Raw genomic sequence first — 288358 nt, 5'->3', positions numbered from 1 at the left:
TTGCATGTCAGTTGCATTTTTTGACTGACATTGGTCTTGTTGAAACAATGGTAACGCTGTGCTTTATTGTAGATGACAAGTAAACTCTGACTGGCCCTGCAGTGGAGCCCAGACAAGTGCAGCCAAGGCCTTGTATGAAATAAGAGTCTTTACTGGGAGCTGAGACACTGTTCATCCATATGTTTCATTCCTTTGTGGTTGCTTGTATAAATTGTGGAGCAAAGTGATAGATAGAGTCTTTGAAAATATACTCCTGGGGGTATTACTACTGTACCTGAAGAATAAAAGAAAATGGTCATATATTTTAAAAAGAGGATGATGGTATTAAACACTTTTTGTCCTGCTTTTTGTGAAATAGATACAGTAAATACAGTGACAGGACTTCTTTCCTGGTCCTGTTTCTAGGAGTACAGAATAAGGTTTGATTCCTTTTGGGGCGATGCAAACAAAAAACATGCAATGACAATGTGACTCTGTCATTATTAGTATACTTGGTCAAACAGCATGCTGTTACTATAATTATTCTTCTAATTTTGCCCCAGTTTTGTGGCAAAAATGATATTTAAGTGTGTCAGGAAATGTTTTGAGCTCAGCTTTCAGTCATTTTTAATCTTTGCTTTGATATGTAATCTACGACCTTCATAAGTTTACCACTTTACTCGCGACATCTTCCAATATTTTTTGTGCGTCGGAGACAAAGATTCATAAAAACATTGTGCCGGCAAACTACAAAGCCTGACTGTTCTCAGATACATTAGACACTTCATTAAGCACAAACAGCTGTGGGTCGCTTCAGATTCACAATGCTGCCGAGGCAAATTCATACATTTATAACAGTAAACAAGGACCTTTGAGTAAAGTTATTGTTCAGGAAAGATACTGTTATTGAATCAGGCGTGATGCTACTTCATCATAATGGCAACCAGGCCAGCATTCAACACGTGCATCAGGCTGATACTGAAACTTCTTACAGTGGAGTTTCACCTGCATATCATGACTCAGCAGTACTGTGACGGTGCACAAGGCAAAATTGTAATAAAATTACACTGGGGTTGTGAGTTTATCACAAAATTAGCTTGTAATACAGAATTGTTTCCCAAATTAAATGGATTTTATACCTCAAGATTAGTTTTATTTGTGATGGGGAGAACCACTCAGCCTGGGAAAACAATTGTATGTCTTCTATGGCTCTGGATGAGCTTTCTAATGGAAAAATGCAAATAATCTTGTTATCAGGGTTATCTCAGCTAAAAAGACTAAAATAGGATTTAAAAAAATTAACAGAAAGGATTAGTACTTGCTGAAGTAAAATGAGAGAATCAATACTTTTCTTATGTGTTTTATATATTGCACTAGAGCCAGGAGGTGATTAGATTAGCATAGTTAGCTTGGCTCTGTCCAAGGTTCTCAGTTATGCCTACCAACACCTCTAAAGCTCACTAATTAAAACATTCGATCTCCTTTGTTTGGCCTGTAGACAAACATAAAGGTAATAATGACAAGGTATGGTTTTAGGGGGAGTAAAGTGTTATAACCATTTCTTGATGATTAACAGTTTGTCCAGTCCTAAAGGTTAAGGTGTATACCAAATAACCACAATGTCCACGGTTCAATTCTGGACATTTGTTGTATGCCTCTCTCTCTCTCTCTCTCTCTCTCTCTCTCTCTCTCTCTCTCTCTCTCTCTCTCTCTCTCTCTCTCTCTCTCTCTACACTCTCAATTAAAGGCAAACATGGAATATAATCAACTTTTTTGTGCAGTGTCTCCACTGGCTTCCTTGCAACCAGGCAAGAGTTTGGGAAGTCACTGCACACATCTGCTGTTCACCATGAAATAGTTACAGCACCACTTCACATGTTGTGTTTGTTCACAAGTTCAACAAATGACATGCATGTGAATTAATAAGCTTTAGAGGTGCTGGCAGGCATATTTTTGAACTTTGAACAGTGCCAAGCAAACTTTATGCTACGCTAATTGGCTCAGCTCCATAATAAACTCACAGAGAATGATATCAATCTCCTAATCAAACTAAATAGTGATGAAAACTTTAAATTTCAAAAATGAACCTGTGGCTGCCACCTCTAACTGTTATCAATGGCACCTCTCGCACAGGTGCAACATGTAGGGAAACTTGATGTATTTCAACAGTAAAATGCAACTTGTATGATGGTATTATGGGGCAGGGGAGTACAACATAAAAAGAAAAATACTTTTAAGGAGACAACACAAATCACCTTTCACACTGCAACATGCAGTTAGCTACATAGCTGCCAAAAAACCAATTGTGAATTCCTACACTTTTTCAGTTTCCCAGGTCTCTTACTCCATAGAAAATTGGACTCCCTGCTGCCTGCTTTCAGTCTTTCTTCTTTTTTGTGTGTTGAGAAAGGTGATAGCCTGGATTTAGTGTGACATGGTCTGCAACCTTATCAAGAAGTCTAATAAGCACATCAGCAGCACTCCTTCAGACTGTGCACTGCTCTCAAATAAAAACCTCGCTTCTTTAAAAAGTCTACATTTTAGGAATTTTGCAGAAGAGACTTTGAGAGTGACATTTTTATACATTTATAGAGCAGCTCATGACACTATGTAAGCATAAAAAAATGTCCCAGGAAAGAAGTTCTAAGGTTTTCCCTTTAAAAACAGCAGCAGGGTTCTCGTCAAAAAGTAAGCGCTGCATTTGTCACGACGCGGCCCCAACCTCTGTCAGGATGCCACATAAAGACTGCAGTGTTATAGTTGCCGGGCGAGGCACAAGCCAAGGAAGATGAATAAATCAATCAGGTGTCACAAACATCAGTGGAACGCCCACAATCGCATCCAGCAGCAGTCAGCTCCATTTCCACACAGAACTTTAGCCTCGGAGATTGGGGAACAGAAAGGAGGGAGTAAGAGGGTGCACATGATGCAGTGCATTTTTAAAAATTCAGCAACTTTGTTTTGCAACTGAAAACAATGATTTGTTGTGTCCTTCAGTAGGTTTCAAAGAATGTATGACCATGAGATATACTTAACACTAATAAGTCCCTGAAATACTAAAAAATCTCTCTAAACCAGCTCCTTACTACAGAATAAGAAATGGGGTTCACATGAACACACTATTATCAGCCAAAGTCAGAACAACACTGATTATATTACAGAAGGAATTTCTGTAGTTCTGCAATAATTAGTCAATGAGCCAATCAACTGAAATATAATCAGCAACTATTTTGTTAATTGACTAATCGTTTCAGTCATTTTTGAAGCAAAAATGCCAAATATTCTCTGGTTCCAGCTTCTCAAAGTTGAGGATTTGCTGCTTTTCTTTGTCATATATGACAGTAAACTGAATATCTTCAGGTTTTAGACTGTTGTTCAGACAAAACAAGCATATTGAAGAAGTCACTATGGGCAGATCAATCAATAATGAAAGTTTGTCTTTTATCTGTGCTCATCTCATTGGTCTGACAGCTCAATCTCCAGTCAAGAATGTTGATATTGGACAATTCTTGGAAAAAACATATTGTTTATGGCAAAAACTGTGGTTAAAAAATGGTTTGGGTTAGGCAACTACACTTTGTTAAGGTTAAATTAAGTTTGTGGCAATCGGCAGGTCAACCTTCATACCTTATTTTCCACCTGACTACATGAAGGACACACTACTTCCTGCATCAGCACTGAACATTGCCAATGGATGCAAATCATGACCTGCAGAACCATGCAATATGAACGGTACTCCTATGAATACTGGGTTGCTGTGATGTTACATTTTCCACCCACCAATCAGAATTTGCAAATATAAAAACTGAGTCAGTATCTTGCGACAGCTGTGTTGATTGCAGATGATGCCAATGTCAATTAAAAAATGATCAAATCACACTCACACAATCTGGATGAAACATATTTCAGTTTTAAATTTTATCAATGTATTAATGTATAAATTAGCAGCTTTTCTGGAGCTTTTAAATCGCAACACACAATGTTCCTCTGCAGTTGGAGTTTGTCCAGTTGTCGTTGGATTATTCCCATTTCTCTGAGCAGTGTAAAGACTTCCCGAGTCCATGTTGGCTTAAATGTTTTACATTTGAAGTTCCACCAGAACAGCTACTAAAATTGAAATTGTTTTCTTAACTGCTGTTTCCATGGTAAAGAAGGAAATTTCAATCAAAATCTTTAAGCTGACATGCTCAGTCAAATGGAAATTTGAACATTAAAAATGAATAAAAAACTGTGAAGAATCCATCTACATGTGATTCAATTGAAATCTTGAGAACAACTAATAAATGGATCATGTGGTGCATCATTTCGTCAAATTCTAAGGATATTTACTTCTAGCTTTGACTTTGATTGTTGCTTATGTAGTCACAAATATCTAGATAAAGGGATAAATTCTAAACATTTGAAATAAAGTTTTATTCTGTCCCTGTTAGACCTCCAGTTAACTGCTGTCATTCTGTGCTGCTTTGAGACACGTCCCATTGGCTGTAAGTGGCGAGAGGTCTGTGTCTGACGCAACATGCCGGTATCTTCTCATGTGCTTTTCTTTTCTTTTCTTTTACATTTTGGGTTCAAAAAACAGCATGAAAGCACCTTTTAGGATTTGTGTCCACATGGTGCATTCAAAAGATTTTATTCTTTCGTCTGTCTTTGTGCGGTTGTTAGTGGAGAAACGCCGCACAATCATTACCAGGCTTCTGCATGTGTGTGTGTATGTGTGTGTGTGTGTGTGTGTGCTTGCCCTTTGTCCTCTTAGATATTCAAAAGCAAATGATCACCTGCAGCACTGTAACTGTGAGAACAGACTCTGATCTGGCTTGCTCAAGGCTCTCAAAGGCTTGGCCATCATTTAGTAGAATTGCTGTGACCTAGAGTAGCGGGATGATTTGGGTTATTTTCAGGCTGTAAATCCACATAATGATGTTTTCCACTCTTCACAAAGAGCTGCTCTGTTTACATAACGCACATCATGCATCTTTAATGTTTTAGTTCTGTTTGGGCATCTGGGGACACACACTGTAGTAGGAAATCGCACAGAAGTCACCCTCCTTCTGTGCTTACTGTGTTCTCAAAGAATAGGTAAGAAAATAAATAAATGTGTGAATGCAAAGCGCCGGGTGATCTGAAGAAGAACGTCCTGGATCGCATATTTCCCGTCAAACAGAACAGAATACTTTTGCATAAAAAGTTTTACAACACCGCAACTCAGCAGGTACTTCACAACGATCCATAAACGAACATTGTTTTTGAGCAGATGTGGTAATATGCAAAGCCTAAAACCCGGTATCTTCACAGCAGTCGGCAACACAGTGATGTCAAATCTAAAAATGAAAACCTTTGACTAGCAGGATGCTGCCAGATGTGATGTGGGTGTATGATCATAGCTGTGAAATCCTTAAATTAGAACCAAAGATCACCATATGGTGGTTTTCATGTACCCTGTGAAAGACTGATGTCAGTGTAGGTGATGGAAATTCAGTTTTAACATGGTGGATGTTTTGTGTGGAGGTAGACATTTTTGGCCTGATTATGGTCCTATGGAGGAAAGAGGAGGCAGTTACCAAAAACATTAGTGTTTGTCCTCTGTAGACCGTCACTGTCTGAAGCAAATCTAACAATTACATCAAAGTGTGATGTCCAGAGGAGGTTTAGAGCTGATGAGTCGTTACAAACCCCTGGCCTACTGACCAGAAACAGGTCACAAAACATTGGCTACCAGGAAGCAAGGAAACAATATGGTTCTGCAAAAAAAATGATATAATCATATAGTCATACAGTCATATAATGTAGGTCCATCAGTAGGCAAGATAACCAGTCAGTTAATATATACTTTTTCGATATTAAGGCCCATTGAAGAGCAAAATCTTCTCCAAGCAAGTGACTCAGTGACTGAACATAACAATAAAAAACATTAACTGTGCTTTAGTTGAGAATGTTTATTGTAAGGAAGGAAATATGTTGTCAGTGAGCATTTTTCAGATACGTGCTAGTATCTGCTCTATTTCCTCATTTCGTTGATGAAAATGTAATTCAGGAGGCTCTCAAAATGTATTTGCTGTTTCAAAATCATGTATCCTTTAATTATATACAACATACGTAGTATAATAGTATATAAATGTAATTTCTAGGAGACAGGGGTTGGATACACTTAGCTAATTCATCTGTTTGACAACATTGACATTTTCTTTTAAGGAGGTAGAAGGAAAAGGCCAAATATGTGTTAAAATATCAAAACCTCCTTAACATTAGAGCCTCCCTCTAGGCTCTAGACAATTATAAAGTGTTCTATGGTCTAAAAAACATTGGTAACCTTTGCTATTGATGAAAGTTTAAGGTGTTTCCAAGGATATTAAGAATCATCTCCAAATAAACACAACAAGCAAGGAAAGAAAGAGGTCAGCTAAAAGAAGGGTGCATGTGGTGGTTTATTATAATCCATAATTCTTGGTGGTGATTTGCCTGAATGAAAATGGCAGACCAGGGAGGGCGGGAGCATTAATTGAATTAGCTGAATTATAAACATTTTATTCTTAATGTCTGTTTCCGTCTGCTGAGAGTCAGAGATCTATGGGGTTTACCATGCTGGACTATCACAGGGAAGTAAAGTAAAAGTACAGTAAGTCTACTTTTCCGTGGCTGACAGTTTGACTGATGTTATCCGACTTGTCTTGATGCAGTGAACCGTTCCCACCTGGGACCAACAGATTACAGGAAATATTAAAAATGATCTGTCACAACCCCGGCCTCATGCTTGCATTTACTTTTCCGAATCAGTTATTTTATTACACTCCGATGAACTCTCAGACAGAGAGTCACCGGTCACTAACGCTTATAATTTCGAATAAGATAGTCCTTCGTTAACTTTTTTGTTCAGAAACCGCGGGTGGCATCAGGACACAGCTCCTTCAACATCAACAACATCCTAAAAATAGCATTGATTTCCACCAAACATTTACTCACCATATGTGTGTATAATCTGTGGAACTGCTCCGGGTGATAGTTGGAGATATAGAGGCAATTACACAGTAATAGATTCAATCTCAGGCCAAGAGAAACATAATTGGAGAGAGAGCTTTCGCCTACGGGCCAGAATATTGTATATTGTCACTGTGATTATAGACACTTGGCACAGCGTGGTGCTGTTAGCAATTTAAAATCAGCGCATGAATGGTTGACATTAAATAGACTGCTTTAGATCATGGCTTTGATTACGCTGTAATGTTTGTCTGTGTCAATTTCAAAACATCCTATTTGTTTCCTGCCTGGCCAGTTGACTGTGATCAAAAGGAAATGGCAATCCACACTTTGGTGTTGTGTTTGTAGCAAATGCAAATTTGATAAAGTGGATGCCCAAAAGGAAATGAGGTATTCAAAGAAAACTGTGAGGGCTTTGGTACATTTAAATATACATGCCGAGCATTTAACTGATGCTGCTGTCCAGAAGCCGTTAACTAAAGAACAAGATTGAGTTCTGAGATGACTGATGAAAAAAAAAAGAAGACTCCGTGCTGAGATAATAGATGCCTACATACATATGTTTTGTCTCTGGAGACAAGAGAGCAGCAAGATCAGGAGCAAGTAAAGCAGGGATGTCCGGTATTAGTGACGAGGAAAGGATGTGTAGCGACTAACACCACTGAGCAGACTGAGGTGAGAAGGTCATGCTTACATTGGAGGGGAGGGGGGTCAGAAAAGAGAAAGGTCAAGACATGGTGGAGTAATGAGCATGAAACCACAGGGAGGGGAGGACTAAAGCACACAATACACCTGCTGTTGTATGACACGTATTGAGACAGCTTGTTATTTTCTATGTACTGTGAATTCTGAGACCGGGCTTGTACCACTTGTGGATTCTTTTATTTATTCCTCCTCCATGTCTACAGCGGCCATGTAGCCTAAGCAGCACGTCAGCAGCAGTCCACTGTGTACACTGGATCTGTTCAGCCACAGTGCCGCTGTGCCTTCAGATGCATTTTAATAGAGATCACAGCCCTGTACACAAATCAGATAGCCATGCAATTAAAGGAGACTACAGTTTATTCCAACTTTGGTTTTGTTTTTACAGCTCTGGCCACTGGTGAGATCTCAGCGCTTACTTCGAAGGGTACGATGTGATTATAACTGGTAGAACTAATGGCCTGAGCTACAAAAGTAAAAATGCAAGTTGGAGGAAAACAGGAAAAAAAAATCACTTAAAGCCTCAAAAGCTGTTTCAGGATGCAGTTAAAGTAGGTTGTGTATTAAGAACAAGCTGCCAATGAAAGGCAGCTGCACTGGTTGAAACTGTGATGGACAAATGCAGCTAAAATGCATCAGGGGATCCACACAGGGTAAGTAGTCGAGTAGGGCTTTTAGATTCTCAGGTTACTAAAGATGACCGCCCACCTTCGTTCCAGATGGGTTTTGAGTGAAATTGTCAGAATACACACAAGGGGCAGGATCTTATCGGCATCCTGCAGAATGTTGGTGCTCTGTTGAGCTCAAATTCACTAAATGTCTCAATACTGTTCTAATTTCCATTCACACGTAGGTGACATTTACTTAAACAACTAACCCTGTATAACAATGCAGAAAATTTTGCATTACAACAGCAGGTCTCCAACCACCTCAACACATACAGTATTAATATGTTCAGCATCACTATGTTGGTTGTTGGTGTAAGTTAAAGGACCACAATGTCATTGACAAAGTGTACAGTATATAAAGAGGTCTGGCCGCTGCTCCCCCTCTATGAATAAAAAAGATCCTCTTGTAAACAGACAAAGATAACAAGGTGGACCGCAGTACAAGGAAACACTGGATCAATTCTTCGTGCACGAAAAAATGAAAGTAAATCACATACTTTCATGCTCAGGTTTTTCTGCAATAAAAAAGAGTCGGTGGGCCACACAATGTGCAACATGGCATATTGTGAGAAAGCAGCGGTGTGACAATCAGTTAGCAGTGTGTAGGCAACATTGCCACAGGACCAGTATATACACAGCTGCGGGACACTTGCTTCCCAGAGTTCATGGCGGCGTGTGGCGCAGAGGGGACAGACAAGACAGACTGCAGAGAGGGAGAAGGAGAGCAGATGGATGAGCGTTGTCCTTGTGTTTGAAGTTGTCTTTCCTCATGGCTATGCAGTATATTCAGACATGTAGAGTATACACACACACACACACACACACACACAAATGTAGAGCGTGAATGGGGATCATTAACCTAAATTACAGTGGTTTTTTTAGAAGTGATTGGCCAGCAGCAGGACAGCTGGTCAACATCAGAATAACCCGCTGAGAATCTCAATGTAATGCTAATACTAAACGTGTGTTCAGGTGGACTGTAACAATAACGGCTCCTTGCTCTATTGTTAACCAGTGTTGAACCAAGGAAACTTCAATACTAACCAAAAAAAACAAAAAAAAACTTGCAGTAATCGCTGTTCAGGTCAGTCTGTCTTTTTGTACATTTTTACAGGCCTCCAGATGGTTCAAAAATTATATTTTTCTGTGTGTGTGTGGAAACTGGAGGGGGGGGGGGGGGGGGGGGGCAGTTTATGCAATTTACTTGATTGGTAGTTGCATAGTGCCAGAATATTGTGGTGTGAAAGAACATTCCCTTGTGAAAAAATTGAAGCCTTATGGCAAGCTCACACTGGTAAATATTACATTTTCGATACTTACTGTTTATATAATATTTATGTTTTTATTTCTGCAGCCCTGATTTCAGCATTCACAGGAGTTAGAATACAGTTACATTAACTATACATTGCAACACCTACTTTAGCAAGTCATTAAACTTAATGTTCAGTCTTGATGTTTTCCTTTTAGCTGTGTTTTGCATGTTGTTGGCACCACATGACAGCATTTTTCTATGTGTTTAACCGTGTTAAATGATTAATGGTCTGCCTTAAAATTCCTCACATTCCTCAGTTTTCCCTATAGACAGCATTTGGTTACTGCATACTTCTAACATTTGGATGGACATGAAAGTCTAGATGAATCACAAGTACAAACAATGAGCCACTGCTTTGAGGAAATTATGGATCCTTAAAACATATCAGAGGGAGATTGCATACAGTACAAAACACTGAAACCATCTGTGAAAGCACAAAAAAAAACAAAACATGGAAACATCCAGTCACGTAGCTTAAAAATCTGTTGCTATGTGTTGATTCATTGTGTTGATTCATTTGCCTTTTTTTTTCTCTATCAGAAAATGGTGAAAAATGACCATTATAATTTGTGGAGCCATAACATATTTAGTTTCCTATGATTTATGACCAAAAAATCCTAACATTTGATAACCGAGAACAAATGAACGTTGCCATTTTTGCTTGCAAATGCACTAAAACAATGAATCAACTGTCAAAATAGTTGCAGATTAATTCTGATGAGTCACCGCATGTTTTTTAATCTTACATCCACCACACTGACCAGTACGTGCTACAACATCACCACTGGTTTATGTTGGTTCACTTATTGATAAAGTTATAAAAAAGACTCCTTTCAGGTTTCTTTATTGAAACTAACATTAAAAGTAAACTTTTGAAATTTACATGTACTTACTACTACACACATGACTACACACATTTCTCCTCTCTATTTCCTATTCTAATATTTTCTTATTTCATAGTGTCGGATGGGGGTACGCAAGTGTTATTGATGAGAGTTCAGCTTTCTCTGGATGGAGCAGTGGCTCACTGCTGTTAAGATAGATGTGTTTTTACCCAAAAAATCATGTCAAGCACTGCTCACATGAGTGAAATATGTGGACACAATTGCTTTTTTTCCCCCTAACACTGAGGGTTCCTGAATATCACACGTACATCAGCTACACCACCGGAAACTAGATGTTTTATTTTCACAATGACATGACTTACTTCATGTCGTTTCATTGTCGTTTTTCATGACATTCTAGGAAAATATTCTTGCTGTGGAAACAAGTGAAATGCTCTTGCATCAATTAGCAGTGTTTACAATTTCTGCATTGTTTAAACAAAATGAGACAATATAATTCAACACCAGATTAAACAGCTCTTAAAGATGAACATGTTTACAGTGAAGCTATTTCCATGCAGGATGCTGCCCAGAGGGGTTGTCTGTCTGCCTAGATGGAGATAAATGCCCAGTGTTGCCCAGAGAGAGGCAGGCTGCTGACTGATAAAGGCTGTGTTTGGGATGAAGCTCGGCTGTTAGTGTTTACTCTAATTGTCCTGTAATCACCAGGTTTCCGGGGGAAGGAGGGGTCTCCTGCCTAGCTGCACCTGGACCCTGTTCCGGACCGATTATACCGGTGGTGGATGAGATTCCTTTCCTGAACACAGTCTGCTCTAAAACACACCAGGAAATCAGTGGGTGAAGGAGGACAGCGACAGAGGACAGTGTGTGTAAGTCTTTTATGTAATTTAGTGTTTATAGATTATATTGACAGTGCAGCTGTATGAAGTATGGGTCTGTGAGGGATGGAAAATAGTGAGGATGCTTTGAGCAATAAAAGAAAATGTATATGTTTGTTTATGTAGCAGAAACAAGATGGTAAACCATAAAAAATACATTGACTGCATAATTGAAGGTGCTACAAGTAGCAATTTAACATCAATAAATCATTACAGCACTCATTTTTGGTGTTAGTATAATTAGACAAGAATTAGCAGCCTGTAATAGTCTCTGCTTTACCTTGTGTGTGCACAAGGATTAGATTTGACAGGAAATGTGACAGAATTGCTTTACAGCACAAACATGGAAGTGGATGGTGTTCACAGATACCATTTCTCACTTCGCACAGTCTAGTTAATTATTATCAGTAAAGCCAGAGCGAAAAACCTTTGCTGCCCTCAAATTGAACTTGCGAAGTCAAAATTTTGCACTAGTGATTCAAGTACAAGTGAAATTTACAGTTCAGTCGGTCTAAGTTGTGAGAACAATGTCAGGAGGCAGACAATAAAAACAATTGCTGCCTTGTTCAATTTTCAAAAATAGAAAATCATTTTGTGTTTCCTGCATTTCAGTGACATCCTCAAAACAAGAATAAAAGGTATTAGAACAGGTAACTTCCACTGGCTCTGACACTCTTAGCCAGGCAAGTGGCAAGGCTCTAGTGACGGCCATGTCAGTTGGTAGGTCATTTGGTCAATACACCACTTTGGTCCAAACTGAAATATCTTTATCTATTGAATGGGTTGCCATGAGAGTTTGGACAGACAGTCATGGTCCTTAGAGGATGAAACCTAATGTCTTTGATGACAGCTGCTGCCTTTTAGACTGTGCGTCAGCGTGGGATATGTCTGACAGAAGCTCTGTCATAAATTGACATTTTATCCAGTTTTAAGCCAAAATTTTATGATACGCTTTTTAGATCCTTGTCCTTTTATCTGCATGTTTTAACTAGGTCAAAGGTCCTGAAGCCTTGATGAAGGATTTTGTCTTCAAGTGAGAGACTGCACGTTCACCAGGGTAGCTTATCTAGGTTTGTTTTTTAGCCTGGTTGCTATTGGAAGAAGGCCTCTGAAACCACTAAACATCATCATGGCTGTGAGTTGACATTGCCAGCTGGCATAATCACTGTTGCAAGATGACCTCAGACAGCTGAAGTGGGATCTTAAAAACAAGGATGAGCTAATCCTAGTGTTTTTATCCATTGCCACTGCCCAAGCCAAACATCTCTCTGCATTGGGCTCCTCCTGCGTCAGCAATGGAGGCACGAGTCCATCCGCTGAGTGCTCAGCCTCTGTCGCACACAATGATGCCACTCTTCCCTGGTTCGGCTCTGTTACCACTGGAGGGGAGCCGATCCTTTCAACTGATGTCCTGGGTCTGAATGATGACATGTGGCCCATCCTCGGGTCTAAACACAAGTCCCAAGCCTGCTTCACTCCCTGCAACTCAGGGTTGTGGGTCCTGGTCAAGAGTAGCGAGGGTCATGCTAAACACCCCTCCTACCGCTCTCATCTGATACTCTTCAGCTGAGCAATAAATTCCAAGCTCTTGACAATGGGGACTCTCCACTGAGGCTCCAGCTGGGCAACCGTCCATCTTCTGCCCAGGCCTCCTCTCCCAAGCCAGTTGTTGGCTCCTGCGGCAGACCACACCTGCTGCCATCCGAGTCCAGTACACCAGGTGGTCAGGCATGCACACTCAGGCATGGCGTCAACCCTTGGTGCTTGTTGTTGGCACCTCTATGCCTCTACGTAGTGGTACGCAGTAGCCAAACTTTCTGCTATCCAGGAGATTGTGTAACAACACAACAATACAACTCTGCTTCTGCAGTTGTTGTCCACGTCAGCACCAATGACATCAAAAATCAACAGTTGGAGATTCTCAAAGAGGCGTTCGTGCACACCGGGAAGCAGTGCATCATCTCTGGTCCACTGCCCCCCCAAAACCAGTTGAACACAGCTTGTTTTTAGAATGATGCCCCCCGATTATGATTTTATCAGCTCACCCAGGGATTGTAATTGGGGTAATGGGCTAGGTGTTGTTTTTAAATGTGACCTGTTACCTTCCAATGATCTTTCTAGCTTTGAGGCCCTTTTCCTAAAAAAAACTTATTGCATAGATCTTGTCATTTTGTGTTGTTATTTATTGTCCTCCAAAATCCAATACCCTGTTTTTGCCTGAACTGTCAGTTTTTATCTTCAGTTGTTCTCTATCATGACAACGTTTTGATTGCTGGTGACTTTAACATCCACATTGATGATATTTCTGACGGCTTTGTTGGTGAATTTTTTAAACATTATGGAGTCTTTAAATTTTACTCAACATGTGTCAGGCCCTACTCATAAATGCAGCCACACATTGGACTTAGTTAGTTTTTACTTTGGGTCTAGATTTATCATCCTTAGTTTCAAGAGACATTATCACTGATCATCTATGTCTTGTTTTTAATTCTGTGTTTTATGTGAACAGGAATCCTCATAAGTGAGAAATTTGCTCACGCATATTTAATGACACTAGTGCTTCAAGATTTTCCTTATTATTTGTGAAGTCTGGTTAATCCTTAGATTTGTTTTCAAACACTAATGATTTAGTGAACTTCTTCAATGATATGTGCACAACTACTTTAGACAATGTTGCTCCACTAAAATCCAAATCATCTATTGTATCACCTTGGATTACTGAAAGAATCCTTGGCTGGAAAAGGGAGTGTAGGAAGGCTGAAGAGAGTGGAAGAAATCAAAGCTCTGAGTACACTGTGAGCATATGAAATTTTTATTACAATCTTATAACAGTGAAATTAAAAATGCAAGAGCAAAATACTTTCAGAGCTCATCACCTCCAACCAGCAAAAGCCTAGTTTTTTATTTAAGACCATTGATCGTTTAGTCCACCCTGGTTCTCCTGGTGTCCCTATTACTTCAAATGCCGACTGTGAAAAGTTAACCTTTTTTGTAGACAAGATTGAGGACATTCAATCGAAGATTCACCCCCCCCTACTTCTGTATCTGACTTAGCTTGTCTTCAGCTGGATATTTTGTGTGTTTTTAAGGAAACTGCTATCCAAGAATTAACTGAAACTATACTCACAGCCTTCCAGTGGTTCTCATAGTTTTCTAACAGAAAATTTTTTGTGTCTGTTGTAGGGTTGTGCCTGCACAAATAGTGTTTTTTTTTTTTCTTTTTTCTTTTTTTTTTTTTTTTTTACAAATATTTGTTTCATACAAATATTTTAACAATTATTTGTTTTCGGGAAGAAAAAAAAACATGTCAAATACCAGCGCGGGGAGTCACATCCACCTGCTACATGACGCACATTTCCTTATTTGGACATCACTCCTAGAGTTGGGGGTGTTCCCCAGAGAGCTACTAACACACGAAGTGCACCCAAGGGACTCTCCATAACCTGTTGTTCCCCTTCTCCTTTCCATCAAGATCGGTTGTAAAAAAAATAGACAATAAATGAAAAGTGCAAAGCAAGAATCTCCTTTAAAGTTCTTCCCTACATGTTACACGGTGTGCTGTCTCTGTGTTATGGGTGTATAAATAGGTAGAGATCTGTCAGCTGTGAGACAATGAGTAAAGCTTTAGCTCAGTAGTCAGTGCAGTCGTCTATGATCTGGGAGACTCCAGTTCAAAACCTTTGTAAGGTAGTTTATTCATGAACAGTTATTGTAACACTTCAATTTTCTAAAATTAAAAGTGTAATAAAAACAAACGCCTCTTTCCACTTTTATTCAAATGCAAATACAAACACAAATAATTTTGCTGCCTCAACAAATACAAATACTGCTTCCTCTGCACATCCCTAGTCTGTTGATGGCTTTACCTCCTCTCAAGCATTGTCTATGTATGGGGAACCTCAGGGCTCTATTCTAAGACCAATTTTATTTCCTCTTTATTTACTCTATACTCACTATATTTCATTTCAACTAAGTTATCTTCTCTGCATGATTGCCTAGCTGCAGATTGGATGGCAGAAAATTTTCTTCAGCTAAACTCCTCCAAAACAGAAATCCTCATTATAGGCCCTGAGCCCACCTATGGCCAAGTCCTGCCTGCTCCTGGCTCTGTAGCTCAGCTTGTGGTACCCACTGCTAAGAAGCTTGGAGTTATTCTAGACCAGAATCTGACTCTCAAGACCCATGTTAAAAGGCAAGAATATCTCTAGAATTAGATATTTTATTACTTTTAATGATCTTCGAAGAGTTATTCAGACCTTTATCAATTCATCTGGATTATTGTTATGCAGTGTTTACATGCCTTGGCCAAAACATGATTGCATGGCTTCAGGGTTTCCAAAATGCAGACACCAAACCAAATCACAAAAGCATGATCATATCTCACCTATTTTAGCTTCCCTTCACTGGCTGCCTGTCCATTTTAAAATTGATCTTAAAATTTTACTCTTGACTTTTAAGGCCCTGCATGATATGGCACTGAGCTATCTGGCTGAGCTTCTAAATCATTAGTCACCAGCCCGTATCTTGAGCTCCTCTGATAAGGCCCTGTTAACTATTCCCCGGTCAAGGCTAAAGACCAACGGCTTTTGCTTTAAGGGCACACTTTGGAATAGCTTATCTGAGGAACTAGAAAATTCACTGCCTTCTTTTAAATCGTCTGTCAAGACTTACTTTTACCATATGGCTTTTTCTTGATATTTTATCTGTACTTATAGGGTGACCAGACGTCTAGAAAAATAGTAATAGATTATATGACCAAGTTAAAATGAGAGCTGTCTTTATGCTGTGAGACTCGACTTATACTACTTGAGACTTGAAGGCAAAAATGCTGAGGAGACCTGACTTGGTGACACAGTAATATTGAAAAATGCTGCACTTCACGTATTGTGTCTTTAGTGCACTGCCAAATTGTCATGAATGATTAATAACATAATGGAGATATGTGCAACAAGCTGCTGCTATCACCAGAATAAAATGTACAAGACTATGTGTAGGCTATTATGTAGGCTATAATTCCTGCTTTTAGTTATTAAAAAATGTCTTGTTTGTTTTTGTAAAATATTTAAGAGCGTTGCTGATGTGTTTTCACGTATCTTCACTTGTGCACTGATTAAACTATCATAAATAATGGATTGTTGATGTCATTGACCTGTTTTAAAGCAGATGATGGAGATTGCAGCTGCCACTGTAGGAGGAATTGGTGATAAAAATATCTAAAAAAAATATGTTTGTAAGCTCCTACAGCTTAATGACAATCTTAGCTGCTGAAAAGGCGTTTAAAATGACTGTAACATACCTGTCACCTGTGCGTAATGGTTCATGCGTCACGTAAACACAGGATCCAATCTTCATAATAGTAATAAAGAATTATTAGTTAGTCTGACGTTACTCTAAATTATTCTATACATTTAAGCCTTTTGACATTTAAAATTAAGGCTCCCGTGAGTCATTGGTTCAGCTGTTTCAACATGAAAATGTGAATGACTGTCGTACAATTTAACTGGACTAGATATAAACATTGTGAGTCAACTGAACACAGGAATACTAGATTTGTTTTCAGTGAGGTATTATTGAGCATATATAGTGACTGTGGTAAACAATACTATTGCTACTCTAGAAACAATATGTAGTTATTTTTTAAATATATATTTCTTGTAATCCTGCTCTGTATTCATTCTTTTTTTAAAATGAAACAGGAGTTGCAGTCACGAGGACAGGTTAAGTGTAGCTGCAGGCAGCCACGGAGAAGGATTGATCTAACATGTGCGTCATGCAGACAAATGTGAAAGGCACCACACTGATGACATGAATAGAATAAAATTAATTTTATGTAACGGATAATGATTTACACGCTGTTACATACAACACAGTCATTGTGTTTCTTTTTTTCTAATGACAGACGGTTGACTTCATGAACAAAAATAATACATTTTAGCACTGAGTTTTGACTTTCATGTGTTTTACTGTTTATTGACACTGAATGTAACGTACTGGAGGCCACACCCACTGTCCATTCCCACCCTGGTCCCGAATTTCACCCATTCTCATCTGGTCATCCTACGTATTTATTTTATCTGTTACTTTTACGTGTTACTGTTATCCTTTACTTTATGTTTACTTTTAAACTGTTTTATTTGTTATTTTATTTATTAACTGTGATGTTTTATATGATTGTTTTCCTGCTTTCTTTTATTTGTCCTCGCTTGTGAAGCTCTTTGTAATGGTAGTTTTGAAAGATGCTATATAAATAAAGTTAGTATTATTATTATGATGCCCTGACTTCTCATCTAGCATCGTAGTGTATCTCAGCACCTACAGGACAGATTTGCAAAAAAATTGAATGCAGACTTTTTCAGCTCAGATTGAAATGTCTGGACTAGTATTGGATGGACTGCTATGAGATTTGGTACAGACATCCAAATTGCCCACAGCATGAATTTCAATAAATTTGGCAATCCCCAGAACTTTCCTCTTATGCCATTATCATGTCAAAATATAAATTGCTTTAGAGGTCACTACAGCGGACAGCTACTCAAAATCCATTTCTTATATATGCATGGGTTTCATTGGTAAATATGCATAACAGCCACTACAATGGACACTACCCCATAGGAACCCACCCAGTGGCAATCAATTGTAAGTGCAACTAAAAACAATCACAGATCAATCAATCAAGATTGCAGACAATTGATCATAGACGCAGAGAACTAGAGGAATATCTGTCCAGTCCCTCTACAGAGTAAGACCCATGTAGGTAAATAACATTGTATAACATCAAGTAATATCTAAATTAGACGTTATGCATCAGCTGTTGTATTTCAACCTCAAACCATGCTACGCTACAACTTTGAAAATACTTACACACTACCCTTTTCTCTTTAAAACACTTGATTTCTGTTCCAGTTTGTGCCCAAAAGATTTTTCTAACCAAGGGTCTACAAAAGCAAAATTAAAGCGTTTCATGAACTGTGTTAATTCAGTTTGTGATAGAGGGGAAAATAAACACTTATGTGAAAATGTTACAGATTATTATTTTAACTAATTGACTGAGAGAGCCAATTCTAGAAATGGTGAGAATGAGAGGGAAGAGAAAGAAATGGAGATTGGGGAGAGTGTTATATTAGACAATGCATAATTAAGGAAGGAGGAAGACAGAGAAATTGGAAAATCAGAGAGCAGGTGTTTATAGAGAAAAAAATAGACTGTGGTGGAAGAGATGGGTAGCACTAATAGAATGAGAATGTGAGCATTCACGTACAGTATGTATGTAGTATGTGTATGTATGTATGTGGAGGCCCCAGAAAGAAAGAAGAAAAAATAGGAATAAAGAGTAACAGAAAGACAGTTAAGATGGAAACAGGCCTTTAGGTTATTGAAACCTACAAATACTTAAGACCCAACAAATAACAACGTATACATTTTTTCTATCCGTATATTCAGGAAGGAGCACGTAAATACAGAGGACAGCACATGATTAGAGTCATGACATGAGGCGCTACTTTATTCTGCAATGTGCACAAAATGGCAAAGAAATGGAGGGGAAAGAATAAATTAGGATGAAATGTTCAGAGGAGAGATCTGTGCAGTGACAAACTGCAAAAAATGCTGGAGGTAAGAGAACTTTGGTGAACTTTAGCTGAGCTTTGGCTCTGCACTGCAGTAAAATAATACTCAGCAAGAAACTTTGGGCATTTTTTAGCCAGTGGTGTGGCTCTAGGAATGGCTATGTCAGTCAGTTGCTTGGTCAGTTGGTCGACCACTTTAGCCAGATTGAAATATCTTGTTGCTTCATAGTTTGCAGACAGTGAAGTCTACAGGATTTGGTAATCCACTGAGTTTTCAATTATCCAGAGAAGTATTTTGACATCTAATAGATGGATTGGCACAAAATTAGGATGATTCCCATCCTCATGACTTTGGTGACCCCCCGACTTTTCCTCTAGCGCCACCCTGAGGTTGACATGAAGGGTTTTGAGCAAGATGTCTCTGCAACAATTGGATGGATTGTCATGAAATGTGGTGCAGACATTCATGTTCCCTTCAAGGTGAATTGTTTTAGAAAACGTTAGCATGCTAACATACTAAACTAAGTTGGTTAATATGGTTAACATTATATCTGCCTATAAAAATCAGCCTGTTAGCATTGTCCATCAAAATTAAAACACTCCAGTACACCATGCTTTATTCACCAAACATTTTTGATCTAGATAGCTCTGTGTGTGTTCTCAAAGTTGAAAAAAGCATTGTAATTGTGAGTGTATTAGCTTGGTTAGCATTTAGCTCAAAGCACTGCTGTGCCTGACAGTATAGCCTGACAGAGCCCCTAGTGTGACTGTAAATCGATTAATTGCTAATGAAAATATTCATTAGATGTAGCCCTAATGAGAAAGACAGGCAATAACTTAATCAGAACACAGAGTCGGTCCAATCAGTTGTGATGCAAAAATCAGCACTACAATCGGCCCAACAATCCTACAATGTCCCCATCCCTTCTGTTCAAAATGAAAAAAGGTGTGATGGGAACAAAAGAACATTAATAATGGTTAGTTGTGTTTGTGTGAAGGTCTTCACATTGGTGCATAAAGGACAACAGTGGAAGGTTGTTAATACCAAAACTGCCAGGCTGTTCTCGGGATTGTATCTGATGTGATGGATGAAGTTGTCAATTTTAAAATGTATGGCCGGAAATATAAGTGTCAGGGAAGCGTGTGTGCAGTGTGGGAGTGGCAGTTTATCCGCAACAGTTCATTTCTGACAGGTTACATTTTTCCCCTTGCTCCTCTGTTTCGCCACCGTGTTCAGACAATCACATGATCCCGATGCTTCTGTTACAACACACCGTCAAAGTAGTAACATGAAAAGTGAAGCTAATTTTCTTGGATGGCATCGCTCTGACAGAGCCTGTCCTCCTAAAACTGAAGAAGCAGCGTGATCTGTGACATCCACTAAGCCTGTGGAAAGTTCATGTAATTGTGCTCCACTCAGTAGAACACCCAAGAGACACACTCCATGGGGTCCTTCGGAGCGGGCAAGAAGTACTGAACGAGGAGAGAAGTGGGGCTCTCCAAGGAGGAGGAAAGAGGGAAATGTGATGTTGCTGATGAGAGGAAGGGGCTTTAGCAGGGAGCTTGGAAAGGACATAATTGCTGCTGTCAGACAGAAGGAGAAAGAGTGTGACAAAGAGCAAGAGGAGCTTCCAAAAAAGCATTAAAACACTAATAATATCACGATGAACATGAACCGCGGCTTTATGTTAATATTTATAGAGTGCTATGTTTATCACAGGTCTTGCACTCGCCCTCTGTGCAGCATGTGGGCTCTCGCTGCATTCATTTATGTCACTCGGTTCATCTAATTAGGTTCCACTCAATATTTTGCAAGCGTGAACCAAAGACATGGACTTTGTAAGGTTCTTTGGAGAAGACTAAGAGGTATGCAGAGGGAAGTGGAGGAGTGCAGCAGGAGGTTTCTATAAAGATGAGGAAGGAAGGCTGTTCCTGTATGAAAACATAAAAATGTACTTGTTCTCTAAAGTGTGCTTCCATCCACCTGGTTTGATGAGTATTTTAAATTTGTAGATTTAAAAAAAAAACCCTGACTGGCTGGATATCGCAGAACGTTTGTTACACCTGGCTGAGCCGGAAAAATCACTTGCTGTTGATCAAGTTATACAAGATCATTTGGATCTCGTCATCCTTACTCTTCTTCTGTAAGGTCAACATCAACATATACACTTATATACAGTATACACTGCTTGAGTGAACCATTATAAGGCTCACTCAGCAGAGTAAAGAATAAAAAGGGCAACTAAAAAAAATTCCACACATTGTATGTGTAAAAAAAAAATGCCATGATTCACCAGAGATACAAAAGCATTTCAAGCATTTCTATCAACTATGTGATAGCCTCAAAGTCAAGGGACTCAGGTATCATGGTTGTTAAAGCTCTCAATTTACCAGTCAATCTACATTCTGGCCCTCACCTACGGTCATGACGCTTGACGGTGACCAAAGAATGAGATTGTTGATACAAGAAACTGAAATGAGTTTCCTTGAAAGGGTGGCTGGGCCTTAGGAAGGAGCTTGTTGAGGTGTTTCAGACATCTGACCGGGATGCTTCCTGGAGGAATTTCTGGCACGTCAATCTAGGAGGAGAACCCGGGACAGACCCAGAACACTCGGGGTGGGGGGGGGGGGATTACATTTTCCATCTGGCCTGGGAACATCTCAGTAACCCAGGAAGAGCTGGAGAAAGTGGCTAGGAAGAAGGGTTTTTGGGCTACCTTTCTTAGCCTGCTAAATCTGCAACCCAAAGCCAGAGAGAGGCAGAAGATGGATGGGTGGATGCATGGACGAAAAGAATGTCTTTAGTGTCACATCAATAAAACATGTTGCGCCTGCATTTTATGAAATCCAACTGCATTTGTTTTTGTCACCAGGCTCATCTAATTGGGTTCCACTTGATATCAATCGAGCGTGACCTGAAGACATGGACTCTAAGGTCCTTTGGAGGGGGCCAAGAGAGAAGCAAATAGATAAAGAAGGTGGTCTATGTTGCTGCTGGAGAAATATCACACAAATATCATATTGCACATTCACAGTGACTGAATATTGATATTTTAGTGAAATATTGAACAATGGTCTTGCACTCTCCTTTGTACTGTATGTGAGGTCACACTGCATTTGTTTACAACTCCGCAGCCACTAATTGTGCTCCACTCTGAATCTTGCAAGGGTGCACCCAAGAGACAAACTCTTCAGGCTCCTTCAGAGAGAGCCAGGAGGTACCGAGCAAGGCAGAAAGTAGAGCTGCTGTGGAGGGGGTAAAGAAAGACAAGTAGGGAGGAAAGGGTTACTGCTGAAAGAAAAGAGCTTTAGCAAAGAGCTGCAAAGCATATAATTGCCTCAGCTGGACAGAAAAATAAAGAAGAAGAGGAGAGGGTGTCAGAAAGTGGAGAAAAGACAGAGGTCACATGGTCATTTGGCACACGAAATTGTTGACTGCATTTGCATTTGTAGAGTGATTATGCCATTAATATGTTTTTCTATGTCCCTCTGCACTGTATGTGAGACCCCTCTGTATTCGTTGGTGTCGCAAGCTTCATCTAATTAAGGTCCACTCGATATATCTTGCTAGTGACAGACTCCACTGGGTCCTCTGGAGGAGGCCAAGTGGGATAACTGGGGGGGAAGGGGGGTTTTTGCTTCCGAAAAGGAGAGGCCTTTAGTTGGAAGCTGGGAAGCATATAATTGCCTTGGAACAGACAGAAAGAACGAGAAGGAAGCAGAAAAAGGACGAGAAGGATAGTAAAGAATGAGAGGACCAGAGAAGGGGAGATAAAGAGATAAAGAGGAAAAAGGTAAAGAGAGAAATTAAAGAATAGGGGAATGAAAGATCTAGTGTGTTTATTGAACTTGGAGGATAAAGTGATTCTGATATCGAGAGAAAAGAGAGATGAGAGAGGGGAAAGATAGAGATACAGATGGAAAGAGAAGTGGAAAGAAGACACAGAGAGAGAGGAGAAAAGAGGCAAGTCAAAGACAATAGGAGCCAGACAAAAGCCAGCGAGCCAGTTCCATTACAGGTCCTCTCTAACGGGAGGGGAGGCCAAGCTGGAACAAATGGACTGTAATTGCACACAATCTGTCTTCAGAGCTCAATCACTTTGCCCTGCGGGGACCATTGGTGAAACACTTCTCTCACACTAATATAATAACCTTCTCCCTTACTTCCCTCCCCACAGAGACGTTACCTTTCACCTTCAACACAGACGTTACCTCGATGGAGACGTGAGATGTTAATGCGATCGCTGGTCATCGTTAACCAGCCGCATAATGAACCTTGCATATATTTGCATACAGTATCATTCACAGAGTGTTGTAACCGCAACAAGGAGCTGTTTGCTGACTCTGAAATTCACCTCATGGGAGATATTTTTCGAGACTGATTTTTTAAATAATCTTATTACTCCAATTGTTTGTTTTGTTTCATCATTAACCCGGTGAATAATGAACATTGCATACATTTACATACCATTTATCAATCAAACCCTTTTCTAACTGCACGAGGGAGTTATTTTTCCAGTCTGGAAATCACCTCATATAGACATTTATATATTTTTGCCTTTCAGGTGATTTAGCCCTTTGCATCCTTTTTTATAATACATCTTGTTCTTTTGTCCATTTATCAAAGCTCGGGTATGCAACTTTGGAAAAACCAGCAAAAGTAAACTAGATTTTGAAAGTATCCGACCGAAAAAAATCCCAGTCACTCCCTTCAGGCCTCCCTCCAAAGCCGTTCCCCTAAAACACATGAGCATGTACCGCCTGACTACTGCTGTGTAGGGTAGAGGAGCACAGTGCATCGATGTCGTTGATAACTGTATCCAGCTACCTCATGTCTCATTCACATGTAAGAAAAAACCTAACATTATCATAATGAACGTAAACAACGAACATGGCTATTGTTAGTACTGACAGCTGTCAAACTAGCATGTTAGTACTGGGAAATCTTATTGAAAATTGAGTTTGATACAGTAACTTATTGCTGACTAGCTAGCGACAGCTGGCTGTGGTAACATTAGATATCAGGTAAAGCTAAAAAAAAATCAACAAGGTTAGGGATACTATACAGCCAAAGTTTATTTTGAATGTTCAGCGCATATCATCCATAATGTTTGCCGATGAAGCAGCTACAGCACCTATCTAGCTACCTGGTGATTTTTTTCTGTTACCATCAGTAACACATTGACGAACGTGAATTTTGTATTGGACTCATAACATATTATAATACGTTGTTTTGCATGTTAGAGCTTCCATGATGAGGGTATTGTTGGCTTTGATTCTGAGTAAAATCCAGAGCCCAGCACATCATCTGGTCAGAGAGGACAGGCCCGGGTTAGGGTTAGGGTTAGGGTTAGGGTAGGGTTAGGGTTAGGGTTAGGGTTAGGGTTAGGGTTAGGGTGAAGCCGAGGTGGTTGTTCAAGAAGGGGGGCAACCAGCAGGGTCCAAGGAAGTGGAGGCAGAGGATGGGGACATAGGAATGTGACAGGCCAAGGAGCAGATGTTCTCGGACAAGATGACATACATCGAGCTGAGGATTTGCAAGCTCAAAGGATTTCAGGTGAACAGGTATCTATAGTAGCAATTAATTAATTTTGATACCCAAGCCTGATCTTTGATATTCTCCACTTTACATCAGCAGATGCTCCTCCACCGGGCCCTCCTGTTCCAGGTCGACCCACTTTGTGTGTCTGCCAGAATTGCAGAGAAATGCCCACAGATGTGGAAAGAAAGTGCTGTGGGTAACATCATGACTCCTGTGTTTTCATGCCGCCACATATGGAAAGCTATATTTTGCAGGAGGGGGTCTTGCGCCTTGCCAGACGGATCTGGAACGATAGTAGTGGCTGATCTTCCAGACCCTTGAGAGAATAACAGACAGTTCTGCTATGCAGAGTACAGACAATTTGTTGTGTGACAATATAGAGCACTAGGACAGGGTCACAGAGTTGTTATACCCACTTGCTGTGTCTGGAAGATACACAGCCGTTACCCAGATCCACATGCACAATACAAAGGCTTCATCCCTAGTGGGGTGAGAGCTGTAATAATACTGTGTCAGGCAGTAATTTACAGTGTGCAATACCAATATCTACATTGAGTGGATGAACACATGTACGTAGCAGACTTTGTTTGTTTTCCCTTTGTTTTATTCCCAGAAGTGTGTAGACAATAATACGTAAGTAAATAAGTAGATTTAATTTATTTCTTGTTCTGCATAATCTGTTCTCACTTGTTTGAATAAAATCTTGAAAATGATAAATGCCTTTTCTTTACACTTACAGCATAAACAATCAAGCCATTACATTTATTATCTCTTCACATGCTGCACAAATAATGACAATCAATTGTGGTATGGCACTTTATTGTTTATTTTACTTTTTGGAACACAATAAAATATATAACATATTACAGAAATACTATAACTTATATAAGATATATACAATATATATTACCATAAGCAGTATATATATACAGGAAGGAAGAGAAGGCATGTTGAAAGGTTTGGTGACAGCTGATTATAAACACAGGTCAGTGTTGACTGACAGATCAGGCTGTGCATGTGGCATCATATGGATGCTGTGGCAATCTTCTAATGTTTTGGCAGTGATTGTCCATTAGAAAGAATATTACAGTTGCATATCTGACAGTAATTACTGCATTTCAAAGACACCCACATTAATGTCAAAGAATGATAACACTACAACTGGCTGCATTTTATGTGGTGACAAACATTCATAACAGTTTTCAATGTCATAGCTATTGTGGGAGCCAAGTATTATTTGGCCATATTTTAGATTGGCCAGAAATAGGCATATATCAGCTCTGTTATATCAAATTTGCACATTCATTTTCACTTTCAGAGTCATTTGCATAGTTTCACAATTCAGTGACTTGTTACTGTGTCTGTTTGGCAACAAAGCCACATGTTTAATATGGTTGCGCCATGACTTGTTTAGATAACTATTTAAATCATAATAAGTAGTTCTGAGGTCCAGAATCTGTAAAAACAGACCTGAAGATGTTATGCAGAACCTGGCATAAATGTCTACACTTTGGAATTCTTCACAATAGAGCCATATGGATTTTAAACTAGCTTTTGCACCCAAGTATGTTACCACTTCATGCTCAAGCTACAATATCATAAGCCAACTCATCTAGCCCTTTGCTGACTTGCATCTGCAACAGCTCCTGGGTGTTTGGGGCAGGAACACCTGACAGAACCCCATATTGACGGGGATCATCAGGCCTCCTGGTTCTGCTCAGTGGTATCCCCTCAGTAGCAAACAACCCTTTGCGGCAGGAGAGCATTCTGGAGGTCTGAGATGTAGCTGTAGTCCTTCTCCACCTTCCTGGACTTGCTGTTGTACATCTTGCTGTACCTGGCATAAGAAAAAGGAGTTTAAGCTTAGTGAAACGTTTATATTACCTTACATTGCACAGTAGTTTGCATTTCCACATAAAATGCCATCAACACACTAAATCAGCACCATGCATTTTGTTTTTGTTACAAAAACAAGACAACTGTATTTGTCATACTATTGGATCTGCCTTGACTCAGCACCTATAAGTTTATTGACTAAAATGCATAAGAGTACTTATAATACAACACACTGAATTGAGCCATCAGCTTTCTCTTGGCTGGTCTGTGGATGGGGTGATTGTCCAGCCATGCTGGCTGGCCTGGACAAGCATATACAGGTGGGGAGAAGCGCTGAAGCGCTTGCTCGCATACATAAGTATGTGATTGTGGAAGGACTCCAGTTATGCAGTTGACCTGATAGCACAGTGGAAACAATATACAATTGCTTTATGTTCTGGTAGTGAAATTCAAGGCATAGCAGCACCAGTTCAGAATAACAGTGAAATATTGGCATAGGGGAAAACAGTAAGTTGAGCATAGACCTATGCTGATTTACCTGAAACTCTGATACTTGTAGATGTTCCTTAACCAGCGTGCATCAAGAATAAGTTCTGTCAGTCTCTGGTGTGCCAGCGAACCCTTCTGGATCCACTGCTCTCTGCTCTCCACCAAGGGGCCATGGTGAAAGGCATCAAGGGACCACACATGTTCTCCTCTGACGTGATGCAGGAGTCCAATCCACATGTCCTGAGGAAAAACACTCACAAATGTATTGTGAATTCTGTGGACAGCAAGACACCTAATTTGCACAAACCACAGGTGAGCATGATAACCAGCCAGCAAAAGGGTCCCACCTGTTGTCCAAGGTCTAGCAAGGTCTAGCGAGGATTTTCATTTGAGGTTTTTGAAGTAATATTTTGTCCAAAGCATTATTATATATGTAACCTTTTGGTACAACTACTCACATAAATCCAGCATTTGACACTGAGGCATACACTAAAGGTCCAGTATATCAGTAATTATATTACTCTATAAATCATAGTTAGGGAATAGAGAATGACATGAGGCACTGAATTCAAATAAAAACTTACATCTACAGTGTGGTCCATTAAGGGTGCTGGGGCGCCACACCTCAGATTGTGAAATACATATTTTAATGAAAAACTGCTTTTGTTATTGATGTGTTATGTGTGTGTATAAGTTTCAGTTCTCACATAAAGAATACTACAGAGTACGATAACTAATGAAAAAGAGCTGCCTATAATCTTTGTCTGTGTGCCAAAGGGCGTACTTTTCTCCACCCGACGACGGTATGTGTGTAATATGTTCAGCTTTTCCTGGTGGCCCCTGGATAGTTTACACTGCACACCAAAAATAACTGAAACTGGGGTGGAAAATTTTACGCCAGAGAAATGTTGCCAGATTGGGCGATTTTCCGCCTAACTGCTGTTTCTTTGATAGATAACATTTACCCCCTGAAGGCAGGCAAAACGTACACAGATCGTTGTGGTACTGTGGTGATAATTGAAAGCAGTTGCTAAGTGGCCACCAAAGGATACTTTTAGAAACCGCTATCTTAGCCACTAGCCACAAGCAGCTGGCTCTATGCTACATTGTACGGCCATGCTCACGGCCAAAATACACAGAGCTACCTATGTCCATAGCCCAACCTAGTGGAAAATTCACACTACGTCACTAAGTGTAGCTAACGTTAGCGTTGGGCTACGTTGGCTACACAGAAAATTATAAATTCCCCCAAAAACAAAATAAACCAGATAATTCCCTGCTCAACGGAAATACAACAACCATGGCGTCACTGGTCAGGCCCTTCAATTGTCACCAGCAGTGAAAAACAACACCGATATTGACTCTGGTTTGACCTCTTGCTTTATTATCCAACCTTTTTTTGGTCGTGGCCTTTTTGACTTCTTTCTTTCTTTTCTTGCTTTCTTTCTTTTAGCAGTGCAACCTGATGGAGGTAAAGGTGGAACTGGAAATTTTGGCCGCACTTTCTCCGCCATTCTTGTGCGATTAGCTTGCTAGCTAGTGCACAGGCAGAGTGCCTGCAGGTAGATAGGCAGGCAGGCAGGCAGGTAGACCATCTAATCATTTCATGTGGGATAAATGAAAAGATTGGATGGGCTTATTACAGGCCTGCGACAGCCACAGTACCGGATTTTTTTCTTTTTTATTGACAGAGCATTTGAAATATTTATTGCTGTCGGGAGGTAAAGAGAATTTCAACAAATATAACAAAAAGTGCTTCTAAAATAAATGCCTGCCCTAACTTTAATACTTTATTGCCTGCAAGGCACTTTATGACCCTGTAAGTTTAATGTCACTTTCATTATTATTGTCTGGATGGAGATAAAAATTTCTTTTGAGAATGAGATAACACCCTGTTCGGAAATGATGGCACTCCTACAGAGACGTGGAATGGAAACTCATTATGAAAAAACTTATTTTAAGTTACTATGTATTTCAAGATTTTTCCTCCCCAAATGATGACATTACCGAAGACAGCAATAAATTCTATTATCGAAGGTCGATGAATTTTAAGCAAGTAGCTTGAAGATGTGAAAAATCCATTTCAAAAACATCATCTTTAAAATTTGAATACCATAAAATAGCAACCTGAATTTCAATAGTTTCTACTTGGATGTTGGAATGGATGTTTTCTTCCTCAAAGGTGTGACTTTTTTGGGAAGCAATATCTTTATTTAGCTAATAGATTCACTGTGTCCCATTTTGTAATTAAACTCCTCATATATTCATGAATCATTTTTGCGAAAACTGTCTTAACGGGGCATTTATACTTTCACTGAATCCTGTCTTGTTAAAACCTGTGTTTTGCAGTTTGGTCCAATGTATTGAGATTTTAACTAGATAATAACAAACAGCATGCATCCAAATTAAAAACCTGTGTAAACATATTGCGAAAAGAGAGAGGAGATGAAATCTGTGGCCTTTCACAGCTGCTACCTGCTGTATCACTTTGTGAAATTGGAACTTCATTTTCTTTTTGATTTCAATTGAATTTAATTTCCTAGGTGGTTAAAATAGCATTTATAAAGTGTAATATTATCAGAGTCTGTGCAGATATTTGTTGGTGTTCAACTTGACCACCTGCTGTGCATCACTGTCTGTCAGATTGCCTGGTAGAGGTTGTGTGTGTGTATCTCTGCCCCTTTTTGACTGTCTCCGACCACGCATGCGAATATGATTTGCATCTGCCTGTCAGAGCCTACATATGTGTGTGTGTGTGTGTGTCTTAGCCTTCCTTTTTGCATGCCGGCACCAGCCTGTTTATGTCAGCTTGTGTGTGTGTGTAGGTATAAGCACGTCTGGTTTTATGTGCATGTGTGCATGCGTGAGTGAGAGACAGGCATGTGTCTTTGTCTCGGTTTTTTCTTGTTGTCTGTGCGTCTGTCTGTTTCGTCTACAGGGGGAAAAGGTCTGACGAGCGTCTCCTTGCATACAGCCCAAGTACTGGGGATATTAGGAGCAGTGAACCAGCGAAGGCCACTCATGCGTGTTGACTACAGAGGCAAACATACATAGTGCTCCAATAACAATGTTAGTTCCTCCGATCTAGTGAAAATCCCTTGATGTTTTTTTCTTTGAGGGGCTGAGCAGAGCTTTGTTTAAGCACCAAACCGGTGTCTGTGCATTAAATATGCACAGTTTTTTTTTTTTTTATTGGGAGATTATGCTGTTAGATACAATGCAGTAAGAAATAGTTGGACAGTGGCACATTTGTGTTGATTTGGCTCTGTACTCAAACACATTGGATTTGAAATGATACAGTAACTATGAAGTTAAAGTACAGATTTTCAGCTTTAATTTGAGAGTGTTTATATTGACATTTCTGTAGCCATTTTTAGCCACACTGGCGGCATGGCTCTAGGGATGGCTTTGTCAGTCTGTCTAATGGTTGGGAATGATCCAGACTGAAATACGTCAACAACTATTGGATGGATTGAGTTGAAATTTAGTAAATGGTAAATGGACTGCACTTATATAGTGGTTTTCTACCTTAATGGACAAAGTGCTTTACAGTTTTTTGCCACTCATTCAGCCCTTGCACACACACACACACACACACACACACACACACACACACCAATGATGGCAGGGCAACTTAGGATTCGGTGTCTTGCTCAAGGACACTTCGACATATGCACAGGAGGAGCTGGGAATCGAACCCTGCGACTTGCAGACAACCTGCTCTACTTTATGAGCCACAGTGCAGATGTTCATGGTTCAGAGAGTGAACCCTTAATTGTCCTCTAGTGGCACTAGCAGGTCATATAAACCAACATCTACTGGATGGATTTGCACAGACTTTAGTACAGATATCCATGAATCCTGATGACTTTTACTCTAGTACCACCATGGGGATCATATTTGTGGTTAGAGGGAAATGTCTCAGCAGCTATTGGAAGGATTTTCCAATTTTAGGGGACCAAAATATATTAACAAATTACGTCTCCATATTTAATATTTGGCGTCAAACCACTTGCGGTCTATGACTCTCTACAGTCTCTGCCAGACGTCAGCAGATACTTGTTATCTTCCCTTGTGATGCTCTGCTAAGTCTCTGCTGAATTAGCTTCACTTCTTGCTTGCTCTGGGAGATTTTGGCTTTCATTCTGGTCTTAAGCACATGAAACACATGATCAGTTGGACTGAATTCACCAACATGTATGTGAACACTCTTGAACTTATCAAATTATGAAAGAAACACATTGTTTCTAATCCATAAATAGCCATTTTTTTCTTTCATGAAAAGCTTACCCTCCTGATTCATCTTTTTTTTTTTATCTAACACTAATGAGGGCATTCTTGAAACCACATGGCTGTGTGTGATGTGTTGCTGCTCCACTTTCATCGTTTTCATCATGTTAAGGACTGTACTGTCGCTGAGGCTCATAACAGTGTATGCAAATTTTTGAGAGCTTATTAATGTTTTAATATTTACCACTGTGGTGTAGACTGCACTATTCCTTTTCAGCAATATTCATGAGGAAAACCTCCCAACCACCGCCACTCGTGTCATGATCACCAAAAAAAAAAAAAAAAACACCCACGCTACATATACAACACAATTGTGACTCGTTTCATCTGTGAATATTCACTCATTATTAGAGGAGCTGATTTCTTTTCATCCCAAAGTATTTTGCATCGATTTGAGAAATTTGAATCCTCTTTTCCTCCCTGGAGGTGGGTGTGTGGATGATTCACAGCCACAGCGCACGTCTCAGATGGAGTGCTGATTAGAAACACTAATCTGTAATAGGGAATATTCATGTGTCTGTGTAAGTGATCGGAGGAGCGAAACAGAGCTGCTCTTGTAGGTACAAATGAAAAGCGAGACAGCCATTGTTTCTGCTGTTACTAGTAGAAATGTACTCATTAGGATTCAGCCAGTTGCCGGGTACAGATGCTTGAGCACGCTGTGTGGAGATTGAAGACTCCTGACTGTCAAATTAACTCCTGCTAAATACTGTTTGGGTTATTGCTTTGCAGGAGTACGAGTATTTTCAAATAGTCATGAGCTACTGTAGGTTTTCCATTAGACACAAGCTAAGCAGGCAGAAAGACTTCAGATCTCAGAGCACACTGGGACTTATTTTATGCTACTTCAGAGATACCGCAAGACAGTGTTTTTTTGGCAATAAATTCAGTGCATTAAAAAGTGTTTTCAGAACTGATTATCTACATCCGTCTAACAGAAACACGCTATAGCTCACACAAATTGTACTTGATGTAGATTGAAGTTCAGTACGTTTTACAGTAAACTGTTAGCAGGAAACGCAGCTAATCAGATCAAAATAAATCAAAGAGAGACACATGAGAGAGAAACATAAAAAAGGGGTAAAGAGACAGGAAAAAAAGAGAGAGGTTTAAGGATAAAGTTGATGAGAGACAGCGAGGAAGATAAGGAGGAAGAGGAGGAGGGCAGCTGATGTTGCCTTAAGGCAGTGAGAGTTTTAAAGTTCATCCGGCTTCCTGCTCCCATCTGTCCTGCCCCTGCCCCTCTCCTGTTGTGTCCAGGGCTATCTACCAGTCATGTAGTGCACACAGGCAAGTGGAGCTTAACAAACCTTTTCCATTACCGTAATGACCTTCATGACTGAACACCTCAGGAGCGGGAGCCAGTACAGGACCGCTTCCACAGCACGGCCATTAACTCTCTCCCCATGAGTCCGCTAAGATCAGATCAGCGAGAGAAGAGGCTACAGCAGCAATGTAGCCCACCATTGATCACAGCACCATTACTAGAACAAAGAATCCAATCCGGTCGGTTTCCATTCAACCGAAATTGGGTGCTCCAAAAAACCAGCTCGTACCGTAAAGTCATGATACAACATCAACAGTTTGAAGGGCGTTTTCTTGCCATTTTCTTTTCTAAAAACTTTCCCATGTGACCTAACATAGGTTTCTGCCTGATGACATTGCTAGATATAAACTGATATAAACCATTTAGCCCACCTAGCCAGTAGCCACAGAGACGGACTGACCACTTGCTGTTGCTGCGCCAGTAAACAACTCCAGATCAGTATAGGTGAGTGTGCAGAGAGAGACAGGAAATGGGTGGTGAGAGGGGTATGAAGGTTCCCGAGCTCCACCTTCAGAAACTCCAAAAACTCCAATTGTCATGGTTGAACCTCCATGTTTGACTGACAGAGAAGTGCAGTAAAAAAAATCACCACAGCTGTGATTTTGTAATTAAAAATGAAAAGCTCGCTTATTACAACAGTACTGATCACAATGATGTTTCAGTACAATAAAGTAAGACTCTATAAAAATTGTGTGAAGGCAGGAAGTAGGAGCTGAATGTAATATTCAGTTTGACTCAGCATATCTGTGATCAGATGAGAGAAGAATTTAGGAAATGTACTGATGCCATATTTAGCTCTGATCACATAAGAACCACTATACAGCCACAGAACATCTGGGGGGGGGGGGGGTTATGTTCAATTCAATTTGTGTTCTTGTGACAAAACAGATTCAGTTTGGAATGCACTGTATATGAGTACAGTAAGATTGTGACACTTCTTAATTTTGGTTTTGTAATCCAGGAACGGTTTGCTGAGCGTGCATTCTCCTTTCAAAAAACTCCCTGCTTCAAATTGATTGAGAGTACTTTCACACCTGGTAGCTGCCAGCGAAAACCACAACTTTCTGCTTTCTATTGCTGACAGCAAAACACTGGTGGAACTAACGTGGCATGGACTTTTGTAAAAACCTAAAGAAAATGTCCTACAAGATAGTCATAGAATTCACAGCTAAAGCATACCTAAGAAACCATCACAAGTATGTGATTTTGGATCATTTGTCACATTTTTAAGATAAACAACAAATGGGGTCTTAAAGAGGGAAAATGTTGTTTGGAGGACCCTTATTTCTTTTCTAGTAATTATCGGAGTAACAACGAATAACAGCAGTTTGAAATGTATGAAGAATTTTATAGTTACAGTGACATTTTGCAGGCACGTTAAGTAATTAAGTGAAGCAAACACTAAAAATAGATTTCAAAAGGTGCAATCTCCAGTACCATTCTCTTCACATTGCTCACTCTACAACACTGATAACAAAGCACTGACTATGAAGCACATTTTCCTCTTTGTTTGTCATTTTTCAGCAGTTTTTAGTTGAATAATATCCTGGAAGTTAATTTATAGGTTTAAAATTATAACCAGTCAGTTATTTCTGTGCAGCTGTCTAACCTGCATTACAAAAGTCCTGTGGAGAAAAGCACTACAACCTGTTCACATTTTTATGACTTTTGGGTATAATATTGCCAACATCACTCAATATAGTGTTGACATAAGTGTTAGCATAAAGTGCTGGCACAAACCAGATCAGTTTGGAGTCTGACGGTACCTTAAACAGTCCCTCTCTCTATCCTCTCCTATTCTCTCCTACAATATTTATCAGATCATTTTATCAGAGCTATTTATCACCCATCACTTATGTGCAATACACTTATCTATTTACCACTTATGTGCACCACTGCACCCGTGCATCAATATGCAATATAATGTATAATGTATGTTTGTTGCAATAGAATGTATATTTCTCTCTCATTTTTATTATTGACTCTCATTGGAACTAGAGCTCGAAGAAGCCGAGTTTCACTGCCTTCAAAGTTGCCATCTGCTGTGTTGCTTTGCATGTGACAATAAAATCTCTTGAATCTCTCTCAAATGGGATCATGTTTTTTAATGTCAATATGAACAGACCACTGTTGTGGTATTCATGACTTCAGAAATATAAATGTTCTGACAGCACCAAGCACGCAAGTTGTGATGTAGATTGATTTTTATTAAAAAAACACCGAAATGTAGATTCATGATCTTAGTCATCTACTTGTGCTTTCCTCCTGTTTCTTGAAACACAGACTCACATGATCTATTTGAAGGCAGCATACTGTATGTTCTCTTAACTTTTATTTGCTTTTTTTCAAATCTATCCTCTCCATATTGGCAGTGAACTAATCCACAACCACACTGTAAAAGATGAGAGACAAGATCCACAATCGTTATTCTGTGAAAAAATGAAAAGTTCAGTCAAAATATAATATGAGGCAGTCTGAGTTAGCAAAACCGAGGTAGTACCCTCATCCAGCCAGTTGTGTGTGTAGATCAACTGCCAGTATTGTGTGCTGACAGCAAACCAACATGCTACCGGGATGCATCTCTCGGCTGTGGTTCAGCAAAGAACACAAAGAGGGAATTTTGTAAGGTAGATGCCCACATAATATGGCTAAGTCAGACCTCTGAAGCCTCATTTTATTTTATCTGTGGATGTGGACTTTTTCCCAAAGCCCATATTAAATTTGGTAAACTGACCAAGAAGCCAAAGACAACATACTGTAGCAAAACCTGTAGTTCATCGTACCATGTGTTGTAAATCAGAGACTGCACTGCTACACCGCTCATAGCTCTGACATTCTTCTTGTCTCATGGAAGAGCAGTATGTTAGGTTGCAATATATAATTCAACACCAAAGATAGTAATTATTTGATGAGCCACTGTTATCTAACAGCAACTGTCCTACTTTACAAATCACTGTAGTGACTGAATCTTTGTATTGCCAAATGATCTCAGCAGTGTATCCAGCTCAAACGTGCCTTAATCACACCACACTGTTGCCAGATGTCGGTGCACCCCACCAGATAACACCTTGTAATTTACACCTTTTCTTAGAACTTGGACAACTAAAGCAGTACATTACATAAAGCTGTGGTGTGAGCAAGCAGCCTCCGTCTCCAGAGCCTCTCTGATTGCTCTCAGAGCCTCGGCCTGATGGCCAAATACAACTGTTAGGTTGTGTTAGGAATCAAATGTCAGTTTTTGCGGAAGGCATCCTCAGCCAAGAAGCGTCTCTCTGCGATCCCCTGTGGAGCCTGATGTGCTGTTGCTCTGAACCAACACACTCACACCGAGATGCTCTCTGAGAGATGTTTTCTCTCTCTGCTTCTCTCTCACGTACCATGTCTCCCTCGCTGTCTGCTTCTCTCTCCCACTTCATTTCTATCTTTTCCCTCTCCTCCCTCTCTTGCTCTTTCTGCCACTCTCATCCTCTTGTCTCTCTCTCTTTCTTCCTGCCTCCCTCTCATTCCTCCAACTCTCCAGAACACTTACATTGCAATACAGCACCGTCTCACACACTCCAAGGGGAGGTGTTCAACTGGTACATTATGTCTCTTGAGTATTTCTCAGACTAATGGAAAACACTCAAAATGCCTTGGCATTCCATCATTCCACTGGTAAAAGAGAAACTCTCAGTCCATATATTGCCTCCGTAAGGGAAAGTTTCTACCAACAAGCTGCTGCAGTGAGTAGTTTTTCAGGACTGTGAGCAATTTAAGTTTATTTTCTCTTTTAGTTTATTGTGCTACAAGATTTCCATGTACTCTGTGTAACACATTAATTCAGCTCAGAAGTATGATCCTTGAAAACACATCACTGGAAATATGTAGGATAGGCTTTATGTTAGACATCAGATTGATTTGTGGTATATGTAAAAGGGCATTCAGATTGACTGGAAAATGTATTTTAATTTGGTATCTTTGATTTATCAGCCACAAACAGCAGATAGAGACCAAAGGGCAACTGCCATGATTTGAGTCTGAAGCTAATGTGAAAGTACCTCACAGTGCAACAGCACCAACAGTCACTACGTAGCTGTTGGCTCCAAAAAAACATCTGACTCCAACTGACTCTCATTCAAAAAGAGTAAACTTCTCTCTGGAAACACGAAATCAATCATTTTTTTAACCAATCACTCTAATAAGTCCCTCTAATATGTGCTGGTGGTCATTTTGGAACTTATTGCTCCATGAATTAGATTTGAAGACTACTAATAGTAGCTTTAATGTCTGCTGTGTGGGCGTCGATTGACAGCTGTGATTGACAGTTGGCTCACTCACACTGTGTCGGACTATTGTCATAATATCTGCCCTGTTAGCACAATTTAGCTAAAGTAGCTAAAGTTAGCCTAAGTGTGCACCACTCGGTGTTCCCGGTAAGCTAGCGTTAGCTTCAGTCAGAGGCATGTTTCCAGAGCATGAAAGGCAACACCCTGCGCTCCTTCTTAACCTGCAACTCTGGGCTTCAAACCAGCTCCAATGCAAACTGATGGTTGATGTCACATCTCGCTACGTCCATCTTCATGTAGTTTATGGTACCGACATTGGCTGTGCTAGCAACATACACACTGAGCTTATGTGATCTGCTTGTGTTTGTGTAGTAAACTCAACCTGAACTGCAGTTCATTGTTATTTTCTGCCAGCCCCCTCTCCTTTATTTTCTGTATGTCCATAAACTGGAGTGAAAGATCTTCAACCTAATCTCAAATATTTTACTCAATGATAACATTTATTACCTGCATGTTGGCTGCCTAAAGCAAATCTGAGTCTATTCATGTCTTTGTATGTAATCATGCTGCCTCTAAAATCTCTTCAGTTCAGTTTAATCTCTCGATTAAACTGAACACACACTTCAATTTGCCTGTTATTAACCAAATACCAAGAGCCTTGCAAGATACAGTTTATGAGTCTTAACTCTTGAGAAACATTAACACAAAGCATACAACTAGTTTTTAAAGGAGCTTTCATTTATTTAATGGTTATGATTTAATAGTCGCTATCATGTAATGTATGTTAGTATGCCGTTAATGGTATGTTAACATTAGCATAACATTAACAAGCTCAAGCCAAGCCACAGCTGAGTCAATGTACAGGTCCAAAAAGATAGTGGTGTTGATTCGGGTCTTGAAGAAAAAGGGCTGAAATCTTCAGACATGTACAGAGGAGCAAACTTCACCTGGATAAAATGTCTGACTGGTGGAAGTTAGACAAAAAATGTAGAGCTGAGCCTGACAAGCTGAGTCTGAGATGTTCTGAAAGGCCACCCTACTGATGATAAACCGTTTTAGTTATCTGGTTTGATTTATTTATTATAGCATCTCACTGAGATCAAAAGACACCTCAAAACAAAGACCAGAGAAAGAAGAGGCAATGGCATAATATAGTTGGTTTGTTAGAAAGAGATATAATGAAATAGATTTGGCGAGGTTTTTCACGTGTGGTCTGGATGTTGTGGATATCAGCAGGGATAGGTTTAATTCAGGACAAATGTGTGTCACATGTCTTTGAGCTCGTCTGATGTACAGGATAACCAATCAAGTTTAAGGTCAACCTTACGTAGGTAACAACAAGGTCTTTCCTCTGGTGGCACTGGCTCAAACATCATCAAAGCTATCTTTTTTTTATGATGCATTACATGGTTTTCTTTTCTGATGCATGATAAGCATCACTCACTATTGTTTTGCCACTATCATAATAGTAATATGAGTAGCTTGTGTTTTTTGTGTGTCACTGCTAAGGTTCAGCTCTCACTGCTCTCTCCCATGTCTAAGATGTGAGCTGTAGTAATCCATGCTGAAAAGACCACCAAATGATACATGCTATGCTGTTATTTGACTAAGTGTATGCATGGCTTTCATATTGCCGTCGACTCCACACGTACATAACAGGGACAACTGGAGAGGAGGTCACTCGCAGTGGAACGAGAGCATCCAGACACATACGAGTCTGTGATGGAAGATGTAAGTGCCCTGTTAACCTACCAGGATACTGTATCCTCCCTGCTGCTCTAATTTCTCATACTAATTATGCTTTAATGGAGTATTGCAGCAACTGTAAATAGGCCACCATTTCGCAGCCTCCCTATGGGGATCATTACAGTAAATGTATACATGTATCAGTATTTCATGCGGAAAATATTCTGAAATTATAGGGGATCTATTATACTCATTTCCAGCTCTATATTTTTATTTTTGGACTCCACTAGCGTGAGAGTCATTTTGCACCGTTCAAAAAACTCCTTATTTATCTCATACTGGCCCTTTATACAGTCTCTCAGTTCAGCCTCTGTCTCTTAACAGGCAGTCTTAGCTCCTGCCTCTTTAAGGCCCGCCTCTCAATGAACCCATTCTGTTCTGATTGGCCTGCTTTCTAGAAGCCTGCCAAGGAGTATCAGAATTGTGTTAAGTTCCTGCTGATGATAACCCAACATTTCCTGCTTTACTGCTACAAGTTAATGAAAAAATGAAACGTGTTGTGACTTAGAAGAGCTTCGTTAGCAGTGCTAAAAACCACTCAATACAACAAGATATGGAGATATTTGGAGCACTTTGTTGACCGGATCAGTTAGAAATAAGGCAGGGAGGTTTAATATGAACATCTGACATTTTAACATTATATATATATATATATATATATATATATATATATATATGATTGAAAATAAGTAAAAGCATAATAGGAAATGCAAGAGCTAAGATTTATTTCTTTAAATTAAACATGCATGAAAAATGAGATTAAAAACAAAACACAGTATGAGATTTTGAAAAGTTTTCACAAACTGTCATTTCTTCCGTGATGAATTTTACTACCACCATTTAGGATGCGTGGATTTTGGAATATGTTCCTACTCTTATGCCAGATTTTACCCTGATTTAAAATCAAAACTGGGATCAATGCCTTTCTTTTGGGAGGGGGGTTGTGGGGGGGTGCCGTTAGTCTGCATAATCTACAGTAGAAAGATTAAAAAGATTGGGAAAGCAAAACTCGAGGTGGATGACATGTGACAGAGGTCTTGTTCCAGATTCAAACAAAGGACATCATGAATACAAGACTTGCGTCTGAGCCAACTGAGCCGTGAGGATGCCTCAGTGCATCCCTTTGAAAATTAAATTTGACTTGAAGACCATTTCTACGAGGGAAAATGGAGGCTGTTTATCAGAAAGATAAAAGTGATGCAGTGGCAGAGACTTACTTTGATAAATGAAATATGCATGTCAAGTGTTACAAAGATTAGACGTGTTCACACATCACTTTTTTTGTATTTATATCAGTGTTGAGACAGAAAATAATTTTTTATTTGCGCTTGGATAAATTGGAGGTGAGTGTTTTTTTGTCACTGACACTCCTACAATACCTCCAGCAATCCTGTTGGGGTATTGATGTATTTGAGTTCTTATTCTACAACCAACTATCATATTAAACTGAACTGCATTATCAATGTCTTAATAAATAAAGCAAAATACTTTTACCATCATTAATGTGACTTGTGGTGACTCCTTTACATTAATGAAGCAAGTTTAAAGTCATTTTCATGGTAGATCAACATGAACTGAAACCAATGGCTTTACAAGAATCTTTGATACTTATGTGTGTTTTATTTTAAAATATGATTGTAGTGCAATATAAGAATTTAAGAATATTTTGTAGGGGAAAAAAAACCTCCAAAAACAGTAATTTGGAAAAGCAAGACAAGCCTTTGTTGTCCTTACAAGCTTCCTGATACAAACAGTGAGTAAACAAAGAGCAAATATTTTTTTCATATTCATTATCTGCCCTGTGCCTGCTACTGCACTTGTAAAAGTTCTGAGTATAATCAGTCGTCCTTGAACTACAATTTTAGTTTTTAGATTTGATTTTTGGGCTTGTTTACAGGGAATGAGTGGCTGCTAATGTTACACTAGCATCTAGGCTCCCACACAGTGTATATGTCAGTCCTAAAGAGGGCTTTTTGTAACATAACCTGTAAATCCACATAACCAATGATATGCTATTGGCTTTGGAAGTTAGTTAGCCAGGAATGCTAACATTTGCTGCTTATGTTAGAGCAGATAAACACACAGTTTAATCTATTCATTACAATTTTTTTGGCAAACAGTCAATGTCACCTTCTTACACTGTTTACAACTACCGTACCTTGATGGCCACATGCTTACCATTGGCCAAACTCATACTCCCAGCAAATGTCATATACACAAAATGTGACAGAACTGATTTAGAAAAGCTAATATCAATTTAAGAACCAGATTTAGGTATTAACACACAGGCACAGGTCACAGGCAGACACGGCATATCCTATTTAGTAGTGTTATTTCATTATATACATTTCTTATGCTTATTTTATAGTTTTGCTTATGTTGCAGCTTTAAATCTACATCATAAAATGTTTCACGAATGACAAATGATTCATGACATCTTTCAATTGCATGAGTGGTAAAAGAAAAATGCTGTATGACATGTGCTGTATGCTGTATGGGATCTTTTTTTTTTTTTTCAGTGTGTATATGCTAAAACACCGTGTGTGCACATTTCCCCGCCTCTGTCCTGATAATGAGGCCCAGTGTACATAATATATGTACGCTCTCTCGGTGATTGTGCTTGCATAAGCTTTCAGTTTCACCAGGTAACTCCTCAAAAATATTAATACATCTAAAGAAGCCAAGGACAGGCAGAGAATCAGGCCAGTGCACATTACTGCTAATGATCTCTCTCAGCGAAAATCACACACAGAGAACAGACATGCACACTAAGACACCTATATAATCACCCACTCACAGACAAGACTGAGGATTTGCACATAGAAATACTGTGCAAAAAACATGCATATGTACAGATGAACGCACAAACAGCTGATTAAAATATATGCAACGTTTCTCTCTCACCACCACCTGTGCATGAACATACTGTGTCCTTCCATAGCAGGGGAGCAGCAGCAGTGCGGAGTCAGTTTTCACCAGGTGTTAACGAGGGAGGGATTGGGTCTATGATTCAAACCCAACAGAGCTGGCTCATCAGCTCACTTTAATAAAGCGAATGCTAGTCTGTGGCAGAGCTCATTTATAATGTCAGCCTGTCACAAAGTGTTGTGACAGCGGTTTCCAGTTGACAAGCTACAAAGTGAGAGGAGTGACCGAAAAAGTAAATATTTAAACTAGGGCTGGACAATATGATGCTATCATACTGTATTATAAGACATAAAAACTGTGTCATGCAGCAGATATTTTGTCTTTATACGCTTTAAACTGAGGTAGCATCTTTTTTAATATTTCTGGTTGTTTTGGGCAGTGGCAAGCAGTGTTGCAAATCAATGAGCTGCAGATTCATGCCAGTTTGTGATTGACAGCACTTTTTACCAATGTCATACAGTTGATTCACATATTAAATTCACTCGACAAGCAAAAAACATTTTGCTTATAGTAAAATATATGCATAAGGGAATTTACTACATCACATCAAATTACTTTAGAGCTGCAAGGATCAGTCGATTAAGTTAAAAATTAGCATTTATTCTGATAATCGATAAATAGTTTTTGCCATTTTCAAGCAAAAAAAAGGTAATTTTTCACTATTTTCTGACATTTTATAGACCAAATGATTAATCAAGAACATAATTAGCAGATTAATCAATCTTTCATCCGTATCACCCCACTCCTAATTGAAACGTGATCATCCTTTCTTCCTTCCCGACATCAAGGCGAGAGAGAAAATCACATTCCTTCGTCAATAAATGATGCACTCATCGTAAAAGTTTGTGCATCTTCACAGTGGCGGGTGTGTGGAGAGTTGGATGTTTTCTGGAGCAGCAACAACACGTCAACTGATGACAAGTGGTTATGGTTGCAGTTGTTAGCGCCAGTTCTCTTCACCACTCATGATAGACAAAGACACTTGTAACCACGGTGACAATACACACCAGACATTGACAGCGAGCCTTAGAGACTTTTAAACTCTGCTATTTTTTTTTTTTGCACCCGTTTTGTTTTTTAACATTCAAACTTGCACACTTGTTCCTCTGTGTGTTCTCTTTGAGTATAGACAAAGCCTGAATTAATGAATAAATGAAAATTTCAAACAACCAAATATGCAATTTATTTATTTTAACAGAGCTTCTGTTGGTTTGATTTTTCTTTTCATGTGATTCTACCTTTGTGGATATTGTTGTATTATCAAATGCATCATGTTTTGGATTTTACTATTCTCTCAAAATAGGAAACATTAAAACTATTTGGGTGTTTGATGAAAAGTCGTTGTAAAGACTAAAGTCTGAAATTAACAATTATTTTCATTACTGATTAAATTCCTGATTATTTTCTCTGTTAATCTAGAAATTGTTTTGTCTATAATGCCCGTTATAATTTCTCAGAACCCACAACCTCATATTTAAATTGCTTTTTTGTCTGACAGTTCAAAAGCAAAAGATATTCATGATTATCAAAACAGTTGCAGATTCCTTTTCTATCAATTAACTGATCGTTGATCAGCTCTCGTACAAAAACTACAAAACTACATCTGACTATCTTGATTAAAATGTATTTAAAACTAAAACTGCACCAATTAAAGCTTCATGTAAATAGGAGACATATGTTGATATCTGACAGCCAGCAGTTAATGGAGCAGCTCCAAGCAGTAACTTGAAAATATGGAATAAAAAAAAAAAAAGTACAACAAAATGAAAAGAGAGCAAAACCACAGTCACAACTGAAGAAGGCAGAGGGGTCTGTCATGCTACAGAGACTAGAATGCAATTTGTTTTTGACCACCATGCCGCTGACACCATAATCTCCATATGAGTTTTGTTTAGAAGCCTTAGTTCTCTTTAGGCTGTCTTAAAAAGAAAAAAAAAATCAGCAAAGTGCTTTTTTCTTCGGTGGTTTGGAGAATGAGCTGCGGTCGCGATCGAACCCTAAATAGCTGCGATCAGTATAAGGCAATAAGACAAGACGCACCTCTAATTAAAGCAGATTGTTTGCACCGACAAAATGGGGCTTGAGCGGTTAATAAATGAGCAATACAGACAAAAAAAAAAGTTGGCAATCAGAAGGCTGACTCACAGGCTTTCATGAAACAACAGCTGCGATCAACAAATAAATGAGCTCTATAGGCATCTGAATCAAAACAATGGCGACAATCACAGACCAAGTGCATCAGCCGGTAATGGTCCATCACAGCGAGCAAGACATGCATACCGACGTGAAAGCTCAAACAGCAGCCATGTGTACAGCGTCTGCTTGAAAAAGTGTCCCTCTCGCTGTCTTCATGTCATTAGTTTCCTGACAGATAAACACACACTCACGCACAGACACACACAGACACAGGATAGAAAAGTAGAGCCTCTATTATGGCAGTAAGATATGTTTTCTACTGTGATGAGAGCGAGGATTTCTTGAAAAAGGAATCGCTTCAAATGGTCTGTCTGGTCTCTTACACAAAGAGACCAGACAGAGGTAAAGTCAGATTTTGAATTGGTGATTATCATAATAATATCAAATATTTATACAAGCTAAAAAATAGTAGCTAATAGTCACTAGCCGTGTGTTTTTTTCACAGACGGATGAAGAATGTCATTATAATACAGTAACACTTAATTTTCAATCTTAAATAGAGCTGCAATTAGTTGATCAATTGGTTAGCTGATCAAAAGAAAACTATTTTGATAAGTGAATAATTGTTTCAGTTGTTTTTTTAAGCAAAACTGTCAAATAATTAGCAGGTTGCAGCTTCTCAAATGTGATCATTTGAAGCTTTTATGTGTCACACGTGATAGTAAACTGAATATTTTGGGATTTTGGACCGTTGATCACGACATATGGAGAGGTCACCATGAAATTATAACATTTCTTGGCATTTTTCACTGTGTTTTTTAAGCACTCGACACACGCATATTTATAAAAATATACTTACATTGACAAAACAAATGCACTGCCACCACAACTACTCCATCACCCACATAAATAGCTAAAAAAAAATAGATATGAATGGAGAGAACGGATATCTATTTCTGAATATACATGCACAGCGGTGAGGAAACAAGATCTGCCAAAAACTTCAGGTCTCCCAGACTGCTTGAGTTTAACAGTGAGGGGAAAAAAAAGTCAGCCACAGTCGGTGAACGATAAATAAGGAAACCTTAATTTAATTGTGTTTAATTGAAAGTAACCATCACAGTTGTTGTATGCAAAGCTCAAGTGTCGCTGCAGTTCTTTTGTAGCTGGAATAACAGAGGGAGCGTGACCACTGTATAGTACCACCTAATTTCATTTAAATAAAAGCAAGTTCTGCATTATGGCCTGATCTGTGAGGCCGTGTCCTTGAGAGAGGTCCTAGTTTTCACTCGTTTATTATTTTTGTTTGTATTGTGTTTATATTGACATGAAAACCTGAGGCAGGTATTGTTCCAGCACAGGAGCACTCGTTGGCCTCGTTGGCCTCTGGGTGTTTAATGAAGCGGACGTTTGTGGGCTGCTCTGTGTACTGGAGGTACATTGAGGGTAGGGGTTGTCAGTAAGTGCCCAACAGCGATTTAAGTGCCCCATCACACGTTAATCCGGCAATGTGTATGCACCACTGACTGTGCCAACGTTGACAGTACATGGTTTTGAAGGCTACTACACAAGAATGTAATGTATTTAAAAGGTTACACCAACAGCAAATGATACAAGGTGCGTTCTGACAACTTTGAAAAGTTCACGCATATATAGCTAAACAGCAATAATCTTTTTTCTAATGATCATTTTTTGTATGACCTGGTCTAATTCTGACTGGGAATGCATTATGTTGAAAAAGTGATTGCTAGAAACCAAAAAACATTCTTGAGATTTACCCTTTTTTTGCATTACATTACATTAATTCTTACGATAACTACACTCAAACTCAACAGGAACAAGGGTTTGATGACATCACAAATTGCATCCCCCTCAAACAAGCCTTAAATGTTCAGTGCTACTGTACACATGCTTAGGGTTTTTGTTGTTGTTTGGTTTTTAATATATTTTTGTTTTAAGGTTGTTTTGTTTTGTTTTGGACAATCTGTTAACTGTCTTAATAGTGAAAACCAAGTTATTACAATATGCACAAAAGGTTATTTTTAGTCAAAAACAGTCCTGTAAACTGTGATGTGAATAGTTACACTATATGCACACCTGCTGCAGTTTACAAGACAACAGTTGCATGTACGAGAGGAACAGACTGAAAATGATTCTCTCGGTTTGTGTCACCTGACGAGGTATCATTTCTGGTTGAATTCTACTCTGTACAGTCTGTCTCTACCTGCCGTGTTAGCTAGCAGCAGTCTGCAGATATCAGGCTGACGTCTTGTAAAGAAACTCAAACAGCAGCAGATCAAATGATGATAGCCTTGCAGGTGGTGCAGGTCTTTTATTATTCTTTCTCAACTGTCTTAAAAATATGACGATTCAAGCCTGCAGGCAAACAAAAATCGATTAAAACTGTGTGTCGACCCCCAAGCTTTTAAAAACAAAAAAAATCACCCTGCCCTGGTGTAAACCTAATTTTCCAAACCAAACTGAAGAGAAAAGGGAATAATACTCCATTTACACCTGGCGTGAGCTGTATCTGAATACGTTATCTGGATAAAGAAAAACACGTTAATATAAGTGTAAATGCACTCAAAACCCATTGTGATCGGCCAGACCACATCTGGGGATAGTCAGGCTCGCATTGTGATCAGATCTCAGCCGGGTGTAAATGCAATCCGTACAGCGTGACCGCATTTGTAAGAAAAAAATCCCACAGATCTGATGTCTTTATACAGATAATGTATACAGATCACATGTTAATACCAGGTGTCAATCAGAATCAGAAAAGCAGTTTATTGCCGAGTAGATTTGCACATACAATGAATTTGCCTTGTAGTTGCTGTGGTGTGTAAAAAATACACAAATTTAAGTAATCCTAAATAATATAAATAAGAAAGAATTTACAATAAAAGAAAATGTAATATATATTCTAAGTGACTGTGAATGAGAATGAATGTACAAGATATTGACCTAGTGTAAGCAGTATATGCAGTGTTCATTATAATAATAATAATAATACAAGTTGTGTTAATGTAACGTGCCCTTTAGGATCAAAGATCACAGATGTGCTAATGTGAGACTGTGAGGTGTTAATATAACATGTATCGGGGCCTATATCAACAAAATTGAGTGATTTTAGTAGGCATGTTGGCATTTGCAATGCTTGTTTTTTTGTTTTTTTTTACAGTGTGAACATGCTATATCCCCCAAGACACTGTGATGATTATTATAATCAAGAGCAAGAAGAAGGAAAGGTCTGTTTTCACCTGAGTACACACCCACACATCAGCACACGCAGTCTTTATCTGCACTCTAAACTGAATAGATTTCTAATCCTGAGGCCAAGTCAGAAGATTGCGACATCACCATTACAAAGGCCTGGTCAATATGTACTGTATGAAGCTCTTTCCCACCTCTCTCTCTCTTTCTCAGAAACACACTTCCTCTATGTCTCTCTGCCTCTCTCACTATCTCTCTCTCTCTCAACCCTCTCATCATCTCCAGCCTCAGGCGTCCTGCATTCACCACTCTACACGGACACCTCAGCAGCCATATGCCATTAGGGAAGAGCCCACAGCAGCAATACTCATAAATATTGACTCAGTTTCAACATATCCCTCAGGAAGTGTTTGAAACAGCAGGTACTGCATTAGCACACCGACAGCAAACACAACCCACGGTCAATACTGACGAGCCGCCGTGGCTAAGCTAGCTCTCTTGCCATTTCCTCTTGTAGAGAGAACACAAGGAGCTGCAGCGGGCCTGCGGGATGCGGGGTGTTGTTACGGAAAATATTTAATTAGCAGCTGCAATAAATGTCTCCCCGGTGAATGATCACAGTCAACAGTTAAGCATCTCGCAGGGCTTGTGAGTTTCTTTGGAGGAACAGTGTTTTTTTTTCTTTACACACAAGTAGGAAATGAATTGCTGTGACACCTAGAGAAATTGAGCTTACAGAATCAACGCTAGCCTGCTTTCTCCTAAGCTGCGGTGTAATGGTATCAAATAAAACACAATTGTTCATCACACAAGCACCTGAACACTTTCAATTCAGTGGATCGCATTCTCTTCTCCCCTTTAGGTATGGTTAATTAAAGAGGGACTGTGTTTGCTCACTGAGTGCAAGTGGAGATTATATGTGGTCCTCTTTTAATCTATCAGGGAAGTCTCCAGGTTTAGGCTTATTAATCAATCTTATTTGGGTGTTAAATAATTACGTTCTCCCATTCCAGATGATCAGGAACAGTGAATTATTCGAGGCAAAAGCTGGTTTCCTGAAGGTTGGGAGAGCAGTCAGGCGGAAGAATAAAGTTATTTACTAAGGAGAGAAAATGTGATTTGTTTGCTACCTTGGTTCAACAACTCCTGCTGAGCGGTGGTCAGGGGTCGACCTCAAAGAGTCGATGCCTGGATGCTTGGAACTCGCGGATCAGGGGTCGCCTGTGGTGATTTAAACAGATTCGACTCTCGGTGTGTGTCAATAATGCTTTAACAACCAATGTGTGTGCACATTAAATTGATATGTAGTAAAGACTCATTCAAAATTAAACAGCAGTCAGCTTTTACATAGGAGGTGGATATCTTCCTTTACTTTCAAATGTAACCCTCAGCCATAGCATGCAAACTCTACTGCTCAATAAATTACTATGAATTGACTGTTTCCTCGAGAAGGAGTGACCACATCTTCGCCTTTAAATTCTTTCAATTTAATGCTGTCTATGAAAACTTACCACCTTTCTATCATGTTAAATACAAGACTAAAACTCAAGAAAAAGTAAGTGTGTTACAATTTTTGTCAATGAAGACTAAATTTTCTGTATTTTTTGTTCTCTAAGTGACTAAAATGTGATTAAGATGTATTTTACATATTTGTCAAAACATGAACACTTAACTAAATTAAAACCAGGTGACATTAATATCATTTCAAATTCAATTAATTTAATTTGATATAAAGGGTGGTTTCAAAAACATCACAGTTAATGTGCACTCACACTTCCAGCTTCAGGGTTTTAACACATCCTACTGTTGAGGCAGACCGCCTCATATACAATAGGGACCACCACTGCCTATGGAGACCATTAGATTTATGCTGCTGTAAAACAGGTTAAACCAACAGTAACCACAACATTTCACCATATCGGTATCTTTTCTTTATCCACCACACTGAGATCTCTACCGTATGAAACACACACTGAAAATGTCTTTCTGAATAAAACCATCACAGATGAACATTCATATTAAATGATATATAGATTCTGTGACTGATAAGAACTGAAGTCAAAAGCAGTTTTACAGCAGAAGACCTTAAGGTGAACACATCTGCCCTCCACTGCCCTGTCACTACAATGCATCACTCATTATTTGCATAAAGTTGAACTCAGCTCAGCGACTCAGTGACTCTTTGTATCCCTGCACTCATCTGAAATGAATAAGCGCCTGTTGCCTCTTGTTGTTGCTGCTGCTGGTGTGAGCACACAGAGTAGGATTTAGAGATTTTGAGGCGCCAGATGTGTAAAAGGGAGGAAACAAAACATTGTTTGGTACATATCAGAAAAAAGGAAAAATAAAAATAATAATCAACATCTTTACTCGTCTCGATCTTACGGTAGCGTGACTCTAGGATCCAGATTTTGACAATTTAATTACATTTTCTCCATTGACCATTGGGAAAGTATTACACAATGAGTCACATAATAAACTTTTTTTTTTTTTTAGACTTCCTGTTCTGCCAGAAACCTTATGACTGCAACCAAAAAAAAAAAGAATTGTTTTCGCAAAGCAGCCAACAAGAATGACGTCAAACTGACAGTTTAGCTATTAGTTTTTGTTCCATCCAGATGATTTGGATGAAATGAAGCAAGTTGGGCATTTCTTTCCACTGTAAGTGATAGTTTTTTTGTATAGAGGACAGTTTACAAAAACATTTTAAAAACCTCATGTGTTGACAAGGAACTTTTCCTTTGAAAAGAGCCTTGATAGGACTGGATGAATGTAACTTGAGCTAATTGTTTAATCATAGGTCTGATTGTGTTGGAGCTTGGACAGTGTATCTGGACTTACATTGAAGTTGACAGCTGGCAGGCAGGGGAGCCAGTTTGGAGATTCACACTGATGTAGGAATGAATTGAAATTACAAAGACTATAATTTATTGATTATTTTATTTTTTATTTTATTTATTATTCAGGAATGATCTAACTTTAATGTGTTATCAGTCTTGCAGCAACTGCAGGCTTTGTGTATTTTGTACATTCCTTCATTAATAAGTGATCCAAACTGTAGTTGAGTATTGCCTATTAAACACTCGCCATCTCTCCGTAATGATATTCTAAGCACACACCACATGGTGCAGAGAGGAGCTTGGGGCCTTCAAGGATTCCCGTTCCTTCAGAAAACAGTAAATAATACATCTTATTGGATTTGAGGGAAGAGCATCACACTTTGCAGAGGAAAATATCATAATTCAAATATACATGACGCAACAGGGCATGTCAGTGCCACAAAGGGATAAAATAAGCTCTAAAATGGTATCAGTAGAGTTTCATGTTGTCATTACCAGCAGAGATAACTGTACTGTCCTCTCGAGCCTAGTACATAATACCATTCCTTCTCTTCTGAGCAGTTTCAGCTGCTGCATAATATAATGTGAAAACGGTGTATTATTTTGTCTGCAGCAACAGAATTGAAAAACATCAGACAAGCTGGGAGATAGAATAACATTTTTGGGCCAGGCTGTGTGTGTGTGTTTTTTGGGGTTTTTTTTTTTTTGAGTCTGACCACATCACTGAGCAAATGTAACCCGGAGATCCAAAGGGCTGTCCGTTGAAGCGTGACAACGCCCTCCGCTGTCTCTGCTATCCCGAGAACTGTCCTGATTTATTGTTATTCACTGGATATGACGATTCAAAGACGGGGATACACTTATCACCCTCAGGGTGGGAGGTGAAGGGCAGAACCTAGGCGACAGCACTGTTTGTGTCTGTGACTCCGAATATGGCCAAGAAGGGGTCGCTTGCATCTGCTTAGAAGATATCTCCTTATTTGATTGATCTTTAGAACTAAAGAGGGGGGAGAAACAGACAGCGAGAGGGGAGGAACCCTAAACTCTCTGAACTCATCTAAGCATTTTGACTGGACGGGCTGGTCTGGTTGTCTCAGCTCCAGTCGGGGTTTGTTTTGATTTAACTAACGTTTTAACGGTGCATGAAAGGCCTGTATCCTTGTGGACTACACTACAGCGAAACGGGAGGTAATGAATTAATAAACCATGAAGTTTAAACTACTGATTATTTCTTGAGTCAAGAAATATATTTTCCATGTAATATGAATACAAGTTTATTTTAGTACTGAATACATTTGAGGGCGCACAATGCCATTTGAGAATATTTAGTCTTGAATTGTTAACACTAAAGGTTCAGCAGACTGATTAGAAATTCTCCACGATAATTTATTCTAAATGAATTCATTGTGTAATTAAACTATCTTCCATTTTCCCTGGGAAGCCCTAGAAGACCCCTGGACATCCATGTAACTCAGTTGGAAAGCCTCAGAGGACTGCAGTAGTCCTCCATTCTGGTCCCCGACTGAAATGTCAGTGATTAAAAATTTCTGAGCCAGATGGTCATGAATTTTTTACTCTTCTTCTGGCAAAGATTAGTTTTTGACTGACTTTATTGGCATGGGAAAAAAAATATTAGGTGTGTATATATACATACACACGCAACAGAAATAGGTTAAGATTTAGTATAAACCCAAAACAAATCTAATGTCTTTAATTTTTTAAACTTTTTTGGCATTTCATTGCAATTTGAGACATCCTGCATGTGATAAATGCTTGACCTCTAACCTTGGAAAGTATCGCTCACATGAAAGTAAACAACATCTTTGAAGATATCAGTGATGAAGTCATTTGTCAAGGATGCTATTTGCTTTGGGAGTAACGTTTGTTTGTTCATTATTAAATTTTAAAAAAAAAAGATTTTTCAAAACATACACTTGGAGCTGAAGACTATGTTTGTTATGCTTGGAGTGTCATGACGGAAAAATGTGTCTAATTTGATCGCTGACCCAAAAGAAACAAGACAGACAGATAATCTGACAACATTCCTTCTCCAGTGTCAAGTCAAAATGTTTCTTGTCTGGTTTAATGTCTGGTTTAAGATTTATTTTGTCCCATAAACCCACTGATGATTCTTTTTAATGTGTGCTAGTAAAAAAAAAAAGAAATGCTTAGTGGAGTTTCATTACATTTCATACATACATACATACACTTTTTTAAGGCAGAGCTGTTCTGAAGGTACAAATTATCTTGGCTAAATCAAATCTCAATCACCAGGGAAAGGTTGGACAGTTAGCTCTGCAGTCACCTTTAACAAAACTTGAAAGACAACAAAGAAACTCTGGTCAGAACATAAACAAAATTTACAAATGGCGATATCTTCCTTAACTCGTTTATAACTCTTGCTTACATGGTCTTTAAGGGTCAGCAATCTAGCTAACCCGCTTATCTCGCTAGCTAGTGCAGCTAGTCTTACTTTGGTAGGTCAACTAAACTAACTAGCTAACTAGCTAACCTAGATAAGATTACTACATTCCTGCAGTTCAAGAAGCCTTTAAAGATGCTCCGCAATCTTAAAACTGTGGATTTAAATGTCCACCAGACAGTACAGCTCATGAAAATATTAAAAAGTTGTTGAAAGGTTTTATAAGGCGAATGAAAAGCTACAACACAACTCTGAGAAATGTGCTTTTGATCGACAGAACCCCATTCATTATTCAGGGCCTGAATTCTGCTTTAAATTAAAACACATTATATATTATAATTGAAATATGAAAGTCCTCTAGAAATATATTACTGAAGATAGACTCAGAGGCAGGGGGAGCTTCATCTGCTGCATACTTTTCACGCCTCCTTTGTCCATTAACCATACCTGTCAACATAGGGCTTTGAAAATAAGGGAGATTTTCCAGGACCCCACCTGACCATAAATTTACATTTTAAGAAGGGTTTCCCCTTTTGGCATCGGAGATCTAATCACTAGGTGCCTTTAATGCCTACCCTGCTGTAATGGAACAGACGGTTGATGTGTCCCTTCGTGCTTATATTCAACAGACCTAGCATGCTGGTTAACATAATTTTTCCCACCAACACTAGAATCCACCCTACACACTTTGGAAAATGCATGGTCGTTTCCTAGCATGCCTTACATCAGGAATGGGAAAATAGTCTCCCAAGTATTCAAAGGTAGAACCAGTCATTCTGGAGAAATAATGTTGATATTTGAACTAAACACCCAGAAAAATACACCCTTCCTTTCATGCTCTTTCAGAAGCTCCGCCCCCCCAAATTCATGGACGTACACGCATTGCCAAGGCAACGACCAAAAGAGAAATCCAGAGCAATGCGTCAGCTGTAGAGTCACTTCTGTTCGTCTCACACATTATCACGAGCAGTGAGAAAAAATTGTCTCATGTGAGCACAACAGTCCATCCACACTCTCCGTCTCTCCGTTCAGCATCTCTGTCCACAGAAGCAGCCGTCCGTCAGCTGCAGCTCCTGGGGAGCTGAGAGGACGGCGGCCGGACAATCTGCCTTCACCAGTCTGACTGACAGCAGTAATTTACTGAACCAAAATAGTTTGCATGTTGGCTCCACAGTCTTTGTATTTATTGATTCATTGATACAGTTAATAAGTTCAAAAGACATATACAGCGGGATATTTGTGTGATTTAAACAGCTGCCTGCTCAGATTACGCTTCACTAAACGCGACAGAAATGGACTCGGAGCATAGCAAAACGCAGGGGGGTCTCTGTGAGACTGTCTCGAATTCAGTGTGGATTGATACATTTAATAAAATGGAAGCGTATCTGTACCATGAGAAAACACTTTCTATGTGAATTGGCCATGGCCTCTCTCTCTCCAGTTCGCCAGGCCTGCCTCACCATTCTGCAGGGTGCTGGAGACAGGAGACTGTCATGTCCTCACACAGACAGCTGCTCTGATGACTTCCCCCTGTCCTGTGCATTAGTACAGACGCTCCCTGCTGATTGGCTGTAATAGCCATTTTGTTTCCCATTTACAGAGCCAGTGCTGTGTATGAACACCGGGTTTTTTTCAGCGCGCACACAGAACGGACAGCTAGCGGACTGTGAGGAGATATTCACTGAATTTGACAAAAAGTGTATTGAACAATCTTTCACTGACAATTTTAACTTTACATATTTACACAGAGATTTTTTTTTTTTTTGCTGGCACATGTCAGTTAATGTCATATAATATTCCTCTGAATTCAATTTTTTTCTCATGAAAGCGGCTCCAGCCTGCCTGCTAGCTTCAGCAAGGAGGGTTTGTTTGTTTTAAACATCCACGTAGCACGAGTGGGCAGTGGTTTGTTGTTCACTCTGTGTTAAGAGTAACAGCTGTCTCTGTCTCTTATAGAAGGATACAATGTTTAAACGGAAAACAAAACGAGCGTTCCTTGAAGCTACAACGAAAACTGAAGCTAACAGTCTGAGCTAACAGCTGTGAAGTGATGGAAAGTCTGTGTAAACGTTATTTCAGAATTTGAGAGGTGGGTAAATGCTGTTTACGTGTGTTTAGTCTCCACTTCAGCCCTGTGTATAACTGTAAAAATAAAAATGGAGAATAAGAGAGATTTATGGGGAACATTACAAAATGGGAGAATGGCAGGAGAGGGGGTGGATATTAGGGATGTGCAGAGAGCCCAGTATTTGTATTTGTATCTGTATTTGTTGAGGCAGCAAAATTATTTGTATTTGTATTTGAATAAAAGTGGAAATAGGCTGGTAGGCGGGTCACGAACTGGACTTTACTGATCGCCTCATAGCTGACAGACCTCTACCTATTTATACACCCATAACACTTCAAAGGTGATTATTGCTTTGCACCTTTCATTTATTGCCTATTTTTTACAATCCAACCTTGTGGAAAGAAGAAGAGGAACAACAGGTTATGGAGAGTCCCTTGGGAGCACTTTGCGTGTGTCAGTAGCTCAGCTTTATCTCTGGGGAACACCCCCAACTCCGTGAGTGATGTGCAAATTAGGAAATGTGCGTCATGTAGCAGGTGGATGTGACTCCCCCTCGTTGAGACCTGCTGATAGACAGAACAGCAGAGCAGAGGAGAGAAACTAAGATAGCGATGTAATGGACCTGTGCACTGGTATTTGACTTTTTTTTTTTCTTCCCGAAAACAAATTATTTTTAAAATATTTGTATGAAACAAATATTTGTAAAAAAAAATTTGTGCTTTGCTGAATAATGTATTTGTATTCGGGCACACCCCTGGTGGAAACTTGGGAGAAACTCAGGAAAAACAGGAGAGTTGACAGTTCTGCCATTAACACATCCATGACTCATTCATAGGTTTATGATTTTTCCTTTTTTTTCTAAAGAACACTGGAATGGAAGGACTCCAAAAACAAAGACATAACTTTACCTAAATTATGCCATCTTTTCAGAAATCAACAAAACTGATTTGATTGAGCAGCTCATATGTAAACTCTATAATACCGCCATGTTCTCCACAGAGCCGTTTTTTTTCTCTTAAAACAGCCAACCAAGGCGCTAACAAGGCTTTAAAAGAACATTATGAATTATAATTTGAGAACATTATGTGCTAATTTCTCCAGGGGTAAGTCTACTAGCTGGATTGTGCCAGGCACTGTGTGAGGCCTTTTTCATTGCCTTTTGCCTCCCATACACAAAGGCACAACAGAATGAAACCATAACATTTCTCACTGTGCTGCTGCTGCCTATATTTTCACGCTGTGGTGAGTGGGAGCCCAGCGGACCATGCTGGCAAGTCTGATTCATTCCAGTCATTTTTAGACTTAAGCATTATTCCAACAAGGAAGACACTTATTACCACAGTCAGGCAGTTTCTACTCAGTCAAATCCCGCGACACCTGCCTGCCCTACAGAACATTATTCCATGAATATGGCTTTGAAGCTGCACACACACAGATTGACACAGTAGTCACACACACCATAATAGTGGGCAGGACACAGGGGTGTACATGCATGCATAAACATATATGAATACACACCCACATCCATAAAAATGCTCAGTCGAAGACACACACAGGCTCGCATGCACACACAAAATGAGCTCCACCATTACACAGCTATCCCCTCCACAGCGAGTCCCTCACAGCTCACCATGGGAGGGTGATGTATATATTTACCGCCTGTAGAATGGATCAGTCACGGAGAAACGCTGCACCAGGCGCAGAGGCAGTAAAGCTAAATTACTTCAAACAGTGCCGTTTTCACACTGCTGACCGCTCTCACATTGCTGGACACTTTTTTTTCTCCCCCCGAATAGATTTACAAACTTTAAGCTGCATTAAGTTATATTTGACAACTCCATAACAAGCTGAAGTTTACACCTTTCACTAAATTTCACAGAAAATCTTAAATGTTTCAAAAGGAGGAATTATATTCAAAATGATTTTGTCCTGTATTTCATGCATCGAAATTGTGTCGCTATCTGATGTAATTTTTACAGATCTTCTTGGACAGCTCAAAAACTGCTTTGAGTGAAAGTTAAAAATCAAAAATAAGTAGATAATGACACATAGGAGCCCATCAAAGCAATTCAAAAACAATTTATAGTTAAACTACGTTTTGTGCACTGCAAATGGTGTTTTTAAAAGTATTTTCATCTCATACTACACTCAAAATATATGATTTTTACTTTAAAAAAGGAAAAAGACAAATTGTTTGAGTAGAAAATATGTCACAAAATGTTTCTACCTGTTGAATACAAGACCAATACAATACAAGGGGCTACGTACAAAAACACTGGATCCCCTGTGTCACTCATCAGAATACAAATACATACAATCAATAAACAAAACATACAAAACAAACTATGTGCTCAAAATGGTTGATAAATGCATAAAACTGCAGACTAAGTGTTGATTCTCACTGGGATCAGCACCACTGCCCACTGGTGCTGGAATAGGGGGGACAATGAGACTTTTTGACCCCCCAGTTTAAGGTGTTATGGTAATAAAGTGATTATAAAGTCTAAGCCAGGTATTATGGTTAGCCTACTCTTAACATGTTGGATCTTTATATCCATAATAAATCACAATCAATCATTGTGTAATTCAAATGAAATCAAAGTGAGCTGCATCTCATAAAATCTGATTATGAATTATGTGTGTGTGACATGTCGTGTTTGTTTGTCTAACTGCACATCAGGTGTTTTTAGTGAGGTGGACAAGCTACTGCGTCTCTACCTCACTGTGCTGATGTCCAACGCCACGGCCGAGCAGAGTCTCTCGAGTCTCCGTTGTTTGGAGACCTGCTGCATCCGATCTACAACGACAGACAAACTTAACAATCTACTTTTCCTGCACATCCACAAATACCTGACCGAAGACTTGGACATGAACAAAGTGTTGAATAACTTTTGCTTTGGGGGTGATAGACACACTCAGTACTTTGGAAAATAAGCCTAGGGGACTAAATCTCGCTCTACTGCAGTGCTGTCTATTTGTATATTGGATGTAAAGACGTTTTAATAGGGCATGAATTTGTGTTCTGTTTCGAACCTTATTAAAAACACCCATTGACTGTTTGGTTGGTTGGTTGGTTACAGTGTAACAGTTCTCAGAGTGAAAAACATAATGATCTGTATCAACAGGAACCAGGATGTTCCTTTTTTAGTCAAATCTTTTTAGCCGCTTGTTGGAAGTTGACGAGAAAAAGTTCACTAGCCTATTACGTCATCCAAAGCTGGATGCCCCCCCGCCCCACCTTCAAAACTCATCCCGGCACCACTACCATCTCTTTACCCAGCAATTTAGTAATGTACTTCTGTAAAGCTGGAGGACTCACAAGGCACACATTTAAAAAAAAAAAAAAAAAGATCAAAATTAAAGCAGCAGAGACAGATATCCTGGCTTTTAGTGCCTAGTATGAGTGACCTCCACACCTCCAGTTTATAATGCAGGCTTTCTGTTACACATTTTAGGCCTTGAACCCAAGCTGGGATCATTTTTCAGACCCCCCCCCCCCTCCAGTGCACACAGAAGACATTATACAACTGGATGAGTATACACCACCACAAGTAAACTAGACTAAATGTGCAAAATCGATGGAGAGCCCCTTTAAAACGACATGCAGGCTGTTGATTCAGTGTTAACTTGAAAACGTCAAAGCGTAGCTCTATTATCTACTACGGTGAGAGTATACTTACTGAGAGGTTTATCTCTTTTTAAGTGCCCTTGAGCAAGACATAACCCTTACCTGGTGCCTTTAAAGGTGCTCAAATCTGATTGAAGGCCTCATTTACATTTTGCCCTGAGCTTTAATTAAACCAATTAAATTATTCCTGCCTCAATGAAGCATTTCGATCATGGTTGCCTGCCATGCTGCTTGAACAGACACAGCAGAGTACTACATGGATATAGACATGAGTGGCATCTACAGTCTGCTGCTTGGATGTCTTTTTCTCTTTGTGTGGGTCCCTGTTATGACTGAACAACAATGTTCATCAGGAAGTACCATGAACATTATGTTCCAGTGTGACATTACTCACATTTTCTGTGCATACAATCAGATTCATATTGATGATTATTGTGATGAGAAAAATATAACAGTTTGATGAGAAACAGCTGCAATGAAACGTGGCTATGGCAGTTCAATACTGCTCAGTGATGCCGTATGATTAATTTAACTCCAAAATCGCTTTGGAGGAACGTGCAAGTCAAGTCTACTCCCATCGTGACTCTTTCATCTACCATCAAACCAGAAAAAAAAGTCCCTCCACCTTCTTTGAAATCAACATAGCATTTACACTTTAGGACGCCCAGATGGCTCATATCTTCGCTGTGATTACACCTAGACTATCTCAGTTGCAAACACAATGAATATAGCCTACCGACAATTTAAACAGCACCTACTTTGGAAAAACACCACGTGGGAAAGTGGGAAAATCTTTTGTGAGCTGAGCAGCATTTGAAAGTTGTACCTTAACAACTCTAGTCTCTTTGATTCACTGTGAACACGATTAAATGAACAGTGTGTTCAGCTAAATGTTGCTTGCTAAACTTCTTTACATATTCCATTTTATGCATGTGGCCTTTATCACAGCTGTGCTAAAGTGCTTACATTTTGAGTATGCACAGAATCCCAGACCCCTGCAGAATCATTGACATTTGTTTTCCATTAAGCACTTTAAAACTACAGTAGTCAGATGTGTAAAATACTGATAACAGCAGAAGCTTGTATGCTGGTTCTGATGGAAAAAAAATTTGCAATCTTGCAATAAGGTGTTTCAGTGGTTAAAGAAACAGTTTTGTGATTTCTGCAGCAGATATTTTGTCCATCTGTGCTTAAGTGTGAACCCTAGTTATTCCTCCAGCGCTTATCTTTGTGCTTTGACGATCGTGCTGACATGTATACTAGTCTCACTGGAAGCATTTAAAATAGTGAGTTCTGCGTTATTCAAAAACACCCCCAATAATATTATCTAAGTCTGCTTAAAAACAGGTCGTATTGGACAATTCATCAATTCACAATTAAGCCAACATTCAGCACCTCTGCACAGTGATATTCATGTAGTGTGGCTAAAAGTACATTTGTAATACATTTATTACTCACATCAACCATGAAAATGATCTCAAATTTTACTGATAAAGCTCCACTGATAAATGTTTTTACTGTGATGAGTACACGTGTTGTGACAGAGGTCGCCTGCAGTGACAAACCTACACAGAATTCATCACCCGACTCTTTTTTTTTTTAGCCCTTTTGCAATTCATTGTTCTGGTTTTAAGACACATTAACTGTGGTTCAGTGACAAATCTCTCTTCAACCTTGTTTCCAGCAGCAGCAGGCAGCTGTTTTCAGCCAATAAAACTCTGATAAAGCCGCTGTATGTGTGACTTGCCCTCCACTGAACAGCAGCAGAGTTAGGAGACTGGCTGTTGATGAAAGCTGAATATCTAGCAGCTCAAAAGACAGATATTTTTCTCAGAAGTTGGCGAAGACTAAAGCAGAACTAAAAGAGGAGTGAATATTGGACTTATTGGATGTTCATCAGTCGGACAGAAACACGACTACAGTTGAACACCTGCATTGTTCTGTGTGTTTCTTCATATAGCAATAATTTGTCAGATTGTAAATATGCCAAGGTCTGTATTGTTTGTTTGTTTTCCTGGCACCAAAAATCAAATCTGTCTATAACCATACTCACTGTCTTGAATATTTCTACATATATTGTAGAAATATTTCATAGGATAATAAACATTATCTCATATCATCTTTCTGTTTGGCAAGTGAGCTGAAAATATAAAAAGCTGGACTGAAGTGAACCAAAAACAGTCACTTACTATTTGCCTGAATGAACACGCTAAAGCATTTTCCTGGAATCTGCTCACAAAGCTTCTTTCCTTTAGGTCTTTAAAATAATATTTGACTATGATAACTGATATGTTTGCAATAACAGCTATCTGTTCCAAAGCAAACTTTAATACCGTTATGTTCCTGCTGGGTGTGCTGATTTAAATGCGACTAATCGGGGGAATTCAATGCTAGTTGCTATCTGCAAGAACAATGGGAGTTTTTTTTTTCTTTTCTTTTTTTCTGAGAAACAAAGAAACTTTTCTTCCCCTGTGAACTAGAGAAGCTGCACAGTTTGCAGCGACAGATAATGCAGCCTAATGCGCACAGCTTTGGATTGATGACTGCCTGCCTGTCAGTGGGATATCTGATGCCGTTTCTGAACTGAATCCTACGAGCAGCGGAGAGAGATGTGGTGGGTTTTGAAACATATCCCATGATGTGTGTTATACACTGAGCACCATTTGGTTCATCTCTATGCTTTTGATATGGTGTAGAGTTGATGCAACGCTCCATCCTCCTTATTCTGTCACTGATCGCAGTTAATCCTCTTTTTTTTTTTTTTTAAACATGTCAATTTTTCTCTGCTGAGGTTCTTTTTTTTATTTGAATCTTTTGCTGCTACTAGTCAAACCCTACACCAGGAATAAAACAAAAATCAAAAATAAGTTTTGAATACCGTTTTCTCCTCCTTTTTTTTGCATTGTTAAATCATTTCCATATTAAGGTTTTTTTTTTGCCCCTGAGTTGCACTGGAACAGAGCCACTAAAGTGAGAGTTGAGGATTAGAATATAATCTCTGACTCCTTGCAACTTCTGTGCAGTGCTATCATTTCCAACTGCACAGGAAAGGGTTTTTTTTTTTTTCTGTTGGTGGAGGGCCAAATCCATTGCGTTTCCATTTTTCAACCTCTCCTGCTGCCCTTATCCAATTCAGCGCTTATGATTGTAATACTAAAACAGAGCGAGTTGTCAAACCAGAAACAGCAATGATGAATGCCCCGCTGCTCTGTGTGCTTGTTTGTTTTGGGGTGGCGTTGGTTGCGGGGGGGTGGGAGGGGGGGAGGGGGGGGCAGAATTGAATTTTATGCTTACTTGTTGAGGTGCATTTTCTTGACCACGGCTGCTCTGCTGTACTCTAGCAGGCAACATTGATTAAATGGAATAGTTCTGTTATCTGGATAAAAAGGGGAGAAACATGAGGACGATATGGGCAAGAGAAAATAATGAGTTCTTTCATCTTGGCAGTGAGGGCGTCTGCGTCTTTCAGACTTCCCTGGGAGATGTACACAGCTTAAGGAAACGATTAATTAGAAAATGTCAACCTTGTGTCTGCGTGCTATGTGTGTGGAATAATAACATTTTTGATGTGAATATGACAGCACATTTCCTTTCGGCTGCTTTCAGACCAACTCAAAGACACGCAATCAATTGATTCTGAAGAGGGAGAGAAAATAATTAGCCGCCTACGTTACTGCCACTGCTCTGAAGAAGACAAGGAGCTGTTAATGATTCTATGGCGCTGAACGTTTCGCATATTTCATATCATAATCAGACTAGGTGATAATCCTGCACCAGAATTCTCACCGTCCATATGTGTGTGGGTGAGGCAGGTACTTGGTGTGGAAAGTTGGAGAAAATAAACAAAATCGGTCAGAAGCCATAAGTCATAATGACTCATGGGGATGACTTTTTGAGGAGCTGTGGCCTAAAACAGCATACGCTTCAGAAAAATGCTATTACCAGACAGTCATCATCCTACGTGGTTAAAATATAGAGGATTCCAAACTCTTTCTAAAACTTTGCTTAAAAATTAAATAAGCAAAACGAGTGAAAAATAAACTAGAAGAGTAAATAGGTCATGAGACCCTCTGACCCCCTTCTCATTAAGACACAAATGGTTCAGTCTGAACCTGCACTTCAGTTTGATCATAACCTAACGTGGCTAATTGTGCTGACTGCTGGCATGCAAGGTGCTTTTCCTCATCATCAAAGCTAAATCTGGATACCCAAAAACAGAAAATATGAAAGGAAAGAAATTTAAAAAAATGAGGGAAAACAACACATGGCGCATTTAAGTAAGGAAAAAGTTGGGGTTGTTAATTATGTAAAACTGTGTTGTATAGTCGCTGGCTTATGTCTCTTTCAGTCTGAAAAGCTTAGTTTAACAGATTCTTCAGTGTATTATCATAATTGTACAGCACAAGGAATAAATGCAAATGATCAGTCTGTCTGTTTGGACAGAAGAGTGAAGAGGACACTTGCTGAATTCATATAAATGCAGCAATGACATCAATATTTATACAAAGTGATACAAGAGATGATGTGTCAGTTTAGGACCGAGCTTATAATGTGACAGTTTTAAACACACGACTCCATTCAATACACAAGAGCAGCTGCAGAGAAGAAAACAGCAGGTTTACCCTCAATCTGATAATATACAGTAAGACAAGGTGAGTTCAATAGATGAAGGCTAAAATGTGAATATTATCAATTATTCCAATTTACTGAAATGTACTCGTTTAAGCTTGTTCTGTTAATATTACGAGCAGGTCAAGAGAATATTATCAATTCTCTGTATGTCCAGAGTAGATTGAAAAGTCTAAAAGTGTTATTCATTTTTTTAAAGAGTTCAGTGATCCGAAACTGTCTCATATACAGCTGAGTTTTTTCAAAGATTTCCTGGCCTTCTAGATGTGTTCCTTTGGTGTAGTAACCAAATCTGCCTTTCAGACCCACGAGGGCTTTAAGATGGCCACATAGGTAAATGCTTCTTCCTCCATCTGCCTTGATAATCCTTGCTAAAACACACATAGATCACAATTAATGGGAGCCGCCTCGGCTCTCTCCGAATCCCTTTTTATCCATTTAGCCACGCTGACTCCACAAGGACCCGTCCCTTTCAGAGACACTCTGTAAGTTTGTTTTAGCTTGGCTTAATCAAGTTCTGTGCCAAGTTAAAGGCCTTTGAGGAACCTTTAGGGGTTTTTTAGAGGGCAACCTCAGGGGAACTTCAAAAAGTTCCTTAAAGAATTCCTTTATTAATATTTCACAAAATCCAAAGGGACTTTTACAAAACTTATATCAACACATAGAGGGAAGAAGCGGGGCTTTTTGTCTACTAGGACCTGGAAAACCCAAAGACACACATGGAAAACATGCTTGTTGTCTGCTAAACCCAAAGTCCAATGGGAATATCTAATTTAGCCAAGCTTATTATTACTGCTAAAACAATCAACTAATAAATTGATTAGCTGAGAACTCTCAGATTGGCTGACATCGCAGACAAAGATTTCCTGCTTTTGTCTGTTTTATACAGATGTAAACTGAATATCATGCATTTCAAATGTTTTGTTGGGCTTTGGGAAATTGTGAGGAGCCTTTTCTATTGTTTTCTAACATTTTATAGAAATTGACAGACATTAAGCAGTTTCTTAACCTGATAATTTATCATTTATTTAGGATTATTTTGGTTTGTTTTTATTCAATCAAAGAAATATACCAATTAAAGAATTATTTATCTAAGTTGACTAACAACAAATCTGTATATCGGCATCAATCTCAGGCTTTTTTGTTGCCATTTTTTTATATCACAAGATCAGACTTATTTGAATTGCAGAAAAATTCTGAGATGTGAACTTCAGAGGTCTGAAAGAAGGCTAGCAGTTTCTTTGTTTCCCGTCTTTATGCCACTAAAATACCACTGCAATTTTTAATTTCTAGTTTTTAAACATACAACATGTAAAAAAAGGGAAGTTTATAAGTTGTATTTTTTCATTTTTGGCAAAGCTAGGCTAGCAATTTCCCCCTCTTCCAGTGTTTGTCCTAAGCTAGGCTAAACACATCTCTGACATATCCTTGAACTGGGTGCACAGAGCTCAAATTTATATTGATTTGACTGAGTAAGACATCAAACAAGCGTATTTCTCTAAATGCCGAAGTAGTCCATTTAGGAGCTCTGTGAAGATCTTTGATGACCCCCGATGAACCCCGGTTTTGTAAAGTGTGATGTTGCCAGACGCAGCCTTCTCCACTGGCCTCTAAGACCAAGTTAAACATGGAGACAGTGTGAGGTTATTTATTGCCTCCATAAAAGCTGGTGAGTGCGAAAGGGAAGAAGGGTGGAAGATGGAAGATAGGGCGAGAGATGGAGCAGCTGCAGGCTCGGCTTTCAGAGAGGCTGTAGTTTGTTATCAGAAGAGGATCGAGCGTCACACAAATCAAAGCAGGAAAGCTACATCAGGAGGAATAAATTCACTGACGCACACATGCAGCACAAGACACACAGTCGCATGTAAGTGAAGAGTAAGAGGTGGGCACCTTAAAATCTCTACTTGCGGATAAGCACACATAATCGCACACAGACAGACACCTACAGACCAACATGATGCAGACACACACTCAGTATATGATTCATACTCTACAAACAATTTCACACTTCCTCATTATGCCTCAGCCATAAGCACATGCACACGAATGCACACCCATACACAGTAAACAAACAAACACAGATAACCACCCCCCCTTTTCATACAAACAATTTACCACTTACCCACTCTGCCAATTTTGTGGCAAAAAAAAAAAAAAACCCAACAAAAAAACACTAGTCCCTGTTCAGTAGCTGATAGTGACTGCATCAAGGCTTCCAACAGCCTGAAGATGAGTAAGTTCAGCTGAGGTTATTGGATTAGTCCCTCTTCTCTTTGTAGTGTTGTGTCCTTAACTTATAGGGTACAGTGGATAAGCCTCTCTGTAAAAGGATGACAGGGCAGCAGGTTAGTTTCGAAGCACAGCTTGTTATAGCCTGAATTCTCCAGGTTCATCTATAGCACTAGAGAGGAAGACAAAGGTTTCGTCACTCCGGCATGAGCTGGATGGTGGCAGGTATTACATGTTCAGTTCTGAAGGAGGCTCTAGTCATTCAGACTGACATTCGCACTTTGAAAAGAATGAGGAGGCTGTGTGCTTTTGACATTGAGACCACTGTGTTAGTGCAGAAGGCTCCTGGCAAAAAAATGTGGTGTTGAACAGCAAAAAAGTTTATTCCCTATCCTGTTTACCCATTTCAAAATTTACTTTTAACAATAGCCTCAGTGTTACTGAACATAGAAACATGAGACTCTCCGGGATCATCTGACAATCATAAAGGTTTATGTTCCAACTGACTACAATAGGTTTATGCTCAACATACTATAATAACCATGAGCTTCAGCTGCCGTTGCTATGGAGAAGAAGCCAGAGACAGACACTAATCAGAGTGGTAGCAAATTCAAAATACTTTATTATTGAATTGAAACAACTGCATAACGGCTCCAACTGTGAGTCACGCAACATTGTCTGTAGGAAAAATGAATGTGACTTATTTCTGGAACTAGGTGACCTAAAATAGCTCCTGCCACTTCACACTCTTATATAATAAAAAAACTCCATAAAATCCATAATATGTAGAATAATAATTGACCTTTTTAGTTGAATTAGCCCACTAGAATTAGGTTTTACAGAGGTCTCTTTTATAATAGCGGTCTAATAGGGAAAAGGGATTTTGTTTTTGCAGTACCATGGCTTGCCACATGGGCTAATTGGCAACAAAGATGAACGCTTGCACCGTGTCCAGTCCCCTTAATACATCTATGGTGCAACTGCAAGCTTATTGAAATGAAATAGATGCTAAGTTTCCAGATTTGTAAAATCCCTGTCTCATAATATTATTATACTGCTGTGTAGTGTCATCAAACTCATGGATCAATTACTCAAACTGAAATTGCGGGATTGTATTTCAACTTCTCACCTGTACACATATCAACACATTTAAACCGACACAGCAACTTAATTTATTCTTTTTTACACAGCTTTTATTTTATGTGTGACTGCAGCTGAAGTGCTTGTGAGCAAAGCCCTACATTGTTCCAAAAGGATTTAAGTTCAAATTAATTCATTATTTAATTAAATTAACATACAGTGATAGGTGGGTGAGCACGTTGGATGCACTTAAAGCAAACAGCAAGGCACCTTTGTCTAATTGATTCCAGTGATGTATTTCACACGCTGCTTATGTAATGTGGGTATGCCGTACAAGAAATGTTCATCTCCAAGCAGGAAAAAATTATGGCACATATCACGGCATATGTTCTCTGCCACTGCAGGATAAAACTGTTTTTCCAATTGGTGGTGTAGGATGAACTGGTATTGCTGCTGAGGGCTTCAGTTATCATCAACTGTTTTAGTCAAAACCAAAACTAAATAGGCTTCATACTTTGTATATGTTGCTAGCTCACTTTAGCTATCAATTTAGCTCACTGCATATTCACTCTTTATGGGGGTTTTTTTGTAGAAAAAGTGGTGTCTAGAGGGCCCTTTGCAGTGATGTGAACACTGGTTCAGCACAGTTACTACTATTGTTGTCGTTGTTGTGTAATCAACATTTTTGTTGAAAAAAAAAAAAATAGAGGCTGCTTGGGCTGAATTTTGTACTACCTTTTATGCGCACACATGCTCCTAAATACATTTTACAGTTCGCACACATCTATTTTTGGTCGCAAATTCAAGTGAAATGCTTGTACTGTCGCACCCTGGGAAAGAGTGTTAATGAGACATGTTACACTCACACCCAATCAGATACACGTTAAAGTTTTATTTAGAGCCAGATATCCTCAAGTCTCTCTCAAAGAATGTGTAATAAATTCAACCTGAACCAGAGCCAGATAGTATCTTTAGGTTAGAGACAAACAGTTAATTTCTGTGATTATTACTTATTGAAGATATAGCAGCTTTAGCCAGAAGGTGGATTGATTAGACCAGACCCCTGCCTAGCACAATCCACAAACTGAGTTTTATCACATAATGCAGAGCTAGAGTTCCAACGGCCAAAACTAAATAGATGTTGTCAGGTATGTCCCGTTCATAATGATAAAATGAAGTTGCTCAGCGCCCAGACTCCACACCGACACCCCTGCGGTCTGACTTTTAACTTGACAATTTGTCACATTTCATCAGTTTTCAGTGTGGAGCAACAGTTCAAAATCAGGCAAGAAGGGAACTGAGTGAAACACGGTTGTGATTGGTGTGCTAATGATGTGCCTTTTGTTTACCACATGACAGCCTCACACTGAAGTGTGCACACGCATACTACTTGGACACACACACAGCCTTTGATATTCACACAGAGATCCTTCTGTCAAACATCAACTTGTTTCATTTTTAATGCAGTAAGCGCCTGGCTGTAGTTTTAAAGCTGTGACATTTGTGTCACTGATTTCTGACAGCCACCCTGTCAGCCGATAAACAACATCATGTTACAAGCACAACATTCAAACCTTCAAGCAGTCTTTCCCCCTATATTCATGCACCGCTGCAGAATTGTGAGTGCTGCCACTAAAATTTCACATCATCATTAATATCAGTTGGCTACTAATGATTTTAACTTGCACACTGTGCAAGCACGATAACACCCTACATTATCATGGAATTGTTTTGAGTCGACTAGTGCATCAAATCCCAGAATCCTTCCTCTCCTCATTCTTCAAAGGACATCTAAGTGAAAGTTATAAAAGAAGCTTCTTTAAGGAATAGGGCAGCGCGTAATGTATGTGGTTGAGCAAGTGTGAGAGACTGAGGGGCAGAAAAGTGTCAGTGAATGCGAGTGGAGCAGAAGAAAAGGTTAGCAGTAAGCAGCCTCTCAAGACCAAGAAAGGTCCCTTCTGTTGCCTCCTCAACTGCTGGAAAAGTGAAGGGAGTTAGCTCAGAAGCTAGCAAGAATGGATTAGCCTAACCTGACCAGGCTCACGTAAGATGGACTGACCTTTAAAGTGGACCAGCTATTGTCATTTCCCCCCAATGGAGTACAAATGTAGTAGTTTGTAAAATGTTTCTGCATTCTCGGTCTTGAAACTGGAATCCACCAAAGGCCAGTAATTCATGGTAATGTTCAAGATCATTTTTGTCAATAAAACCCAAAATGATTAGAACGATTCAGAGTTTTCTTAAATCTTACACTTGGCATAGCCTGTTCCAGACCTTCCAGTTCATCTCCCACATCTCTGTTGTTCTGTGATTCAAATAGGTCCAGTGTTGTGCCGAGTGACCGCCGTTTGTGCTGGTCAGAACAACTGACCAATCACAGTTTAAGAGGCAGGATTAAGAACAGGGGACGTCAGCCTCCTAACAGGGATGTACCCACCCAACTTGATACCTCAACTCAGGGTATCTGTCAATACAGACAACCAATCTGATAACCAATGTCTTCTTTTGCCCCAATTTAAAATCTATATACCTCAATGTGTGAAACTCTGACCACTGCATCCCCACTCCGTAGACAGATACAGTAGCTACCTAAATATTTAAAGCAGAAATTTTTCTTTTATCGATGTAAAAGAAGCGGTTACATTAACCTCACTTTCAGCTGAACATTACATTGGCAAGATAGATATGTAACTTGCTATGTAGGTTAGGGAAAAATAAAACAAAATAACCACTCCTCCCAGCAGGAAATCGGCTAATATGGAGACAATGTCAGCGTGAGTGAATGAAGTGAAATGAAATGGAAATTCAGTCTATCAGGCTACACTAGGCAGGAATGAGAACACATTTATGAACATTTATAAATGTAAATGCATAAAATCTGTATGACAAGTACAAAGCAGCACTTAAAAGAGCTTTATTTCTGCCTTAAAGTGCAATGTTGTATTACATGAGAGATGGTTATCGCCTGATTTATCATTTTCTTTTTTTTAATATGAGTCATGGACTCCCAGGCAGCTGTCACACTCTGAACATCGTCTCACCCCGGGCCGTACCTCATTAGCATGGCAGACACCTCCTTTTAGATACAGGGAGCAAGCCAGCCTAAACCACTTCACAGAGAGCCAATCTCTCGCTCCTGTTTCGCCACAGTGGCCCGTCACCTGCTGCCAAGAAGCCTTTCATGGGGATTTTTCCTGCTCCACTGATGCAAGGAAGGAGAACCTCCCATGGGGTGCGGCTACCCAATTTTCATGGTGGAGGACATCTCCTTTACAGAAGAGCCTTGCTGCAGAAAAGTGCTCATCTTCACAAAAAGACACTTGGAATGGACAAGATTTCACAATGCTACATGTCCCTCTGGGGGGAAATGGACCTATTAGTTTGTTTAAAATACTTTTTTGAAATCATTTTAAGAGTTGTTGCACATCATAGATATTGCAGTCCTTTGTGGGTCATTTGGAAGAAGTACTCAAATCCTTTACTTAAAGGAAAACTTACTAGGGATGTGCAGAGGGTCCAGTGTTTGTATTTGTATCTGTATTTCTTGAGGCAGCAAAATTATTTGTATTTGAATTCGAATAAAAGTGGAGAGAGGCTTAAAAATCCTGTTTTTGTTTGTATTACGCTTTTAATTCTAGAAAATTAAAGTGTTACAGTAAGTGTTCATGAATAAACTACCTTATGAAGGAGGTCCCCACACCGGGTCTCCAACTAGAGTCTCCCAGATCATAGACGACTGCACTGAGTACTGAGCTAAAACTATACTGATTACCTCATTACAGACAGACCTCTACTAATTTACACACCCATAACACAGAGACAACACACTTTGTAATGTGTAGGGAAGAACTTCAAAGGCGATAATTGCTTTGCACTTTTCATCTACTGCCTATCTTTTTACACCCTAACTTTGTGGAAAGGAGAAGGGGAACAACAGGTTATGAAGAGTCCCTTGTAAGCACTTTGCATGTGTCAGTAGCTCAGCTTTATCTCTGGGGAACACCCCCAACTCCAGGAGTGATGTCCAAATTAGGAAATGTGCATCATGTAGCAGGTGGATGTGACTCCCCTCGGTGAGACCTGCTGATAGACGTAACAGCGGAGCAGAGGAGAGAGACTGAGATAGTGATGTAACCGACCTGCGCGCTGGTATTTGACATGTTTTTTTTATTCTTCCTGAAAACAAATAATTTTTAAAATATTTGTATTAAACAAATATTTGTAAAAAAAAAAAAAAAAACCCAAAAAAACAAACTACTATTTGTGCTTTGCCAAATAACATATTTGTATTCGGGCACACCCCTAAAACTTACTATGAGTCATGTGGTCCTACATGAACACTATCAATAATTTTCAGCCAAACAGTTATTTAAACAGAGAGTTCTGTCTCTGCTGTTTGTGTGGGCTCTTCTTGCTAGTTTGAAGTGGACGGATATAAGTTGGAAAAGGGTGGCGTCACATACTTCTGAACACCAATCAGTAAAACTTTAACTACAAACTAAGTAACTGTACCTGCTAGCCAAACATAGCCAAGTGAAAATTATCATATTTCCTTGTAATGTTGTGGAAGGCGAGCGAAAAGTTTCTCACTCCTCCCAACAAGAAATTGGCTAATACGAAGACAATATCAGCGTGAGTGAATGAAGTGAAATGAAATGGAAATTCAGTCTATCAGGCTACACTAGACGGGAAGGAAGATACATTTATAAATGTAAATGCACTAAATATGTATGACAAGTACAAAGCAGCACTTAAAAGCTTTATTTCTGCCTTAAAGTGCAATGTTATACATGAGAGATGGTTATCGCCTGATTTATCTTTTTTTTTTTTTTTTTTTTTTTCAATATGAGTCATGGACTCCCAGGCAGCTGTCACACTCTGAACATCGTCTCACCCCGGGCCGTATCTCATTAGCATAGCAGACACCTCCTTTTAGATACAAGGAGCAAGCCAGCCTAAACCACTTCACAGAGAGCCAATCTCTCGCTCCTGTTTCGCCACAGTGGCCCTTCACCTGCTGCCAAGAACCCTTTCATAGGGATTCTTCCTGCTCCACTGATGCACAGAGGGAGAACCTCCCATGGGGTGCGGCTACCCAATTTTCATGGTGGAGGACATCTTTACAGAAGAGCCTTGCTACATAAACGTGCTCATCTTTACACTTGAAATGGACAAGTTTTCACAATGCTAAATGTCCCTCTGGGTGGAAGTTTGTTTAAAACACTTTTTTGAAAATCATCATCGTAGCTCTTGCACATCATAGATATTGCAGTCCTTTGTGGATCGTTTGGAAGAAGTACTCACTTAAAGGCCCTGAAAACTTACTATGAGTCATGTGGGCCAACATGAACACTCAATAATTTTAAGCCAAATTGTTATTTCAACAGAGATTTTCTGTCTCTGGGTCTGAGTTAGAAAAGGGTGATGTCACATACTTCTGAACATCTTTATCTAGAAACTAAGTAACCGTACCTGTTAATAAAAATATTTCCCTGTAATGTTGTGGAAGGCAAGCAAAAAGTCTCCCAAATTGGAAAATACTAAAGTAAAATGTAAGTACCTCAAAACTGATCTTACAGTACTTGAGTAAATACTTAATTATTCCCAACAACAGCTGTCCTAACCTAAAATCTGACAACAGTAAAGAATAAATGTGTACATATAGAGTATGTTGTGAGCACAGATCTTAAGAATAAAAATATTGTTTAAACAAATAGTTCAGCATTCTTGCTAAGAGATATGAAGATTGATACCACTTTTATGTCTGTACACTAGCTATGAAGCAGGTCATTCACTAAGCTTAGCATAAAGACTAGAAGCAGATGAAGCAGCTTTCCTGTCTGTCCAAAAGGTTAAAAAAAAATCCACCTGCCAGTAGCTCTAAATTGTACTAATTAACACATTAAATCTTGTTTAATCTGTACACTAACCAGAATGAAAAGATGACGAGTTTGTGATTTGTTGCAAGATTATTTTTTTTTAAAGATTGGTTAATTAATGAATCTTAATTACATGTATAATAGAATTTGTTAGGTAAAGGTGACATTGGCCTGAAAATGGATGAGATTCTTTTCTTTAATTGAAAGTTCTCTTAATTCAGATTAAGCTCCCTGAGCCACACATCTGGGCTTCAGGGACATTTATTCCCGAGAAGGTTGTGACCTCCTCCTCTGAGGCTGTGAACAGTGTTCATATGAGCATTTATGATAATGTCAAAAGGCGGACAATACCCCATATATTTCACTGAGACATAGATGATACAGAGGTTTGAATTTAGGATAAATTATTGGAGAATCATTTTGTTCACCAACTATAGTGTCCAATATACATATTTAGCTGTGTCTTATTAACAGTGTTGCACATTTACAGAGTAAAGGCTGAGATGTGGGTAACACAGTGCATGACACACACATGATAGAGGGATTAAGCAGACATTTCTTACAGCAGGGAATATATATATGCCCACCTGGATTTAGAGAGACAGGTGTGGAGAGACACATGTTAGGAGGCAGAGCACTGAAGCGTAATAGCATCAGTGCAAGAACTTTAAGCTCTGTGTGTGTGTGTGTGTGTGTGTGTGTGTGTGTGTGTGTGTGTACGGTGTGAATATATGAGCAGGAGGATCTGTGTGGGTTCTGTGTTGGTGCGTGTTCATGTCTGACTCATTCCAAAGCCGAACATGATCAAAGCCAGGACAGACTGAGGAGGACAGAGCGAACCGGAGATGGATGCGGTCCAGTCCTCACATCAGAAGCCTGTCTCTCCGTCAGGCAGACATATTATTGGGCTAACAGCTGATAAGATGCAAACAGCAGCAGGGTCGAGGTGCGTTTAAACACGATGACGTCTTTGAGTAGCACAGAAACACCTGCTCTGCCATATTTGAAAACAGAAGGCATGCGTGTCCTCCTTCACAAGCCTTTGAATACCCATACATCTGGGCATGTCAGTGCCTTGTTCGTGAAGGTATGTAGTGTTGCGTAATGTGGCCAGTAGGTTGCCAAGGGCTAGAGAGGCAGAATAACAACCAAAACATGTTTATTTAATTCTCAGCACCAGCAAGAGGCTTTATCCAAGCTGTAAACTGAAGTATATTACCTCCATTTTTCCATGGAACCGGGTCAGTCCACTTTAGCTGCGCTATGCCAAGCCAAGTCGAGGTGACGTGCGTCTTCACTACAGTCTCATGGCAGAGGAAAGACGTGTAAAGCTGCACTGCTGTGGTGCTGTTAGGCGGCATTCTGACTGACATTAGCTCTGCAGCGCATGGGGGCGCAGCGCATTGACACAGCAGGGAGGTTCAGTACAGCAGGGTTGTCTTTTGCCGCAACGTGACGCCATCCGGCAAGACGCTGCGTTGGCCAATCACATACATGCAAGCGCACATGCCTGGTGGATTACTTTGTACCGTGAATGCCGTGTTCAACTGTTTGCCTCGCAATCACCGTCATGAAAGATAAAACAGTTGCTGCTGTGATAACTTTACAGTTGTAAAATCCTGTCTGTGACTATTACTAACTGCTGTACAGGGTTTTGGCATCTTTAAACACGTTAATCTGTGGTTCCAACTCCTGGATTGTACTTCATTGTCTCACCAGTACTTTACACAACAGGTTAGGATGACTTCAGTGTTCATCGTTCAAGAGGTTTTTACCGGGAGCTGCTGAATTATCCGCAGAGGTCTCCTCCTCTCCAGAACAAAGAGACCCGGCGATTAAGGCTAATAAAGTGAACAAAGCAGTTTCACATAAAAAAAATCTGTCTCTCTGACGCTGTTTGGCGGACGAAGGAGATAAGGAGGGCCTGCGAGTCCAGCTGCGGCTAACGTTTGCTCAGCTTGTTTCTCTGACAACTTCAGATCCACACGTTCAGCAGGTTTCTAGCAGGAGCCAAATTATCCACAGAGGTCTCTTCCTCTCCAAAGCAAACGTACATGGGGACTAAACCTGGTAAAAAACACTGAATAAAGCAGTTTCATGTTTTTTTTTTGTTTTTTTTAAAAAAGTGTGAAAGAAAAAGTGTGACGCTGTGCAGCTGATAGAGGACATCTGGGAGAGGCTCTGCATGAGCCGAGCTGCTGCTAACATTTGCTCAGCTTGTTACTCTCATAATTTAAGATCTAGTCTGATGGCTAAAATCCTTCATCTGTTTAAAAGATATAGTTAAAAATAACCAAGATCTGAAAAATGTGGCTTAAAGATGAATAAAAGTCAATTCGACAGTTTCTGGCGGACAACCATAACGCCGACATATTGTATGCACATACAATTGGTATTGTATATTGGTATTAATTTGGTAGATGCCATCGTGGCATCGATAGCATACTGACAGTGTCTGTCAGAAAGAGCTGCAAGCGTCATTGGCTAGCAACAGCCTTGACAACGGCACATTGATTGATTGACACACATACAGACAAATCAGAATTGAATTCAGATACGTGGTGCATTGTTTATGTTTTTATATTGCATTAGGCAATATTGAACAGGACAGAACATGATATCTGGACATTTTAGTGTTTTTTTACAGATACTTGTTGGGACTCGGACGCCCAGCTTGAAACCAGGCGAATCCCAGAAAACCAGGACATGTTGTCACCATATACTCCTCAGCACCATGGAAAAACCCCATCAGTATATTGCACTAGGCTGATTGGGCCAGTTCCCACATGCTTCTGAGCCTAAAAGGCCTTCAGCTGGTTTACACAAAAATGCAGTTAAATACATGGTCAACATAGAGACCTCCTGCTGAAAAACTCCCGAGTCTGAAGATGATTCAGCTGGAGCGTGGAAGTAATTACGCTTAACATGAGCACATTTCTTTTTTTCTCCTAATCCAACCATTGTGTGGGGGCAGTCAAAAACTGCAAGTGCTTTTTTTGTCAAAGGTATAAAGAATGGATAAAAACCAAGATGTCTACTGAGTCAGAGCAAGTCAAAGCCCTGGATTTTGATGATGTGGGGGATGTTTTTGCCCAGAGACAGATAAGGAATAAAAAATCACCTGGTTTAACGAAATTAGATTTATTCAGATTTATCACAAGTTTAAAGCTGCACTAGTCAATATTTTTATATAAACAATCCTTTAAATTACTGTAATTTGAAAGAGATCACTTGTAATGACAAACTTCCTGTTTTTCACAGGTTTCTATTTTCACTCCCTCTCCTGGCTTGCTCCTGTTTTGTAATTTCTCCTGAAATCTCCCATATTTCCCTTTTTTATTTTTAGTTATACACAGGGCTGTAGTGGAGACTAAACGCACGTAAACGCCGTTTACTCAGCTCTCAAATTCTGAAATAGCTTTTACACAGCTTTCCATCACTTTACAGCTGTTAGCTCAGACTGGCTTCTTACTACACTTTCTGTTGTAGCTTCTAGCGCTCGTTTTGTTTTCCGTTTGAACATTATATCCTCGTATGAGACATTGAAGTAGCTGTTACAATGTGGGTGTTAAAGCAAATGAACCATCTGTGCTGAAGCTAGCAGGCAGACTGGAGCTGCATTCATGAGACAGACAAATAAATTAGAGTTTAGAGGGTGAAATTTGACATTAACTGACGTGCAGAATCAAATAATAATGTCAGACAAAACACCACAAAGTAAGTAGCTAACTTTTAGGGTCATGTTCTTTTTGGATATTCCGAATCAGGCCTCATTCCAAATTTGGCATTTTCTGATTAGGACATTGTGGGATATGCCAGTTTTATTCTTTGGACATGTATACAGCGCATCTGGAATATGCATCTCAATTGGGGTTTTTACTGCTGTTTACGACACACGGTCCACTTGCCTGTTGACCCCTACGCAGGCAAAATTACATATACTGGAGCACGAAGGCAGACAGAGGAGAGGGATGATTCATGGAGGAATGGTCATTTTCCACAACAGGGACGGAGGGGTTTGGTTATCATCCTGACTGATGATGACGACTCATTGTGACGACCAGAAACACTCAGCAGTGAAGTAAATATCATGGGACAACCAAGGTACTGGATGTGCCTGTAACTGTATATTTATAATATCAGTCATATCAATATCACTTATACATATCAGACAGCAGCTCACTAATGCTTTTCACCTCATTGGTTTACTTAACTGCCTGTGGAGATCTTGAGATTCCCGTTCCTACTGGAGAAGAGGGAAATCCTGAAAACCTTATGCATGTAAACAGGAATATTATTAGTGGAATATTCATTTTCATTAGCCATGTAAACAGCCATTTTTGGAATAAGGGCAAAAACCAAAGAGTATTTTTTTGCATGTAAACGTAGTCATTGACATAAAAAGTTTAAGGAGGTAAGACAATCACATAGCAGCAGTCCAGGCATCAGGTGATGGAGAGACTAAATGTCTGCTTTTTGCAGGTGCTCGTTAGCTAACGTGGAACACCTGAGGGCCCCGCCCCAGGTTATTTAAGTCCTGGCTGCAGCACAGTTCTCTCTCTTTGGCTGACTCTCTGCTCTGCTGCAGCTTTGCTCCTCAGCCTTTCAATTCGGTTGTGTTGGTTTAATTTATTGTAATTCATTCATTTAATTCACTTTGCTTTCATGAACCTTTCAACACAAACACACTCACCATCCATGCATCACCATACACTACTGATCCCACTGAATTCCACACCTCATATTATAAATATTCAGTTATAGCTTTAATTTGTGTTAATTTGCTTAAATATCTTTTGTTGATGCTTTATCATGATGTGTTTCCCTTTTGTTGTGGCCACTCGAGCCAGGTCATGAGCCACCTGTCCGGCTGCAGCACCTCTCTCTCTCTCGGTTGCCACTGTTAAAGCTCCCATGGTTGCTTCCTCCTCCATACTCTGTTTTATCTGACTCCACAGCACTATATTGGGCCTCATAAGTTTAGTATGTGTTGGTGTTAAGAATCACGGAGAAACTCAACAGCTGAAGTCAGGCTGCGGCTGTAACGTCGCTCCAGTGGTCGCTTCCTCTTCCAGACTCTGCGTCTGATTCAACAGTGTGATAGTCGGGCTCGTATCATGAAACTAATTTTCTTCCAAATAAACTGATATTTTAAAATATTTAGTAGTGTGATATCTTAATGACTGGTTTTCCCTATCGCTAGCATAACATGGTAGACAGGAGTGTTTTGGGAGATCCACATTTTACCGTCCCTTGAAGGCACCGCTACAGAAAATGTGGAAACATAATTTGTAGTCTAAGGCAGATCCCCAAAGTTTCTCCAAACTTTTGCTGACAAATGAGCGGGGAGCTCTGGGTGCAGGCAACATGTGAGTTAAACATTGTTCATTTGCATATACTCATCATCAGCAGCATCGCAGTCTCGGAAGACCATAGATTTCTTGTGCCTGGGAGTTTGGTTTTGGTGCAGCGTCTACTGTGGCTGTGAAGTCCAATCTGTGAGAGGCAGACTCGGCCGCAGGTGTTACATGTAGGCCGGTGGGGAGGGGTGCTATTTAACCCCACCAGGGCGCAACCACTTACTGGTGGGACTGCACAACATGCCTCTGAGCCCCACTGCTGCTCTGAGATCCCAATGCAGTTCAGTCTGGGATTGCATGATACCCAGCTACCATGTGTTGCCGCAGGGAGGCACTCTAGGAGTCTTGGTGGTGGAGAGGCTGTGTACTGGAGGCTTACACATACGACTCCCTTCAAAGTTGAGGAGCTATCCAGGCACACAGAGCTGAAAGAACTGAAAGCAGAGGTGAAAATGACTTCAAGCTACTGTTCTAGGCAACTGCATTTTTCACATCAAACACACCCTGTTTTTCAAGACCAAAACACACAATATGCATATGCTACTCACACCGTAAAGATACAATGCTTGTTAAAAGTCTGCAAAGTTTCACTTTTAAGGTTGGTTATTAGAAGTATCCCTAAAATTAATCGATAGAGAGTACAAACCCTGAGCTGAACCTGTGTCTTGGCTCTCCTCCACCAAATGTACAACCTCCTGTGAGGTGAAGGCACACTGGTGCCAACTCTAACCTCACTCTCCCCTTCACCTCTTCTCTCACTCTGAGATTGACGTTAAAAGAATTAAAGTGCAGAGTTATTACTTAAACGTATAGAAATTAAAAACCATTGCCTACTAACCACAGTATTGGTATACACGCTGTGTATGTTAATGTGTTTAAACAGCAATAATTATATAATAAGGAATCCAATCAGTCTTCCTGTTACGCACAATGTGCATCCAGCTAAAATTGTGTTAATCTGTACTCAATAAGATTCTAATGTAATTAAAGAGAAATTAAAATTACCAGCTTGAAGTTAAAACAATGTCTGGGTTTTTTTTCTACACTCAAAGCAGTACTTTTAACTGTGACCTCACAGTTAAAACATGACATCAGGGGTCCAACTACTCTACATGAAAACAACTAAACTGGTCACAGGTTATCCACAAACAAATATCATTAAGGCATTCATTTGATGGATGCAAAATAGCAGATTAAACGGTATGAAAATGAAAATAAATCTTCTCTTACATTGTCCATACTCAAACTCCTCTGCAGGAGCCGGATGTAGAGTGTGGCGTGGTGTATCATGTTCCCTGAGTCCTTAAGTATCTGACTGTGTAGCCCTCATTGGGACAGAGAATAAGTGTAAGTTGACAGCTCCTCCATAGTCCCAGAGATGTGCATTAACTCAAACCCTCCTGCATTTCTCAATTTTAACACAGCCAGGATGAAATTTATAAATTCCCCAGGGCTTTCTTGGTCACCTAGCACAAAAAGGAAAAATACTTGGCATAAATATTCATACACTTGCTTCAAAACAAGTACAGAGTGCAAAATGGATTTGAAACTGATCTTTTAGCTGGAGAGCACTTCATATCTTCATTCGTTATATTAGAATTCAAAGACTCTCCTTCATGAGCATAGTTTGCTTTTAACCGATTTCGATCTTATAGGCATATACACACACACAGTATGTCGACTCATTTACATATAAGGCACCAATGCTCAGTCTGAACACTGTGTGTTTTGATATGGGGATTTACAGAGGATAGGAGCAGTCTGGAATGACAACATATGACGGTCATTTGTATTTGTTGCTGGCAAATCTACAAAATTGCGGATTGCACATTTAGAGGCTTCAGTGTCTATCAGTATGGTGTGCGACCATAATTCTTTCAGCACAACCTTGTGAGACACATTAACTTGAAAGGTGAGACGTTTTTCACCCAACCCTATCCGTTGTAGGTGCTCCTTTTCAGCCCTCTGTGGGATTGTGGTGGTTTGTATGTGCATCAGACAGCAGAAGGTGTGTGTGTGTGTGTGTGTGTGTGTGTGTGTGTTGATAGCGTTGGTGTGCTGGTATTGACGTTCGTTCTTTGTGTCCCGGTTGGAATACTTCAGGTGTATGGTCCAAATAGTCTGGAAAGTTCAGCTAGACTCTCTACACTTGGTACTTAGACACATCTAACCTGCTCCAGAGCAGGGTATGTTCGAGATAACAGATCAACACGTATAAAAGCGCCGCATACTGACCAATCAGTTCTCTTGGAAAATTGTCACCATTCCTAGAAGATCTTGTGGACCTCAGTGTGCGAATAGTGAAAAAAAAAAAAAAAACACTTCTTAGGAAGGCAAGGGTTTTCAGAGACTGACAAAATCCTTTTGGCTTTCCCTGACGAGTATCTGTATGATCTAGATTCTCTATGGAGGGAATGGCTTTGTCAGCTTCTTGAGCTGTATGTTGCCAGTGCAAAAAATTGAAGTGCACCAGTAGTCCCGCAGACTGTATACATTGGCTTGCGTATTTTTTGCTACAGGTGTTTTTATGTATGCTGTGGATGATGCAGAGAACCCTTGCAATTCACAAGGTGGTTCTTGCTCTAATAGAGCTACTTGATGTGTGTGTTGTGTTTCCAGGCCAATTGCCCACACAGTGAATAAAAGAAGGCTTTTATGAAATAGCAAGTAGACAATATCTTAATTTGACTACTTGATCTATAACTAATGTAGACCCTATGACGTTAACTGTTGTATATTCAATGCATCCTACTCCTTTTCATAGGGTTCCCTGGAATGATCGGTGCATAGATTGTACCCATATTCTCATCACAGCACGTCTAGGTGAGAATGAAGGCAATTTTGTTAATTGCAAGTCATTCCACAGCATCAATCTTCATGTAAAGGATAAATAAGGATACTCATTGTTAGGTCATACTGGCACATTGCCTGCATGAACACTAAGGGTTTGCAAAAAAATGCAGTAGCCTGAATAATTAAAGGTCATTTCTTTTTAGCACATATGGAATTATTCACACAGCACAGGTGTCACAGTGGGACTATCTTTCTCTCTACCATGGAGTCCTTTCAAATGCACATCGATGCCACATTTGGAAGTATTATTAACCCCAAATGCTTTTGCAGATGACTTGTGACCATCATTGCATGGTCGCCAGCCTGAGTCAGTCCTTGACTTCCAGATCTTTAGGGATTCTGCACTGTGCCACAGATTTGAGCAAAGGTAGGGCAACTGTACATATAATTTTTTGTTTGTTTTTTTTTAATGCATTTTGTGATACTGATCATGACAATCTTCCTTTTTATCTTCAGGGCTTTTCAGGGGATTGCTGCTAGGAGACAGAGCCAACCCTTTTTGAATACCACCTATCCTGACCCAAATGCAGGGCCACAAAATAAATTCAACAACCAAAACAAGGGTCAGGATAGAAATTACTTGTGGAATACTGAAAGCCCACTTCAGCTGCCTACGTGGGCTCAGAGGGGCCCCAGACCGGGCTTGCCAAATAGTCACAGTATGTGTTGTGCTTCACAATATAGCATCTATACATACATCCATCCTGTCAGCCAACAACCCCCTGATCTTGTGGACCCCATCGCCCTACACCACCCTACTGGCAGGGCAGTGGTGGAGGCTATCACACAGCAATTTTTTACCTAATTAAGAAAAACTAAGAAAAGGCCTCTTTTTTTTCCTCATTTATAAGTCTTTATTTTCCAATTATTTTTGTTCTCCCATTCCTAGAAACAAAGACAAATACAATTTAGTTTAATTGTAACCCATGGCTGGAAATAAATTACATTACTAGAATACCCTCTTTTTGTACTCCTAGTTTCTCCACCTCAAGCTTCACTTTTTTGATTAAAAATTTTTTTGTTCTCAATCTTGAGTTCTAATGTCCTCTTATCTAGAGACCTCACACTGTCTGCTCCTACCTGAAACAAACAAAACCAATCATACATTGGCTTTAACATTTAAGCATCGTCCCTTTGCAAGGCTCACTGTAAGAAAGATGCACTTTGACTATTCTTGAGCCTATTATGAACTTTTGATCCATGGAGGTTTTATATTTGTAAAACTTTCCTCGTGCCGAGAAAAGAGATTTATACATCTGTGACGTCATCACAATGTAAAGTCTATGGGCCGAGCGGGGGAAACACTACTGCGCATATTGGGCCGCACAACGCGGAAGCAAACCTGGAAGCTAGAAACTTTTTTGGCGTATGTGCCAGCCGAGCAATTCCTATTGGACTAACTGGGCACCATTTTTAGTCCAGTATCCAGCTCTTATTATACATCCATGAGAAAAACGCTCATGGGTATAGAGTGGGCTCAAATCAAGACTAGAAAGGTGGAGGCTGGGGTGGTGGAGGTGGGTGTGTGGGGGAGGAAGATTTCCTTCTTCCTGCAAAATTAACATCATAGCAATGGAAGCAATTGATTCTTTTTTTTCTTTTTTTTTTGATGGAGAGTACCTGAAGCAGTTATTTGTCTCATTTGCAGACCACCACCATTTGCAAGTAATTAAAGATTAATCAATTATAGACACTCTCACCATCTGTGTTAAGATAGGCAAATTGAAAACAGGATAAAATTGGTAACAAAAGACTAAAGTGTACCCCCAAAGCTGTCTCGGAGCGTACAGACACTGTCTCTTGGTCATCTAGGGCTTCCACCTGAGAAAATAAGAAATGTAAATGGTCAATTTAATCCATGATCAGTAACTACTGACACGCCAGGATATATGACAGATCACTTTCACTGTTACCTCTGTATGGGACAGTGGCATGTAAGTGGGTGCTGGCAGCAACAATGTCTCTCCATCAACTGCAGAGAAAGCAAATACACATACTCCCACAGTAATTATCATATTATATAATTATGTTTTATTAGCAACCCAGTATTTAAACATTGACTTATTGAAACATACCCCATACAAATTGTCCTTGTTTGAAGCTGCCGGTTCCACCGGGGTCTGATGATACACCCCCTTCCACCTCTTCCATCAAGGAGTGACCCTGATTATTGGAGAGGGCCAGCTGCTCAGCAGGAGTGTACTCCTGTGGAGGAGGGCCCCTCCAGTGTTCCTTGCTTCATTTTTTCCCCCCCTTTTGGCTGCAAGCAGTTTCAAAGCCATTTCATTGTTCTAGAGGCCTTTTTATACCAATATCATATCATCCTAAAACAGAGAGTGATTAAAGCACTAAAGCCTTGTACTTGTTGACCTTATAAGATTCACAAGTAAGTCTACTTACTTTGAATTATGTTTTCATATTTATTCGTTATTCTTAACAGGGTTGCAGCTGAAAGAATAAGGCTTAACTGTTTTACACAACCTAAGAATACATCTAAGCAACACATTAATTTAATGGAATACACAATTGTAATTATAGTCCGATCTACTCTTGACTTAATGATGGGGAAGTGATATTGATAAGCCTATTAACTTATGCATTCACACAGTCTGTAATTTTTTGCCAGCTTTCCTCCCTGCCTTTGGCAGCAGCAACTGTGTTGCTTTTAGCCTGCATTATTAATTCTTAATATTATAGTTTGCTCATCTTGCGTAAAATATGCGGCTGTTGTAGACTTGTCCATGTTTGCAATTGGTCACATGATGCAAACACTACCACTTTTTATGTAAATGCACTCATAGCCAGATAAGGAAAACCTGGGTTGAGTTTTGAATCTGTTATTACAAGGAAAGATAAATGGGTCCCTCCTAAATCTTGATTTGTAAGTCTAAACAATTTTATTTACTAGGTGTAAGGCAAAATTGGTGTGGCATACCTTGTGTGATGTGGAAAGTCTGCTTGGTCTGGGCTCAGGCTGAATGTTTTTTCCCCCCTTGGGGCTCAACTGAGGAAGGACCAGCATCTAAGAGGCACTGTGGCACATGGCCCTCATGAGGGCCGGGTTGGAGATGTCTCTGGGCTTAGGAAAAAGGGAAAGAGCGAGTTTTGAGGGCATCCTCAGAGCAGAAGCAGAACCCAGCACCTACACCAACCCCAAAATCATAAAAAGTAAAAAAGTTGTCACATGAACTTTCGTTTAAAGCGTTGAAAACGAGGACGTGATGAGTGTGGTGGTGACATGAGGCACCCCACACTCCTCCCAGACCTTTGTCACCAGCTCCCTGATTTTGTTAAACCCCCCACCAGCACAGTTAATTAAAAAAACAAACAAACATAGAATGTCCTGGTGGCAGCCTGGCAGGAGGTGGCACGGACAGGAAAATTCCAGGAGCTTCCAACTTGGCCCTACTGTACATGGCTGCAGTCTTGTGGAATTTTGCATTGATTTGGACATAAAAAGATGTGCGATATTACAGCTAAGGTGGAATAAAGATACATTAATGTACAAAAGTAATATGTAAAAATACACTTGATGCTTGGTTAAGTTGACATTTACTTACAGTGCTGATGTATTCATCATTCATGTGGTCGCAGTAGAGGACCCCTTTCCTGTGGCATGTGACTGCATTAATGTTGCCAGCAAGGAGACCCACATGTCTCCTTGTGAGTGACAACCTTGAGGGGTGTTTCCTGAGTTTTTCTCAAAGACAAATTAGAAAAAAAGGTAATTGTCTCTAAACATATGCAATATCCAAATCTAACCTAAATGTGGAAAAGACCTTTTAGTTACTTACCAAGACTCTTTGGAATCTGCTTGATCACCCATGCCTTGAAGGTGCGAATCTGAGTCGGTAACAGAAGGTTCTCTGTAAAAGTATTCAATCAATCACAAAGAATCAGATAATTACCATTTTAAAAAGCCAAGTTACACATAAACTGTGAAAAGAATGACACTATCATAGAAAACTTTCTCTTTACTGCTCTTCTTCGAATGCAACTCTAGGCGGTGGGTGACTATTTCTTTGGACAGGTTCGAGAGCTCAGTCTTCATCATAGTGTCCAGGGAGAGCATGTGTGCCTGGGAGAGATGAACCAGAGGAAGAAAAAGACACATCCAAAAAGGTATTTTAACACCTGTTCTAGAAAGAGCTTGATCCTGACAAAGATAATCCCACACACAGAAAGTAGCTCCCAATAAGACAATAATAGCTGTGGGATGTTCTCTTCCCTGAGGAAAGCGAGGAACCTCCTTACATCCAACAGGTAATGTTTGCAGGTAGAGGCCAATTTGTCCCTCCTCAGCTGCCTTACACAGCTAAAACAAAGAACAAACATGAACGAATGTCACAGTGATGGAAACCGTTACTAAACAATAACACCAAAACCAAAAAGCTTACTCTACTATTTTAACAGGTTGGTCCACAAATCTCAAGTGCGGGGGGGGGGGGGTGTTGTGTCTTGCCCCCCACATGTACAAAAGGAACACCCTGACGTGGGTTAGGTTCAAAATCTACTTGATGTTCGACTCAACCCTTTTTGTAGGATTAGAGCCCAACTGCAGTGCTTTTGAATGTCTTGGGGAGCTTGTCTAGAAACAATAAACAAATAGGAAAATTGTTAGGAAAATGTCAGGGCAACACAGAGTAATTAGAAGACTTGACAATTTGGTGATGAACTAAGGCTTTGTGGTCCCCTTTGTCATTTTTTCTGTGTGTCCAGGTGGGTGAGCTTTCCTCATCTTCTGTCCTCTTGCTTTTTTTTGGCCTTATTCCCAGAACCTTCTGCGTGCCTCCTCTTGTAGTGCTTTCAGTTGGCTGTAAAGCTTGGAGACCTTTTCCACAAGCATATCCACTTTATGTGGATGCACGTCCCTTTTTGTTTGTCCGAATTTCTGCCAATTTAACACAAATTTCCTATTGTTTTGCCTCTTTGACCAGGTTCTTATTTTCATCTTTTTGTTAACGCAGAACATTAAGTGAAAGAATTTTACATGGGATTGGAATATATTATACATTAGAGACAACTTTATTATCATTTTGCAGTTTGCTACTAAGCCAGCAAAATGCAGTTTGCATCTACCAATGGTATTGCTACTAGTGCAGTCATAGTACAATTCACAAAAGTGCAAAAGTATACTGTGATGTTGTGTATGGTGTTCAAACGCCTGTTTTAACATTTGCTTTCAGTATCTCTTGACTGGGCAGGCAAGTGGTCCTCCATATCTAAACAAACATTGTCATAAATTTGAGGAACATGTTCTGCACAGTACAGTAACTTCACCAACCTCTGTAGAGTCTGAAAATCTTTTACTTGCCTCCAGGAAGTCCCAGAGGTGCTCTGAGACAATCATGTAATGAACCTTGCACAGGGGACACCTATTCATTTTGACTGTTGCCTGTGTACAAAATTAATAAGCAACAACAAACTTGAATGAATAATTAACTCAATACCAAAAATGCAAGACATATGTAATAACTATTATGCTAATAACTATTATAAGATTTTTAAATTCCTTATGAAAGCAGCATCAAAAGAATGAATGAATCTAATGAATTCAGAAATCCTTTAAAGCTGGTTTGTCAACCTTTTCTAAAGCTGTCATCTTTAGTTTCTATTTTAACTATTAATTTTACTTTTATTCAAATAAAAATTATAATAAAGTAATGAATCAATTAAAAAACTTACCAAAAGTCCATCTGTGTGATTCTGTCCTGTACGTGTGCTTGTGTTGTCTGTTTGGTGGTTCAGTTAAGACTGCTCTCTCACACTTACCTGCAGGGGTACGTTTTATACAGGTGCCAATTTTGGGGGTGTTAATCCTGTTCCGTGCACCAGAATTATGCGGTATTGAGGGCGAACTTCGTGAATACCTTGTGAACACTTTATTAAAACCTTCTAAACCTTTTAAAGCTGGTTTCAAAAGTTAAAGTCTGATTTTAATGTTAACTACTGAAATTAACTAATCAAGCATTATCTGTTTGGTCACAACATGAATGATCAACAGAAATGATATTCATTTTTCTAGGAGTCAAATAATGGGAACATGTACTTACCAATAGTCCAACTTTGTGAATAAAGTTTTTGTTGTTCTTGTATTTTTACTCCTGAATGGCCTGTAAAGACTGTGCCCCATCAAAGACAGATGGCACTAATAGGTGCAATGGTATGGTTATTAGTTTTACAGGTAAGTTTACAGCTTTACAGGTAGACATTTATCTCTCTCACCACGATATTCTACAGTATTCAGCACAGTCTTTCATCCAAATTAGACACGACTGTCAACTCTCATTTTGCAAATGGGGACGGAAATTGTATTACTGTTACACACAGGTATAAAAACTCAAATCAGTAGGAGTGGTGTACTCTATAGTAGACAAGTCTGGTTAACATGTCACAACTTTGTGGGTTTTTGAGTAGGTTGGACAGTGATTAGACAGTGCTAATCCTGTGACAGTCACATTTGTAAACGCTTCACAATAATAAAATAAATGATCTAAAATGTGAGCAAACTGTGGTTTTATTGTTGCTACAATGTAATGCTATACAAGATAATATATAGCTTTACAATATGTTGTAGTAATACTGGCTGACTTTTCTATCTTACATCATTTAGACTCACCAAAATCAAATACTTTACAGCAAAGGCAACACGCCAGCTCTGGCTCTCACAGTGGACAAATTCAAGTTCAATATGCAGTGTAAGCTCTGTCTTCTTACATAGTAGCTAGATTGACCCATTACTGTGACTGAAGGAAAGACAACAAAGATTTGTAATCTAGGATTTTATTGGCATGCTTTGCAAAAATAGTCTTCCTCTGTGGAGGGATGGTCCGTACAGACAGTGTGGTACCATAGAGTGCAGGTGGTGCACTCAATCTGAAAGGGGGAAAAAGAAAAAAACCCTTTAGATAACTGTCAAACATTTTGTCAGGTTCAGGTCTCTCATCCAGAGAACGATGTACAATGAAGCACTTTAGACATTACTATTTTATTACTTAAGATTGTGTGACAATGTGTGTCAGATTCTGGGTTTAAATCTTAGCCGTGGTTCTTTCTGTGTGGAGTCAGTGTGTTCCTGTGTTTCTCCAGCTGCACCAGTGTCCTCAGAAGGTGCAAAGACATGCAAGTTAGGTGAATTGAACTATACATTTTCAATAGCACCCTGGGTTCTCCTTCTCACAAGCGCGACACAGCTTGGATAGGTCATCTGTACAAATACAGGCATTAATGTAGTATAATGCAAATACAGACACAACATTAAAGTAGACCTGGTAGAGTACTGCATACCTGTATCATTCAGCAAGGACATCGCTATGTCCAGCTGCAACCTGGCCACACCTTCCTGGTCCAGAGGGTACTAGACAGGGTCCTGCTGCAAGATTTTATGTATAATTATGACAACTTGTCTTAATAATGGATGGTCACAGAGATAATCACATTGTTACCTTGCACACAAACACGCCACATGACGTTGTGTCCTGCTGTTTTGGATGTGCAATTGTGGAGCAAACCCACTTCCCAATGGCTGGACATTGTCTGCAGACTAGTGCTCTACACAGATAACACAGATTGATAAGCAGTTTACCAGTTTTAACTTCAGCCCATGTAAGATCCTTTTTCAATTCAAGATCAGTTGAATGTTGTTTAAGGGACTTCACAAGTACAGGCTTATGTTAGTCCAGGTCAACAGTAATCACAAGGAAGATGATCTAATGTGCTTTGTTGCTCCCTCAATATTATCCAAACTGCATGAATACATGAGTCTGTCTGATGCACACATTAAAGCTGATACTTCACTCACCTTGTTACGACTTGCAGTGATTGAGCTGCTGTTCAGTGGCTTCAAATGGGTCCACAAGCAAGGACCTCATCTCTTTAAGATACATGATCTATGGAAATGCAATTAAAAATTAGAGCCAACCATGTCATACACACAGGTGGTCCCATTGTTGCATCTGAATCTGTTAACATTTAAGATTACTTACAATGAGTGTACAGTGTCCGTTGTGACATATTACACCAGCTGCCACATCATATTTAAAAAGGTCCAACTTAAAAAAAAAAACATTCATAATATACACACATCTCAATTCGAGATATCACTATATTGGAAGGGTAAAACTCCCTACTCACCCTTCTAAAACCTTTTAGCGAGCCCTGCCAGACTGCAGTCATAGCATCGATAATGCATTCAGTCTGAGTACAAGAGTGACTTGTAATCCACTGTTTTTCTAACAATCTAAAAGAGAAATATCAGACCAATATTTTTTTTTTTTTTTTAAAGAAAGTACTTCACTCTCCAACTCCTTTCCTGGAGCCAGGTCCATCTGATTCTCTGAATAAACTTTGTATGGCCCAATCCTTGACCACAGAGTCTCCTTTTTCCTCCCTGCCCATATGTCTCTGATTACTGTATAAACAACAGTGTCAGTTATTTGTGAAATGCATGATTAAGGGTGTACTTTATGGAAGTTTATTTTCAAATTTCTGCATCATTTGAGGGTTCTGGGGCCTTTTGGCACATGGATGGCCTTGCACATGTTGGCCCGTCAGAAGATGTGGTGCATGTTTGTGTGGTGTGTATTGTTGTGGAAATTTTCTCTTGAGAAAGAACATGGAGACATAAAGAAAGCATTAAACATTGTTACTTGTTGAAGCAGTTGTAAACACTGTACAATCCATCACATCATCAGTAACAATTATACAAATGTCCAAACACAAACAAAAATACAATCATCTTGTATTTTTGGAGAGAAAGCATGTTGTTCAGCTGGCCCTTTCCCTAAAGCCAGCCCTTTCTCTAAAGATTGTGAACTCAAACTTGACAGCTTTATACCTCTCCAGAAGCAAAGCTAAAAACAGTCTGGTCCCTAAATGGACACTTCCACAAACCATTACACCTTCTTACAAACAAGTATGGTCTCTAAAACAGTAACCTTAAGACAAAGATATCTCTAGCTAACCCCAGAGGTCAGCAAGCAACCCTCAGATAGAAACAGGTTCAAGAGTTCAACTAGCCTAGGAGTAGGATTTCTTCACCAACATGTGTCCCCAAAATGACAATGACATTACATCACATTCAGTTGATAACAAACATTGACTCCTTAGTTTGAAAACATTTGAAACATATATACAAAAGATTTATAAAATGATAACCTACTATTCAATTTTCTTTCACAGTATGTGTGTCTGTCTGTCTGTGGAGTGGTTTGTGTTAGGCCAGATAGAGGTGAAGGATCCAACTTTTTTTTTTTCCAAAAAAATTTGGCAGGGATTCTCTCCTCTGGCTGGAAATAATGTGTCAAGTGTTTATTTTGATTGTCCTTTTCCTTTTCTCCTTCAGTTTGGTTATTTTGAAGGGTCCCAGCATGTCCACTTCCAACTTCTTCCCTTTTCTCTGCTCCTGTCTAATGTGAAAGACAAGATCCCCCACTTCAGAATTGTCCTCCTGGTCCCTTTCTTCTTTTATTTACTTTGTCTTCACTTTTTTAATGTGTCCCTTGATCTCTGTGAAGGTTGTGCTCCGCTTTTTTTTTTTTAGCCCTTCAGAGATCTCCTCTTTGCACATCAGGTTGCTGACTTTGTCTTCCGTTACCTGCCACAGATCAGTTTTAATGAAGAGGACATAGGTGGAGTAGACTGACTGTTGATTCAAATTAAAAAAAAGATAAAAAAGGATGAAAATTGAGAATCTTACTTTGTAGTCCTTTGGCACCTCTTAGGAACACCTTGCCTCCGTTCCAAACATCAAATAATAGAGGCTGTATTTTGTTGTCAGCTGTTTCTTGGTGAGAAGACACAACATGGTGGACTGGAGAAAATGGTCCCACCTTTTGGGATGATCAGCCACCATTTAAGTAAAGGCATGAGGAGGCAGAAGAGAATTTGGGTTGTCTGGTATGATAAAGCAACCTCTTTTTTTTTAGGAAAGTGTCATTACTGATTACATGTTCGGATAACAAAAGGAAATCTGTACATGTTTTTCTATGAGAGCTAGAATCCATTCAATTATTAAAACGAAAAAACACCTCTGTACTTTTCCATTCAATTTCTCCACAAAGCCATTGGTCTGTTGATGGTAGGGGGAGCACAGGCTTCTTTTGATGCCCAGACTCTCACACAAGCTGTAGTTGACCTTGAAATGATTAGCTGGACAAAAGTGAAATAAGTCAGCACAGCAACAGTTGGGGATTGGGGATCCATGATGAATTATTACCATATCTGAGAGAGCCCTGGTCTGTTAGCAGTCTTTGAGGTGCACCAAATTTGTAAAGAAATCAAGAATACAATTGGTCACCTCATCTGCTGTTTGCTCTTAAGTGGGTAGGGTTAGGCCCATTTGGTGAAATAGTCAACCATGATACATATGTACTAGTTGCCACCATCTGTTTGCATGAATTTACCCACCAGAGAAAAAAAAGACATGAGCACTACAGTATATCACTGTTGCCGTTGTTTCCATTACCTGTATTTGATTATACTCCCTCTTTTCTTTAATATTGGCTCTCTTGGAGTGGCACGGTGGACACTGAGAAATCTGAAAAGACAAACATCATTTCAAACTTATGACAAATATGATATTCAAACCTAATAGTAGGCTTTTGAGCATGCAGTATCAGCAGGCATTATCTGCACACTTTCCCAGGACAGCTGCAGAACATTAGTTCAGTGTTACATTCACAGACAGGCTTTTTACATTTGCAAAAAATACACATTACACTCCTCTGTGCTCCATTCAATCAAATCAAGTTTTAATGTCACGTACACAATCATACACAGTACAGCGTGTAGTGAAATTCTTAAGTGCCCGGCTCGAACGAGGCAGAACAAACAAGACTAACAAATAGATTCATCTTTATTTTATTTATCTAACAATAGAATAGAAAATGAATCTGGCAAATAGATAAATAATAAAAATGAATGATAAAACAATGAACAATATGATCAGTAATGATTTTCAATGTCAAAGGAGTTTCAGAAAAAGGGATGACAGGAATGTATGGCAGGTGGATGAACTATAAGTTATCAATAATAAATTATGTGTAAAGTCCTCTCTGCGGTCGCTGAATGTGTATTAGATACCGACTCACCCAGTTGTGAATGTCCTACTCCATGCCGGGCCAATAGTACCAGGTGATAATAGCACTCTGGGTTTTCTTCACTCCACAATGTCCACCAAAATGACTGCAATGAAACTCCTCAAAGATGGAGTTTGCATCTTCTGTACTCGACACAACTTTTGCCAGGTGCTCCGACCTGTTTCTCTTGCGCCTGCAGATGTATTACAGGCCTCCATCTGGTGTTTCAATGTCATAATATTAGATTTATTGGGAGTTGTACAACAACAGCTGATCATTGTTTTGTAAAGTCCACATGGCATGCATCCTTACCCTTTATCCTGAAGATGTCGGCTTTTCTCTTAATTACATAGACACACAACAAACCTACAATAACAGCCTCTCTCAGAAACACAAAAGTGCATCTCAATTACTCACCCACTATCACTCATAAGGACAATCACTCAGTCACAATCAGTGCTCAGTCACACACTATCACTCACTATCACTCAGTATAACTACGTCTCACTGTCTCTTATCACTGTCTAATTGCTGTTTAATCGCTTTCTATCAAAACTCCTTACAAAACCACAAAGTTGTGACATGTCAATCAAACTTATATAGATTCCACCCCCTCCATGCTTTTAGTTTCTACACTTGTGCGTAGTTATCCAATTTCTGTCCCTATTTGCAAAATGAGAGTAAACAGTCATGTCTGATCTGGATGAGTGAGTATGCCGAATAGTGTATGAACATCATTGTGATGAGAGAGATAAATACCTGTAGCCTTCAATATAAAACATGATCAGTAGTAGATAACACTGCAGCCACTACAGCTAGCAGCTAACTCCACACTATGTTCCCGCTGAACACATACATACCTCAGACTGTATGTTTCACTTATAAGCTGTATGAAAGAACAAACAGTTCTCAAGTCGACTTGACATCAGATTAATGACGAAATATAAGACTGACAATAAGAACATTTTGTAAATGACTTAACGCTACTGTTGTTTGCAGTGTTTTGAACAGGCTTCAACACAGTCACCTACCACAGCCTCATGCAGGGGAATATCACCAGTTAATTCACCACCAGTTAAACTGTGACACCAGTCAGCGCTGAGCTGCTGCTGTGAGTGGAGCTGATGACGCAGCTGTGTGTACCGGACGAACCGCACCAGCTATCAGCCTCGCACAGTCCCGGCTTCGACATCCCATTCTGAATTTCATCATATCACAAATAACATAACCCTCCTGTCTAAAATGAGCCTGCACACAACCGTGTTCTTCCGTTACAGCAGTGAAGTCTGTCTCTCTACCAGCATGAAAACTAGCTGCTGCTTTTCCTGCTAGGAAAGTGGATTTCAGGTCCTGACAGCCTGCACAGACACAATTATTCATGATGATGAAAAATTATAAAATGCAAAACAAAACTGGCTCAGACTCATAAGTGCTTAGTACCACACATTGTACTGCAGCTGTGACAGGGGGAGCGACTCTCTTCTGTTGCGTAATATGACGTGTTGTTGAATAAAAAAGCTCATTTTAAGGACGCTGCTCAAAATGCTAACTTTTCCATCTTAATTTCTGCATTTATGTCTCGTAACTAATAAAATCATACATGAACCTTTCACAGGATCATTTTCATGATGCATAAACTGTAAATCCAGTAAAAATTTCAACCTGCAAGTTGCTCTTTAAACTGACAGCTGGGCTGCAAGTAAATACCTCAGTTTAGCGGTTAGCTCACCTGCTAACTGGTAGTATTACTTCTGTAATGCCACAAGCTAGCGTGATGTCAGCTCAGGTGTACTATGTTGGTGCCCTTTTTTTTTAAACTGTCGACTTCCTGCTAGTTATCCAAAACGACACACTAACGCTTCTAAACAACATCAACTGTTTGCTTTTCAGCTGTGAAATTAATTTGGTTGTACTGTTTGGTTTTTGTCAGTAATATCCATTTTAAACAAGGCCAAATAGACTCTCAATACTTTTTAATGCAGCTGTGCACACCTGCTCTTATTTATTTATGGAATTGTTTGTGTTTTAATGTCATTTTATGTGAGTTTTTCATGAGTGTATGTTTTTATGTTTATGAGCCCTTAATCTAGCCACATTTCTATCATTATGTGATGGACAATAAAGTTTTCTGAGTCTTGAGTACAGTTCAGTAACTTGCAAAATAGTCTTAAAAACCAACATGAAGAATTGTGATAAGATCATTGATCGTGATCCTGCCTGGAAAAAAAACATGATATATTTTTGCCCACCCCTACATATATGTAGATATATCATTTAAAAACTTACATTCAGTATGTTTGTATGTATGTCTAGTCAAATGTAGATATAGTATATTTCATACCAGTGTTTTATAGGTTAGTGGTTGCCTGCTGCTCACTCTGTGTGTTAAAACACTTATTGATCAGTTTGATGGTTATAATAACTTCTAAGTAACCTGACACGCCAGATGGTCTGTTACAGAATTAGCTGCAGGCCTAACCATTAATGCAGTATCTGATAATTATGAAGCTGCTCTTAACTGCATAAAGCGTGTGATTTGTTAATTGTCACTAAATGGGGCCATTGAAACCCTTTGTAATAGCTTCTTTATTTATATAACACCTTTAAAAACTGAGATTACAAAGTGCTATGACAGACAAAGCAAAGGCAGTACGATACAAAAGCAAAGACGCATGACACAGAAAGCAATAACAAGTCCGACATTAAGATGACAACAGTAGAAGACATGAAAAACAATAGAGAGATGATAAAAGGATTAAAAGATGATAAAAAGACAACTCTGTAATGTCCTATTAAAAACTTACATTAGAAATGTTTTTCTTTATCTGCCTCTCTCTCCTGTGGGACAGCAACGTAATAGTGAGGAGTTAAATCAGACACTGCGACATATAACTGACTTAACGAGCTGATCATTGCACATTTAGTTTCTGATGTCTGTTGCCAGTAGACAATCACTACTAATGTTGGCACTGCCTGATATGTGATTAGCAAACTACAACATTGTGGGGTGAAACAACACTGCATTACATGCCGCTAGCAGCACATCTGCCCGGAAGTTATGGTATAACAGAATTTGGCCATTATTTCTCTTAATCCTTGTTTGTTTCTGATCCTTTGGGACACTCAGTAGGATCAAAATTATGCATTTGTAGTCTGTCATTCATATGAACATATATTTTCAATCTCAGCAGTGTCAAAACTGGTGCTGAGATCCAGATTTCTTATTGTTAAACTGGACCTAGCTTGACCGCTGTACGTTATGTGACGTCACATGCAACGACTCTTTTTGAGGCGGAAGTGAAAACGGCCTTCTAAAATTGACTCTGGATGTTACTGTAGTATATATATATACATTTTATTTATTTCTTGGGGGGAGGAATCCTGTCTCTATGTCATTTTGCCACACATTAGCTCACCGGGGTCGCCAACCTGCAAGTTGCTCTTTAAACGTCCCTGATCGACTTCCCCATTAACTCCATCTGTAGCACTTTGCATTGTTTAATTTAAATGTGCTTTGCATTCATTGATTGCAATTATGTATGATGTTGTTTGTCTTGCAAGAAGCCCAATTACCCGTCAGACACACTGAAGCTTGAACCCTTAACTCCACTGCAGAGAAAGTCTGGTAATCTGTATGCTTATCTGCTTCAAAACACCTACTAATCTACTTAAAAACACCTTTAGACTTAAACTGTGCAGTAAACCTCTACATTGTGCTCTTTTTGGGCGATTTTTGAAAGGTGAGAGCTTTTCTGCAGACTGAAAACACGACCACCGCTCTCATTATCTGCCCTTCACTTTTCTGAAGCACTTTGAGAGAATTTGTGTGCGTGTTTGTGTGTCTTGGCCTATCTTCCTGTTGTTCATGTTGGTGAATGGTAATCTGAATGAATAATGAATTTGGCTGTGAACCAGTTATAAATGAGAGGTTTGGTTTTCCTTTTGCTGAACTACAAATGTGCTTTGATGTTTCGTACCAAGGCTGACTAAGAGCAAAAGGAATAAAAATAGAAGAGAGCTCCGTTACAGCAGGTTCAATGACTGCGCTCTCTACAGAGGATTTTAGAGAGGGAGAGGATTTGAAGCTAATCCCACCAACAGAGTACAGTATGAATGAGGGCAACGAAGTGATCCCCGCTGCATCTAAGTTGCTCAATGACACTGCTGTCAAAAGCTCTTAACTGATCAAACTGGCAAATTGGTATTTTAAGGCTAGCAATATTTATAGGAGCTGTAAGCCTGATACAGATTGATAGAAACAAGCCTGCATCACAATGGACAGTGATTTTTGCAAATCTCCTGCACAAGTAGCATATCCCCCTTCAAATCACAATAGGACACAAAGCATTTGAATACTGCTTTTGTCAGCTGAAATCCATATAACTCTATAATTCTGCTTCGGATAAAAAGGCTGTTTATCATTTGCTTCGTGAAATGTGTCCAAGACATCAAATTTTACATTCTCACTACTGTAGCTTTTGTGAAAACCTCCAATTTCAGTGATTTTCAGCCATTAACTTCCCCCAGATAGATCACACAGATTGTTACAGGTTGAGGTAAACATTTTGAAATTCCACCAGTAAACCATTTAAAGCCGCTGAAAAGTTTTAAATGAAACCATTGTCATGACCAATGAAATTACACATTTTACATTACAATAACTGCATTAAATTATAGTCAACTGAACCATAAACATTGCTGTTTTGAGCCATTTTTCAAACCTGCATTTGGGTAGACAGCTGTTTCTGTACCATATGGCATTTGTCATTTACACAACTCAAGATTGATAGTAATTGGGACCATTTGAACTATAAATTGAAACTGGTTCTGAAAGCTAATGAGTCATTCAGTTACTGTTGTCCTAAACTAACTCTTTCTTTGTCTTTTCATGTTCCAGTCCTGGAGCACTCTCAAAATCTGTTTCTAACAAAAGCCCATTTTGGGACTAAATTGCAAAATAAATAAGAGTTGATTAGTTTATGTACTTCACATTAGTTGACATTACTTACATTACTTGTCCAGCCACTATTCAAATACATACTGTCGCTTATTTTACAAAAATAAACTTTACAATAGAACGCACTTTGAATGCACTGTTGAGGACAAAGAACCAGCATCAAAGGTCAATAAATATTATTATCAGAGCTACACTGGGGCTGTAATTGAGAAACTAAGACAACTGTGCACAGACTTATTTTTCCATGTTTTTACAAAACCTAGCAAAAAAAACTAGCATAAACTAACTGACATTTAGCTAATGCTTGTGTTTTTTCTTATTGGGTCTGGCTTGGAGCTACTTGAGTGCCACTTGGGGGTAATGCAAGGAGAGGATTTCTTATTAGAGAGCATATTACCCCATTTATACTCAGTCACTTCATGTGTTTCAGGTGGGTCAGGTTGCTATTGGCTATCAAAAAAAGCTAGTGTAAATGCATCCAATAATGTTCTTCTAGCATTTTTGTCAGTTAGCAAACCGCTTCAGATGCATCACCACCACCCTTTGGACTAGAGTGGGGCTGGCCCCTATTTGTATGTAGTCTGGGAAAACCAGATGGATTGCAATAAGATTTATGATCTGGCCAACAGGGATTCATATATGTGGCTAAGTGTAAATAAAAAATGTATTCAGAAACATATAGAATGTATGTGGATACAAGACACTTGAAATGAGAGGTGTAAATAGGGCCCATGTGTTTTTAGCTATCCACTATCTACAAGGGAGACACTTAATATACTCTACAATATTGTAGCATTATAAAATAATGAAGAAGGTGGCCTAGTTTTCAGGGGGTCTGTCCTATATGCAGTGGGTCCTGGGTTCAGTTCAGCCTCCGTTACAGCCGGTGTTGCATCCATCAGCAGCCATGTGCCCTGTCAAAGTGTCCTTGAGCAAAACACTAACCTCCCTGCTTGTAGGTCACTGTGGATGAAAGTGTCAAATACTGTACATGGTTTAATTGTACTAGAAAATTATACCTCCTCTTTAATAGTGTATGGAGTCCACAGGTAAGCGATGGCCGGTTGCAGAGAGAGGCCATGATGAGCCACAGGGAAGACTCAGTCATGATGAGGATTCCATTATTGCTCTGATCCCACACCTCCTTCCTCTCACCGCTGCTTTGGCCCTTGACACCCATCACCTTGAGTTGCTATCAAAGTCTGACACTGATGATACATTCCCTGGTAGGGGATCCTGGGAATAGACCTTATCCATCATCCTGCTCCTCTCCAATAAAAGCCTTTGCCAGAAAACACAACAACATGGGGCACAGTGGAGGAAAAAAAAAAAAAAAGATTTAACACCCAAGATTCAAGGATAACAAGCTCTCAGTAACTACGTATGGAGTTAGGGGCAAGGTGAAGTCGTTAACGGTCAAAAATCCCTCAAAAACCACAAATTGAAAATTCAACTACAGCAGGATGAATAGACTATAAAAACACAGAAGTATCACTGTCAATGCTGATCTCCGCAGGAAAATTCTCTTTCTTGCTAACAGGGCAGAAAGAGGAAAGTGTTAGCAACAAATCATGAAATTAGTTTTAATTTATTTCTGATGAAGGCTGCTTTTATGAAACATGCAGATGAACTCATTGCAGAAGTTCAGAGTTTTTACAGTATGCTCACTGAACTACCACTGCACTTTTTATTTATTCTTAGGAGTCATCTTTAGGAAAACTCGTGAGAAGCCACATCAGAAAGATATGCTAATTTTGGAAGGGGAATGAGATGTTTATTCTGTTGGAAATTGATTCATTTTGCTGACCTAAATGATGAGACTAAAAGTCTAAAGCCCTGTTAGTGGCCTCTAGAGGCTGCAAGAGGAATTTTATCATTACGTCCCACAATACAAAAACATTGGTATACTAATGCATTTGCTATTGGTAGGGCCTCACTTCTAGGGATGGCAGAAATCTAAAGGAGCCTCTTAAATCAAAAGTGTTTATTTACCATCTAAAAAGCATAAATGTGCTTAAAGGATGACTCCTACTGTGTTTTTTCCAGGTTTTTCAAATGGAAACACCCACTCAGCCATTAGCAAAAAGCAGTGATGTGGGCTAGAGCGCTGATGCCCCCCCCCCCCTCCAGCCGCCCTCATCACACTCACACACACACACACACACACACACAAGCAGTTAGCTGACAGTCTTCCTAACATACTCTCTCACTGTATGTTAGAGCCTAAAAAATTGTCCTGATATACTACGAGTGATGCTGCAGCACTGAATCTGAGTGTGTGTGAGATGTTTATAGATGCACCGGACGGAGCGGAGGGACAGACAGCTGCCGAGTGCTGGTAGCTCTGGAGGAGAGACTCAGGAGCAGAGCTGGAGCTTCAGGACGAATAACACCCGCAAGTCAGACCGGATTCTGTTCAGATCCGCAGCCGTTTACTGGCGGGAGGAGAGCTCAGAGTTTGTTTTTTTTTTTAAACTTTGAGCAACAGCGACAGTGAGTGCTCCATCTGTGTGTGTGTGTGTATGTGTGGCTGTTAGTGTGTTTAGCAGAGCAGCAGCAACAGTGACTGATCAGTCCGTCTCTGTGGCTACTGGCTAGGCAGGCTATGGGGGTTTTACATTGGTTTATATGTAGCAACATCAGGTCACGTGGGAAAAAGTTGGGAAAATGGCATTTTGACACTAAAACATATCTACTTCAACCGAAATTTGAGTTTTCGGTTTTGAATACATATGGAACACACCTGGAAAGCTACAGAATGATATAAAAACCTCATAAAAACTCAAAAAATAATGGACTTGCCCTTGAAAAAACTTGCATATTATCCATTTTCTACCACTTGTTCGGGTCACAGTGGCAGCAGGCTAAGAGAGGGAGCCTAGACATTCCTCTCTCAAGCCACATCCTCCAAGTCCTGGAGGATCTCTCGTTGGCCTGGACGATACAACAGTAGCAACATGTACTGGTGATAGACACTTTATGAATAGCAATAAGAAAATTGTTCTATAGAATGTTCAATAGTTTAACTTAAATGCATTAAATGCAAACCGCCATGAAAGCACATCACATGCAAGGTTTGGTTGAGCATGAACAAATCTGCACCAAGCGTGCTCCCTCCCTGAATCATAAGCAGCCTATCATATCCCTTGATAATGGCGCATGCTATGAGTGACACGCAAACAGCCAATCATTTAACAGGTGTGGTGTTTGGTTGCACCATCGACATGTGACACAACAGCAGAAACAGCATGGAGTGACAGCATGTGTGCCTTGATAAATAAAGTGATTACATTCAAAGTAAGATGGTTAAATTCAACCTTTTTTCTCCTGGTCTTTATTAAAAATAGGTCATTAATAATTATCTTTATCGACTGAAATGAAACATTTTATTGTGATAAATCTTTCAGCTATATTGCCCGGCCCTAATCTCTCCAGTAGGCATTCCCAAGCCAGGGTGAGCCAAGATATATCATCCCTCCAGCATGTTCTGGGTCCGTCCTGGGTCTCCTCACTGTTGGTCTTTCTTTCCCCAAAAACCCCTAAAGGGAGAAACCCAGAAGGCATCCTGGTTACCCAAACCACCTCAACTGGGTCCTTACAGTGCAACACAGCAGCAAGTTATGTCTGAATGTCTGAGCTCTGAAGTGCATCATACATCAGCTTCATCATGCAGCGTCACATCATTTGACGTGCATCAACTGACGCACGTAGCACACAGTGGACACGCTGTACAGACAGAGTACAGTAGTAGTCAAGACACAATAGCTGTGATGAAGTCAGAATGTGCTGATCAAGGGGAAAAAAATGTGATAAAATTGTTGCTTTCTATGAGCTGATACTGGTCAAAACGCAGCTGGCATGCAAGCATCCATAGCAAATAATCACCGGGTGTTCTGACATGCATCATACACCACCGCTGTGTGTTGAGCGTAAAGGTGAGCCCTACTCGTATCCATAATTTCATTCTTTCAGTCTCTACCCGACGGATGCGAGATGAATGTACCGATGCACCTTCACCTTCAGGCTCAGCTTTTCAGGAGCAGAGAATTTGTATGTTAGGTTAGAGATGTGCAATGCACAAACATAATATTTTGACCTGACAGTAGCACAAGAGTGAAAAGTCAAAAATAAAAAAGGTTCATCCTTTTGAGGAGCATGCAAGTCTTCAGGAAATATCACAGTATTCTGCTGTCACTCTGGGAAGAGTTGGGGCTCACAAGACATATCAGGATTCGTCTTTCCAGGACCATGACACATTGTCACCATGTCAGAGATTGTGGCCATTAGGTTTCGAGATGTCTTTTTCACCATCTTCAGTGCACCAAACCATTAGACAGTCAGACTGACTGCCTAACTGATTGACTTAACAACTAATTTGCCATCTTTTAGGCCTGAGTAAAGGTAAAAAGAACTGTCTCTGGTACAAATGCACTGTGTAAGTTAACCATATCACTTTAGGATTTTAAACTTTTGCCCATAACTTGGTCCACACTCCACCAATGACACTAATGAACCCTTTTTTTCTAAGCAAAAAGTTACTGGGGCATAATAGAACTTCTAGAGACCAAATACACAAACTCTGAAAGTAGCAATTTTCAGCACACGATCTGCCGTATTGGACTCGCTTTAGAAAAGTAATGGAATTAGTATTTGTGTTCTCGCATCAGGCTAGCAAGAGAATTAAGGCCATCTAGGCTTAAAGGAAAATTAGATGCTTTCCTAACAGCAGATTGAGATGTGTGCTGCAATGCATTAGGGGTACTTTCTTCCATTAGAAGCCACAAAAGATGTTTGAAAGAATCTTTTAATAATGATAACTGTGCATAATTGAGGAGGCTGGGAGCTAATGGCTCAAGTGTTAACAGAACTATCTGAGCTGCATTTAAATGATGTACATGGAATAAGTATTTGAATCCTCAAAGGCCAAAGCACAGAACATGCAGGCCATTTCATCATGTTAATTCTTTATAGACACATTTTCAGATGCATAAACATCAGAGTGAGCAGTGACATGTTTGTGACTCTGTGGAATATTTAACACACTACAGCTTCTGGCATTTAGTCCACTAAGTAGCAGAGCTTTAGCACACCTGAGGACATAGAAACAGATGCACAGGAGAAGACAAAGCTGCTGTCGACAGTCTACTGAACTCTACAGCTACGGTACTGTTATTAGAAACAACGCTCCACTACTGATACCTTCATCAGATTGATTATCTGTCAATGTGTCTGACTTTCATGAAGGGCTTAGTCCATCAACTTCAGTAAAAGCAGTGCTAGAGTTTCCAAGCTCAGTGCTTCGTTAACAGATATTGCACTGTAAGAAGTAATTAGGCTTATAGTTGTGTTAATAAAAAATAGCAAATTTCTTCTTATGCATAAATATTTTCTGATTCCTTTAGTCTTATATGATTGTGAGCTTAATATAAACTCAATATCTTTGAGTTGTTGGTTGGTTCTGACATTTTATAGACCAAACAACTAATCAGTTCATTGAGAAAATAATTGACAGTTTAATCAGCGATGAAAATAAGTGTGTCACCTTGGGCTCTAAGAAAATAACAACAGCCATTTAATACTATTTGGTGATGTTTTATAGACAAAATGATTAATTAAGAAAATAATTGTGAGATTAATTGATAATGAAAATAATTATTAGTTACAGCCCTAGTTTAAATTGATTTTGGCTCAGACTTTTTGTTCCTACACATCAAGTATTTGCTGTTTCCTGTTGCAACATCACGCTTTTCACCGCAGTTTCAATCTTACAGCTCAGGTTGTGTTTTCAATTAACAAAACAGTTAAAAGGGAAATCAGGGACAAAATACAAAAGAGCTGCTGATTATACTGCAGATCAGCCAATTATTTTAACAATTTACAGTGTTTTCACTGCAAATGGTATTTCTGTAATTCAATTTCACTTGGACGTGTGCGTCATTGATTTTTTTTTCATCAGTTTCTTATTATTAAAAATAAATGGAATAACATAAAATATTAAAATAACCATTTCAATAAAAATTTAAACAAAGAACATCATCACAAGGGACAGAAATGAAAAAAATAAGGGGGGGAGATGAGATGGGCAATATAAAAGCAGGTAAAAAAGCATGACATGAAACAAAATAATATGTGTGTTGAGAATGGCACCGATAAACCTGCGTTAAGGGTTATAAAATATGGTCTAAAATACCAGGACTTGACTGGTGTGAAATGACATGTTATCAGAATAAAAATTAATCCTCTAATAGACCGCTGCTTGCCATAACAAGTTATAAATTCCTATGATTTGATTTGAGTTCATTGGCACATAATCAAGAACAATTTAGCTTTAAGAGTCTCTTTTAAAAACAAGGAAATGTGTATTCCACTGGGGCTTGTAAGAACATTTTTATCTGTAAACCCCATGGCAGTAGAAATCTGTTTCAAAGGATTTTGCATCATTTTGACTGTTGACGCTCATCGCTGAGTTGTTATGTTGCCAATGGACAGGTGTCAATGATTCCAAGAGGGCTGCAATCTGGAGGAAATCCCAAAATTTTGGATTAATAAGGCTTAATTATGCCAATCCTTTGATCTTAATGTGTTACATCCTTCCAGGGGCCCTAATAGTCCCTGCAGTGTTCCTGCATAACTAATTTAGTATTTTGGGATGTTGTGTTAGTGCATCCTGCACAGTTAATAGTAACAAGATTTTAATGGCAGGTTATTTCCATATGTTACCGTCAGCTCCCAACAAAAAAACCTGAACCTGAAATTATGATGCAATATGATAAAAAACATACTTTAATGTCACAAAAACTTTAATCAACAACTCTGAAAGTTACAACAAAACCTAAAAAAAAAACCCATAAGTCTCACAAAGATATGATAATATTTACTGCAGCTACAGGTGATCATGATGTACATCATCCACCTGTGAACACTTTTACAGGGGTACCTGGGGAGTATGTGGAGAGATTTTGGAGTAGTTCAGTGACTTTGAAAAAGTAGAAAATTTGATTTGGTAAAAAATGTATGTATCCAAAAACAAGTCCTCCAAATTAATTGACAAAATACGTTGCTGTCCATGCACTCACATCTGGTTTGGTTGTTGGACGTCTGTGTCAAAGGTTCAAAACTTGTGGTGAACGTATATAAAAATGCTCCCTGCAAGTCAAAAGTCAGGGCTTCAGCCTGCTCTGAACACTTTTTTGCAATGTTACCTCTACTTCCTCCATGTGATGATGTCATATTGCACATGCCCACAAATGGTCATCCACTGGTAGCCTTTGTTGCTATGCGTTGTTCCACAGGTTCACGTTGTCCACTCACATATCTCGGATTGGATTTGGGCTCGAACATGTACAGATGTATGTGAGAAGTTTCCATTTTGAGTAAAGAACAATAAAAAGAATTGAAATCCTACTACTGTTGTTTGTTTACGTAGCCTCCTCCAGCAGAGGTCTGCCAAGGGGAAGCTGCTGGAAGCCAACCAATCAGAACAGAGTGGGCTCATCGGGAGGCGGGGCCTTAAACAGACAGGAGCTAAAACAGCCTGTTTCAGACAAAGGATGAACTGAAGGGCTGCATAAAGGGCCAGTAGGAGATAAATAAGGAAGTTTTTGAACTGTAAATCATGTAAGGATATCCCAGCAGAGCACCAGAATATAAATATAGACCTGGAAACATGCATGTTATGTCCTCTTTAATAAAGTGTAGTAACAGAAAATTGAAACATCCAGCTACCTGCCATTTCAGGTAGTAATAGTACAAATGCAAACTTGACCAAACCTACTGAAAAAATAGGAGGAATTTTAAAAAAAAAAGAAACCTAGTCTAAAAATCAACAATTCCAGGGTCACTAAATAGTAACATCCAGTTTAAAATCCGTTCCAAGCTAACCCATTTGGACTGGTGTGGATGATGCGGTGCAGAGCTCATCTGATAGGGCTGCTGGGGTACCACTGTTTTAGGGCAACAGTAGCAGCTGGAGAAGCAGCAGTATTAGTAGCAGTGCAATTCATAATAACAGTATTTAGTTGTATTAGCATCAGCAGCTGTAACAACAGTAGTTTTGGAAGCAGATTAGAATAGATCCAACAGGTAAGACTTGAATAATCCCTTTAGGAACAAAGAACAAAAACATTGGTGTCATTAGTCAATAGATATACAGCACATATGCAGAGAGTGTTAAAAAAAACTGCAGGAGACCAAATATATGAACTGAAAATGTATGTAAATAAGAAAATATACGCAGTATGAAAATAACAAGCTAGACTGATGATAATGCTTTATTGTTCCCTCAGAGAGAAATTCCTTTATCACCAAAACAGCCCAGTTTGTACAGCAGAAAGAGAGCAAAGAACAGTCAAGACACTGCACACACAGACAGATCAGAGTACACCAGAGACACACAGACATATACAGTAAATACCAGTCGCTGCCTGTGCTGCCTGGAAGCCACAGTAAAAGGATGGATCAGGATCAAAAGCCTTCTGCACGAGAACTAAATGTGCTCATGTTTCATGTTTTCAGACGGGAGGGCATTTCATTTCAGATGGATTCACTGTGGTAAGCTGTAGGTTACAAGAAAAGCCTGAAGTGTAATGGTGTTCTGTTTGCTACAATTTGGTCATGATGGGCTCTGGTGCATTAATTCTTGAGGGCTTTCCTCCGAATAACTGAGAGGCTATCGATTAACAATTAGCCGCTCAACAGAAACTAAAGTGGCAACAATCTGTAAAGCAACTTATCAAGCAAAAATGTAAAACGTGCTTTTTCTAGCTTCTCAGATGTTAGCACCTGCTGCTTTTCTGTGTTATATCATTGTAAGTTAAACATCATTGGCTTCTAGGTTGTTGATGTGGGAAAAAACAACCAGCTTGATGAAACTAGCTTGCGCTCTGGGAGATTATAATTGACCTTCATTGTTATGATTTTTCACTGTTTTAGGTAATAAATGAATAACTTGTTTGAGCAATTTTGTTCAGACCTAAATGATAACAGGTAAACTAGCTGAAACATGCAAAAAAAACCCTCACATTTACCAAACAGCCAGAGTATAATGATCCAACAATGTTCGTCAGACTTTGTCTGGACAGTTTTCACTCACTGCTGTTTAGCAGGCAGTTTGAATTTTACTCTCAGCTTCTGATTCATTACTTCCTGTTAGAAGTGTCCACTTCAAAAATGTTATCTGGGCAAAATGTCTGAGTAGCCTCTCTAACAGTAGTGATGCCAGAGACAGACACACTGCTCTCCATCTTTTATGCTTTTCAAAAAAATAGAGTGTGTTGTGTCTGCCCACTGTTGTTGCCACACAGATGCTGCCAGTAAACATCGAAAGGGATACTATTGAAGTTTCACATTAACTTTTAGGAAGCATTTTAGGAAAAAGCATATGTCCAAAATGTTTGCAAAATAAATGCGAATCAGTGTGTGTTCCCTCCGGCTAGTGTTGTGAGAGGACATGACGAGATTACATGAGGACCCAGTAACTCCAGAGTACATATGGTGTTTGAGTCGTGCTTCCCGCCTTTGATGGCGTTCGTGTTATTTTAACGATGCAATATGTGGTGTTTTTGTCAGCTGCCATGGGAACACTGCTGTATTCAAACTATAAATGTTGTGGTTATGCATGTAGGATCTATAGACAACTGTGTTTTTTTTTAAAGAAGACCAGATTTAGCCGCCTTGTGTGGTCTGAGACAACACGCACACAACACAACATCCACCTTCTACAGTCGCAGCATGTCAGTGATGAAAATCCAGCACCTTCTCCCTACTGTCAGAGAGCGAACAGATTTAGGCATACTGTCACTTCACAGCTTGCCATTTTCACGGCACCTATTAGGCGTCACCTTGCTCCTGAAATTAAAAAGCAACAACAGGCGCGTCTGTGCCTTCCCTGTGACAGAGGCTTATCTAATAGGAGCAGGAAACATCTCAGCAGAAACCCCTTTTCTTCTACCGCTGCTGCCGTTTTTTTGTTTTTTGATTTTCTTGATTCTGAATCACTACTGCTACAGGACATCATTTGTGAGATTCCTATTTATATCTCTCCTACATCTGCTCACATATCAACTGGTAGTGAACAAAAAAAAAACACGTAAGCTTGCACAGATAAACAACAGTAACATCACTTCAGGTATAAAACGTGTTTTCCCCAAATGCCAAGTCAACTATTCAGGATGTTTTTTACATTTGGGACGGTCTAGCTGTTTCTACCTGCTTCCAGTATTTATGCTAAGCCAAGCTAATAGCCTCCTGGCTCTTTACACTTTGCGTACAAACATGAGTAGTATCGATCTTTTCATCCGACTTTCAGCAAGAAAGAGAATAAGCATATTTCCCAAAATGTCTATTCCTCTAAGCACAAGGTGGATGGATGTTGTTCACCAAGAATTAGGCCTTAAACTAGACTCCAGCTGCATTTTTAACGCACAAAAACACTATATTGATATTGATCTTCTCATCTCTCAAGAAAAGTGAATAAGAATAAATCCCAAAATGTTTAACTATTCCCTTGAAATAAAATCCCTGACTCCATTCAATGCTGATTTGTGTCACAGGAGGTAAAACAAGTTTAAATTGGGGGAACAAGTGCAGTGTGTGTGTTTCCATCTCTCCTAGTTAGATCAAGAAGGGGAAATAGAGACGCAGGAGGGAAGAAACCAATGAAAAATGAAATCACCAGCCGTGATGATGAAATCTGCAGTGATCAGCAATATATAATATATAAACACACAAGATATTCTGCCTCTCCTCTCTCCCATGCAGATGTAGTAAGAGAGCGAGGGGTATTTCCATCTGGATTTATTGCTGATTGTGGCTGACTTTACACTGCGTGAACTTAAATTGTATAAGAATTCATTATCAAACTCAGTGAGTCAGACTCTTCTGGGATAATATGAAAGTGACAGTTGTTACTGGGATGTTACCTCATAGAGCTCAGCTCACTGGGACCTGCGCTACCATTTATGTGATGTAACACAGAAAGATACCTGGGTAACACGCTGGAAAAACTGTGGTAAAATGTGACCAGTTTGGTATTAAATTGACTCACTCTGGATTAGAAGATGGGATTTCTATCATGGCATACCTGAGCAAATCATACAAATCTCTCTTGACATAACTCCCATTTTAACTGAAGGCTTTGGGTCGGGTAAAGGGCGAGACCATCTGATCTTGACAGTCAAAGGCGGAGGGATTTGACTGAACATCCAAGGGTGCGTTCAGTGTGAAAATGTTGCACAGCACTTCCCAACGTCGGACACCCTTATTTATTTGTTTCCTCCAAGTTTTCAACATTTTTGTTACAGACTTTGAGATAAGTTTGCTCCTGTTTGGTTGGTATAACAGGGATGAAATCTAATACATCCATAATGAAAACCCAACGGCGCAGTGAAATGAACATTAATGTTTACAAAACCGCAACCATTTAGATCTCTTTTTTTTAAACATTTGCATTCACTTTTATCGGAAGAGAACACACTGATATGTGTTAGATCCCTGCTAAAGTAGCAGCTAGTAACCAAAACTTTGTTTCAGGATGCAAAATGCAGCACCGTTTCCATCAAAACAACAACAAAAAAAACATTTTGTCCAATTTTGGCAGCCGCATGTGTCCCTGATGGTTGTTCTCTGTTAACACATAAAACAGAGAAATGAACATACAGTAATTATTGCCAAAACAGAAAAATAACAGTCTGTCCCAAACTCTGTAATAAAAAAGGTTTGCAGGATCTGTGTGTGCAACTGTTAGGTAGAACATTTTAACTTAGTCTTAAACTTTTCTTAATCTGCTATGATAACATCGTAATCACTGTAATTGCTGAGGTCTGGGAACATGGCAGCGTCACTTCTGGGCAAGAAACAAGATAAAAAGATTGTAAACAAGCCAACAGTTTAGTCAGATTATCTAAACCCCTTTTTATCTGGAAGTGAAACCTGAAGTGAGCATTACTGAGACGATCCCTTACTGGACGGCATTATTTTTGCAACAGTACTGTAGGTTTTCTCTTCCAAATAAGTTTGGCTAACTTTTTGGGTTTTGTTCACTGCGAGCATTATAGAGCTGAAACTATTAATGATTGATTAGTTGATGGAAAGAAAAACATTCAGCAGCAATTTTAATAATTGATTCAATGTTTCAGTGATTTTTTTTTTCAAGCAAAAACATCAAAATCTTCTGGTTTCAGCTTTTCCAATGTGAAGATTTGATGCTTTTGGGTTTTGGACTGTTGGTCAGACTAAACAACAGCTTTAGGAAGCTGCTGGACATTTTTTCATTACTTTTTAATATTTAACAGGCAATGAAACAATTAATCGAACAAATTATTGATGATGAAAATACTCGTTAGTTGCAGCCCAGCAGTTATCTTGTTAAGTGCAGTGTTACTATTACAAAATAAAGTTATAGTCTAAACTATTAAAGACAAACTTTCATTAACAAGCTGTTAATAAACCACTACTATGCGTGAGACATAGAAACTGAACACAGCTGTGACAGAAGTTAATTAAACATGTCAGCTGTTAACGTTTACCTTCATTCTGTCATCGTTCAGGCCAGACTGAACTATAACTGCCACATGCCAGGAACACTTGAGCCGAGCTCAAAGTGACGCAGGAGACGGTTTAATACGGTTGCCATAGCTCTGTGTTGATACGGCACATGTGCAGTCATTTTTTTTAAATTACTGGACCGTTGAACTTCTGCTCGGAGTGACTTAAATTCTATGATGGATGAAGCTAAAAACATCCATCAACTCGCATTCATCACTAAACTGTCAACCGCTCAAACATGTTAGACCCAGCAGAGAGGGAGCTGCTGCATATATTATAGAAATATTTTTAGCAGCTGTATTGTTACAGTCAGATTATACTTCATAAAAACTTCCATACACACTAACACTAACAAAACAGGAGTATTACGATCATCAGCTGTGATGAAACCTGGCATTTGGGTGCATTAGAATACATTAGAGAAAATGAATTCCCCCTCTCCTGCTTTTCCCCGTCGAGCAGGGCTGGTCGACGCGTGAGGTAGCAGACTGACAGGGCTTGCAGTTCCCTGCATTCCTATTTTTCCTTTTCATGTGGGGAGCGACGCTGTCACGCTTGTGCCTCGCTGACAAATGAAAAACATAAGGTTGATGACTACTTTTTCATTTGTTTCTCAGCGCTTCCTCCCGTGATTTAGAGACGTCTATCCGGGATCCCTGCGTTCGGTACCTGCTCATTATTATTGCTTCGCACATTTCTGAAAGATTACAGGTTTCCCGTGCAAACAAGACAACGACACAATACAGACAGACAGGCAGACATGCTAAAAAGGAAGCGTGAAGGTGATGTCTCACAGTATAACAAAAGAAAAACCTTGAGCACTCAGTCACACGCCAGACAGAAACACACCGTCATGTGCAGAGTTTGCCGTCTAATTTGTTCTTTTTCTCCTTCTCTCACACACTGACAGTCAATCACAGCAGGCGAGCCGTGCAGCTTCGCTCCCAGCTTTTGTCCCAGCTTCACCACTACAAAAGCAGAGTCAAGCACTACCTCTGTGGCCTTGCCCACCACCAAAACCAAAAAAGAACAGACATGTTTTTACCTAAAGTGATTTTTTTCCAATGAGTTTGTCCATGTGTGAGTATTTGTTTTTCTCCTCCATGCTGCCAAACTTTGGCACAGGGAGCGAGCGTTGTGTGTGGATTTCTGTGTGTTCATGCACGTGTGTATCTGAGACAAGGCCATCCATCTCAGACGGTCCCATCTGCGAGCAACAGCCTTGTTTACTTATCCCTCGACCAGAGAGCAGCAGCAGCCGTCCACAGGTAAGCAAGCAGCCAGTGCGCATGACGAGCTGGGAGGAGCGGGAGGCGGAGAGGGGGGTCGGCTTCTGTCTTCATCTGAGGATAAATCATTCTTTACACCGACGCCAAACTTCCACACCTTTCCCCCCCCTGCTCACGCTGTCTACTCGTCTCGCCGAAGTCATCCCTTTTCTCCTCTACATTTTCTCGCATCTTTCGCCACTTTCTCACTCCGGTTTAATTTACTCATCTTTTCAAAGCATTCCCTTTCACCTCTCCATTTTCTCTCTGAGCCCCCACCCTTTTCACACCGTTTCACTCTCTCAAACCTCCTACACCTTTCACTTTTCCATGTCGCTGTCTAGTTATCTCTCCAAAGCAATCCTTTCCCCTGCCCAAGTCGTTCTCTTCTCCGCTCCCAACCCCCCGCCCCCCCTTTTCACCGTCCACCCTCCCAAGTCGTCTCTCTCATCTGGTCAGAGCATCTTTCAAAGCAAAGCCCTCTCCTTCCCTCAATCTGCTTCACTTTCTTCTCCATCCTGACTCTCATTACCATTTTTTTTTCTGCCCCGTTCTCCCTTTCAGTTTCTATCGGAGGACAGGGAACAGCCGGCATGAAGCTGATGGGGTGACACAACGTCCTGTGATGAATATTCATCCGGTCCAGCCAGCCGCTGTCCCCGGTCGCCTCGGCACAGAGGCCTCCAGCTCACTGATGCCACTATTTATTTGTCACAAGCGAGACGGGACCCACAAGAAGGTTTCTTGTGCCAAGGCTGAGATGGGAACAACTACAAGAGCCCCACCCACTGAGTCTGAACATGCTCATACATCTGAGAAACATGGAATGGGTGTTAAGAGACTGAGACAGTGATGACACCGTCCTCGGCTGTTCTCCCTGCTGCCCATCACGGCCTTGAGTGCATCTCGCAGCAGACGATTGGCAAAACACTGGATGAATTCTAAGGAAAATTCAGATTTTTTTGGTCATCATTCCTATTGGTTATAGCTTTATGCTCAACTTTATGTCTAAGATCTGCAACAGTGCAACACAGGTTGTAAACAAATCCCCAGTTTAACCCTATTTTGAGGAGAAGAGGAGGAGGAGGAGACAGGTGGATAGGAGAAAGAAATCTAATGAATTGTTTAATACGTCAAAGTTCAATAGACAGAGCTTCTTTAATATATATTGAGGCAATAGTGTAAAGGAGTTCAATAGTTTTTCAAGAGAAAACAGAGGCAAGAAAACGTATTACTCACTCTGTGCTTTCTAAACCTCCATTAGATCTACTTCTTAGTTCAATTTTGACCAAGAATACTTTACTATGGTTGTGAGCGTACAGTTTTTTTAATGTAATAAAGGATTATAACAGACAGATGTACTCACTCTCAGTTTCACTTTCACATGGCTGCTTTAGATAAGTTCTTCCCCAATGTTCTCCTCTTAGATAAGCCTACTTAGAACCCATCATCACACTTTGCATATTGTCACGGTCACATCATTTTCAATGTCCAATTGATTAGTTTGCCGAACATTATTAAGACGGGTCTTATCTAATATGAGCTGGTCAGAGACAGAAGCCGAGAGGGAGGAAACACAATTGGGAGAAAGTTTGAGCTGCAGAATAGCTCCTGTGTTGAGACCATGATGGACGATGAATAACAGCCTTCATCCCTGATGTATTTTGGTGTGTTTACGTGTTGACTGATATTAACTGAAACAAACAGCTGCAAAACTTAGTTTGTTGTTACATCTGAGGAATCAGTACTATTTCTCCAGTACTACCTGTGCCATGACAAGATGTTATAATACAGTTACCACCAGACTGATTACTGCTCACAACCTTCTCATTTCAACTATTTAAGAATAGATAACACTCTTCAGTATTTCACAAGATGATAAGATTATAAAGAGTTTATAAAACTCTTTATACTCTTTAAAAAAGAGTATTTTCTTATAATTTTGTGATTTTGTTTCTGTTTTGTTTTTTATAATTTTGAGACTCGACTCATCATAAACAGGAGATTAACTGAAAAATTCTGAGAATCAATTCATTGTTTAAGCCATTTATAATGCCACAAATGAACTGATTCCAGCTTCTCAGTTATAAGGATTTGCTGCTTGTTTGTTTTTTATAATTACTGTAAATTAAACATGTTTCGCATTTTGACTGTTGGTCAGACAACAAAAAAGGTATTTGAAGATGTCATCTTGGGCATTTTCACTTCTTCCCTCTTTATAACTAATAGATAAACTAGTAAAATAAACTAAAGTGATTAAAAAATAAAAACATATGACCCATCAATCATGAAAATTATCACCAGTTGCAGTTTTTTCTCCTAACCTACCGTGTTAATCATCCCTCAGATCTATCTTTTAACAGTCCGAAGGGATCACGAACAATAGGTTTAATTATACGGACAAACTGCCTGTTCTTTGTTCTATTCCACTATAAAATAAGCAGATTGTGAAAAAGCCTAAAAAAAAATCCTCCTTTAACTGTGATTCAAATTGTAAACACTTTGACAAGACACTCTGCTTCAACCTCGCAGATGATTTTCAGTGAAGGCGCCCTGAACAGTGTGAAATAGAAATATACTGCTAATGGATAAAAAGAGAGCGGGGTCAGATGGGGGGAAAACGCAGACATGATTGAGGTTCCTGCCCAATTAACTGGAGATCACTTAAATGGTTGGCAAGCTGAAGAGGTCATTATCCTGAAGAGCTCTGAAGAAGCCCATTAGGGCTTTCAAAAGCTGGACCCATGACTCCTCCACTTTGGTTTTATGTTTCTCCAATAAAAAGACACATGGCTGAATCTGCTCCATGGAGGCTGCTGGCCTGTTTGCTAAATGCTTTACCTTCACTGAATCTTAAGAACATGTGCAGCCATGCGTATGTGTGTGTGTGTGTGTGTCAGTAGGCTAAATCAGACACACACACACTGTCATACATTCAGTACACTCCAAGCTATCAAGAAACTTCATCCCGTAACACTGAGCGAAGCCAAAAGAAAAACACAAAGGAACAAATGAATTTTTTCCTCAAACTGAGCACTTCACACAAAACCAATCCAAGAAATATCGACTTTCAGGTTAACTCTGCATAAGAGATGGTAAACTAAACAATGCACAAATGTTTCCCTGAACAGCCAGAGAAACATGATTTGCAACATCAATATATACAGCTGCAAAGGGACTGGGTGTATAAAGTCTTTTTCAACGGGATTCCACATACACGGTGTGTGTGGGAATCATCCATTCATGCACAAACGTTCTACATAATCACGCTTCTCTGACCATGAACATCACAGCAGCATCTCTTATATTAGTCATGCCTTCTCTTCAGCACATTCAACATGAAGCAGTCTCTCTCAACCTCCCCCGAATCCCCATCGTCTCTTCACCAACATGCAAGTTGAATCCAAATGTATTTTTAAGGGCTTTTTGCAAAACATGGCTGTTTAAAGTGCGGTTTAAAGAGCATGACTACAGATAAAAAGACCCTACGTGAGTGTTTGTGCATATAAGAGTGCTACTAATTTGTCTCTCCACTTGTACCGGGATGGCTCAAATTCACAGAAAATGTTTTTTTTTTCATCCTTTAACACCTGGTTTTAGTTTTAAAATTAATCTCTGCAAACTATAGCTACATGAAAAATTACTCAAGGAAAGAAAATTAAGGAATTTAGTGAGTGCAACTATAAAAACTGTACAAGAATAATAGAATTTCATGAATATGTGACTATATTATGATAATAAAAAATGACGGACTTCACATTTGTGATTTGCTCATCTGGGGGCTCGTTTGTGAGACTCCAGTGGTTTTAAGGCCACAGACAGCAGCTTAATTCACTTATACCTCATGCCAGATGTGGCACAGTTCAAGGTAGTATTCACTCTGTTGGCAATGGGCTTTTCAAGAACATAACTTATTGCCACTAATGAAGTGTTCATTTGTAATGGCAGTGTGTAATGGTGATGAGCAACAGGAGTTCATAGTTTGCCCACCTTTTTTATTCCTAACCGCATCTCTTGCAGCAGAGCCCCGATAGAGAGATTGCCATATGACCTAATTATCTCTCATTAGTGGCCTCGGTAATTACAGGCCCTTTTACAGCTCCATCTCCTCTGTCTCACATAAGAGGGGATTTCAATTAGGCTTGCCTTGCAGCTCTGCCTGCCTCGCTTTCACAGCTAAGCCACACTGTCACCTGTGTAGCCAAGCATAGCCAATCGGCAGGCAGACTGGCACCCATGGAAAGCTCCTACAAAAGATATGTGTTTCTGCGGATGGGTTTTATTCATTCCATATCACGCACCCATCAACGAGACATGACAACAAGACAGCTTGAAGAGGTATCTTCTTTCAGTGAAGAGAAAAATAACCTTTTACGCCATCTTCTGCAAGCAGCACATCAAAAAAAAAAAAAACATAAGAAACAAACTACGTATTGCAGCGCATCTTCCTGTCATAAGTAAATAGTATGTGATATGCAAATTCTCAGGCATCCAAGTGACAGAAAATGCCTCCATCAAGCCAGATTCGTCAGACGTAGACTAGAAGGAGAAAGAAGATTGAATCAGTGGCCCTTACATTATTCAGATAAAAGCAAAGTTGGACACACGGGAGGAAGAAACAGTGGAGGAGAGAAAGAGAGGAAGCAACAGAAGAGGCTTGAAATTGTTGAGTAGGGGCGAGGAATTACTCCACCATCCCCTTCACACCCGCTTATCATTTATCTCTCACTCCAACCCCGGTGCCAAATCAGTCACCCTAATTAACAGGCCAGCGAGAAACACCAATCAATACTGCAGAGGGATAATTAACCCCTTGTGTTCTCAATCGTCTCTACAAAGGTGAAATTGAAATTGATTGAGATTACCTTTTGTTGGCTAATTGTGGCCCTCAGTCGGGTGAAGGAGGGTCGACTGACGGCACATGGGCCGTTATCAGGAATCAGTGGGATTGATGTTAGTTGGAGAAGTGCAGCAACAAGGTGTTTTGACTGCTGTGGAATATACCGGCTGAGGGACGCTGAGGATTTTGAAACTGCACTGCAGCTTCAAATGGCACTATAGTATAGTTATAATGTTGAATGCAACATATGACTTCAGGAGCAACCAGAACTTTGCTTCTATTGACCTGACAGGCCTGGTTAACACATCCTATATTGTTTCTGTGACAACCCTGGGATTACCCTCTGTTTTATATTGGGTTATGTTCCTTGGTGCCTGGAGGTGGAGTAAAGGGCAGGGTTGTCAGAGGAGATGTGGCTCACCTGTATTTAAAATGGCTGCTGGACCTGCTCTGGTTCGCTCTCACCTGCTGACACTCCAGTTCTCCACTATCATTATTTTTTGATTCTTAATTTTCCACACACCTCATGATACACTCATCCATACACTCCTGGAACTACTGATTCCCATGTTTTGCTTGATGTTTATGTTGTTCCGTATTTTGGCCCAGTAAAACCCTTCAAGGTAATGTTTGTGTGAGTTTCCTCTTTTGTTGCAAGAAGGAGCCAGGTTGTATCAGTTTATCTTTTATTTAGACTCAGATCATATTTTAAATGTGGGTGCAGGTGTTGTTAGTCGTGTGGCATTACATCAGGTTCCTGTTTAATAACCAGAAAAACTTGGTCACTAAAGTTTTTCCTGTGAACATATTTAGTACAATTGTAAGATTTTGACCTAACCTATGATTTGTTCTTTGTATGTAATGTTTTGTTCCTTTCTCAAAATAAAAACTAATAAAAACAGTTTATGAAATATATATTTATAATTATTTGACTGAGGTTTAGTCTTAATATCTATAAAGTTTGTTTTACAGAATATTTTTCAATAAACTGAACTTATCCTGCAGTTTTTATCACTTTTTACTGTGTTTTGTGTGTATTTGGCCTCTTATGTCATCTATTGTCGTATTGTTAGCTTTTTGATTGTTTTTAGTTTGCCTAGCTGCAAAATGAATTTACTCTGATGCAACAACAAATGTCTGAACTGCCATTAGAAATTAATATCAGATATCTTGCAGATACAAGTGGGTTGCAGACGCAAAAACAGTAAGAATTTTGAACATTGCAACTTATACAGAACATTTTTATGTCGAGTCAGTTTTTATTATTATTATTATTAATAATATACCCATAGAGCTGCAACGATTAGTCATTTAATCGATCAGTCGACAATGCAACTTTGATAATCAAAATTATTTCATTTCATTGTCATTTTTAAAGGAAAATGCCAAACATTTGCTGGTTGCAGCTTCTCAAATTTGAGGACTTGAAACTTTTTTTTGTGTCATACATGACAGTAAACTAACTATCTTTGGATTTTGGATTGATCAAACAAAGCAAAACAAAAAAGACTTTTAAAGACGTCACCTTGGAGTCTAAAAAACTTTATATTTTAGACAAAATGATTAATATTGAGAAAATAATTGTTACTTGCAGCCCTAATAATAATATAGAAATGAGTTTACACTACAGTCCTGCAGGGGCCCAGCAGTAGACACACCATACTTCGCTCTCATATGCATAATCAGCCTATCAAATCTCACTTACATCCTTGTTGGTTTACATTCTTTAAATAATGGACTCACCATTTGGACGCTGGACTGCTGATTCATCTATCTGATTTGGCTGACAATCAATGTTTGCAGGTCTCCTAAATCAATATAAGGTGGCCTACATCTGCAGCAGACAGGAGAGTGTCCCTGCAGAGCCACTAACCCACAGCAGTTGAGATACTTGGCCTCCAAAGTGGATTTTCTTTCCACTGAAACTAACAAGTCCCGATGCAAATCCAAGGTCTGCAGCAGTTAACGTTAGCGTCACTCCTTCCCTCATCAGGCGGCTCTCAGGTGCACCGTTCTGGGTAATCAACCTGCACTGCTCTGTCCTCCTCCAGAAATAGTCTTTATATTCTAAATCAGTAACCGACAATGAGACTGATATGTGGGCAGTGGGCAATTTGAGGGGGGATGAGGGGGGATGCCATCCCCCTTGTTAGCAAAATCACTAAAATGCATCCCCTTTGTTAACCTGCCACCCCCCCCTCTCCATCCCCTAGTAGCAGAGAGAGTGCAGGGGCAGAGGGGTTGTTTAGTTGAATGTTAGTCTAGTCTGTCTGACTCATTGATCCTTTATCTGACTGAGGTTTGAGCAAGTTAGAATATATAGCCCCGACCATGTCTCTGAAATATCAGTAACCTAACAGCGCTGTGTATTGATAAATCCATGGCGCTGTCCATGGTGCTGAAGTAGCAGATGGATTTGTAATTGTGCCTTTTTCTCTCAGTCCTGCCTTTCTGTCAGTTTCATCTTGGATCTGTAATATTCTATAAACTACATGCTATAAATACTCAATTCTATACTTTATTGTAGCCTATATACTCTGTAGAGTAGTGTCACCCTCATGATGAAAGTGACAAGTAGCAACTTGTAGTCGCTGAAGAGCGAGAGGATCATAGAGACACACTGCTGCCTGCAGTATTCCTATAATATTTCTATGATCATTCAGTGGCATCTGTCCTGCTGAAAATATACCTCCAGACCAACCCACCTCTGTAACAAAATATTTTAGGGGAGACATGACTACAAATATAGCTTTTAATATAGATGTTTGGTGTAAATTGGGAGTGGAGCAGCTGCTACAGTTAGATAATTCAAGGTAAAGTTTATACTGTTAAAACTAAGGTGTGTTTTTAAAAAATAAGCATTATTAAAATGCTTAATGTCCACATCCAGTAAAAGAATAGGCCTACACAAAATGTTTATTTAGCCTGATAGCAGTTCTATCAAATCAAAATTATGATCGCAATTATAATACCAACAATTAGGCCTATATGATGATCCTGCAGTCCTAGGGTTAACTCTAACTCTCCCTTTGGGCTATCCCCCCAGTTAAAAATTAACAAATCACCTACTGTATGTGGGGAAGATATTCCCTCCATCAGCACTGTCAGGGATGACGGGTTATTTTAATATCACTTTGCCTTAATCAAAAAACTTAACACCTGTGGGAGCAGCAGCCATGGCAACAAACGAGCCTTCTGTGCTCGCCGGTGTTATGTCCCAACTGGTTTTCAAACTAACTGGTTATTGTACATGTGCACGTGTTGTGTTCACCTAACAGCAGTAGTTGTGGTCTGCCCCTGTCATCAGATTCATCATACATTCTCAAGCATATTAGTGGCGATTGTCAAGTCGCATCTCATATCTACTGCAGCAAATATGATTGTATACTGTAAGTGAGCACTACATTACAGCCCCCTATGACACTACACATTATGACAAAGAAACACTCAGACAGTACTGTCAACATACACTAAATAATTGCTAACACTGAGCCACAGGAAGAACAGAATACAAGTGGTAATATTCTACCCACAGAACAGTACTGAAGGCATGGACTCAATGATTTACAGAGTCATTCTCCTTCCTTTTTGTGTATATTGTATAGTAAAATACAGAGGCACCCACTCAGACCTCTTTATTTGCCATTAAGTGCTTGTCAATACAGTGTTATTTAAGAGTTTTATCGAATGATTCCATCCAAAGCGACTTCGAAAAATGCAATTGTAACAAATCAGTTGTCAAACATTTATTGCAAGAAAGGCATTAGAAAAAAATAAATACTTGATTTCTTATTAACAGGCCGGCACTTTGTGAGAGTAAGGCTCTCGGTTGTCTGTTCCAGTTCCTCCTCCTCCTCGTCCTCTTCCTCCTCCTCCTCCTTGATAGTTGTCAGAAAGCTTCAGGTCCTGTTACAGCGTACATGCTGAATAATAGAAGACAGAAAAAAAAAGTCTGAATCAGTGTCCAGTCTTCAAGCTATTTCCCTCATCAACTGAGTGATAGCAGCTTCATCAGTGACGAAATCCAGCACCCATTCAGTTAGAAGAAGCTCTGCAAACTACACAAGACACAGTACAATCAGCAACATTCAATAGCTGTATTTAACAAAGGGTCAGTTGCACTCACACCTTGCGGACAAATGCCCCACAGCACACTGAGTCTTGCTGACACAGATGGCTTACTGTATCACAAGTCAACTGTGAGATGTGGATGTGTTTGTGTCTCATGAAAGCTCTGTAGAATAGCAAAATATTGTTGCTATTTGTAACAAAGAACCTTTTATGACATTATTACCACTGATGTATAACTTCATCCTAGTCAGATCCTTGCATTTGTTTATGTGGTCAGGGGTTTCACCTAAGGGGTCAAGGTAAAGCGTCTGCTTCTCCTTTGGATACAGGACCTTCACAATACATGTGAAGACATGTAAAGAGGATGAATTATCACTTTAAATCATCACGCTAGAAGACCATACAAAAGTCTGGACACTCCTACGCATGGTTAGATACTCTGCTCTATGTAATGCGCCAGTGCTGTTTGTCACAGTCTGGTCCTATGAGGACACTGTAGGCCATTGGGTCAAGCTGAAAACATACACACATATTGAATGAATACTTCTATATATTGTAATCATGTATGAACAGATTTTGGAAATAAAAACTTTCTCTCACTTTACTCTTGTAACTTCACAACGATTGCATAAATTAATGCATTGTATGCATGCATGCATGCATGTATGTCAATGAAAAGACTTTATGCATCCATTTACATCACTCTCTAGCTCCCCTCTGGGTGCCAGATTTTGCAGGTCTGTGGCAAATATCCTATATGGTTCAACTTTGCTCCACATTACACCTTGCCATTTAACTGACCAGATGTCAGCTATTACTGAGAATAGAAGACAGAATTGTTTACCAAAAGCTTCATTTATAATTGAATGTAGCATCAATTTCCAAAAGATCACCCAAGTCCTACTGAGATATATGACAGATTCCTGCATGTATGAAGATGTCTTTCAGTATGTTGTCACTAAAATTAAATTGTATTCACATCTATACTTACACTCCTCTGGGGTGACTGAAATTGAGGGCTAAAAGGCAGTTGTGTTGCATGACTGGAGACTGGAGGACAAGGGGTCTGATTGTAGACTCAGTGTGAAAGTAGGGGATTTGGGGCTGGGCTGCAGTGCTGGAGGAGTAGTGGAAGTGGTGGTAATCCATTTTGCAGGGATTCATGGCTGTGGTTCTACATATTTCTTGAGATGATCAGATGACCCCCCCACCTTCTTCTGTCTCACTTATCTGTGACATTGGTGTAGATAAATGAACACAAGTACACATTATAGCAGAGAAACACATAGGGTTGCCAAAGCAGCTCCTACTGCATGAAAATGCCATCATACCTGCCGCTTGTCTGGAATTTCAGACAGGTAACAGGCCTCCCTTCCATGCATGAGAAAATAAGGAGAATATTTAGTGGTTATTTGTTTTTGTTTTTTTGTCCAAACACAGTAGGTTTGATATAATTGTCCCAGGCACTTGGGTGATCCTGCACCATTTTTTTTCAAATCCCTGAATTTGGAAAAAATACAGTTATTCTCCATATATACATATGCTTTGCACGCAAGTCCAGGTTGATCTAGAATATGCATTGGATATGTAAATGAAAAACATACATTTTTCTGTCATGCCATGTTGTTTTTCCCAGTGTTGCTGTGTGCAAAAATACAGTAATATCACATGTGTCTCAGAATTCAACTTACTTCATTGACAAATTCTTTGCAGGATTTGTTTTGGTGCATCATACTTACAAAACAAAAATCTATTATGCAGTCTGTCACCTCCTCAGCGCTCTTACTTTTTAGGGGATAGACTTCTAGCCATTTGGTGAAATAGTCCACCATGGCAGAAATGCTTATGTGTACATTGTTAGGGCACTTAAACTTGCCTACAAAGTCCATCCCCACAAGTTCAAAGTGCTCTGACACCTTAAATGCAAACCAAAGCATAACATCAACTAAGACTTTCATGTTAAATTTAATGAGATCATTCACCGCTCAGGGTGAGTTTTCTCCTTTATATAGGCCATAAGTCATCACAGTGGGTAATCTAACAAAGTAAAACTGAGAACACTGAGATATGAAATATGTAAATATTTCCAGAAGCTCTGCAGGAATATGAAGCAGTAATGCACTCACCCATTTTGTGATGCTGCTTGCGTACACGCGTACAGGAACCAGTTAGCTTGAAAACCAGTTGGGACTTCACACGAGAACCAACCACCTTCTACAACAACGGCCGAGATGTCATCACCATGTCACCCGCTCCAGAGCCACAGCTAGTGTCATCAGCTCCCTTTAGTGGGGGCCAGGTCCATGCAGTTAGGATGAATGAAACATTATTAAATATGGAGAGGGCATATATACAAATGTCCATGCCATCATCAAGATATGGTCTATATTGTTGTGCTGTGGTAGTTGATGGCACTTATAACTGATGTTTCTTTTTTTTGCAGTTAATGACAAAGAAGAGCCCTTGTCAGGCAATTGATGAATGTCATAATATACATGGATAAACAAGAGTATCATGTTTGTATGCTTATGTTAGAATAATCTATGTCCAGTATTACAAATGTATGTAGAGGCTGATGAATTGCTGTTATATTCAATCTAACCTCAAGTACTGAAAAATAAAAATCTGATCACAAAAAAAATATATAGAAAGGGGGTGTTTTTCTATTATTAGTTGTGCTTGTAGGAGGATCTTTGCACCTCTTTTTCCTCGCACAGCAGTGGGGAAAAAAAGAAACTGTGAAAACAATATTGGATATAACACAACAAATTCAGTGATAGTGAATTGTTAGACCAAATCAGAAAAAGATAAGATACAATTAACAAGACTTACACCAAAGGTTATGTAAAAATGAAATAATAGAACTGGATTCACAAAAAATGTAGACTTATATCATATTAGTTACAGGGTCCCTCATGAAAAGAATAAAGTATCACCAGTAAAAGACCAGTAGAAAGTACAAGATAATAATCAATGATGTCACAAAAGTAACAGTAAGAAGAGTAGATACATAATATCAACATTTAACCTAACAGTAATTTAAGTTACTAAGAATGTCGTAACAGCAACATGTTAGCATCAGGCAGCCAATATAAAGGCAAGCTTGATGAGCACCAAACTGCAGAAAACTAATTTAATATCTCATATCACAAATAACAATCATGAAGTAGCTATAAGAACTGAAGAACCTATTTTGTTACTCATTAATTTATCATGTTTATGCATTAGAGATTATGGTTAAGTGATAACAGTGCTCTTACAACAAGACATGCATTTAATCTCTCTCTGAGCACATTTAACCTTGTGTTCTGCTGCCATAGCTTTTATGTTAATGAGATGACAATTCAGACTTATGTCATATTGTCTTACAATGTTATGTAAATGTTACTGGGTCCAACTTAGCAAGACTGTTGTCATGACTTTCAAACATGAGACCAACGTGTAAAATTGCCATCATGTTTAAGTAATGAGACATATGTCTGAAAGAGGCATTTGAATAACGACTCTTCCATTTCAGAAGACGGTAAGTCACTGTTTATATTGATCGACCATGTGAATTTGCACAGTGGGTAAGGTCATACTCTTAGGTTCAGTAGGCCCTTACAGGCCCATACATACAGTATGTGATTGATGTGTGATGATAATTCCTATTCAGTTGCTTGGTAACTGTTAAATTAAATAAAAAAAAAATGTGTTCAGACCGACAATATCACTGCATCTAAAGGGCAGGGTGGTCCACCATAAAGCTAAGCAACATCATCAGAGTCCTCTCTCATCCTCCCTGACCAGCAGGATCTGTTCAAAGGCTTCATTACCTGCCAGACTGGGCATATCAGATCAAACCTCCCATGACCTCAGTCCCTGGTAAAAATCAGGCTTACCACTTTTAACAATCTTGATCAAAACATGTGCCACTAAAATTAACTTTTTTGGGTGCTCCAATAGTTGAAGGTGACAAATCTTTTGAAGGACAGTTCCCCATCTCTAAGTCCTTGACGGCCAGCCCGATCCAACCATTTCCTCCTACCTGCACCAATTCATCCTCAATAAATAAAGGCTATAATAACCTTTTAATCACTGATTGTTTTGGTGTGGTCTTTAGGGTTGGTTTTAATCAAAAGTCTATCATCACTCAATACCAAAGGACACTAAAGAGATGAGAGAGGCATTTCTTTCTTCTTTTCGGCAGTGAAGTATACATACATGATCCCAGTATTTGATATGAGGAAATACAGTAGGGGGAATCTGCAGCATCTCATTGGGGAGGTTGGGATGAAATTTATTGCTGCAGCTGAACTTGCTGATTGAAGCTGATTAGACTGGTGAGTTTTAAGTGATTTTACAGGAGATTTTTAATATGGATACTCCCCATGCAAATCAAAACCCTAAATCTTCTCCCTTGTTAATGACCTATAGAGTTATACAAGACCAAACTAGGGCTTACCAAAGCAAATAAATGATGACGCTTGTGTCAGCAAAAACATTAATATAACACCTGAACATCACACTTTTTTTTTTTTTAGTCGAGAAGCTTGTCAAAACTTATGGTGCCATCACATGGTGCCATATGGTGCCTCTGTCTGTCTATCTCTGTACTTAATTTTCCACAAACACAAAAACTCAAAGTTTGACTTATAAATAATTTACATGATAAAGAAGAAGACACAGACTCAAGTTTGCTGTGAAATATTAATCAAAGCTCTGATTATCTTCAGACATGTATAGTTTTAGAATTAGAATATTAGCTTTAATTTGAAAATACTAAACAGTGAACACCAGGGACCATCTTTTCTAATAAAACCATTCTTTGAATTGAGACTGTTTAAATGCTGAACCCCAATTTGAAGAGAGAGTAAAAGAGGAAAAAGAAGAAGAAACACATTTTTAAAAGCAATAGTCGATGATTGCAGTCTTTAAAACCAGTCATTAAGTTTAGTGTAGCGATCACCTGAATACTTTTTCTCTCTGAGGGTGAGTCAGCAAACAGAAAGCTCCAGTTTGAAAAGACATCAAACTTCAGGCAGTACAGCTTTGAAACCTGCTATAATGAGCTGTGAAAGTTGGAAAGCTGTGGACAGAAATTTCTCTTATTAGGACTGAGAGGAAAGAGGCAATGAGCTATTAAATATTGCTGTCTACACTAGCCAGGAAAAGGTAATTTGGGGTTGATGGATGCCACCTCCATTGTTAGTCCAAATTATGAAACTATCCCCATTGTAAGGGGAAAAAATGAGGGAACATGCAGGGGAAACAACGATTTACCTGACCATCATTCCTAAAGTGTCATTTTAGTCATAGTGAATACCATAAAATAAGGAATCCCTGTCTGTCAGCACAGGAAAACCAAGATTTATAGGCCAGAGCTTTTAGCACAGGGTAATGATGTATTTTATTTTCTCAAGGAAATTCTTAAAATGTAGTGATGTACAAGCCTGTTTTCAAAAATAGAGAGACAGATCAGCACAGGTGAAGGAGGGATGGGATAGGAGAAAATACATCGGGAGCAGGTTGGAGGGAAATAACTTTTCACCACTGTGTCACACTCCCAACAGACCCAAACTAATAGAAGAGGAACCCCTGTCATATCTGTCACAGGACTGGAAGTACAAAAGACAGATTGGGATAAGACAAGGACAAAAGTTATTGATGTTGAATGGAATCTACTCTTCACGGGCACAAACTGACAGAAGAAGGATCCCTGTAGTTCCTGAAATATGATTGGTAGTAAAAGGAACAGATTGGGACAAGACGGGGACAAAAGACAAAGCACTGGGATGAGTTGGGAAGAGATACATTTGGATCGTGCAAGAGTGGAAGAATATGTCATTTCTGAGTCACCCTTTAAATGATAGAAGGAGGACCCCTGTGGTACCTGAAATAGGATCAGAAGTAAAAGGGATGGATCTGGGAGAACAGGGACAAAAGTCCAAGAACTGAGATGGATGGGAAGATTGTTTTACTTGTGTCACCCTCTACTTCACACAGGCCCAAAGTGATAAAGAAGAAGAAACCCTGCAATACCTGATAAAGGATTGGAAGTAAAAGGGACAGATCGGGACAAGACAGGGATAAAAGTCAAAGACGGGGTTAAATCTCATGGATGGGAGGAAATAAAACGGCACCTGGCAGGATGGAAAGAACTTTTTACCCCTGTGTCACACACCCAACTAACCCAAACTATTTAAAGGAGTACTGAGAGTAAAAGGGACTGATCGGGACAAAAATCAAAGAACTGGGATCGGCTGGGAAGAAATACATTTGGACCGTGCAAGAGGGGCAGAACATTTCGCTCCTGAGTTGCCTTTTATTTCCTTCAGGCCTAAACTGAAAGAGGAAGAACCTCTGTAGTTCCTGAAACAAGATTGGAAGTAAAAGTGACGGACAGAATGGGATGTACCAGGACAGGATGAGGTGAAAAGTGATGACACTAGGAATTGGGAAGCAATAAATTGATATCAAGCTGGACAAGAGGAGCTCCTGTGTCATTTTCTACCCCGCAGAGACCCCAAATGATAGAAGGAGGACCCCTGTGTGAATTTTAAATATTTCATGTTTTCATTTCACTCTGCCTTTTAGTGGAAATCCCCCAAACTGCAGCTGCTCCTTTGCTTCAGATTAAAACTGGAACAAGCAGAAGTAAAATGTTGGCAATGGTTTGGACAAATGTTGAACAGGGAACAGGGAGGTGATTAGTGGTATCATAATGGCCATTAGTGATGTGGCCAATGATTCTTCAGTAAATGTGTTTGTTTTAGAAGGAACACATATTATGCGTAGATGTTTCTCACAGGTGGAATAATGGTGATGTATAGACAACAGGAATATAGAGGGGGCTCTAGAGACGTTTCCTGCACATAAAGTAGGAATTATGGGCTCCATAACTCCTGCATCATTTCAAACTGGAATAAATTGTATACTGAATCATAAAGACCTGGACATTGGTCAGCACTGAGGCATAAAGGCATAAGTCTAAAGTGTAACCTGTGATGGGTTCTTATAAGGTTGCTGCTGCTTTCAAAGATATTTTCAAAGCAATTACTATCACATGGTTGACACAAATGTAACTACCCCCAAATGCACACACAAGTAATTATTAAGCTGCCATTAGAAATGAATATGATTTGTACTCTGTATCCTCAAATAACCAGACATCACATCCATGACATAGGGGATAAAAATAAAAGTTTGGATGCTTGAAATGTCTGCACCCTGTAGGCTGGTGTTTCAAAATGTTGCATGCTGCTCTGATAATGATTCCTTTCACATATAAAGCTTGGACAGAGCTCTAATCTCCTTAAATGCATGCAGTCGTTGGGCGGCATAAAACATGACAGCTGTCATCCAACATATTGAAGGCTTTCACTGTGAAAGGTAATGGCCAGTAAGGTGAAAATTGGACAGGCTTGCTTTTAGAGTGGATTCAATCTGCCCAAACTGACGCGACTGACACTGGGGGGCCCTCTTGAGTGACTGCAGCTTAGTGAGAGATGACATGACAAGCACATAGTGCTTTCTGCTGCACTCCCTTGGTGTCATGAGTGACCCACTTTCCCCCCCCCTCTAATTGCAATTCCTTCTTTAAAACTGTATTAGTATGCACAAAGGAGGATTCATTGTGCATCTACAGGCAGCGGATCACACACAATGCAAGTTATTAGTCTTTATTGTCAAAGAAGTAGAGTGTGTTTATTATGTAATAGTTTGAATGACAACAGTTACATATTATTTACAATGCTATTCTATGTCACACACACCCTTTGCTTATACATATATTAAGATTAAGTGTGATCTGGAGGTAAGATAAAGGACATGGCCAACAGGCAGACCTGAAGACCAAGTTAGACCTGCTTGTTCTACCCAAATGAGACCATTTGCCTCCAGAGACAAAGACTAGTGTACTCCTTGTCAACTTAAAAAAACCAAAACCCCAAAATGTTCACATTAATAACCACAAATTTGCCCTCAAATGGCAAACAAAATGTAAAGACAGCTTCCAAAATACCCAGGTTTACAGTATGAGCTGTGACATTCAACCAATAGGGTACAAGATTAATAGTAAATAGATCCATATCCTGTAAATTCTGTTTAACTGTGAAACCATGTGATTAACAATATGTCCAGGCTGCTAACAAGAATTGCCCGGATTTCAATTATTAACAACCTGCAATGAATTTTTCATCGGTCTAGTTCAAGTGAACCAGTGATTGATCACCGCACGCATCCATCCTGGTAAAATGATGTGGTCTTGTGATATATCTCGACTTTACATGTTGATTAAGATCCTCAGTCCTGAAAGCTCTATTAAACAACTTATCAGTACATCACAGACTGTAGGATACTGGGGAATGTGAATAATACAGAATTACAAATTCAGGCAAAAGCAGGTAACATTTCTCTGAAGCTTTGAAATCTGATGTTGACTTGTTATGCTGTGTTCCAGTCTAAAAATGCAGACCACTGGAGGATCCAGATCCTAAATTGGGCTACAGCATGTTTCTCATAACATGCCATTGGGAGAAAAAATTGCACATGGACACAGGAAAGATACTATTACCAGGTAAGAAGGGAAGACATCTAATTTGAAAAGACCTCCTGGACATTCCTGTAATTTATGTAAGCAATGCTGCACGACTTCTCTGGGTCCCAAATGAAGAACTGGGTGTATCAACCAATTGCTACGTGGCTGGCAGAGAGAAACACTTCCTGTTTTCCTGCTGGGCCTCACACACAGGGGATTCTCCACAAATGAATAATACATCTTCTCCATTTAATTTGGAAAGCAGCCGTAATGAGGCACTTTTACACAGTATTTCCCCCACTCTGGGCTCTCACGTGCCATAAGCACTGTGTGGTTGAATCTGAAGCTGTTAATGGACTGTCGTAAACTGGTGAAAGGGCAAAAAGCAAGAGACATACATAATATTCATATTTTAAGGAGGTGCAAATTGACTGATTTTATTACGCAAATTAATGCAGAGTGGCAGCAGCTTGAGGATCAGAAATGTGATCTGAAAGCTTGAATCTAAGCAGAAGCAGGGAAAGGTTTTACGGGAATGTGAATGAATAATTTTCTACCCTCCCTGAACAGCTAGCATAAGAATTCTATTGTTTAAATTATTTATATAAATCAGCTAACACCTGATCAAACATAAGTCAACAAGATGAAAGGTGTGTTCAGACCAGGCGGCTGAAGCCAATGCAGAAGTACCTTGAAGTGCAAATCCATGGCTTCAGTCGTAAAGCGTAAACTTCTCTCTAGAAAGATGTGTCAGTCTCTAAATTTGGGCACTCTAATAAGTGGTCATTTTGGAAATTATTCTGTGTTACTAAGATCTGAAAACTGACGCCCGGGCCACACAACCTACCTCTACATGAGCAGACGCATGTCCACACACACAACATTGCTGCTGCGGCGCTGCTACTCCCAGCTCTATCTTTCTACATAGAGTTTGACTTTGATAATAGTCATCAATAATAGAAAAAATTCATTTCTATTTAGTTTAGACAGAAAAAGGTCAAGAAGTATGTGCTCAATTGTGAAAAATAAATAATATGTGAGATGAAAGCGGCTTTCTTTCTGATGGGCGTAGCGGGGTCTGGTTGGGGCTACCTCCGTGTCAGCCACATACTCTCCTCACACAGGAGCTTTTTTGTAGCTTATATTGATTATTCTGCCAGTTAAACCCCTGCTGTCACCGCTCCAATTGAAGAAAATCCCTCCACAATGTCCCAAAGTTCCCCAAACGAGCCAAACACAATCTGACAAACAAACCTCCAAACTAACTGTCAGGAGGGAAACTGACAACAAATAAGGAAAATCACAACACCTAAATCTCTGTCTAGAAGGAGGTAAAACAACAGGTAGGAGTCCCGGTTTAAACTAATATCACACACGGTGAGCAGGAGTCGAGAAAAGAAGGTCCATGTGTCTCTGTCGCTCTGCGCTGGAGCTTTCTACCAGAGAGGCTCCCTGCTGCTGTGCGAGATGGGGAGGCTGACCCGCAGTGGCAACACTTTTTTTCATGTCTGTGACATATTCTACAGATATAGACACTGAAACCATAGTGAAAGGTGTAATGTTGCTGGTATGATGTCAATATTACTATCATTTTCACTGTCTATTTTTGCTGAGAACAGCACAGGTCATGCGGAAAAAATAGGTGAGACGCCAGATCTCTAGATGATGCGCTGCTGTTCACACGTGGCTCATGCAGGCTGTGTGGCGGCTCTAACCTGTTAACATGGGCGCCAAAATGAAAAGAGGTTCCAACAGACATGCACTGCTCACACAGGCGTTATATAGGCTTTGATGTCTGCCATGTGGGTGTTGATTGACAGCTGTGATTGACAGTTGGCTTACCTGCTGCTCTCCCCCGCTCTGGGATTCACACTGAGTTGGACATTTGTCACAATATTTCAAAAGGTTTAATATTACGTGATTACGATATCTGCCCTGTCCGCACAATTTAGCTAAATTAGCTAATGTTAGCCCATATGTGCAGTGTTTGGTGTTCCCAGTTAGCACTCTGGAAACACGCTGCAGATCATAAACTGCAACTCTGGGCTTCAAACCAGCTCCAGTGGAAACCAATGAGTGACACAACATCCATTTTTATATTCAGTCTGTGGTGCAGACAGAACGCAAGATGAATTTTTGAGACGTGATAGCATAGTCAAGTCTTGTTTTAAAAGTCAACAGAAAGATGCAAGTGGGTGAGATTAGTCATGAATTCAAAAATGTTTCAACCTGAGCAAAAAAACACACTGACTGCAATGTAGAGCGAGTTGTGCTCAATAATCTGGTAGATCTCCAAGTATCGTGTTGTGTTATTAAAACAAATGTGAAAGTTTTAATGGATTCTTACATAAAAAATACTTTAATTCACTGCATGCTGGTTTATTTCTGATAATTATTAATTATATGTATCATGCTTAACTGTACAAGGATTTACTTTTAAAAAAAAACATTACAGATAACTGAACTTCACCCAGTTTAATCCTACCTCAGCCTCCGACATAGTGAAGCTGAGGAGCAGGGAGGAGACTTAAGGGAGCGTTCATGTAATAAACGAGTATGACCCATTAAACCCTGCAGGCCTGAGTAAAATACAGTGACACAAAGCCTCACTGTAATTTTACCATAAAAGAGTCAGCCATTCTCGGATGTAAATTTATTGAGAGGTCGTAACATTTTACAGCTGGTACTCTGTACTGGATATGATCACATTTGCTCAGAGCTATTGAGATTATGATCCCAGACGATGTGTTTTACCAGACAAGCCGTAACCTCTGTAGAATTATTTTAATTACTGTTAAAATTGCAGTTAATGACCAATTGCAAGCAATAAAGAAGCAGAAGGCTTCTTGCATGATAAAAATATGAGTATGTTGGACTAATCGGCTTGCAGTTAAAGATGGCACGGTATTAGAAGAAGTCTCTCACAGTGTTTTTTGAGAGAAAGACAAGTATGAAAGTATCTGTCTGTCTGTCTGGATTTAAATAACGATGAAAAATAATAAGACTGCCTTCCGTGCATTCCAAGGCAGATGGTATCCTGTTTACCATATAATCGCCTCTGAGTTGCGATCAGAGCATCTGGAGCATGTGGCCTTTTTCAGTCTAGACTACTTTATCACTTAGCTTATTTACAGATCAACAAATCAATTTGTGGGGGAAAAACAAAAAGAACCAAAGAGAAAGCAGAAAATCGAAGATATGAAAGTCCTTGTTTTCATTTCTTTCTGCGAGGTTGTTATTTAGTTGACTGTTTCCCTGCAGACAGCGCTTCTTTTTCATTGATAATGAGCAACACAGCAAACCTACAGAGGAATCGCACTGCAGAGGGAGCTTAATTAAGGAATAATTGACTTATATTTTCAATTAATTGAGCTGTTTGAAGTAGTGCGATAGTCTCACACTGACAAGCTATACCTTTAGACACCAGGCACCTCATGCATATTGGTTGAAATGGGAAAAATACATTTTTCAGGGGCTGGGAAAAACATGAAATAAATGCCTTGAAATTAGAAATCTAACGCGATTTGAGATGCTAAGAGAGAACATCTCTCTTCTGATGTCTGATAGACTGGATGAGCCTAGGAGGGAAAGGCAATTCTCTCTGTGTTTTTATGTAAATGTTTGTGTATATGTGTGTGTGTGTGTTTATACAAGCAAGAGGAAGTGTTTAAAGAGAAGTCCAGGTATAATTTGCAACATTATGTTAAAGAACCAAGAAGAAATTATGATTATTATTATTACATTCAGGCCATTAATTCAAGCTTATGTCAACACCTACGCACTGTACCTCAAACATATAATCTCCCTCCTACACAGACAGTGAAGAATGCTGAAATTTACAGATCACACAGATCTGTTGTGACATCCAATATGAGTGGCGTTTAGCTGTTATCACTGAGCATTGCTCAACCTCCACTCCAATAGAAGGTCCACTTAGCTTTCGCCTGTGAGAGGAATATTTGAAATTCTAGGAATGTACGCATGAAAGGGAATAGAAATGATGCCTAATGTATATGAATGGGAGCTGTGGCGTTCAGGTATTTCACACCGCATGCCCTGACAGAGGCTAAAGTGAATAAGTCGTCAACTCGCATTGAAATTCATATTGTATCCTTGGCTGGAGCTGAGCACATTTTCTCCATTGTGCCGTGAGCCATACAATAGCCAGGGAGATGTCTGAGCCGGATTCAGACCACAGGAGTTTTAAAATCCTAACCGATTTCGAAGTCGGGTTGCACATAAGGAGAAACTTCACAGATGTTCTTCTCTCTAATCTCAAATAAGCACAGATTTAAAAATGATGGCGCATCACACACCACAGGATATTATTAGGATTATCGTGCCAGAGGGAGCAATGCACCACCTCAAGTCATCTATTGGGGAAGCAGATGTAAACAAAATGGAGATTGACAATGGTGCAACAACTTGCTTTAGTAAACCTCTTCTCTTTGTCCGTACGGTTATGGTATGTCTTGGGAGACACGTTACATGGGGCAGTTATGTTCTTGCCACATATCGACAAGCCTTTCCTCCATCTCAGCTGTCCAACGCACCTGTTCAACAGCCTTTTGTTGTTTCTTCGCAGTTGCCATTTCAAAAGTCCTCTCATTCACTTCCATCTCCTTATAGACTTGTCTCTCTCAATGGCTTGGAAAGTAGTCACATAATCACCCAGATTTTGAATCCTAAATATCAAACATCATTGAAATTATTGGGGGGGGGGCAGCCCTGATGAGTCTGGAAGCAGTTCTTGAGGTTTAAGACTGGATCTGTAAACCCCTCACATTACCAGAGGTCCCAGACCAGACTCCTCCAATTGTCAGGAGGGTTGAATCATGGATAAATCAGCCCAAAACTCCTGAGCCCAGCATAATGAGTCAGGAGAAAAAATATCAAGGGGAAAGTCCTTAAAGCTTCTGTAAATTTAGCTTGAAATAGTAGAAATGCATATATGATATAAAAGTTGAGTGTCTCAGTAAGCATCCAGATTATATACGAGGAATATGACTTGGTGTTGTTACAAAAATATAACAAATATAGATTCAAAAATATACCCAAAATATATACAAAATGAATGGGTCCTACATAATATAAAAAGAAGAATTTACAATAGAAAAATAAAAAATAAAATATACTCTAGTGAGAGGAGCAGCTGCAGATTAAAATTTTAAATATCAAATAGAATAGATGTGTGAGGGTTTGGTCTTGACCTCAGCCTCTTGCCGGGGAGCATTTCAAAGAGTTTATGTCCAGGGTGGGAGGGTTCGGCCATGATCTTTCCTGCTCACTTCAGTGTCCTGGAGGTGTGCAGGTCCTGGAGGGACGGCAGATTGCACCAAATCACCTTTTTGGCACAGTTGATGATACGCTTCAGTCTGCTGTTGTCCTTGGCAGTTGCAGAGGTATACCAGGTGGTGATGGAGGAGGTGAGGATGGACTCAAATGATGGTGGTGTAGAAGTGCATCATCATTGCCTTTGGCAGGTTGAATTTCTTCAGCTGCCACAGGAAGTACATCCTCTGCAGAGCCTTTTTGGTGAGGATGCTGATGTTTAGGTCCCATTTGAGGTTCTGGCTGATGGTGGTTCCCAGGAAGAGGAGGGAACTCCACAGTGTCGTCTGGGGAGTCACACAGGGTGATGGTGGTGGGTGGGGCTGCATTCCTTCTGAAATCCACAACCATCTCCATTCTCTTTAGTCACCAGGTGGTCTCATCTCCACCAGAGATGAGCCCAGTGAGGATCGTGTCATCCGCAAACTTCAGGAGCTTGACAGACTGATGACTGGAAGTGCAGCAGGGAGAAGAGAAGTGGAGGAAGGACACATGACATAACACCTGCACTGGCTATTGGGGGCTGGCTACTGCAATACTTCAATAAGTAACAACTCAATTTCCATGGTGCAGAGCCGCGTTTCTAACCCACTGAGTTTCGCCTCCAACACAGTAAATAAACTACATTTATTACATGCACCATTATAATTAAAGAAGTCAGAGGAATAGCTAAATATAAGACACACCAAGTAAGAGAGAGCCAGAGGGAGAGAGGGAAGCCATCGCTAGCAGCTAAGCTAAAGCAACTAGCAGATCTGAATAGTGTGCAAACAGCTGTGGCAAGAAAGTCGCTGTAAGAAGGAGAGAGCTAAGAGTGCTTGAGCAGAGCTAGTGTAAGTTTAAATGTACGGTGGGTAATTAGCAGCAGTAATGAAGAATATAGCAAAATTAACTGGGTTGAGATGCAGAGACACTACCAATAAACTCTGGAAACCGCAAATGAGACAATACGCTTACTGCAGCACGTCACATCATTTATGATTGGTTTGCAAAATTAATTGTGCAATTTGCATAATAAATGTCTGAACATAGCCACACTCAGTTCAAACCCAATATCAGGGAAGTTTACAAAAACTTAAATATTTGACAATATTTCAAATGTGGATTGAAACTAATTTCTAATGCTTTTTAGATGCTTACTATTATGTATTTAAGACTCTAAAATACATAGTTAGAAGGTTCTTGTGGATTTGGTTTTCCAGTGGCTTTAAACTCAGCAGTTGGCATATTCAATAGCCAGCCTCTAAATTCAATGAGAAAATCTTTTGTTGAAGCTTCAGGCTGGTGGGAGGGGAGAGAAAAAAAAATGCAGGAAGAGGAAAAGATTGAGTGAGTGACTGAGATGGGCTGTGACAATGTCAGCTTTGGTCTGGTCAGTGTGCACAGACGATGAGTGAATATAAAGGCTTCTTGAAGACGAAAGGCAGGAGGGGGGGGAGGGGGGGCTCCAGCACACAAGCAGAACAGGAGGTGGTTGCCAATTGGTTGGAGAAGACGGTTTACAGCCCCCGAAGGTTGCTGGTTCACATCTTGACCTGGAAGAGCTTTCTCTCTGCTCCCCTTCCATTTAAAGCATCAGGTGCTCTGCAAGGCCTTCCCTCTTAACTCGGTGAGTCAGCAGTGTACTCCAGCTCATGTACAAAGCAACTACCCAGATTTTGCCTTTGATCTACTGGCACCGCCACCTCATGCAATTTGACCTTTGGGTCCCATCAAAAAACTCGTCCGACTCTCCATCTGGCTGTTTTTTTTTTTTCCAGTGTTGAGCTGCTAAAAAACAATTTGCAAAGTTGGTGAATGGTACAAGATTGTTTTTGCTATGAGAATTGTATGTACTTCAGTTAATGGTCTTCCATTTATTCCCTCTGTAAGTGCTATTGAAGCCCGAGAGTGTTCAGGTTTTCATTTCGACTACACATTTAAGCAGCTGATTTCACCGATGAGTTTGTGCCTCGTGTTAATCAAGGTGTAATCACCTGCAGTGTTTGGCTGGCATGAAAACTTGCACAATCTTGGGCTTCTGTAGCACTTAGTTGAAAACCTCTTCATAACTTTAATCCATTTAATCTCTTAATTTTAACCCTGGAGTGGCCTCTTTACAAAATGCAGACAACTAAACAGGCTCATTTTCCAGCCTTGTCATTTCCTTGAGCAATTTTACAGAGCAATTTTTTTCAACCCCCCCTGATTTCCCCTTTTTCTAATCCACTCATGTTTTTCTATACACTGCGATGTGTAACATGTTTTTATTGATAATCCTGCCTACAAACCACGCTGCACTGAAATGACAATCACAGGGGATAAAAGCACAACATACACACACACACACTGCAGCAGATACTGTAATTTTAATCTCCACTTGACATTAACTTGTGCATTTTATCAAACAGCTGTTTGCAGGCAAAGATCAGCCTCCTATGCCTGTGAATCACTAATTAGATGTAATTATAAACTGTTTCCACACACGTGAAAACAATCTGTGTGTTGCTTGTTTGATGTCTACCGGCTCATTTTAAACTGTCTCAAGCAGCAGCAGCAGCATTCATGATTTTGTAGCCTGGTGAATTTTTTGCTTTGGTGTCACTATTTGTCTCTTATCAGCAATACAGACTGCAGCTCTCATCCTGTCTGGCTCTGTACTGCCCCCTAGTGGGAAATTCAAGGTCTGTCAGTCTTCACACAAGATTTTGTTGTGCAAAGTTTGATACAGTCACGTAGCTGAAGCCAAATAAGTGTGTGCTGTGAGCTAAAGGAGCCAAATCCAATTTAAGAAATTGCTGAATATCCAGATTTAAGATGACAAAATCCACACACATTATTTTTATTTATATAAACTATTTGGATTTGACGTGTTTATGCAAAGTTTTTTTGTGTGCTCAAACAGCTGATGTCAGATGTTATAGTGGTGATATTAACACTCCAAATGTTATCTTTTAGTTTATTATTCACCAAAGTGACACCTGCTCAGAAAAAAATGACTTCACTTTGGAGTTAATGAGCTAGAAATAAATGTAATCATTTAAAAATACTGGTAAAAGTGTAGTATTTTTGCTAATTTGGATATACTACATGGTCAAAAGTATGTGGACTCATGAACATTACACCCAAACGTGACTGATGAACATCTCATTACAAAACTATGGGCATTAATCTGCTGCAGTAACAGCCTCCACTCTTCTGGGAAGCCTCTCCACAAGATTTTGGACCCTGGCTGCAGAGATTTGCAGCTATTCATCAACAAGAGAGTCTGCAGGCCAGTCAAGTTCTTCCACACCAAACTCTAAAAAAAAAACCTTTCTTTATTGGCCTCACTTGCATGAGGACACTGTAGAGGAGGGAGGAAGAGGAAGGGGCCTTCACCAGACTGTTGCAACAAAGTTGGAAGAATACAATTGTGTAAAATATCTCTGCATGTTGTAACATTGAGATTTCCCTTCGTTGGTACTAAGGGATCAAGACCAAACCACGAAAAACAGCCACAGACCATAATTACGTAAACATATGCAGGGTTGTTGACATATTTTTGGCCATATAGTGTAAAATATAGCCTCAAGTTGCACAGCAAGGACAATTCAGATTTTACAATCTCAAATACTTTGTTTTTATGGGAAACTCACACTCAAAATGCAAGTTGGTGAGTTGGGTTTCTTCTCCACTGCAGACTGACTCTCACAGGAACAAGATCGCCCTCTGCTGGTCTCAGTGGAAACAGTCACCTCATTCACTTGTGTTACTTCACAGGTGTTTTTATCCAGCTGCTGACATCGAGTTTGTGTTCCCCCCCCACCACCACCACCAGATGTACACAAACTCTAAATCCTCCTCTTTGTGTTTAATCATTTTTAATGTGCTATCCCTCAGTGCCTTTAGTTTTATTTTTTTTTTAATACATATAAAAAAAAGAGAAGATCAAAGCAACTGGTACTGGCATCCAGACAGACCCCCCCCCCCGTCCCCTCCCTTTGCTAAAATAAAAATCACCAGTTTGGTTTGGATTTGGTTGACAGCACAAAACTGGATTTTATGAGGACAGGAGGAGGAGCAGGAGAGTCTGGCTTCACAGCGAGCCACAGTCGGAGGTACAACAGATGTTCACAAGACACAGGAATGTATTTGTCATTTGTTGTCTGGGTTTTTCCGTTAATGATTGTGTATTCGTCATTGGTTCCTGTTTTCTGCATGCAATATCTCCGTATGTATCATCTTTTGTGGCTTTATGATTATTTCAGGTCATTTCTTGCCTTTTTTTATTGTCAAAGTCTCACAATCATAACATTTCTGCTTCTAAATGGCATCAAACAGGTCTAACTTATATCTTTCTTTACTCCATTTCAGCTGTTTGTTACTTTGAGATGATGTATAGTATTGTATACTGCAAAAACACATAAAAAAAACTCCTCTGGTTTCCTACTCCTCTTCAGGAACAAAAGGTCCATTACAAGTCAAAAAAGTAACACAATGCACCAGTGAAATTCATTTGTCCTCCCTGAATTTTCATCTTAGCGGCAGTTAATAAGAACGTAATCGACTGCGAACACAAGAAACAGGTTGCGCCTGGTTCCTCAAGGTTGCATCGTGACATTTCAAGTATTGTGAATCAGATAAATGCCACTTTGATGTTGATAAGCAGGTTGTAACTGGCCTCTTCGACTGCTTCTTTAATCTGCCACATTTTTTTCCCTTTCCACTCTTCAATTTGACAAACAGGATTTGAACTGAAGCCTCCCACACAGTAAACAGCCAACAGTGAGCTGCAAGTAGCTGCGGGAGATATTTACCACTGTATGTGTTTACACCTCATGCAATCTGAAACAGCAGCTGCCAGTAGTCCATTCTTCTTCTACTGCTGCAGAAATGTCACCAAATGTAAACAACAGCTTGTTTGTCAAACATGGAAACTAGCAATAATCTCGTTCAGACTGGAAGTCAGGTCGTAGTGCAGCGATAGCAGCGACCCCGATACGGTGACCTCAGTCCGCCGGGTTGCTCGGGTTCACTTGGCCATGTAGGCCGCCACTTCCTTCTCCAGACTCTGGGCGAAGCGGTGGTTGAGGAAGAGGAGCTGCCCGTGAGGCAGCAGGCGGCTGAGCAGAACGTCGATACGGTTGCTCTTCAGCAGGACCTGGAGAGAAAACGTTGTTAGTAATGACTTTTTAACGATCGCAGCTACTTACAGATGGTAATAAAATCTGTGCGGCTGCAATCTGCTTTCATTACTGTTTTTATTTTTTAATTTCCAGAACATGTGATGAGTTGCTGCTGTTGAGCATTTGTCAAGCAATGCTTAGTCTGTGTTCATTTCTGTTTCAATGGATTGATTCTAGTCTAATGAGGCACTTTAAACATGTCTGGATGCCACAAAAGGTTTAATATGAATAGATGTACCAGACAATAAATTATTTTAAGAAAATACATCCACGAGTCCCAGCTCACCTGATTACTCAAGTGAAATTTGGATGTTAAATATGGACACACTCTGTCAACAGGAAGTGACAAATCAATGCATTAGCCCGTCTCTCAATACCTTCTGATTTCCCTACCGTGTCTGTGGCTTTCAGCTTCAAACCCACTGATTCCAACTGAAGAAATGAATGAATCTTTAAAAAAAAACAGGCCACAAATACTGTATATACTTTAATTTCTGCAATGACAGAGCTGAACTCTCCCATGTTAAAGGAAATCGAACGCTCCATCTTGTTACATTCAAGTACAAAACTGGTTAGTAAAGGGAGGAGACACAGCAGACCAACCTTATTCTTCAGCCAATACAGGCTTATTTTTACCCACCAAAATAGTAACAACAGTTGAGGTTTCTTATAGCGGGCTGCCAGAAGATGTCCAAACATCTCACTATTCAGATTGTTTTATTGAGCTTTTCTCTAGATCTCCATGAGAATTATATAAAAATGCCCACCTCCCACCTGTGATGTCAACGCCCCAATTCCAGTAGAAAAACAGCAAACATGTTTTAAAAATCTGTCAGATATTATCCAAAATCTATGAGACTGAAGTTAGAGTTCGTGGGAAAGTTAGGTAACCTAAAGTTGACATAACTACACATTTCCAGGTCTATATTCATATTCTGGGGCTCTACTGGAGTATCTTAACATGCAGTTCAATAAACTCCTTATTTATCTTATACTGGTTCTTTATGCAGCCCCTCAGTTCAGCCTCTGTCTGAAACAGGCTACACCACTTAAAGTTGTGAAAGAGATGCACATCATAGTAACAGCATTAACACTGTTTAAAATCACCTGTTAGATTTGTGGAACCTTATTCTATTTGTAAAAATAGAAAAAGGGGCAATTTCACTGGTTTTTCTCCATCCAGAACACATCAGACCAAGTCTAGATCAAGTCTCTTTGATAATCTAGTCCAGGTCTGACAAGTACAGTCTCATCAACACTTAACTATAATCGACCCAACCATCATAATTTAATTAAACAATTTTGGGCTATGTAAAAATATGCAAATATTTATCCCTTGCTGCTATTTGGAGCTGCTGTTTCATTAAGTTTCCTAGTGCAGCTCTTGGTGCCAAATTTTTTTAATACTTTGCCAGCTGTTTATTTTAATTTCTAAAAGGGTCCCAGTCACATCTAGAAGATGAAAACCTGTCGGGTTTGGAGTTTTCCTCACCTCGCTCCCCTGCCCCAACATGTGCAGGTGCTCCAGGCAGTGTCGCGTCAGGTTGCGCAGCGTTCCTTCAGCCAGCAGAAGGTTCTCGTGGGGCTCACAGACCAGAGCGAAGCCAAAACTCTGGACGCCCAGCCACAACACACTCATCTCCTCAGAGAAGGGGTCTCCAGCCCTCAGCCGCACCACACCGCTGTCAGCCTCCTGCAGGGCCAGCGCCTCCTCGCCCGGCACCGTCTCCACCAGCAGCCGGCCCGACGCCTCCCGGGACAGAGACACGGCACTGCGGACCTGCCTGAACCAGAGAGACGGTACATTCAGAAACATCGAGATCACCACTAAATCACCATTACCACTCTCATTTTATTGGGATCAGGGCTACTAATAATTATCTTTATTATTTGGTTAATCCAGCTTTTTAAAATGTATTTAATTACAGAGAAATTTAATGAAGGAAAACCAGCAAGTCATCACCTTCAGCTCTGGGAACCTGTGATGGGAATTTCAAAAACCAAATGTAAAAATATTTGACAGATTAATCAAATATGTAAATATATGTGGGGCTCCAACTAAGGATGATTTTCATAATTGATTCATCTGCCAAATATTTTTGTAGATTGATCATTTGGTCTTTAAAATACCAGGAAACGGTGAAAAATGTCCATCGCAACCCAACTTGTTATCATCAAATGTCTTGTTTAGTCTGACCAACAGTCCAAACACAAAGAAATTCAATTCACTATAACGTAAGACGAGGAAAAACAGTAAATCTTCACATTTGAGAAGCTGGAACCAGAGGGTATTTGGTGTTTTTGCTTGAAATGTGATTTGAATGATTAATCAGTTATCAATTAATAGTTATCGACTAATTGTTGCAGCTCTGAATGTATGCAATACGTACATTAGTTGCATCCCTACACTGGTTTAAGGGAACTGTGGTTTTAATTTGTCTAAAATTTAACTCAAGAAGTTAAAAATGTGAGAGTGAGGCTGCTGATCATCCCAACAATCTCATGTGTTTGTTTGTTGTTGTTGTTTTTTTTTAAAGGGATGACAGTTCCTCTGTCAGTGATAATACATGTCATACCAAGACTTTAACCTGCATATGTTGGTTATAAGCCCTGGTGGAATGTACCTAAGAACATTTACTCAAATTCTGAGGTACTTGTACTTCGCTTGAACATTTCCATTTAATGCTACTTTATACTTTCTACTCCACTACATATATTTGACAGCTTTAGTTACTTTTAAGATGAAGATTTGACACAATGGATAATATAACAGGCTTTTAAAGTACAACACATAGTTAAAGATGAAACCAGTGGTTTCCAACCTTTTTGGCTTTTGATGTCTTACAAAAAGCAGTGTGTAGTCTGGTCACATTTCACATGTCTATGAGTTGTTAACAGCTCCACCAAATAGTCCAATATTTCACCAAAAAAATCAAAGATTAAAGAAAAAGTACAAAAACTGAAAACAGATGTTTTCAGATCTCACGAACCCTCAGATTTATCTGGTGACTCTTTGGAGGGGCCCGACCCCTAGGTTGGGAACCACTGGACTAAACTAACTAACTGTATATAAAGTAGTGTAAACTAGCTCCACCTCCAGCAGCTACAACAGTAACATGCTGCTCTAACACTGATGCTTCACTATTAATAATCTAATGATGTCATATATAATAATATATCAGTCAGAGGGACCAAACCTGTACGTTTAATACATTTAGCTGCTAATACGTATGTACTTTCAATTTGGTGGGAGTTTTCATGCAGGACTTCTACTTGTAATGGAGTATTTTTACATTGCTGTATTGGTACTTTTACTGAAGTAAAGGATCTGAGTGTCAGACATAACAGCCAGGCGACAGGAACTTTTAGTTTGCACAAGTGAAGTTTTATATCTTTAATAGCATTTGGAAGATGTTTAAGTTGATTCAGAGGCAGTGGGGTGAGCAGACACACTCACCTCGCCACCACAGCGAGCTTCTCCTCCTGCAGGAGTCGTCTCTCCTCCGGGCTGAGCTCCTGCTGCTGGGCGGACAGGACGCCTTCGTCCGGGCCGAAGACACGGGAGTAAAGCACTCTGCTCTCCCCGGGACCGAGAGCACTGACCGGGCAGACGGTGTGGATCAGGAAACAACGAACCATGTTGTCATGTGTGGATGAAAATGCCACTTTCTTTTCTGGAGCGCAGTCAGCTGATTACTCACTTCCGCGTTGGTCAGCTGACCGTTGCTTGGCGTTGTAAAAACCACGTGCCGGCGCTCGCGGACAAGCTTTATTTATTTTAGTTATCAGAGCTTTCAGCGTTTATGTACATATGTGAAAACATAAAAACAACATTAATAACATCACAAAGGTGTTTAACTGTAGATATTATTATATACTGTAGATAATATCAGTCAATATAAATAATACAATATAAAGTAAATCTGAGTGAACATTTTCTTGTACCAATAAGATGTTTAGGAAGGTGAAGGTGATTATTTGAATTTATCACTAAGTTAAATCATTTTCTCTCACACTAATATCTTGTGTCTGATATGAAAAAAATTTAAAATCTTTAAATATTACAAATTACTCCATCTTCCTTGTTGGAAATTTCAGAGTCTATGAATTAATATAGAAATATTTCTCATTTCAAATGTTTCACTGCTGGATACAAGATGTCCATTCTCAGTTCAAGTTTCCACATCACATCTGTGTAAGTTGCATACTGGACCATGATTGGCATGAAGTATTCTCATAGGTACATGCCTTAAAGACACCCCCCACAAAAAATGCATCACTTTAAAATCGTTAAAATGATATACACCTTCTCCCTCATTAAAAAAAATTCCAGAATCTATGAATATGCAAATATTGTTAATTTCAAAAGTTTAACCGCAGGACACAACATGTCTCCTACTTCGCTGAAAACTCAATTCTCAGTGTATGCACACTGGTGGCTCAAGTGTCCACATTACACTTGCATAAGTTGCATATTGGACCACAACTGGCTCTAATCTAGTTGTGATGTTTCAAATCATGCTCGTGGGTAAAAGGCTTAAAGGACCAGTGTGTAGAATTTAGTGGCATCTAGCAGAACGAACTTGGCAGAAATGGAATATAATGTTCAGAAATATGTTTGAGTTAGTCACCTGAAAATAAGAATCATTGTGTTTTCGTTACCTTAGAATGAGCCCTTTAAATCTACATAGGAAGTGGGTCCTCTTCCATGGAGGATGCCACATTGTACCGCCATGTTTCTACAGTAGCCCAGAACAGACAAACCAAACACTGGCTCTAGAGATGGCCTTTCACGTTTTTCACGGCCACCATAGGTTCTCCTACATGCTTGGAAGGGGAGGGTGAGGGGGAGAGGGGTGTTCAGTTTGTTGCAATCTGCAACGTCACCACTAGATGCCACTAAATCCTGCACACTGGTCCTTTAAACTCAGATTTAAGATGAGCACAGAGACACTTTCCTCACTCAGCAGATGAATGTGAAAACAACCTTCTAGTGTCAAACTTCTGCCTCAGAGAAGCTCAAACATCCACCTGATGGAACAAGAAGGAAACCACATTTTTGAGTGGAGGGAGACTTTAAATTTCTTTAAATTTCCTCAAGTATGACAGAACCACACATATCTAATTATGCCAACATCCACTGAAGTTACATAATTTAATTTTATAGTCTTTTATTGCTTCAGAGATGTTTATTGTGGAAGCATTTTGTAATATTGTGATTTTGAGTGCTATACAAATAAAGTTATTATTATTATTATTGTTATTATTATCATATTTATGATGACTGGTTTTATTTTATTTTATCTTATTTATTTTTCTGTGCCATTTCACCATAATAGATACCTTTTTGTGCAAAAATTTCCAAAAATACAGCCTCACATCTTTGGAGACTTTGGCATGTTTTAATGTTTTTATGAACTGATTGATTTGTTTGTCAGACAAGTCAGTAGAGATCAGTTTCTATTAATGTTTTACAGCTGAATCAGACTGACCTCAACTGAACCGAATGGACCTGAAATACCAAAGAGCTAAAGAGAAGCTGTGTTTGTGAGACAGGGCTGTAGGAGTAAAAGAAGATGAAAACAGGGAAGAGAGAGACAGAATGAGGCTGCAGAGAAGGTCGAGCAGACAAACAGAAGCAGCTGCTAAGCCAACAGCTGCTGCTGGTCACGCTTCTTTACTCCGAGAGGGCCTGTGCACTCTCTGTGTGAGTGTGTGTGAAGAAACAGCAGTGATGGAGGGAAAAGAAAGAAGAAAGAAAACATTCCCCCAGCTTTGTTAACATTCACTCCACTGTCCCGTTAACCTCCTAACCCTCTGCCCTGCACAGGCCAGCTGAGACTAAAACACTCTGTAACAAGTCTGGAAGACGCGAGGGGTCAAGTTTGTTGGAGGATTTCATATTTTTTTGGATGAAACCTTTCTTTCTTGAGGATATTCTGCTTGTTCCAGTGTTATAGCTGTAAGAGCTGGATGAGAGCAGCTACTTATGAGTGCATATGTTTTCAGTCGTGAAAGCAGTGAGGCTTTACATGTGGAAATGTTGGTCGTTATTCAGTCGGTGCACCACTTTAGTCCAGAGTAAAATATCTCAACAAATATTGGATGGATTGCCATGAAATTTTGTACAGACATTCATGATCTCTAGATGATGAATCCTAATGGCTGACTTTTCCTCTAATGTCACCAGCAGGTCAAAGTCTTCAATTATTCAGTGACATCTATCGAAATATATGCATCGGGACAAAATTTAGGACAGACATTCACGGTTCCCTAATGGTGAATCTTTTTTGTGATCCCCTCACCTCTGTCTCAGCAGCAGGTCGAAATGGCTCCACAACTAATGGATGATTGCCATGAAATTCGGTACATGTTTATGACTTTGGTGATCCCCTGACCTTTCATCTAGCAGGTCAAAGTGTTAATATCTTTAATACTTTTGTTAATGGCCAAATATCTACAAAATTATTGCTATGTGTCAGCTGAGTTTGTGTTTAGTACTAATTAGCAAATGTTAGCACCCTAAAATGCTAAATAAAGGTGGAAGCAACACATCAGCATGTTAGCACTGCCATTGTGGACATGTTAACATAGCATTTAGCTACTTTCAACAACCTTACAGAGCCTCTAGCGTGGCTGTAGTGTGAAATGTCTTTATTGCGTTACGTTAGATTCATTTGGCAGATGCTTTTGTCTTAAACATCTTTGAATACAAGCATTCAAACTCTATAATCCTGACAGCTCTTAGATGGTTTAAATATGAAATTTGGTAGTAACATTCACCATCTTCAGAGGATGAATTTGAATGACTATGTTGATCCCCTAACTTTTTTCATCTAGTCCCACCAGCACGTTGACATTTTGCCTTCAGATTTCAACTGTAATCTCTTTGGTGATCCCCTGACTTTTCATCTAATGCCATCATCAGGTTTCAGTGTGTTTATTTCCCTTTTAAATGGTGCCACATTTGTAAGGAACATGCATTTGTGGAATGAGCAGCAGACCTGAGTATGTGAGTTGTACCCATGAAAAATTTGCCAAATCTTCTCTGCCAATGCCAAACAGCTTATTCTGCCATTGACTCTTGTTTTGTGTGGATTGGATGATTGAAGTTTGAAGAAATAAGATATATTGGCAATTTAACAATTTATTCATTTAACAAACAGGAGCCTCAGTAGCATGTCCTCATGCTGGTCACCAGCCTGGTCACACACTGCTGTGGGATGGCATCCCGTTCTTCAACCAGCATTGTCTAAGACATCTTTGAATACAAGCATTCAAACTCTATAATCCTGACAGCTCTTTGATGGTTAAAATGTGAAATCTGGTAGTAACATTCACCATCTTCAGAGGATGAATTTTAATGACTATGTTGATCCCCTAACTTTTTTCATCTAGTCCCACCAACACGTTGACATTTTGCCTTCAGATTTCAACCATAATCTCTTTGGTGATCCCCTGACTTTTCATCTAATGCCCTCATCAGGTAAACATTTCAATGTGTCCAAAACTTTTCTCCAGGACTGATGCCAGTTTAAATAGAACCTCCAAGGAACTAAGTTTAACTTGAGATATATGATGTCTGTCTTGTTCAGACTATTTCAATAAGGACAAACAAGCAACATTTGCCAGACAAACACTGATCTACACTTAATCATTTGGATGAAATCAAGTTTCTGGGACCATTTTTGCATGTGAAAATGCAAATTTCCTTGCTGGATCCCAGGTTTGTGTTATTGTCAAATGTATCTCAAAAACAGTTTTTGGTTTTCGTTATCATATCCATAACATTTTGAAAAACTTCCACCTTTTATCAGTATTTGCTGTGCACACATACTGTATTCTCACTAATGAGGACAAACATAGGTGGTTGAAATGAATCTAATTTCAGTCAAGGATACTGTAGCCAATTAGTAGATAATTCAAATTAAACTTGATCCTGATTTGATCCACCATGGCCAGGAAACTAACCTGTAATGTTCAGTCTGGTAATATGAAGCTTTTCATCTGAAAATGTGCGGGCGAGAAGTATTTCTGCAACACCCAAACTATATGTAATGATTAGCCTGGACTGGTTTGCACACATTCCCTTTCAATAATAAAGGAGTGAATGACAGAGATCACTGCAGGTAATAATTAGCCAAAATCACTGTGAGAATCCAATGTGAAAGTGAAGCTAGAGTTTAATGTCAACTTTTCAACTTCACATATATGCACAAGATCAGATTTTCAATATGGAGCAGCAAAAGCAGCGCGTGTGAACAATCTGAGGCCGCTCGTGTCACGAACACCACAAGAAACGTCTGAGCAAGTTTCAGTGTTTTTGAACTATGAGTCATATTTCCCTGTGATGAAATGAACAGCTGAATAAGAACAACAACAGGATGTGGGTGAAGGGAAGGCCTCATACACGAACCAATAACGGTGAAGCCCGCGAGTTTGAAATAAAGGAAACTAAAGATAAAAATATCGTTTCGTCTGCTCTGCATTGTCTGCAGGGGGGAAAAAACATCCTCAACTTTTTATGAAATCACCTCTGCCTGCATAAAACAGAAACATGTGAGTGAAAAACTAAAATAGGTTGAAGTTTCTAATCCTCAAAAACATTGAAACAAACATTCATCTCACAAAACCACAACCCCTGCACCCACCCATCCTTTGAAAACACAGTGTTATGCTCTATGCTTCACCGCCCTTGTCAGGGTGTTGACACCTTGTGTTACAGGATGGTTTGTCAGTTTTCTGCGAGTGTCAACGGGTCAGAGCAAACAGAGGTTTAAAAGGTGACACCCAGGCTGGAGCTTTGTGTGAGGGCAGCTTTGATCGAACCAGAGCTGCCTGCAAGATCACAGGGTGGTGGTGATGATGGTGGTGGTGGGGTTCAAACAGAACAGGCTGGGGTGAAATAGTTAAAGGAAGGGTGAGGTAGTTTTCAGGAAAACTGCTCAGTGTTGTTGCTGTAATCACTTTGACAGACAGAAAGACAGATCTGTGGGGAGCAGGTCCATCATTCACAGTGAAGATGGATGATAAGATAAATACTGTGAGAAAATAGAAATTTCTTACAGATTTTGCCAAATGTTTATCCCATGGTAGCTATCCTGCTTGTATTAAGCTTTTGTGGACAGTGTTGCAAATCAATGAGCTGGACTATTTTATGGAAATACTGTATTTACAGGATTTTTTGAACCAAAGAAGTATCTTGATTTATTTACTTTACTGGATCAGTAACACTCACATCTGGTTATTTCATCTTTTAACAGTTTCTCAATTTAATTTCTAAAAATGTTTATTTGTCTTATACATCATAATATAGCACTATGAAAGATCTTTCTCCATATCACTCACTCCTAATCACTGTATTCTTATATACTGTATATGTGCAATGCATTTTCTGTGTAAAAGAAAGGCAAGAAGGCAAATAGCTACAACTCAAAATCTGAATGAACTTGAATAAACGATCACAAGTGTTTGCAAATTTCACTAAAGACAAGACAAAAGACAAGACAAACTTTAAGACAAGACAAAACAAGACTGTCTGACTTATCTGCCTAACTGGTTTGGCATCTCACTGGAATACATGCAAAACTACAACTGCAAACTTTTTCAAGCAAGTATCTTTAGAACTTCAAGTTTTTATTTTAGATTTAATAATGTGGATAGAGCACACCTACCAGAACAAGCAACTTAAATAAAAACACTATTTCAGTACATTTCTGGAAACTCTTCCACTTTTCGCTAAATTTCAAGTGTTTCGCACTTTCTTTGCTGATTTGTTGAATCCCCAGCTCCTAATTGGATGGGTCCACTTGTAAAACCTGGCTCATTATTCTTTTTGGAGACCTGCCAAGAACTCATCTACATTTTAAAACAGACTGCTAAAGTGGAGAAGGAAGCTTGTCTTGAAAAGGCTCTTGCAAGTGTTGCATTATGTATGCCACATCTAAAAGGTGCGAGGCCCCTTAAACCTCAGAAACTGTCTTGCTCAGAAAAAGGTGCCAGCTTGAGATGAGTACAGACCCATTGACAAGTACATGTAAAGATCACTCAAACAAAATGTGTGTGTTTTTTATGATTTTGCACCTTCTTCCTCTCTGCAGTCTTCCTACTCAGCTGTGGGTTTTTGTTAGCATCTGTATACTTTTGATCTTTACTGTCCTGACTGCCAACACTTTATTCCAGGTTTAAGAAGTGTCTTCAGTTAAGTCCCACTTGCACAAGACAAGACACTGACACTTGTTTCTGCTAGAAACAGTTGGCTGTAAATTATGCAAACAAATGCTTGCCCTCCCCTTTCCCATACCCACATGACCACTGGGAAACTGCCTGATTTCAAACTTTGGTTAAGCGCCAGAGGGGAGGGAGTTGTGCTTTTATAACCTCTTCTCCATCAGAACGGTCACGTGTTTACAACACGCGGCTCAGATTTTTTTTCCCCCCCGCTCCTGTCAGAACATGTCAGGCAAACGGCTGGCTGCCAGGTTCTCCCTCAACGGAGACAGTCTCACTGCAGAGAGGAATGCGTGTGTGTGTGAGAGTGAGTGAGTGTATACGCATGGACACGTGCTGCAGCGGATAGGCCACTCCCAAGGTCGGCTAGAGAGGGAAAATTTGAAAAAACAGGAACTGCTCTGTGTGCAGGAAAACCAGTGTCCCCGCCATGCAGAGCTCAAGACCAAACAACACAGAACATGTGATACTCTGTCTAGTCCAGACCAGTGATTCAGAATTTACTTTTTTGTGAGTGTGACTCCCTTTTGAGGAAGTTGAGCCTCTGTGCTTGTTTTTTTAAGATACATCAGCACTGAAGAATTTATGTGATGTCAAGCTTATTTGGACACACAAACAAGAAAAAAACTGTGCAGGGGTGGAAAAAAGCCCAGATAGACCTCTATTATATACTTATCTAAATACGAAAAAAACCAAAACCTTTTTAAATATGCTCAGACAGACTTTCAGGAGGAGGAAATCTGATTCGAACAAGAGTAGTAGTTTCATAAGTTAAAACTGAAAACTGACAATGATGAAGATCTGATGACTGAAAATTTACTTCTGCTTGCTTGTGAAGATGAAAATCAGACGACTATCTGGTTGAGTAAAAATGAATCTGAGAATTAGTTTCAAAATAGGAAATGATGAAATGATCTAAAAGATTTCCCTCTATGACTTGTATCTTATATATAAAAGTGCACATTTGGAAAACGTTAACATCACAAATTGTGAGAAGTTGAGTTTCCTGACAAAGATTTGAAGAGTTAAAGAAAAGTACTTGAAATACTTTTCATAATATTTCCTGCTTGTGGCTTTTCTTCTGAACTTTTGACAAAACTCTGGTGCAATCAGGAGTTGGTGAGTTTTTTACATACTGCCATTATCCAAGTATTTTAAGCACAAATTTAGAAAAAAACTTTTGTATGCTTTTATTTCATATCAACTTATTTCAGGCGGTTAATAACCACTGCTCTAGAGTTTGCTGAAACTGCACATCGAGGCCTGATAGCAAGTTTACAAAAATTATCTGGATAACTGAATAAAACTGGAACATTGACTGATATAAAAGACCTGCTTCAAGGCCGAAAGACCAAGTTTACACTAGTGAGCGGTAAAATTGAGATTTCAAGCATTTATGAATCATTTGGTGAATCACTGACAGGTGTTGTAGTATTTTGATTAACTTGATAGATCATAGTATTTTAGCAAAAAGTCTTTTGAGGAAATTTTTGAAGACACAATACGGTAAAAAAGTTTTATACGTAGAATGTTGAAATGAAATGGTTTCACTTTACCAAGTTATTCAGGTATATTCTGCTGCTGACACAGAAGATAGTTAGGGCTGTAGTCTGCTGGTCGACTGGTCGATTAGTTGGTCGATTTGCTCTCGTCCAACTAAATTCTCATTGGTCGAATAATCTCCGTGTTATTTTCATTAGGAGAGAAGTGCTACATCAACAGCTTTCCAGGAATAATCCATTATTTCCTGCGGCGGGAGGGACAGACTAACAAATTACCCGTGAAAACAACGGGGGTGTATTCAAAACACCCCCGTTGTTTTCACAACTTTAAACTCGCCCAACCTAACGGAGACTGCTGGGTCTAACTGAACTCAACGTTTACTGAACGTTTACTGAACGTTTACTAAATCTGTGTCTCTCCATAATGACACAACGAGAACCCCTGCCAGGCAAAAAAAAATATTTTCTAATATTTGATATCCGAATGAATGGATATTCATTCGATAGTGTTTGGGAGTCTCTGAGCAGCGCTGTTCCGGTACGTGAGTCAACCTCTGCCGTTGCCTGGGAAACCACTGGTCGCGTGGCTCCGTTAAGGAGTATGTTTGCGTAGCGAGCGGGAAAGAGCGAGGGGCAGAGAAGTGACGGTGGATGAGCAGGGCAGAGGAAAAGGTTAGTAGTAAGTTGTCAGTAAATGTACAGTACAGACTACAGTGTGTCAGTTAATAAATGCTAAAAAGTCACGTCTGTTGTTTCCCCAAATGCTGGAAAAGTAAAGGGGGTTAGCTCCAAAGTTAGCAACAATGGGTTAGCATAACCTGAAGACACAAAACAGAAATACAGAGCAGAGAAATGTGTGACTGCCAAGTTTACTATGCACTCTCATTTTTGTCTTCTTTACGTATTCTTTGATCGGACTGTGTGTGTGTTTTAAATCCTGATTGGTGAATTTCAGACTTATTTGTGAATGTTTGCTTCTTTTGTTCTTCTCAGGAAAACATTTATATTCCTTAAAAGTAATGAAAAAAAATTGTTTTGGTATCAAAACTCAGGCATCTTATTGTCCATAGTTTTAAAAAGTTTCAACAATGAACCCTGTCCAAGAAAACAACTACAGCACAAAACAGAAATTATGATGATATAAAAAGCTACATCACAAAATTTAAACGCACATTGGATCTTTATTTCATCAGCTCCCCCACGAGCCTGTAGCAAAATTCAAACCACCCCATTCATTATAGACAGACAGGGGAAGACATTGTATCTCTGAAAATGAAGGGATTCAAAGCAAACAAAAAACAAACAAGGTATTTTTCTTAAAAAAAAAAAAAAAAAAAAAAATCAAAAATCCTCACTTGCTGACCTGCAGCATTCGAAAAATCTCACTGCAAAGTTAACAGGTAGTTTGTTTGCTTTGGCATCTTCTGATCCAAAATAAAATAAAGTTACCAAGTATTGCAACTGATCAGGAAGAAAAAGAAAAACTCACATCAATCCCACACTTTTACAAGATGTCTTTAAAATATCCTATTTACAATTTGGGCAGCCTAGAGAAAGGCATGCTTTCAACAAATCACAAAGTTTAAACAGGGGTCAACTCAGTTAATTAAAAGTTATACAAAAAGCAGTATCAAATAAAAAAAAAAAGCACCTCACCATTTCAAGGTATTTAAATTAAGTGCTTAAATAAAAAAGGTTGGAAATGACAAAATAACAAAAAACACCCAGTGAGGAGACTGAAAGACAAACTTCAGACTTGGCAGTGTGGTTTGACGATGTTCTATTGCAAATTGGCAGTGATTTTGTGCCACATAATAATACAAAAAAGGTAAAACAGGCAGTAGGTCCAAGTGGTTTTAAAACGATCATATTGCTACAGATCTGTTCACTGCACCTCATCGACAGTCAAGGCTTCATCATTTCATGTCTTTCCCTCTTTAAATTTGAATAAATATCCAACTTTGCTATAGTTAAATGAATCACGGGGACTTAAAAAAAAAAACAAAACCCTATTGCTGACAAAGTCCCACAAGGTATTTCCTCGTCGGCGGGGCGAGGCCTCAGGCTCTGTGAGGAGGTTTTAAATCAGTGTGTTCGGGGAGGGGGGGGGAGGCAGTGTGTGTGTTTTAGAGGCAGTTTCGAGAGTAAGAGGCAGGGTCGAGCTCACAGCTTCTTCAGACGGCTGTACATGTCTCTCTTGCTGCGCTCCCCGGCCCAGGTGCGACTCTTGAGGCGAAACTTCCTCAGGTCCTCCTTGAAGTCTTCGTGGTGCATGGGCCGGTAGGACTGAGGTTCACATTGTGACTGCGCGGGAAGAGAAGGAGACGAGTTCAAAGCACTGGAGAGCCATAGCAAAGGTTTCGTTCAGCCATTATGATGAGAGACAACTGTTACTAAACGTCTGATATTGAAAGGAGATTTGAGGATGTAACAAAAATAACCTCTTTAAATGTGACATTGTCCACTTTACTAGGATTTTCAGAACTTTCAAGACCATGAGAAGTGGTGGAAAGCTCTGAAAAAGCTAGTAAACAGACCTTGAGTTGAGATTTTGTCATGTATACTGATCTCAATCAACTCTTATGTCTAGTCTGACTCAGTGGATGAACACCGAGCTATCTGCATGTTTCCCTTTTCATAATCACAGTTGCTACGGGAAACAGCAACAAAAACCTCCAAGCTGGCAACCCACAGGCTGAAAATGGAAAGTTATATTTGTCTTTTAAAAAAAAAAAAAAAACAAACTGACCTGGAAATGAGGGAAGAAGTCTTTGTATCCACCCTTTAGGATGTAGAGCTCTGGGTAGTGGAGTTTGGGATAATCGTTCATGGCGCGGTCTCGCTCCCTGACAAAGCGGCACATTCGAGGGCCGCGCTCCGACGAGAACTCGCAGTGGAAGATGATGACGATCCGTTTCTCCGGGCAGGACGGCGTGATGGGGGTCTTGAGGAGGAAGTCCTGCACCTGATCCTCCTGGTGCAGGTTCAGAGCGCCCTGAGATGACGAGACAATATTACATAAACTGTTTAGAAACATGGAAAGTTACTCTGGAGGTTAGCTAGAAGAAACAGAAGAAGAAAAACACCTTTTCTAAACATTTCTACAGGAAGTGGCAGACATGTTGGCAGGTGTTAGCTCACCTTGATGTGTCCTCCCTCAAACTCGTAGGGGTAGCGGCAGTCGATGACAATGACTCGCTCAACTAGATGATTAAACTGTCCAGTCAGAGCTGCCACCATCTGGAGGAGCACAGAGAAACGTTACACATTGAAAAACAAAAATTATGGCAGTAAAAACACTGCTGATTTGATTTATTAGCGTCTAAACTCACCACGTCTGAGGTAATGTACTTGAGGTCTTGATGTTTGCCCTCCACTGTTGGTAGTACGAAAGGCTAAAAACGAAAAAGGAAGGAAATTGGATTAGAAAAGTGATGTCACATAATTAAGTTACTAATATAAGCAGCCAATCACTCTCAAGTCCTCCTTACCTTGGTGAAATCTCCTATTAGCTCGTGAGAAGCATCCTCGCCGTCCAGCAGCTTCTCAATCTCAGTCTGACAGAAGGACTTGGACCTCTGGAGCAGTGAACAGCCCTGCATGGAGAGGAGGAAAGAGACTTAAGGGGGCAGTCAAGGAGAAAATGCAGTAAAAATGAGACTGTCTGTAAAACCAGTGATAACAGCCAGTCGGCCTCGGTGGGTGTTTCACAAGCCATTTCTCTCCACTTCCACTAAGGGGACAGATGGTCAGTGTCTGTTTTTCGCCCTGCGGCTTTATTCTACCAACAGGTTTCTGACAGTGATCAGATTGATCACTCTCTGAATCCCAAGAGCATCAAGAGGGGTTTTTTTTCCCAGCTTAAAAGCAATGGTACCACTTGTGGGGACATGTGTTTTGTTGCTTGCCTTCTTTCGTGTCCGTATGCTAAATGTGATGCTACGTCCAGTAGCTAATTAGCTTAGCATAAAGACGACGGTGTTCCAGGCAGTCAGGACTCACCATCCTCGGGGATTCAGGATCTTGTTCCGTGGTGGTGACCTGTGTTCCTGCCAGGCTGCGTCGTCTCTTCACTCTGACTGGTGTGTTTTCATCTCCGGGGTGGTCGGGACGCTTCACGGAGGGGCGGGACACTGGACTGGGCATGGACGGCGAGCGAAACAGGCTCCGCGGCCGGCAGCGGATGACTGGCTGATGACGCAGGAGAAATATCATTTGAACACAACGTTCACTTTTCATTGGCCTTTAGTCGTCATGATGAACAATTAGAATATGATTGATATCTGTATCAGCCAATCATGTGTTCTTCTGTTGTTAGTAGAGAAACTTACAGAGTCTTCTGCTATACTGTCGGCCACCAGCGGAGCAGTGAGCAGGCTGGCCATTCCCATCGGCATCTCAGAGTCGTTCTGAAAGTGACAAATAATCTGTTATAGTACATATAATAAGTGATGGAAATGGATGGGGGGGCTCATTGAATCATCTTGAAACTGTAGCCTCTCCAAAGGACAGAGGAATGATTAGAAAAACATATACATTTGCTGATAATCGGCTTTAACAAGATACACATAATTCCAAGGATGTCTCACCTCCATGTTGTCGTCGAGTACGTCCAGGAAGCCGTCATCCTCGTCGTCGTTTAGAGAGGTGGTGAGGGAGGAACGTCTCAGGAACATGGGGCTGGAGTCGTAGAACTCGAGCTGCTGCACTGGAGGAGGTGAAGACAGCTGTACAGGAGGGAAAAAAATCAATATATGAGGGTTGGAATCAGGTCACAACCTTGTGTGCTTTACAACAGGTTATAAAATTATAAAGAGTATCAATAAGTATCAGTATTGACAAGCCATCCTTAGTAAACTGGCCAATCTAATTTTGTATTAATCTGCTGTGCTGAAGATGGAAATGTAATTATGCACAAGCTACAAAGCATGAAGTGTAGCTCTCACTGTATGTCGCTCTGACTCTTGTGATGTTTACATACCATGAGTGCTGGTGCAGAGCTGGGACGGTGGGCAAATGCGTCCTTTGACTGTCCGCTGTTGAAGGAGCGCACACGACTCCGCGACACCGGCTTGGTTGGTTTCTTGAATTCAAAACCCTCCTGAAAGAAAAAAAAAAAAAAATGAATTAAGTGAATCAATGCTCAACACTTTTGAGGAAGTATTTCACAGCACCTGGTTGTTACTTTGATTTAAAGCCATAACAAAGGTCTGTATCATAAGTCAATGACAAAGTGTTAATCACCTTATCGATTAACTTAAAGAAATATTTTGTTGAGGTTAATCTCTAACACCTAAAAACTTATTCTACAAACACTGCAAAATAATAAAATCTAAAGATGGACTGCCATTTAAAATGGTATGCCAAAAGATGCAATGCCTTTGCCATGGCAACAAATCAGCTTCCTAAGCCTGCATCACTATCAAGTTCTACAGTAGTTTCTGCATCTAACCAAGTCAAACATCATCTCACTGATGTTTTTCCTACCAAAAAAAAGATACAAACTGTACCACTGACCTCCGGCATGTTCTCCTTGTTGTCACACTGAGATGTGGAGGAGGCGGTTATCTGGGAGGGTTGCTGGCCAAATATTCCGTAGCGGTGAGAATCTGTTTCCTGTCCCTTCAGAGACGGGCTGTAACACAGCAGGTGGAGCTGGGAAGGAACAACAAGGAGCCAGTCAGCAGGGGCTCAGCAACTGTAAACAAGCTGTCCTGTGGTGGGTTTTTACAATAGAGGAGATTTTGAACTGATATGAAAAACTGCAGTACAAACATCTCGTTACCCAAACCAGCTGGATGTTTGAGGATATTTTTTACTGTATTTTGAGGCTTTCAAAACATTTTTTTCCTTCTTGCACAGTCCTCCTTTCTCCTGTCTCTTGGGTGTTTTGATCTTTTTAAAAAAAAATCTAATTTCAAACTCTTCTGGTTCTTCTTCCATCTTAGTGTTTTGGATGCTTGACAGCCGAATCAGGACTACAACAGGCCACGTTCTGACATTATCTCTCAGCTCTTAAACATAAGCTTTTCAAAACAAGGAACACATGAGACAAATATAACAAATCTACTTACTGGCAATGAGTTGATTCTTCGAATTGGCATCTTACTATAATTGGTAGAAAGGGAGAGGAGGGAACTGTTGTCAGTACAAATTCAATTAAACAGGCAGACAGGTGGTTTCAGTTTGATGAGTAATATAGTCCCTGGAGGGCAATAACAGCCAGACACCGGGTAATAATTTTAGGTTATTAACTGGAAAGCGACTTACTCGTTGACAACTCTGCTTGACTGTTGAATGGCTCTTTCAAATCTGTAAACAAAGAGGAAAAAAAATTCAAAGTTAGAGGAAAAAAAGTTGAAAGAAACTGTCGGTGAATGAAAAGGAACACGTCTTTGTAATAAAATCTGCTTTGGAAAGTGGCTGGAAGGCTCTGTAACACTCTGTGCTCATAAACTACGAGACAAAGAATCTGGAGCTCTATTGAGAAAGCAAGAGGAACGGTTGGACTAGAGGAAGTTGGGTGAATGCATACAGGCAAGAGGTTGCCTTTGCATTGGAGTAATGCCCACCTGTATGCTAAACAAGTGAAGTGGGGAGCTTTAGTGTGCAGCACAGGGGTGGAGGGTGGGGAGGAAGGGCAGGGGAGGGGATGCAGAGATCAGCTAATCTACCATATGCCTGCTGGAGCCAACGCCGCCAAACCCCTTTTCTGCAAGGACCCTTTGTTTGTCAAGGGGGGAGCGTGTCCCATTCAATGCAGACCACAGAAAGGGAGGGCGGTTGTCCTCTGGGGGTGCCCTCATTTCAATAACTCTGACGCAGAAAAAAAACTCCAGCCCCCCTTGTTCCTATTGAAATAACAGTGCATAGGAAGAGTGTGCCAAAAACCAGAGGGGGTGGGCTATCATTAAACCCCAAGCGCGGGGCATGTCCTCCCCCCAAACCTGCAAAACTCCTAGCAACCAAACAGCTGTAAAGGAGGTGAATGAAGACTTGGTGACCAAATGCTGCTGTAAAGGAACTCGCACATCAGACGGCGGCAGATGTCTACAGAGACTCACCCAACTGAGAATTATAAAAAAAGGGGCCACCCAAGATTAGGCAGCAGATGATATGCTGACAATCTGGTCAAGATAAGACTGCTGAGCACTAATGTGTACGTCCAGTTTCCTTTCGACCAGCAGTCAAGTTTTGAGCAGATGTGAAAATTGTCTTTGTGCTCATAGGAATTGGTACAAACCCATTTCCACTCAATGTTTTTATCTTATCCATGTGTGTATTGTCAAAAGTCTTGAGGATTACTTTCTAGAAAAAATATTAAAATTGCCAAAAACAGTATAGTAACAGTAACAGCATTAAAGAAACCAGACCACCATGTCTTTTCTCACTTAACCTCAAGACAAAGAAAGTTAATCTTACATGCCGCCTTATCACCTAATCTGCTTAGGAAAAAAAAAAAAAAAAAAAAAAAAAAAAGAGTGAAGCTGTCATCTTAAAGCCAACGGTAGAAACAATAATCCTATAGATGAGACATGGCGCTTGGCTCAGCTGAGCCCAAGCTCAGGGGTGGAGGAGGGGGTGGAGGGGTAAGACAAGAGGGGCACAAGCTGATTGATTAGAACAGACATGAGAAAGACAGTGCGACTTACGTGTCCTCAATTTCAACGGCATCCATGGGGCTTGGGAGATCCATGCCGAGGCCTGAAGGAAGAGATATTTATCACAGATCAATACAGGCACCAGGTGGTCCAGCACAAGAAGGGAAACTGGCACAGACAACCAGCTGACTGCTCGGGTATTTCAGCTGTTTCAAGCTGGTGAATTTGCTCAACTGTAAATTTGGATTTGATTATAGCTTCAACAATTAGGTGCTTAATCGATTAGTTGCCAACTATTAAATTAATCACCAACTATTTTGATGATTAATTATTTCCAACCTCTCAAATGTGACTATTTTCTGGTTTCTTTAGTCCTCTATGATAGTAAACTGAAGACCTTTGGGTTGTGGACTATTGGTTGGGTGGTTGGAACAAAAGAAGGTATTTGAGGATGTCATCTTGAGCTTTAGGAAACTGTTAAACATTTTTTAGGCCAAACTATTAATGATTAATCAACAAAATAATCAACAGATTAATCCATTATGATAACAACCGTTAGTTGCAGCCCTAGATTTGAGTTTTACACTACAAACTAGTTCAATTTGTAAAAAAAGGAGTGACAGAAATAAGACAGAAATTCCCACAATTGAAAAGTGTTTGTTAATTTTTCCAGGCAAAAAATGCCAGATTAGTTGTTGATTAACAAATTAACAATACTCATAATGACCACATGTGAAGTTAAGTTGCATGACCATAAAATCAGGTGCCATATACATTATTTATATAGACACGCACATTAGGGCCCTCAGGCATCAATTGTAATGGCTTCAATTAGCGCAGACAATAGCTTTGAGGGAGCCTCACCAGCATCAGATGAGACGTCAGAGGCAAAGGAGGGAACCTTCTCAAGGGGTGCATGCTTTCTCCTTTTCGGTGTATCACATAGGCTGTGTGGGGAAAAAGATGAACAGGAAAAATCAGTGATGTAAACACTAATGTTATACTAGACTTCGCATGATATGTAACGTTAAGAGTCGAGAGGTTTTGTCCGTGGCTTTGAAAAACCGCAGCGATAGTAACTTAACTTTTAAACGAGTAACAGGAGGGGAAAAAAACACATTAAACTTGTAACAATACCTTCCCAGTCCAGCTAAATTGTTCATGTCCAGAGCCAAATTGGTGACAGGAGACAGGACAGTCGCGGGTCCAGGGGAGAACAGATCCCTGCAGTGCGTTGTCTTTGTACTCAGCTCGGGCAAGGAGAGCAAGGGAAGCCCGGGGATCCCGTCGGGCCTACTTTTCAAAACGGATTTGTCAGGACTGTTGTTGCCAAAAACATTAACCGACTCCATTTTTGTTTTGTTTTTCTGGCTGTCCAATTTGGTTAAATCCTGCAGACGTTACTGCTTAATGGAAGATTTGGTTTGAATTTCGGGTCGGAGAGAAAGCCAATTAGCAAGACGGTCCAAACATCAAGCTAACCCAGAACATTTCCAAACGTACGATCCGAAACACCGCCTGGACGTGACTCGGTGGGTTCCTTGTGGAGTAAAATTTTGATTCAGTCTTGCTACTAAAGCCACATAGTTGTTACTTGTGTCAGAGAGCTGCAGAACAGCGTCCTCCCTCTCTGACAGCCCCTGATTTCTGAGAAATAGACACCGAAGCTGCTTGTATTTATGTTCAAACTAGCAGCTCAGGAGCGGCAATCTCTAAGCCAATCAGCGCCGTTGTTACATCCAGCCAACCAATCAGAGCGCGGATCGAGTCTGCCTGTTGTTTTCTCACCGGATGAGGGAGAAGACAGGATGTGACACAATCCTTTAAATTTTCATCTTTCTTCTCACATATCTTTTGTTCTCAGCTGTGGTGGTTATGTATGATTATGTGGTTAAGTATTTTAAGTAGAAAGTAAAAGTAAAAGTATTTTAAGTAAAAGTATAAATAAAAGTAAAAGTCCTGCATTTAAAACCCTATTTAAGTAAAAGTACATAAATATTAGCAGCAAAATGTACTTAAAGTACTAAAGTTAAAGTGCTCATCATGCAGAAAATCAGGCTGTGACTGATATATTAAATAAATTTAACATTATCAATACTGATGAGTCAGTGCATAAGCAGCATTTTATTGTAGTAGCTGCTCGAGGTTTGCTTTGTAAGGGTCCTAAAATAAATCTGAGGGGTTTTGAGATGATAGATTGGGTTGTAAAGAAGAAAAAACAAAGTTCTGCTACAAAAATTTGGATTCATTTTTCACAACTTTTCTTTAATCTTTGCATTTTTGTGAAATATCGGAGAGTTTTACCTATTTAGGCCTTATTTGTACCTGACTAGATGTACTCAGTTACCTTCCACCTCTGGTTCTCAGACTCTAGACCACAGACTCTAACTTTTATCACTTACTGTAATAGGTTGAAAAATGAATCATTTAAACTGATAAACACACCTAATGTGGTGGAATACAGGTCACTTGGAGATTTGGAAGAAAACTGAACAAAAAGTAGACCGAGTTTTGCAAAAAAATCTCTCCTCAATTACAAAATGGCTTTCCTTGCATGCCTGTATGCAAATCCACAAACAAAGACACTGATCATTTATCTAAACTAAGGTCCAGGTATAAAGTAACTTATACGATATTTACTTACAACTTATAACCTATACAATATTTATTTCAGCACTTCTTGCACTCTTACACACCTTTGCACTATTTGTATCCTGTTTACAGTTTACAGAAACTGTTTTACTTGTGTATAGACACTGTATGTTGTTGTCCATTTGTTGTTTCTATATGTACTTTATATATTTGCTTATATATAATAGCAATATGTTTATGTTTAATTATCTTGTCCTTGTGTGTCTTTCTGCAGGTTTTTGTGCTCAAATACATTGAGAGCCAGTAGAAACCAGGGTCAAATTCCTTGTGTGCCAACATACTTGCCAATAAATCTGATTCTAAGCTGATTCACACATGCAAGGGAAATCAAAGATTATTGCATCATTTTATTGCATTATTTTGAAAAACAGATAGCTAGATAGGTAGGTAGGTAGGTAGGTAGGTAGATAGCCGTCTCTCAGGGTCCCTGATCTGCACAAAGTTTTGGTGAAGCACATTATGTCTTGGCTGTGTGCTTGCGTAATGACAGCCTATGCCTCCCACACAAAGTGACTCAGACAAAGGAAATAAGTTTTTTTCTGATGTAATAAAGTGAAGTATAAAGGACAACACTTTGTTTCTGTCATTTCTTCATCTCTGTCCCACCAACACTCTTCTCCTTTCTGAAAACTTTATATTAAATTCATGAATATTTGTAAGCTGTGGATTGCAGTACGGACATAGAGAGAAAATCTAACTTCATGAACTGAAAGATCAACTCTAATGAATGCAGCTTACTGTTTCTGAACGTGTGTGGTTTGAGGGGGAGCAAGTTTTAAAGTGGTTTTAGTTATGTTTTCCTTGATGCCACTTCCTGTCTCATGTGTGGCTAAAATTACATCTATAAATTTCCAAGTTTTTACATAAAAGAAGAAAGTAATACCTTCAAAAACTGCTTCTCCTGACACCCATTCATTTGAAGCATGGAACATATGGTACTGGATTTTAAATAGTTTAGTTTCATGGATTGTAATTGTGAAACTACTTGCCCGTGTCTGTTGGTCTCAACACAGACATTTTATTCTGTTTGTTTCCAATCTGATTTGAATCTATCAATGATTGTTGACTCATACACTCTGCAGGTTTGAATAATTTCAGAAGTTTCATACGGAAATTCCACTGAATGTGGCCCTGCTGTCTGGCTGAAGAGTCACGTACATGCTTATATTTCAGGACTCCATTTTGGAAGTTTCTAGCACTAATTTACTCTACAAACATGCACCAAAACTCTTTTTAGATTCAAACACAACATCACTGAGAAACAGACACATACCTGCCTGTAACTAGTTGAACCAGCCTGCTGAGGCCGTCCAACTGACAAAACCAGACACAAGTTAGCAGTAAAAACACCTCAGTATTCTGCCTGAGGTTTATTCTTTGTTTGTGGTTCTGCAACTTTTCCTCAAGTCTCCGTTTTGTTTTTTAATTCTTCCACAAGAAGTCCAGGTTTTGTCATGCACAGTTCAGATTGCATTTATCATGCTATGTGTGCAGTTATGTGTGACTCAGAATCTAATCACTTATCAAACAGGCAGCACCCATTTTAGCACAACAACAGTGCTTTAGTATTCCAACGAGATGGTCTTTCAGTATCATTTTTAGCAAACCTGTGGCAATAAGCAGGGAGGTAAGGGTGTTAGATGTGACCTTTGGATTGTAGAATAACCACTGTTCACTGGAATAGTCTTTGTTCAGTTAAGTATCTGTGTGATTGGCATCACGAATGTAAATGAAGTTTAATGAACTTCCCAGGAGAGGTACGAGCACAGGCCTGTGACTCCAGGCTCCCCACCCCACATCTGAAAAGAAGAGACAAAAGGAGGGAGAAAGACGGTAACTCACCCCAAATAAAACCACCTCAAACCTCCCGACACCTTCTGTTCCCACCAAACCTGCACTGGCTCCCCACTGCTAACCGATATCCTTACACAAGCTCACACCAACAACTCACAAATGACAAAGGAGCAAGATTTCCAGTTTATTGATTTGAAGCTACTGGTGCTGCCATGCAGAACAAGTATGCAAGATTATTTATTCACTTTTAGAAGACTGTAACTCTCTTTCATGGCCCAGTTCTGGCATTCATTCATCCACTCACTTATCTATTTTGTATTATCATTGTTATATTTTGAATTTAAAACACTATATCATATCTCTGCAAACATATTTCACAGAGTTCACCTTGGAATCATTATCTGAGATCATAAAACCCACAGAATATCTTCCGTCTGTCCCTGTAAAGATAAATGTAAGGACAGGGAAATGTTTTCTGATCCAGCCTCTTGAAATAGTCTGCAAAGGGTCATCAAATTGGGGAATATTATCAAGAATGCTGTAAATTCTGTGGTAAATGACTTCCTTGCTAACTGTTATTGTATAACTTATACTAGCCTTCTGTTATCTGTTATCTTTAGTATTGTTTTATTTGTTGCCTGATGTCAATTTTGTTTTGTCTGCAACTTTTTATGCACTGAATGTGTTAAAGAGTTATTCATCACTTGTAAAGCATGGTTTTGCTAAAGCTAAATGATCCTATCTGCTGACACACTGGCGATACTAGTGAGCTTGAATGTTTAATTAAAGAAAATGTTCCAAATGCGATCAAAACTTTAATAAATTTGTGGTTCAAAGTCAGTCTGTAGGTGAAACTAATGGCCACCTCAAAAATCAATCTAAAACTATACAGCATGCATTTGAAGTGTACATAATTTGTTGTTGAAGAGCTAAAATTTGCGAACACACTTGTCTGGTCCTGTAAAATTAAGGTGAGCAATAGTTTTCCCAAACAGCACTGTGGCTTTGAAACAGCTTCAGAAACAGAAACAGAATCAATATCACCTTTTAAGCTTTCGTAAATGCTGCTATAAAAAGTGCTTGTGGATAAAGTTTATTACTACAGCGTATTATTGTTCCACCCAATCTAATCTCTATTTATCTCACAATGTCACTCACTTAAACAAATAAAAGTGGCAAACTGCAGTTATGTTGGATTGTAGTATCCTGTAATCGGGACGCTCATAAATGATTCTTCCCCTCCGATGACCTCATTACTCCACAATCTGCACTGTTTTCAAAACCTTTGTTTACAGCTGTGGGTTAGGAGTGTAGCTACAAGGCAGGGAGGGTTTACACCCATGCACACACACACACACACACACACACACATGCATACACACTCACTAGCTGCCCTGTACAGTCTTGTAGGTGTAAAGCTCCATTCTCAAGGAGACTGTTGAATGACAAATGTAGTTTTACTAGAGAAGCTGCAGATGTTTTGTGAAAACTGTGACTAGATTTGATCATTCACGTGCCAGAAATGACACATATTCAGAGTCAGCTGGTTTTATTCTTACTGTAAACATCGAAAACCTCTGAAGCAGCATTTAGACCCTCATGTGACTCAAACTATCCACTGGAACCAAGACCAATGGAATTCACCTCAGATAAGCAGATGTCATCTTAAGATAGAGACCTCTGATAGATATTTTGAAAAATAATATTGGCTTTATATTAATAGAATAGAAAAAGAATAGATATAAATAGAATAGAATAAAAAAAAGTGTATAATTGCAAGTTTTTCAAATGGAGTTTCTGCAGCTCTGGTCAGCACAGAAGTGGAATAAGTATTCAGATCCATTACTTTTTAAAATATATACTTAACTGAAAAAGTGCACCACATACAGTAGATGTACAGTTGTTTACATATGATAGTATTCATGCCCCTAGCATTTACATATTTTATTGTGAATGAGAAATCAAGGAAATAAAAATGAATTTAAAAATGGTAAGAAAGAATATAATATATTAAGAGGGAAAAATACAGAAAAAACAGACCTAATTAAAAGTATGTAAGTAAAAGTAGAAATACCACAATGTAAAAATACACAAGTAAAAGTAACACATTCAAAGTATTACTTAAGTAAAAGTACAAACAAATATTAACAGTAAAATGTACTTAAAGTATCAGAAGTAAAAACAATCTTTATACAGGCAGAATGGCCCATGTCAGTGTTATTTTACTGGATATCATGGTTTTTGAACATTATTATGGATGCATTAAAGCAGCATTTAAACATGTAGCTGATTGGGAAGTGTGTAATTTAACTAGTCTATAGACTGTTGGGTAGTTAAACCTCTTACATTGCATTATATTTCATAATCTGATTGTATGTTTTGAATGTAAAACCTTAATCTGTAAAGTACCGAGTATACATCTCAGATAGTGGAGTAAAAAGTACAACATTTTCCTATGTATCAAATGGAAATTCTCAAGTACAAGTACATCAAAACTGTGTTTATGTGCAGAACTTGAGTAAATGTACTTTCCACTCATGGCTCAGTAGAGGGATTTTCTCATCGACATTGGACTGACAGGCAGGGTTTGAGGGTGCTGATGGGAGAATGATCGATGAGCAGTTAATTGGACACTTACTTGAGTATTTGCATTTGTCTTATCTGGAAATGTATTGTTGCAGCAGCATTAACATTAACGCTAGTTCAAACAGGTCATTAGCACAGACCTCAGTCAGTGGCAGCTACATCACTGAGCACCCAGACTCTCACCTGGACAGAGGAGACACTGCCACAAACTGTTGACACCACGGTTTGGCTAATTAACATCAAGAGGCCGCTCAGAAAGAAAAAAGTCTCAGAGCTTCATTCCACAGCAGTGTGTGTTTTTCTCTGTGGCGTGATCAAAGCTGTTTATGGCTGTGTTTCTGCCAGAGCTGTAAATGAACCATTTCACCCCTGGACTGACTGATAACTGACAATTTTACAATCAAAAATGAATCAATATCAGTGCAACCCGCAGTCAGATTTGCAGCAGATTTTGCAGGGAGGTAATCCTTATTTTCCCAACGTTGATCCATCCCTTTATGTAATCACAAAATTAACCTACAAAACCTTAAGCTCTTTCATACAATAATCAACCTTACGGCCATAAAAGTAGCATTAATTCAGCCCTTTGACCTTTGCGTTATCAAGTGAGTGAGTGATTATACTCTTTATTGATTTATAAAGCACCTTTCAACCCCAGATAAGTGCCTCAAGATGAAGACCAGCAAAAATAGCAAAGTATAAGTGATATAGCAGAAAAAAGCTGACTGAGACCGAGAAGTTTCAAAATGCCATTAAAATGGTGCTACAGTGTATTCAGTTTGGACTGCTACTGTTGTGGTGACTTTATTTCACTTCTTTTCATAATGTTTCACTTTTCATTCTCATTGCACCGCGTTTAGACTTTAAAGGCATTGTTTGACATTTTGGGAAATGTGCTTATTTGCTTTCTTGTGGAGAGGATCTGTCTGTGCTAGCAGGAGATTAGCTTAGCTTACCAGAAAGACCTATAACAGGGGAAACAGCTAGCCGGGCTCTGTCCAAAGTTACAAGTACAAATGACCACATGTTATACCTTGTTTGTTTAATTCATACACAAACAGATTTGGCAAGTTGTGGTTTTACAGGAAGGTACATGCTGGAGCTGTTTCTCTTGGAAATTGTGACAAAATTGGATCATTTTCATGCCAGCCGTGACAAGTATTCAGTGTCAGCTGGTTTTATCCTTGTTGTCAACAAGTTGCTGCATTTAGATCCGCATGTGACAACTGTCCAATGAAACCAAGACCAATGAAATTCATCTCAGACACGCAGATGTTTTCTTAAGATAAAAATCTCTAAGCTTTAAATTAAATACAGTTTTAATTGCAAGTTTTTCAGATGAAGCGTCTGCAGCTCTGGTCAGCACAGAGATGGAAGAAGTATTCAGATCCATTACTTTTTAAAATATTGTATATACTTAATTGCAGGAGTGCACAGCATAGAGTTACATTTTTTAACATATGATAGTAATCATACTTCTAGCATGTACATATCTGACTATGAATGAGAAAACAGAAATATAAAACAACACACAAATGTTGTCAACAAAGAAAACCTCTGAAGCTGCATTTAAGCCGGTTAGCATCTAACTCCCCGTAAAACCACAACTTGTTGGTTTTACATTTCTGTTTGTGCATAAATGAAACAAACAAGATTTAACCTGTTTATAAGTAAACATTAGAGGTGCTGATAGGCTTGTTTTTTTTAACTTTGGACAGAGCCATGCTAGCTGTTTCCTCCTGTTTCCAGTCTTTATGCTAAACTAAGCTAATCAGCAGTTGGCAGCAAGTGTATTTCCCAAAAAATGTGAAGAAAACAACCCTAAAAAGGTGCTTCATGCAGTGTTTTGTTTTCTTATTAACAGAAATTCCTTAAAAATGAGATTACTGGTTTCCTGCTTGTAGACTTTTCAGATAAGAGTTTTTTTTTCCAGATAAGCAGTTGCAAACCGATCCAATGCAGACACGTTGCCAAAATGTTGAGTTTCTCACGTGAATAGTAAACCAAAGGAAGATTTGGGCCACTGCTGCATAGGAACAACACCATCTATTGTAGGATTATCCCCAGTCTTTTATACTATACTTTTTAAAAAATACTATAAAGTATATATTATAAAGAATATAAAGTATTCTAATTATCAGAGTTTTTTTAGTGTAGGATCTGTGTTTCTTTTCAGTTTTGGGGGTTGACACCGGTTGTGACTGAGACCAGAAAAAAAAAATATTAGAAACAGTGACTGACTTAACTAAATATTTTTAAAAAAGAAATATTTAACAATTTGGTGCTTAATTTTAAAATGGAAGTAGTGTTTGCTTTGCACATGACATATTCTGGTTAAACTCAACTTTTCACATTTGAAAACATGCAGCGAGTGACGTACAACAATTCATTTTTCATCTTCATGTGATGATTTTTCACAACTTTAACAACACTGACTCCTCCACCAAAACATCTTCACAGTCCTTTACTTCACAGAGGAACGGAGCGTTCGTATGCATGGAGACGGTCAGTCAGCCACTGTTTCGCCCCTCCACCTCCCTGGTGTTCATCCATACTATTGTTCCCTCTGATTGTCTCTACTAGTGTCAATGCAAACTCTCTCTTGGTCAAACCTCCACTGGTCAACCAACCCCCTCACCTCCAGGCTCAGGTCGAGGAAGGAGTAAACATCTGCTCCTGCAGGAGGCCCCGGCAGCGGACAGATGGACAGCAACACAGAAGGAGAGAGCTCGAGCCTCCGGCCAGGAATTCTGGAGGGAAACGCAGACAAAAGATGAGGAGGGGACGAAGACGGGAGGCTGTGGTGGCTGTATGTGGGGGGCTAAATAAAGAAAAGAGGAGAAGGAGGAGGAGGAGGAGGGAGAGGAGGAGGGAGGGGGGTTTATAGAGTGAAGTGACATATCCTGACAAAGCTGTGAACGTGTTTTAATATGATCCGGTGAGGAAAAAAGAGAAGGTGAAGATGGAGATGAACATTCAAAAGAATCAATAGAAGGACGTTGTATCTGATTTTTTTTGGTACCAATCAAGTATCAGAAACTACTGTCGAGTACTGAAAGTTGGAAATAAATGCTTTTTATTCTTTACTTATTCTTAAAACAGACAGTATCTGAATGAAACCATAATTTTACCACTTATAGGCTATTTTATTCAGACAAAGTTTTTGCAGACATTTACAACTCAATAATACAATTATACAAGACATTTTAAAACTCTGTCTCTCTTTTACTAAATGGAAAAAAATGGATTCAGATGGAGAAACATGTTTATTTCTCAAAGTAAGAAATCAACAAAAGTATCATTTTAGTATCACTACTAAAACTTTTTAGGGGACAAGCATTAAAAAATGCCGGTATTCTCAGCCATAAAAATATAAAATAATGGAATATTTGCAAAAGATTTGTGTTATATGCTATGATCAATCTACTATCTGTGTAAAAAAGCAATAATGTTTTAAGATGAGGCAAACTTTGTAGCAACTTAGCAAGTAACTTTGAAGCTAGAAAACAATAGTTTTTATGTAAGCAGACACATAGACTGAAATAAAGAAAAACCTATTTTAAACAATAAGAACAGTAAGATTGATAAAGCAATAAAACAGAATAAAATAAAATAGAATGTAGATAAGAGTATTTCATTGTTCTGAATGTGAAGAAATGTGCAGATATAAACAAAAACAGTAAACAGATAACAGTTGAATTAAAAAATAGAAAATATATCTTTTAAATGCAAAATCAGTCATATTTATAGTTAACATTTGATCCATTTTAGAGCCAACATATTGATTTATACTCATCAAGAACTGATGATCACTTATTGTTATAAACTACCTTCATTAGTGTTAATGAGGAGGCGCCTTTTAAATTAGTCAAACATCTCATCTCTCTTCATATGTACATGTGTAGTAAAACCTGCGCTCTGCTCACTGTGCTGTAAATTTACTAATGTGTTGAGTCAGGATTGGTGCGTTTGTGTTGAGCAGCTTGTTAAGTATCTGTCTGTTGATTCGCTGCTCTGAACTGAAAAAAAAAAACTGCCTCAATGAGAATTTGTGTGTAAAAGCACTCGGCTGTTTAAAGCCTTTAATTAGCAGATCTTAATCTATGCAGCCTGTGTGCTGGGGGCTCAAACTCTGAGAGATGAAGGAAGATCATCATCATCATCAACTGTAGTTACAGTTTTATGATCAGGAGTTCCTTGTTTTTATCACATTCTACAGTTTTTATGTGTAGATTTGAGTAAACAGACACAGGGAGGGAGAACAGATTGTCTTTCCTGGTAGTTTTAACAACTTTTATGTATATTGTTTCTTCTGTTGAGTTGAGTTTTCTCTCAGAGACTGCCAAAGCCTCTTGTTCAGAACACGACAAACGTAAAGGCAACCACCTCTAAAGGTACAGCTGCAGATATGTATTGATCATTAGCCTGTGCAGCACCCAATGCCTACTGCTCCACCCAGCATGCATGGATCTGAATGTCTCTTCAACCAGCACAGACTGGGAAAGTATATAAACATCTGCAATTAAACAATCCTGAGCTGTTAAACATGCAGAGAGCAACAAAAATCTTCCTTATTGTGTCTTTATTTGCCAAATTGTAATATTTTGTCTTGCATGTATGTAGAAGTTTTTAAGTAAAGAAAGTACAAACCGTACTGTACTAGGTAAGGCCAGAAAAAAAGAGTTAACTGTCACTTTATAATATGTTTTGTCCTGGTTTGATTCATACATATCTTACAAAAAACACATTTTTTTGTGCAATATCATATAAAAAATACTGAACTCCACAAATCTTTTTTTTGTCAAATAACAATAAAACTTATACTAATTTTTCACTTCTTTTAGGGATTTAAAGTGAAAATGTTTTTAAGCTCAGGGTAAACTGTTTAACATTTTGTTACTTGTAACTTAGTTTAATATAATAATAAAAAAAAACACCTCTGGTGAATCAGACATATAGTGACAAAAAGAAAAAATGTTTAGGATACATTTTTCATTTATTAAATAACCACAAAAATCCTGTGATTTCCTGTGAGGAAATGAAGCATTTTGTCCATTTTTTGAAGTTATTTAAACATGCAGGCAACATATTTCACATTTCGACTCATGTTTTCTCTTTAAGGATGCACTTGAACATCTCACGCACTGATTTTTAATAGTCTATTACAGTTGCCAGCTTTTCATATGTAAATGACATTTGTGTCTCCATCTTGCTGATGAACTCAGTGAAAAGACTGATATCCTGTCCAGAAATAAACCCTCCGGCCTTGTGTCAGAGAGACTACCCCCTTTGTTGGACTGTTAATTTGAGTGATGGGCACGTGTGTGTGTGTATGTGTGTGTGTGTGTGTGTGTGTGTGTATGCATGCGTTAACTTGAATATTGCATGGAAAGCAGTTGGCAGCAGTTGGGCTGCCCATCTGTCAGCAGCAGTGCTGGGGCCTCATTTGAAAAGGATCAGACACCGAGTTATTAATCATGGATGAAGTCAGGGATTAAAAGTTAATAAGTTCAACAATTATCAAAGGTAACGTTATTAAATGTTCATAAACTCAACAATTAGCAGCACTTGACTATAATGTCCCGACTGATTGATTCTTTATTTAATACTGAATTAATTGGGTGCAATGTCAGTCTTCCCTGCAGGGGTTTAACATCCTGTTCAGGGGGCATTTAGGTAACGTGTTTTTATTTTATAAGAGCTTTAGCCAATTTGTAAAAGTGTCCCAGAGCAGAGCATTGTGAAGGTCAGAGAACGCCTCCTCATCTGGGTATTAACACTCATTTATTGAGTTACTTATAAAATTATGACCTCATCATTATGTTTTAAAGGATAAGTTCACAATTTTTCAAGTCTGTCCTAAAACAATAGTCTAGTGCCCAAATTAACGTTGAAATTGTTTTTTCTTCTTCTTTCTGTAATCATTCTTCCTGTTTATATTGACCAAAAATGTATTTAAAGTTTATTTGAAGTTAATATGAAGCTTCATCTGTCCAAATTAGTCAAATCAGGTCAATATCTTTGAAAGTTACAATCTTCTTAGTGCCAAATTCCCTCTTTTTGTTACGATCCTTCCGCTACAGCTGAACAGGAAAACACTATCCGTTTACTAAAAAGACTGTAACTGTAGATGATATCCACTTTATATGACTAACACAGACAGCTGAAGCCTCATATTATTTTCAAATATACTTTTAAATACATTTTTGGTCAAAATGAGGACTGTGGATTTTGTCCCCCATCAGTTACATTTTAAGTACATTATGAAGGGATCTTCTGATGTCCAGTATGAACAGGAGGAATGATTACAGCAAGAAAAACCTGTTTCAGTGTTCATTCAGACACCTGACTGATGTTTTAAGACAGACTTGAAAAACTGTGAACCTACCATTTAACCACAGAACACACACTGCCTCAACCACTGCTGATAAAAAGAATAGAAAACCAAACTTACTTATTGTTAATTTCATGGGGAACTCAATGCCGGTTGTTAATTACAACAGTGATCTAAACTGTAATTAATCTTTTATCCACAAATGAATACACAAATTCCAAACTGTCACTAATATCTTTTTTTGGTAACTTTAAATTTGTATTATAAAGTTGCAAAAAGGTGGTAAATTTTACAAAAGCACTGCATTCACAATACAAAGGAAATACCTCTTGAAATTTTATAGTAATTTTTGGTTAATTTACCAGATGTTATTGATCCTCAGCTCAGACTGAATATAATCAACAAGTGATACAGTATGTGACAGCAGCAGCAGTCCAGAGCCCTTATTACTTATTTACAGTATGACGCCACCTGCTGGCAAATTGCGGGACTGCAGGTTGAGTAGAACCAAATTTAGGACTACAACAAATTGTGGACTACAAAAATGGTGGCAGCTCAGGCACTTTTTTTCCTAACAAAAAGAGACACAACTACTACTACTACTACTACTACTACTACTAATAATAATAATAATGATAATAATAATAATAATAATAATAATAATAATAATAATAATAATAATAATAATAATAATAATAATAATAATAGTTGTAGTAGTTGATGTTGTTGATGTTATTTTATTTTATTTGTATATCACCTTTCATACATGAAAAGCAGCTCATGGTACTTCACATAAATTACATGAAAACATTTAAGGTACTTAATCAAAGGTTGCAAACAAGCAATTAAATTCAATAAAACTAGTAAAAAAAAAACAAAAAAAACAAATTGAAATATTTCAGTGAGACTCAATAAAATAGGCAACAAATATTTAAGTCTCCTTAAAAGCTCGATTTAAAAGGTGCTGTAGATGTTGCAGGTCAGGTATTTATGGGCTTTATTTATGAGTTTTGGTCTATTTTTATACAGTCTATGGTTTTGGTCCATAATAACAGGCTCCAGATTTCCGTGATCATGCTCATATTCAGTGATGATTACAAATTTAAAAATAGCAAGAAGCTCATAGGTCAATTACACAATGACCTAATTTTAAATAATAAAAAGAAAACTTAAATTAAAGACAGCCCAGTCAGAAGAAACAGATAAAAACAGAAACAGTTTGTAGCAACACATCTGGTGGAAGTATTTTTTTTTTCTAAGCTGAAATGTAAGACAAGATGAGACCAGTGAACATAAAAGTATAGTAATAATGAGCAGAAGCAATTGGTTGACCATTAGTGCAGTTTAATATAGGACCAATGTGACTTAGATATACAGTAATTTAATAAGCAAGTCTGTGTAGAAATGTAACACTATAATATGATATAATATAATATAACATAACATAACATAACATAACATAACATAACATAACATAACATAACATAACATAACATAACATAACATAACATAATATAATATAATATAATATAATATAACATAATATAATACACTTTTCTATTATTATTTGCATTTTAAATAAGATTTTAAAAAAACCCGGATGCAGATTTCTATTTTCAACACATTTCTCTGTCAACTATTTCAGGAGTTTTACTCAGGACAGGTTGGACACAAGACGGGCATTTTAATGTTATTACGTTTTAAAACCACATGGAGGAAGTGTTGGTACGGTTCTGAGTGTTTACATCTGACAGCTTCTTATCCTTTGTCTCCTTCAGGCTTTTAGATACATGACCAGGGATTTTACATAATATAAAGGTAATACAAATAAATTCAGGAAAACTACATTTATTTTGTGCTGTTGAAATGTGTTTGCCATAAACAATATAATTACATCAAATGAACTTGGTAAAATAAAGTCAGATTAATCTAATGATCCATGTAAGTGACTTGCTGACGGTGTCACCAGAGTTATATAGTCCACTTATAAAGATCTCCTCCTTGACAGTTCAGGTCCAGAAGATGGATTTATTAGCAGTTAAAATCAAATATCTGTTATTAAGCATTCAGTGACTGGTCTGTTTTGCTTTAGTCTGTTTATCACAGTAAAGGCACCGACTATCAGGCCTGTAAGAAAACTTGGAATTTGGTAATAAGGAAATAGCCAACATTTTCCTAAGCATGTTTTCTGTCACGTTGGCAGCAAAACGCTCCTGTAGGAAAGGACTGAAAGCATCACAGACCGGATCACAACTGGGATTGTTTCAGTTTTATTACAACAAATAAACCCATCAGTACAATTTAAAGTTCTATTGGAGAGAGACAAAGACAGAGAGGGGGCTTTCCAGGAAAATAAGCAATGGTTGAATTTTACAAAAGTTAGAGCAAACTGTTTCTGTCAGCTTATAAACCAGACAGGCTACTAATGTTGAAGAAACTAGAAGCAAAAAGAGCCAAGTTATCATGACCTGCATGTGTCTTTTCATGCACATTTTTCATTAGTTTCTGTTGTGCAAATGCAAAAATGAATGTTAAACTTTGCCCAAACTACCACAAAAGACACAAGTCTCTCCTGCTACACCGACAGTGAACTCAGGAGGAAGAGATGCCTCTACATAGTTTGGATTTGAGTGACATGTTTGCCTCATGAGCATCACCAGTTTTTCTTTTCTTCCCTTTCAAAAGTCTCTCCATCTTGTACTTCAAAATTAAAAATAAATCTTTCCAACATGAATCTATAGCATCAAAGAATTGTTGTTTCTTTATTGTTCCCAAAGCAATCTGATACAGGTGTAATTAATGGCATTAATGATGTTATTAGTTTCAGATAAGTGTTGTGAAAGAGGTTTACTCAACTTTTACCAGAAAATTCTGTCGATATTTTAGTTTTTAGTTCAAAATCTTACAAAATATTAGTGTGTAGTTTCAAGTGTTTCTGTTTTGGTAAAGTGAAAAACATTTGAGCATCTCCAGATTAAAACATGTCTATATGAACGGACGTCGGTGAGTTTTGTCATCACCCGACCCGCCTCTCCCTCTCTCCTCCACCAGATGTCAGCAGATGTTCAGCAGCTCTGGTATCTACCTGTCAGCCCGTGTGTGTGTGTGGTCTTGTTTGAAGTGCTCAGTCTGCTCTTGTAAAAACACTAAATTAGCTGCTGTGTCCCTCTCTCTTTGCATAAGTTAAAAGACAGGGAAGTGAGGTGTAATGTGCCTTTAGGTGGGCTGTCTGTGTTAATTATTGTCCATCACGGCCCACAAAGTCATATCTGTCTTTGTTTGGGGTTTCTCCAAGGAGACCGACGCTTTGATCTGCTCGCTGGAGGCTCTGATTGTCTTGTGCTCATGGACGCACACAAGAGACTACAGCTAAGGTGGGACGACTGTAAACCTCCGTCACTGGGGATACAACAAACCTCAGGTCTATCTATTCAAAGCAGAAAACACAGTATACATACAAGACATTGGATTCACATAGAAATCTGAAAACCATCAAGAGATGAGATCATTTAGATGGTTCATTTTCTACTCTGAACGTGGTAAAACTCCATTTTCATACTCTGTACCCTAAAACCTGAGCTGATTTACAAGATAAACTTCTAGACAAAGTGCCTACAAATTAGAGATTGAAGCATCACATTCAAAAAATGTTTCAGGAGGAATGTAATTGTTCTATTTAGTCAAATTTGATCTTTTTGTATCTCTCAAGTCCTGTTTTGTGGTGTTAGTTGCGTTTGTTTTTACCTATTTTACCCATTTTATGCCATTTTGGCCAGGTCTCCCTTGTTGAAGAGAGAGTAAGTAACAACTTAAAGGCACAATTCAAATAAAAACAACAAAAATCTGACAGTTGAGTGTGTTTAGTATGTTTTCTGTTGCTGTTAAAAGTTTGTTTCCAGATGTAATGTTTGTTTCAGGCCTCGATTTTCAGTCATCTGTGGAGAAAACCCACAAAACTCTTATTTTTCATCTCTTCAACTCTACAGTTTGTAATTTGTGTGCTCAGAACAATTAGACATCTGGGTCTTTAAAGCTGTATCATAATTACACAAAGCAACTTGCAGACAGATTTATGTCTAATTTTTCTCATTTTTAACGTCTTCCATTCCACCTCTATTTTGGAGCAAAAACTAAAAAGACACCCAAATTAAAATGGCTGCAGCTCCTGAACCACATTGACTATATGCATAAACAAGGTCTTTCAAGAAAGGAAACCTCCTAAAGTTTCTTGTGAAAGTGTGAAAAACACTCAAGGTGATACAGAAACAGAGCAGAAGGTCTACGAAGCAACAGTCAGGAGCCCAAATGAACTCTGAAATATTTTCTTGCTGTAATCATTCATCCTGTTCATACTGAACATTAGAGGATCTCTTCATAATGCACTTACAGTGTGAGTGATGGGGGCAAAAATCCACAGTCGTCCTTCTGTGCAAAAATGTATTTGAAAGTTTATCTGAAGCTAATATGAAGCTGTGGATTTTGGTCCCCATCACTTACAATCAGAGTGTATCTGAAGGAATATTTGCAGAAAGGAAAACCTTTTTCAGTGATCATTTGGGCACCTGACTGCTGTTTTTAGACAGACTTGAAAAATTGTGCACCTATACTTTAAAAATGTTTTTCCAGTTTTAAAAATAGCCTGTTGCTTTGTCTGCAAAGGCTGTGGGTAATGTGGGGCTGTAAACAAAATACCAGTAAATACCTGCCTCAAATTTGAAGAAAATAGCACAAAGTGTGACAATTCAGTACTTGTTTTATGAAATGATTCAGGCAGATTTCCAAAACGGACATTTGGAGACTCCATATTTTTTGTCAACATGAGGTCTTTCTGATTACGGCAGAAACACATGGGGTGTGATGTAGTGAAGCAAGAGATGAAGAGAAGGACAACTAGTGGATGCTAGTGTCCTAACGGAGTTAATGAGGTTAAAAGACAGAAAGAACAACAACTACAGAAAATAAACCTCTGATGCTTTCTAGTGACATGTTTCAACATGAACGTGACTTTCATGTCTCTTGTCTGTTCGGGCTGACCAAAAGAAGTCAACATATCATGGCCTTAAAATAGTAAATCAGAGCTATTCAAACTGCATGCTGGGATATGAACCTGTAACACGGAGGAATAACAGTACATGCTGGACTTTTCTACAAGTGTGACAGAAACTGTTTTCATCACCTGCAGCTAAAAACCCTGCAGGTGACCAGAACCAGGAAGGCCAAATCAACTTTCATATTATATTGTCAACAGTTTTGTTTAGCATTTTCAACCCCATAAGTCTATTCTGTGTCAAATAAATTACATCATGTTAAAGATCAGCTGGCACTATTTTGTATTTTTGTACTCATTGGGGATCATTCCCTGTATTTCGCACTGATTCCAGTGTTTTTAGACTCAATATATTTACATTTGACTAGCCCTCAAACCACTAAAATTAGTAAATGAAAGATTTTTCCCACAGGATTTGCAGCCTCGGCAGTTTAAAGAAGGTTTTGGAATAGCATTAAGACCTCTATATTGGAAAATAAAAGTGAGTGAAAATGTGATTGCACAGTTTAATAAATAAAATCTATATAATTCCAAATATTTTAGAGACTTATTTAGGAGTCTGCTCGGGAATTTCTGAGCAGATGTGCATGAGCTCAGTATCTGGCTGAACATCTGCCATGACGATGAAAGACAACTTAAACAATTGTAGTCTGAAGGATATGTATAATATATATAAATATAATAATTCTATGCCATTTTTCGTGAACATGGTGACATTTAAGGCCTTCCACTTGACTTTTTTTCTGTGTTGTTTATCGGTGTATTTGTGCCGTATGTTCAGACTCTGAATTTTGCTGGTTGGGAGGTTGAACAAAGAGACTCAATGATGAGATGGAGGGTGAAATTGGGAGGGTATCCAACCACAGATTCCACACAAACTGCAAGTGTACAGCAGGTACAGAGACACATTCTCATTTTCTTGTTGGAAGTTACACAGAAAATGAGAGTCACAGTCATCCCACCTCACTTTCTATCTGAAAACATCCATTAAGTCCTCATTACCAGCCAGACTGGGGCTGAGAGCAACAGTCAGGTTGAATATGCAGGTTTGTCATCGTTTTCCTATAAAAGGCCTGAGGAGGTGTGTGGGGGGTCGAGGAAGTGTGGCAGTAATATAAGCAAACAGAGAATGTGAAGAGAGGAAATGGCCTGTCCTAATAATCACAGCCCAGGAGCAGCAGTGCATTCAGCTCGCAGCGCCGGGGTGCTCGACCGCTTTCTCTGTCTCCTTTCAATGCAGCAGAGCCCCGCAAGCAGTGGTTTATGGGCAAGCCCTGACACCCACAGGAAGTGTAAACAGAGGTCAAGTGTTAAAGTCCAACCCTCCAATTCTCACCTCCATTAAAGGGGGTGTCTCTACAGACTCCTCAAAGCACCTGGGAAGCACTCCCCCCCACCCCCCCAACCCTTCATAAAGCAGCTTCACAGATCAGCAAAGTCATGAAATGTTGACATCATATATACATTTTTGGCATTTATCAAGAAACCATTGGTCATTATTTTTGAGTTTCATTTAAATTTTGATATCTACCATGTAAAAAAAACAAATCTTTCGCTTTTTCTGACCACATACTAACAGTTTGACAGTCTGACAGTGACCATATTTTAGGTTAAACTGCGTAATGAACTCCTTCATAAGCTTTCCAGTCAAACCATTAATACTTGTGACCTACAAATGTTAATGCAGTAAAGACATAAAAAAGTTAAAGAAAGCCAAAGTTTACAAGAAAACTCTTCTATATGTTATATTGAAATATTCTGTTATTTTGGGTCTTTTTATGCACTTTGCAAACCAGTACGTTTGCACCACCCACACTCCCACTACTACCTGAGGGGTTTTACTATACCTTTACCTTTACTGCACTATAACTTGCATATTACATTTATTTTCCACATGCTGTAAAAACCTGTAGGTATATATATATGTAGCATATACACTACACGTAACTGTATAATCCTTGTAAATCTAAGTTTTTTTTCCGTTTTCATTTCTTTAGTGCTACTTTTATATACTTTGTTCTATTTTATTATCAATTTGATAGTTTTATTCTACTCTAATTTAAAATATTCCAATATTTGTAAATACATTGTCTATTTGTGAAGCGTGTGTGACAATTAACATGAAACTTGAACCTTAAAAAAAAAAAAAACAATAACTGGAAAAAACAGAGACTGTCTGCACACTGAGTTATGGCTCCTGAACTTTATTACACCTAAAGGAATAGTTTGACAGTTTTGGAAATATGCTTACTCGCTTTCTTGCTGAGAGTTAGGTGAGAAGATTGACACGACTCTCATGTCTGTATAGAAAATAAGAAGCTGCAGCAAGCAGCTGTTTAGCTTAGTTTAGCATAAAGACATGAAACAGGGGGAAACAGCTAGCATGAACCTGTCCAAAAGTAAAATATCCGCCTACCAGCATCTTTTAAAGCTCATGTTATATCACATTTGTCTAATCTGTGTAAAAGCAGAATGTAAAGACAATAATTTGTAGTTTTACAAGGGGTTATGTGCCAGACTATTTCTTGGCTGGATGCAGTGATTTCCTGGAATTTTGGGTGCTCAGAATAATTGTTCCAGTGCAGAAACCCCCGTAAAACCTCAACTTGCCAATTTTACACTTAAGTTTTTGTACAGACTATGCTGATTTTTATTGGAACTGGACAGAGCCAAGCTAGCTGTTTCCCCCTGTTTCGAGTCTTTATGCTAAGCTAAACTGACTGTTTGGTATCTAGCTTCATATTTAGTGTACAGACATGAGAATTTCATCTAACTTGATCTCATCTTGTACTCTCAGCAAGAAACCAAATAAGCAGATTTCCAAAAAGGTCAAACTATTCCTTTAACAGGCAATATTTTGACTCCACTGGATTTGCATCAGGCAGAAGGATTGAAATGTTGCTTGTCCCATCTTATAAAGTTTGGGCACCATCATGCAGTGTGTGGATACTCTTTTTTTCTCTTAATTTGCTATCCTGTACCACCCTTACTTATCTAAACGTCCAATAATCCCGTCCATCATCTGAGAGACAACACGGAAGTACCAGTTTATCAAAATCTGTCTTGAAAAGGAAGCTACCCTATAAAATTACTGAAATACTGCTTTGTTCAGATCAGTCTGTTTTTATTGAAGATTTTTTAATACAAATAACTCATTGAATCCACTGCTTTTTGATGGCAGAAAGCAGCTGGTCAACTTGATTTTTTTCTGTATAAATCAAGCTGTTACTGCAGGTCGTGGTGGTGTGCCGGCCTGTATTTAGTGTCAGACAGCTCGAATACACTCATGCTCCGTTCCCAGGACGGGACAGTCAACAGATACTGTTCAGAGAGAAAGTTAATCCCTCATTAAGTTGGTAATGACCTGGACAGTCATTTCTGTGAATGGATGGAGGACTTTCTATGCCTAAGTAGCCACTATTAGCCCAGAGGAGAGCGGCTCGTACAGTAGCAATTCACAGCACTGGTGTCGATGCTAATGGCTGCTTAGTTGGAGAACAGGGCTGCAGTGACTGGAGGTCCTCCCTCCTGCCACGTGCAAATGAAAAACACACAAAATCTGCATAGTGACATGCAAAAGAGACAGTTTTCAATGCCGGAATTAGTCGATTCATTTCACATTTTAACGATTTAGCTAACACTGTAAACCCTCTGGAGATATTTTTTCTGACTTTCTATGCATTTATTTTGGTCTTTGTTTAGCACCTTTGAAACTGTCATTACCCAACAGAAATTGAATCATTGCTTTCACCACAAATTATAGCAACAATATCAACTTAAGTATAAAACTAACAGAAACCCAAATTGTAAGAAAATGACACAGGCACCTATACACAGTGAGTTTAGAAAGTATTCAGACTCCTTCACTTTTTTCACATTTTGTTATGTTGCAGCCTGATGCTAAAATCATTTAAATTCATCCCCCCCCAATCAATCTACAGTCAATACCCCATAATGACAAAGCAAAAACATGATTTTAGAAGTTTTTTGCAAATTTAGAAAGAAAAAACTGAAATATCACATTGACATAAGTATTCAGACCCTTTACTCAGGACTTAGTTGAAGAATCTTTGGCAGTGATTACAGCGAGTCTTCTTGGGTATGAAGCGACAAGCTTTGCACACCTGGATTTGAGGATTTTCTGTCATTCTTCTCGGCAGATCCTCTCTAGCTCTGTCAGGTTGGATGGGGACTGTCCGTGGACAGCCATTTTCAGGCCTCTCCAGAGATGTTCAATCAGGTTCAAGTCAGGGCTCTGGCTGGACCGCTTAAGGACATTCACAGAGTTGTCTCTAAGCCACTCCTGTGTTGTCTTGGCCATCCATCTGGCCACTCTGGCATAAAGCACAGATCAGTGGAGTGATGATTGTCCTTCTGGAAGTTTCTCCCCTGATTGCTCAGTTTGGCTGAGTGGCCAGCTTTAAGAAGCTTCTTCCATTTAAGACTCATGGAGGCCACTGTGCTCTTGGGAACCTTCAATGCAGCAGACATTTTTTGTAGCCTTCCCCAGATCTGTGCCTCAACACAATCCTGTCTCCGAGCTCTGCAGGCAGTTCCTTCGACCTCATAGCTTGGTTTTTGCTCTGATATGCATCATCAGCTATGAGACCTTATACACACGGGTGTGTTCCTTTCCAAATCATGTCCAATGAATTGAATTTATCACAGATGGACTCCAGTCAAGGTGTAGAAACATCTCAGAGATGATCAAGAGAAATGGAAGGCACCTGAGCTAAATTTCCAGTGTCATAGCAAAGGGTCTGAATACTTATGTCAATGTGATATTTCAGTTTTTCCTTTTTAATTAATTTGCAATTGTCATTATGGAGTATTGAGAGTAGAACGATGCAGGGAAAAATTCCTTTAAATGATTTTAGCATCAGGCTGCAACCTAACAAAATGTGAAAAAAGGGAAGGTGTCTGAAAACTTTCTGAATGGACTGTAAATGTATGAATCTTTAATAATAATCACTGAAAATACTATTATGGAACAATTCAAGGTTGTAAAAAATATTGTTTCACTACCCATATGTTTAACCGGTTTTCTCAGCTTGTCTCTACTTGATATATACTGTACATAAAGTTACATTACTATAACTAAAACATGCTCAGTGTATTCACAGATAAATAGACAGACACCAGGTCTAACAGTCGCCCATCTTACAGAAAACAGAGCAGAACTGCAGAGTTTTGAGAAGATTGGTGGAGAGATATAAACTCACACTTCTCTCTCTCATCACCTTAAGTTTCAGTGCTGTACTGTGAAATTAACCACATGCAGTCACAGTACATGACGCAAGAACTGCTGATTGCTAATGAGGTGCTAATTATCAAGTTTGTAAGGTATTTTTAACAGAGCTGTAGACTTGAGACTTGACTTGAGTCCAGGGCTGCAACAGGGTGCACAGAGTCCACAATTAAAATGGTGGAAAATGTTGATCATTGTTTCCCAAAGCTGTCGAAGTCCTCAAATGTCTTGTCTTGTTCACAATAGTCCACAACTCAAAGATATTCAGTTTACTGTCAAAGACTAAAGAAACCACAAAATATTCACATTTGGGGAGCTGGAACCAGTGAAATTGTGCTCTTTTTGCTCAAAAAAAAATCTTAAACGATTATTTGATTATCAAAATCGTTGCAGATTAACTTTCTGTTGATGGACTTTGTTGCAGCTCTACTGGAGCAAAAGTCAACAAAAGTCAAAGCCTTCCTTGACAGATTAATTTGCTCAGTTGTCATGGAGATGCAGTTTTCCAAATCCAAGTCAAGCCAAATATCAAAAGTCAAAAACTTGAGACTTGATTTGGACTTGATTGCTTTAAGATCTGTCTTACATGAGACTCATTAAAGAGATTCAAGTCTGTACAGTTTTGTTCTAGTTTCAGCTTTGTAAAAACACCACTAACACAGCTTTGAAAGGCAAGTTTCAAATGCCGTCACATTGTAATGGTCAACATTCAAAGACCTAAAAGACTTGCAAATGATTTGCAATTTGTTCGCTTGGCCCTCAAGGACTTGAGACTTGTACTGGACATGTCTGGAAAAACTGTGACAGCAATGATTTCTTTAAAAATGCATTTTGTGTATCTGTGATGTAAAAACTGTGAAAGAAAGTCATATAACATGAAAAGAAATGTTTCATTTACATAATTATGGAGCCACGATGAAACAGCTGGACATACAGTAGACTGTACATAGTTTGCGTGTTCAGACATGTTTTCGGATTGTTTTGGTACATATGAGTGTAGGTGTTGAGTGAGTTATCAAGGTAGAAGAAAGTAGGGGATTTTCTTTCAATGACAACATGGAAAGTCATTTTTTCTTACCCAATTAGAAAAAAATAGAAGACCAGGTGATTCATATAAACATTGTTATGGAGTCTACATAAATATATATTGAAAAGTGTCCCAAAAATATAATTGTAATTTAATAAATATAAAGTAGAATCATCACCTTTCTGACAATGTCAACAAAAACTGAAAGTGTATAAACTTCGTAAAAGTAGAATTTAAAGCAGAGCTGTTGTGTTGGATTGCATTATATTGCACAGGTGTTCCTAATAAAGTGCTTGTTGAGTGTATGCAGATAGCATTTCATTTACAGTTAGTGCACCTTGCTTGTGATGTCTGCCACCTTGTCTAAAGAGGTTCAAAGTATATTTTTGAATATAGTGGCTGCTTAACCTGTTTCAAGAAATCAGAGAAAGACATAGTGAGAAGGAAAATACTCAGAAACTCATTTTAAAAACAGTTTGTGTGTTTTTTATCCAGCAGGTGTTTCAGTTGTAACTTCAGGTCCAATCAGGTTCATTATTGCTGCTGAAACAAGACTCAGCCACACATGTATCAGCACACAGCAGAGACTGGATGTGTATTGGAGCCAGACAGACCATACCTGGCCTTTTTACCGGACTCCCATTCATAGTCAAGGTGAGGGCCAAGGCCCAGCAGGTCCCTGTAATGACCCCTCAGTCCCAGCAGCAAGGTGACAGAGGCAGGCCGTTCTGGATCGTTCTGTAAATGGCTTCATAAACTCATTAGCGATGGATGTGCGTGGACAGGAAAGGCTGAGATTACAGTGCCTGTTAAATGTGTCGGGCAGGTGAGAAAACTATCCCCTTTCACCTCAATAATAATAATGATGACAGTGTTTCTCTGTGCTTTTGTTTCATTCAATCATGTGTGAACTGAGCTACTGTCGCTCTCGTTTCTCCTGGTTCTCACTTCTCTGTCATATACCATAACTATAAGAATATGTGTAGCATCAGTTGTTTGGAGGTCATGACTTTGATCTTTATAGTCCTCACAATATGTTTTTAATGAACTGTTGGATTGGCACCTTGCTGTAGATAAGAGCCACTATTTTAAGGTTTCACATGTAAAATATGAGAATGTGAGCAAAGTTAAATGGCAAAATGGTCATCGGGACAAACTGTGAAATTATTATAAAATAGGGAATTACTTGCTCGCTTGATAGTTGCACTTCAACAGGATGTTAAATTACATCTGTCAGAGCTGCTAAAAGTTCTCTTTTATATCATTTTCTCTTTTATCATTGAACTTTTTAAGGGTTTAACTGAGTTGTATATACAAATCTTTCTGTATCCTTTAATATCAAACAAATACAAAAAGACTTATTTTTGTTTATATACTACAGTGTGCAAAAAAACAATCTTGAGTAAGTAAGAACACGCAAACTAGCTGTCAATTTAAGTAATAAATACAAAACTATAATTTATGTAGTTTTATAACTGTACTTTGGTTTGTGCAGAGTGTTACTTTAGGAAAAGTCACATATTTAAATGTTAAAGTTCTGCACCATTCCCAGAGGTAAAATAAATACCAAGAGGTGACAAAAAAATAATGAGCTTGACCATGTAACCCACCACAGATACTGAATGAATAAAGTGCTGCTGGGGAGTTTCAAGCTTTTAGTGAGAGCCTCATTTGTGCAGGATGGCCCATCGAGCTATTAGAGAGCAGCCCTTCAGCCTCTTTCTCCTCTCAGGCTATGACTATGAAAAGAGGACACTCTCTAGGACAATGGTCCGTGTATTCCTTGTCTGGCTCCAATACACAAGGAGGACATGCTGCCTTCTCTCCTGCAGCATCAGGGGGACACTGAGATGGAAGTTATTGGAGGTTTCATTCCTAATATCATGAAAAAAGTGTCTGTTCTGGGAGTAAAGACATGTCAGGGGATGCAGAAAGAATGACTGATGGAGGCTGAGAATGTGCTTTTCATCTTCAGCTTTTCCCATTTGATGTGAAAATCACACAAGTGTGAAAAGTTTGAGATCATTTCTCTGGTTTTGATTAGTTTCTCCTAATAAAATATTCTGAAACGTGTAGAATATCTTGAAACATTCAACCTTATTCAATGAAAAAGTACTTGGATTAGAAACCCTCCTTTGTTTAAAAGGGTTTCAAGACTCAATGTGAATTAAATGACTTGTCAAGACAGAGATTTTCAGCAGTGCACGCCAGCAAACACCGGCCCTGGGGTGGGTGGTCCGGTCGTAGAGGCATCAGAAGAGTCGTCCTTTATTGTTCAGGCAACGTCAAGAAAGTCTGTGTTTGCCCTCTTCATTAGACATTCTAGTGTCAGCTAAAGAGAATAAATAAAACGCTCGGAGGTCAAAGGGAATGAGCGCTTCGCCTCGGTGTTTAAATGTGTTTTAACAGTTACTTAAGGCTCGGGAGACGCTCTCCGCCACTTCCAAATGATGGAAATGAGCCTGGAAAGTTTGCAGAGCTGGCAATAATCCAAGTTGAAAGAGATGATGCCTTTGTCTGCGGGTAGTGTAAGAAAGAAAATCACTTCCTTTAAAGAAGCCGCGCAGCGCTTCATCTTTAAACCTCTAATGAGGAGCCGATAAAAGAAAAAAAAAAATACAGTTTTAGGTCATTATTTCCTGTGAAAAATACATTTCAGATTTTCCAATAACGATCAAATTCAAACGCAGATAATCCAACATGATGAACATGATGAACAGAATATACGCGTAAATGTTAAGTTTTGATCAAATGGCAGAGTTGGTGACAGTCTTTATAGACTTTAAGTAGCCTATAATGAGACCTGCTTTCATTTACATCACAACACATTTTGTATTTCTACACAATAAATAAATCCACCGTCAGATTTAAGGCTTTAGACTAACTAGTCCCTGCTTGTTTTTTAGGAATCAACCAGAGGCCTTTCCCAGTCAGAGAGACTATATTCAAAGGATGGATCAACCTGTGGATTAACGCAGTGACTTAGATTAGTGGAGTTGCAGTTGGTAAAACCAGCAGCACCATTCTGTCACCACACCCGACCCGCTGAATTTGACGCCTCAATTACGCAGAGCAGTTATTCAATTTTAAGAGCGACACCGCTGCTGTTAAAAGACACACTTTGGAAACAGAGCGCATTCATTTTATACAGGAAAAACATTATGGACTGTTTACATACAGGAGTGATTCTTCAGTCACAACTAGTTGAGACAAATACAAGTTAAAGCACTGAATATGCCTAAATTGGACAAAATGTTTGGGGGGAAAAAATAAGCAGACACAAAGGAGTCAAACTAAATCAACACAGTAGAGTCTCTGTAAATTGTAGTTTGAAGTCGGCCTCCAATTGTGAAGCTACTTGTCACGCTGCTTAAAGCATCTGTCGGCCAGGCAGGACTTAAAGGGTCCAAATAAGATGATTTGGTAACATCAAGGCTTTCCCAGCGGTAATGATTACATTTGGACTTAAGATCCTTGCAAGAATTTGTAGCCCAGTAAATCTCCGAGTTCCCTGCCCCCACGACTCTTCAAAAGCCTTGTCATTCAAAGGGTTAGGATGTTTGACAATCCCAGCTTGTACTACTCCACCAATTAATTGGATACGTTGTCGGGATGTTCGTTTCTCTCATCTGCTACTTAGAAAGACAAAGGATCGATGGGGGGCTGTTGACACCTCTGTGTCCGGCCAGAGTATAAATGAGGAGTCTCCGCAGAGGACCATCATTCACGTCTCTGCTGCACTTGGAGCAACAACTTGATTCCCGCAAAGACTTTCGACATCTTCTTTTTTCCACTTTTTTTTAAACATCTGAGAGAATGCAGGTACCGAACAGACCAGTCGGAGCTTATGGATACTCTGTGCGTAATTACGCACCAGCATCTCTGTACCCACAGTACCAGGGAAACCAGTGCTTATCTTCAACGAAGCCTCCCAGTGGAAAATCTTTCACTATTGATGCTTTGCTCGCCAAGCCGGACGACACAACCAGCGGCCGGACGAGTCCCACTCAGTGCGGAGTGAAATATCAACCAGCAGCACAGGTCCTCCCTCTCACCGGGCACATGAGCTTACCGATAGCACCAGCACCTTACGTCTACTCACCAAACATGTTGCACTCAGCGGTCCACACGCAACCTGGATACTCTGTCTACTGTTGCCCGCCTTTCACCTACCAGTCATCGTGCCGTGGAGCATTTTACGCACAAGGTAAATTGAGTTTTTTATTTGGTGGAACTATCGGTGCAAGATGTGTCTAAATGTCAGGAATTACACCCTAAACATGCGACAATGTGATTAAACGTTTCATTTTTCTTCTTTGCAGCGTCAATGTCCAAAGTCAACGCAGGCCTTCATTCGTTCAAAACCAAAGGTGGGAAGTCCAAACGGATGCGCACCAGTTTCACCAGCGAGCAGCTGTCCCGGCTGGAGAAGGAGTTCGCACGGCAGCAGTACATGGTCGGATCGGAGAGGTTCCTCCTTGCCTCTGCTCTACAGCTGACAGAAGCTCAGGTAAACAGAAAAATACTGAATATGTGAATTTTAGGCTTTTAAAATGTAGCCTTAAAAACCTGAAGCCCTGAAATGTGCTGCAATATCTCTAATGTGCATCTTATTTGCTGTCTCCAGGTCAAAGTCTGGTTCCAGAACCGACGCATCAAGTGGCGCAAACAGAGTCTGGAGCAGCAGCAGGCCAAGCTGGCCAAACTGGGCCTGGCTGCTCCGCCTAAAAGCCCCGGATCCCAAGGCCACAGAGATGAAGGCGATGACGATGAGGAGTTCTCCGACTCATCAGATGTGGATATCGACGTGTCTGATGACTCCACTGACCACTGTTGATCAACAGCATCACTGGACTTTTTGAAAAGACATTTTGTACATACAGCTGAGAAAGGAGGCCTCATGTCTCCAACTATGAATATTTAATAGATGTATAGTTATATATTTAATTTTCTACATTTATTGCTCTTTGATGAGTTCATGTGTTCAGTTTTTTTGTACATTTGAATGAAATTTTCAGAAATATATTTTATGACATTAATGGCAAATGTGTCCTGTTGCTTCATTTACCTTCAGACACTGAGTGTTAGAAAGATTTCAGAAGAAGAAACTTAAATTTCAAAGTCTTGTGCAGGAGTGAACAAAACAAAGAATCTCACACACTGTCCATCACTTAAATCCACCTTAAAACTAGAGATTTAAAGCGAGTTCAAGTGATTCTTTGATTTTCTTCTCAACGGATGAAACGCTCTGCATTTGAAATTTCCACAGATATCGCAGGTTTACATCTACATATCAGAAGCACACACTTGATTTTGCCCATTGTTAGACAACTACATCTAAATTTCAAGAAAGTTTTCACAAATTAGGAGAATAGTTAATTCTCAAAATGGAAAACAACTCACTGAACAGCCAGATGAGACTTTTACAACTCTGATTATAACTGAATATTAGCCTGATGATAAATGTGAGCATTTCTTAATCTGCCTCCTCTCTATGAAATCATCATCATGCCCTTTGACCTCCATTTATTACTACTCTCATCCCACTCTGAGCCCAGTTTGAAGATGATGGAGACGTGGAAAAGACATTTCCTCCAGGGTTTGATCAGTTTATGCTTGAAGTCTGGGACAGACTCTGGTTCCCCTCTGATTAAGCTAAGCAAATAAATAACCAGCTCGGGGATTAGCTGGGATATCTGTAACCCAGGGTGGTAGGGGTCAGTCTGTCTCAGGGCTAGAGAGCTGGGTCTCACTGTTTAATCTGTTTAAATGGTCAATACGCCTGTTCTCACTGCTTCTCAATGGACAGGACTCCCACACGCCCACCCTCCGACGGCAGGTGTCCTGTCTCTGCTCTATTGAAACTCCACGTCTTTCCTTCCAGGCGGAAAGGGACCCATGCTGTCTGCCGAAGCCTGCCTGGCAGACATGAGGGATAAAACAGGAGAGACGACAGCATTTATAAAGGATTGGGATGTAGCAAATTAGTCCATCAGAGCAGCTAATTGGGGTGGTCAACCTGAAACTCCTGTCCTGTGGTTAACTCCATCACGTTAAACAAAGAAGGGCTGATGGGAACACAGAGCGGAGGTTTCCATCTCTTTAATCCTAAAATCTTTTTATATTCACCTCTTTTACTTGAGTTAAAGTAGCAATACAACAATATAAAGATACACCATTACAAGTAAAAGTCCTGCATTCAAAGTCTTACTTAAGTAGAAGTACAAAAGTATTTACTGCAGTAGCACTAATCATGCAGAAAAATTGGTCCTGTTGGTTTTACCCACATTAATGCATCATATTTAATGAGATGATCGCATGTTTTGTATGCAAAATATTTTTCAGCAAAGTATCAGCTGCCAAATTAATGTTGTGTACTTCTTTAAGGTACTGGAGTAGAAATATTAGGTAGGAGAAAATGGAAATACTCAAAGTACAAGTGGCTCAAAAGCAGCACTTGAGTAAATGTAGTTTGTTGAATAGTCTCCCCTTTTCAGACTACATCAACTAATTTACTCATAATACGATGTAACAGAAGACTTAATAATGAATCAAGATGTAAATGATCATAATCAGTGCTGGTATAAGGGAGAAAATGGACACTATCAACAAATAACTTTTATACAGACAGGTGAGAAATTAAAGGAAAACATCAATAAACGAGTGGAGAAACATAACAAATACAAAAGCTTCCATACGAGGACCAAGGGGTCACCAAATGATTCAATGAGAATGAAAATGTTGTAAATCATATGCTGTGGCCTTCACAGCCACCAGATCTCAACCTAGACAGCGCTCTCTATATATCTATATATCTATATATCTCTATATCTATACATCTATACATCTATATATCTCTATATCTATATATCTATATATCTTTTGGAAGAATGGGATGGTGTTGACTTGGAGAGTCTATGTTAAGGATCATTGAAGCTGTTCTGGAGGCTGATGGTGCACCTTACTAACACACTCTGCTGGTTTTACTTTTGCTTTGTCACCCATATAAAGATCTAGACATATGTATACATATATTTCTCTGTCTCATGGCAATCAGTGCTACAGGAGATTTATTGAGAATAATCAAAAAGGTAATGTTATGTATAATACTGACAATCTGTCTCAACCATCCACACTGACATTTTAAATGTGATCATTTGTCAACCCGAACAACAACAAACTGTTTTTAAAAGTCACAAGTTGAAATGGCAAACTAAGCAAACTTACTTAATGAACAACTAAACCACAACAAAAAGGCTCAATCTGCTCTTTTTTCTCCTGTTTCTACAACTGTATTCATTCATAACTCAGCACATTAAATCCACTCTGCAAAAACTCTTATAAGTTGACTAAAAACAGATGAGAAACTGAGCAGAGAGCTGATCAGTTAGATGTAAAGGAAGAGGTGATTTTAGTCATATCATATAAGATTTAGAAAGTAAACTTTCACTGTAAAACTCTTTACTAATGGCTGCTTCTGTGTTGGTTTAGATAGAAATGATTTTTCTTCTCTCACTGCTGCTGAAATTAACTCATAAAAGTGTAAAGAAACTCCAAAGCAGTGGTCAGAAGACAGTAGATAACAAAATCAAAGAGAGAAGTTTAATAAACAGTAACAGAGTTGATCTCTTTCTCTGGTCCGACACCCCCCGTCTGCTCTCCCCCCCGGTGCCTCCGCTCAGTGCTGCTGAAGGAGCAGAATTTGTGTAAAAACCCCAGAGAGCCGTTTCTGATGTGATCAGCCGGGAATCAGATCTCCCCCTCCTCTCCTCTCTCCACAGCCCGACGTAATCCCATTGAGGGACAGAAAGAAGCAGCCAGAGGCCTGGGAAAACCTGGAGAGTCCTGGAGAGGGGAGGGGCGGGGGTCACCGGGCTCATCGTCTCAATTAGCAAAGGGCACCTTAACGGCTGGAAACAGGCCAACGCTGGCTGGGTTTCTTAAAGCTCTCCTCAGGGTCTGAAGTGAAGCTCCTTATGAAAGGAAACTGTTACATCTTCATTTGCCTCTTGACTTGTTGCTCTTATTAACTTGTATAAGTTGCATTTCAGCCCTTTACACAACTAAAACACAATAATGTGTTGTGGTAGCAGAGACAATAGGTGTATTATATTGTGTCTATGCTGGATTGTACTCTATTTTCTGTTATCTTGATTCATATTGTCTCTAAATTGTGCTGCAATTCTGGTCTAGACACACTCAAAAAATCTGAAATGACTATCCAGGCAGAAGCCCAAATGAACACTGAAACATGTTTTTCTTGCCATAATCATTCCTCCTGATCATACTGAGCATTAGGTGACCCCTTCATAACTTAAAATGTAAGTGATGGGAGCCAAAATCCACAGTCCTCCTTCCGTGAAAAAATGTTTACTTGAAGCTTACATGAGGCTTCAGTCGTCCAAATAAGTCAAATCATATCAACATCTTTCAAACTTACAGTGTTTTTAGTGCCAAAGTCTGTCTTTTTGTTACTTCCACTGCAGCTGAACAGGAAAATACTGTCCGTCGAGACACAAAGATGGAATTTTTTTACTAAAAAGACTGCATCTGTGGAAGAAATCCACTTGATTTGACAAACTCAGACTGTTGAAGCCTCATATAAGCTTCAGATAAACTTTTAGGACTGTGGATTTTGTCCCCCCATCACTTACTAATTGTAAGCACATTTGGAGAGAATCATCTAATGGTCAGTATAAACAGGAGGAATGATTACAGTAAGCAAAACCTGTTTCAGTGTTCATTTGGACACCTGACTGTTGTTTCAAGACAGACTTGAAAAACTGTGAACCTGTCCTTTAAGGCAAGAATGTGTAGTTACACTAAAAGAATATTAATATGTAGTCACACAGATAAATGCTACCAGGACACAAGACCTCATTCTCAGAGTAAATGCAAAAGACAACAGGCTATAAACAATATAAATATAGATATTCAGCTTTTTAGCAATTGGTCAGAATCACAAAGCATGCAGCTCACAGGCGTTAACACCGGGATAAAGGAGGAGCAAATCAATACATTCTTCAATATTAGTTGCACTAATGTAGAGCTGCAACTAACAATTTATTGTATTACTGATTAATCTGCTAATTTCCTATAAGATGTTAGAAAATGGTTAAAAATGCACATTATAATTTTCCAAAAACTTAAAGCACCATATTGAAACTGCTTGTTTTGTCTGAACAAAACCAAAAGATATTCACTTTACCATCATATATGATGAAGGAAAGCAACAGAGAAATAGGAGCCATGGAGAATGTTTGGCACTAATGGTTGAAAAAAGACAGACATGATAACTTGATTATTGATAATAGATTCAATTTCTGTCGATTGACTAATTGTTTAAATTTGTTTCAGCTCTAATGTGTACTTTATTGTAAAATGACAAAATGAAGGACGTACTTCTGAATGTTTATCACTTTATCAGCACTCCCAGCAAATAAATGATCATCTTAAATGTGTCTGTATGACTCAGTTGTGTCTTTAAATACCAACAAACACACTTAAAACTGCTCCAAGTCTCTGTTTCTTCCTCCTAAATTGAAATGCTGCTGGTCATATGACTCAGATGAGTCCCTGGTCCTCACCGTCAGATTGTAATGCAGCTCTGAGAAGGTGTGAAAGTTCTCATGGAGAGCAATAACCTCCTGCGCTCCAATGGGAGAGTGCACTTCATTTGACCAACGTGCGTTTTAGGGCAGGCGATTGTAAAAAAAAAAAAAAAAAAAAAAAAAAAAAAATCCTCCTTTGCATTTTATTTGCAGAGGCCAAAGCCCCTCTACTCCATCTAATAGTCATTAGCTTTCATTACAAGCGTTTGAAGTAGGAGCTGCCCTTTGTGTCGCCGTGAAAGAGCCGCATTTGAGATGCACAATGACTTCTGACACGGGCTCTGACTGGAAGAGCTCTCCTGAAGTGAAGTGGTCATCCTGGTGTTGCTGGAGAACAGACTCGTTCTTTTGAAAAAACGTAGGAAACTGCAGTTCCTGTTCACAAACAAGGTTCTCACCGAGAGAAGACACCATGAAGCGAGTAAAAGTCCGAACATAAAGCATGTTGGGAGGGCTGGAGGTGCAGCTGACTCACCGGGAATTTACCGGTTCCCAAAATGACGCGTAATTCATCCACGACGCGTCTTTTAGGCAAAACACTCCGTCTGAAATGAGTTTTTACCACCATTACCCTATTTTATCCCCAAATAATGAATCACTAAATAAGGGTAGCTTTTGTTTTATGCTATTTTAACGATATTTTATCTCTTATAGCATCACTAAAGTGTTCCTGTATCGCTCATATGGGATATTATGGATATAGTTTGGCTGTCATAGTGGTATACACTTCAAATTCTAGTTTTATACAAGGGTTTAGCGCCATAAAATGGTTAAAAAACTACTTTTAGTCATAAAAACAGCCGATAAGTAGGCCCTGTTCAAATGTGGATGTTTGTTTATGCTGAGGAGCTGCAGCCGGTGGAGGAGCTGCAGCCGTACAGGTGGCTAAACGACCCCACTTCTCACGCAGGTGGCACAAACGCAGCGATGTGCTACTTTTCCCATCTCGTTATAATGGGGTGAAATTTTCCAAGTATTTAAGTGGGACAGATTAGCTGAACACACAACGCTAATGCGAAACAAAATGGCCAATTAGTTTATTAATGAACGCAGGAGGCGCGAGAGAGAAGTGCAGAGTCAGCAGGTCTCTGCCGACTGAGAGTGTGATTTTCATCTGATGGCTTTAATCAGCATTATGGAGGCAGAGCAGGCAGGAAAACAGGCCAGAATTATATCTACAGGCCAATAAATCCATAATGAGTAAGAGTGAAGAGTAATGTCCTATTGATCCTTGTCAAAGGTTATCAGACAGCTTGTAAAAACTAGTCTAACATCAATAATAACATTCAAATATCAAACGATTAAGTCTTGTATTAAAAGAAATACTGCAGTAGAATTATTTCATGACTAAAAAGTTTGTGTTAACTGACCAAAGCAGGAGAAAATGCTTTATAAATTAAAGTGAATTTGGATGATCTAGCCTCCCTTCTTCAACAGCTGTTAGTGGAATATAATTTCTCCTAGAGAGCTTAATATGTTTTTTAGTTCAATTAAAGCCTTTTTCTTTAAAAAAAAAAAAAAAAAAAAATGATGATGAGGTTGACAACAAGGTCTCAGTTGATTGGAGATTTCATCTTTTACATAGTTTGGCACTGAGATTGATATGTCTGCAGGAAAACATGAACATTATAAACATATTCTGATGACCATTGGCTCAATTTTGTACATATGAAAACTACAAATTGTGACATCATGTCCAATAACAAAGTGACATTTTGGCTGTTTTGGTTTAGTTTTTAAAGTTGGGGTAAGTACGGGCCCTGTCATTTTAAGAAAAATAACATGACTTCCATTCATTTGTATTGTACAAACTTAGTTTAACCTATTTCTTGTCTAATCAGGGTAATAATAACTATCCCTCTTCTCACTCAGACACAGCTGGGGCACCAAACTGGAACCAGTGAGGTCAAAGGCTCCCACTGACCTAAACATGCTCTGCCTCAGTTCAACCACCAGATGGCAGCATTGATCTAAAAACACAATGAACTGTGTGGATTAACTACTGGTGAACTAGCAGGACATGATTTTCTTCCTATTGTCTGAACAGAAGTTGTAAACCTTTGCTATTAGAAATCATGTTAATCAAGACGTCTTGTCTTAATAGTTTTAGCCACTTTTTAGAGTAATTAGGAACATTTCTGTGTTATGTAGAAAGATTGTCGTGTCTAAACTATATCATAAAATAAAGAGACGGTATAAGACATAATTGTAAACATCATTATAAATAGCCAGTCATTTATAGGTATAATACAGTAATACATAAGGAGATATGTAAGGATCACAGAAACATCCAGTCCCACTACTGTAGCAGATTAAATTAAGTCATGTAAAGTCACTATAAACTCACATTTGAGAACCAGTCACTAGACAAAAGTACAATTTGGAGGTAATTGTGTTTATTTGAGTATTTCCATTTTTTCAGAGGAAAATATTGTACTTTTTACTCTACAACATTTATTAAATAGTTACTTTGCAGATTCATATTAATTAAAATACAATCAACAAATAAATTATGGTGTATTATTACAAGCTAAGACTTGATTGATCCAAGGAGGAAGTTTGCAAGCTTCCCAGTAGTTATTAAAATTAACCCCATCTTTACCAGCTGCAACATCAAAGTGATGTAATACACCAGAAATTATAACCCAATAATATTATACTGGTACATTATTCTGAATGAGTACTTTTGCTTTTGTTACTTTATTTAGAAGCTGATCCTTTTGTACTTCTATGTAAAATTTTGAACTCACAACTTTTCCTTGTAGTTCTGTCACTGTTATAGTTCTCATCAGTAAGAACATCTGCAAAAGTCATTATACTCTCGATCATCAATCACTTTGATCAGACAGCACCAGCAGAGGGCAGCACCTCTATTAAACTCAACCATCTGCCTTCTTCTCTTGTTTGTAGCCGTTTCTTTCCTTTTATCCCCCAAAACATTGTAGATATTTGAAGTTTACAAATTGCAGAATATCTCTGAATACACTTATGAAATGTATTTAAATGTGTAAATATTTTTGAACAGTTGTGTGGTGGAAGAGTTACATTAGGTTACATTACAGAAACATATATCATATCTGTAATTTGGTTATCTCCTATTGACAATAATTGATAAGGAAGCTCAGTGTAATTTTTAAGACTCTTTAACATTTTACTAAAATATTAGAAGACATAAATCAGCAGAAAAATCAAACTTTTGCTCATTTGATCAACAGACTGTGACTGTTTAGTGTGTTTTAGTTGTCTTTTTATATTTGTTTGAAGATATGGATCCATAATCCCTGTAATGAAGTACTGAGCTAATTATCCTGGTAAAATTAAGTAAATTGAAGTCTTATAAATTACAACCACACGTCTTTTCTACAATGTGCGAAGATGCTAAATTGAACAGTTTTACATGTCACACATCTCCAGGGATCGATTGTAACATCATTTGAGGGGAAAATACAGATACCTGAAATGTGTGATCTGTGTCTGTGCCGATGTTCTCAGTGTTATTTCCTCGTTAAACTATTCAAATTATTCGTAATTGTTGTGTAAAATCAGACGGTTTTAAGACAGAACAGAAATATTTTCCCCCTTTCTTTCCCATAAATGTCTGGCTTTCTCACACAAAGATGAGACGGTGTGTTTATGGAAGAAAAAAACATGCAGCAGTTTTGGGGAAATTCAGATTTCAAAATAACTTAATTATTATTAATTACTTTATCATAAAACAGTGGCACTTATGTTTTAGTGAAAATAAAGAAGAAATGTGGATGTCACCTATTCTTCGTCATATTTTCTCTCTTTTAGTTTACTTAATTGTACAATGTGTAACCTGCGTTCTCCCTGCAGTGACTCAACAATTAATATATAATCTGAGGACATTATAACATCCAGTGTGTAACACATACAACATACAATTCTAATTACAACATATTATATTTCTTCTCCAGGAATGTTCAAGGAAAGTAAATGATAAACTCATTTATAAGACAGCGAGGACATCCAGTCCCCATGAATATTTCAAGGATATTTAACTGTATCAAAAATAGAAGAAGTTCAATCTAGTAAAGAAGAAGAGCTTCTCGTGTTCTTGGCTGAAGATCACTCTCAGTGACTCTCCCCCCTGGAGCCTCGGGGGGAAAATCAACACAGCTACGGAACAACGGTAGACTGCTCTGCTTTGTTTTTGTTAATGCGCAGCGATTTGGCCACCTATTAACCAGCAGCGATCAGGGTCAGTGCATAAAGGCCCACAGGGTTTCATCATTAAACTCTGCTGTATTTTCAACCGGCTCGGTCAGCCCTCAAGTTCCTGCTGCTGCTGCACTCTGAGTTAAAGATGGTTTAAATATAAAATCCTGGAGATTTTGGTCGATCTTTAATTTTTTTTCCCTCCACAATCTTCTGTAATCTTATTATCCGTCACTGCAAAAAAATAGAAGGTGGCGTTTTATCACAAAACATATTCATACACTGAACAAATAAATAAAAAAGCATTCTGGAGCAAATAACTCCAACAGAACCTGTTTACACGCAACAGTTATTTTTTGGCTTTTTTTTTTTTTTTTTTTTTTGGCAATCATGATGGACACATAAACAAGCATTTTGAATGGATTACAAATGATTTATAGGCCTGCTATCAACCGTGGCTGCTATGAGTCATATTGTACAACAAAGGAAAACATTTCCAGGGAAACCGCACTTAAGAGTTCAGAGATCAGAAACACCCAGAAAAATAAATGTAGATATTTATCTGTCCAAACAATCCTTACAAGTGATGACTGCGTTGGAATGAATAATTACATCAGGGGAGAAAGAAATGGGCATTTTTTTTGGACATCGACCCATTTCCAGAACCCACTGACTGCTGTCTTTAGAAGCCTTTAGCTCTAAACGCCTAATCAACAACTTGTTTTACCTCATAATTTCCATCGGTAATGATTTTCTAATGCAACCTTTCCGCAAACGAGCGCATTAAGAGTCTAATTATTAACTTTGTTAGTGCACCAAGCTGGAAGCGCAGCGCCGAGGGATAAGGGGGGAAAGGGGGCCGTGGAGCACCAATGACAATTACAAGCTTCCTCTTAACTGCTGCTTTCTCCTGCAGGACTACATGCTGGGAAAGTGTTCTCATAAAGGACAAACTCAGGGGTCATTTTTTAGAAAAGTGGGCATGAGTCGAGTTCTTGAAAACCAGTGGAGTGATGGGATTTATTTAACTGATTTTACAAGAGGTCCATGTGTGCTTAAACTCAGAGAAAACTCCCTCCATTACCTCTTTATCTTCCACTTGTTACGGTCGAAACTAAATGTTGTGACACAATAAAATCTGAAATAACTAGATGATATCTTGGGATGGACACTGCAGGCAACCAGCATCCCGCCAACTTTGGACACATTTCAAATGAAGGATTTTTTTGTTTTTTATTGTCACCAGCTGCAAATGTATTATCGTCATTTAAGTGAGTGACAATTTGAATTATTTTCAAGGGTAAAATAAATGCATTGTTATTATTATTTTTATTCCATACTCCTTATCAGCATTTTTGGTATACAGGTCAAATGTTTCGTTATTTTTTCCTTTTGTTAAAAAGAAGTAAAGTCGAACATGTGATGCACAATATCAAAGTGTAAAAAACATAAATATCTGCACAATAAAGAAAAGACAAAACTGTGCTTAAATTGATTTATGCGGATTTAGGAGATCAAATGATTATTGTTGGTAATATATGAATGGATTACATGATGTTTTCTAACCTTAACTCGCAAATTATAACTGATAAGAAAGAACCGAGCGGACACAAAAAAAGGAAGTGACCTTTCCGCAAATCAACCTTCATTGTATCTAATATTTTGACGCACAGTATTTCAGCTAGTTAAAGGCCATTCATTGCTGTGATAACGCTATATGATACGGGTGAAAGAAAGGGTATAAAGGTTTTTATAACATCTGGAAAAACAGCCAATCAGTCAGCCAATTGCGTAAAAAAAATCCAATGCTTTCTTTGAGACACACATTTTCATGAATCAGTGCAGTTAGTGGCAGATATTGACTCTTGTAGAGAATTCCTGAGACGGCTGCACTGAAACAAGTTTCTCACCCCCACCGGCAGCTTGTTTTCTCTTTAGAAAAAAACGAGATATTAAGGCTGAATACGACACACAATGACCCTTTAATTGGAGCACACATGGTTTCTCAGCGTGCTTCTGTAACTAAGCTGCCCGGTCGTGTGTGATCTATGAAGCAGGTACTTGAGAAGACTTATTGGCAGGTGCTCTGATCCAATCAGCTCTCTCCATGCGCAACGTCAAGCCACATGGAAGGTTGGAGGCACTTTACTTGGCGCACAGAAACCCACCGAGTGCGCACAGACTCCATGGATCAGAGCAATTTGCAGCTCTGTTGACTTTTGTAGCAGCATCTCCAGAGCAGCGAGCTTGTGTAGGCAAACCCCCACACCCCTCCATATTTGATCATCATGCATCTCTGAGAGGGAGGTGATCTTCTCCAGCAAGAGGAAGGAAGGAAAAAAAAAAAGACTGATCACTTTCTTTTCGTATTGGTTTCTGTTTCTATCAAGAGATGATGTTTTCGTCTGCAGGGAAGCGTTGCTTCACGATAGAGTCTCTGGTCGCCAAAGAGAACCCTCTAACCGCTGAGGATCCCATCCGTCCGACGGCTTTAAGTTACTCCAACCCGACGACAGACGCCTTAATGAACAGTTACCAGGCTCCGCCGGCCAGATCCCTCTACCAGAGCCCGGATCTAGTGTTCCCAGAGACGGTAAACCACCCCTCCCTCACCGTGGCTCCTCACCAGCTGGGAGGTTCCCACCTTCAACATCCGCACTTCTTCGGGACGCAACACCGAGACCCGCTGAACTTCTACCCGTGGGTCCTCAGGAACAGGTTTTTCGGACACAGATTTCAAGGTGAGTGAAGAGGCAGTAATTATAGTGCATCAATATATAAGAAAACTGACTTTTATTTTACTTTAGATCTTCTAATATACACCTTAGAACATTTGGATGTCTGCTCTTATTCATACATGAATAATCTGCCTTAAAATTAAACATTTTTTTGCATATAAAATGATGAGTAAACTGGATTTAGGTGCACTGGTTTACTGCATAAATTCACAAGGCGCGTGTGTGTAATTCTAGATAATTAAAAGCGTGCTTCAGTCTCTCCTCATTTTAATGACGACAGTTCTCGTTCATGACATTTTGAACAAGATACGACTGTTCACACTGATAATATATTTTCAACTGAACAATAAATTACAGCCACAGATATCTTAAACAACAAGGCCACCGACAGTTTTGCAGCAGACTGCTCTCATATTTCCACTCTCGTTCGCCCTGCAGCTACTCTCTCAAAGCTACAGCCAGGAGAAGATAAGAACTGTTTTTTCCCCCTCATACAAGGAAACTCGCCCTAGGTTAGGCTACAGTTTTTTCATTTCATTCAGAAAAAAAAAATCCTGCACAACAGCAGCCAGGCTATAGATGCAAAACAGATCAAATCCATGATAATAATTTCAGTATAATGGGAAGGAAAATCCAACACAGGTATTAGCAGGAAAGGATTTGAACAGAGCCTGCAGTGGTTTATTTAGACAGGAAAAAGAAGAAAGCTAAAATGGCAAAATGTCAGCGCTCTTGTGCAGGAACTACTGGCCTATAAACGTAACTCTAGTGTCTATTAAAGCATGTTTACTGTTTGAGACAAATTGTAGTTTCACTTATATTTATTATTGACATTTATTGTATTACTAAAGGTCTAGAAAGAACAGGTTTTTTATTTGTTTATATTACAATAATAGCACAATGATGATAACTCATAAAATCCTGCAAAATTATTGTTTATTTTCACAAATGTATCCTAATTACAATATAAGATAATTAATTAATATCCTACAATGACCTCTGGTGGGTTTTGTTGTAGACTTTCTCACGAGAACGCACAAAAATAAATATAAAAATAAAAAGTCTCCAAAAGAGAAAGACGTTTGTAATATTCAAAAATCACAGAAGTCTTCAGGAATATTTTACCATGAAATAAACTTCTCATCTCCAAACATATTCTCAGCTTCACCTCTGACACCTTCCTGACAAAATCTTATGAAACAGATCTGGGTGGAAACAAATAAGTTGTCAGTTAATTAAACATGTTCACTGTTGGATATTTAAAAGTCGCTCAAACAACAGACAGTCGATCGCTTTATCTTTATTTATTCGCCGTGTTCTCCAGTACTTTCAACTACTTATATTACTGTATAAATATAGACTATTTATGATGGGCTTGTTATTATCTGTTGTGCATTTCTTCAACCGCTGGAAATCCGTTTTACGCACGGAGGTCATAAATGAATATGGATGAATTTCTTTCAAGAGGTTAAAAAGTAACCGGCCTATTTACACACATACATAATAGCCGTTAACAAAAGAATATTTTTGTTTTGTCACTCTTAACTATAGTTAGAAAATGTTATGAAACTTACAATGTTTTACTGTTAACAGGTTTTTCTATTTAGCTTTACGTGCATTAAAGAACTCTGTTAACCCTGAGAGCAGTAAAAACACCCAAACACCTTTCTTTTAGCAGGATATTTGATGACGTACTGAAATGACCCAGAATATACAAAAATTTAAATATTTCACCTTTATTTTTGTGCAGCTAGTTCACAGTTTTATAACCTACATAGAGTAGGCTTAAATCTGCTTAAATCTGACCTGTTTTTTATTAAAATTCAAAAATCACCATTCAGAAATTTCACATTCAATAAAATTCAATGAAATCATGATGATTGTCGTGTTCTCCTGTTTTATGTAAAATACGGCCGTACGGTAGTGTGATAGTAAATGGTTTTTTCTCTCCATAAACAAATAATGTAAAACCTAAAGAATCTCTCAGCGCTCTAAAAACGTCATTATGGATTAATCACCGTTTTATTAACGCCTGATGAGGTATTTATGAGTGAAAAATACATTTGTGATAGAGACTAATTATGAGAGGATCTTGTGAAGGGTCAGAATATGAACAGTAGGTTAAAATGCATGAATTCACAGTGGTGGAAAAGAGGAAAAGCAGTAGAATAGGAACTTTTAATTACACTCTTTGCTTTGTTAAAACCGCTGACAGGGGGTCAGTTCAGGAATTGAGAATTGCTTCTAATGCCACTTATCAGCTAAATTAAGACTAAATTTCAGGGCAAAGTGAAGCTATTAGATTATTTTTGTTGATTAATAATAATGATAATAATAGTACCAAATGATTTTTTTAAATTTTCCTTGACATTTGCTTGACACCACCACAGAAAACATCCTTTGGTCTTTACGCACAGTATTACACTTCGCATTAGAGTAACATTAGCAGTATTTATACTTTTAATATTGTTTCTGATTGAGTCGCCTATCATAATAATAATAATACAGGTTCAACACACTGACAGCCTATCAGCACCGTACCGTCCATTCCAGATTAGGTGTTAAAATAACATTACCTTTCAGTCCAAACTGACGGCCACTTCTTCTTTTGTCTTTCAACAGGTAATGATGTGTCCCAGGACAGCCTGCTCCTCCACGGTCCTTTTGCCAGGAAGCCCAAACGCATCCGGACCGCCTTCTCTCCGTCCCAGCTGCTCCGGCTGGAAAGAGCCTTCGAGAAGAACCACTATGTCGTCGGTGCCGAGAGGAAGCAGCTGGCGAACAGCTTGAGTTTATCTGAAACACAGGTAGGTTAAGCTAACTTTATGCTAGCATGTTTGTTTTATTGGTTGTTTGCTAATTGTTTCAAAAACAAAAAAAAAATAACGGCTGACCTTTAAAGCACCAAAGGATACTGACAACATTACTTTCCTTTACACCCTTAAATCGAACCGTTGGTGTTCTCGTTACGGTCAAATATCGCGATAACTCAAACAAAAAAAAATATTATTTATTTGTACGTTAAAACCAAAACGGCGCGAATATTTCAACGTTGAGGAAATTAGCCTAATCTTTCTAATAATTTCTAATCATGGAGACAATTAATATACTGTATATTGGGGGAAATTAATCTTTTACTATTATTATTATTATTTTTGCATATTTAGCCAAAGTTGTGGCCAAAGTTAAATATATTCAAACAAAGTGGTTTTACATCAAACGTTTACCATCAAAGGTGGCATAGGCCAGATAACCCCTGACTCCTGTAATGTCAATAATAATATGACCACCATGTTGTTCATTTAATTTAAACAAGCAACATTAATGATAGCAAGCTTAACTAAAGGTCATTTTTATTTTTACTTTTAACACTGTTGACATCTGTTGGACATTTTAAATTGTTTATTTAGTTGTTTCAAAGACTACAGTTATTCGATTTACAGTTTAATTGATATTTAGCCTACAAACATCTTTATAAACCATCTAAACATATTATGTGAGGGTGTATTGTAAAGTTACTGACAAAGAAAATAATAAATTAACAGTGTGAAGTTATTATGCATACTGAAAATTACTGCTAATTCATGCTGTCAGTGCAAATCAAATGCTATTTATAGACACCTTTTAAGATATAAATATTAATTAATTTGAAAAGTCCCCTCCCTCCAAGCACACCAGACATGGATGCAGTTCAATCAGTCAAAGCCTCTCTTAAAGGTGTTTAATTCATGCAAGCTATAGGATAAAGGAGTGTAAATATTATTGATGCTGAAGTTTAATGAGTCAACACTATCTGGGTGTCAATTAGGCCTAATAGGCAATATAAAGAGATATTTCCTGAGTCAGCTTTATATGGATAAATGCTGCTTGCAGGTCAAAGTTTTGTACCAGTCAAAAGTAAAAGCTTGCAATTAAACACCAATTGCACTATGCAAATTATAACAGCAGTGAACTGAATATTAATTAACTCACACAAAGTAACAGTACAGTAGGTAAAGGAGTGGTCAAACTGAGAAAAAATAATGGGTACCAAAGTAAAACACTATAAAATGCAGTGAAATTGGATTCAAATGGTCATCAAAATGAGAGATCAAATACTGCTACAACCTTCTCTTTGACTGGTGAATGAACTCTTTGGCAAGTAACTAGTCATCACTTTAATTCTCATGGTCTAAAAGTCTACTGTATCGCTGCTCTTTGAGAGTGGAAACAAGTTATTGCAATGTAAAATTAGCCCGAAGCCCGGAGAGATGTGCGAGAGGCGGAAGGTGATAATATGAAGCCGAGTGCTCTTGTTGCTATTTGAAAAATGTATCTTGGCCACATAAGGTTAGGCAGCCAAGCTCATATTCCAAGGTCATAATAGCAGCACTAGCCAATCAGGAAGCTATTTAGCACGTTGACATGCATTAATGTCATGCTCAGTCATGAATGTAAAGAGTTGTTTTAAGACTAGAACCCTTTCTTTGCTATTTAAGTTTTAAATTATGATTTTGGCAGCATTTAAATTCATTAAATGGATGTACATCATGTGGAAGGGGATGATGGGGTGATATATGATGCAGGGAGAAAAAAAAATAGCATTATAAGTTTAGAATAAAAAGTATAAGTCAGTGGAGGGGTCAATTAGGGAGAGACTGAGGGAGTGATTGGAGGACTAAGGTTCTTAAAAATTCTGGTGGTTATATTGGTTTGGAGTTCTTATGCAATGGTAAAAAATAAAGTTAACCACTAAACACATCGACAAGTCCACCTTGAGAAATATCTATTAGCCGACTCCAGCTCTAAATAGCATGTTGTTTACACTTAGGTCACAGACTGAACCTTTAACTCCACCGCTGAGTTCACTTCTCTGAAATGACACTACAGTCTGGTGAAACTGTCATTATTAAACCTATTTCTTCTTCTGTTTAGGTGAAGGTGTGGTTCCAGAACAGACGGACCAAGTACAAGAGACAGAAGCTGGAGGAGGAGGGACCCGAGAGCCAGCAGAAGAAGAAGGGCAACCACCACATCAACAGATGGCGCATCGCCACCAAGCAGGCCAGCTCCGAGGACATTGACGTGACCTCAGAGGACTAAAACCACAGTCCAACCTCCGACAATGCTGCCCCACGCCCCGCGTCCCCTTCTGACGCATAAGAGGACCAACGCTATTTATTATGTAATATTATTAAGTATAATTAGACACATTAGAGGAAGACACGAGGACTAAATATGTGATCACCACACATCTCTTCATCAAGGTGCTATACTCAGTGACACTGGAAAAAAAACTAAAATCTTATTTAATGACATCCATCCTGAATGTCTCTGGATGAGGAGAGATCCTTCCATCATTTATTGATCTTTGGTGTCTGACAACCAAAGATGAAGAGAAACAACGTCAACCTCTATCATAGTGTTTGTTTTTTTTTTTTAATTGTACATAGGCCACTTTAAAAAAAAAAGGTTGTTTTTGAAAGAGGCTATTTGTTTCATTAAAGCTGTTTTTACCACCTGCTTAGGTCATTAACACTTCATTGCTCACCCCACCCACTCCACCACCTGTGTACCATGTTAATTTAAATTTCTCCTCAGTGACGAGCATGTGTTGTCGCACACTTTCAATCCGCCCAGTGAGTCGGAGCACAGGCTGGCCATAAGAACAAAACAGGAAATTAACCATGTGTCAAAGGAGATCCAAATTTATCACCCTCTGCATGATTTTTATTTTTACTTGGTGACTTGACAGCCATTACGGCGCTCTGTTCTCTGTTATGTTTCCCAATGAAGCTCCTCCACAGAAGGGGGGATTCATGACTAGCTGTGCATGACTGTGGGACAGATGAGAAGCTGCAGAGACCTCTGGTGTTAGGGGCGAGTTGTGCCACATAATGAAAGCAAGTTTGCAGCTATGTGCTTCTTCTGCCATGCCACATTTGTCAACGTTGGGTGATGGATGAAGTCATGGCCTGATGTTCTTCTCCATTTGCTGAATGTTTGCAGATTTCATTAAGCTCCCTGTGTAGTATAAAACATATATAAGAACATAATTTTCAAGCAGAACATGTAATTACAAAAAGATGTTTTAGAAATAAAAACAAAACTATTTCTCTGATGGGAAATGCTTTTGTATATTTCAGGTGTGCTTTGTACATCATGTTGACCGGGCTCGAGAATCTGGAGGTTTTCATCCCAATCAGCTATTACAGGAGCGGATTTCACTAATTTGTTCCACCTCTCCAGCTGAAGGTGCACGTGCAAATCAGTGTGAAAAATGCTGCTGTAGTGTTTGATTAGAATGAAAACCTGCAGACATTGGGGCCCCCCCTTTGCTCATGAACATTTTTTTCCATTTTCAGGTTGCTTCATGTTATAGCTGATAAAATTCCTCCCACCAAAAAAGTGAAATTCAGGAAAAAAAAAAAAAAAAAAAATGTAAAAACAAATTTGAACAGCATACACATGTTTGATGACAAAATATTTCAAAACCTCTCAGGAGGGTTTTTGGCCCCCTGATCGGGAACCACTAAGGTGTCAGGAATGTTGCAGGACAGTTGCACAGGTGTCAGGTGTGTTACCTATTGGCCGGTATTTCCTCAGAATTCCAGCAGAAGGGGGACGTAGAAATAATTCCCATCCAGAGGGTGCAACCTCTGGAAAAAAAAGAGAGAAAGTAGTTACTATTGTGCTGCGGTCCTTTCACCAACCGCCTCAGTAATCACCTGTCAAAAGAAACGGAAGGAATCTCCGCCTAATGACCCCGAGGCTTTAGAGATGAGCCCTGACGTCTGACCCTGATGTCTTGTTTTGTAAGCTAAGAGGTGGAGAGACAGCAAAGAACAAGGGGGAGGAGGCGGAAAAGTAAAATACGCTGCAGTATTCTCACCTTTTTACAAAGAGCACAGGCGCACAAAATGTCAGACATCTGCAGTTGCAAAGGGGCCACATGGCTTGTTTTGAGTTTCAGGATATCCTACACTCACTGCAGGTGCAAATACATAGTAAAAAAGGGATTCAGCATTCCTCATTATCTAAATAAACAACATCAAAGGTGTATTTTAACCAGTACAGTACCTCTACGGTCATCTCCTCGAAGAGCAGGTGCGGTTTAGGCCAATCACATGTAGGTCAGGTAAAAGGTCAGCTTGATTTAACCGGAGCTGCACCTCTCAGTTGTCTGTTAAGAAAACAATTAAGAGGAAAATCACGCCTGTCTCCCTAAACACTGCGTCTCCTGTCGCCTGAGTCAGCAGAGAGAAGAGTTCAGGATGGGAACAGGAATCCGCCGTGAAAAACAAGCGTCTCTCCAGAGGAGCAGAGCACTGCGAGGTGGGAAGAGGAGCCGGCTGATCCTTGCTGCTGCTGCTGCGAAGGTGTTGGAAGGCTGAGTTTGAAACACAGTGACTGGTTTAATCATTATTATCTGGTTACTTGTTTTTTTGTGGTATGATTGAATGCTTCTGTTTTCTCAGCTAGCACTAAAAAAATTACACGTGTTTTATTGTTGGTTATGAAATTGCATGTTGAGTGATAAATCATGCAGTGTAGTCACAGTTGTCACATTGCATTGGTTTCAGTCAAGCAGCAGTAAGATCACTGAATTATAAATCCCAACCTAATTAATGATACGAAAGATTCTCATTTTAAATACTTTTGAATATGAATGTCTAAACAGTTTCTAAATAATTCAGCTCACTATGGATTGTTTCTGATATTTGAGTACAATTCAAAACTTCAGGTATATGTTGATTATTGATTTATAGTCCTCTAGATACCAGGTTACATTTCTTCTACCTAAATGTACCAAATATTGAAACCACTCAGCTAAAACTACACATTTGTTTAAGATATTCATCATTTTAAAAATGCAAAAAACATCAAGTGGTGTTTATTGAAATGAAAACTGAACTCACCATGGATTCATATGTTAAGTATAAGCTAATTATTACCATTATAGAGCGAAATCCTTCAGGTAGAGGTAAAAGTGATATTCATAATTATCAGCTTAAGACACAAAGGAAAACACTTCTGATGTACTTTATGTGATCTGCCATGTATTTTATGAATGAGGTTTTGTTTTTATTTGTCTTAGGCGGGTTGTGTGGCACAACTTCCACCCAGCATCCTCCACTGATCCTGCATGTGGCTTCTTGTCGAATTACACCACATCGCAGCCTACCGTGCTGCGTTCCCTCGGCAACCGTTCAAACATGCTAATCATACAGATCATGACAAAAGATAATACGTGTAGACAGAAAATTTGTATAAATCAAGTGCAAATACAAACACAAAGACAGAGCAGGATTTTTAATGTAGCGCTACCAGAGGACACTTAGAAGAAATACAACTTACTTCAAGTTAAGATGAATTTTAAGATAAATTTGTTTACATTCTTTATTCACAAATACACTTAATTTTTGTTTGGTTACAAAAAAATGATAGATTATAGACAGTAAATGAACGTTCCACACAGGCGGAAACTAAAGTAAAAGATGAATCTTTTCACTTGGCACCAAAATTTGGAACAACCACAGTTGTTTTACTACATGACATGATTCCAACTGGAGGCCAAAGCAAATATTGGGATTTGAAGTTACTCAACGATGATAATTTTCACCACCTGGCTTAGTAGTAAAAAAGTAAAAGTCACAATACAACAGTCAATGGAATTTTTCACATTTTCGGGCACTATTACAAAATCACGCAGCATATCTTAAGTGCAAAGTTACTGTTAGTAGAAGTATAAGGATTAGTTTAACAGGCTCTTAAATCATGTAACAGATAATAAAGTGATGATGTTAAATTGGTGGGTCCAGTCTGGGGGTTGAGACCCCTACAAAAAGAGATGAATCTAGTGGGTCACATGACAATTGCCCAGGTAGGAAATAAGAAAAAATGTAATTCTTGTAAGGAAAATTATGTAAAATGTGTTGGGTTTTTAAAAAAAAATCTCTAATCATTGCTTCTTTCTTGTGAAATAACATAGTTGAAACAAACTGCTCACAACTTACAATATAGACATGACATTGGGTCACAAGGAAACATTGCTTCATATTAATGTAACAAGCAATGGCAGAAATGGAATATAATATTTATATATTTATTCAATTATGTTTTAACTTCCAGGTTCTCTGCCATGGAGCCCGCCATGTTGCACCGCCATGTTTCTACAGTAGCCCAGAGTGGACAAACCAAACACTGGCTCTAGAGAGGGCCTTTCACATTTTTTGTGAGTTTCGCAGCCTCCATAGGTTCAGTTTGTTGCAATCTGCAACCTCACCATTAGATGCCACTAAATCCTACACACTGGTCCTTTAAATTACAAACAGGAAAATAACATTTTCCCATTTATGAACTCAACATTCACGAAAACACATTTCAGTCATTTATCCTGATTTCATTCACATTATTTATACATCAAGTCCAGACCACAGCTACAATCATTTAGACCTAAAAAACAGTACAGGTCTCAAATGTTGGACCCAATCCGAAATGGACCAATGGAAAACCTGCTTGAACTCACAGTGCATGAATTTATTTACAAAAAATAGAGAGAAAGTAAGATGCAACCTGAACAGACTCTAGGATAATTAGACTCGATTCGACATGTGTTCGACACAAACAGACCAAATTGAGAGAGAACGCCGCAGTCGAATGTAAAGTCATAGAAAATAATTTGAAAAATTATTTGTTTATGTTTCAAAGATTAATTAAGAGAAATAACTGAAAGTCCTGTTTTCACCTTGTGCACCAACAATAAACAATTCTGAGGCCAACTGGGCGACAGACTGAAGACTTTCTGACCAATTTCAAATTCCAAAAAGTAACTGTCATTGAGAAGCACCTTTTTTTTTTTTACATTGGTTACTGATTTCCTAAAATATTTTCTCCGGCAGTGATTATGACGTACCACATGATCAGAGCTGATAATGAGTACGCTCAGATCCATTCAGATCCACTCAAGTGATGGAAATATTGACACACAGACTCGAGACCCGTGCCAGTAAAACCAGACCCTCCCTGACCCAGTTAGACTGGGTTTGCACTGACTTGGGTCTTGATTTTTCACAACCAAGCGGACACGTGAAAACCTCCAAAACACAGTCCTATTCTTGTTTCCTGTACTATTTCTTTAAGTGTCCATGTGACATTATAACAGTGATAATACCACTGTATATGACATCATTATGTTATAGAATAAACAACATGTCTTCTCAATATTGACACAGCCAGATTTACCATGATCCATTTCCGCTGGCAGCTTCAGAGGGCTTGAACCATGATGAGCAGCAGGTTATATCTTCATGTGTCGGGTAGTAGAGATCATTTAAAGCCCTTTATTGTATGTCACAATCTTACAATCTGTTGCCATGGCGATCTCCGGCTCTAGCTGACTCACGCTGATCTATGGGAGTCAAAGCAGAACAAAAAGGTCAATAGTGCAAATGGGAATATTTGGCACAAGCTGACAGATATAGCAAGCTTACATACTGTATGTGCATGCTGTACATAATCATCTACATGAACCGCTACTTAAAGATTTCAAAGCGTTTAATTTGTAACTAAATCATTCTTAAAGGCTGTAAATGTTCCGTATTTACCGCTAATGTGCAAAAAGAGCCAATTTGGCAGATTAAAGCCTAATTTGAGGTTCGCATCTCCTAATATTTGAACCAGAGACAGATGGCTGTCGGAGTTGGAGGCAGAATCCTAATCAGACATCTTGGAAGGTGTGAAATGGGGAAGTGGGACAAATTGAGAAGGCGGGGGTCTGGGGGGAGCGGGGCATTCACGTTGCTTTTTGGGGAGTTCTTTTTTTTTTCATCTGCTATCCTTGCAAAAGTGCAAAAAGGAGTAGTGAGAGAAAAACAGGCCCCTCCATGAAACGGGAGGCAGCTTTTCACAAGACTGTTGGCGGCACATATGTCTGAAGTTTTTCGCCATATGGCTGTCTGAGCTATTTCCAGTGGTAATTAAATCCTAAACATTTTAAAGCCAGAACTGGTTGGCTTGTGTCAGCAAGTCATTTGGCAAAGAGAAGACAAAGAGAGAGAGAGATGGAGTGAAAAACAAAATCATGCCACGGCCACTTAATGAGTAGAATGACAAATACTGAGACGAGAAGGCTAAAGTTAGATCTCAGCCTGCTAGCCTGGATAGCATCAATGAATGAAGGCAATAGAGGCTCTGGGCAGATCATAACAGGGCAGGTTCAGTCTCAGAGGGAAACGCCTCATTAAGAGGGCGGCTCTGTGAAGCTCAGTGGGTAATGTTAAAGAAGGTCAGGAGACTTCGGTCATCAGCATCAGTCACTGAAACCGAGTCACGGCAGACCTGAGAGCAAAGCAGATATTCAATATCTTCAGGATCTGAAGAAGCAACAACAAGGAATTCACAGAAGTAGCTCTTGGTATTCTGGTATTTAATACCTTAAATCATTGTTTTAAGACGATTTTTCTCTGAGCATCACTGTTAATGTAATTATAACCACCACAGTGGGTGTCACTATTAATTTGTTTCAAAGTGGGAATCAAAGATATTTAATATCATTCTGTCTTGTTTGCTGCTCTTATATCCAACTAATATAACAAAAAACTCATTAAATCTGTACCTCATAGTTCCACCCAGCTCATGAAAGCTTTTACATTTGGTTTTTAGTGTCTGGCAGCTTTATCAAAGACAAAAAAAATAGCAACAGTTGTTTATAATGAATCAAAGTAGAGCCCATTAGCAAGCATGAGGACTGACAGACAGTATGGCTGCACAACAGCAGGAAATAAACAATAATCTCACAGAAAACAACTACAACGCAGCATCGCTACGATCAGCTTTCTTTCATCATCAACACAATCCACTGACAGTCTGTTGGCTTGGAGAAGAAAGGTTTTGAGATGAAGTACCTCTGACATCTGTGGAAAGAGGCTGATGGCGAGAGGCAGCGCCAGGCCGAAGGCAGCGAGGCACACCAGGCTGTGGACGGGCAGGACAAGCCTGCGCTGTCTCTGCAGGAGAGGAAGTCTGGTGGGACAAGGAGGAGAAAGGAATACAGTCACCATTTACAGTAAAACAAATGGATAGGTGACTGTTGGTGCCGCTGGAGTAGAGATGTATCTTCCACAAACTTACAGGAACAATGTGATCTCAGACACAGTTCAATTTATGGTTGGCTGCATATACAGTCACTGATTCACTAATCAATGATGATGTGCATTCAGGAGATCATTCATCAAGGCAGACAAATATCTCAAAAAATAAGGCTTTCAGAGGGTATAGCTATTATTTTTCTTAATGTTAGGATGTCATTAATAGGAGTGAACCAAGGTGATTCGCTCGATCTGCCAAGAACAATCTCAGGAGTCAGGTGTGGTCACTGGCAGAACATGTTGCATCTGAGCAAAGTACGCCCTCCATTTAAACCAAATTGCGGAAATATCAAACATTCCAGTCAGTAAATTATTAATGTCATTAAGTGACACTTCAAAGTCAGGATGTCTTCCCTAGATGATCAACCCATAGTGAGGAAAAGTCATATGGTCGCCCCACTGTGTAGTGGAAATGGTACATTTCTTGAATGTGGATCTGTACAGCTCAAGTTTTCTTTTTAGAGTTTGCAAAATAAATACATACTGGTTTTTCTTCTAAAGCCAACTTCCAATGAAATGCACAAGGAGTTCAATGTGTGCTTGTTGCTACACTACCAGTCTGAGGTAGAGAGATCATGAAAGTAGTTTTGCTTTTATTGTCATTCCTTCAGAATTTTACACGGCCATTTGTTTTGTGTATTGACTCTTTAGTCTGTATAATCCCTTATCAATGTATCAGTTTCAAAAACACATCTCATCTCTATCAGAAGAGACATTTTATGGAGGTTTTACAGATATATATCTAGGAATATGTTTTCTCCAGCCCATGTTTCTCCTCCCTCCTCGCTGCCCTCCGTAGGATAATCCCCTCTTCAGTGTGTGGGACAGCGAACTCAGCAGGAGCTTGAGAAAGAGCCGCTCCTCCACCAGCAACGCCTCTCCCCCTAACGAGGAGAGCTACTGCCTAATGAGGGAGCTCATTAACACATATGGCTGCCATGGTTTAATTAGGCTACACACACATAAAACGTGCAGATACACATCTTAGAGGGAACCGCATTACAAAGAGAAAAGTCAATGGGAGAAAGTTGTGAGGTATGTGAGATGTGAGCGGTGAGGTTCGGGCAGTTTGAAAATCTTACAATCAGGTAAAAAATTGATATTATACAAAAGTAATGACACAATTCTGTGCATCTGTATTCACATGCACTGAATAAACTAGCTAGTGGCAATACTCTGGTTGAGGTCTCACTTAGATTTAACTGTTTTAAATGAACCTCTGATGCTGTGACTGAGCCTCTGTTAGCATGAAAAAAACAATTAATAGAGTATCAATGCTGACTTGTGTTGTGCTGAACACAGATACAACAAAATGCCAACAAATGAGCATCACAAAACACTAATTTTTCCAAATTCTGCTACTGTTGGCGAACAAAGTGTGAGTCTATGACAACAAACAAAGTGATTGAAATAAAACCTTTATTGAATATGGTGATTTTTAAACTTTTGTTTCAGCTTTAGTTCAGCTATCTTCTAGTCTTGTGGACCCAGCTATGCTATATATACAGATGTGTGTGAATAGGAACAATCACACTGTCGACCAGGTAAATCTTTTCTACACCAACCCAGCAGCTCCTGAAGGAAGTGGAGGTGGTGATTCAACATGCAAGAGTCAGAAAGTGTTTCTTTGTCGGCTGCAGAAAAAGCCGTTATTCAAATGTTGTGGTTGTTTTAGAGACAAGTTCTTTTCAGTAGCTTATTTTGCTTATTTGCTTATGCAACATTAAAAGGTACCCCACAGAGTTTATGGCCACTGTACGGGGCAATGTTGTTGAGTGGGTAACTGTTTTTTTTTTTGTGTGTTATGCATTTGCAGTGCCACACACACTAAACCACCGACAAACATTACAATGTGCCAGCAAAAGTGAGGAAGAAGAAAATTGTAAGCTGGCAAACATGGATGTAAACAATGTAGGATTTAACATATTTTTTAAAAATGTGTTACGAAGAAGACAAAGCGTTCAACACATTTGTTAGGCCTCAACTGATACACACAAAGTATTTGTTTGTTCAAAAGAAAACTCCAGTGTTTTAGAGTGTTTAATGGTTCTTCCTGATACATTATTAAGCCAAAAGGAGAAAAACTAACCTAGTAATAAACTAAACTGAGCTCATGGTTCATCAACCTTTGTTCCCTTTATTTATCCAATGCTATTAGTTAGGCTTTCCAGACAGGTATACCTATCAGCCTACACATGACCACAGCTCTAACTCTAAAGATCAGAATCCTAAATTGGAGTGGAGGTTGGGAGCAACAGCCTTTATTTCTGCAGCAAGAGATAAGACCTCACACTCTTCTGAATTTACACAAGTATATATGTTTTTCCAGGGTCTGATTGAGGACTTAATTGTGATTTTTCTGGTGTTAAATTTGCAGGATTTGGCAGAAAACAGACCAGTTGTATTTTATCTACTATACTATATCATGATATATATTGTAACAACCATATAAAATAAAATAAAAAAACTACTGTGAGATTGTTTCCATATTGCCCGCTCCTCTTTTGTAAAGCTGTTAACAGAAACGCACAGACTGTTTCTTGAGATTCTCAGCGCACGTAGACGTAGCGAAAGACACACACACAAAATAAATAAATAGAAGTACAATTACGGGTCTGTAACCTCTTACTCCCACCGCAGCACATGGAGGATAGAACCTGCTGTCACTGCCTTGAATCTGCTCTCAGCAGTGTAATCCATCATTGAGGGGCCGACCAGGCACCCATCTCTGTCCCCTTGTTCTCGCTCCATTGAGAGCCAGTGAAGGCGAGCTGACATCGAGGATAGCTGAGGACTACTCACCTGCAGCCACAACCTCACAGCCCCCCCTTCTCCTCCCCCCACTCCCTCTCCCTCTCTCTCTCTCTCTCACACACACACACACACACACACTCTACCTCTTTCTCCATCTCCTCCCCCCGCCCGCCGTTCAGTCATTCAACTGCCAGGAATCCCAAACACACCTGGGCAGCCGGCCCCGCTGCCTGAGCCCGCCTGCTCGGAGCGGTCGGGACAAGTGCTGTCAAGGATTTACAAAGATGGCTGCATTCCTCGACACACCGCAGGCACATTCAGGCCATCGATCACAGGACGTCCATATAAACACGTTGCATCATTAAGACATCATTACAGTCATATCACACAACACTGGATCTCAGTGCTGAGAAGGGTTCATTGACTATGTGGGTTTATTAAACAATAGCAAAGCCAATGATGAAGGAAGCTGAAGTTCTTTAATACTCATATTTTTTAATAAAGTTTTTAAAGAAAGTCTTATTATTCATTTATTAATTAGAAGTCATTTTTTTTATTACTGCCACAAAAGCAATAATTCATTTTTTATCCTTCTAAATCACATTGTCACTTTCTAGGACTGATACAAACAATGACTCAGATTATACTGAGTTAATGAAATCGTTGGTCTCTCTTTCCTGTAAAAAATCCTCTGGGGTGCATCAAGTGATGCGTTCAATGCGTCAAACAGCAGCAACATCAGTATTTGAAACAGACAGAAAGAATATAAGACACCAACAGCTGAATGGACAAATAAAAAAGGCGCCACCTACAGAAACTCCATCAGCAGAAAACCCACAGGAAAGTAAATGGGTTCATATTTAAGGAGCTAAACTAGACATCCTGCTTCGCCTTTGGATCGAAAACAAACGTGGTTCTATCTCTCTGGTACATCTGCTGTTGTTTATCAGCCACAGTCTTTACTGGGTGTCTCCATTTATCTGTCTACACAGAAGAACTCCACAGCAGTGACATCAAATGAAGGAAACCAAAAAATATGTTTAAACCAACTTTGAATCCAGATTGAACAGTCAGGAGATAGCAGTAGAGGTATTTCATTTAGGTTAAAATGGGGTTGTCTTCCTTCACTGAAGCTCTGTCACCTCCAAAGAGCACATCAAGAGCGTTACCATCAGATTTTGGTTGTTGTTTATAGCCCGACCGATACTGGATTCTTGAGGACGATATATCAGTATACAGTCAGGTTTTTTTTTTAAGGATCACTTGTGACCAAGATGTGCGATGAGTTAACTTGTCAGTGCTCTCTGTTGAAAAAACCACCTAACAAGGAAACTGTTTCTAAATGACCTCAAACATATTTTGTGGTATTTCTCTTCTGGATTTCCTCTTCACTTATCAGCTGATGTATACATTGATAAGCTAATATTGCTCAATAAATTATCAGTCTAACTCTAATATTGTTGCTCTGTAAAAACAAAGGTTGTAAAAACTAAGTGATGGAGTATTTCTTACTTTTCCAGTGCAGCCATGATCATGGGAGGCAGCACCAGGATCGGCATGGGCAGGACCACTCTGGTCAGCGCCGTCTCGAGAAGCGCCTGTCAGAAAAATTCAAAAAATTACATATTTAAAAGATTTTTGTTCTCAAGAAACTGAATAATTTCAATGACCTTCATACTGACCTCATCATTTACAGTTAAAACTATGTTGTATTTACAGTCGTTACAATTCTTACTGATCAACAACAATAAACCAACTAAACAGCACATGATGAATTTACATCAGATATTAAGTTTTCACAGCTCAGCGACGTACATGCCTGGCAGCCATTTTTGACGTTCCCACCACATTCCCGTTGTCGTCGAGCACGCTGATGCCCTCCGACAGCTCGGAGTGTCTCATGAGCACCACGTTGCAGACGTTTGCGCTCGCTGTGGAGAGGTGAGAATATGTATGAAGATGAAAGTGAAGTGTCTCAACTCGAGAAAATTTGACATATTTTATTATTTCACAAATGAGCAAATTGTCTTTTCACCCTCTGGCTCGTGCAGTGCAGAGAGGGGATTCAGTGCCTTGCTCAAGGGTACTGTGGCTGGTAGTGTAAGGATGTGGGATACGCAGATTTTATTTTTTCACAAAGTAATTACAGTATTTCATGATCTCACCATCACATTTTTTTGTATTTGCAGTCATTGTGAAGTAATTATTCAGAACTCCAGACATAACGCTCTGGCAATATTTTGAGCTGACAAAATAATTATTCTTTAGCCAAGAGAAAATGCATTTGACGGCTTACAAAACAACTATTTGTTATGCTGAGAAATAACAGGACAAACTGTTCTCTTGTGTTTATGAAATAATTATTTTGTGACTTCAAGAAAACAAGCCTGCTATGATGAGATCAAATATTTTTAGCCACACTTGCTACACGGCTCTGTGAATAGCAATGTACATCAGTCTGTTATTTGTCAACAACTATTGGATGGTTTCCAATTATATTTTGAACAGACATTCATGGTTCCCAGAGGATGAATCCTACTGGACTTTGGTGATGCCTTGACTGTTCCTCCAGCACTACCAAGAGGTTGACTTTTGTAATATTTTTGGTGATCCCTTAACTTTTCATCCAGCACCATCATAAACACTTTGGTTTATGAGCAAATACCCATAAAACCAATGAGTTTAGTGCTGATTAGCAAGTGTTAGCATGCTAATATGCTAATGAGTATACATTACACCAGCTAAACATCAGCATGTTATCATTGTCTTTGTAAACATCTTAGGCTTAGGGCTGCAACTAACGATTATTTTCATTATTGATTAATCTGTCAATTATTTTCTCGATCAATCAAGTCGTTGTTTGGTCCATAAAATGTCAGAAAATAGTGAAAAATGTTGATCACTGTTTCCCAAAACTGTCCTCAAATGTCTTGTTTTGTTAACAACAGTCCACAACCCAAAGATATTCAGTTTATTGTCTTGGAAGACTAAAGAAACCAGAAAATATTCACATTTGAGAAGCTGGAATCAGAGAATTTTCTTCTTAAAAAATCTCTCAAAATGATAAATTGATGATAAAAATAGCTGGCGATTCATTTAAAAGTTAGCAACTAGTCGATGAATCGACGTATCATTGCAGCTGTAAAGTGATTTAAAGCATTTATACTGTGAAAATCACCTATAACTGCCTTCTGTAAGACTGATACCACCCAAACGTAGCACATCATTTCCACATTTGTGTCATAATCCACAAAACTGAACGCGACGCCGCTGACACAGGTAACCCTCACATCAGCAACAGACAACGTAACCAAGGTGACTGACAGGTCGACCAACAGCAGTGTTGTTACCCTGTGATTTATTCACGAAAGCCAAAATGAACACAAATGCATGTTAATATAGATAGACCTTTCTCCTTGACTCTAATAGGAATAAGAAAAACTCATTTTAGAGAGTTTAGTGGTGGCGCCGCGAGCCTTTTTAATTTAAGACAACAGCGTACAGAGTTATCTTTATTAAGGGCTGCAGGGCTGGCAGGTCGCTTTGTGAGGGGAATTCAATTGACTGAGTAAATAGCTCTTTTTACCTACAAGGGATTTTTTTTCTCCAGACCAATTAATAGAGAGACAGATAGTAGAATTTTGGCAAGGAATAACAAAAACTACAGCAAACAGATCAAATTTTCAAAAACCTGATTAAAATGAAATTAATAAAGGCATCAAAGTAATTATAAATAGATGAATTCAATGTCTGCACAGCTAAATACTAAAATATGTGGCCGTAATTTGTAATTATTTGAAATAATTACATTTATGTACATTCTAATTGTCATCTAATAACTAGTGGTACAATCGTGGAAATGCATCCAAGAACTTTTTGCGTAATTAATTCCTAAATATCACGAATAATGATGAATATTTTCAAAAGACAACAAATTAATTATCCCCACAAATTTCTGGCGGCGTGGCTTCCCCTCCAGTTAAGGTCTTCATAATCTAATTGAATGACAGGCCGCTGCTTGATTAGGTTATTACAAATAAATCTAGCCTTAAGTAAGCAAACAAAATCAAGCGGGTGAAAATTCAAACAGCACTTTGCTTTTGCCCGCTTCAATTAGCCATTTTAATTACCTTTTATATGGGCTTACCAAAACAACAACAGCAACAACAATGAACAAACAGAAATCAGGTAAATGAGGCCTTGACATAGACGCCACTTTAGGGGTAATTACCCAATTTGTTTGCGGCAGCAGAGTTCTAACGAGCAGCCAATTACCAGGCAAAGGCTGCGCTGTAGAAACCTGTTGATTTAATTAGAAGAACCGCCATGGTAAGGAAGGGGGGGCAGGCAAACAATTTAATTATGAGCCAGCAGCCCGGGGCATTGTGGGACACGGGTCTATACCCCTGGGTGTGACTGTGTTTGCGGGAGAGTGGCATGAAAATCGGCTTTGTGGCTACACACATGTCTAACAAAGCGAGCTCATAACACATCTCTAACCCTGCAGAGAGGAAAACGGACTGCGAGGAGCGGAGTGAAGCGAATGACTCGGCTGCGTTTGGCTCTCGTTCAGCGATTTACAACAATCACAGAGCGGTTATAAAAACATAGATGAGACATTTACCAGCACTAAGGACGAGGATAAACTGTATCTGCGGGTTAATATTAAGCTTCCTTGCTGTGTTAGAATGATTTTCTTTACATTTTGCACATCATGAAGAGAGAGCAAGCATTTTTAACTCTACTACTACTGTTAATGTTTTTAAAAACAATACATCACATCACTTACAGAGTGAAATATAATGAAACTGTGATATTTGGAACAGACATCGAGGCTCTCCAGAGGATAAAACCAAATAAGACTTTTCATCTAGCACCACCTGGTAATGGTAATGTATAATATTAATGATCAAACACCTGTGAGCCTCATGTAGTTTGAGATTAATATTAATATGGCATGCTTAACATTATCATGGTCTACTAATGGGCTTATTGTTAGCAAAAGGTTAACGCTAAAGTTAAACACTAAACTGAGCGTGAAAATTCATTCCTGAACTTAGAAACAGTTGTGTCACCAAATAATCTTACCTCAGTCTGAACTAAACGACCTTGAATTAAAATGGTCTTGCCACCAGTTTTGTCAAATGTTATGTAGACTGTGAGCTTGTTACTGTGTATTTTGCCAACATGATCATTCTAAATAATACATATTAAACATCAACATCAAATAGTTCACTTACTAACTACAAGCAGTAGCTTGCTAATGCAGTTTGAGCTTCAGCATATCATTTCTTTGTCCATGGATAACAACCTCAAAAACAGAGCCATGAAGTGTTTCACTGAGCTTTTCAAACAACATACCCACTGCTGGGAAGGGGATGAATCTCTGCACCAAAAGCCTGGTGGTTGGGCTGAAGCGGCTGGCTCTCTGGATTAAAACATTCAGCCCCACCTGGGGGAAAACCAGACACAAATAGCACAAACAAATCAGTCACTGACTCTATTTCACAAAGCCGATGATACAGACACTGAATATTTGGAATATAATGTCAATTAATAGGTTTTCTGTCCTGCAGAATGCTGTGAAACATCCTTTCAGCACAGGGAAGCAAACCTCAAGTGTCAGAAATGGTTTGATTGGCAGATATTTTTATCACTGTGCATAACCGATTAAATAATGTGACTTTACTGTATTTTAATACACTTGAGAGCTGAAGTCAAAATGTGCTCTCAGATAACACGCCACCACTCCACTCCAGCCCTCCGCCTCCCCTCAGCCCTGCAGGGGTTCGTCACCAGAGCGGTCGTTTAATTGGAGAGCTCGTGCCCCCCTCCCGGCCTGTCGTTCCGCCCTCCAGACACCCCGCAATTTTTTTCTGTGCTTGTTGTCATTGTCGAGCCTGAGGGCAGAAGCCGGATGAGCGCCCAGCGGGACCAGTAATTGGCTCGGTTTGAGCCCCGTGTCCACACTAAGGCTGTGTCAGGCAGGTGTGTGAACTTGTATTATACTCTTGACATTTGAGTCTTTGATGACATGAAGTTAAGAAAAAAGGTTGAACTGATGAGGGTAATTTAAAGGCCGATATTAAAAGGTTCATGCTTATATTCGAATTCTTTAAATTTGACAACTTTCCTGTCAAATCAATTGAAAATATTTTTGCGTTTCTCCTAGAAAGCAACAGTAAAACCTCCAAAATTGCAACTGAAGCCCAGATCAATAACATTTTTATTGGATTAGCTGGATGACAAGAGGAACCTTTGGCATATATAACAGTGAGTCTGCAAAATAGGTCAATTTGATTGCAAGTTGTGCTGACTTTATGTGAGGAGAAGCTTCCAGCTCTGTTTGCAGCAGACAAAACTCCAGCACCAGAGTGATATATTGGTCTGCCCCCAGTTTCAAAGACATATCAGCTGACATAATGGATCAATAAGTGTCTCAGTTATTGCCAGCTGATGACATCATATCTTTCGAATCACAAGGCCTGCTCAGTCAGAGAGAAACTCACAGCAATCGAGACCGCGCTGGTCACCGCTCCGAGGTATCCCTGGACGAATTTGGAAACTGGAGCCGGCTAAAGTGAAAGAGGAGGAGGGGAAGTGAGATTATAATATGAAAACATGTCATTCAGTATTTGTCTGGATCATTTTATTGCAGATTCTGTACCTTGGAGGCGTTGCGGTTGCTGTAGTTAACACAAGCGTTGTGACTCTGGTTTAACCACTGTTAAAGAGAGGAGACAGTGACGAGTAGAGGAACTTGATAGTAAATGTGTTTGTACACCTGTAAGGAGCTTCTCAGTCTGTGATGACAGGTGGCACATTTAACATTTTCAACTTTAGCCTTTTCCTGATTAAAGGTGATGCTTTATATAATTACTGTAACAACAATTTGGGAAACACATTACATATCTGTAATAAAATATTCTAAATTGCATGGCCTTTTCTAACAAATGAAACAGTTGAAAGCTCCCAGAAAGTTAGTAAGTAAGCTTTGAGTGTAGTTCAGTTTCACATTTAAATCACAGAAATGAGACCATGATTCATAAAATAGCAGTCTTAGTCTCCCACCGGTACCATTTTTTTAAATTAAAACTTCATTTCCCATGAACCCCTCTGCTCCATGATGGATTAACACTGTATTCAGACAAAATTGCCAAAATGACAATATACAGTATGTATTATAATTAATGTGTTGATCATCATTGTCAAGTGGATGAAAGGTGCTTTCTGTCGCAATTTCATTACCATTGTTGTCACTTTAGCATCTTTTTTTCCAATGTTTGCATTTCTTAACTTGTCACAGAAATGTTGATTAATATGTGTTGTCCTTAAAAATAAATAAATTATATGATATTGATCATTTGATAATATTACATCAGTCTGAGGTTTACTGATCGTACCTGCCAGAAGATGGTTGACATCAAGGTTTGATTTGGCAGAAGGAGGCCAACAACCTACACAAAGACAAAAAATACAATTAGTTTTTCAAAAAAGAGAAAATGGCCAATATTGGCTTTTAATTGAGATATTTATATATATATGTTCCTCAGTTTATGTCATGCAATATGCTGACAAACGTCTTTGTAGCTTTGGTTGGAATTTGGACTGATTAAAATGAATATGATGAGTAGCTTTGCATTATTTAAATGTATGTAAAGAAGTCTTACCACAGGTGTGCCAAATGGAATAAAACCTGTTGAGAGACGAGAGTCGATGTCATCACCACCACCACCTTATAATTATAAATGTTTGCTTTTAGGTTCATCTAATATTTGTAACAGTTCTTCTTCTAATTGTTCTGATATTTCAAGTCTTTGTTCAGTGATTTTCCAGAATCCTACAAGTTCCTCAAAAACACATCAGTTCTGTTTGTCTTAACCTCTGTGTTTCTCTGTCCAGGTTAGGAAGCACAAAAGCATTCTGCGGCTACACTCCCATTTGTCATATACAGTATTTTGGTCCTTACATGTTAAACGCTGCTGTCTTTTCCTCCCTCGCTCTCTCTCTCTCTCTCTCTAACCCTCTTCCCGACACTTCAAAGTGAATTTGAAAAAGGTGCCTTGAGACTAGACCAAAATACTTATGTTTGCTTCTTCCGGGGGCCTCAAAAACTTCTCTGTCACCGTGGGAGCGAGCCTTTAATCAGCGCCCAGCTGAGTGTGACCTTTTCCAGACCTGAGACAACCTGAAGAGCCCCGTTGAGCCGTGACAGTTCCCAGGGCGAACAACGCCTCCATATTGGAGCCCATAACAAGCCCCTAGATCCCACCCCCCCCCTCAAGGCTTCCACACCAAGATACTTTACCTGACATCCGAAAGGGCATGAAGATCTTCTCCCCTGTGTCGGGATGGATGATGGCCTGTAATAAGAGCGTAATGATTAGAATCAGACTGTAATGAGTGCAGAATGATTTGGGCTGGTTCACTTCAAGAGGATTAAGAAGAGAGTGTTGCTCTCTGAGCTGTGGTGAAATTTTGAAGGAAAGTTTTGTGTGCTATTGAAAATGGATTAACATCACCTTAAATACATTTAAACCTCTAAAAACTAGGTCAGATATTCACTAAACAGACAGTAGCCAAAAAAAGAAAAAGACTATTACTTAAGGTGCAATATACGACATTCAGCCCCACTAGATGTCACACTAGAGCACACGTCGTTTACTCAATAAAGTTGGAGAAAAAAAAGACAGCGGCATCTGAACACACTGCTCACGAAACTCAGATCAGTCTCTCAAACTGGATCAAGATTCTGTTACTGCATTGCCTGTTTAGTGCCTCAAATGTTTTCAGAAACATATTTTAGTGTACTGTTTAGCTGTAATGGGAGAAAGTTTGTGACCTGGCCGCCATGTTGAAGACGGATGCTGGGAGGACAGGGAGGGACTCACATGCACTAACACGGACACACAGAGAAGCTCGGATAACAACGCACACCGAGGGAGCGTGACTTCATTCTCTGCTCAGGACGCCATTACTCCACTATATCTTTACATAGCAAATAGTTGTTTGCTGACGTCTAGTGGGGCTGAAGGTCGTACAGTAAATGGCTGAAATGCAGCAGGGAATTGGGCAATTTTTTCAAAAAGCCTCCAGTTCTTTGAGAAATGGTGCCTTTAGTTGGTAGTTGTGTTTATTGTGGTTACATTTGAACAACTTACTGATGTGGTTCCACTACTGTCTGAGAGAGAACCGTCTGAAAGCTCTGAGTTAGTCAGTTTTTTTCATAAAACGTCAGAGCCCATGAAAATTACATTTTCCATTTCTGTCTAGTCTTTTCTTGGTCGTTGTAGCACCGCTTTGACAGACAGGAAACACAAAATCATTCACCATCTTGAAAAGGAAACCATTTAAACCACTTAAATGCTGAACTTACAATATGTTTAATTTGTCTCTGTACACTTCCTGTTTCCAAAATTTTTATGTAACAATAGTCCAATAGAATCATATGCAACCGTGACCGGTTTTGATCTCTAGCATTATGACAATGATTTAGCGATCATTATTAATTTGGGAGATCAATAGGGGCCTTTCAAGTATATTAAAACATTAAACATCCACTGTACATATTTGTGCTATTACAGTACTTCCTCTCTCCAATTAACAGAGCTGATTGTCTACTTGGTTGCACTTGTGTCTTATATAATTGAATAACCTGAAACCCTGAATCTTCTGTATAAGCACTGATGGCTGTAGTCATTTTAACCTCTTTTTTGTACAACAGAGCACTTGTGTAGCCAAGCAAAGGTGCGTACGTTTTTTTAAAAATCTCAGCTACATGACTGTTTTTAGGTCTATTTTTCTTGTTTTTTAAGTCTTTTTATACTGTACGTACGCACTTAAGACAGCAGCATCCGGTTAACGCAGTATCCTCTCTGTCATAAGATAAGACAGATGGAAATCTGTTTCCCCTAGTGCTTCAGTGACGATAAGATCTGATGTTTGGAGAGGAACGCAGGGGTTCTTCCTGGCGCTCACAGAGCCACTCTTGAACTTGTGAAGTAGCATGTATGAGGGCTTTATCATGTCTGAATATGGGAGGTTTTCCTCATAGGATATACATAGTATTGTAAAATAACCTACAACACTGAAGATCAACTAACATGTTTAGTTGTTGGCAGCTACCATTTGCCTCATTGAAACCTAATGTCTTGAATCTAGATACAGTACATTCAAGTTACGTGTTGGTCTATTTAGAAGATAGTCTCCACTGGCTGAATTAATCATTTTGACGTCAAACAATACATATCAGGTACCTGATGATGGCGCAAGAGAAAATGTTACAGCATCTCCAAAGTTATTACAATTCATCCTGAGAGGGACATAAATATCTGTAACACGTTTTATGGTGATCCACCCAGAAACTGGGGAGATATTTCACTTAAAACCACAAATTTAAACCTCATGGTGGCTCATGTGGTACAATCATCGGATCACCGAAGTCGTGGGATACATCATCTGGGAACCATGAATGTCCAGCTAACGGACAGACCGATATTGCCACTACTATGGCTAAAAATGACACATTTGTACTCAGCCATATACAGTTGGTAGAGCAGAAGTCACTCCATGTATGGACTGCAAATTCTCACTGAAGTTGTTGACAACATACTGTTTTACAGTCCAATACATCCCAGATCAACCCTAAAAGTGGTTTTAACAATCAGCTCACAATGCTTCCTGAATGTGATTTGGGTGCATTCATATCTGTATTTATTTTATTTTATTTTTTGCATGTTAATAACATTTCTGAAAATATCCCAGAGTTAGCCAGAAAGACTCATTTTCATCTGTAGTTCCTGAGCAGGCAAATAGTTGGAAACTGTTACGAATAAAAACATTGAAAATAGAATCAACAGCAAAAGCAGCGAAAATATGCAGATACAAATAGAGCGTGTGCTACACAGCGACAAGAAAGATGGCTTTTAAGACACAAAATCAACAATAGCATGACAACAATCAACAAATAGCATGACAACAATCAACAAATTGCATTACAACAATCATTAAATCTACAAATAGCATGACAGCACATTCAACAAATATCATGACAACAATCATTAAATCAACAAATAGCATGACAACACAATGTTAGGACCGATGAAGTGTGGATATTATGTACAGAATCTATGCTAAACAGGAGCAGCTCTTACACTAAGCATAATAATGACAAATAAGACAACAAACAACATGAAAACACCTCACTGTTCAAGTGTTCACAAGTTGGATTTCTAATGAACCAGGCTCTTAATGTTGTGGAGAATTAATGGCAGTTGGCACAGTTTCTTATGTGTTTCTGCAAGTTGTTCCAATCCTGAGAGGCTCCGACAGAAAAAGCAAAAATTGGCCAAAACTACTTTGTCTTCCAGGAGTAAGACAGTCTCCTCTAGTTGTTGTTGCTCTGGTAGTTTGGCTTGTTTTTAATGTGATGTAAGGACAGAGTGGTGGAGGAGCCATGTTGTGTAATACCTTGAAAATGAGACACAGTCTACTATATTTAACCATGTTTTCCCAGATTAGCAAATTGTTGCTTTTTCAAAATATTGCAATGGTGGTATCCTTGTGGCTTCTTGTCTAAGGTTTTTATTGTTTGTTTGTACAATAATTCTATTGGCTTTAGTGTGGTTTTATTGACATGTCAACAGTATGTGATGTGCGGGAGGATCATTGTATTCATGAACATTTTAGCCGCATTAGTAGTCATGCAGTTCCTTGTGAATTTGAAATAAACCAGATTACATCTAACATTCCTTGCAACTTTTTTTTTTTTCACATGTGATGCCAAGGTATTTAAACTCAAGACACAATCTGTAGTTCTTTTCCAGAGACTATGAAATCTGCATCCAGTGTTGAGGTCGAACACGCCGACTGCTTCTGTAACGTTAAGCTGAAGGATTTAGAGCTTGTAATCAAATAATCTCAGATGCATTTTTAGTGCGGGGAACAGTCTGAACAAAACAGATTGAGTGGAAAAGTAGAAAAGGAAAAGAGACACATTACATCATATCACCTGAACATGTTAAATAAGTAGCTGATACATTTAAGAAAACCTAAGATAATAGTTGTAGATTCAATAAATAATTCATTCAGTATTTAAAATAACTAAAAGTTTTATTCAGCACCAGCTATATAGAACTCTAAGGTATACAGTATTTATAATCTACAGTGGCAAAGATTCAACTCTTTGGTTATTTTTGAAGCTGTAATTTAGTGCCATCTTGCAAACGTCCCTTTAAGCATCTGTTAGTGAGCACTCGAATGTCAAAGTTGTTTTCCTGTTTTTTGCCAGATATTTTCAGGACTTTAAAGCCCGTCACATATTACCGAAAATTATTTTCTGTCGCTTTGACCGAGTACATCTGCAGTTCAGAGACTGACGGGCATCTTTTCGAAGCTCACACACGTACCGCTAATTGGCACGAGAGTTTCTATCGCTCGTCTGCTTCACTGTTTAATGTAACGTTGATGCTTTTTTTTTAACGCATACTTTTGTCCACTCAGCTGTATTTGTTGTGTAAACAGGTAAGTGCTGAGCTGAAGTGCAAAGAATGGTGTCAGATTTGTTTGCCCATTCACTGACACCATATGACAACAAGCAGGAGCGATAAAGACAGTTTACGATCACTATCTTTATGTGTTAGGGACAGAGAGAGTGAGAGAGTCAGAGGAAGTGAAAGAAAGAAAGAAAAATCTCACCTGCTTTATTTTCTGAGCCTGCCATAGCTGTAAAGATAAATAACACATATCTTCAATTAGAAAAAAACATGAATTTGTCAGTAGTGGAGAGTATTTCTAGTCAGTTTTATATTTGTAATCTTGGAACTCAGAGGCAGGAAACTGGACATCTACAGTAGGTCTGTTAAATACGTTAAAAAAAAAAGAACTTGTAGCATTTAAATGTCTATGTAGGAAATATTTGGCTGATAAATGCTTCACACACACCTGGTTCTACAAAGCCTGAACGCACCACAGTGTCCTTTTTCAAAAACAACACGGGAGGAGAGAACGAGGCCGAGCTCTTACTACACTCATCAAAAAGGGTCTTAAAGAAAAGAATATTTCTACCCACAACAGATGAAACTCACTTACTTCCTCCTAAAAGAGTTTGTCAACTCAGGTTTCTGTGTCTTTACCTGAGCATCTGTCACTCCTGGAGGCAGAGTTCCTTGCTTGAAACGGTCAAGCAGCTCCACACACTCCTGGAGCCGTTTCTGATTTGGAAAAAAAAAAAGGAGGGGGGGAAAGTCAGTAACATGTAAAGTCAAGTCTAAGAAGTTTCCTTGGACAGTTTCAGTCAGCTTAGATATGTTTTCCGTCTCTATTTGAGCCACACGGCTCAACGTGCGACGTTTCACTAAAACTTTCATGCTGATTTTCGGTTGACAAATGAGTTTCCTAAAAGGTAATGAGCAGCGTTTTCTGCGGTGCGATCGCTGTCTAATGCTGAGCAAAATACAAGGTCATGCGGCCCAATTTGTTCTAATTAGCTCGCCGTCTGTGTGTGTGTGTGCGTGTGTGTGTTCCTTTCTCTGCATTTATGTGTGACAGCGTTGGGTGTGCACACGAGGTCGTGTGTGTGTGATCGTATGCAAAAATCCCGACCATCCCTGTTCCACTCTCGTCATTAGGGGCAAGTTGAGGCTACGCCTGGCCCAGCAGGGTGCAAGAGGTGTGTGTGTGTGTGTGTGTGTGTGTGTGTGTGTGACTGTGCACGCTCTCCACACCTCGCAGCTGCCCTACATGTCCACACCTCATCACATCCCAGGAGCTACTGCTGCTATTACTGTCACCAAAGAGCCCGCTAACAGCTTCATTACCCAGAGCACCAGAACACTGATGACTCCGTGAACAGAGTTACCACAACACACCCAAGACCTGGGAAATGTTACACGGCAGCCCGGCTTTTAGAGAAAATAGCGAGGAACCCCTTTTAAAGGTTTTAAAAACAAGGTCGAGGACATTTTAAGACAATTCAATGCCTTCCTTCTTCAGTAAATGTTGTTTCATGTGTGTCATTTTCTGCCGCTATGGGTCTCTCGATCAAAACAATAACAGAAGACGGAGTTTGATGACGTTGCGCAGCCGCATGGGATCACGGGAGTTGTTGTCTTCAGTGTTAAACAGCCACCTTCATTGCAGTCAACTTCTCCCAGTTTGGATTCCTTCATCACTCAGCAGGTTTTTACCAGGAGCCGAATTATCCGCAGAGATCTCCTCCTCTCCAAAACAAACGGACCTGGTGACTAAAAACTGTAAAAAAAAAAACACTGAATAAAGCAGTTTCACATTAAAAATCAGTGTTTCTCCCACACAGTTCAGCGGACGCAGGATGTCCGGAGGGGCTGTGAACCGAGCTGCCCCCCCCCCCCCCACGTTTTGCTCAGCTTGTTCCTCTGATGACTGAAGATCCAGATGTCTGATGACTAAATCCTTCATCCGTTTAAAAGATATAGTTAAAAACGACAAAGATCTGAAAAGTGTCATGTAAAAATGTGGCTTAAAACTGGATAAAAGAAATCAACCGCTTCTGGCGGTCAGCCACAACACTAACACATGCACCATTGACAGGCAACCAAATGAAACAGACCCTTACCTTGATTAAAAAAACAGATTTCTCTGCGTTTGAACATCGTTGGAAACATTTGAGATAATTGAAGAACACAACATAAACATAGGTCTAGTCGTTTTTAGATATTTTAACGCGGAAAAGTTACATATTGGGCCTTTAAATAAACTCAGAAATGAGGGTGAACGCCTGCCTGTTGTTCATAATAAAAACAGGCAATGTGTGGATGACATACATCACAATCAAAGACCATCCTCAGCTGAGAGTCTCACCGCCATCAGCCATCAACAACCAATCAGATTCCTGTTTTTCCTCCCGTCACAACCAATGTGGAATCGTTTTATGAGCAACAGTTCAGGAATGATCAGGAAGTTGCTTACAGCTTCCTGATCCTCTGCAGGTTTCATCTGAATGTCTCAAAAACTCAGCACAGCTGCATTTATTACTGGTTTATTAGTAGGTAGTTTCACCAGAGTGCGACTCAGATGCAGCCGTGGCCTCTCACACTGTAACAAGTCTTTCATCTGACATGAACATGGAGTTTAGTACACATATTTCCAAATCAACCATATTCATCATGACAACATCTGAATGTCATTTCCAAACGATAAAACAGTCACTTTATCCTTTTTCCAAACCTCAGTGGTACAGAGCTGGTTTTAAGGTCGAGGTCATTGATACAGATAGTATTCGGTTGTATATAAAATCCTGTTTTTCTGCTTTTCTGGTACTCGTAGCTCTATGACTTTGTAGTTCTTGGCTGTAAAAATAATGTAATTATTGCTACGTCTGTCTACTGTGTTTATGATGAGACACCTGTTGCATCTCTATCCGTCCTGAGAGAGAGATCTCTACTCTGTTGCTCTACCTGAAGTGTCCGCCCATTACTTTTCATGATTTGAGGGTCTATGGACAGAGGATGTCATATGACTGAATAATGTATGAATAATAATAAACTTGCACAGAGACCATAAATCTGCCCAAAGCAGAACAAAAGAGAGCAGCGCTGAACACACTGTTAAAACTAAGCAACACCTTCTTGGCTAGACATGTGTTAGAGGTTTATTCAGTGTATTTTCATTGAAGTGGATCTATGCAGTGAATAATGCATTTTGTGTACCTCTGTCACGAAGAGGGTGCTGGGGTCAATCACATCCAGGAAGTGTCTGAACCGACCAAAAAATGTGTTCTAAGAGAAGAAGAAAAAACACCAAAGAAACATTTTACCATAAAAGCCACACTGATCAAAAATGAGAGTCCACTAAAACATTCATTTGGAATAATTATTTTTCATCTAAACCTATTAACGAAGCATAAAGATGAGATATTAGACGCACCGTGGGCTCTGTGTAATCACTGGAATACAAGTACGTGTTCAGAAACTTCAGAAAACGCTACGTTTAATGTATTATTCAGGTTGAATCAATTAATTTTTTTTTGCTAAGCAGCCAAATCAAATTCTGGGTTGTTTCTTTAAGTGAGAGTGAGAGAGATTCCAGCTGTCGCCCAGTAAACAGAGATATTACAGCGTGCCAGCTGTTTTCACACACCAGGTGGAGCCTCCTCATTAATACATCTGACAAACTGTTTCCTATCTGCATCTTTTAGGGACCCAAAATCCACTCAAACCATTCGCAATTACTTCTATAATGACTGTGCCAGAAATATCTTTTTGATCATTTATTCATAACTGAGCATAAGGAATCATTTCAGATACACAGCAACACAGCATGCAGGCTTGAAAGACACCCATTCCTCACTAACTTGGGGTTTAATTATACTAACTGCTAATTTGGATGAAAATCTGGTATCTGACTCACTGCTGCGCCTTGTGACTTTCTGAACATATGGATGGTTGGTAAAAACACGGAGTGGGCTAATAGTTTTTTTTAAAATCTGTTACAATCAATTATTTATGAGTGATACTTCAGTTTGACCAGTTTGAGCTGACACTGGTGAGGGTGGTGGAGGGAGGACTCGTCTTCTTCACTCCAAAGCTGGAGAGCAGCTTCATATGTGTCACTCAGACTGTACTGACACATGCTAAACTTTAAATGTTATATTGATGATAAGTGTAACTTTGTGGTTTCAGTGCTCAAAACATTCTCATATATGCTAATGTTGGTCTGATATTAGCATTTCATTATAGACTTTACCCTTCCTGACTTTACTCTATATTTTGAACATGTGTTGTTCAGTTTACATGTTTATTCCATGAACACTCTGAGTCTAAGCACTACTATGATATTAACCTGATAATTGTCTTGGCTAAGAAAAGGTTTTTCCTCGTTGTAATCATTCCTCCTGTTCATACTGGCTGTTAAAAGATCCTTCAAATGTGCTTTCACTGTAAGTGGTGGAGGGCAAAATCCACAGTGTGTCCACACAGTCATTTTGTGCAAAGATGCAGAAGCTTATATGAGGCTTCAGCAGTCTGTGTTAGTCATATCAAGTGGATATCTGACACATATACAGTCTTTTCTTCTTTCTCTCTTTGTGTTTCCTCAGACAGTGTTTCCCTGTTGAGCTGCGGTGGAAGTATAGTAACAAAAAGAGGGAGTTTGACACTATAAAGACTGTAACGTTGAAAGATATCTGCTTTGACTAATTTCTATAGATTCAGTATATACAAGATTATCAGCTGATATATATTGACAGAATTTAATTTTCTAATATCAGAATCGGCCCCAAAAATCCAGTATCCATCAGGCCCTAATTATTATTCATGAAACTATCCAGCATTATGTAAAATAATTAGAATGAAAAGGTCCACTTTGAACAGATGTTAAGCAAATTTAAAGGATCAGTGTGTCGGATTTAGGACGCTATATGGGCAGAAATGGAATATAATATTCATAAGTATGTTTCAATTAGTGTATAATCACCGGAAAATAAGAATTGTTGTGTTTTTGTTACCTTAGAATCAGCCCTTTATATCTACATAGAGAGATGGAGGCCACCATGTTTCTACAGTAGCCCAGAACGGACAAACCAAACACTGGCTCTAGAGAGGGCCTTTCGTGTTTTTTTGCGGCCACCGTAGGTTCTCCTACACGCTTGGAAGTGGAGGTGGAGGGATATTCAGTTGGTTTGTATCTGCAACCTCACCGCTAGTTGCCACTTAATCCTATACACTGGTCCTTTAAGTATATGGTACTAATAATACCTCTTTTACTTTTCACATTTAAGTATAAAATGAATGCAGGACTTTCACTTTTACAGTATTTTTACTGTGTGGTATTATTAGATGAACTACTTATAGTTAATGGTTTTACTTAGGAGAAAAGTTTTGAGTACTTCTACCACTGCCAACACCAACATTCCCAGTTAGAGAAAGTGTGAAAATAAAGCAAGACAGCATTCGCCCGACTGGGGCCCCTAAATCACTAAATCCGCCCCTGCCTGCTGATGTGAGAAGTGTAGACTGTTTCCTGGGATTAGATACTGCACAGAGGCAAACTGTACCACCACAAATGAGTTTTACTTTTATTCAGTGTTAGTACCTCAGCTGCGGCTTGTTATGAACAAAAACAGACGGTAGCAGCCAACTTGTCAAACTGCTAAATGTGAGTTTTTTATGCTTTACAGATAACATGTCTGCTGCTGCCTGTGCACATGTATGAAGGAGTTCCTGTTTCACACTTTAGTCGAGTTAAAATTAAAAATACCTGATCGAAACGAGACTTGCCAAACAGGAAGGTCGGATATTCAGACATGCTGCTGCAAAAACAAACAAGTCCAGTTTTGAACGATTATAAAACACCGTCCATCAACAGTTTATGAGACTGCAGCTGCAGGGCTGCGCGGCCAACATTCAGCTGTTCAGTGGCCGCGGTGCATGAAGGGTAATGTAGTTTTCCCAGGCTGCTTTGACCGGAGAGGATGCGGCTTGAACCGTTGGAGAGTTGACTACATTTCCCAGGAGAACATGCATTGTTTTCATTTGATCAAAAGGGGAAAAGGTGCATCAGTTTGAGTATGACAGATCAAAAAGAGACATTTAGAGTCATAATGTTGTTGTTAGGAGCGATGAAGGAAGCTGTTTGAGTTTAGAGAGGAGAACATAGCCCCCTAGTGGTGGTTGTGGATTAAAACCATTCATAGTAAAGTCTGCAGGAGGTGAACACAATATCTTCAACACCTAACAGTATTTCCAAACTACAGCCTCAAAAATGATCACAGTACAATAAAGTACATTAAACATCTCTCCCCACCAGTGTCAACTAGATATATAAATGATCATCATTCACTGTAAGCTGTGTTAGGTTTTATTGTACTGTAGGTAGAAATTAGCAGCAGTGGTGTGCTGGAGCAACTGTAAACAGGGTTAGTTTTCTGCTAACGGGGGGGATTTATATTATAAAATTAAAAACTTACATATAGAGGTAAGTTTATTTAGGCTATTTCCAGTAATTATCATATCATGTGAAACACATTTCACGTATCACACATGGAGAAAAAATTCACATTGAGTGATTTTCTGGTATTTCAACAACAACAAAAAAATCACATTTAGTAAGACACAATTTTCATGTGATAAGTTTGCGAACAAGTACATGTTTTTTTCACATTTGAAAAAAATATGTGTGTGTGTGTGTGTGTATGTATGTGTGTGTCTGGGGGGAGGGGTGAACTCACAACCTCAGTATTTCAGCCCTGCTTGTGATATCATCCTATAAGATTTAAACCTAAACAAAGACATTGTTTTAAATTTCATTTAGTGCGAATGCTTGAATTTAAAGATATTACCCAACGTCTTATATCACCTTTTACCAGTCAAAACATCCCAACCAGACTTGATTTTGATCGGCCCTCTTCACTAAAGAACTAATAAAAAAGAAACTTTCATTCAGATGTAATCACAGTATTTCTCAGACAGTCACTGTCAGTATTGCAACAGGTCTGCTTATCAGCGCATCAAACATCAAAGTGAGAACACTGAGTGGACCTATTTTTACAGCAGAACTGACTTAAAGCTAAACGATGCATTAAAGGGTTGAGGTTCTACAGCATTTTAATAAATCCTATAACAATGATCCATTATTTTGTGAACATGTAGCTTTGAGATAATAATTAATAACTTCACATTTAAGACTTAAAGGTTAAAATAACTAAATCTGATAACTTATTTAGTTAAATTATTACCTGAATGTCTTGTACATTTTTCTCTGCTAATATGAAAGAACAAACAATAAGACAATAGACTCGTCTGAGCTCAACAAACTCAGGTATTAACTTGGAACCAGATGCAAAAAACGGAGCCGACTGTTACAATCCGACCCTGAATGCAACATGTCAGCCCTGCAGGAGAACACACAAACACACCCCCCAAAGAAAGATTTACAGACAAACATATGGTGAGCAAGAAACACAAAATATTCTTTATTAAATATACAAAATTTGTGAAACAGAATTGCATCACGAATTGTAAACTTTCCAATCTTACATACTACCTTAAGCACGTTCCACCGGCTACAAAATCGAGGACAAAAACACAATCAAACTTTTAAACTTAAATAAAAAAAACAAAAAAAAAACATTTAAAATGGAAGACATGGAAGAGGACGTTTATTTCTTGCGCTTCGTTAAGTGCCGAGTCACATTTAATATGTCTCTAGTCATCTATGCACTTGATATTGCGATCACACAGCAGAACTGAGATGACGAAGACGGTTTCGGATGTTTTCGTATGCTTCAAGCTCACTGGCTAATCGTCGTCGTGTTGTCGGGAGTCGGCCAAGTGCTTAAAATACAGAGCGATTAGAAAGTGCAGTATGGTGTGAAGTAGATCTGACTATACCGATTATCAAACAGACGGGTACAGTAGAGTTATGTTCTGACGATTAAGTAGTGCAAGAACATCCACAAATGCTGTTAAAAGTGGCATCATATCAGAATACTTTATGGTGTATCAATCTGCTCCGTAGAGGAAGTTTCAAGGCTTGGCTTCTTTTTTTTTTTTTGTTTCTTCTTTTTCTATTTTTTTTTTTAGTTTGTTTGTTTTTTTTTTTTTCCTTTTTTGGCATTTCACAGGAAATCACTGTAACGGCTAATTTTCTATTGGTATGCATACAATTTATTATTGTGCAGTGATCTAAACAATATTATAACAAAGCATCAGAAGAATTAAAAAAAAAAAAACAAACCTTCAGTGAACACATGGCTTTTCTTCTTCAAAACCTCCCCCCCTCCCCCGAGCCCCGACGAGTAAAATGAAGTGCTAGATCCGAACGAACTTAATGAACGTCAAAACAAAAACAAAAATAAGGCAGCATTTGGCATTTCAATACGGCATATATGCTGTAAATGCGGTATATATCCCTTTGTAACACCTGAAAGCGGTAGCAAATACGCATGCTTGAGCCAAAGTGGGTGTGACGCAGGAGACACCGAGGGAGGGGGAAAGGTGGGGGGGGGGTGGGGGGTGAAGTCAAGTACCGGAATATATCGCAGGCATCTTCTCGACGTGGTGGAGTCGTGTTGATAACGCACACGTGAGAAGGCAGAAGCATGAGATCTGAGAAGCTGTGACGGCTGATCTTGATACTGATTGGATACTGAGTGATTCTGTCTTCACACCTGATAACACCTGAACAAGAATCAGTTAGCTTATGTGGCTGAGCATTATGGGTAATTTCAAGACATGCCCATTGAAAGGAAAGAGAGGGGAGGGGAAAAAAAAAAAAAAAAAAGAAGGAAGAAGCAAAAGATAAACAGCACTCAACATGTGTGTCAAAGTAAGAACCATTCACTTGCTGGCTGGCTAAGAACACTTTTGAACATTCATGAGCTACAATCAGTTCCCAATAATGTCTCACATTTGGTTTTATAGTTTCGAAAACTAGTCAGAGCGTTCGATATTTACTAGAGAGTCAATCCAAAACATCATATACACCATCTGGAAGTGACACCCAATCACAGAGGGAGAAGTTATTAAAGAGACACAAAACAGAAATGTTGTTTTTATATGTTTTACCTCAATTAAATAGACATTCATGTTGACCTTTTTCCAAAGCATACCGTTGGTTAAGTTAAGCATGAACATTAACTTGCAGAGACTAATTTAGTAACTTCATTTGAAAGCATTTGAAGTGAACATTCAGTTGCCTTTATTTATTTCTGGTCAGTGATGTGTTGTCATTGTGTTCTTGCATGTTCTCAACAGCATTACAACCTTTAAGACACAACAATGACAAAAAAAAGAAAAACAAAGCCGACAAAATGTTCACTGTGATAGATAATAATTGTCCTGAGCAGACTTCAAGCGTCTGCCAGTTGATTTTCATGCCGCACAGAACCGACGTCTGCCTCGAACGGAGGGAAATCAGGCTCAAAGCTGACAGCATGCTTTGGATAACGGTCAGCATTGATGTGCAGCATTCATAATTTGTAGTAAATGGGCTAAAAAACACAAACCACCAGTGCAGCCTTTAAGTCGTGAGCTCTTTCCAAAATATCAACACTTTTTTTTTTTTTTCAAACTGAGTGAGGAGTCAGTTGGATATACAGCGTTATGGACTGAAACCCTACAATTTCTCTCTTTTGTGATAAGGTGATAGAAGTGACAGGTGAGGTGAAAAGGAGGAATCGAGGTTTCTACAAATCACGATCCCGATAATGGAAGCATCTGGGGGGTTTTTTTCGAACCCACTGGGCTCACTTCTCCGTGAGCTTAAAACCAACTGGCTGTGTGACCTGAAAACAACCTGAGGACCCGCTACATTCAGAACAGCCCGAACCGAACCCTTCGACGAGGACGTGTTTCAGTACAGTAAAGCATGCCGGCTGGAAAACATCGCCTCGACATCTCTCAGTGCCTAAATATTTGTATCAAAAAGGACAGCATAGCAGTGAAAAGACTAAAGAGCTGTTGTGGAGGTTAGAGTGAACAGATGTGGACTGAACCGCAAACCCTTTTTCCCCCCTCCCCCCTTTCGTCACTTCAACTTGGAGCGCACTTGCAGGAGAGTGGGTTTCTGCTCCATGATGCGCACCAGCAGCGTGTCAATGTAGTCCTCCAGATCTCTGACCTGCGGCTTCAGCTTCTTCAGCTCCACCTCCCGCTTGGCCAGCAGAGCTCTCTGACGCTGGAACTCCGCCTTCTGCCTCTCCAGCTCCGACTCCCGCTGCACCAGCAGGGCCACCAGTTCGCTGTGGGTGAGGTGGTAGTACGAGCCCGCTCCTTCTGTCAGAGGCTGACGACAGAGAGAAACAGATGGACAGGAGGGGAGAAGAAGGAGAGCGATAACAAATTATAAGAGCAGGGTGATGTCTATTAAATTTCATTGGAGTCAACAAACAAACAAAGCAGCATCTCGCTGTCCCTTATGACATTAATGGTTTTAACTATTGTCTTCAGCTGCTGGACTATAATCATTAGACTGTAAATTATGAGGATATGGTCATTTAACAAAAGAGAATACATGAATCATTACATTTTCATGAAGATAAAACAGATTTTTGTTTACATCAGTGGTTCATTGTAACAACTCACTGTTTTGTTTACCTCTTACTTGTCTTATTCACCACCTCTCATATTATAGTTACCTCCCTCTGATAATTTAAACAAATGTGATATAAATATAATTTGATTTGAATTCAAATGTATGCAGAAATTTGTGTGAGTAGTGAAACTGAGACAAGTGGCTTAAACTCTTCCTGAGTTATGATTGCTGACCGTTTAAAATACAAAAAACATACAGTAGTTACTGCCCTTTGCCTCTGAAAGGCAGTATTGCAGTAGTTTTATTATTTGAAGATACTCTACCTTCTTCCGGTCTGTCTCCTGCTCGCTGAGCTGGCTGCTCCTCCCCGGGTGGATGGTGGACTTGAGCTTCTCCAGGCCGGTGGCCAGCACTGATCGGCCTTCGGTCCGCTTCTCCTCAGCCTGCGTGGCAGTGGTCAGGGGCTTCACTAGGTGGGGGCTGGACGGGATGACAACAACAACAGGTACAATACAGACGGTCAGGTGTCCCTCTTCATGCAACTGCAACACCTCTGTTGTTTTTAGGTTTTATATCAGCGACTCTGAGGGGGACGTACAGTCAGGGATCCTGTCTGGTTGTCACTCTGGAGGTCTCTTGGACATTCATAGCTGAAAACTGCCAGATATATTTCAGCAATGTACATTTTGGGCATCTCATTCTGTGTATGTAACTATTGTATGAAAGTCACTTGATGAAGAAGATAATTGGATATGTGATCCTTCCTCTGTTTTGTACAGTACGTGATTTTTAGACAGTACATAGTTTTAAGACTCAAAAACACTAAACATGCTTGTGACTGTTCATGATACTTAATTTTGATAAATGTAGAATATAATGTTTTAATTCTTTTAGTGCTGATTAACATTTAATTTTCATATAAACATGAATTCAAATGAATTCTGATTACAGTTAACCACCAAGTTGCAGTACAAGCATTTTTCATCTTTATTTCGTCTCAACCTCAGATGTTATTTGATTATAGCAGAAGTTACTGGGGCCCCTCAGAGGGCCCCAAGATAATAAAAGGATAAGTAGTCTACATTTCTACATATATTTCTTACTAAAAAAGTGTTTTTTTTTCATGAAAAACTGGATTCTTTAACTTTGCCATACCTGATAATGCTTTAAATGAAAATATCTGACAATATTCACTCTCCAAAGTGATCATGAGTCATGTCCACACCGATGCAATAACCTGTGGTGAGGTGACAAGTAAACATTACTGTGTACAAACAGGTCAGAAGCTAAAACACTAAAAAGGGAGCTTTAGTGGTTTAGACACAGAGGGGAGCTTCTAATCTCAAAGTCACACAAATCACATCATCAAATTCATTTTGTTTTCTTTTTTTTTGACACTGAAAATCTTAAATCAGCTAAAAAAAAAAGACGCTGCTGCTGCCTTGCTGTTTCATTAAACATGTACCTGCTGGTCAGTTACCTGGTAAACCATCATAAACCAGCTCTTTGTTCGGCTTAACTTGACTGAATCTTATCTGACAAAAACGCAACAACACAGGAAAGACAGTTTCCTGTGTCAGTGACCTACATTTACAAGGAAATATATAGCAGACCATTCACTTTCATGATAACTACAATGACTTGCATTCATACAACCTCAATCTTCATCACATACCATATTTAGCCCATTTATTATAGATTATCCCATAATTTGAGCACAATAGATGATCCTACAGACCTCGAGGATGACACCAGACTTGGACGCCAAAGGTCGACCTTTTAAAACCCCAGAAACTCAGATTAGACAGTTGTAAGATTCCCCGTTACAAAGAAATACTAGTGAAACTTGAAATTAAATTAGCATGAAACTGAAAGACTTAATTGCATGCCTTTGTGCAATCAAACATGTAGAAATGTGTTAAGTGTGTTATTACCCCGAGGTGAAAAGGAAATGCTATCAGTGACACAACAACACCTATTTTGTCTCGAATAAAGCCTGGTTTCTGCTTGAGAGTCTGGCAAATGAGTGTGTCTTTGTGAGAACAGTAGCTGGCCCTGTGGGGAGGGGGGGTGGTGTGTGTGTGTGAATGTATGTGTGTGTTACAGGGAGGGGGTGTGTGGTAGGAATCGGGGCAAAATAATAACTGCTAATTGGCCTGAGGCTCTGTTTCCCCTCCCGTAACCACAGAGCCAGGACACACACAAGACACCTGCAGCGGAGTCCTGTTAACACCAGGATGTGTGTGTATATGTGTATATCGGTGTGCGTGTGTGTGTGTGTGTGTTGTGGGTGGGTCACACCACAAAAGAGAAACCTCTTGGGAGTCGGCAGCACAGGAGAAAAGCAGGTGGAAGCAGAGTGGCGGAGGGAGACCGAAGAGACGAGAAGACAGGATAGAAATTTCTTGAAGTGGGAAAAAGTGCTTCCTCCACCGTTTTACTGAGCACTGAGCATGTGCAACCTCACCTGTTCTGCTGATTGGCTGCCTGCTGCTGCTGCTGCTGCTGCTGCTGCTGCTGCTGCTGCGTCTCCTGAGGCATTGGCTTTGCATTGGCGAGAGCTGGCACGGCGGCTCTTGCCATGCTGGGTGGTGACCCCGCTGAGGCATTGGCAAAGGGAGAAAGGGGGCACAGCGCTAAAGGGGAGCTACTACTTTCAGGAGTTAGAAAAGGAGCAAAGGAGGTCAGAGAGGGGAGGTCAGAGCGCGGCCGGGCTTGTAGCGCACAGGGTTCACTCCCGAAGGAGGGCAGGAGGAGTTCGTCAAAAGCAGTCATCAGCGTGCCCTCAGACTGGGAGCGGTGTAGTGTAGCACATTGCGCCTTCGGGCATTGCGAGAACATGTCATCTAAGACAGCGTGCTGACTCTCCACAGATCCTTCACTCAGCTTTGGATTACAGCTAATGTAAGAGTCTGTTGGTGCCGCAGGGAGTAGCTGTATAGTTAAATCATCCCCTATTGTGAAACTCGGCTTAAGTGTTGCTGTTCTGTCCTCCACCCCGCAGTGGGATTCTTCAAAGGGGTCAGTGTGGTTTATTTCTCCATTAGATGGTCTGCAACTAGTGGAATCGTCAAGGCCCAAAGCGGTGTTGGCAGGTGTCTGAATTTCGCTCGACTCACCGCAGAGCGTCGAGTGTAGCGTCTCGGCCGGTTCTGAGATGCTGGAGCATTTAGAGGATTGGTGAGACTGGCAGCTTTGGTAATGCTGCGAGTCGGTGCTAACGTACAAGCTTTGGAGAAGGCTGCTGGCGATTTGATCGGACATGTGCGAGAGTCTGCTGTCAAAGTCATGTCCAGGACTGTTCTCGATATGACTGGTGTCGAGGAAATCATCAAAAAGCCCGAAAGGCACAGGAGAGTGCTGGCTGGCAGCCTGCCCTCCTAAGCTAGTGCTCTCAAAGGGTGACTCTGACAAACTCTGGCTGACACCGGGGGAGGAGGTTATGATGTACAATGATGGATGTGTGGAGCAGAGTTCGTCATCTGGAGTGGGAGATATCGTCTTATCTGTGTTGCTATTTGCAGTTACAGAGGAATCATTTAACTCTTTTGAAAGATCCACTACAGATTCACCTTTGCTTTTCTCTCCGTTTTCATTGTCAGACCGTAAAGAGACGTCAGATTTCGGCTGTAGTTCCAATTCTGAAGAGACTGAGAGTTTTGGCAGCAGGTCAAGATACATGACGTTGGAAAAGTTTAGTGTCTGAGTATCTGTACTTTCATTTTCTGTCTCCTTTGCAGTGATTATTGGCTGCTGGTATGAAAGGACTGGTGACTGTGGTGCCAAAGACCCTTCCGAATTGTTCAAATCTACCTTTTCGTCACCATCCTGGTGTGGAGTAACAGTTTGCTGGTCTACATCAACTAAAGACAGCTCATTGGACCTGTCGGTAATGTCATCTTCAGATTCTGATGGCTTTAGATTTTTTACCACAGTTGACTCAGCGGACGTCTCAAAGCCGAAGAAGTTCTGCGCCTCGGCATCATCTGAAGAGGATGCTGAGAACTTGTCTGACGAAGAGAGGCAGGAGAAGAAATCATCTTCTGCTGAACTGCCGAGTCCTGAAGAACCAGGATCTGGGGAGCTGCTGTTGAGTTTTAGAGACGAGGTGTGGCACGGGGCTTGATGCATATTAGTGTCGGTTAAAACGTTTGTGTTAGTAGTGCTGTTAGCCTGAGAAGTTTCAGTGCAAGCATCGAGTTCTGGCGGGTTAGCCGAAGTAGTGAAAATTTTGTTGTCATCCTCAAAGCTCCCGTATTCTGGGATTGTGTCAAGATATTGTAGAAATGTGTCAAAGTGATGCGTGTTAGTGTTGGTCACCACACAAGTGGCTTTATGTGCTTCGAAAGAGGATTCTGTGCAACTACTTAAAGTGATTCCTAAAGGTCGCTGATGTAGTGAGTCATTTACATTTTTGATTTGATCAGCACCTGTTCTGGCTAATGAGGTTCCTTTATTATTGCAGTGTTCCAGTGAACGGCCACTGGGTGTGTTTTGCTGTGTTCTGCAATCTGTGGCCAGATCCTCGGGAGACTGCAGCCTGCCAGCTGCAAACGCTTCAAAGGATTCGTCCCACTCTGAATCCGGTTCCAGCTCCCCAACAGACATAAAAGGGTTGGACAACTTCTTTCTTAAAGGTTTGTCCTCTTGTGTGGGAGGAGGAGGAAGGGGTCGTTGCGCAACTTTAGCCATCACGTCACCCTTTGTATCAGAGCCAGTGATGGAGCTCCCTGTGGTTAGGCTGTCGTGGGTCAGGGTGGGGTTAGGCTTACTCGCCTGCGGAAAGAGTTGAGCTATAGGGGGCCGGGAACTGGAAAGATAGGGCAGAGGAGGCAGCAGAGGTTTTAGGGGCTGAGCAGTTAGCATGTCTTCATAGAAAGGGTTGTGCTGGAGGAGAGAGAAGAAAGGGTTGCAGGGGGATATGGGAGGTGGTGTGGTCTGTGAGTGACAGAATGGGTTAGAGTGATGCAGTGCAGAAACCAGAGAGGCAGGATCTACGGGGGGACCCGGAGGGTGGTGACTAGGTGGGAGAGGTGGAGGGTGGGGGTCAGTGCTGGGCTTTAGTTTAGGTGACACCACCAGGCTGTGAAAGGAAGGGCACACAGTCCTCTTGATTAGTGGCGATTGTTCACACAGCTGAACTAAAGGCCTGCAGAAGGTTGCCAAATATTCAATCTTAATTATGCATTATACAGACTGGCTTGTGTTTCATCTGTTTTTAGCCATTTTATTCTTAATATACAGCCTTTTTTATTATTTGAAACCCTGTTTTGTTGCTTATAATAGAGGTTTTATTTATTGCAGCTTCATTGTCTGTAAATCACCTTTAAACCTGCATAAATTACTTTTTTGCCACTTGGGGGCAACAAGCTGTTAACACAATATCGATTGGCTCTTTAGCAGGTAAAATACTCCTCTATGTTCACCAGCTAGTGGCTGAGTCTGTCTTTGGCTGTTTCTTGCTGGGCTTTAGGGTTTATCAGAGCTTTTTATTATGATGACAGCTGTCTGCAGCTGGAATCAAGGTTGATAAGAGTGGGAGTGAATCAAAATAGTAAAGTTGTGGTCCATCTAACCAAAACAATGAGCTAAAAGACGCTAAAGCACTCAGTTACGGGTCGCCATTTAATGCATTGTATCTATATATAAATACTGATTAATGCAGCTTTAAAGCCCCTGTGTATAATATTGGAACATTTTAGATTTTAGCCTACTACCACCCACAGATCCAACCCTGATGCTGAGATGAATGGACTGAGAACTTTCACCAGGATTTTTCTTTCTATAGACTAAAAAACGTAGTAATTGGGAAAACGTTATACTTAAATTGAGAACTCTACACAAACTGGCTTTATCTTTAGCAGCTAGGCAAACACTAAAAGTTTAAAACAATATTAACAGTTGGAATCAATCACACATGTTTAGATATCTGCATCCAAAGCATGAATTTCTACGTCTCCTCTGTGTTGTCATTGGCCCATTATGTAATATTTAGCATGAAAAGTTGATGCAGCTGGGTGTAGTGATTACTTAGTGCTCCTGGTGCCAACTTGGCATTCTTCCCCAAGGATCTGAGATTATGTGGATGTGTAGGCTGTGAAAATGTATAGTTACAGAGCTGGCAGAAAAGTACTGAGTGTACTATAGTCCAGAATAGCTGACCTCGCTTCAATCAGCCGGTGCTTATATGTCCAATATTCTGTCTTTGCTCAGTGTATGAAAATACTATGATGCTGTGCTTGTTTTTTAGTCCTGGTAGAGTACTGATAAAAAAATAAAAAATAAAAGTAACTGTTTAAGTATTTTTGTAAATCTGAGTTAAAGATTCATTTGAAATAAGACTCCAATACAAAGTGCAGGAGCGATACACTCAAGCAGTCTGAGAGAGAGAGAGAGTACAGTGCAGCATGTGACACCCCCAAATAAATTACCCACTTAAGAATGTGCTTGTGTTAGAAGTGGAAATAAAATTAGATTGGGTTTCCTTCCCTCCTTTATCTGCTCCCACACATACAAACATACACACACACACACACATTACAAATCCATACACACAAAACCCCACACACACAAAATCTGTAAGAGACCGTGGCTTGTTCCAGCTCACATCATCATCTTTCCAATGAAATTGACATTATTACTGAACCATATTACAGCGTGCACAAGGCTTTAGCTTGATAGAGCTAATTTCACAGGAGCAGCTCCCCACCCCCATCTGCAATGCAGATACCTGCTGTAACCAGAGACTGAGACCAGGACGGATATGTACAGAGCTGGAAACAACTTCTAGTAGCCATGCTGGCAGACAGGAAGTGAAGCGTAACTACTTACAACTACTCTAGTGACTGTTTACATGTAATGTTACTGTATTCAAATGTATCTTACTTACAATACTTCAATTTTAGCTTCTATAAGTTTTATTGGAAACTGTTGGTACGCGACAGATAATCTGGACTTTCACTTCAGTTCATTCTTGATTTTGGAAACTGTCAAACTAATCATAACCAACTTAAGGTCCACTTACTAGCTTTTTCAAGAGCTTTCAGTTGCATCTCACAGTTTCCCTCATTTGCAATCAGTTCATTTCTTCCTCAGTTATGATCTCCTCCCATATACAACCACTTGTTATCACGGGACCCAAATTCCATACTTATGTCACATGATAAGCTATCTCCATCCACTGAGGAACACTGAGATAAAGTTGATAGCTCTGGAAAAAGTTAGTAAGTGGAAATTTTTTTTTTTTAGTCAAACTAGTGAAAAGTACCACAGCTTTGGTGACGGCTGTCGCTACAAGGAATCTACAAGGATGGACAAGATAACAGAAAGATGCATCAGTATTAAGCAATCAATGCAATAACCCTACAATACATACTACTTTTTTTTTAAAGTTAAATGGTTATTTAGACTGTCAGTGAGGTGATGGATGTAACTTCATGGTAAAAGTTTAAGGGTCTTGTTTGACAAACACTTTTTTTTGTTTGCATGGCTCATTCAAATTCAGCCACGCTACTTTTCCTGCTTTTAAATTATGAGCATGAAAGTTTTGGAAAACAAACAAACCAATAAGGAATTTTATCTTATAAGTGATAAAACACCTCAGTATTAAACTCTGCTGCTAATATATAAAATAATAAACATCAAAAACATTCTTTCATGCCCCTATTTATACCAAATAAACCAAAGTATACGGGTTTAACGCAATTAGACACCTCAACTTATGACAGATGATGGGCAGAAATCTAAACAGCAGGCACAAACTCGTGAGCATGTTGGCTGCTGTTGACCTTCCCGAATCGATTCATATTCATGTTGAAATGATAATTCATCATCTGTTTGATGTAGTAACAAACGAACCTGTCAGTGAGTGATTAGTCGTCTCCGTGATCACAGTGTGTATCTCACCTAGGTTTGCTGTGTGAGTCCTTTGATCCGAACCATCCCTTGTGTTTCTCCTCAGCGCCAGCGGAGACCTGTTCAGACTCATCCTTGGACTGACTCGTCCTTTTCCCCGCAGACTCACTCCTCCCATGGGAGAACAAGTTCCTCTTCTGCTTTTTCCCCTGACTCTCCGACTCGGCCGTGGAGGAGGAAGAGGAGGGCGGAGCAGTCTGTTCCAAGCACTCCTCTTCGTCACCCACCATGGGTCCGCTTTGCTCCAGGGCCGCCGCTATGGCAGCCTTTTCCTCCTCGCCGGGCTTGTCAAAAGACCAGCGGCGTCCGTCTCCGACGGTGCCTTTGGGGAGGTCTGTGGCGGCTCGCGGGCTGAGGTTCTGTAGAGACATTGAGAGAGGCAACGACTTCTGCAACAGTCCCACGCCTAAAGAACCTGCAGGTTTTCCTGAGCCTGGGTCCAGGTGTTGGACGTGGTAAGCATGGCTTCCGTTAACGCACACAGTGGGCTGAGGCACTGCGATGGTGATCTCACCGGGCTCATCACCGAACTCACATCTGAGAGAAGGAGACTTGGGTGATATGTCTGCCGTGTGCTCTGCAAAAGTGGAGGAAATTAAAAGATTAAAGATTAATTAAAAGGAAAAGAGAGAGTAGCAAGACAAAAAAGATGGAGAGCGAGGAAAAATGGATGCAGGTTAACTGAGAGATAAAACCTTGTAATGGTTTTAACTGTTAAAGTTTTTCACAGCAGGACTGGTCAGTATCACCTGTAGATGTCGGTGCAAGAATCACTTGAAATAGGTTAATTTACCTCTGTGTGGTTGCTGGATGTTTTCTAGTATAATAGGAAATGTTGCTCTGCCCTTTCAAGTGTATCATCTCTCCAATCCTGCTTTCTATGTGCAACTGTCAAAGTATAGCAGCTCCACATGTTGGACTTTCCCTTCAAGTTAATTAATTATGGCCCATTATCAACATTTTTTCATATCAGGAGGTGCACACATTTCATGACTTTACACTCAAATTCTATAATGGCAACACTGGTGGATAGTATGGACAAAATGAATATTGTGACAGTATTTGTTCTATATCCATATGTCACAATATTTACTTTTGACTTATTGCCAAGCCCTGTGTGGTTTTAAGGCTTCCCTTCAACCACAGCATGAAGTAAGAAGAAACATTTGCACGGTGATAATGTTCCAGTTAGAAATAAGTGCAAAAGTGCCCTGTTTTTGTTTTTTTTTTTTGTTTTTTTTGACTGGGTCAAAAAGTTTCCTGTCTGCCAATAGAAAAGCAAAATGTTCATAAAACCTCTTCACCACATGTCATCCTCCCATTTTGAGCCTTTAATTGTGAAATTTCTTTTTCTTCTTGCCCAGTGCTCGACTGTTGCACAAACTGTTGTGCAAATGCATTCCTAACCTTTTTAGATCATCGTCAAGCAAACAAACAGAACAGAGTGAAAACACAAACTCCATTAAACTTCACAGGCAGAGATAATTAAAGGAATATGAGGGAGCATTCGGAACATATTCCTGTTTTACACTCTGCACTGCTGCAGCACACACAAGATGAGTTTCAGTTTCACAGTCATCCATCCTTTTTACAGCCGTGGACGCACGACTGTAGATTCATTTTTGAGTTAAAAACGTTTGACAGCTTCATAAAGGACAGATCAAAAACAACTTCTCGAGCTACTTGTGAAGTTTTCACACAGTCAGAGTGAGCTGGAGACTGGCGTGAAATAATCATAAGGAAGTGGGGGTTTTTTGTATTTCCTTGTATTTTACATAAATGATGTGTTTGTGACATGCTGAGCACTTATAATTCCAGTATAAATAATAAATAAAGAAAAGAAGACTTCACATATTCTTTAGTAAGTGTTAACAAAGCTCGTCATTCTCACCTGGACTGTTATCCGCTGTCAGGTTGCTGCTGTTACTGGGTGAGTTGGAGAGGTCAGAGACCACCACACTGATGCCAGCTGTGGGGCTGAGACTCCCTCCTCGCGACGATGACTCGCTGCTCTCTGAACCTAGTGACGTGCTGGAGCGAGTGTCCGACGACTTCCTCAGCTTCCCTCTCAGGAAAAAGTTCCTCATCTTGCTCCGACGGGCCTCACCCCCTTCGTCGTCCTCGTAATCCTCCTCGCCGCCTCCGTCGCTGGGCAGCCGGTGGCGCATGCGGTACACGGACCCGTAGCCGCTCGGTACGACGGCCGACGAGGAGTCCTCTTCGCTGGATCTCCTCTTCCCCTTCATGCGCTCCTTCAGCTTGCGGAACGTGGAGGCGCTCTTGTCCTTCATGACGAGGTCGTACATGCTCGCTGTCAGGTTGTTTCTGGTGAACTGCACGGTGACTTGAATGTCTCCTCGTTCCTTCTCCTTCTTCCCCGTCTTGGAGTTGAGCCTGTACCACCTATAACAGAGATCCATCCGTTAACACCAGTAGCATTAATAGATACACTGTGCAATTACAATTTACAATTAGTTAATCAATCAATTAAAGAAATAATTAATCTGCAACCATTCTGGTCAAGATTTTTACAGTATTAAGCAAAAAAAATGCTGTTTTCTGTTTTACATCATTGTAAATTTAATATCTTAGGCTTTGGATTGTTGGTTGGACAAAACAAGCAGCTTTAATCTTTAAGCTTTAGGCTCTGTGATGGCCATTTTTAATCATTTTATGACATTTTATAGCATAAATGTTTCATCACTACTCAAAAACAGCAACATAGCGACAGATTGAACACTAATGAAAATAATTGCTGCAGCTCTATTATCATTCTTTTAATATCTAAACTGGGCTTCTGTTCAGGTGCCGCCCTGGACTTTGACACTTTGGCTAAATTGAGATACTGATGCATTGCTTGCATGTGTGAGGGCTGCAGGCGAGGTTGGGTGTGTTCTTTACTACGCTTATAGTTGTTATATCTTTTATTTACACTTCACTTCGTCTGTAAGTGATTTTATAAATGCCAGGTCAGAAAACTTAAAGACAATCTTTGTACTCTGATGGTGGACAGCTTTGGTAAAATGTAAATCCTTGTGATGAGGTTAGTCCATGACAAGTCATCAAATCACATGTCACATGTTTGACCCTTAAGACAACAGAAGGGACATCATCAGGGCTGCAACTAATGATTATTTTCATTAATCTTATCATTATTTTCTCAATTAATTGATTGTTATGTCTGTGAAATGTAAAAAAAAAAAAAAAAAGGCTGCCTTTGATTTGCTTGTTTTGTCCAACCAACAGTCCATAATCTTAAGATATTCAATTAACTGTTACATATGTCTAAGAAAAAAACACAAATTCTCACATTTAAGAGGCTGGAATTAGAGAATTAATTAATTCATTTATCAATTATCAAAACAGTTGCTGTTGAATTTTGTGTCGATCGACTAATCCCTGTAGTCGTCTTAGTGTGTTTTTTTGAAAACATGGCTGCCTGCTTCAGCTGAGTTCAGGATTCAGGGTGGAAACAACAGGTATTAAAATAATTTAATTAATTAATACACATATTTTGACCATTTCAAATTACAAAAACAAACAAACACACACAAACACACACACATGACAAAATCAACTCTCCAAAACACTTCACCGAGTCATCAATTAGTTCAACATTGAGTGGGGTCATGAAACAATGTGAATGACTGTATTGTTACTATGAATGGGGCCAATCTGTCCTCACACAGAGTAAGAGTTTGTGTGTGCGTGTGAGTGTTACTGTGTATGTTTGGGGCTGTGTGTGGCCAGACATCCCACAATATACTTTTTTTGGGTGGGGGGGGGGGGGGGGGGGGGGGGGGGGGGGGACTCTTGTTTTTGTCATCAGACCCACTGAGCAAGAACAATGAAGTAAGACAATGATCATTTATGATTTTACAGTGACCGTCCTAAATAAATGTAACGGATTCAGACTGAAAAACAAACCGGCCCAACTGTAAATTCCTTTAATAAACAGGCAGGAGCAGTTCTTAGAAATGCTGTGCAGCAGTGGGTGGAGCGTCGCCGACGAGTTGATCGCACCATGACTCATGGGAAAATCTCATCTGGTCTGCCGTAACAGTTCTTTTTAAAAAAAAAAAAAAGATAATGACTGAGAAAAATTCCCCACTCAAACATGTGTTTGTGACACTTCGTGCTGCCAGCAGGAAGTAGTCGGTGCAGGGAGAACGACTGAAACCCAGACCTGAAACCAAGACCTGCTTTCATCTTTTAACTTCCTGCGCTGTGAAGTCATTTTCACCTTACACGTTGACCACAGTGCCTTTCTCTATTGTTTAGCGTAGGTATAATGAGTGACACATACCTGCCCAAAGATCATAATCATTATGTAATTCTTATTAAAGAGGAAAACTATTAAATGGTCAAAAATACGTGACAAAACAAACCTCACTCTGACTCCAGTGGGTCAAACTAAACTGTGAATAATGTTAAAATTCACTCGTTTACCAAACACGAACCATTGCTGAAAATAGAGTTTAAACTGTCTTTAACTGAATTTTAAATGAGTGCAATTACATGTCATTATTTGTAATGACTTTATGTTATTGTGAAACTGTGATAAGAGATCTTCAACTGTACTGACTTCAGTTTTATTTTACAAATAAACAGGATGTCAGAGAGGTTGAAGGCTAGAGGTGAAGTAGCCTAAATGCAGCTGGCAGCTACAAGATCCTGCACTGCTGGTTGATTTCACAAGAAAAACTAAATGTCATGCTGTGGAAAGTCACTAAATGTGCAGGTGTATAAAAAAAGAAAAATCATGATCAGAGATTTAAACTTAAAAGACATGAGATAAAAGCTCCTACATGAAAGAGAACAGAAACTACACCAAACCCTCTGATGTATTTACGATATGACAAACGAATCTGACACATCAACTGCATTGTTGACTTAGAAACCAGAAAGCTTTTCTATTTCCCCCACAGGACTCTTTTTCCTTTTTCTGCAAACCTACAGTATGACTATGCAGAAGCTCAAGCAGGAAATTAACACAAGTCACAAGCCACAAACAGTCCAAACAGGCTGCAGCTGGAATGTTAATTTAATTTGCCAGTCAGTTTGTCTGCTGATCTCTTTGTAGTTCACAATGTGATTTTGAAAAATGATGCGTAAATTAATATTGTGTATTAAGGTTCCCCTTATTTGTGCCAATATTGTTTGATAAATGTCATACTAAAACAATTAAAGTTGTCCCTTTATTCTGCACAGTGTATAAAACCTCTGAGAACAGCATTTGGACAACTAAAACTCTCCAAAGAAACCCAGATGAATGAAATTCTAAATTCTTGGTTTGCAGCTTTGTAAGGCAAAAATGACCCTCCGTCCTCTGCTATTAATCGTTACGTGAACTTACTGATCCTGATGAAAACTAACAGTTATGCCACATTCACATCATAGAGCACAGACCGCAAATTACAAAGCAGCCGAGTGGAACTAAACATTAATGTCAGCCTCTCGGTTATAATTCTGAGTGTGAGATATCAGGAATCTCTGGCAGCTAAAATATCTCCCACTTGGAGATAAGAACTACTGAAGAGTCAACAAACATGTGGCAAACATGGCTGTAATGGCCAGCAATGGTGGCTAAATAAAACTGAATTGAATTTAATGCTGTTAAACAGGAGCTTTATACTGGTGAGCGTGAAGTAAATTTCAAACCTTGGAAATAGTAGTTGGACAAAATAATCTTAAGGTCAATTTACTAGCTTTGACAAGAGCTTTTTCCACTCATGAATATTATGAGATGCAATTGAAAGCCCCAGGAAAAGCTATTAAGTAGACATTTTGTGTCAAAGCTAAATAGTTTGTTTGTATCTGGTTTTACAAATATGTAACATGATTAAAAAATACCTAAAATAGGACATTTATCTGGTGTGACTACAAGGCCACAAGTCTAATTTTCTGTTCTTCCTATTCTACTGATTGTGTAAATGCCGCTATTAGTATGTTAGCATCCAATGTGTGCAGTTAGCATGAAACATTTAGCAAACTAGCAAAACATAACATGCTGATGTTACATTTTTTTAATATGTCTGAAACTGATTAATTCAGTTTGAGGTATCTATGGAATAAAATTAGGGTCATATGTATTGTAGCTGTGTATCACTAGTGTTTCCCCTTGAGCGAGCGGAAGAAAAGTGACAGTGAATGCAAGCGCAGCAGAGGAAAAGGTTAGCAGGAAGTTGTCAGTCTGGCAGTAAATGTACAGTACAGATTACAGTGTGTCAGTTAATAAATGCTGTGGCTTGTCAAGACCAAAAGTGACGTCTGTTGTTTCCCCAACTGCTAGAAAAGTGAAGGGTGTTAGCTCCAAAGTTAGAAACAGTGGGTTAGCCTAACCTGAAGACACTAAGCAGAGAAATAGAGAACAGAGAAATGTGTGGCTGCTCAGTTCCCTTTCTTTTGCTCAGCAACACCATTAACACTGACCTCCATTGAAAAAACTGACAATTTAACATAATGATTTACATTTTTACTGAAACAAGTCCACATTTATCTACAAAATAAGTGCTGAATTAAACAGTGACTGCTAACGTTACTTCATTTTTAAAATATCATCCATGTTGCTTGTCCTACAGCTAAGCACAAGGTCTCTTTTAAATTGTGTATTTTTATAATGAGCAAGTTCAGAGGCTCAGAGGCTGTTCAGTTGGGCCGCCTTCAGTGGACAAGCCCCCAGAGTTTTATAGCATCCCCATTGGCTATTCAGGAGGAAGCTTCAAATATGGGACAGAAGTACTTTTACTTGTAGGTTTGATTTGTCCTCATAGACTTGATTCGTAGCTATAAACTTGGGATTCACACATACAATTGAGTTCTGTGTGAACTTTTTCCACCCACAAACAAACCTGGTATCATGATTCAATTCTTGCTTCTAGCTGTCTACATAGGAAAAAAAAGGCAGGATAATTTCCTGCTCCAGCAAAAACACTGACATAATTGTAGGCTGTAGAGAAAAGAAAAGTCATCACCATCCTGCCACCGACCTCAACTTCAGCCCTGAAAACACGGTAACACCCAAGAAGAATGCCAGTGAAAACAATTAGCTATCAAACTCCTTCACTCTGAGAATCACAAAGTGATTCTCGCAGGTGGAGCCTGAGGTCAGAGAAAGGAATGCTGATGCTTTTTATAGCTCTAAAAGGAACAACAAACATTTCATTTCCAGTAAATAGACGACAATGGAAATGTGCCACATGAACAGACATGAAAAATGTCTGCTTTTGTTGTTGTTTTCATTAGACACAGGAAATATGGCATTGGAGAAAGCACTGAAATATGCGGTATTACATTTTTTGACAAAGGCTGAATTCCTCTAATCCAGTAAGGTATTTATATTGGAGCATTTCATTCAATCAAATTCAGATCATCCAGATAAACCAAACAAATTCCTAAGATTTTTTTAAGGAGGCATCCAAGCAACACAAAGATTTTTGAGTAGACTCTTGCTAAAGGTGTCTAAAATTGTATAACAGTGCTTCTACCTCAAATGCCTGTTAGGTGTGGACTCGAATTTCACATTGATGCTCTAACAATAGTATCAGTCCTCCTCCTGACACGACAGGCAACTCCCTGTAGCCAAGGTGGGGTTCACATTCCAAACACAGCACCGGCGAGCTATGTAAGGTTGTTTTTTTTTTTTGCAAACCTACAGCTACTACTACTGTCATCATGCAGTCGACCATCCAGGGATTGCAATTTAGGGCACTTATTCTCAAAGGATCTTTCAACCATCTCCCTTCTAGCCTCAAATTTTCATATCCGAGAAGAGCACGGAGCGAAAAACCTGCACATGTGTGACTTATTTGCATTTGTGTGGTATAAAGTTGAATGATGCATAGTGAATTATAATAAGATTCTGTCCAAAATGAAAAGGTTGAGTCGTAAAGAAAAACAACACACATCTGCTTCTGCTGACTACAAAAAAAAATTCAAAAGCTGCGCTAATATCTTTTATTTTTGAAGACGATGCAAAAGAGTTTCAGGCCTATTTATGGACTGTACATGCACCTGAGTTTGTGGGTCATGTGACGCATAAACAAGTCCGACAATAACAAATGTGAATGTAAGTAAAATGACATGAGGCCTAAATACAGAAACTGCAACGCAGACAAAAGCAGCGGCCCACATCTCGAAGCCCTCGTATTCTAGCGGAGCACAGTCTGTTACTGAAGAGGACCCGCTGTCCCAAATGCATCATCCCACACAGATACCTGAATAGTACAACAAGGTTCTTACTGTAAAGCATTTTGGGCTATAGACATCCACTGAATAGCTCATGAACATCTCTGAACCACAACAATCTTCGTAATCAAAATGTTCTGCCTGATTTTTTAGGATTTGTGGGAGTCTACATAGAATTCATCTTTTCATAAACAAACCCATTCCAGAGCTGCAGAGCATAACTGCATATCTGCTTCCCCATCTTGCAAAAACAGGAAATCACAACACTCCACCCCAACCCAGCATGACACTGTCTCCTCATCCACCCCCCCTCCTCCTTCCCTCCCTCCTCCCTCCCTGATCCACTGAGGAGTAGACAGGAAAATTCACTCTTCCAGAAGTCTTATTCTAGGCTTCGGCTTACAAAGTATATGTCTTCCGTGGAACGAGTCGATCCCCAGAAACCACCCTTCAAGGCAGGACAGGGCTGAAATTACACAAGACAAGTAGGCTATCAACCTATTTTATCCAGCATCAGTCTCTGTGGGGCTGCGTGAGCCTGGGTGGTATCAGTGCCAGACAGAAGAGACTCTCTTCGAAATAAAACTGGTGCCAAGGGCGCAGGATCAGTATCAACTGTGGAATTTAGCAATCCCCTTGATTCACCAAACACACTGGTATTTAAAGTTATTTTTTGCTCATTGCTCTGAGATACACTTCTTTTTCTCCCCCAGAGGAGTCAGAGGGGTTTTCCAACGGCTCAAAGTACACTGGACATGAAAGCTTTTATACTAACAATTAAAAAAAATAGCACACCTTAAACCTCCATGGTTGTTCTCAGCAAATCCTAATTGAAATCACCAAATGCTGTAATTTTTCCAAAGAATAGTCAGATAAAACCCTGTTATCCATCATATTTGTGTAACTTGTAAGGAACAACGAACCCAAAGAGAATTATCACCCAACTTTGAGGTTTAGCCTCTTTCAGCTCCTTGTTTTGGTCTTACAGCCCGTGACTTTACTGTTTTTGTTCACTCTCACCGCTCTAATCAGAGTCAATTCCAGCAGGCATCTGTTTTCAGGGAAAAAGCTCTAAAAACCTACTTTATGCTCCCTGCCACACAGAACAACAGACAGACAAAGTTAGCGACTAGCTAGTGAACGTAGTGGAGTATTTAGCCGCTAAAGATCCAGATATTTCCCTCAAGAGTTGATGAAGGTCTAAACAGAACTAAAAGGAAAGAGATTCGGTGTCTCGCCTATTTTTTCTGGTTCTCAGCAAAACTAGACAGTGAAAAGGATCCCTTGATCGTTATATTGACATGATACCAACGTTGCACCTTTCACTATAGTTTCAATCTGTAGAATATGTCACAGACATGAAAAAAATATAAAGTGTTGCCTCTCTGGCAGGGAACTCCAGCGCAGAGAGTTAGTGACACACTGAGCTTCATTTCTCGGCTTCTGCTCGTTTTCTGTGATATAAGTTTAAAGTCTGTTTGACCTGCTTCCAGGTGGAGATTTGCTGTTCTTATTTTCTTTATTTGTTGTCAGTTTCCCTCCTGACACTTAGTTTGGAGTTGTGTGTTTGCCTTGTTTTGGGATCTTGGTGTCGTCGTGGAGGGATATTCTTCACTTGGAGCGGTGACAGCAGGGCTTTAACTGGCGGAATAATCAATATAATCAATTAAAAAAACCCAGAGAGGATGTTGCTGACACAGAAGTAGCCCCAACCAGACCCCACCATGCCCATGCTTTCATCTCACATATTATTATTTATTTTTCACAATTGAGCACACGCTTCTGAACCTTTTCCAGTCTAAACTAAATCTAAATGAAATTTAGAATGAAATGATATGAAACATTATATTTTTGACGGCTATTATCAAAGTCAAACGCAGTTCAACAACACACGTGCTATGCAGGTAGAGGTAGGCTGTGTTTCCTGAGCGTTTCACAATATTCAACATACTGCAAGGACTGAAACCTTGATGTTATTGTTGATTAAACCACGTCATCCTCCTGATCCATTGCTATTATCATTAACAGGTAATACAGCAGATGAAGTTTTCTATTAAAAACACCTTTATGAACCTAAATCATGAGCATCTCACACAAAAAAGCAGAAATTAAGATTTTGGTGCCAGCTAAGGACATGGGGGTAAACATAATACACCTCAGCAAGTACCAAAATATGGACTCACAAGCATTAGATCTTTGATAAACGTAATTGCGCTCTTAAAGGATTCAATCTCAGATTCACTGGGCTGAGCCGTCTCTTGCCAGCTGATTCAACATGCTGATTTGGCAGAATAGTCACTAACAAGGTCCAAAATAAAGCCAACAGTGCTGGACATACTGCAAAAACTACTGAATGCAGTCAAAGACGCCCATTAGCGGCAGACTATCGACCTGACGTATGATGCTCCTTAGAGAAGATGCGAGGCAGGTAAGTGGAAGGTATTTCGTTTGAGCTGCCAAGTGAACACTTCCTGTTACATCTCTTTTAATGAAGTAGGCCAACAAACCCTCCAGGAGGAATGCTGCTGGTAATGTGGCCTGGAGTTCTGCCTCGTCAGCAGAAATAGCTGCGAGACCCAAACCACATTCCACATCTGGATGTGATGAGCTGTAACCTTACCACCAATTTTCCTTATAATACTTTCACACAACTGAGCATTCTATCTTAAAAACTACACATCCTCAGGCACACATTAACAATCAGTGATAGAAAACCTTCTGTAAATACAAGCCACAGTTGTACAGTATATTAAAAATGTGAAAAAAAACAAGTTAGGATTCAGTTTTAAACAACTGCTAGAGGACTGAGGACCATAAATGACTTGATCGAATAAGTATCAGCTAGGAATGCTCGCATATAAAATTGTTTGAGGAGTAAATTGTATTTATTTACTGTCCTATAAAACCAGCTAATTAAGTTTTTATGTCACTTTAAGTACAGCTGTTGGCCAAGATTACAGATAGAAATTTGAGTAGTTAAACATTTTGATGAACATTTACTGAAAGTCATCTGAAAATTACAGAAAATCAGAGACCTCATGAGTCATTTTCTGACTTTTTTTTTTCATGATAGCAACATGAAGGAAAACCTGCGTATCCCCTTGAAAATATCTGACTGACCGCCTATGAAAATTTTTTTGCTGAGTAATGCTATGGTGTTGAAAAGCCATTGAAGCAGGGCTGAGAATTTAAAATGCATTAGACAGAAGTATTAAGCAAAGATACAACAGTCAATGAGCATAAGTAGATCACCTTAAAGCAGCCGCAAAGCATCCGAGAATAAGGCTATTATGGTCTGTTTGCTCCCAAAGACTGCAGCAAATAATAGAGTGTAATCAACTTGCAAATGAGTTCTACTGGACTGTGCTCTTTTAATACAAGGCCATCTTTTGTGAAGTTCAAGGCCAATTTCTGGAATTTAAAAAAAAGGCAGATTCTTGTAAACATTGTTTCCAAATGCTTCTGTCTGCAAAAGTGTCAAGCTATGTGGGAGTGTAGATAATATGTGGGTTTCTCTATTTTAACAGATTTTACTCATCAAACTACAAATTTATGTTCCACAACCACAAGCTAAATCTCTTACATAGTGACTGACACATTCAAGGAAATGTCACAATCGTTAAAGTGAGTTTAGCATTCAAATAATCTTTATGGACGACACAAAATGAGACAAAAGTCTGACATTTTACATACAAAACATGAACTAAAACTATTTCTTTCCAACTCTACCAAGGATTTTTGGTCTGGAGGCCATATTGAAGGACGACTAAAGCGTGACTTTGCTCGCTCAACACAATTCAATACACAGAAACTAAGTGCTGATATTGACTGAAGTTTGGTTAATTCATCACTGATACTTTGCGAGCAACCAAGCTTACATTTTGTAAAACACAATTAATCCAATATCTGAATGATTGAGTCTCACTACAAACCAACTGACATTATTTTATCCCTCGAACGTCCTTAATTTCCCCATCACATCAAGAGTAATTAGCCTATTCATTAAAAACCCACAGTTATAAATAGTCTGTATCAGTGTGCTGGGTGTTTGAGGGATATGCTAATGGATTGATTCATAGATGCAGTGGGAGTAAAGGGGATTTTTTAAAGCTGTTTATGCATTGTTTAGAGATATGTGGGCTGTTTATGTAATGTACATATAAATGTGATTTAAATTCATTTAAAAATGGTACTTGTTCTTTTTCTTTAAAAGTAAAGACAACAAGCCTCTTTATAAATCCTCAAACTGTGAAATGAGTGGTTTTGAGACTTGGATTAATTTTAGAATTAAAAAGTAAGCATTAAAAAAAATGTGGTTACAGTGATTAAACAGTAAACTTATTTAAATTCATCTTTACCATTAATAACTCCCTTTGCTATTTACCACAAATAACTAAGGATGACTGGAATCAATTTAGAATAAAGTTATTTTAATGAAAAAGCTGTTTATAGAATTTATCCAGTTATCATTTATTGCAGTTTGCAAGGAAGAAGACCTGGGCAGCTAAAAGTCACAGTCCTCTAGTTAACACCTGATCTGTGGAATTGCTAAATCTAGAAAAAACTAATGGTGACTAGTACTAGTATCTCTTAAAGGGGGCATAACATGCTTTTCTGTCATTTATATACAGTTATAATGTTGGATGTTTATGTTAAACATGGTCAAACTTCCAAAACTTGAGGTGAACATATGTAAAAATGTCACCTTCAAGTCAAAAGCCAGGGATTCAGCTTGCTGTGAATGCTCTGTTTGCAAAGTTACCTCCACTTCCCCATCAAATTGTTATCAGACTGTACACTCATGACCACAACAGGCCGTCTGTTCCATAACCTGTGTTGCTAAGGCTGTTAACGTTGTCCAAGTTTGTATTTTGAGTAAAAAAACGAGAAAAAGAATCAAAATTCAACTTCATTAATATTGTTTGTTTACGTAACGAATCAGAACAGTGGGCTCAGAGGGGGCCCTTAAAGAGACAGGAGCTAAAACGGCCTGTTTCGGACAGAGGCTGAACTGACGGGCTGCATAAAGGGTCAGTATAAGATAAATAAGGAGTTTTTTGAACTGTAAATCATGCAAAGTTATTCCAGTAGAGCCCCAGAATATAAATATAGACCTGGAAATGTGGATGTTATGCCCCCTTTAACAATAACTGCTTTGCTTATATTATCATTCTGGCTAATTAGCTAGCAAACATAAGACAAGACAGTTTAGACTGCTGTGTCACAGTGACCTAGATCTAGAAACAATTTGTCTGAACCTCATCTGGCTGTTCTGCTCTGATAAAAACACTGGTAGAATGTCTTTAACCTAAACCACAGTAATCATTTGAATGTGTCTTCTCTTATTAACTCCATTGTACCTCCTTGATAATGCCAGAGGGGCTGCTGGGAGATTAGTGATGCAACTGCAGAGCCTCTACATGACTCAGGAATATAGGATAGCAACAATATGAGTAAAATGTGGGATGCTGTATATCCTGCTGCCTATGAAAACGTTTTTCACATGAGTTAATCTGATAAAGCCCTGTAGAAAATTGTTTTCAAAACGCAGAGCCACATTTATATTATCTAGGATGACTTGTCAGGTTACACTGTTATGTAACCTACAATGTCCATTAGACTATACTCTCCCTAGGCTGCAGCTACTAGCAGAGGATTTTTCTGGATGTGCATCACACTCACACACACACAGACACAATCAGTCAGACACACACACACACACACATGCACGCACACACACACACACAGAGTCTTTCTTCCTCACTCAGCAGATGGAGGTTCAGTTCTCAGTAACACTCAGGCCTGAAACAACAGAGGTTTGCTTTCTATAGATACGCAACATGGCAGTGAGCCTGAGACAGCAGTGTAATAGAAAGGAGGGGTTGTAAAATACTAAATCTAACATCTAAATCATAACATCAGCACTGCAAGAACCACCCAGCCGATATCGTGAATCCTTGACCTGCAGGAAAAAAAAGAGCTGAAATTTTACATGATCCTCTTGGGAAGAATTTTGATTATGAGGGCAAAATGTATAAGTTCCATATCCACCCAAAGAGCACTGCAAAAGGATTTCTTTTGTTAATAACGTGGGTTGCTTGCTAGCTTTCGTCCACAGTGTGCTAATCTGACAGTGTTTTGTGTAGCTTCCTCCTGACAGACCCTGTAGGGGAATTTACCCAACGCCCACCTTTCCTGGAATCTGCCCTGCACTGATAGTTCAGCATGCAAATGCATCAAGGCCACTGCATCCTCCCATGCCACCCATTTGAGGGCAACTGAAAGTTGCTGAGTAAAGATCAGACACATCTGGGGACATTCTTTGAATAACACAAACATACGGCTGTTCTGCTACTATAACTGCTAATCTGTGAGCCCAAATATATGCTTAGCACATTAGTTATTCATAGTGTTTTTGTCTCATCATAAGACTGCAACCTCCTACTGTTTATTTCATTTTTAATAAATTATTTAGTCAGTCTGTAAGATGTCAGAAATCTTCATAATCTCCCAGAGACCTAGTTTTGAAATTGCTTGTTTTGTTCATGGTTAATCAGTTATCAAAACTGTTTTTTTGCTGATCAACTAAGCAATTAATTGACTAATAATTTTATCAATACCTATTGGTGGGATATGCAAGTCACAAGTCTTGGCAACTATTGTGGTAACTGATTAATCATTTAAGTCATTTTTAGCCATGTTAGCAGCATGGCTTTAGGGATGGCAATGTCAGATTGTTGGTCAGTCCACCATTTTGGTCCAGACTGAAATTTTTCAGACATTCATGGTGCCCAGAGGATGAATACTAATGATTTTGGTAGTCGTCCAAATCATTAAATCATTAGCGCTACTTTTTCTGCCAGCCAAAGTTTTCACTTCCTGTGAAATATCTCGATATCTACTCTGGTTGGCACAATATTTTGTACAGACATTTATAGATCCCAGAGGATGAACCATAATCCTCTTTGGTGAGTTTCCTCTTGTGCCACCAAGACGTTGACATTTGCATTTTTGAGGGAAACGTCTCCACCATTATCGGATGGATTTTCATGAAATTTGGTCCAGACATTCATGGTCCTCAGAGGTTGAACCCCTCTGACTTTGTTGATCCCCTGACTTTTCCTGCGAAGCACCATTGTGTCCTAAATACCCTAAAAGTACAGCCTCACACAGCAGGTAGTGTGGATGTAGAGTCAGAAGTCTGTTTAAATTTGTCAAGTCATATGATTCATGACTCCAGTCCAAGTCATGTGACTCGAGTCCACACCTCTGGTTTAATCATCACTGTTTCTTTCAAGATCTGATGTGCGGAATAAACCTCCCCGACATCCAACATAACCACATCCAGATTCAAACCTCATCCTTCATTCCCCCCCCTGACTGTGACTGGAACATGCTGATTCAGAAGTACACTGTACTGAAAGTGATGAATTCTTCAGAGGATAAAACATGTCTGAAGTTTGGTAAAAAAGGCCCATTTCAACCTGCCATATCTTCATTTGATGAAAAATATGACCCAGAGCACTATATCACCAAGAAGCCGCCACCTCCTGTAAAGGCCTTTATAAATATTAGAAGTTGCAAAGTGAAAGAGGTTTGGCAGGGCCTTGGCCAACACACATTTCGGTTACAACCTCTGCAATAATAAATGTAACACTACTGTCACTGAAAACCCAGTGAGTGCATTTTCTGTGTTATTAAATGAAATATTACATGGTCATCTGTGCGTAGAGTGACTTTAATAAACCTTCACACCTCATCTTAATCATTTGTTGTTGCTTTGTTTGTGTTCAGGTGCGTTTCTTTTAAAAAGCACTTGTTTTTCTTTCCTCCATCTCGTCTGAGCAGCTTATTGATTGCACTTATTCTTTCTCTGCGTTTTTATTATCAGATTTTACGGCCAGCATTCATCTCTCCTTCTAGGTTTTATCACCAGCTCTCCTTAAACAAAACGACAACCTTGAAGAACCTATTATTATTCTATCACGAGAGCCTCGAGATAACACATATCACACAGCTTTACATTAGGGGTGTTGCTGGGAACAGCCCAAAACCACACATCATTCTAAAGTGTAAATATACTGTAACAGTGCAACACTGTACAGCTCCGTGTTGTTTCGAGCCAGTCTCCATCTGGTTCACAGTTTTCAGAGACGAGAGAAAGTGAGATCATCCGTTTCTACTTGTGAATGTTTATCTTCTGATCTCTATATTAGGAAAAAATGGCCTTTGTGAATTAAAATTATTGCTGCAGAAATTGCGTTTTTTTTATTGGGGGGGTTGTGGTTTTTAGATTGCTTTTGGGTTGTTTTGAGGTGCTATAAAGGTTATTTCTAGAATGACATCTTTTACATGATTGTATTTAAAACTGTATTCATCATTTTACAATCCCACTTCTGTCTAATTCTGATTTGTGCAATATTTTGTGTTGTCTGTTACTATTGAAAAAGACATTTTTGATGTCAACAAGGCTTTCCTGGTAAAATAAAACATTTGATGCTACCGAAAGGCAAAATGACTGCTGTGTCATCACTATGGCTGGGCATTGAATCTCAATACTTTACTGAATTAGGTCTGCAGCTTGGGCCAGGTAATATGGCTGAAATCAATATCACAATATTTATAAGAACTTCTTTCCTGCTTTTGATATACATTATGATGTGGTGAATATCAGCAAAATTGCATATAATCAAACTGATTGTGGTTTAATATGGTTTAATAGTGAAAGCTAGCAGTCTCTGTTACTGATATTACTTGATGTTAATCATCCTTTTTGTTAATTTTATACTGTATTATATTTAAAGTGCTTGTACAACTGTTTGTATTAAGACAATTTTCATTTTGTTTCATTACTTCCGTTGTCGTCATTTCATATCATTATGAAAACACTGGTGCATTTGCAGAAGTTGGCTTGGGTAAGTTTTGTAGAAAAACAGTCATATGTGGTAAGCTAATGCATTAAAGTGACACTATGTAACTTTTGAAAGAAACAATAGCACACTCATAACATTCTTGCACCATCTAACGTTACACTAATGACCAATAAAATGCACTGTTGCTCAATTCAGGACACTCAGGGGTTTTATTGCTACTGCCTTACTTGGTCTGGTATGTGCAGTAGCTCCTAGTGGCTAATGCTAGCTAATGTTAGCTCATTTTAAATACATATTGCTGCATAAGAAATATTCCTGAGTCAGTTCACAAACATTTTAACTCTTCTTTACTTGTGCTACTGTTACTGTACACTACATTTTTTCATTTACCATTATCCCATAATTGCTGCATGTGGTCACTGTGCAGTAAAAGATACATTTCTAACCTAAAAAAACACATTATGAGTAAAAAATCTTGGTATTGGTACAAAACCTCGGGCATCATGTTGGCATTGGTATGAAACATTTTGAATGATACTCATGCTGCCCAACTCATTATTGACTGAGGTGTGACCAAAGTGCAACAAGTTCAGCCCACAGACAGCAGCACAATAACAACTGTCTTTACTTAAAAAATGTTAAACTAATGGAATAACGTTGTTCACAATATCAGAGCCACACTGCTTGTGTTTAGAGCTCAAAGACATGACATAGTGCAGATTTTGCACTTGTCACATGTACAATGTATTTGGCTGACATTTCAGTTTATCAATCAACATTAAGCCGGGTTTAAAAGCTTACTGACAACTTAAACGGCAGGGAGATTGTGACTGGGTATGGTTTAACATCTAATACTGTAGCACTAGCATCACGTAGCATGAGAACAACATTCTCCTAAAATAATGTTTATATTCTGTCGGACGTTCTTTGTCCAACCAAGGATGTTTTTTGAGGAGCATAAACATATACAAGCTGTGCTCGCCATAGGAAGCGTTGCTATTGACCAGCCCAGATTCACTGAATACCACATGGAGACATTGAATGTACCAAGACACCAAACTGCTGACACATCACCATCACAAGCTGACTCTAACCTTCAAGTGACCAGCTTCAACAGGGGCCATCAGGAGGAGACTGGTTCCCCTTTCATCTCACATTCAAAAGGTCTATCTGAGTGAAAGAACAGTCGAGTCAGCTGGTAGTCATTTCTATCAATCTTCAAAAAAAAGGACACAGAAATGAAAAGATGGTGAGAGGAACATTCGTGTTCATCATCTAGACAAAATGTTCAATCTGCGCTCAGTCAACAGGGGGTCAGGCTGGCGGGACAAGCTGTCATATGAGCAGGGACGCTTGAGATTATGTAAAAATTGGGATTAATACAAGAGTGATGTTACTTGAAGGACAAATTCACCCAAAAATCAATTTGGGACTCGGCAATGCCAAAATCTGATGATTGGTGGTGTAATTTATCTTTATCAACAAATGTCTGGGAGTATGTAAACAAAGATGAAGCAGAGTAATTATACGCACGTATGTAAACAAAGTGCCATCGCATCTCAGTGTACTTTGAGAGCAGGAAATGTTTTAGCTATCTAAAACATCAACTGGAAATGTTTCTAAATCAAATAAATCAGATCTGGTCCAATTTTGGTTTAAACTGGTGTGAGCGGAGGGTCACAGGGTGTCGTCCTTTCCACGTTCAGTAAAGATCCACCAGGTCCTGACTTCAAAAACACTTAAAATACTTCAAAGTTTCGCTGTGCAACACATCTATGGGTGTTTCGTTTTGTATTTTTCATACAGACACCTTTTTGATTGTCCTAAAGAGACGTCCTCCGCACATAAAAATCAACATCATTGCACATTATACGTTTTTAACTGTTTAGCAATGATGTGAGCTTTATCTGGGTTAATAAAAGTTACGAAGCGTTTATTATTGAGTCACCTATCTTCATCATGAACGTATTATCTTCAAACTTTTGATCATTTATGTTTAATATGAGCGAAGCATCATCTCATGTGAATACCTCAGCTCTCAACACCACGAGAGTTGAGAGCTGAGGATCTACTGCGCCTCTTCGCTGAGTAGTTTGTAAAGCAACAGAAACAAGAGGACAGAAACGGAGCAGAAATAATGCGAAGGGTAAGTTTCCTTTTATGTTGGCAAGTACTATCATGCAAATGTTGATGAAGAATTAAAAGATTTAGGGCCTCTGTTTTCCTGACGAGGACTGTCAGCGACTGTTTACATCCTGGAGTTAGCATTAGCATTAGCATTAGCCTGCTCAAGCTACAGTGAAAACTGGAGAAAAGTGCATCAGATGGAATTAAAAGAGTTAAAAGTTCAAACTGTTAGATTACATACAAGAAGCTGTACTTTTGATGATCATCTTTTTCTATTTATCCAAATAATATACTGTTGCACGTCAATATGCATATGTCTTGTATTAACTAAGATACTTGTGTGTTAGCTTATATATCATTTATTATCAGGATTAAGTGTAGCATATTAAGTTGTTAATCTGGACATAAAGCTGCTGAATACAAACTGTGTAAATAAGCTTTAGCAGAAGAGGCCCATTGATGATGGTGATGACATATTTCAACGTTGCTGGGACGCAGACATGGACACAACTTCCATTTTAAAAGTATTTTTGAACCATTACGGGACGTCTTGATTGGACATTCAAACAACTGTCATTCAGCATCTCAGTGTTTGCTAACATTAAGGGAAAGTTGGTGCACCAACAAAACCACGGTTATTGTTTACCACTAAATAACACAGGAAATCACATACTGGTCATAAATAAAACTTATCTGAAGGTGGAAATCCCATCTAAGATTTGGCAAATGTTTAAGCTGAACCTATGCATCATGAAACTTCTTTACAGCCAGGCCTGTCCTACAGCTGCTGGGCTTCTGTAAAACAACATGTTATGCTAAAAATACCTTGAAGCTTTCGGATCATGATACTGTCAGATAATCCCTGGAATTGGGACAGGCAGTAATCCCCCTGCTCTACGTCATGCCTCGGCTATTGGGCAACAACATTTTGAGAACCTTCAACAAAACAAACAAATCAAACCATGTGGTTGACCCCCTGGAGGAGGAGAAAGTGAGGTTTCTAGAAGGTCTGGTTTCAGGGGGAAACCTTAAGCTTCAGTTTTGCTCTGTAGTGGTCAGATGTGCTCGGAGTTAGTTTGATATCTGTGGGAGGAGGGAGGGTGTGTCTGCAGGGCCCTGATGCAGCACCAGAAATGTGACAGCTGTATTTTTACCTCAGAATAAACTGTGTAGCAACTACAAAAGAACAAAAACACCCTGATGAGTTCAATGAACATGGGAAAACAGATGAAGCTGCTGCAGATAAAGCCACATGCATGCAGCTGATCACATAGTAACCCTCATCTACATGCTGAAACCACACACACACACACACGCACATACGTATAGACAGTGAACTGATTAACCTACTCGTTTTTCAGGCATCTACTTTCGTGGAACACCTTATCCAGCTGGATCACCGCCTGTCCGAGGAACACGTCGAGCCCGATGAGCGCCCGGTGCATCACGGTGAGGATGAGTTCGCTGCTCGCGGCCGGGTATGCGCTCCGCCCGCCTCTCTCCAGCACGCCGGGCTGCAGCTCGAAGCAGCACTCCTCCCTCCAATCCGGCTCGGTGGTCTTCTCCACCACGCAGGTCGAGTATTTCTCCTTCCCCAGCTGGATGATGGTGTACACGTCGCTGGTACCGTGCTTGCCCTTGCCCCGTAATCCCCTGCCTCTTAGCACCGTCACCTGAACGTGTGTCGGTACCCATTTCTGGTCTTCGTCTACGGTTAGCGAGGACATGTCCCCCCCTCCAGACAGACCGAGCGACCTGCCGCGCACACCCGAGACGAGGCGAGGCAAACGCCGGGGAGAGGTGGTGGTGGTGTCCGCCGCTTCCTCCCTGCTCTGGGTGTGAACAGTCACATCAGCTCCGGGGTTGGCGGGCTGTGCCGCATTATGGCTGTCTGTTGTCTCTGCAAAGTTGCCGTGGTTGCCGGTTGTTTTGTGCCCTGGCCGCTCTTACGTCTCGCAGCAAGTCTGCTCTGCGGCAGCAGCAGCGTCCGTCCCCGCACGGCGCGTCCCTGCCTCTCTCCTCCTGCCGTATGGGCCTCTCTGCGGGCAGCGACGTCACGCCTCTGTCCTCCTTCTTCTGCAGGACAAGGAAGTTCAGCACCGCCACAACACATGGGCTTTATGTACACAGACTACAATACACAAATGTGCTGGAATGTAGGGTGTAATATCTCTGTTTTCCCTCGACTTATACCCATCCAGATCAACAGCACTCCTCCCAAAAAAAAGAAAGGAATGTAAAACTCGTTTCTATTTGGCTGTGGTGATTGTCCACGTTGCACCAATAAAGGCCTCTGAATTATAATCTATAAAAACATGCCGTAGTTGAAAGGCATGGACTACATGAAAGCCAAATGAGGCTTTCATGTTGTTGTTTTTTTTTAATGCAGTTTCAAATAAACCCCACATCCTCACACAACACTTGCAATGTGTTGATAATGTGTGAAACCTGAGATGCATCAGTCTCACACTGATGTGTTTGTGTGTGTGTGTGAGTGTGTGTATAATATTGAACGTATACAGTGGTGAAAAAGTATTCATAACGTTTCAGATTAAGTAAAAGTCCTGCATGAAGTATTAACAGCAAAATGTAGCCTACTTAAAGTATTCTAGTAAAAGTACTCGTTTCATCCCTCTGACTGATAATACTGACTAATACTGAAGCATCAGCGTTAGAGCAGCATGTTACTGTTGTAGCTGCTGGAGGTGGAGCTAGTTTCAACTACTTTATATACAGTTAGCTAGTTAAGTCTAGTGGTTCCCAACCTAGGGGTGGGGCCCCTCCAAAGGGTCAGCAGATAAATCTGAGGGGTTGTGAGATGATTAATGGGAGAGGAAAGAAGAAAAAACAAAGTTCTGATACACAAATCTGTTTTCAGTTTTTGGACTTTTTCTCTAATCTTTGATTTTTGGTGAAATATTGGATCATTTGAACATTAATTGAAATGAAACCATGTGAGAAGTTTAGAGGGAAAAATCACTATTTGGTGGAGCTGTTAACAACTCATAGACATGTGAAATGTGACCCCGACTACACACTGCTTTTTGTAAGACGTCAAAAGCCAAAAAGGTTTGAAACCACTGGTTTCATCTTTAACTATGTGTTGTATTTTAAAAGCTTGTTATATTATCCATTGTGTCAAATCTTCATCTGAAAAGTAACTAAAGCTGTCAGATAAATGTAGTGGAGTAGAAAGTACAATATTTCCCTCTGAAATGTAGTAGAGTGGAAGTATAAAGTAGCATCAAATGGAAATATTCAAGTAAAGTACAAGTACCATTAAATCGTACTTGAGTATAGTACTTGAGTAAATGCACTCAGTTACTTTCCACCATATAAACTGTACATGTTTTCATAAATCTAGACTAAGCTGGGCCTAGTTTTTATTTTGGAAGGAAATTGAAAGAAAACTGACAAAACCGTCCCAACTCAAGGTCTAATTACTATCTTTTCCCAGAGCTTTCAATTGCATTACATGGTTTTTATCTGCAGAGTTTACTCAGTTGTCATGGAGACGGATCTGTTAACATGCAAACTTAGTAGCTGTTATAATTTCATCCACAGCACTTTTCAGGCTTCTGCCTGTGGTGGCTTGACAATCAGTCATCACCTTGGAAAAAGGAGTTTGACAAAACAATCTCATCTCAAGGTCCACTCAGTAGCTTTTAACCGTATCACATGGTCATCATCAGTGTATTTCTGATTGATTTTCTTTATCTGGACAATTTTTAGAAGATACGCAGACTTTTGCCACCTTTTATGATCCTGATATATCTCCTAGGATGTTAAACTCTGCACCTTTACAACACATTTACCCAGTGAAGATGTACTGCAGCCTTTGTTCTCTGTGAGTGGATCTGCTGATTCTGTTGTATACGTGGAGGTTAAATATACAGCAACATACAGTTCCTTAAAGCTCTGCCAAATGTCTCAAACAGAGTAATTGGCAGCCATTTTTGCTATTTTCTTGCAATAACTTCACTAGTTTTAGCTTCCTCTGTTTCTGAGCATAAAGTCCACACCCTAAATTTGAATTATCAGTAAGTTAGGTGACAACCAAGAATCAGTTCCCTATTATTAAAAAAACACGTTTCAGTTTCTACACACTAACGTCTCGCTTCACGTCATGCAAACCTGCAAACCTTGTAGCACTTGTGTGAATAAATGTAACCTGCACTGGCTATTAAAACATGTAAACTAACAACAAGGAGCAATTGGTTGTTCTCTTTTCTTTCTTTTACACTTTTAGGTCACGTTTTTTGTCTCGGATTGCATTTATATTGTTGGCAAATCACTTTGTTTTTGATATTACCATTACAACCATGGACTGTGTGGTGCAGCGGGTTAAAGATGAATCTATGAAGCTTAATATGACTGTCATTCACTCTGAGTTCTTCAGCAGCACTGCAGGCAGCATATTCTGGATGAAAAGAACCAATGGCCACGACATTAAGTCAACCACATATTGAGATATTTTTGGTACATCCTGTCAGTCTTCTCACATGATGACTGGGCTATATTAGTGGTTTCCAGTACATGACAGCAAACATCATGATAGCTGATTATCACATGTTGCAGAGTTTTTCTTAAATAATTCACTTCGGTGTACAGCTTATAGGAAAAGATGAAACTGTTTCCCTGAAAGTCAAGTTCTCTGTCAGCGCTGCCTTATATTTGTCACATAGGCTATTTGATTTGTTCGTGTCCTTGTGGTTGCTTATGTCAAATGTCAAGCTGTTTCCTGTCTTCAGCTCTTTCTTTTTTTAAAATCCGCAAACTAGTACTCTTGTTCTCTCTCCTCCTGGTTTTGTTTTTGTCCCTCCCTCTCTATGAAGACCCTGTTCGCCTCTCGCCAGCTGTCAAAGTGAAGAAGAATTCGTTCCCAGTTGACTTGCCCTCGTTCAGCCCGGCTGAACTTAGCTGACCTGCTGCTGTGAAAGTCCTCATATGACCCGGGATGCGTGTGAGGTTATGTCCGCCATGGGAGTGACTGATGGGAGGAGTGGGCCAGTTAACGTTGCTGCTGGTGTTGGTGATGTAGCGCTGAACTGTGCACAGATTACATGTGAGAAAATCAATAAGTAGTGAAGAATTTGCCACTGCTTGACCAGAGGAAAGTGGATGCCCTTTACTATACTTGTACTTCATATCCGAGCCTGTTTATTGACAAACAGTTTAAAGGGATAACTCATTTAGATTAAGAGTTCTTAATTGGTTAATTTACACACAGTAACTGTATTTGAATCCTTCCTACAGTAAATGTACATCATCTCACAGTCTCACAAGTAGTTCACCACCTTGCCCAAGGACACTTCTGCAGTTTTTGAGCAACTGAGTATGTTGTATATTCACTGATTCACAGGTGGAATACACCAACTGATTAATTTTCTGTTGATCAACTAATCGATTAATCGACTAATTGACTAAGTCTCTCATAATCAACGATGAAAGAACAGATACAGTAATATTATAATAAAGAGGCCAGAGATATATTTATATACAGATTAAATATTAAAATTTGAGCTGCAATGATTACTTGATTTATCAATTAGTTGTCAACTATTAAATTAATTGGCAACTATTTTGATGATTGATTAATCGTTTGGAGTCATTCTTACAAAAAAAAATGTTCAAAGAAGAAAAAGCTAGTGAGTTGACCTTGAGTTAAGGTTATTTTTTTATTTGTCAAAATACAATATGTACCTTGTTACAGTACTGTATATGGGATATTACCCACCTTATTACTGATGCAGTTCCTCCAAAGAAAAAAAAATAAAAAAATAAAAACAAGGATGATGCCTCTGAGTAGGAAAATAGTTATTAGAAGAGAAGCAATAATTAGCAGCTGGTTAGCAAGTCTTCATGCTAGCCTAGCATAAAGACTGGAAACAGGAGGAAACAGCTAACGTTACCTTGTCTCTGTCCAAAGGTTATTTTAAATCTTCTTGCACTTTTAAACCCACCTCCAGATCTTTATATTTTTGTTTGTTTAATCTGAACAAAACCAAAATGTAAAACGTCAATACGTCATTTTACAGGAGATTTACCACTATGTGGGAATATTTTTTGGTCGGGAGCTGTTGCCAGGCAACCAGCAGACGCTCCTGATGATAGTAACGGCTCCCAGCCAAGAAATAGTCCAACACAGAAAATGATGAATTGACGTTTTTATGTTTGTTTCTTTAAAATACAGATTAAATAAACAAGAAATAACATGTTAATTGTTGAGTTTTAGAGGTGCTGGTAGGTGGATTTAGTACCTTTGGACAGAACCAAGCTAGCTGTTTCCAGTCTTTATGCTAGGCTAAGCTAAGCAGCTGCTAGCTATAGCTTCATATTTAATGGACTTTTGAAAGAGCAGTATCATCTTCTCACAGCTCTCCACCAGAAAGTGAATAATATTTACATAAAAAACGTTTTGCTTCATCATGTTATCTCTGAACTGGGAAAGTATTATTCCAGTATTATGCACCTTATTACTAGAATGAACTGCAAAACAAACTGAAGTTAGAGACACATTCCTCTGAGGGACTTAAGTAGGGTTGCATCTAACAATTTTTGTCACTATTGATTAATCTGCCTTTTATTTTCATGATTAATCGATGAATCATTTTATCTATAAAATGTCAGGAAATAATGAAAAATACTTGTTATAATTCCTTAGAGCTCATTGCAATGTCTTCAAATGTCTTATTTTGTGCGAGCAACTGTCCGAACCCTCAAAAAATCCAAAGATTGTCAGTTTACCATCATATATGACACAGAAAAGCATCAAATCTTCACATTTGAGGAGCTAATACCAGGACATTTCTGGCATTTTTGCATTTAAAAAATGACTAAAATGATTATTCAATTATCAAAATAGTTGCCGGTTAATTCTGTCAGTCAACTATTCTTCTTACTGATATTTTAATAATATTTGTGACAGTTTTAAATACTGTAATGTATGTCATATGTTTTCAGGTCTCTCATGCAAAGAAAGAAAGATAGATAGATAGATAGATAGATAGATAGATAGATAGATAGATAGATGGATAGAGTACTTTATTAACCCCAAAGGGAAATTAAAGTCATACAGCAGTTTCTTGATATAAATCAAAATACAAAAACAATGAGGTAGGTAAAAGAAACAAATATAATTAAAGGCTAAATTATATACAACCACTAAATAGACCAACTCAAATAAAAAATAAATAGGAAAAAAACAAACGTCCTAAAGAAAGAAAGCTTAACTAAAACCACATCATACAGTTAAATTCATTCATGCCTGAGCAGCTCCACTTAAGTAGCTGTAGACAAGGTGGTATGCTCAGCAGCACATCAGCCAAAGAGCATCACTTGTTACCAGATTTCAAGTCGGTAAGAAGCCGGCTTTCCTTTACTTCTGCCCACGTATGAAATATTACTTTATGGGGTAATTTGTGTTGACAGGAAAAGGCTCTTCTATCTTTAAGGGGGTTTCTTGGTGGGTATTTTGACAGAAGCACTTGAGATTTTCCACTCAGGTAAAGACTGAGTAAACAGACTGGCTCTGAAGTGGCGATCAAGGAGAGCGTGGCAACGTGGGCCACTTAACAAATCTTATGTATCCATGAAAGTTGAAGTGCAGTGAGTGTTTTAAACTGATGTAGTCTGAAAAGATGAAAATGTGGGCGATACAGTAGCCATCTTTCTCTTCCTCTGGCCAGTTCCTCCTTTGTCTTTTTCCACTGTCAAAACTCCCTCCACAAAGACTGACTTCATACTTTAATCTGTCTGATGTTTGGCTTATTTCCACCTATTTATTTCCAAATGTTTAATATCTGCTGCACAAAGAGAAAGATTGCCAAATAAAAACCAGACAAGAGTTTTACACTCTTTTGGATTGTAATATTTAGGATGTTTTGACTCCCAAGCAGCCAGTTTATCATCCCCTTCAAAATTTCATTTGTCCATTGTGGTCACATTATTGTAGATACCAGGCATTTTTCCGTAATGTTTTATAGGATGCTAATTTTAGAGGAGGCTGTAATGAGGTTAGAAAATAAATTAGTTTTAGAGCAGCTAGGAATGCAGATTTTAAAGGTCATGAATTCTTTGAACTGAAAAAAAAAAATCACTTTTTCACTCAAGAAATCAAATGTGGGGAAATTGTTCTGGTAAATGGTACAATCTGAGTTTTATGGAGTTTGAGGAAGTTGGAAGATGCCGCAAAAATATTTTAGCTTTGCTAAGATGGAGTTTTGGCCGTGGAATAATGTGATTTTGCCAGAGCGATGAAGCAGGTTTGGTTGTTGAAGTCCAGAAATCTGTAATTGTGTCCTACATGCAGCGAGGGCAGCTGGCGTCATGGTTGTTACGTTCAGACTTGCATCAAACAGCATTAGCAAATAAATCTTAATGTGTGTTTTAACCTGCAAGGACTGCCAGGTGGGAGAGAGTTTATTGCCAAGAAAAATATATATTCTAAAGAGTTTGGGATTTTTTTTTTATTTTTATTTTTTTTTTGAGTGAATTTAGTGCTCCAAGTTTTGAATGTCCACTGTCTTCATGTACCAACTAAAAAACAATATCCAAAACATTTGACCTCCATGTGACCTCAGTTATATTGTGCTGTATCCATGCAAATCATAACATAGTGAATGTGCAGGAATGGCTCACATACTTGGCATAAATTATAAGTTTTACCCCCACAGCTGAGAGTTTTGATGGATATTTGGAAATCTGATAACACCCTGATTACTTCAAGGAATTTGTCTGTTCTTTTACTTGCTTGTTACTCTCATTAATCTTCAGCTCCCTGCTGAAGTCCCATTCTTGTGAACACAAGTTGTCGTGTTTGCATCCAGAAACTGTGAGCGTGGGTTGCACAGACAGCAGCTGAAGCCTACAGCGCCCTCTGTTGGGCAGCATGAGAAACAACAGTTACACATTTGACTCCAAGTTCCTGTTTGACAATGAAGGTATCATGTGATGAGAAGCCATCTCTCAAAAGCTGCAATTACTGATTCAAACGTGCAAAAAAATGTAAAATTCAGGAATTTATAGGTAGAGGAGCACGAGTAATGTTTAGTTTTGATGAAAAAGTGCCTTGTTCATAACGCTCTTTTGCTCATGTTTGAAGATTTCAAGGCTTTTCCTCAAGAGCACCAGCATTTGTTTGTTGCAGTGTTGGATTTGCAACTAATGACTATTTACATTGTGGATTATTCCATTTTCATAATCAATTAAAGTCCTCCTCCACTCAAATATGGGTTTTGCCTCTTACTCCTTCACCTGGATCTCTGAGCTTCACTGTGCAGAATGATGTATGTGCAGAGTTTGTTTTCATATTCATCTGCTGAGGGTGGAAAGTTTCTCTGTGCTCACCTTAAATCTGAGTTTAAGATGTGTACGTAGCATGATCTGTGACATCACAACTAGTTTGGGAGCCAATCATGGTCCAGTATGAAACTTACACAAGTGTGATGATGAAACTTAAAGGACCAGTGTGAAGGATTTAGTGGCATCTAGTGTTGAGGTTGCAGATTGCAACCAAATGAATACCTTTCCTTCTCCCCTTCTAAGCGTGTAGGAGAAACTACGGGGGCTGCAGAAATCGCAAAAAACATGAAAGGCCCTCTCTAGAGCCAGTGTTTGGTTTGTCCATTCTGGGCTACTGTAGAAACATGGCGGTGCAACATGGTGCGGTCCGTGGAAGAGGACCTGCTCCCTATGTAGATATAAGGGGCTCAATCTAAGGTAACAAAAACACCATGATTCTTATTTTCAGGTGATTATACACTAACTAAAACATACTCATGAATATTATATTCCATTTCTGCGAAGTCTTTTCCACTAGATGCCACTAAATTCTACACGCTGCACCTTTAAAACATCTAGTGCACATACACTGAGAATGCACTTTTCAGTGAAGTGGGATACATCTTGTGTCTGATTCTGAAGTGAACAATATTTACATATTCATCATTTCTGGATTTTTCAATGAGGGAGAAGGAGTAGCAGCATATTTAATTTATGGGAAAAACCATATCAGACAAATTATTATTCAAAGCAGTCTGGGGTTGATCTTTAATTTATGATCTTGTTTAATAATTGATTGATTATTTAGTTTATAAAGTGCCAGAAAATACTGAAGAAAATCCCCATTACGTGGCAATACCTTCAAATAGCTTGTTTTGTTTGACAAACAGTCCAAAGAACACCAAATATTCAATTTATAATGATATAAAACAGACCAAATCAGCAAACCCTTACTTTTGAGAAGCTGAAACCAGGTAATGATTAGCAAAACTGTTCTTGATTAGTTTTTCTGATGATTGACTGATCATCTCAGCACACATCTCCTCTTACATAAATTAAGGTGACTTTTTCCACAACTTCTTGATTTGATACAATGCCAAACTGCCCATTATTTCCTATTGCAAGACAGACTAATATGAGGTTTTAAGGCTGCCTAATTCTCTCTAATCACAAGAGAGACAAAACCTATTTGAGAGCCATAAAGGCATCTAACATGCTCGAAATGAGAGGCTGAAATGTTTAGCAATACTTTTTGACAGACTAATCTGTCTAATTAAGATATTATCCCCGCCAATCATGAAGACGACAGAGAGATTTCTATAGAAAGCCCCGTGAAGAGATCAACTCCGAGCTTACGGGGCCTCATCAAAGAGAGATTCTTCAACTATTCCTCATCTATTCTGGGAGCCGAGCTGTCAATCATCCCCTCATCAGGCTCACAGATTCATATCAGAGCCCGACACCGACAGCTGTTACATAACCACAGCTAATCCACGAGTAAGATGGAGCTGTGATTGAGCGCACACACACATATAAACCGGTAGACAATAAGGGACAGCAGCTGCCGCACACACACTTTCCGTGGAGCCAAGAGAAACAGATAGACGAGGCCTGAGATGGATCCAGTTCAAGCACCAGAGTGCAAATGGCCTACTTAGAGTTTAAACTGGGTAATTAGAAACCCCATCAGGGCTCACTTTCTCACCCCTGATGAACATAATGAAATGCTGCGCTCCTGTCCTCGTACGTGACACTCACACCAACCCAGATTCACGGGGCCCGAAACAGCTGTGACTGCCTGTAAATACACTTCATAGACAATATGTCAACATGTGTTTCACACTTAATTCAGAAAGAACACATGAATTGATTCAAAAGGAACAACATTTTCAGTTTTATACTTTTTGTATTTTGAATTTTATCACTTTATTATCAATATTGAATGTTGTTGATGTCCATATAAATGACTGTGTACCTTCAATGTCATGAAACCTTTGATGTGACATTTGAGTACAGTCGTCTTTCACCTGCAAAAAAGTGTCTTAAAATATGCAACAATATGTTTTATACTTAAAAAAAAAACTTTTATGTACTTTGCAACTTACAGTTTGACAGTTTGTCTCTATTATTGAAACACTACCACCAGCTGAATTTTAATATTTTAATTAACAACTTTGTCATTTCATTATAATTTATTTGTCTCTTGTAGCTGTTTTTTTTTTTTTGTTTTGTTTGTTTGTTTTTTTTTTGTTTAATTCTCAATTTGAATGTTTTAATCAATATTTATACCTCTGCAATCACTCTTGTAGCTTGTTGTTTTTGTTTTATTTTCAACTCTTGGTGCCAATGTTATGTTTTTTTTTTTATGTAAGTGTAACACATTATTGTGAAAATGATTGTATGCTAGTTTCCCCTGTATAAATAATGGTCTCAATCAATCAAATTATGCTGATTCAACGCATATTTTAAGTGGCCAAAATATATAATTTAGTATACTCACAGCAGCAGCAGATATATAGTCTTTATTCCATTGGGAGACACATGAACGACATACTGCATCCACAAACATGTTCAGTACATACTTTGAAAGAAAAATGCATTTGCAAAAAGAAAAAGAAAGTCTGAGAGATACAGTATACTGCATGATGCTCTTAACAGATACTAAAATGGAAAATAAATAGCACAAGTTCATCCAAAGTGTTGATACTAATGTTGTTGTTGTTTTCATGTTTCTTAAGTGAAAGCCCATTGGATTGTCAGAAATGAATTGTGACAAAGTTAAACTTCTGCTGTGTTATAAAAGAGCCATGTCCTGGTATGTAATGTAAATGTATGTGCCAAAAGTTTGGGTTTCTACCTTCAGTTTTATGTTTATCTTTTCTATTCTACACCTTCCTGTCTCAGTACACCACCGGTGAGCAGCAGCTGTCAGCGGGTAGTGAATACTGGTGACACTGGTGTTACTGGGCTTTATGTGTGAATCTAAATATTTAGGCTGTGTGGATGAGATCAGGTGTCTGCTGGGTCCGAGCCCCCGTAATGAGATTTTATCTGGACAGAACAGAGACAGAGGCAGAGGGAGAACCGGAGGAGTTTACAAAATGAGACCAAACTGCTCCAAAAGCTTCTGAATAGAAATGTTCAACATTTCAGGTTGAGACAATCACTTTTTATATTGTTTTGTCTTTTATATGAGAACTTTGTCTTCTGTAAACCAAACTCTACAGTTGAAATCAGCCACACAAAAGGCAGTACAAAACACAGCTCATTAAGGACATTTTACTAAATAGTGTAGCCCTTAAATCATCATATAATGAGCAATAAAACATTAAACTGACTAAATCACAAAGCAAACACAGTATTTTCTCTTCAGGGAGAGCAGTAAACCTGCATGTTTCTATAGCTGATGTACCTGAATGTAACTGTGCACGCAGAGATATTTGACTGTTTCACATAAGGCTTTTAGGTTTAGGTTTGTACCAAACAGGAACAGTTTGCGCTGGGCATCATGAATACCTGATGAATACACTGTAATCTGTTTTGTAAAATAAAAAGAGAATTGATCATATAAAAGAAGGATTTCACCTCACTAACCCAGGGGTGTCCATGCAAAATGTTCCAATTAATAATCTGTCTAGTTCAGGCATCTTCAGAAGTCTGTTTCAAACCATCTCACATTTACGTCTCACTCACTTACTGACGACTTATTCGAGCCATTTGATGAACTGTTTGATCAACCAGAGACACGTGAATGATTTTGGTGTCAAAATCAGGAACCTTATTGTTGACCAATCTCCAAAAAACTTTGTGTTTAAACTTTACACAGAGAGGAATCACTGCTGCCTGGAAAACTTACACAGTTTACACAGCATCCTTTATTACTCTTCAGACAGACATGAGCACAAATGTTTTTATATATTTCATGTAAAAATATCAGGAGACGAATCCTGAACTAACATTCAACTTCATTCTTCTGTTCACTGTTGTCTTGTTTAAAGTATCAAAAGTCTTGCCTCTTCCCTCACTAAATTCACTTTATTTAGTAAAATTTCCTCCTACAAGAGTGATTTTTATGATTATATATACTTAAACTATATGACATTTTTATCCAACACCAGCCTGATGTCGGGATTAAGTGCTCGAGGAGTTTAATTGAATGTCAAACAGATCTGTCCAATTCAGATCGCCTCTGTGTGTCATTGTCTGCAGGCAGATGAGTGTCATCCTGTCTAAACAGCACAGGAGATTAATTCAGCGCCAAAAGCCATGAAACCCACAGAGCAGCCAACTCCCAGCCTGCACAGCAATGTGATGCTGCATTCAGGTGCCGAGTGGAAAAGAGAGTAAAATTAAACTGTAGCAGCAGTATCAGGAGAATAAATGTTCATGTTTATTTGTATATTTGTATGCTGATGACAATTTAATCTTTACAAGAGTATGACCCCTGTAAGGAAGCCTATAATAAGACATTGTATTATATTAGTAAGCTGTTCCTATAATGAAAAAGAATTTGATTGAAGAGATTAAGATTTTCCAAAAACCAACAGCATTGGATCAGTGAGTAAAATATAATAGTTAGTGATAAAATGAGTGGTTCCCAACCTTTGTGACTTGTGACCTCTTACAAAAAAGTATTGTTGGCACATTTCAGATGTCTATGAGTTGTTTGGCTGTTCCATCAAAGATAGATGTTTTCATTTAAATAACCGCCAACGCTCGATAAGTTGAAATGATCCAATATTTCATATAGAAGCAAAGATTAGAGAAAAGTCCACAAAAATGAATGCAGAACTTTGTTTTACTTCTTTCCTCTTCCACCAACAATCACAAGACTCTTCATATTTATCTTGTGAATCATTGGAGGGGGGTTAAGTCAAGTCAGTTTCATTTGTATAGCCTGAGGGGGCTTTACAGTCCGCACAGCAATACAACATCCTTTGTCCTTAGACCCTCGATTCAAAGGGGTGAAAAATGGAAGAAACGTCATTTACTCAAAGTACTGATATAATCAGCAATACCTATTTCTTATATCATTCATGTAGGATACACCCAAGATGCTGATATTTCCGGCAGATCCTGAATGCAGCGCCTCTCCCGCGGACTGTGAACGTTTCGGCCGCCAACACTTGTGGTGAACAGCTGGCAGCGAGCGGCGTGTTTTTCTTTGTGGACTCAATAATACGGTGTTGGTTTACCAGCTCTGGGGATGTGGGCTCTCCCTTTGTAACGCTTAACCGGCGACTTAGTGGTCTTTGTCCGATTTATATTTTAATTATCTGCTAAACTGCGGCTGAGGGCCATGTGGGAAAGAGCCGAGGACTGACCTCCCCACCTGTCAATCACTCTGTAAGGAGGAGGACTTCAGAGTACAGACACGATTTATTCATGTTATATATCTGGTTAATTGACACACATTTGATAGACAAAGGTATATTAGGCTGGTGGTCTCACTTTTTCACGTCAAGGACATAAATTAAACCACAGACCCCCATCTGATAAGATTTTGTCCCAGGGTCCCCCATCTGATAAGACTTTTGCTTTTAGATGTTTTATTACAGAAAGTGTATGAAACCCATATAGTCCTCCATTCTGTCACTGTGTTACTTATGGATGGAGTTATAGTGAAAATAAATAAAACCCCCTCAAGGACCCATGGGGGACCCGGACCCTACTTTAAGAACCACTGTATTAGGCTGTTAATTCAGGTCTTGTTTGGTCCTTTAAAGGTGCAGCTGCAGATAAGATCCTCTTATTTATTTTCTACTAAAATACAGAGTTTAAACAGGTTTACATGTGTAACACAGACACCTGAGGATCAGTATCAAGCTGCTGATCTAATATGATGTGGTGAAACTATCAGTACAATCTAAATATCTTTGTATCTGATGCCATCTGTTGGTCATAACATCCAACTCCTCACAGACCTCACCTCTCAAAATGCCATTTTAAGGAATTAAAGAAATACATTTGAAGAAATTTAAAAATGTATATTATTACTTATTTTCTTTTCTAAATGTTTGACAAAGTGGCTAATCTTGTTCCAAATATCATTATGTGTTTACATTTCCTCTCAAAAAACGTAGCAAATATATCAATAATAATATTTTTTCCATGATAATGTATTTTAGATTAAAGCGGCTTATTCCAATTTAAGATTTCCAAACATTAAAAAAACAGAATACTGGCAGCTGCTTAAACAGAAAAGATGTGCTGGAAGTGCAGAGTGGAAGTGTGAAGATTATGAGAATGAACATAAATGAACCAAGTCCAGTTATGTAAAGTTATGTAAATTCTGGTTGGTTGCAGAAAACACTTTCACCGCTGATTTATATTTAGGGACGAATGACAAATACCAAACATGGTGAACAATTACAGCCTTCAGAGTTATTTTGAAGCATTTTTTTTTAATAAAAAGCTATAAGCTCCAGATTTAACAGATTGGGTAAATAAAATGGTGGAGATAACATCTTATGAGTCTAAGCTCAGCAGATAAAAAGGTGGAGGATTAAACTCCTGGGATTTGGATATTTTTTGGACATATATAAAAATCAATGCTGTGCCTGTTTAGATAACGAGCCTATAGCTAAAAACCTCCTGACATGATTTCTTCTTATTTTATAGTCTTTCACGTCTATGCTGTATATGTGCTACTTATTCTTATTTAACTTATTTTTTTATTTCTATGTCTTATAATAACATCAACTCCTGCAACCCTGATTGTCATGTACCAACCCTTGCTATAAAAATCTATAAAAACTTCTTAAAAAGATTTAAAAAATTGAAAAAAATGTAGCATGTTTTTATTCCCTCTCCCTCTCCTTTGCTGTTAATTAAAACATTAAACCATTTCTGCCTCCAAAGAGCAGCGACAGTCCTCTCGGTAGCAGCTAATAGAGATCAAAACGGGGGGGAAAACAAGGGAGAGAAGAAATGGAAATCTCACGTCAGCTCAGAGGAAGCCCTCTCCTGCTGTCTGCTTGTCTGCGGTGAATATTAAGTGACGGCCAGATGATTCGTCCTTGTGTTTGTCCTCCTCTGATACTTCCTCTCTGGGCGTCACATCCCCCATGAAGAGGCTAATCTGCTCCCAGCGGGGCTCCTCCCAATGAAGAGCTGAGAAAAAAACACTCAGACATACGAGCTATTGTCCCCCGTGTCAATACAGGCCAGCCACCTTTTACGTCACAGTTCCCGAAATATGCATGAGATCAAGCCATGTAGGACTTTGACGGAGATATAGAGATGTTTTTGGACTAATATTTAAGATTGTAGATAAATTATGCTGTAATTTTGTGCTAGTTTGTAGTTCTTATACGGTTATTTGTGTTGTACAGATAAAATACAGACCGTTTGCACTGAAGCAGGCAGGAAAAATAACCTAATTTCAACCTAAAAATGTATTCTTACCTTCAGTAGATTGTCACAGCAGATTTATAGTCACTTTTTGTTGGAAGGAAGCTAAACAAAGTATCATGAGAATATAGCGTATGTGTCTAGATTTGACCGTTTAACGCCAAAAAGTCCTTTCTGAATACAGAAAGATTTATATTCTGTGCAGCTTGGAGAAGCAAAATTGTCTGAAAGCACATTTACATTAACTTTTTCTTCAAAATGTCATGAAAATCCCTCCAATAGTTGTTGAGATATTTCAGTCTGGAACCAACTGACAGACTGACCAACCAACATCGCCATCCCTACAGCCACGCTGCTAACATGGCTAAAAATAACTGCTGGATTCTGATTTCTGCACATACGCAGGCCCTTTATATTCCAGACATCCATACTGTCCCACGAGTTCAGTACATGTAGTTTAAATAACTGTTTGCTGTTTAAAATAAATGCATTTTTGTGACCTACAGTACATGAGCCACCAATCAAACTCTTGTTTGTCAGCAAAACAGTCTCTAACATTCATTTTTCTATCACGTCTGTGGTCACCAACAAGCCAAGATGTCATTTAAAAAAAAAAAAACAGCTTTATGAACAGAACGAGAAGGAACTGAGCAAAAAAAAAGAAGGAGAAGAGAGACAGAGCAGCCTCCCTGCGGTCTTTAAGGGATTGAACTAATACAGTGGAACAAAAGAGAGACGTAGCTCTAAGTGGAGCGAGCAGGGCGAGTTTAACGGAGCCTGTCGATGAGTCTGTCTGACTGTTTGATGTCCCCAGGGAACGCAGAAATCATGTAAGCCCCCTGTAATTTACTGTTTGGGGTTGCCCGGGTAGGGTTAATTCCCGTGAGGACCTTCTCCAAGTGTTTTTTATAAAGTCAGGATTTGTAAAGCTGCTCTTGTTGACCCCCTGCAGGTCACGAGGGCAGAAAAGCATCATGACCCTCCTCAGGACTGAGTATGAGTGTGTATGTATGAGATAAAAGCCTTGGAAACACTTCTCAAACACGGCATTACAGTTCTTTTAGATGTTTGCTTCATTTTAAGGAATACTTGCGTGACATTTTAATACATGTAAATGTGTCTTGTAAAGCTCTCTGGTCAACACAAGACAAAATAAATTTAAGACATATGAAAGCTTTGTTGCTGTAAAGTCTTTGTCCAGTTGATTGATTTGTTGTCTATATAAAGTAATAGATCTTATATGTCCATGAACAGTGGCTTGTTAGGGAAATCTTTAAGAAGAGCTGTGTGTTCAGTGTGAGTGGTGACAGTCACCGTGGCTGAGTTGGCGAAGAAAGACCGCCACCTACAGAAACTTTAAGTTAATGGAGAGAGAAGACAAGAGGGAAGATGTCACAGTACAGTCAACATGCAGCAAGTAGGCCAAAGGAGAGAAAATAATTAAAGCTTTTACCACATACACTACTTTAATTGGCATTTTTGTAATCTAGCAACTTGTACAAAAGGAGATTTCTGCACACTGCTTTTGCATTTAACACATTTATTGAATTTCTTGTGTGCAGGAATCTCCTTTTTTCAAATAGTTTCAAATAGTTAGTTTTTCTAACCTGTTTCAATGCAAGCATCTGGCATTGAAACAAAGAAGTAGTTGAACTAGTTGAACAAAAATATTGAAACACTTGTGATTTCTGGGTACTTTACATTAACAACATTTTAAAAGACTGGAATAATACCAGTTTTGGTTTTGTCTCTGATCAATATTCTGTTAATTTATTGTAATACTGAAAAAGGTCCATTTTTTCTCACAGTTTATATATAGAGAGGAAATATGGGAGGAGATTATGACATGCAGTAAAGGTTCCCAGCTGGACATCGTATGTGTCTTAACCACCAGGCCACTGCACACCGCAATCCTTAATATTTTAACAAGAATAATTTGAATATTTTGTGAACTCTTTGAAGTTGCAGTAAGTTTCTCAGGCAGTTAATGAGAATTTCTTGTCCAGGTTTCACAGGAACAATCCACTGACCCTGAATCAGCTGAGCAGAAACTAATATAAGGTATGATTACTGTAGCCTCTTCTCATACGTAAAGTGAGAAATTACAGCATTAAACAAAGTATGAATTTGCTTTGATTCCTCAGAAACAAACAGAGAGAAACATCCACAACTGATGAGTTTTAAGAGACCAAAGCATCGGTGCTGCCATGATCAGGACTTTTGGCTTGGTTTGGACCCTAAAACAGTAAATGATACACATAAATGACAGTATGTGTATCTATGTCTATTCGACGTCATATACATATGGAGATTATATACCTATATTGTGTGCACCTTGTATTTTTCTATATGTAGCTGTATGCAACACTTGAGCCAAAGACAAATTTCCCCTCAGGGACAATAAAATCCTATCTTCTATTATCTTAAATTAGTCCCTGTGCCCATGTGTTGTCTATTTGTGCCTACGAGCTGTGTGCTTCTTGTATTTGTGATTTTAGCTACCTGCTCTGGTCTGTACAGCACTTTTTGTCAACGTGGGTTGTTTTTAAATGTGTTTTATACATAAATTTGACTTTGACTTTTGAGTTTTGACATCATATCCTGGTTGAGGAATCAAGACACAAGTGGACACAGATGATCAGAAACCTGGATGCTACTAGAATCATGTATACAGGGATATGAATATATCCCGAATATAGTCTGTCTGAGTCCGACCTGCGACCGTCGTCCTCCATTCGCTCGACTTTGAGGGCGTCCAGACGTGCCCGCAGAGTCACAGCGCTTCTTAACTGTCACGGTCAACATAGAAAAGGAAGGTCAGGATTACGAGGGCGCTGTTTGCTCACCGAGGCCCTCCATGACCTTCAACCTGCCCTCTCGGCTGACCCACCTTCCAAACTGACACGCCGACCGCTGCTATCGATGGAGTCGTGAAGCACAACAGCAGAACAAGGTCAAATCCTCCTTTTATATCCATTGTCAGATGATCTTCTCTCTTATCTTTTCATGGCTGTTGAAGAGAGAAGTTTATATGTAACATTAGCATCAGCAAACAGCAGCATTTGGTCAGATTCATCCTCATCTGTTGCGCTTTTTCACAACAAAGCCGAGCAGTTTTACATCTGTTGTCACAGTAGATGTAAAATGAATGACCCAGAGGCAGCAGCTCGTCTGCATTTGCTGTTATTATTGGGTAAAAATCTTGAAATCTCACCAAGCATTTCAGCAACTAAGAACTAAGAAAAGTAATTCTGAAGTCTTGCTGCTCATATAAGCACCGTTTCATGAACTTTTCCATGTAAAAGTAAATATCTGCAAGCATATGTCTGCATATCTGAATATGAATACCACTTTAAGTAGCTTGCAGCAGTATATGTTGTTTTCCCCCGACTATCTGGGATTAATTACAACTGCAGCAAATGATCTTTTAATAGTTTAATCATTCATTTAAAGCTTGCTCACTCTCATGATCTGTTTTATGTGTCTAGTTCATGAATGTGCACCGACTGCGTGATTTTCATTTGATTGTTGTGATTGTCTCCTTTTCTATTTGTGCAATTATGACATCATTATAACATGTATAAATGCATAGAGTGGTTTTATGGGGACATACAGTATATTTCTAAAAGTGTGATTTGTTGACAAAGTGAAAGCAACCTGTGAGCTTACAAGGACATAATTGCCCGTGCAGGATCCAGTCAGGGGCTTTAATGCGGCTGAAATGACAACGGGGTCCAGAAATGATGCAGGATGATTGAGCAGACATAAACAGCACTAATCTGCTGATGAGATGGACTCTAATCTGAATTTCAGCAGTGGCCAGTGTCAAAGCCAAAGGCGTTTGTCCATGTGCATTCATTGAAAGGATCTCCGAGGTTATTTGTCAACACGACTCGTATAGCTTTGGTAATCTTCCCTCCTCGCCTATAGACTGATTGATAATTGATCCCTGTTCAAACAGGCTCTCTTTGGGCCACAGTTGCCTTTGAATGCCAAACGAGTCATTCTGCCTCGTCCTCTCACAGCAGCCTAATCCGATAAACGAATGGGAATGAGTGTCGTCCTCTGCTGATGTCAACCTTTCACTCTGCCATTTATCTCATATTGTTTACTGATGAGGCCCTATCATCATGAGCAGGGTCACTCACTGAGGCCGGCTGCTTTTGTCAAAAGATGAAAAATCTGAAGCCTGACACAACAACCCAAACAGTGACAGTTGCAGCTGATGACATAGATAATAATTTGGTTTCATTATTATTCATTATTATTTCACAATGACAATTCAAACTAGTGATCCATGAACAGCACAGACTGGTGAGATACAAGCTGAGGCTGGATTAATGAAGGTTTTAACCCATTTACTAATTATCCTGCAAATGGTTTTTAGCCATGCTAGTGGATGAATCCTACTAACTTTGGTGATCCCATGGTTTTTCCTTTCCCGTCAACATGAGGGTCACATTTTATGTTTTTTTGGTGAGGTATCTCAACAATTGTTGGACGGATTGAAATGAAATTTTGTGCAGACATTCTTGATCTCCAGAGGATGAATCCTACTGACTTTTTTTGATCCTGTGACTTTTCATCTTGTGGGTCAAATGTTTAATTTGTCCAATACTTTGTTTTATTGGATATACCTGCAAACGTAACGTCATTTCCCATCAGCCTTAGCCCGGGTTGTAACCTCAGCACTTTGTGCGTTGCCTTGTGATTCGGTCTCATAATGATGCCGATTGCAAACCTCAGGAGAAAAGACAAACATTGAAATTTTGTTTTTCCAGACAGACAAAAGATTGTTGGATCACGAATGGTTTTTTCCCAGTTTTCCAGGAAAGCTTTTGTTTTCCTTTTGTTGTGTGAAACTCAACTCAGAGAGACTTGGAAGTAGTTCAAGTTGATTCATAGTTTCACTTCTTTCATAGTGAACAATGACTTTCTTTTTTGTTATATTATTATAAGGCAGTAATGCAGATGTTAGTGCAGATTGGTTTTACAGACGCAGGCTGATTACACAACGACAATATGTGTGACTGACAAAAATAAAAGTGGACATGATGTTTCATTGTGACAGATTTTGTGACTCAATAAAGTTTAAAGTCTATTCAAGTAAAATTTAATACTGTGTAGAAATTGTTTGATAAAAAGGGTTCACTACAAGGTCCATTTAGCAGCAGTTTTGCTTACTTTTCAATCATCACATGGTCTTCATTAGCGGATGGAGTTTTCCCAATTCATGGAAGTCTAAATGTTCAAATTGTCATTTTTTTCCTGAGCACTTTAAAGACTTCTTGTTCATTTCGCTGAGTTTCAAAGTTCACTCTTGACCTTGACAACAAACAGTAGTAAACAACACATCACCACAAGGTCAGTTTTGTAGCTTTTGTGGAGCTTTTGTTTATTAAAGATTAAAGATAGAAAATCTACCTAAACAGCTGCAGGAGAAAGTAACCTAAGCAAACAACAAAAACATGTTATTATAACTCATATTACATGTATATTTACGCAGTGCAGAGGACTTATGTTAATGCTTTGTGGTCCAACAGGCTTTCACCCTGCTGCCTGCGTTAAACTTCTCCTGTACCTTGGCGGTGAAGAGGATAGGTCAGTCAGTGATCAGCTCAGGCCCAGAGCGACACAATTTTATTTGTAAGGCACGACACAGGGAATGACATTTAACTGGTTATTATTTCCCAGAGCAGATTAATGATAAATTGTCCATTATTTTTCCTTAAAAGTGAAAGATAAGACCACAGTCATTTGCCCTAAAGCCAGAGTGCCACCACTATGCAAAATGACAGCCAATTATCGGGGCCTAGTTTGGGATAATGACTTTACAATGAATCTTTTGATTGAAATGTAACTGGGTTGGCCCTGGGCAAAGTGCAAAAAAAAAACTGAATAGAAAAGTTACAGAAACAATGAGCACTATATAACTGTGTTCATCTCTTTCTCTAGGTCTCCCGGCCTCTCTCTCTCTCCACTCCTCTTTAGAAATAGCTATAAGAGAAAGCCAGAGATATGCATATATTGATGAAAAAATTATTAAGTCGCAGAGCGCTTGCAGCAAACATAAATTAGCATATTCAGGGTAAATATGCAGACTATTTACGATAATAAGACCGGATTATTCAATTCAATGAATGTTAAATAGATGAGGAAATGGTATGTGTCTTATCTAGTCAAAGCTTCTATTTATTTTAATCGCTTCCCAATTGAACTCTTCATTTTATTCTCTCTGAGTTATTGTTCCCATTCCAGCCAGCGATGGCACCTATGGGTCCTGGGAGATTTCCGCCGGTCACGTGGTTTAAGTGGCATTCACCTTATTCGCGGCGGAAATGGAGAAAGTCGACGTCACCCTGAGGCCAGCATCATGATAAGCCCCTTTTCATTATGCACAGGGGCCGATGGAGAACAAGATTAGCGGGGCCTTGTGTGCATAAAGGCGAGAACATACAAGTCATCTAGATTAAATAAAAACAGCTTTTTTTTTCTCTCTCCTCAGCACAGGTCCAAAAACCAAAAACATTTTGTTGCTTATTGTGTGCATTAAAACTTCTAACTTTAATCAGTTTGTGTGTTGGTGTGTACAACCTTGATGTGTGTGAGGTGTGTTAATGTTTTTTCTAACATACATGCAAACACACAGCTTCCCAGTAACGGCTGTAGGCTTTTTCTTTCACCAATTTCATAAAACATCATGAAAGATACATTTGAATTAATTTTAATCAGCCTGATAAAAGGCTAAAGATCAATATGTAGAAAAGAAGGATTACAAGTCCTCCCAGGTCCATTTGTACCAAAATTACACCGTCAATTACATCAATTACAATGATTATTTCATTATGTTTTATTGTAATTTCACACTCCCTGCACAAATAAACAATCTATGACACACACATATTCCAGAGAAGTAAAGAATAAGACTGGCAGGATTCAATATTTTTGTTATTTTCAACAAATGTGTTATTTAATCTCTTAATACTGTCTGTCTAAGTCTCTCAGTCCTGAGCCCATCAGCTCCCACTGAAGATATAAATCTTTAAAAATAGATGTTTTAAGGGGCTGTTTATAGGACCCATACAAGCTCTTTATGTGTCTAACTTGGACTCATATAGTTCAAGATCCTGCACCAGGTTCCCTTCTCCAAGTCTGGAATATATCTAGAGGTAGAGGACAGGTACGGATGGATGCCATGCTTCCTTTTATTTAAGTCACATGTTTTATTATTAATGCTGAATGTTATACAGTTTTTGACATGACTATTTTGAGAAATCCAAAATATTTCAGAATCAAAAAATAAGGACTTTTCTTTTGACTGTGATATTTGGAACCCAATCACTCCTAAACTCTTAGATATTTTAGCCTTTGGGTGACGGCAGCTCTGAGAATTTATTCGGGAAATGGCAACTTTTTATAACATACATTAGAGGATATGACTGGAGATTTTCTATATTTTTTCTTACTATAAACAAATCTCATGTTTGGAGCAAAACCAACAATGAATTGATCTGCTAAAAAGTATTATGTGTGTATCCAAAACCTGATACATCTTATTCCTCTGTGACCTCCGTTATTGGCCAAAACCTATTAAAAACACATCAGTGAGACACAGCGCTGCACTGGGTGACATGTTCCTTCACCACAAACAGGTTGGTCACGTTAGTTTGTTTAGAAACAGTTCCAAAGACTAATAACAGTGATAAGATTTTCAGCCTGAGGAGAGACGTTCTTTGTGCAGCAGACGTCACTGAGCGTTCACAGAATGTGCTACATATCACAACCTCTTGACTTTGTACTACATTTCTCAAAGAGCTTCAATACAAAGTCATGGAGCGGTTTTGAAATCAACTACCATAATCATAGTCTTCGTGGTGAAGGATCATGTCAGCAGGTGCAGCGGTGTGGCTCAATTATATGTTTTTAATAGTTTTTGGACAACAACAGAGGTTTACGGCACAGTAGAATAAGATGTTTCACGCTTTGGATACACACACAATACTACAAACATGAGATTTGTTGACAATAAGAAAAATATAGAAAATCACCAGACTGATCCTTTAAACTCACTAAAGGTCTTAAAACCAGTCTTATCTTTCTTTCTTTCTTTCTCTTTCTGTCTTTGTTTTGTTTGTTTGTTTTGTCTTGTGTTGTCATTACTCTATTGACAGGGAGAGTTTGTATGCTGTGCATATCAACAATGTCCCAGCTACTGTTAGGGTGGGTGGAGGGGATGTGGGGGTCTGTGGGGGTTTGAAAAATAAATACAAAAGGAGGTGTATTGGAATTATACTTCCATTTTTTAATCAGTAATATGTTGAACTGTTTCTTAACCATAATATAATATCAGTGAAGAGGGAAATCCTGCACTCCTCAGTGAAGAACTTATAATAAAAAAATGACTCTCTGCTGGGAACTGTAGTTTTTAGCAAACATTACCCAAACTGGAGAAAATGTGTATTTTGTTGGGGACAATTTTTACCTGTGGATTTGATTTGCTGAGTATTTCCAGCAGCAGGACACTGTGTCATCATGGTAATGGAGGAACATGTCAGTGTAATAGTTTGGCTCATTTATGTGTTTTTAATAGTTTTTGGATGACAGTGGGGCTCTATAGCACAGAAGAATAAGCAGGTTTCAATACACAGACAATATTTGCAGTATACAGAATATTACCAGACTTATACTTTAAGTCCACTTACTATGAAATCTTTAAAGTTAACACAGCTGCTGATAATGTCCAAGAC

At 39.2% G+C, this 288358-nt stretch overlaps 6 protein-coding genes and 4 long non-coding RNA genes across 10 annotated transcripts; 4 read left to right on the top strand and 6 right to left on the bottom strand.

Moving 5' to 3' along the window:
* Window positions 1–11203: 11203 nt before the first annotated feature.
* On the top strand, window positions 11204–23679 carry LOC137200279 (uncharacterized). The gene is made up of 3 exons (XR_010931937.1): window positions 11204–11347; window positions 21795–21899; window positions 23100–23679. It is a non-coding gene; the product is annotated as an uncharacterized lncRNA (long non-coding RNA).
* A 64846-nt stretch (window positions 23680–88525) lies between these two features.
* On the bottom strand, window positions 88526–92114 carry LOC137199496 (uncharacterized). Its single transcript, XR_010931797.1, has 3 exons — window positions 90147–92114; window positions 89379–89830; window positions 88526–89276 (listed from the first exon to the last, which is right to left on the bottom strand). It is a non-coding gene; the product is annotated as an uncharacterized lncRNA (long non-coding RNA).
* Window positions 92115–136455: 44341 nt separating this feature from the next.
* On the bottom strand, window positions 136456–141179 carry ap5s1 (adaptor related protein complex 5 subunit sigma 1). Its single transcript, XM_067614532.1, has 3 exons — window positions 140892–141179; window positions 138927–139218; window positions 136456–137409 (listed from the first exon to the last, which is right to left on the bottom strand). Exons 1-3 carry the CDS (start codon window positions 141071–141073, stop codon window positions 137281–137283), a joined length of 603 nt encoding a protein of 200 aa, XP_067470633.1. The 5' UTR covers window positions 141074–141179; the 3' UTR covers window positions 136456–137280.
* Window positions 141180–149194: 8015 nt separating this feature from the next.
* LOC137199542 (uncharacterized) lies at window positions 149195–169082 on the top strand. The gene is made up of 3 exons (XR_010931803.1): window positions 149195–149838; window positions 161172–161252; window positions 166383–169082. It is a non-coding gene; the product is annotated as an uncharacterized lncRNA (long non-coding RNA).
* On the bottom strand, window positions 150328–158452 carry cdc25b (cell division cycle 25B). Its single transcript, XM_067613881.1, has 15 exons — window positions 157905–158452; window positions 157632–157714; window positions 156819–156870; window positions 155437–155478; window positions 155241–155274; window positions 154684–154821; window positions 154148–154267; window positions 153756–153893; window positions 153498–153575; window positions 153169–153357; window positions 152658–152762; window positions 152499–152561; window positions 152308–152406; window positions 151916–152161; window positions 150328–151470 (listed from the first exon to the last, which is right to left on the bottom strand). The coding sequence occupies exons 1-15, from the start codon at window positions 158117–158119 to the stop codon at window positions 151330–151332; spliced, it is 1743 nt and encodes a 580-aa protein (XP_067469982.1). The 5' UTR covers window positions 158120–158452; the 3' UTR covers window positions 150328–151329.
* LOC137199541 (uncharacterized) lies at window positions 166069–200948 on the bottom strand. The gene is made up of 3 exons (XR_010931802.1): window positions 200878–200948; window positions 200560–200779; window positions 166069–166549 (listed from the first exon to the last, which is right to left on the bottom strand). It is a non-coding gene; the product is annotated as an uncharacterized lncRNA (long non-coding RNA).
* noto (notochord homeobox) lies at window positions 183749–186345 on the top strand. Its single transcript, XM_067614280.1, has 3 exons — window positions 183749–185662; window positions 185778–185965; window positions 186083–186345. Exons 1-3 carry the CDS (start codon window positions 185272–185274, stop codon window positions 186290–186292), a joined length of 789 nt encoding a protein of 262 aa, XP_067470381.1. The 5' UTR covers window positions 183749–185271; the 3' UTR covers window positions 186293–186345.
* On the top strand, window positions 196550–204311 carry emx1 (empty spiracles homeobox 1). The gene is made up of 3 exons (XM_067613883.1): window positions 196550–197986; window positions 200606–200790; window positions 202898–204311. The coding sequence occupies exons 1-3, from the start codon at window positions 197638–197640 to the stop codon at window positions 203063–203065; spliced, it is 702 nt and encodes a 233-aa protein (XP_067469984.1). The 5' UTR covers window positions 196550–197637; the 3' UTR covers window positions 203066–204311.
* Window positions 204312–206912: 2601 nt separating this feature from the next.
* On the bottom strand, window positions 206913–231288 carry sfxn5a (sideroflexin 5a). Its single transcript, XM_067614433.1, has 14 exons — window positions 231100–231288; window positions 228552–228620; window positions 225999–226076; window positions 225562–225588; window positions 221174–221228; window positions 220536–220561; window positions 220269–220322; window positions 219533–219589; window positions 219375–219440; window positions 218227–218317; window positions 214681–214796; window positions 214378–214463; window positions 209869–209986; window positions 206913–208373 (listed from the first exon to the last, which is right to left on the bottom strand). The coding sequence occupies exons 1-14, from the start codon at window positions 231145–231147 to the stop codon at window positions 208296–208298; spliced, it is 969 nt and encodes a 322-aa protein (XP_067470534.1). The 5' UTR covers window positions 231148–231288; the 3' UTR covers window positions 206913–208295.
* A 1496-nt stretch (window positions 231289–232784) lies between these two features.
* Window positions 232785–269082, bottom strand: rab11fip5a (RAB11 family interacting protein 5a (class I)). Its single transcript, XM_067613358.1, has 7 exons — window positions 268714–269082; window positions 264327–265052; window positions 245681–246192; window positions 243781–244366; window positions 238343–240958; window positions 236199–236355; window positions 232785–235626 (listed from the first exon to the last, which is right to left on the bottom strand). Exons 2-7 carry the CDS (start codon window positions 264701–264703, stop codon window positions 235369–235371), a joined length of 4506 nt encoding a protein of 1501 aa, XP_067469459.1. The 5' UTR covers window positions 264704–265052; window positions 268714–269082; the 3' UTR covers window positions 232785–235368.
* Window positions 269083–288358: the final 19276 nt, after the last annotated feature.

The sequence above is a fragment of the Thunnus thynnus genome, chromosome 16 (genome assembly GCF_963924715.1).
Source record: "Thunnus thynnus chromosome 16, fThuThy2.1, whole genome shotgun sequence".
NCBI classification, from domain to species: Eukaryota; Metazoa; Chordata; class Actinopteri; order Scombriformes; family Scombridae; genus Thunnus; species Thunnus thynnus.
The sequence above is the reverse complement of the archived record's forward strand: the minus strand, read 5'-3'. Positions and strand labels throughout refer to the sequence as shown.

Excerpts from the sequence above, each read along its gene's own strand:
- ap5s1 (XM_067614532.1), bottom strand. The coding sequence starts at position 141,073 with ATGGTTCGTTGTTTCCTGATCCACACCGTCTGCCCGGTCAGTGCTCTC. Across the intron at positions 139,219-140,891 it reads AAGCTCGCTGTGGTGGCGAG|GCAGGTCCGCAGTGCCGTGT; the intron begins GTGAGTGTGTCT and ends TCTCTGGTTCAG. Across the intron at positions 137,410-138,926 it reads TGTTGGGGCAGGGGAGCGAG|GTCCTGCTGAAGAGCAACCG; the intron begins GTGAGGAAAACT and ends TTTTCTCTCCAG.
- cdc25b (XM_067613881.1), bottom strand. The coding sequence starts at position 158,119 with ATGGAGTCGGTTAATGTTTTTGGCAACAACAGTCCTGACAAATCCGTT. Across the intron at positions 154,822-155,240 it reads GAAGAATCAACTCATTGCCA|CTCCACCTGCTGTGTTACAG; the intron begins GTAAGTAGATTT and ends GTTCCTTCCCAG. Across the intron at positions 152,407-152,498 it reads AGTACATTACCTCAGACGTG|ATGGTGGCAGCTCTGACTGG; the intron begins GTGAGTTTAGAC and ends GTGCTCCTCCAG.
- noto (XM_067614280.1), top strand. The coding sequence starts at position 185,272 with ATGCAGGTACCGAACAGACCAGTCGGAGCTTATGGATACTCTGTGCGT. Across the intron at positions 185,663-185,777 it reads TGGAGCATTTTACGCACAAG|CGTCAATGTCCAAAGTCAAC; the intron begins GTAAATTGAGTT and ends TCTTCTTTGCAG. Across the intron at positions 185,966-186,082 it reads TACAGCTGACAGAAGCTCAG|GTCAAAGTCTGGTTCCAGAA; the intron begins GTAAACAGAAAA and ends TGCTGTCTCCAG.
- emx1 (XM_067613883.1), top strand. The coding sequence starts at position 197,638 with ATGATGTTTTCGTCTGCAGGGAAGCGTTGCTTCACGATAGAGTCTCTG. Across the intron at positions 197,987-200,605 it reads TTTCGGACACAGATTTCAAG|GTAATGATGTGTCCCAGGAC; the intron begins GTGAGTGAAGAG and ends GTCTTTCAACAG. Across the intron at positions 200,791-202,897 it reads TGAGTTTATCTGAAACACAG|GTGAAGGTGTGGTTCCAGAA; the intron begins GTAGGTTAAGCT and ends TCTTCTGTTTAG.
- sfxn5a (XM_067614433.1), bottom strand. The coding sequence starts at position 231,147 with ATGTCTGAATATCCGACCTTCCTGTTTGGCAAGTCTCGTTTCGATCAG. Across the intron at positions 228,621-231,099 it reads GCAAGTCTCGTTTCGATCAG|AACACATTTTTTGGTCGGTT; the intron begins GTATTTTTAATT and ends TTCTTCTCTTAG. Across the intron at positions 221,229-225,561 it reads AGGCTCAGAAAATAAAGCAG|GCCATCATCCATCCCGACAC; the intron begins GTGAGATTTTTC and ends CTCTTATTACAG.
- rab11fip5a (XM_067613358.1), bottom strand. The coding sequence starts at position 264,703 with ATGTCCTCGCTAACCGTAGACGAAGACCAGAAATGGGTACCGACACAC. Across the intron at positions 240,959-243,780 it reads GACTCACACAGCAAACCTAG|CCTGGTGGTGTCACCTAAAC; the intron begins GTGAGATACACA and ends TTCCTTTCACAG. Across the intron at positions 236,356-238,342 it reads GCAGCCAATCAGCAGAACAG|CCCCCACCTAGTGAAGCCCC; the intron begins GTGAGGTTGCAC and ends CATCCCGTCCAG.